The sequence below is a fragment of the Mustela lutreola genome, chromosome 8 (assembly GCF_030435805.1).
Source record: "Mustela lutreola isolate mMusLut2 chromosome 8, mMusLut2.pri, whole genome shotgun sequence".
In the NCBI taxonomy this organism is placed as follows: Eukaryota; Metazoa; Chordata; class Mammalia; order Carnivora; family Mustelidae; genus Mustela; species Mustela lutreola.
This window is the reverse complement of record NC_081297.1, coordinates 121255177-121498969: the sequence shown is the minus strand read 5'-3', so window position 1 is coordinate 121498969 and position 243793 is coordinate 121255177. Positions and strand designations below refer to the sequence as shown.

General features: G+C 42.0%; 3 protein-coding genes, 1 long non-coding RNA gene, 1 other non-coding gene and 1 pseudogene across 9 annotated transcripts; 5 read left to right on the top strand and 1 right to left on the bottom strand.

The window, feature by feature from the left end:
• Positions 1 to 9576: 9576 nt before the first annotated feature.
• LOC131839243 (uncharacterized) lies at positions 9577 to 15147 on the bottom strand. Its single transcript, XR_009356880.1, has 3 exons — positions 14882 to 15147; positions 13747 to 13885; positions 9577 to 11935 (listed from the first exon to the last, which is right to left on the bottom strand). It is a non-coding gene; the product is annotated as an uncharacterized LOC131839243 (long non-coding RNA).
• On the top strand, positions 13923 to 112402 carry POC1B (POC1 centriolar protein B). 5 transcript variants are annotated; one of them, XM_059186491.1, is made up of 12 exons: positions 13923 to 14275; positions 14832 to 14916; positions 36068 to 36239; positions 40686 to 40865; positions 59657 to 59764; positions 59893 to 60008; positions 61152 to 61285; positions 63351 to 63419; positions 64127 to 64279; positions 72230 to 72307; positions 106578 to 106799; positions 110829 to 112402. In XM_059186491.1, the coding sequence occupies exons 1-12, from the start codon at positions 14204 to 14206 to the stop codon at positions 110931 to 110933; spliced, it is 1494 nt and encodes a 497-aa protein (XP_059042474.1). In that variant the 5' UTR covers positions 13923 to 14203; the 3' UTR covers positions 110934 to 112402. The 5 variants fall into 5 exon arrangements, with proteins under 5 accessions (XP_059042474.1, XP_059042471.1, XP_059042472.1 ...); XM_059186487.1 differs by having other exon boundaries at positions 14049 to 14218; XM_059186490.1 differs by having other exon boundaries at positions 14227 to 14518.
• On the top strand, positions 15175 to 20518 carry GALNT4 (polypeptide N-acetylgalactosaminyltransferase 4). Its single transcript, XM_059186486.1, has one exon. It carries the CDS (start codon positions 15446 to 15448, stop codon positions 17180 to 17182), a length of 1737 nt encoding a protein of 578 aa, XP_059042469.1. The 5' UTR covers positions 15175 to 15445; the 3' UTR covers positions 17183 to 20518.
• On the top strand, positions 91686 to 91825 carry LOC131840099 (U2 spliceosomal RNA; annotated as a pseudogene).
• Positions 112403 to 149075: 36673 nt separating the features above from the next.
• On the top strand, positions 149076 to 149180 carry LOC131840055 (U6 spliceosomal RNA). Its single transcript, XR_009357167.1, has one exon. It is a non-coding gene; the product is annotated as a U6 spliceosomal RNA (small nuclear RNA).
• An 18238-nt stretch (positions 149181 to 167418) lies between these two features.
• Positions 167419 to 171966, top strand: DUSP6 (dual specificity phosphatase 6). The gene is made up of 3 exons (XM_059186485.1): positions 167419 to 168307; positions 168914 to 169351; positions 170444 to 171966. The coding sequence occupies exons 1-3, from the start codon at positions 167908 to 167910 to the stop codon at positions 170749 to 170751; spliced, it is 1146 nt and encodes a 381-aa protein (XP_059042468.1). The 5' UTR covers positions 167419 to 167907; the 3' UTR covers positions 170752 to 171966.
• The last annotated feature ends 71827 nt before the right edge of the window (positions 171967 to 243793 follow it).

Here is a 243793-nt window from a genome sequence, read left to right as displayed (position 1 = left end):
AAACTTAATTTTCTCCTGTTAATCTCTCTCTCTCTTGCCAATCTGATTCCCAGTCTAGCTAGAAGGACCTTAAAGGAGATAGGACATTCTTGCTTCCTAACAGTATCACACACATTGTTGCCTCTGATTGAGTGAGGAACTCCTTTGCAGTGAAACAACTACAGCTTTGGGCTCACATGATGGAATTCATTGTTCTTACATCACTTGGAAGCAGCTGGCTTGACGGGGTAGCGGAATGACGCACTGAGGTCTCAGTTATGGTCCCCGCTGGAAGATAGCATCTTGTGAGGCCAGAGTATTGTTCTCTAAATGATCAGGTCAGTGGTTAATAGAGGCTGTTGAATGCGTTGTTCTGGAAAACTACGAATGGAGGAGGAAGTGGCTTCTCTCAGTTACACTTAATAACCTGATTCGAGAATATTTTCGTCCTGTCCCTGAAACATTGTAGCTAGTGAACTTGCGGTCCTGCTGCCAAAGCGAGAGGATTACTTCCACCAGACGACACTGAGAATGCCCCCCCCCCCGGGCATTTCCGGCTGTTCATGAAGGACAGTGTGCCCTGGGTGTGCATATGGGGCAGTGTGATTGATTCTGCTTATCGTGGAGAAATTGGATTGTTGCTGCAGAATGGGGCCAACATTATCCACAGCCCACGGGATTGATTGCACTCTCATGTCCAAGAGCAACGGGCAATGGAAAACAGCCGCCAGTCGATAAAGACAGAGCCACAGAGCACCAGGATCCTGTGGGTGGGAAGGTTGGGCTCACCCCTTAGGATAAGAACATCTTCACTTGCCGGGGTGCTAGCTGAGCGTGAGGGGGTCACGGGGTGAGTGGTGGGAGAAGGACGTCAGGAGGGTCGGTGTAGACCCATCTTACTGCAAGTGTTTATCTTTCTCCCTTTCCTTGCTGCTTTACTCCTGGGGGGTGTGGACAGTCGAGGTTCCAGGAAGGAGAGTGACTGAACTCTGACGCCTCTCATGACACACTGGTGGATGAGAGGTTGTGTATTTCCCCGTGTGGGAGGGCACGGTCTCTTAGCTAAGGAAGGGACCGGAGCAGAAGCTGGGTGACAACAAGGTGGCCTGGGCTGGTTCTTCTCAGCCTTTCCTTGCCACACCCTGCGGCCTGCGAGGCCGAGCGCTACTAAACTTGCCATTTCGCTTGCTTTTCCCTGTCCTCTGGCAAGGAGACACTGGCAGAGGCCCGTGCGCGGGAGGAGAGCAAGGTCAGGGATTTTTCCTCCTCCCTCCTCACTCTTCCTGGCCTCCCCACCGTTCAGCACAGGCCCCGAATCCCAGCCAGATCCCCAGCCGCAAGCCTGCCTGACTCAGCTCTGCCTCTTAGTAGGCTGGGAACAGCATTTCCTCACCTGTCCAGGTCTCCAGGGCTGCAGGCTAATCCCTGGGTGTTTCCCTAGATCTTGTAGCTTCCATTAACCTTGATCATGCCTCTGTAAATAATCCCCGCATGAAGTGCTTTTCCGTTAAAGCCTTTTGGGGGGTGCCTTCGATTCCCTGCTGACACTTTGATGGCTAGAGCAGGGAATGGTGCTGAGAAAGGAGAAGGCAATGCCTTCTGCTGTTGTGACGGGGTGGGGGGCCTGGAGGGTATCTGGCCGGCATATCGCAATGGGATAGAATACGGTGCATCTCACAGGCTGAAACTGGCTGAGATTAAAAAACAAACAATCATCTCTACTGGTCAGAGTTCATAGGTTGTTTATTTTTTTAAAGGGTGGCATAAGGGAGAAAAGTTTGTGAAGCAAATTGTGGGGGGGGGGGGTGCTCAAGACTGAGGGGTTTCCTGGGATGTGGGACCTCAATGCTACAATCGGGACCATCCTGAACGAACTGGGACAGCTGGTTCCCTTAGTCTGTGACTATACTTGGGACCTCCGAGTCCTGCTCAGATGCTCCTGCTGAAGAGGCATTCCAGGCAAAAGAACACTATTCTAGAATCACATGCTGATTCCTTTCCATCTTCTAGCAATGGCAGATACATTTCCCTCTCGTGGCATTCGTTCTCATTAATGGTAGAGGCAGTCCGAGAATCCCTCTAAACACAGTGGTTCAGGCAGCCGGTATCAATGGATCAGAGTTGGAATGCCAAAGAACCTGCTGCCTCTAATTTAGAGCTTTGACTCCGGATCTAAGAACTGAGCTGGACCAAGTAGAGCCTCCAAAACTCCTTTTGCCCTTATAACCCTGGATCCTGCTGAACTTGGCAGGCAGTGTGTGGCCTTTTTGGCTCCTTTGCACTTGACCAAGAACCTAACCTTGTCTCTCCGTGACTCTCCGTCTAAGGTAAAGTTTCAAAGGCTGACAGTATGGGCTGTAAGAATAGCAGATCATACCTTTGTAACATTAACAATACGCCTGGATTGGCTCTACGGGCTTTGTGTGTATTTATGACTTATATTTTAGGGAGGAGGAAACAAACGGAAGTGAATTAAACGACTTGCCCTGAGTGCTACAGGTAGTGTGGAGTAGACACGGGACTCAAGTCCGCTCAGTCTGGCTGGGAAATTTCTTAAGCACTGCATTGTAGTACCTCTTGCCTTGGCCACTGGGGATCCCTGGCACCTGGCTCAGATCTTGGCATGTAGCCAGTGCTCATCATTAAATCTCTACTGGAAGCTACTAAATACAGACAAATCCTAACAGTATGTTTCCTTTTTTCTGGTCTCCTTGTCATGGACACTGCCCTGGGTCTTCTAAGTAAGGGCAACCTTGGATCCAGCTGACTAAACCAGCAGGACAGAGGACAGAAGAGCAGAGACCCATCCAATGTCATGTGGGTTCAAATCCCGACTCTTTTAGTCTCCTGATCTATAAAAAGACAGTGACAATGGAATTTACCCCAACAAGTTTGTGTACTAAATGAGAGCCAAGAACTTGGCACACAGTGAATATGTAGTGTTAGCTTTGGTTATTTGGATCATTATTATTAGAAATCAATCCAGGGGTGCCTGGGTGGCTCAGTTGGTTCGGCAGCAGACTCTTGAGGTCAGCTCAGGTCTTGATTTCAGGGTCATGAGTTCAAGCCCAGAGCTGGGCTACACACGGGGCATGGAGCCTACTTAAAAAAAAAAAAAAGAAAGAAAAAAGAAAAATCAATCCAAATGTAGTACATGTAAGTGCAAAGAGGAAATTTCTTGTACCAGGAGCAATCTCGTGACCCCTGCTAGTTCCATTCCCAGTGGAGAGCTCTCCTCTTGGGGTCTTTGGCCCTCCCCTTCGGCATCTGCTCCTTCTCTGCAGCGGGGGTGGAAGAAAAGAAATCCTTGGGCTCCCTCTAGAGGCCAGCAGCGCTCAACTTTGAAACTTTCAATGACCTCCCAGGAACCAGAGGATGTTTTCTGAAATTCTTTGTTTTTGTTTTTGTTTTTGTTTTTTTCTTTTTTCCCCCAAGTCCCTCCTTCTGTGCTGGGTGTTTTCTGTTTGTCCCTCTGAATCTACTCTCCCTTCCTTTCCACTCTGCTCTGGGTCCCAAGCATCCCAAGATGCTTGATCTCTGTGGACTGAATCTGGGGGCTCCCTTGCCCACTGACTTCCAGGTTATTTTAACCAGCAGAGATCACTCCTACTGAGGAAAAAGAGAGAAAGACTGGGGTATTATTATTTCCTCAGACCCCTCCTCGCTGAGTTTTCTTAGACTTGACAATTCCCTTCTACCAAAGACTAGAGCTCCCATCAAGCAGACCCTAAGATCTTTGGGTCTTGATGCTGGCCTCTTTATCTCTTCAGAGCAAGGATGGAAGTGGTCCCCTGCTGTTGTGAGCCCCAGGACATGGCACCATCTTGTTTTCCCTTAATCCTGCCCACACCTTTGTAAATAGTCCCTTTATTAAGACCTCCTCAGTTGAGTTGCCATCTGTTTCCAGCCACATTCTACTCATACTGTGTCTAAATTCCTTGGCTTGGCAGTCTCATCTCTGCCTCACTTCCCCTGTACACCGCGTTCCCACAAACCAACCACTTATGGTTTCTGCAGTATAATCACGTTGCTTAGTGCCGCAGGATTCTGACATGAATTCCTTCATCAGCAGAGACCCGACACATTCTATGCCCTCCCCTCTTGCATTTCACTCTCCACCTTGACCCCTCTGCAATTCCAGGCACTCCCTCTTCTTCTTTAAAGAACATGGTTCAATGGCCTTGTCTTCTATTCAGTCCTTCCTTATCTCCAGTGGTGCATGTTTTGTCCCTCATCTCGCTGGCATCCTGCCATTTCTATCCTATTGGGTATCAACATTGCGTTTTGGTTGGATTGACCTTTTCTCTGGCGTCTGTGGAGGATCCTGGGTAATTGCATGGCATTAACTGGATTAATTCCCATAGTCCTAGTCCTACCAGTATCTGGCACTTCCCTGGCCATGGGGATTTCTTTACAGGTGTTCCACTCAGCAGGAAACTGAGGAGTTTCTGTTTGTTTTGTTTCAGGAACTGATGCTGTCCCCATCAGAGTGAACAGGGAGACTGTAGTTACATCTGCTACTGGCAGCCATGTTGTAACCAAGAAGAACGCTACACTGAGCAAGAAGGTGGCATAGAGGGAGAGAGGGGTCAAGAGAACCACTGAGAAACAGTGCCCAAATCTGTTATGCCAGTTTGAAAGGGGGTCTAGTGATACAACCTAAAAATATCTGTAGCATTTGTGTTCACGAAAAAGCAAAATTCACAAGGTGCTCTTAGAAAGCAACTGGATTCATTTCTTCTGCTGCTCATTCAAGCCCACCCTAAGGGCTACATCTTCAGCTGTCTCTGGATGACATACTGGTGAAGCCCAAGGTTGGGGGAGGCTCTATGACTTATCTCTTCTTTCACTGGTGAAAAAAAGATCTTCTAGCCACTTCTAATTACAAAATAGTTTCATTTTGGTAATTAAAATACCCATTTCTAAGTGATAGTTAAACCTCTGTGATTCATTCAATACAAAGCTTCCCCGCTCCCCAAACTCCAACCACTAGAAGCTGCAGCGGGTGCCAGGTGATGGGGGAGGGAAGTGTTTCTATTTCTCCCATCCAACATCGGGTATGGTGCATTTTATTCCCCATTTCCCATTCCTTCTCATTTTCTAAGAGGTTTCTGGCTCCTGGTTTGAAGCACAGGAAAGAGGAGAGGGAAGCAATGAGAAAGATCTCACCCGTACGGACCCTCCAAAGTGATATAGTGATGGTTCCTGCTCTTCAGATGTTTACAACTAATTTTTCCTGGCTTTGAACCCAGGCAGAACTATCCCCATGGGCACTTCTGCGGGTTCGCTGAGGACCTCCCTGGCACACTGGGCCGGACTCCCTGTGATGTGAGCAATGCGTTTTTCTCTGTAGGTCACTTTCGGGTCCTCCCCAGCTCCTGGGATTCTGGAAGTCTGTCCTCTTACTGGATTTATGGCAACAGTTCAGGCTTTCTCGGGCTGCAGTCCTGCCTACCTCGCTCCCTGCCCTCTCTTCCCCACATGGGTCACGTCTGGTTCTGGAAAGATACTGTTGTGTCCTTTCTCCAGTGGGAAGAGTCTGCTCAGGGCAGCCTGGTCTCTGCCCTCAGAGTAGTCAGCCAACCATAACCTTTTGCCTTTTGATTTTACAGGCATGTGTCACATCGCATCACTGTGCTCAGCAGCCCCCAAGGGTTACATAACTGGAAGACAGCCTAATCTCCTCTCGGCAAGTTTGAGGGTAGGGAGAGAGGTCCCCTACCCTTCCCCCACAGGCATGGGAAGGGGGACTGGGGAACAGACACACTGATAGTCTCTCCACAAAACTCCTCTTGTGTCCGAACTCAACCCAGAGACGGATATTTGCTGAAAGTCGCACAACTGGTGGATTGCATCCTCTTTCCAAGTCCTGCACAGGTGTTCCGGCCCATCCCATTGGAATGCGGGGTGCTTACCCCCTATTGTCTTGATCCCTCAGCAGAAATGGAGAGAGAAAGCGTGGGAAGTATCCCTCTGTAACACCCTTTTGCTTTCCCTTTCCTGGAATAGGTGTGGGTTTGAGGGGTTCTGGGAAGAGTAGGGGTACAGTCTCCTGGAGGACTGAGAAGGAAGGGGGTCCACTTAGCTCAGCCTCTGCCACCTTTGGCTCTCGTCATATCCTTCTGTCTGAGAAGCAGGCATATCCTGGTGTGCTCTGTTGGCTGTAGGGTAAACTGCTTTGTCGGGGTAAAAAGCTGAGCTGGGGGGGAGGAGGGTTAGATCAATTTAGGAGCCTGCTGGCAGGCCTGTTTTGTTGTACACTTCAGCCAAATTCTTCACTGTTATATCATCAGGATCATAACTGACATTTTGACTTCTGTCTGTCTGAAACCCATAGGACTCAGTGGCTTCTCCATTTTGGTGGGAAAGAGAGGTCTTATTTGGGGCTCACTTCGACACCATCACAAGCTATAGAGAAAAAAATTTTTTTTTTTTTTTTTTTTTTTTTTTGCCCACATGAGTGTTTAAAAATGTCCAAATCAGCATACAACTTTTAAAATCAAGGAGATTTTAACTGAAATTCTAGATTTTCTAATTATCATGATAATTTCAATGATTTGGTAACACTGGGGCTGCTTTCCTCATGGAAACAATTCCTGAGATACTATGTAGCAGCTCCCCCTTTAGCCAACGCCTGCACTTACCCATTCTCCTCAATTCCCATTTAGCTAGAGTTACTAGATTTAGCAAATAAAAATACAAGACGTCTAGTTTAAAGTTGAAATTGAGATAAACATTGATTTAATTGGTAAGTATGTCCCATGCAATCCATGCAATTTAGGACACCTCATCCTGTGTCTAGCAACCCTACAATCGAAACTCCTTCCCTCCTTCTTCTTATCTGCTTGGGTTTAAAAGATAAGTGTTTCCTATGCTTGTACCCATTTTTGCTTATCTATATATGCTTAATGCTTAATATACTGCCTGGCTCCCATTCATGTGCTCAACAATGTGTGTGGAATAAATATAGTCAGGGGACCAAAATTCTGTCCCACAGAGAATGTCACTAAGTCTCAGAAGAGGAATAAAAAGTGATAACCTCTTGCTGAACTCATCTTGGATAAAGATTCCGCATTTGTGGTGATTCGAGGGACAGTGCTGAACTTGAATTCTGGACTGTCAATGTGTACGCTCGACTCAGTCACTGGCTAGCTGAACAGAGTTGGGCGTGTCAATGAGCTTTCCTGGAGCCCTGGTTTCCCAACTCTTCCTGGAAGAAATTGATCAGTTTGCTCCCAGGACTTCTACCAAAGGGAATGTTTCTGATTTCTTGTTTTGCATATTCATCATAGAAAAAAGATCAGCATGGGAAAAATCTGACATCAGTATTTCTCAGCAGCACAAGGAGGAAAGTCAATTAATAACTATATAATTGGTAATAATAAATCAGTGTCCCCAGGCACTATTTCAAGAACTTTTGATCTCATACAGAAAATAGAAGCCTAGAACTTTAGACATATATAGTATACTACCTTTTTTTTTTAGAGTTTAAGATGTCATTAACACCCACCATGACTTAGTAACAGCTACTTTGAGGGAAAAATATATAAATTATCACATCTGATGCCAATTCAAAAAAACTAAAACAGTGATTAGTTTTTTTAAAAAATTGAGTACAGTTGACACACAACGTTACATTATTCTCAAGTGTGCAACAGAGAGATTCAACTTCTCTATACATTATGCTCTGCTCACCCCAAGGGTAGCTATTATGCTAAAAGAATAATTTTTTTTTTTAAAAAGGTACATCACATAATGAAGAAACTTTGGTATATTTATTTTTTTTTAAAGATTTTATTTATTTATTTCACAGAGAGAGATCACAAGTAGACAGGCAGAGAGGCAGGCAGAGAGAGAGAGAGGGAAGCAGGCTCCCTGCTGAGCAGAGAACCCGATGTGGGACTCGATCCCAGGACCCTGAGATCATGACCTGAGCCGAAGGCAGCGGCTTAACCCACTGAGCCACCCAGGCACCCGAAACTTTGGTATATTTAATGGAAAGTTTAGGAGATCACTAATTATTTGAAACCTTACGAGCAGCAGCAGATCAGGCCAGAAGGGTGAATTGACATTTACTGAGCATGTTATGTGGTAAGCGCTTTCATTTCAGTCAAGGTTTCTCAACCTCGGCACCAGTGACATTTGGGGCTGGATCATTGCAGAGGCTGTCCTGTACCTGGTAGGACGTTTAGCAGCATCCCTGACCTCTGTCTACCAGATGTCAGGAGCACCATATCCACACCCCCCCCCCCCCGCCCCGTTGTGACAACAGTGTCTCTAGACATCACCAAACATCCCAGGATTGGGGTGGGGGAGGGGAGCTGTCCTAGTTAAGAACTACTGATTTAAATTATCCAATTTTGAGATAAATAGTTCACAACAAAGTAAGGTCTCAGCAGTCTTCACTGTGCCAAGGTCACGCTGTGGTCTGTGCAGACCTGCGTAGAAGCCTCCTCTTTTGTCACTCTGGTTTCCATTTAGGCCCCTGGCTACCAGGCAGTGCAGTGTGTACCAAGTGTCTCAGCAGACTCGATAGTAACACAGTTTCTTCTACTTCCTGCTGTATCCTCTCCTTCCAAGAGACTCAGACTGAGTCTGTGGGGCTGCGGAAGCTGAGATGTCACAGTGTTGCTGTCTGTCCTGCCTCCCTTCTCTGATGACAGGCATTTATTCAAACCTTGAAAGGGTGGAGGAGACAGAGGGATAAGAATCCAACTCCTATCTAGCCCTTACTATCTGCCAGGCAGCAAACGGTAACAGCTGTATTACCTTTGTGTCGCTAAATTCTAAAATGGAGGACTCTCATTTATTTAAAGGAAATGAATGAAAAATTTCAGGCCACTGTCTGAGCTCTTGTATGGTATATGTAGGTTTACAACCCCCTCGGGAGTTATCCTGGCGTACGCTGAAACTGGCCCCTATGTGCAGAGAGCAGGGAGAGAATGAAGAAAGAGGCAGGTAGGTGACAGGTGGCAATTTTAATAACAGCAAAGGGAACTTACGTAAGAGGCTTGTCTTGGGTGGCAGTAAGGTAAATGGATCCCCTACGTCGTCTCCAAATCTTAAAAGCTTACCCAGTCAGGACTGGGTTTGGTTACCTGTCCTGTGCAGGTGTTTTCACCATCACATCACCATCTCAAGGCTCTGTCCTTGAAGCAGCCTCTGGGAACAAGAAAGAGTGGGATAGGCAAGTAGAACCTACATTCCAAGGACATGGGAGGGCGTGAGGAGCCTCCAAGTGCCCAGGTCCAGCTCACTGGGCAGTGTCCAATGTGTACAGTGTCCAATGTACAATGTGATGATTTGATATTTGGGTATATTGCAAAATGTTTACTACAGTCAGATTAGTTAAAACATCCTTTACAACACATCATTGCTATTTTGTTGTTGTTGTTGTTCTGGTAAGAACCTTAAAGCTCTACTCTCAGTAACTTTGAAGGATTCAATATGGTATTATTAACTATAGCCGCCATGCTGTGCATTAGATCCCTGGGCCATATTCATCTTATAATTGAAAGTTGGTAGACTTTGACCAACATCTCCCCCATTTCCCCCACCCCTTAGTCCCTGGCAACCACCATTCAACTCTGTTTCTGAGTTTGATGGATTTTATTTTATTTTTTAATTTTTTAAAAAGATTTTATTTATTCATTTGATAGAGATCACAAGTAGGCAGAGAGGCAGGCAGAGAGAGAGGGAAGCAGGCTCCCTCTCAAGCAGAGAGCCCAGTGCGGGGCTCGATCCCAGGATCCTGCGATCATGACCTGAGCCAAAGGCAGAGGCTTTAACCCACTGAGCCACCCAGGCACCCCTTGAATTTGATGTTTTTATATTCTGCATGTGAGAGATCACAGGGAATTTATCTTTCTTTGACTTATTTCACTTAGTGTAAAGCCCTCCAAGTCCATGCACATTGCTGCTATTGGCAATATTTCCTTCTTGTTTTCATGGCTGAGTACAATTCCATTATGTATGTCCAATTACATATACCCCATCTTCACCCATTTATCTTTTGATGGACACTTAAATTGTTTGCATGTCTTGGCTATTGTAAATAATTCTGCAAAGAACATGAGAGTGCAGATATCTTGTGTTTTAATTTCCTTTGGTTATATACCCAGAAGTAGGATTGTTGGATCATATGGTATTTCTATTTTTTTTTTTTTTAAGATTTATTTATTTGACAGACAGAGACCACAAGTAGACAGAGGCAGGCAGAGAGAGAGGAGGAAGCAGGCTCCCTGCCGAGCAGAGAGCCCGACGCGGGGCTCGATCCCAGGACCCTGAGATCATGACCCGAGCCGAAGGCAGAGGCCTTAACCCACTAAGCCACCCAGGCGCCCCTGGTATTTCTATTTTTAATGTTTTAAGGAACCGTGGTACTGTTTCCCAGAGTGGCTACACCAGTCCAACAGCACACATTTCCTTCACATCCTCACCAGCACATCTTGTCTTCTTGCTGGTAGCCATTCTAACAGGTATGAGGTGACAGTTCACTGTGGTTCTGATTTGCATTTCCTTGATGCTTAGTGATGTTGAGCACTTTTTTCCTATAACAGTTGCCCTGTCTTCTTTGGAAAAAAAAAATGCCTACACAGTTCCTCTGTTCATTTTTAAAAATCAGATTTATTTATTTATTTATTTATTTTGCTACTGAAGTATGTGAGTTTTTATCTATTTTGAATATTGACCCCTTATCAAATCTATGTCTTGCAAATATTTTCTCCCATTCCATAGTTGCCTTTTCACTTTGTTTCTTTTGCTGTGCAGATGTATTTTAGTTTGACGTAGTCTCCCTCATTAATTTTTGCTTTTGGTATGAAATTTCCTAGGAGGCAGAGAAGGAAGATGGCCTGTAGAGAAGCAAGAACCACAAGGACAAAAAGATGGCAAGAAAAATTATATTGTGAGGATATGGCTGACAGGATTTAGAAACTGAATGTTGATTGAAATGAATTACTGATGGTCCTCAAAACAAAACGAAGTGAAAACTAATGCTTTGATGATTCAAACAGATCTGGAACTTCCTTTCTACATATTCTCCTATGCTCTGGAACAACTGGATCCAGAGGAATTATAGTGCCTGGATACAGGATACAAAGTAGTTTCACTCCCAAGTGCCACACAAGAATGTGAACAGTAGATGGCACTTTTGTGTTATCCCTAAATTTTCAACCTTTGAAGGGAACTAACCTAAGAAAGACTCCTGTTAACATAAAAACAAACTTTTATGGTGCTCAAGTGGATACATTTGATTTCTAATTTGAGGGGAAAATTAAGAAAAGGAGAGCTAATTAAAGGATCTGTTTGTCTTAGGTAGTACCTTGCCTCCAATGCTATCTTGTAGATTTCCAAATAGTGTGAAATATCGTGGCTTTCTTCCAGATTAATACATTTGTAGTTTGGAGTGGTTCCAAGTTAACGTAGCAAGTGGAATTATGTGAATTCCTCAGGCTTGAGGTGAGGGGAAAAAAAAAATAGCCCCCACTTTGGCCTTGTTTCCAAATCTCTGTCTCTGAGCTTTTGCTGTTTGCAAAGGTGGGGAATAACAAACAAAAACACAGTCAAATCAAATATGGAAAAGAACCATGGGAGGAGCAGTTTGGACTACTGAGAGAACAGTGAAATGGAAACACAGATGCTTTTTTTTTTTTTAAATTTACTGTTAGACTAGGATACAGAATTTTACATGTTTACAATACGCCTGCCATCATGCAAAAGGCATCATGATGTAACTATGTACTTGGAGCAGTTAATTTCACATCTCTGCATATGAATTTCATCATAAAGAAACATGGTAATAGGGATGCCTGGGTGGCTCAGTAGGTTAAGCTGCTGCCTTCGGCTCAGGTCATGATCCCAGGGTCCTGTGATCGAGTCCTGCATCGGGCTCCTTGCTCAGTGGGGAGTCTGCTTCTCTCTCTGCCACTCTGCCTCGTTTGCTCTCTCTCTCTCTCTGACAAATAAATAATAAAATAATTTTTTAAAAAAAGAAACATGGTAGTAATATTATTCTTGTGAGGACTATGTCAAATTTTCTAAGTTACTTAGAGGAGTACTGAGTATGTACCGAGCACACCAAAGGTAGATGCAAAAAAGTTTTTAAAGCCAACTTTTAGGTGATGGGCCAGTAGGTGATAATTTTCCTTCTATTCAGTAGAGAACATGTATTTTTTTTTTTTTGGTAACTAGAAAGCTTAAAATCTTAAAAGACTTAGAGAAAAATCTGTATTTAAAAACTTCTCTTTTTTTCTTAACTAGTTTCTACATCCTTCCTTTTCCTTTTTCTTAATCTGCTATACCCATGATCAGACATATCCTAGCTATGAGAAATCCAGAGGTCTTGGTCATTCTTCAGAGTTTCCAGAATTATTATTTTTGATTATAGTCAAATATATATAACACGAAATTTACAGCTTTATTCTTAAGTGTACAAGCCACTGCCATGACATACATTCACAATGTTTTCCACCATCCCTAGTACCTATCTCCAGAACGTCACCATCTCAAACAGTAACTCTGCACCCATTAAACAATAATTCTCCATTCTCCCTTACCCTCACCAGCTCTGGTAGCCTCCATTCTACTTTCTGTCTCTATGAATCCAACTATTTGGGGTACCTCCTATACATGAGATCATGCAATACATGCACATTTGTGTCTGGCTTATTCACTTAGCATATTGTTTTCAAATTTCACTCATGTTGTAGTATGTATCAGAAATTTATTCCTTTTAATGACCAACTAATAATCATTGTTATGTACTTATCACATTTTATTTGTAGATTCACCTGTTAGACATATGAGTTCTTCCCACTTTTTGACTGTTATGAATAATGCTGCTATGAATTTATCTGTACACGAATCTGTTCTAGTCTCCGCTTTCAACACTTTTATTTAAAAACCTAGGGGTTAACTTACTGAGGAACTGCCCAACTGTTTTCCACAGAGCTACAGCATTTTACATCCAAACCAGCATCCAGCATTATTTTTAAGAATGCCTTCAAGTCAAACTGAAATACTGAATCTAAAGTTATTTCCTAGCTGCTTAGTTGCTATGTACAGTATTTACTAAAACTAAATTCTATCACTAGGTAACCAGAGCACCTATAATTAAAAGATGCAGCACACCTTTCATCTACATTGAACATGCATCTTGCCAGGTGTGGTCCATTATGCCATTTTTTTGCTGCCAATAATGTTTATCTTATATGCAGTTTTCAGCTCTGAGTCCTTCCTGCTTTGAGGGAGGGTAAAAAAGGATACAGGTTTAGAATTCGAAAATGTGACTCTGGGATCTTTGACAATTCTACGTAAAATATCTAGGAATGAAGTTTATAACTTGTAAACCTCGGTAACATTTTGTCACTCTATCGACCTCATAGTGTTGCCGAAGCGCAGATACAATGTGTAAGAAAGCCTGCTGTACCAGGGCTATAGTTACCATGTGTCCTAATAATTTAAACAAGACAACAAGTTTCTTTCTAAGGGTCCCAACAAACTTTCAACATGCTGCCCTGCGAGTCTGGGGCTCTAAAGCAAACGGTAATGCGCAGAGCCTAGAAACCCATTAACAGAAAAAACAGTAAGTGGATGCATAGCATTCCGTCTTCATTCAAGTTCATCCAGCATCCATATTTATACCACAAAGCCTAGTGCGTCAAAAGCAGTGATTCAATAAGTTAAAATGTGTCCTCCAGAGGCTTAGTTCCTGTGTGAATATTAATAACTATCGAGCTGCCCAACTTCAGCTCCAAACTCCCTTACCCGGTCATTAAGCAGTTGCGGACCCTCTTCAAATTCGTGGGCGCTGTCTCTTTAACGTGCAGCAGAACTCCGATTGCATCGATCACAGACTCGTCCCCCTTCCTCCCCTCGGTCTCATTTCCATCTCGGTAACTGCTCTCTACTTCCCAGTTTCAAGCAGAGGAGAGCGCGTGCGTTAGTAAACTTTGGCTTCCGTGGGTGGTCACACCTGACCCCGGAGCGTCCCGCTTGCCAGCCCGCGGCGGCCCGGCTTCGGGCCGCGCCGGCTACGTCTCGGGGTTCGACTGGCCACGCCTGGAGCGCGGGGTTTGACTGGGCCGCCGTTGTTGTAGTGACCGGGAGGCGCCGCCGCTCTGAGCAGACGGTTCCGGGCGCCCCACGGTCCCCCTTCCTACCCCATCCCCTCCCTTCCCCGGCTCCCCCCGCGGGCTGGAGCCCGGCGCCGACCGCGCCTCCCATGGCCTCCGCCCTGGTAAGGAGGGGCTGGGGGGCGCCTCCCCGGAGCTGGTGTCGCGGGCTGCGGCGCCAGGTCCGGGCAGCTTTCGCACCTGGCGGGAGATGGAGGCGGCGTCCGCAGCCCCGTCCCGAGAGCCCCTCGCCCCTCGCCCCGGGGCGTCCACATCCCACTCTCTGCTCCTGGGGCCGAGTTCTGGCCAGACCCCGGGCGCTCCTCCCCCGCGTCCCGGAGCCCCGGACGGAGCCGGGGCAGCCCCATGGCCCCTAGAATTCTCCGAGGGTTTCCGTGGAGCGCCTGCGTCAGAATCACCTGCAGGTTTAAAAAAGTAGCGAAGCCGGAGCCCGCGGCGGGGGCCCGGGAACGCGCATTCGGACGAGCAGCCCGGGGGGGGGGGGGCGCCCCGCGGGCACTGCCGACTCTGGGAAGCGCCCGCGGCGGGCTTGGCAGGTTTCCGCGCGGGAGGCCGACGCCCGGCGTCCTCCGGCGGGGGTCCCAGCGTGTGTCCGCAGGCTCCCCCCGGTGTGGCCGCTCCGGGGCCGGGCTCCGGGGGAGGGGACCGCCCTGATCCCGGAACCCCCGCGTCGGAGGTTTGCACCTGCCGGCAACCCTCGGCAACTTTCCTTCCCAGGAGGACCCGGTTCTGGAGCGCTATTTTAAGGGCCACAAAGCGGCGATCACCTCCGTGGACTTCAGCCCCAGCGGCAAACAACTCGGTAAGTGTTCTTCTCCCGTTTTGTGAGGACGGACACGCTCGCCGGGTCGGAAACCGGGCCGCCCGTGCGCCCTGCGCCGCGGGAGCACCCCCGGGGGACCCGGGCGGGGGTAGAGCGCGGCCGGAGACGCGCGCACCTGGGTCGCGTCGGTCCCGCCCCCATCCCGGGCCCCAGCCGGAGCCTGGCCGGCGACTTTCGCGAACTCACCACCAGGAGGAGTGAGTGGGAAGGGGAGGGGTTTGTCCTCGGCCCAGGGAGGGTGGGGTGCTGGCGAGAGAGTTTGTGAAAAGTTGTGAGAAGAGCAGGAGGAAGCGGGGACCGAGGCGCGGGGGCTGCGCCGGAGGCCAAGGACTGAGAGGTCGCAGGTCACCCCGGGGAGCTGGAAAGGAGCCGCGCGTCTGCGTCAGAGGAGGGACCCGCTTCGGAGTTCGTCACTCCCTGAGCCTGGAGCTCCATCTGCGGGTCCCCAGCCCTTCTCCTGCGTGGTGACTCTGGTGGCCGCGTCGGCGCCCTGGCCGTGAGGATCCGGATGGCCGTGAGGTGGACCTGGGCAGGCAAAAGCTGCCTGTTGCTGGCGCTTTTAACAGTGGCCTATATCCTGGTGGAACTCTCGGTCTCCACTTTCCATGCCTCCCCAGCAGCCGACCTTGCCCGGGAGCAGGGGCCCAAACAGCTTTCAGACCCCTGGGAAAAGGCAGAGGATTTGTCTCGACCGCTCTACAAGAAGCCGCCTGCAGACTCCCATGCGCTTGGGGAGTGGGGCAAAGCCAGCAAGCTCCAGCTCAGCGAGGGTGAACTGAAGCAGCAAGAAGAACTTATTGAGAGATATGCCATTAATATTTATCTCAGTGACAGGATTTCCCTCCATCGCCACATAGAGGACAAGAGAATGTATGAGTGTAAATCCAAGAAGTTTAATTATAGGAGACTTCCCACCACCTCTGTTATCATTGCTTTCTATAATGAAGCCTGGTCGACTTTGCTGCGCACCGTCCACAGTGTTTTAGAAACTTCTCCTGCAGTCCTTTTGAAGGAGATCATCTTAGTGGATGACTTGAGTGACAGAGTTTATTTGAAGACACAGCTTGAAACTTACATCAGCAATCTTGATAGAGTCCGCCTGATTAGAACAAATAAGCGGGAGGGGCTGGTTAGAGCCCGCCTGATTGGGGCCACTTTTGCCACTGGGGATGTCCTCACTTTCCTGGATTGTCACTGTGAGTGTAATTCTGGTTGGTTAGAACCACTTCTGGAAAGAATTAGTTATGATGAGACGGCAGTTGTTTGCCCTGTTATAGATACCATTGATTGGAATACTTTTGAATTCTATATGCAGACTGGGGAGCCCATGATTGGTGGATTTGACTGGCGCTTAACCTTCCAGTGGCATTCTGTCCCCAAGCACGAAAGGGACAGACGGAAATCGAGAATTGACCCAATCAGATCGCCCACCATGGCTGGAGGACTGTTTGCCGTCAGCAAGAAATATTTTCAGTACCTTGGAACATATGACACTGGAATGGAAGTGTGGGGAGGTGAAAACCTTGAGCTGTCTTTTAGGGTCTGGCAGTGTGGAGGTAAATTGGAGATCCACCCGTGTTCCCACGTGGGGCATGTATTCCCCAAGCGGGCGCCCTATGCTCGGCCCAATTTCCTACAGAATACTGCTCGGGCAGCAGAAGTGTGGATGGACGAGTACAAAGAGCATTTCTACAATCGAAACCCTCCAGCAAGGAAGGAAGCTTATGGTGATATTTCTGAAAGAAAATTACTCCGTGAACGGCTGAAGTGCCAGAGTTTTGACTGGTATTTGAAAAACGTGTTTTCTAATTTACACGTCCCAGAGGATAGGCCAGGTTGGCATGGAGCTGTCCGCAGTATGGGCATCTCTTCTGAATGTTTAGATTATAATTCTCCTGACAACAACCCCACAGGCGCTAACCTTTCCCTGTTTGGATGCCATGGTCAAGGAGGCAATCAATTCTTTGAATATACTTCAAACAAAGAAATCAGGTTTAACTCTGTGACAGAGTTATGTGCAGAGGTTCCTGAGCAAAAAAAATATGTAGGAATGCAAAATTGTCCAAAAGATGGGTTCCCTATCCCCGCAAACATTATTTGGCATTTTAAGGAAGATGGAACCATTTTTCATCCACACTCGGGGCTATGTCTTAGTGCTTTTCGGACACCTGAGGGTCGACCTAATGTTCAAATGAGAACTTGTGATGCTCTAGATAAAAATCAAATCTGGAAGTTTGAGAAATAGAAGAGCACAATGGCACTCTCTTCCTGAGCTTAGAGCTTTGGGAAAGTCAAAGAGCTGGTGAAGAACCTCAGTAAAGACTGTATTTTATCAGAAATCACCCACTGGTCTTCTGCGAGAGCTCTGTGAAAGCTGTGTTTCCTTTGGTATAGAACACTGAGAGTGGGTGCATAGAGAGCTGCTGTTTAATCTCTCAAAGTGCCTTACTTGGGTTGTCTTGTTTAAGGGCTTCATCAATATGGTTTCTTCTCCTTAAAGATGTTGACTGTGAATTGAGATACACAAAACATTTAAGTGACAGACTTAATAGTACAGAATATAAAAGTCCAAGCAGAATGAGTGATGAGTTATGTTGATGGGTAAGTTCAAGGCCCATCCTTTTAAAAACAAAACTCATAAATATGTGGTTGGAGCTATTGCTATTTTGATTGTATATGGGTTTTGAATTTCTTTTAGCCAGTACATTAAATTTTAGGTGTTTTTTTCTTTAATTTTAATTTTCCTTTAATCAACTAGAAATCAAAGAAAGTTGATCTTAAGGAAAAAGGCCTGGCATAGATGTATGTTTCATTGGAAGAGGGCATTAGTTTGAATGTGAGTTTGCTGGTCTTTTTAACATGGAGACATCTCAGAAAAGTAGACCCACATCTGAAGGAAATGGGGAGATACTTACATTCCACGCTTGGTGAACTGGAGCTATTAGACTTCACTGATTTGTATTGATACCTCATATTATTCTGATTTTGTAAGCTGTCCTCTCTGTGAACTCTTTTTCGTGTGTGGGACATTTTCTGTTTGCACTTCCTTAAGTTATGAATGTACTGGAGAAGGACTCATTCACAATACTGTGCTTCCCTTTGTTAATGCTTAATCATTTAAAGTAAACACAGTTGTTGGCTCTCTGAAGTTAAACCCAACTGCATTTACTGAAATGTGTGAAACTGAAAGTGGATCTCATGCTAGAAAGGCCGTGGGATTCTTCTAGGAGTTCTTCCTAATTAGGACGTTTAAGGATTTATCTTAACACAAAGAAAAAGACTGGGCACTGGTGTCTGCTGCCTGGCAGCCTGTTTTCAGCACCTAGCACCAAGCCTGGCACTTAGGCAGCTTCCAGTAGTGGGTGGGTGGATGGATGGGTGGATGAATGAATGAATGAGTGAATGAGTGAATGAATGGCTCAGCCATGGAATGTGATTTTCGTCCTGTCCTTTGACCAACTGTTTGGGCCTCAGTTTTCTCATTTGTAATTGTGGGTGCTGGATTTGATCTCAAAGATCCCTTCCAGCTCTGAAATGTGGGTAATGACACATTACAGTCACTCTTGCAGTCTTTATAACACTTTATATCTCTTCACTTTTAACACAGGTAATGTGAGTGAACAACATTCAGTCCAGTTATGAAGCTGGAAACAAGGGATGGTTTTAAAATTAAGTGAGGTGAGGGTCGCCTGAGTGGCTCAGTCAGTTAAGTGCCTGACTCTTGATTTCAGCTCAGATTGTGATCTTGGGGGTCATGGGATTTGAGCCCCATGTCGGGTTTTGCACTAAGTGGGGTGTCTGCTTGAGATTCTCTCTCCCTTTGCCCCTCATTCCACTCTCCCTTTCTCTCTCTGTCTCTCTTTCTCTCAAATAAATAAATAAATCTCTAAAAAACAATTAAGTGAGCTGAGCTCAACTAAAGTGGTTTGGTTTGGATTGAGTGGGAAGTTGTTGTGGTCAGTGTTTGTATTCATTTTATTTTGGCAGTCGTTGAACCAATTTTGTTTTTATCTTTACTCTTCAAACTCTAAAAGTAATCTTCTGGGCTAAGAAGACAAATATTTACTAAAACAAATTATCTGAGAAGTAAGCATATTTTTTTGAAGAAAAAAATATGTTTACTAGTTTTATTTTAGTGCTATATCCAGAAATCACAGGCTGAATTGAGAATTCTATTAGTTCACTTTGGTCTAAATTTATGGAAAATGCATACTCCATAGAAAATTAGATGTAAAGTTGTTTTCGGTGTGTACATGATGACCAGAGAAGGAACTTTGCAGAATGTGAATTTAAGAAAAGCTTTTAGGGTGACCATTTCAAAAATTAAAAGTGTTATGTATCTTGAACAGCTTATTTCTCTTTTGCTTCTTAAAATGTAAGTGTGTTAATAACTTTCATTAAGTTATTTAGCAACCTTAAAGTTTATCAAAGAAATGTCCAGATTTCATATGCACTGTGTATGGCCATGGGTGTAATTTAAGAAGGAGTTATAAGAATACTCCAGATTTTGCAAAAATGGTTGGTTGACAGCAGTTGTTCTAAACCCACCCTTTCCTCTTGCCCAGTCTACTTTTTAATTTAAATTACCCCTTTTCTTTTTACTTATTTTTTTGTTCTTGTAAGCCTCCTATCAAGTGGAAAGACTAAAATTGATGTATTCTGGAAGTACTTACTGAAATTATTTTTGTTCCAGTGTCTTGCTGCTCCTATCAAAAGGTGAAGGGGGCATTGAAAAGCAAAGTACTTGATTTTTTACCTATTGCCTAAATTGTAGGCTGTGACCCATTAATCTTTTTGGAAGAAATTTTAGGATAGTGCTTTATTTATATCAATAACTTGAAAGTGTCTGGCTCTTCATTCCTCCTGATAGTGTAGGTAACAGAAGAATGAGACTTTCATATTTTTATCTATAGGCATTTCCAATTTAATTGCAAAAACATACTGTAAAATTATAAACAAAATTTATTTTGATTCTCTAATTCCAGTTTATTGGTACCAAAGCTGTCTTTTGCTGTAGACAATGAAGAGTTGACCTTTTAAGTTCTTTAACATACTATTAACAGTTTCAGTGAAATATTTAGTAGACTAGAGGTTTCCATTTTAAATGGTCACTGTCATGTAGTGTCCAATTCTATGAGTAGATTGTCTAAATAGGCATTTCTAGCAGTCATCTTTTAAGCAAATGACAACCTAGTCATCGGCAGGATCTCTGTAACTCAGAATAACTTGTTTGTATGAGAAAATCTGTTTACTTCCCAGGGGTAGGCTCCTGCATATTCATTATATGTTGGCAAATCAAACTTTTCTAGGTTGATGTCAAGAGGTTAAGTTGTAGAGTCTTAGTGGTTTTAGGATCTCAATTTTAATGGGTAAAATATTTAGTTTTGACTTGTTTGTCCTTTTAAATTGCTGTTTTAATAATATTTTTAAATGAGCACGAAGAATATTGAGGTTCAATTAATCTCTTTTGAACAATGAATTTTTTTCCTTAGTGATGAGCAGTTTCCATCCTTTTTTTTTCCCTTTTGTTAATGGTTTTTGCAGTATTGATCAGACATAAAATAAAATGTGTGACTAATTATTTTTGCAAATGGATTCTAATAATTTTAGTCTATGGCATTATTGTTTCTATGTACACATTTGTTGATGGTAACAGAGGTGAGTTAAGCTCATAATAGTTTTGCTTGTTTGAAAATACAGACAAAATGTTAAAAAGTCACAATTCCGGAATTATATTGCAAGGTGTCATTAACCAACAAGCATTCTAAAGTGGTGTTAGCACTATTAATGCATGCATTAATTACTCATAAACAAACAGGAAATGATCCGTGAGCTCTGGGACCTATTGGGGGCACATTAACACAAATTTCAAAATGCTAGGCCAAAAAGAAATATGCCTATTCTATAAACCACATTGCCTCACGTTTTCCTTAACCTTCTCTCTGCATCACGCGACCCTAAGTACAATTCCTGTCTACCGGTCATATCTCTCTTCCTCAGTGATTCTGCCTAATGCCCTACACCCTGCCTCTCCTAGCCTGAGACACTGCCTGGGAATCACTATTCTAAGTGAATACTGGGGATTCACTATGCCAAGATGTCAGAGGTCTTATAGCCACGTTTAGGATATGTATAGTTGAGCTAAACAAATTTTTACCTGTCTTTTGTTTTGTACGTATAGTTTAAAGTGTTACTATAAATACGTATGTTATAATCTTGCTGTCTTACTAAGTGACAGCAACCCTGTGCAAATCATTTTATCTCTCTTTCAGTTTCATGGAAGTGAGAAAAGACTGGGAAAATCATAGAAACAGTATATAATGTTTGCAAGGGGCTGGGGAAGGGAGACGTAGAGAAGGATTGCTAATGGCAATTTTGTTTTGTTTTTTGGGGTTTTTTTTTTACATGTGTGTGGGCAGGGGGAGGGGTGTGATGAGAATGTTCTGAATTACATAGTGACAATGGTTGTACAGCTTTGGGTAAAACACTGAATTATACACTACCGAAGGGTGAATTTATGGTATTTGAATTACATCTCAATTATTTAAATAAAAAAATTAGAGGAAAAGAAGAGGCTGGAGAATTTCATGTATCCCAGAAAAGATTTCCGTGTCCCTCTGTGCCTATTAGACTTTAAAACAGGCCAGCAGGATTTATTAACACTTGAGTCATTTTGTAATTCATCAGAATTAAGAAAGCTAATATATATGTGAATTAGGCTGTGAGTACAAATGAGTTTGTATTGGGATGTTTTCCTAAAACTTCAGAGAAACCTCAGTCAATTCTCTTGAACAGGAAGTGGGGATTATTATAAAAAGTGACATGAGTTCCTGAATTATATAGTTGTCCACGGCAGAACTGAAGAGTAGACAGGTCCTCACAACTTGCTAATAATCAGACGCTACTTTTCCTTTTGTGCCAAATTCAATCTCTTTGTCAGGCTGACCTGAGAGAGTTGTGTGCTGCAGGCCAGCGGTGTCCTTGGCTCTCTGGTCATCCTGCTAACCCTCTCATTTGCACGTATATAATCTTGTTCAAAGAGGGAAATGGGAGGTACTCTATTTATTTAGTATTCCTTTATTTAGTTAATGCTACTGGTGCCAGATACTGGCTTGTGCTCTGGGTATACATACAGAGGTGAACAAAACATGTGTGCTTTCTCAGGGGGTAGGAAGAATTCACAGTCCAATGATAGATACTGGGAAGCACATAAATCATATACCACTACAATGTGAAACAGGAAAAGAGGGGCATGGTATGAAGGAAAGGAAGAGTGCTTTGAGGAAGAACAGTGGTGACATAAGTTTATGGGGTTAAGAGACACTCCTTTGTTGGAGTTAGATATCACTCAAGACCTGAAGGAGGAGTTAGCCAGGCAGAGGCTGGAGAGAGAATAGCATACGCAGAAGCCAAAAGTGGGAAAGAACTTGTCCTTGATCAAGGAAATAGAAGGCCAGAGGCACCTGGCTGGCTCACTCAGAAGAGAGTATGACTCATGGACTCTGGGTTGTGAGTTCAAGCCTGGCACTGGGTGTAGAGTATGTACATATGTACATAACGTACATACATACACAAACATTTAAAAAAATTCACTTAAAAAGAATTCCAGAAGGGTAAAGCCAGAGAGCAAAGGAAGAGAGAGAGCTTTGGTAGATGAGTTTGCAGGGGAAGGCAGAGGCAGCTCAGCTAACGTCTTGGAGGCTAGAGTGGGTCAAATGGTAGCCCTTTAAACATGTTCCTGAAACCTGTAAATATAACCATATTGGGGGGGGGAGTTCTTTCCAGATGTTATTAAGAATCTTCAAAAGAGATTATCCTGGATTATCTTGGTGAGCCTTCAATCCAGTGACAAGTGTTCTTATGAGAGACACACAGAGGAAATAGGAGGAGGCCACATGAAGCCAGAGGCAGGGATTGGAGTCACGCAGCCTCAAGCCAAAGAACTTCTGGAGGCCTCAGACATTGGAAGAGGCAGGGAATGGAATTCCCTTTAGAACTTTAGAGAGATTCCTGCCAACACCTTAATTTTGTACTTCTGGCCTTCAGAACTATACAAGAGAATTTCCTTTGTATTAAGCCTCTAAGTTTATGGCAATTTCTTTTTTCTTTCTTTCTTTCTTTTTTTTTTAAGGTTTTATTTATTTGACAGAGAGAGACCACAAGTAGGCAGAGAGGCTGGCAGACAGGGGTGGGGGGAAGCCGTCTCCCTGCCGAGCAGAGAGCCCGATGCAGAACTGGATCCCAGAGCCCTGAGATCATGACCTGAGCCCAAAGCAGGGGCTTAACCCACTGAGCCACCCAGGAACCCCATTGTGGCAATTTCCTATGGCAGCCACAGAATACTAAGAGGCCATGTTTTAGGATTTTGTTCTGAGAGTTCTAAAAAGTTGTTGAGGGGTTTTAAGTAAGGGAATGAATGGCATGATGTGATTTATACTTCAAAAAGATCATTGTGGCTACTATGTGGAGACCGAACTATTAGTAGAGAAATCAGTTAGGAGCGATTTTAGTAATAACAGTAGGAGATGATGATGGTCTTCAAACTAGGGTAGTAATCTGGGAAAGAGAGAAATCTGGGAGTTATTAGCATAAAGATGGTATTTAAAGTTGTCAAAAATTCAGAAATAACAGAGGTAAAACCAAGCAATCCCTGGAACAGTTGTTAATAAAAGTTTATTGTGTGCATACCATAAAGACAGTTTGCAAACTGGGAGCAACTCAAAACATGGCTGGCATGAGGCTCAGAGGTACATTATGAAGCAGCTTTTATGGTAAGAAAGCAGTGACTTTAGTCTTCACACTGATTGCTTGTAATATTAGAATTCTCTTAAATGATAGGGTGTTGGTCTGCAGTTACCTTGGGAAAAAGTTCAAGTTTTGCTTAAGATTTCCAGGGACATAAGCAAGAAATGACCCAGGTCAAGTTAGTTTTACAAAATAAGCTACATTAATCTTTGTATGACTGAATGGGTTTTGTCTGCTCAGGGAATTTTCAAGGCTGGTCTCCATTTGTTTTTGATTTTAGCAAAGTCATGGGAATATTTGAGGTCACCTGGGAAGAACATAGAACAATGAGGGCAGATGGGCCAAGGCTGAGCCCTAAAGATCTCCACCCTCTAGACCAGAAGAAGAAATGGCAAAAGAATCTAAGAAGGGGTAATCAGAAAGATAGGAGAAAAACCATGACAGCAGGGCATCATGAAAGCCAAGGTCCAGGGTGGGGTAGAATTGTTGAATTGGGAGGAGAAGATATTACATAGTCATTAGCAGGGGCGCCTGGGTGGCTCAGTTAAGCATCTCGGTCTTGATTTTGGCTCAGGTCATGATCTCAGGGTTGTGCGATTGAGCCCCCCATCAGGCTCCATGTCATTAGGAGAGTGGGGAGGGGACTCTTGCAGAATGAGGCACTGCTGGACAGTATGGAAGATCCATGTGAAATTAGTGGTTCTGAATTTACAGTGTTTCCAATCTGTTTGGGGTGCATCTAGCCCTTTTGACGGGTACAGATACCGTCCCAGGAAAGGCAGAGTGATTGGGACTTGGCTGGGGAAATCTGAAGGAGGGAGGGAGGGCCAAGGGGTTGAATATATGTGTAAGAGAAGGATTATCAGTTGGATAAGGAGAGAAATGAAGATTATTAAGTGGAGGGAGACATGGAAAGAGCCTTGGGGAGAATATAGGTCAATGGATTGGAGTTCTTCACGCGATAGAAGTTACTTGACTATGCTGTAAGGAATGCAGGTTGTCAGAGGATGATGGCTTTCGATTCATGATCTGCGAAGTGTTCAGGTTCTGCTGATGACAAGATGCAGGGTGTGCCATGAACAAGGTGCGGAGGAAGCGCGGAAGTAAAGGGCTTTGGAGAGTCTTAGTTATCCCCTTAGTCTGAAATGCTCTTCACTCTTCACTTGGCTTGGCGGACTCCTTCTTGCCCTTGATGCCTCTACTTAAAATGCTACTGATAACTCCATCTGAATTAAGTATTCTACCCCCCACACACTATTCTTTTATTTATTTATTTGACAGACAGAAATCACAAGGAGGCAGAGAGGCAGGCAGAGAGAGAAGCAGGCTCCCCACTGAGCAGAGAGCCCAATGCGGGGCTGGATCCCAGGAACCTGGGATCGTGACCCGAGTGGAAGGCAGAGGCTTTAACCCACTGAGCCACGCAGGCAACCCCCCCCCCACACACACACAATTCTTATTGGGACTTCCTGACTTATCTTTCACATCTGTTAGCAGAAGGTAAAATGGTATGTTTGCCTGTTGTTGGCTTGTTTTCCTCCTCTTCATCCGAATGTCAGTAGCTCCCCATTTAGAGATTTTGTCTATTTTGTTACTTAGGACTTTCCCTGCCCTTGCCACAATGCCTTACGTGTTATGTGGGGGTGAGATATCTTTTGAATGAACTAATAATATCGGGAGTTGGAGAGGAAAACTGTGACCTGGGGTAGGTGAAATGTGAAAGAGAAGATGATTGTCACTTGAAAGGGTTTCAGGGCACTTGGGGTTCCGAAGTTGAGAAGTGGTTGAGAAGAAGGGACTTTCAGGGAGGAAGTGGAGGGTGTAAGGGAGATCATCTAGTGGATGTTCCTCTGGGCAAGTGGTACCTTTCAGAAAGCAGAGAAGGCATAGGTGTTAGGGTCACTAAAGGTTAACTAAGGGGACACCCAAGCATTGTGGATGACCCGAGGGGCTCAGGGCTTCAACTTCTGGTCGTGACTAGGGGAAATAGAACAATAGAACATGACTGGGGGAAATAGAACATTTAAACTTGGCAGTCTTTTAGAAGGCTGGGTTTCACAGGGTGATTTGGGAAGGATCAGAGGAGAGGGGAATGGGAAAAAACAGTAGCCTATGAAGTGTGTCCATTCCTTGTTCTGGATGAAGGTTCAGTGACTTTCTGAAGCTCTGTAGCCTGGCTGGGCCTGGTTTGGAGTCTGATTCTGGAGCCACATTTTTTTGCATTAGGCTAGTTTCTCAGAGGGCAGCACTCAAGTTTATTTAAACATTAGAAAGTTTTAAAAGTACTGTCATGTGGTTTGTAGAATCTATGTTGTACTTTAGAAGTTTTTATTTAAACTTGTATAATTTTAACATTGAAGTTGTCACTTTTCCCCCCTTTTTTTCCTTCAAGGTTATCCTGTCATCAACTCAATTCCTATTTATTAGCCTTTGGGCTATTTGTAGAATAAATCATTCTTAAAAAAAAAAAAAAACAAACAAGTTAATTTCTTTCTTTCTTTCTTTCAAATAGGAGCAGAATGAAATTTAGAATTTCTAAGTTGTTTTCCTCTTGGTGAAATCATAGTAAAAGTTTGCCAGATATTCTTTTTCTATTAGGGTTCTTGATGTCAATCTGTGTAGTAGCTTTGTTAAAGTTTCTCCTACTGTTCTAGTTCAAAAAATTACTCCCAAGTACTAAAGTAATCTAGTGTATGCCCTGAAAGGCAGTAGCAGAGTGCCATATTTCTCTAGTTTTGAAGTACATCAGACTTAAATGAGAAAGTGGTTTAAAAAAAAATTCAGATTCCTTGGTCTCACCCCAAACAATGCTTAATTTGCTAGAAATACACATTTTTTAAAAAACAATTTTACTTATTTATTTGACAAAGAGAGAGAGAGGAAGAGCGGGGGCACAAGCAGGAGGAGCAGTAGACAGAGGGAGAGGGAGAAGCAGGCTTCCTGGCTGAGCAGGGAACCCAGTGCAGAGCTGGATCCCAGGACCCTGGGATCATGACCTGAGCCGAAGGCAGATGCCTAACCAACTGAGCCACCCAGGTGCACCTGGAAATAGACATTTAAAAATATTTATTTATTTATTTATTTGAGAGAGAGGGAGGGTACACACGAGAAGAGGAGGGAGGGAACCTTAAGTAAACTCTGTGCAGAGCATAGAGCCCACTGTGGGGCTGGATTCACAGCTCTGAGATCATGACCTGAGCCGAAACCAAGAGTTTCGGAAAAACATGTTTTAAACAAGGTTCCCAGTAATTCTAATGGAGATAATCTATAAATGCCCCATGCTTCTCAAAGCACCAGGTTATTGGTTAATTGCCCAGACTTTGGAGTCTGATTGAAATGGGTTAAAAATGGACTCCATTACTTTCTTCATCCATGATCTTGGACAAATTACCTAACCCTGCTAAGGTTTATTTCTTTCCTCATCTATACAAGAAGAAGAATATTCACCTGTCTTGTTATGATGGTTAAATAAAATAATGCTTATGAAGTCTTTAAAAGTACTTGGCCCATAGTAACAACTCAGTAAAGGTGCATTCCGTTATGACTGTCCATCCTCATAGAGATGTGGAATTTGAATAAGTTAAATTAAGTTTCTCCAGGTTATCATTACTAAAGATTATTTTTAAAGCACCCACAGCTCCTTTTAGAACAATCTTACACTAGTAAGATAATTACTTAGTGTCAGCTAGAAGGAAAACATGATTAAATAGTCTCTCTTTCAGGGCAGAGGAATGTTCATTTAGTGCCGTCATTTACTTATATTATTACACAGTACTTGGAGAGCACAAACTAATTCTGAAGGTATTAGATAGGTATTAAAGTTGATCTAGCGAAGATTAGAATATTATCTTTTTATTGGGCAGCCTTCTCTCTTTTATCTAAGTTTATAGATATGTGTGCTTGGGAATTATTTATTTTTTTCACTCCTTAAAAATAGTTACAGAAAACTCCTTCTTGTCAATTTCCTTAGAAGATGTCCTTTTTTATTCTTCCTTGGAAAAGGTAGCCTGGAGTCTCTTTTGTGACCAAAAGGCAAGCACGAACCTGGAAATGCAGAAGGAAGTCCAAATTCAGGGTGCCCTCAAATTAGAAATCTGAGTTTACTTCTGGCAGTGGAGTACAAGTGGGACATAATTAGGGTCCAGAATATATAGAAAGACCTCTGAAATAGTTGAAAGATTCAATAATTTCTAAATGGGGGTGCCTGGGTGGCTCAGTGGGTTAAAGCTTTTGCCTTCAGCTCGGGTCATGATCCCAGGGTCCTGGGATCGAGCCCCACATTGGGCTCTCTGCTCAGCAGGGATCCTGCTTCCTCCTCTCTCTCTCTCTCTGCCTGTCTCTCTGCCAACTTGTGATCTCTGTCTGTCAAATAAATAAAATCTTTAAAAAAAAATAATTTCTTTATGAAGGTAACCTGAATTTTTGGGACTCTCATGAATATGGGATAAAAAAGTCCAAGAGGGATATAACCCAAATGTATAAAGTTGTGAAAGATACTATATTATGGGGCGCCTGGGTGGCTCAGTGGGTTAAGCCGCTGCCTTCGGCTCAGGTCATGATCTCAGGGTCCTGGGATCGAGTCCCGCATCGGGCTCTCTGCTCAGCAGGGAGCCTGCTTCCTCCTCTCTCTCTCTCTGCCTGCCTCTCTGCCTACTTGTGATCTCTCTCTGTCAAATAAATAAATAAAATCTTTAAAAAAAAAAAAAAAGATACTATATTATGATCACAGACCTTTTTGTAAGTTTAAAAGCATGTACTCTTAGACCCATTCAAAATTCTTTTGGGAATTAATCATAGTGATATACTTGCACACACCAGAAATGACACATGTACAACAATATGGCATCGTTTGTTGAAAGGGCAATTAGTCTGGTTAAATAAGTTAAGGTGTAGCTACACAATAGAATACTATGTAGCTATTAGAAAGAAAAAGGCATCCTTCCATCTCTAGTTAGGACAGGGTAATTGGTAACTGAAATTGCCCTCCTGCCTGAAAACCACCGAAAAATGAGACAAAATGTATGAGGCAACTGTATTCAGGCATTAAGCAACAGAGAGTGCAAAACTGTGGTGATTACTACAAGGAGGGAAACACACAAGGTGAGCCCACAGTCAGGTAGAGCCGAAGCTGTGACATCCTAGCTGAGCGGAGGCAACAGAGGTCATAGTTCTAGAAATGATTCTGGAAGGTAGTACCTCAAGAATGAATGACGCTTATTAGAGAAGGTCACAGAGACTAGTTTAAGGGACTCTCGCCAAATTTCAGACAGTGTGAGGGTCAAAATAAATAATGATAGCTATGGATTATAATTTGAGTCCATATTGATAAAATAAGTTAATGAATAAGTAGAGAAACAGAGGAAAAAGGGAAATTCTTCCTTGCAATAACAAATTAATTAATTATATATTAGTTCATTAGTTAAATTATTAATATAATTTCTAATTAGTAAGTTATGGAAAGAAGGATGTGTTAGAAGAGCATTAAGGGTGCTAAAATTAGTTGTGATAGCTTATTAAGGAATAGGGTTTATCTCGTCCTAGAGTATCGTCCCCACAAACAACTTGTTGATTACAGAGGGGAACAATACTAACTTCACTAGGCAAAACCACCTAAACAAAGTGATGAAAGTAAATCTCACCCCTAATATGATAAGGGCACAATAAAATTTGTGAATTTCCTATCAAAAACATATATCCTAACTCTAATCATAAGGAGCACCAAGAAGAAAATTGATGAACACCCCACAAAAATAATGGGTCTGTAGTCTTGAAGAATATCAAGGTCTAATAAATAAATAAAATCTTAAAAATAAAGGGGGGTCAAAAATCTAAGGTGGAAGATACAAGGGAGTTTCTTGTATGACCTTTGTAACTGTTCTGTAAGCTTGAAATTATCAAAATAAAGTTTTATCACATCTAGGGAGGAAAAAAATAAGACAGTTCTATGTACTGATAAAACATGACCTCCAATATATACACTAAGTGGGCTGGTGGAGAAGGAGATGCAGAAGCAGAATGGCCCGAATCACATGTTACCATTTGCATAAAAAGGACATGTGAATAGACATGGATGTGTTTAAGCACACAGAAGGATATTCAAGCCATGGTTAACACTGATTGCTTCTAGGAAGGGGAACTGGATAGCCAAGGTGTGGAAGGAGATTTGGGTAAATACCAGTGTCAGGTACATGTATCACCAATTGAAAAGATAAGACAATTCAACAACAAACTCAAAAACTGGAGGCAGCACCTTTTCTTTCCAGGATATAGTATTTCTGACAGAACAGACTTCTGAATCCCTTCAGCTTTGGGCAAACCAAGGAGTGAGAGATCTTTGGGTGACTCAAGTTATTGCTACTTGGGGTGACACAGGAATTTTGGACATTGTGGAAAGCAAACATGTTCTCCATTAGTTTGTTCCTTGTTACTCCAGAGACCCGGCGCTGACCTAGGTGAGCGTGGGTTTTGTTTTTTCTTTTGTCCTAATGAGGATTTCTTGAAACAGTAAATTATTGTTATAGAATATAAATAGTTTTTTTTAAATGAGTACATTTACTAGTTAACCTTTTCTCTTAGCTTCCTGCCTTTGACATTTTATCTCAAAGCAGACCAATCAGATGATGAAGCCTTGACATTTGAAATTATGTAGTAATGTTTATATAAGGTGTGGCTCAGTAGAAATGTATGAAAGCAAATTCCACGTTGACACTATGCAACATTGACATCGATAGTCCAATACCTTTTATTATCATGGTATGAGAATTTGGTGGGAACAGGTAAGGAAGGAGGAAAAATTCAGAAGAAATCTAGAGTGTACCTTGAGCCACACAGTGGCGATCAGACATCTCTGCTTCTGGGGTCTCATAGTTAATAGGGCCTCTGAAGTGCCACCTTGCCCAGAGGTTGGGTTGTCCCTGCCCGTGAAGCACTTGTTCTTTCTGCTCTCTCACTTCCCTTCCCCAGAACAGCAAACACTGCTTTAATGTGGGCCATGCAACCATCGACTCTAATTTTTGAGCACCCACTCTGGTTAAGATGGTCTTTTCCTCTTCTGATGAAACATGTGAAGGCTTGAGCCCTATCCTGTGTCACCTTCTCATTTTAGCTTCTTATTCTTATCCCTCTGAGCCCACCTTACCCCATTAATTTTTGCATCACCATGAGCATCCTATAATACCATTTTTTTCCCAGACCTCTTATCATATTGTTAGGGACCCTGCAAATCTTCAGTGAGTTAAAGAATCAATCTCACAACCCCGAGGTCATGACCTGAGCCAGAATCACGACGAGTTGAACCCTTAACCAACGGAGCCACCCAGGTGCCCCTACCTTTAAATATATCTTAATTTTGACTCCTTCTCCCACTTCCATGGCCTCTAGTTTAGTCCAAACAACCTCCTTCTTCAATTTTGTCTCTCTGCCCTGTGTGTATTCTGCATAGAGCAATCAGAGTGAGATTTAAAATTTTTTTTCCCTAAACGTTTCATTGAAGTATAAGATACGTAACCATTGGACAACTTGATAAGTTTTCACAATGTGACATGACCGTCTAACCAACAGCCAGAGCCAGGACCCCAGAAGTCCCCGGTACTCCCTCGCGGCCGCTGTCCTCCCTTCTTGTCCTCCAGTAATCCGCGTACTGGTTTCTAACTCCACTGACTAGTTTTACTATTCCTTGAACTTCATATGAAATGAAACTTCATGATTTAAGAGGTACACAGTGTGGATATATGACGTTTAGGCATCCATCTTTGATGGATAGTTGGGTTTTTATTTTTAGTCTATTTTGGATCCTATTGCCACGGATGATGATATTATGCATCTTTTGCTAAACATACATAAGAATCACTGTCAGGGATGTATCTAGGAGTGGAACTGCTGAGTCAAACGGTCAATGTATATTCAGTTTCAGCAGATACTCATAACAATTTCCTGAAATGGTTGTAACTCTCAGCATTAAGTGAGAGGTCCGGGTGTCCCACATCCTCATCAAGGTTCGGTATCATTTCTCTCTTTCATTGTAGTCCTTCTGACGAGTGTGTAGCCAACTGTGCAGTGCACTGTGTTCATTATACTTGCACTGCTGAGCTACTCATGGAATGGACTCCCTTCTCATATGTTTGTTGACCATTTGGGTATCTTCCTGTATGAAGTGCCTATTTAAGCCCTTTACCTATTTTCTTGCTCTTTCTTATTGATTTGTAGGGCTCTTTACAGAATCTGGGTTCAATGCGGATGTCTTCTTCCACTCTGTGGCCTGCCTTTTTACTCACTTGGTAGTATCTTTCCATGAACACAGTTTCTTAATTTTGGTGTAGTACAGATTATTGCTTTTCCTTTAATAATTTAATCATTTTCATGTCCTGTTTGTTGCCTACCCCAGTGGTCATGAAGGTATTCTCTAATGTTCTAGTCTAAAAGCCTGTCGTTTTACCTATCCCATTTTTTAGATCTATACTCTATATAGAATTATTTTTGTGTTTAGTATAAAAGGTAAAAGTCAAGATACATTCTTTCCCCTTATAATATCCAGTTGACCCAACATCATTTTTTGTGAAGACTACCCTTTTCTTACTGTAAAAGTGGTAATTTTCTTAACTCAGATCATGAGTCCTCCTTGCTCAAAATCCTTCAAAGTTTCCCACTGCACTTAGCATGAAATAGATGTGTCTTCCAGTGGCTCTTTGCCTGGAATTTGCTTTCTTCTCAGCTTTTGCCCCACTGTTCTCATTGTCTGCTCTCCACAGTGGGCATGCTGGTCTCCTTGCTGTTCCTCAGTCTCTCAAATACGTTATTGACTTAGGCAGTCAGGCATGGGGTTTGTTCTGCCCACGCGTCAGACTGAAGCCCTCCTCACTGCGCTCAAGTCTGTGCTCAGATGCCCTTTCCAGAGGCACCTGGGCGGCTCAGTTGGTGAAGCGTTGGACTCTTGGTTTCAGCTCAAGCCATGATCTCAGGGTCTGTGCTCAGTGCAGAGTCTGCTTCAGATTCTTTCTCCTTCTCTCTTTGCCTTTCCCCACTCACACACACTGTCTCTCTCTCAAATATATAAAATATTTTTTTAAAAAGCCCTTTCCCAGGGAGGATCACTAACCACTCCATGTAACACTAAGAATGAAGAATATATGAAAATCCTCTGAACGTGTATGATATTATTAGTGAACTCTTTCCCCGTGATATCAATGCCTGCCAGGCGGCCTCTCCATTCTGTGTCAGATTCATCAGATCTCACTGGATTTGGAAGTAGGACTGATCATCATCTTTGCAACAGGCAGCAGCTCTTTTAAGCCAGTGCAACTGTGCTTTCTTCATTGTTTTTAGAATTTGAAGAAGTGCTTTTGAAGACTTCCATTTTAAGAACTATGAAAATTTTGCTTCCAAAAACCTTCACTACTGTGTGCTTAAATGAATGTTAATTTCTAAGGTTTGGAATTTTGTGGATTTGCCCCCTCTTTTTCTTTTCTTTCCTTTTTTCTTTCTTTTGATGTTATTTGCTGTACATGCTGCACATCCAGATTGTGTATCAGAAGGATATGGATTATTTTTATGCTTTCTTAGTGATAACTGTTGTTAGAGTACCATTGCTGTCATTGCACTGTTTATTCTCCTGAAATCAACTACTTCTAATTCCCAGTTAAACAGATCATCTTCAGTTTTGTCTGTTGTCTTTCTAGCCATTACAGTCATTTGGAATAAAAATTCAATTTCAGTGAAAAAAATGGGCTAAAGACCTAAATGTGAGCCCAGAAAGCATAAAACTCCTAAAAGAAAATATCGACAGTAAACTCTTTGACATCAGCTTTTAACAACACTTTTCTAGATATGTCTCCTCAGGCAAGGAAAACAAAAGCACAAGTTAACTATTGGGACTACACCAAAATAAAAAGCTCTTGCACAGTGAAGGAAACCACCAACAAAACAAAAAGGCGACCTAGTGAATGGGAGAATATATTTGTAAATGATATATCTGATAAGGGATTAATATCTAAAATATATAAAAGACTTATGCAACTTAACACCCCCAAAACAAATAATCTGATTGAAAGATGGGCAGAGGAGCTGAATAGACATTTTTCCAAAGAAAACATACAGATGGCCAACAGTCATATGAAAAGATACTCAACATCACTAATTATGAGTGAAATACAAATCAAAACCACAACGAGATATCACCCTAAATCTGTTAGAATGGCTAGAAATGAAAAGACAAGAAATAAGTGTTTTGAGGATACGAGGAAAGAGGAACCCTCATGTACTGTTGATGGGATCATAAATTATGCAGCTACTATGAAAAAAAATATGGAGATTTCTCCAAAAAATTAGAAATATATGATCTAGTAATTCCATTACTAGGGATTTACCCAAAGAAAATAAGAACACTAATTTAAAATGATAAATATACCTCTGTGACCTGTAGCATTATTTGTAATAGCCAAGATATGGAAGCAACCCAAGTGTCCACTGATAGATGAGTAGATAAAGTTGTGGTACACACACACACACACACACACACACACACACACAGGAATATTACTCAGCCATATAAAAAGAATGAAATCTTGCCGTTTTTGACAATATGAATGGGCCTCAAAGATGTTATGCTAAGTGAAATAAGTTGGATAAAGACAGATACCATATGATATCGTTTGTATATGAAATCTAAAAAACTAGACAAATGAGTGAACAAATAAAAAAAGAAAACAGACCAATAAATCCGAAGAACATAATGTGCTTGCCAGTGGGGGAGTGGGCACATTAGATAAAGAGAGGTTGGAGCTACAGAAAATAGAATGAATCATTTGTAAAAGTCCTCTGAGCATGTATATTATTATTATTATTGATCTGTCTCCTCTATGATGTTGTGATTTCTTGAGATTAGGGATTGTGTCTTATTTCTTTTTGTAGATCTTATTTGCGGCATAATACTTTACACTCGAACAGGGTCCTTAGTATGATGCGTGTGATAATACATGTTTTCCCTATTTTGTCTATATTAGCTCCAGATCATTCAGATTCTAATATAAATATTTAATAATCTTACGAATTGAGGTGGAACATGAGCTTTTTGTATTTTTTTAAAAGGGGGTTAGTATACAGCATTATAGCCTGAAACTTTAAAATTCACTTTAACTATTTTATATGGGAGCAACGCATAGGCCAAGTCCAGGCAAATGTTATCTATGGCTCAAGAAAGTAGAAAGTTTTCAGTGACTTTGTATTCTCTTCTAACAGCAATACTAGTTGGATTTCACGTTTATAAAGTTGCATTTTTTTCTAGAATTCTGCAGTCTAGACAGTACTTCTCATTGATCTGGTTCCTATTATTGGTGCATTTTGGGGGCTACATGTATATATAAAATTTGATTTGGGGACAAGAGTTAGATTGATCTTTCATTTATTTATTTGTTCATTCTTTGTCTGAGGCATTTATTTCCACTATTGGTTGCATTTGTTTTTATTTTCTTAAAGCCTTAAGCTATGGCTTAACATACACGATTCTTTGATTAATTGTAGAATGTCATAGCAGAGCAGAAAGAGACTTTCAAGATCACCTTATCCATCTATAAAAGAAATTACTGGGTCAGTTAACAGAATGGGAACACTGTTGGTAGATTCAATTATTATAAGTGATCAGCTTCCTGAAGTTGATAGTGTTACGGGCATATAAGAGAGTATCCTTATTCTTAGAAAAATACAATGAAATATTTAGGAATAAACATGCCATGATGGTGTATTTACTTCCAAATGGGTCAGGGAAAGGAAAGTGTGTGTGTGTGTGTGTGTGTGTGTGTGTGTGTACAAGCTCACTTGCATATGGAGAGAAAGAGGGAGCACAAATGAGCAAAGAGTCAATTATAAACCAAATGGAGAATAATATTAACAACAGGTAGATCTGGCAAAGGGTATATTAATCTTCTTTACACTGTTAAAGAAGTTAACACTCGTAAGTGTGAAATTCTCTCCATCTAAACAGTTTTAAATACTCATCTCAGCCAGCCCTCTCAGGAAAAGCATTCAGTCTCTGTGACACAGAGGTTATGTAACTTTCCCAGTCACCCCGAGAGTTAGAGATGGAACCTCTCTGAGTCCCGCGGGCCGTGTTACACTGTGCGGCCACCTTCTAGTAACTTGTCATCGCGCTCCAACCACATGCAAGGGCCAGTAATCTCGACTTGAGGTTGCATCGGATGCAGCCAAACTTGCACAATAATGATGTAGCTCTGGGTGACTTTTAAAAATACTTTTTCCATCATCTGGTCAGCCCTACAACCCCCAGCCCCTGTGTTACCTGGACATCTTGTCACTAGATATGCTGCCCGCTGTAATGAGACATGCCTACATTCGCATATTAATAGTCATGGTTTGTTCTTCTCTCTCCTGATAGCTACTGCTTCTTGGGATACATTTCTCATGCTATGGAATTGCAAGCCACAAGCCAGAGCTTTCAGATTTGTGGGTCACAAGGATGTTGTAACCAGCGTGCAGTTTTCCCCACATGGAAACTTACTGGCCTCTGCTTCACGGGACAGAACTGTCAGACTGTGGATTCCTGATAAGTAAGAGAAATAAAGAAGTACCTGATGTGCTCTGGATTTAGGAATGTGAATGAAAATGAGCCTGGCCTTTCCTTCTGCACTTCTTGGGAATGCCGGCGCTCCCAGTATGTGCACCGCACCTAGTCTGAGTCACGTGCAGACGTGGTGCCCTTGTCGTAAAGTTGGCAGACTACCTCATATTGTTTTTTCCCCATTTTAAACTCATAATTATCTCTTCTTTTTGAAATCTATGTCTAACCATGGAAATATACTTAAGGTTTGTTTTTTGGTCTTTTTTGGTCTTTTTTTTTTTTTGACAGGGACCTGGTTGTCTGTCCCTTTATAAATCAATTATAAACTTCAGACTGTCTCCCCAGAGAGACACATATTGACATTATAACAGAGATGGATTTTGGGGGGGCCTTTGGATATCTGTTAATCCCTGTTGCAGAACTGACTTTTGGTGCATATCATACTATTGGGCTCCGGAGTTTTCTGGCTAAAGAAAGTTTCTGACAAATATATAAATCACTGTGTTTGTGTAAAGTCCTATTCTAGTCTAACAAATCCCTCTTTAAGAGGCTTTTAAAATCCTAGCTGATAGCTTATCTATTTTAAGCAATTATTGAGCCATGTTTTTTTAAAAAAAAGTCTTTGAACTCTTTTTTTGAACTCTTTTAATTATATGTTTTCAAACACACATGAAAACAGAAGGAGTAGCACAGTGATCCCGCCCCCCCATATTCCTCTACCACGCCCAGCAGCTTTCGGTGTCAGCATTTATCAGTGGTTTCACCCATGCCCCCGCTCGCTCTCTCTCCCTCTCTCTTTTTTAGCGAGAGTATTTTTAGAACAAATCCCACACACCATTTCCCGCCATAAATAAGAGTTTGAGCATTTGCCTTGGCGCTGCTGTGGCAGGACGGGATTTGTGGTGCGTGACTGAGCAGTCCCAGGCACCCCCACGTGGACGTTCGCAGGGCATTTTCCTGCCAGGAGGCACTTTGTTTTCACCACCACCCAGGGAAACTCCGTGCTGAGAAACTGCACATCACCCTGATGGTGAAAACTACCCGAGAGAAACTGCGTGTTCTCTTGACGCTGTGGGTGGCAGGGTGCAGGGTAGCTGCGGGGGCGGGAGACTGGCTCGGAGTCCAAAAGGGAGAGTGTTTTCTAAAATCCTTAACTTTGGGGATTTAAGGCCAGTGGTTGTACTTTCTTCAGCACGACACCGCTCCCGTCTCCCACTACTAATTCAAGGAGCTCTCAGTGAATAAGCGCCGTACAAGGGTAGAAATGCTTACCACGCACGGCCGTTAGTTGGTACGGGCTGATAAAGTGCCACAGTTCAGCCTGGGTAGATGTCTCTGGTTCCTCTTTCTACATCATATCCTCGTGGGCCAGCGAAATCGTGGGTCATGGCAGTGAGATGGAGACTGATTGCTCTGTATTGCTGTATAATCATCCTCAAAACTTAGCCGAACACAGTAACTGTCCTTTCCCATAATGTGTGGGTTATCTGGATGGTTCTTCTGCCCCATTTGACGTTAGCTATTACTCAGTTTCACTAGGCCAGGGGGTCCTGCACCCCACTCACACCTGTGGCCTGTGCCAGCTGTTGGCCAGGGCTCCCTGGTCCTCCGTATGCCCTCTCTGCGCCCAGATAAGGACTTCCCTACAGCCTGGCAGCTGTGTTCTAGGACAGTAAAAATGAAAGCGGCTAGGCCTTTGAAGGGCGAGGTCTGACACTGCCACAGTGTCACTTTTGTATCATTCTGCTGGTCAGCATAGGTCACAGCCAGCCCAGATGTGAAGGAGGAAAAATGGGCAGATTCCACCTTGTGTGGGGGGTGGGGAGCAGCGTGTGGTGCAGCGATGAGAGGGAGTAGGCAGGGGCCGCACTTGCAAACAACACACCTGGTCACTGGCAGGCCAGGGGAAGATAGTAGGACCAAGCGCGGAGGCAGTTCTGGCCCAGAGGCCATCACCATGGGCAGTCACGAGAATGTGGGCAGAAAGGGAACGTAAATGTGTGTGGGCACAGAACCAGTGTCAAGGCAAGGTGAGGACCGATGGAGCCGTTAAGCAGCAGCACAAACAAGGCACTCCTACAGTGGTTTCTTACAGGCTTCCTGTTGAGACCAGGTCCAGGGGTCACAGCAGACGAGAGCCAAGAGGCGGGCCCTTTAGAAAGACGTCCAGCCAGATAGCCTGATGGAGTGTGGAGCGTAGAACTAATGATCAGGGCGGATTTGAATGATTCCAACTGTCTCCTGGCTTCCTGGTCATAGCGGATGCCAGTCTAGTCTTTGTCTTTTCTGTGCTGTATTCTTTGTTGTTTTTTTTGTTTTGTTTTGTTTTGTTTTGTTTTGTTTTGTTTTAAGATTTTACTTATTTATTTGACAGACAGAGATCACGAGTAGGCAGAGAGGCAGGCGGGGACGGGGTGGGGGGGGGGAAGCAGGCTCCCCGCCGAGCAGAGAGCCCAATGCCAGGCTCGATCCTAGGACCCTGAGATCATGACCTGAGCTGAAGGTAGTGGACCAACCCACTGAGCCACCCAGGCACCCCTCTAGGCTATATTCTTGAATTCGGGCCAAACTATACTCCTAACTGCCACCCATAGAACTTTCCCTTGAAATTCCACTGGACTAGAGCCTGAATGCTCCTTCCTATTTAAAAAAATATATATCAATTTTAGTTTTTCCTGGTATAATATCATGTATCAGGTGATGGAGCTTTATTACAAAGTCACTTTACATTCTACAGACCACTGGAAGGATAAGCCAGGATGGATCTAAGAACCTTAAGTAGTGAGTCTTCCCAGTGGAATTGAACAAAGTGTATTGAGCTCTTTTTATATGCCTGATATTTTGCTAGATGCTGATCTTATAGGGATGAATAAATCATCATTCCTGTCCTCAAAAAAAAAAAAAACTACAAAAAAACACCCCCAAACTTGGGGCTTCATACAAGAGAAACAGGTCTATTTTTTTTTTTTTAAGTACTGTATAATGTAATACGTAAAATAGATACAGCAGACAGGGAGCAGTTAAGCCTGCCTGGGTCGGTCAAGGCGGTGAGGGGTGCGTGGGGGGAGTGTTTGAGTGGAGGAAGTAATCCAGGCTGAGAAAAAGCAGCGAGTGCAAAGCCAGAGGTGTATTTGAAGCTCGGGGATTGTTCTGAGTCCAAAGTTCAGTGTTGGAGCAGGAGGCCTTGCTGAAGAGCTTGGGCATTGTGCCTTTTCTTGGAGCGCAGCCAGTGACACGTTTATGCTAAGATTTACATGCACAGAATGGCACTTTTAGGGAGGTAATAAGCACCGTATGTTGGGGACTAGAGGGGGATAGCAGATTAGAGCAGGGAAACCAGTTAAGAAGCTTTTGCGATAATCTCGGTGAAGGATATGGAAGGTGTATCTCCCTTAATGTGAGCGTAGCTGGGATAGAAAGAAGAGGTCCTGAAAGGATATTTGGGCAGTGATAGCAAGATCACTGTCAGTAGATCCATTTGTTGGCCTACTGAGTGTGGGAAGAGAAGGGGAGCCGTTGAGTATGACTTCTCCCTCTACAAATTCTGTCGCCTGCTGTTTTTCAAACAGTTACATATAAATGACTTTCTGAATGGAAAGACACTTGGAGGTGTCTTGGGAACTTTAGAATGCTACCACAAAGTAGTATTTCCCCAGTGCCACCTTGGAACTCCAGCTCTCTCTGCTAGCCTGCTCCTAACTATTTTAAAGTTTTTTGTTTTTTTTTTTCCTGGTGCTTCTCCTTAAATGGCACACATCATTTTCTCCATCTCTTCTTTTCCTGTTCTCTTTTGCTCACCCTAGTCAAGAAAAAGAAACAGCACCTGAAATTCCAGTGTTGAGAACTGTGTTATTACCATTTGTCATTTGTTTTGCTTATGAGCATAAGATTGGGCCTGGCCTGAGCATGGCCTTGGATATACCCCAGGGGTCTCAGTTCTCATTCCACACAAGTGGAAACAGGAAAGTCAGATCACCTAGAGCTACGTTCTGGAGAGGGGAAAATGGCATAGGGGCCATCTCTTCCCTCCCAACCCGAACTGCCAGTCCACACGTGACCTTAGTCCGAAAGCACTTCCTTGGAGCTATTCATTTAACCTGTCTTAGCTTTTCTAGGTTGCAGGTTCTTTAAACTATTTTTTGCTCTTTCTAGAGGAAGAACAGTAACTTCAAATTCATGGTCGAGATTTGTTCAAAATATTATTCTCTAGCTTCCAGTTAAAACAGCAACTGCATTTCTGGGTGGGACCACCAGGGTCTTTCCTGTTAAGTATCAGTTGTGACTCTAATAAAACCAGCTATAAAGAGTTGATGAAGAAACTTCTCACACTTTTCTTAATTTTTAAAAATTTTCATATATTTCAAAGTCTGTACGCTGGTTAGATGTTGATAATATTGAAACCCAGAGTTACAAATATTGAACTGTTTATTTCCAGGAGAGGGAAATCCTCCGAATTTAAAGCTCATACAGCTCCCGTTCGAAGTGTAGACTTCTCAGCTGATGGCCAGTTTCTAGCTACAGCCTCTGAAGACAAATCCATCAAAGTATGGAACATGTTTCGCCAGCGTTTCTTGTATTCCTTGTACCGACATACGCACTGGGTGCGCTGTGCCAAGTAAGTATGAAGTTTCGTCGTAAGGTTTCCACATTTTTTTCCCTGCTGTAGTTCATGTATACCTTCCCCCTCCAACCCCCAGAAAAGGGGATTGAGGACAAATTCGTTCGTTCGTTCATTCAGCAAATATTTATTGTGTGCCTGCTATGATGTGCTGGGAAGAATAGGAAACAAAACAGTCAGAACCTCCCGCTGTCATGAAGCTGACATTCTAGAAAGGGGAGACAGACAACAAACAGGTAGGAAAATGGATTGGAAGGGGGGGCTGCAGTTTTAAACAGGGTGTTCAGAGACTGCGTAACAAAAAGGGTGGCCTTTGAGCTGAGACCTAATAGAAGGGGAGGGGGCAAGGCTTGAATATATTTGGGAAAGGAAATGTCCTGGATACAGGAAACCAGTACAGAAGCCCTGGGGTGGGAGCCTGGGGGCTGTTCGAGGACCAGCAAGAAGGTTGGTGTGAAGCAGAGTGTGGGGAAGGAATTGGAGAGGCCCCAAGGGAAGCTTCAGCCAGGTTGGGAACAGCTGACAGGCACTGAGTGAGGCGAGATGCCCCTGGAGCGCATTTCATCCCCCTGACCAATGTGTTGTGGGGTTGTTCTGATTTCTGTGTGGAAAATGGACTGTCAAAGTCAGGGCGGAAGCAGGGAGTGTTGCTAGGAGGTTATATGTAGTGGTTCACATCCGGGCTTGGACCAGAGTGGTGGCAGTGGAGACTTCAAGAAGTGGCTGGAGTCTAGACATAGCTTGAAGGGATAAGCAACGCTACTTGCTGTCACATAGGATGTGAGAGACAAAGAGAGGAACTAAGAATGACCACAGTCTTTCTCAGTAGTTTATTGGGACAAGTGCTATTGTAGGTGTCCCTTTCTGTTCTTAAGAACAGAAAGTACTTAAGAAACACACTGCTGAAGTACTTAAAATATTTCCCCAACTGCCATGGGAAGATAGGGCTATTACTGTTTTATTTTCCCAGTTTTACAGATAGGGGAACTGAGTTTCAGAGTTAAAATTAGCACTCATCTACTTGAAAGTGATAGAAACCCAAAGAAACTATTTTTTTTCCTCTCAAGGTGGTTAATTAGCTGATGTTTGATAACATTGGAGTGAAGACAGGGAACACTAGAAGCAGGGACTCCAACGCCTCCAGTGGCTCTGTAGGCCTCCCTACATGCCGGCTCTATTCTCTCAAACACCCCGCTGCTGAGGTCACTGCCAGCTCTTGGCAAAGTCCTCACAGCTCTGTGACTGGACAAGAAAAGCTCCTCCTAACACCAGTTAGAAAAGTGCCAGGGGCAGCTCTCAGCTTGGATCCCGTGCCCATCCCTTCAGGCAGTGAGACACTGGTTGCGTCAGGTAAGGCAGGCGCCCGATGAGACCAGTGACCCTGGCTGGCTGAGGGGTGAGAGTACATACCAACCATGCATTCTGGTGGTGGAGAGAGAGGACAGCTCGCCAAAGGAGGGGGCTAGCATAGTCATGGCCTTTAGGGGACAATGTGTGAAGCTTGCAGCCAGCAGACTTGGTGCACGCTGGAGGAAACAAGGTGTGACAGCATCTCCAGCCAGGATATGGGGCAGGGGGAGCCCAGCCCTGTCTGTCTCGCCTTACATCCCGCGTTCCTGTTAGCATGCTCTCCGTAGAACATTATCATTCAGGTGTTGATTATAATCTAGGGTAATGAATCTAAGGAAAATAAAAATAAGGTCATACTTTTAGTCAATAGTTTGTTTTTGTTTTTGTTTTTTTTCCCTTCAAAGGTCTCCAGTACTTTTGGCTCTGGCCATCTCAGTCTTCTTTCTGTATATGCCAGAGAGCTGTGTGGTCAAGAATCTGGGCCTGGGACCTAAATATATAGGTTAAAATTCTAGCCCCACCAACTACCAGCTGTGTGACCTTATGGAAGTTTATCAAACTACTCAGTGCCTTAGTTTTCTTACCTGTAAAATTAGGATAATAATAACCTGCTACACAGGTTGTCATGGTGTTTAAATGAGTAAATATATGTGGAACTTTTAGAATCATGCCTCCCACAGAGTAACCACTAGATAAATCTTTAGCCATCCTCATCTTCATCATCATTGGACATCACAGTCTTGTTTCATTTTTAAAGATACTGTGAAAGTTGAGTTGATAATTTTTTTCTGCCTAAGGAGGTGACATGTGGTGGTCCCAAGAGGCTGGTCAGCTCATTTGTATTGATTTATTCAATGATGTTATGAACAGAGAATCGATTGTCCAGTGCATCAGACCTGGAGAACAGACAGAGGCACAGGAGACTAGGCAGGAGCCTGGGAGTCATTCAGCTCCCACTAGGACTGACACTGGATATGTTTAGCAAAGACACTAGTTTCTGTTATCTTCATCAAGGAGCTCATCAGAAGCAAAAACATTGAATGATAGCTGTTATTTCTCTAGTGTGTCCTGAGTGTCTCTATTTCCTTCCTAAAATAATTTAAGGTGATTTATAATAACTGTAACACAATCAGAGGGAATGAAGAAACGATTCTATCTAGAACCGTGACCTTGCTTAGTGCACATCTGGCAGGTCTAGACTGAGTTTCCTGCAGCCAAGGTATTAATGGGATGATGGTGGCTGACGTACTTTTGTATTCCTACAACAAAAAGAAATCCTATCAAGCTGTTCAGATAAGACAAAATTTTTCCTGTAGTAAATTCTAGGAGGTATTATTCCTTGCCCTTGTCCTGAATCATCTAGTATAATATACATGCAGAAGAAAAGTTATTGCTAATACAAGACACAAGCACTTAGGAAATGTTGAAAGGTCACCAATAATGTAAAAATCTGGTTTTTAGAATATTCCTTTAATGAGCATAGCCCTGCTATGCACCGCACATCTGTGCTGCGTGTTAGGTAGGTAGAGATCCACAGTCTGGGCCTCAGGGAGCTTTTATATTCTATAGTTCAATAGGAAAAATAGATACAAATTATACTTTTAAAAATTATAAACTTAATGTACCCTGTGGGAAGGTGATGCACAGGTGATAAGGGAGTGGGCAGTGGGGCACTGCACTAGACCTGCACGAGGAGAAGCCGGGGAGGCATTTCAGGCCCAGCACCGACGGACGGGCAGGAGAAGAGGCAGCAGCGTCTTGTCAGATGGGGAAGGGTGGCAAGCCATTCACAGTGGAAATCGGCCAGAGGACGCCCTGTGGCCTGGGGAAAAGTTTTGTGCTCTGGGAACATGAATTATTCAGCTGTTGCCAGGTGTGAGGAGTGAAATGACAAGTGGGGAGGAGGGGGGAGAGCTGGGGAAGGCTCATTGTCATGGATGTCATGAAAAAGACTTTGGACTTCATCCTCCCGGTGACTCGGAGATACTAGAGAGCTTGGAATGGGGAGGAAGCCTGATCTTTCCGGAGCTCTCGGCTAATTGGTCTTACATCCCACAGCACCCTTGCTTTAGAGCGTTGGCATGAGCCAGGCCAAGACTCATAGGCCTCCCTGTGCCGCATCATTACTCTTCAGCAAGTCAGTCTACGCTCTCAGCCCAGTGGGAGGTGAGGGTAATGGGGCATCTCAAATAGACTGTTGTGGGGATGAGAGAGACTGTGCAGGGCTGAGTGATGCCAGAAGCCTGCCATTCCTCCGGCTGGACAGCACTGGTTAGGGAGAGACTTAGGCATTGGGGAAGAGCCCCGAAAAACATTCTCCCTCATCAGTTAGAGAGGAGGAGGTGATGGTTGAACCCTCCTTGTCTGTCTGCCTAGCATCTGTTCTGTTTTCTGGAGACGGTGCCAAGTTTTCCCCGAGGAACCAGTGCTCCCCCGCAGTCCCTCATGTGATGTACCATGCTGGCATGGCCTAATCTCCAGTCCCAGCGGAGGGTATTGAGCTCAGGCTTGCCGCCTGGAACAGGACATCTCCTGCCTGCCGGAGTTAGTGAGTCTTGTTAGAACGGCAGGCCCTTGCCTTGGGATTTCTATGTCAGGCTTATTTCCTTTTTCTTTCCTTCTTTTTTTCCTTAAGTTTATTTATTTGTTTTAGTAATCCCTACACCCCAAGTGGGGCTTGAATTTATGACCCTGAGATCAAGAGTCACATACCCTTCTGACAGAACCAGCCAAGAGCCCCTTAGGCTTATTTAAACCTGCGGCTGCTGAAGGACAGTGTGGGCAAAGAGCTGACTTGGGGCATTAGACTGTGAGCTGGAGAGAGAGAACATTGCTGTCTAATTACCTCTGCGGTTTCTGGAAAGGATCATACCTGGTTTTATGAGCATGTGTTTGCATGTGGGCATGTATGTGCGTGTGAGAAACCAGCCTTAGAAATTCTCACTTTATTTTTTAAAGGCACTTTTTATAAGATGTGATAGTGGAACAGCGTTTTGGAAAAGTGGGAGTTATTGTGGCACCCGGTGATGTATCCTCTCCACAGATTTACCTTCCTTCCCCACTCCACCCCCACCAGCTCTGCAGTCTCCATGGAGACCCTGGTGAAATGCAGATCCGGTCACACGGCTCCTCAGGTTAAAACCACTCAGTGATTCCTTGCCCTGGCGCGTCTGCTCTGCCTTGCTGTTACAACCTTGTCTTTTGTCTGTGTCACCATCCCCTTCTTGACTCTATGCAGAGTTCCCATGTGCGATGTTCTGTTATGTTCTATGCCTTTTCCACATGCTGCCTGCCCTGTCTACAATGCCCCCTAAATCCACGCTCCCTTCACAGTCCTGTTCTGCATCTCCCCCCGCAGGAGAGGTTTCTGACTCTCCCAAGCCCAGCTTATCTGAAGCCCTTTGTGCCACTGCATTGTCCCTTTGAGGAGATCTGTCTGCTTCAGCCTCTCTTCCCTGTCGGACTTTGAATTACAAGTATTTTATTCCTGTTGTATTCTCTTGACAAGCACTGTTCTAAATTCTGTAGCTACCATAGAAAGCAAACCAAAATTCCCAGTCTTGTAGAGTTCCTTCTACCAAAGGGAGGTAGACAATTTAAAAAATATGTTAGTGATACGTGCTCTGCAGAAAAATTCTCTAGGGTAACCAGATAGAGAGTGCTGGGGTTGCAGGGTGCTCTTACATCCCAGTGACAAGGCATCTCTGCTCAGGTGACCTTGCCTGAAGGCGGGAAGGCAGTGGTGGGGGAGGGGCAGGGGGCAGAGATGAGTGTTGGAGATAGAGTCTTACACAGTATGAGAAGCACCGCCATGTTAGTATGGAGTGGAGAAGGCTCAGAGGAGGTGTGTAAAAATGTAGGTTGAATGAATCAGTGAGGGGTGTGCAGGCAGCTTAGGTGGGAGTTTTCATGGGCTTCTTCAAGGAAGAGTCATTTCTGTGTATTTTTAATATCAAATAAAAGAGGACTATACATGCATGTTGTGATGGAGAATGTGTATGGGACTTCACTTTTTTTTTTCCCATTTTTTTCCCAATCCCTGTTCAGATTGATAATTTTGTATTGAGCTCACCTGCTCTTTTATAGAATGCCTTATTCTCACCTTGTCTACCTTGTTCTGAGGTGGATTTCTTGTTTTCTTTTTTACCTGGCGTTTTCTTTTTAATTTATTTTTTTGAATTTCTCTTTTCAGTGTTCCAGAATTCATTGTATATGCACCGCACCCAGTGCTCCATGCAATACATGCCCTCCATAATACCCACCACCAGGCTCCCCCAACCTCCCACCTGCACGCCTTCAAAACCCTCAGATTGTTTTTCAGAGCCCACAGTCTCTCATGGTTCGTCTCCCCCTCCAGTTTCCCCCAACTCCCTTCTCCTATCCATCTCCCCATGTCCTCTGTATTATTCCTTATGCTCCACAAATAAGCGAAACCATATGGTAATTGACTCTTTCTGCTTGACTTATTTCACTCAGCAGAATCTCTTCCAGTCCCATCCATGTTGATATAAAAGTTAGGTATTCATCCTTTCTGATGGAGGCATAATACTCCATTGGAGATATTGACCATATCTTCTTTATCCATTCGTCTGTTGAAGGGCATCTTGGTTCTTTCCACCGTTGGCAACTGTGGCCATTGCTGCTATGAACATTGGATTACAGATGGCCCTTCTTTTCACTACATCAGTATCTTTGGAGTGAATGCCTACTAGTGCCATTGCAGGTCATAGGGTAGCTCTATTTTTAGTTGTTTGAGGAATCTCCATACTGTTTTCCAAAGTGGCTGCACCAACTTACATTCCCACAAACAGTGTAAGAGGGTTCTCCTTTCTCCACATCCTCTCCAACAGTTGTTGTTTATTGTCTTGTTGATTTTGGCCATTCTAACTGGTGTAAGGTGGTATCTCTATGTGGTTTTGATTTGAATCTCCTTGATGGCTAGTGATGATGAACATTTTTTCATGTGTCTGATAGCCATTCATATGTCTTCATTGGAGAAGTGTCTGTTCATGTCTTCTGCCCATTTTTGGACATGATTGTCTGTTTTGTGTGTGTTGAGTTTGAGGAGTTCTTTATAGATCTTGGATATCAGCCCTTTGTCCGTATTGTCATTTGCAAATATCTTCTCCCGTTTCGTGGGTTGCCTCTTTGTTTTGTTGACTGTTTCCTTTGCTGTGCAGAAGCTTTTGATCTTGATGAAGTCCCAAAAATTCATTTTCACTTTTGTTTCCTTTGCCTTTGGAGACATATCTTGAAAGAAGTTGCTGTGGCTGATGTTGAAGAGATTACTGCCTATGTTCTTCTCTCGGATTCTGATGGATTGCTGCCTCACATTGAAGTCTTTTATCCATTTCGAGTTTATCTTTGGTATAAGAGAATGGTTGAATTTCATTCTAATATACATAGCTGTCCAGTTTTTCCAGCACCATTTATTGGAAGAGACTGTCTTTTTTCCACTGTATATTTTTTCCTGCTTTGTCGAAGATTATTTGACCATAGAGTTGAGGGTCCATATCTGGGCTCTCTACTGTGTTCCACTGGCCTGTGTGTCTGTTTTTATGCCAGTACCATGCTGTCTTGGTGATCATAGCTTTGTAGTAAAGCTTGAAGTCAGGCAATATGATGCCCCCAGTTTTGTTTTTCTTTTTCAACATTTCCTTAGCAATTCAGGGTCTCTTTGGATTCCATACAAATTTTACGATTGTTTGATCCAGCTCTTTGAAAAATGCCAGTGGAATTTTGATCAGAATGGCATTGAAAGTATAGATTGATCTAGGCAGTATAGACATTTTAACAATGTTTATTCTTCTGTTCCATGAGCATGGAATGGTCTTCCATCTTTTTGTGTCTTCTTCAGTTTCTTTTATGAGTTTTCTGTAGTTCATTCAGTACAGATCCTTTACCTCTTTGGTTAGGTTTATTCCCAGGTATCTTATGGTTCTTGGTGGTATAGTAAATGGAATCGATTCTCTAATTTCCCATTCTGTGTTTTCATTGTTAGAGTATAAGAAAGCAATTGATTTCTGTACATTGATTTTGCATCCTGACACATTACTGAATTGCTGAATGAGTTCTAGTAGTTTGGGGTGGAGTCTTTTGGGTTTTCCATATAAAGTATCATGTCATCTGCAAAGAGAGAGAATTTGACTTCTTCACTGCCAATTTGAATACCTTTTATTTCTTTTTGTTGTCTGATTGCTGTTGCTAGGACTTCTAATACTATGTTGAATAAGAGTGGTGAGAGTGGGCATCCTTGTCATATTTCTGATCTCAAAGGGAAGGCTGTCAGCTTTTTCCCATTCGCTGTGGATTTTTCATAGATAGATTTTATGAAGTTCAGGAATGTTCCCTCTATCTCTATACTTTGAAGCATTTTAATCAGGAACGGATGCTGGATTTTGTCAAATGCTTTTTCTGCATTAATTGAGAGGATGATGTGGTTCTTCTCTCTTCTCTTATTGATTTGTTCTGTCACATTGATTGACTTGCGAATGTTGAACCACCCTTGCATCCCCGGGATAAATCCTACCTGGTCATGGTGGATAATCTTTTTAATATACTGTTGGATCCTATTAGCTAGGATCTTGTTGAGAATCTTAGCATCCATATTCATCAGAGATATTGGTCTGAAATTCTCCTTTTTAGTGGGTTCTTTGCCTGGTTTGGGGTTCAGGGTAATGCTGGCTTCAAAAAAGAGTCTGGAAGTTTTCCTTCTGCTTCAATTTTTTGAAACAGCTTCAGGAGAATAGGTGTTATTTCTTCTTTGAAAGTTTGGTAGAATTCCCCAGGGAATCCATCAGGTCCTAGGCTCTTGTTTTTTGGGAGGTTTTTGATCACTACTTCAATCTCATTACTAGGTATCGGTCTATTCAAGTGGTTAGTTTCTTTCTGGTTCAGTTTTGGGACTTTATAGTTTTCTAGGAATGCATCCATTTCATCTAGGTTGCTTAACTTACTGGCATATGACTGTTGATAATAATTTCTGATGACTATTTCTATTTCCTTGGTGGTAGTTGTGATCTCTCCCTTTTCATTCATAATTTTATTAATTTGGGTCTTCTCTCTTTTCTTTTGGATTAGTTTGGCCAATGGTTTATTGATCTTATTGATTCTTTCAAAAAACCAGCTTCTAGTTTCATTGATGTTTTCTACTGTATCTCTGGTTTCTATCTCATTGATCTCTGCTCTAATCTTGATTATTTCCCTTCTTGTATGTTGAATTGGCTTAATTTGTTGTTGACCCTCCAGTTCTTTAAGGTGTAAAGAGAGCTGGTATATTCTGGATTTTTCAGTTCTTTTGAGGGAGGCTTGGATGGCTATGTATTTCTACCTTAGGACTGCCTTCGCTGTATCCCATAGGTTTTGGACCGAAGTGTCTTCATTCTCATTGGTTTCCATGAATTATTTAAATTCTTTGATTTCCTGGTTGATCCCAGCATTCCTAAGCAAGGTGGTCTTTAGCTTCCAGGTGTTTGAATTCCTTCTGAACTTTTTCTTGTGGTTGAGCTTCAGTTTCAAAGCATTGTGATCTGAGAATATGCAGGGAATAATCTCAGTCTTTTGGTATCGGTTTAGCCCTGATTTGTGACAGAGTTTGTGGTCTATTCTGTAGAAAGTTCCATGTGCACTCGAGAAGAATGAGTATTCTGTTTTTGGGTGGAATGTTCTGTATTTATCTATGAGGTCCATATGGTCCAATGTGTCATTCAGTGCTCTTGTTTCTTTATTGATTTTCTGCTTAGATGATCTGTCTGTTACTGAGAGTGTTATATTAAGATCCCCTACTATTAATGTATTCATATCAATATGACTCTTTATCTTGATTAACAGTTGTCTTATGTTACCCATTGTTTTCTAACTGTTTGGCATGAGTGGTTCATGGGAAACTCTGTAGAGGCCTCTCTGGAAGAATGTTCTTTGATAAATAATTTGGTTAAATTTAATGAATAAGGATATCATCTTTTGGGCAACTTTCCATTTATGTGCTTACAGCATACTTAGAGATTCTTTCTCATGCATTTATTATGTTTTTTTTCTTGGTTCATGCTATTGTAGTTAGATTAGAGGAACGTTGAGAGGGCCCAACTGACCATTCAAGCCCAGCCTCTGCAGTGTTTATGCAGCTTTCTGTGAGAACTTAGCCTTGCTAGGGTCAGCCCAGTCCAGAACTTTATTCCAAAGCTCTGAAGGACCAGAAGTTCTATTTCACTTTTTAGTCAGAGGTGAGAATGTTCTGAGGCACTGAGTCATGCATAATAAACTGGAGGAGAGTCGAAACACAAGCCACATGCCACTTTACTTATTTTCAAAGGGACTAGAATATTTGCCTGCTTCCGTCAAGGCCTTCCTCCTTAGCTGACAAAGTCAGGATAAGGGCTTGAAGTGTCCTGGAACTAAAGCAAGGAAGTTTGTTGAAAAATTATCTTGATGAATAGTTTTCTTGGGTTCGGACCGTGTGATGGGTCATCTCGGCCACATGCACACACCAGCCCAGGAAGCTACATGATCAGCTGGTTGGGTCCTCGACCCGCTTCCCAAGGCCAGGCAGGAGACACACTGACCACTCTTGCCTCCTGCCATTACTGGACACCTCCTCTCTGGTGACAGGGTTACCTCTCAGGTGCAGCAGTGTGGTTGGTTCAAGTCTGCGGAGAGGCAGAGGCTCCCTGGCATGCGATCTGCTAATTCCAATGTCTATGCCGTTTGGGTCAAGATTCTCTGCCGCTTTGTAGGTCTTGTAATTTTTTATTTTTAATTGTGTGCCCAAACACTGCTAAGTGTTTGAGATTACTCTGTCATCTCTAGAAAGTGATGAGTTTTGTTCTTGTAAGCAGTTAGCTTTCTGCTGGTTCAGCTAGATTCTCTTGAGGCTTGGATTTGGGCTCTTTTAGGGTATATCTAGAGTAGCATTTACATTTGGGCTGTAGTACTGGTGGCCTTTCTAGGGCCTCAACCAAATGCCTGAAGCATTTAGCAAGGTCTGCCCAGAACTTGAACATCTTTGAGTACTGTGTAACATCTGGCATCTCTGTTCAGCTCTTAGTCTCCAGTGGTTGCTCGCTGTCAAGCCTTGTCAGAGCATAAGCAGCTTTGTATTTGACTAGACTCAAGGGGGGTTGGAGGCAGATTTTTGGAGGGTTTCTGCTCTTTGTAGCTCCTCTCTCACACGCCTCCAAAATTCTAGCCCTTTAGTCCAGTTCTGAATTCTGATTTCTGTTTCCTCTGCTCAGACTGGACGGTCTCCTTGGACCCTATGTTCTCATGCCATGGTTTGGAAAATACTTGTATGTACGTATGTGGGATAGATCTCATCCCATCTCATACTCCTTCTCTCGCAAGATTCACAACGCCGTGAACCTTCACTGGTGCCTAAAAATAGTTGCTTCATATATTTTGCCCAGTTGTAGGTTTGTTTATAGGAGAATAAGTCTGATAACCATTACTCCCTCTGTCTAGAAGTTCTGCCAAATGAATTTAGTGGAGCCTACCAAGCCAATTTCAAAATTCATATGGATGAGTTATATGTGTAAGAATAGCCAAGAAAAAAATGAGAAGAAACTTGTCCAACCTGCTGTCAGAACACAGTATAAAATTATACAAATTAAAATATGGTGATAATGGTACGCTATTAGGTAAATAAGCCATAGAAAGTCTAGAAGCAGGCAGATATATGCCTTAGATGGTGTTTCCAATAACTGGGGAAGTGGATGGACTATTTAATCTATAGTTATAATTGGATTTCTGTTTGGAAGAATATAAAGTGGGATCTTTATTGTATACCATCATGTACAAAATTTGTAGATGAATTAAACAGCTAAACATTAAAAATGGTCCAAAGATACTGCTTTTCCTCCTAATATGTAAGAAGTATATGTAAACAAATATAGAGGGTCAGCAGAGTTTTTCTCCTAAGTATATTCGTTTTAATGTATGGCATGGACTTAAGTAATTAAAATTCTGTGTCTGTCTATGCTTAGTACTTACCATAATTTTGTTCTTAGAGCCTCTGTGTGGCATAGAGATGGTACCTATTCATGTAAGAAGTGATGAATACCTTGCTACGTTCTTTGAAGTGGCTGCTGTTTATAATCATATATTTTAATTCACAGAAATATTTTTAAGGTACTCTCTCTATTGGGAAATATATTCATGCTCTTAAAATATAAATTAGTATAGTCTTTTTAGAAATCAGTTTGCAAAATCTATCAGGTATCTTTGTTGCAATGACTTCACAATTGGAAATATATTCTATGTAAATACTCTTTTATGTGCAAAAGAAAAAGCTTTGTATTCCAAGATACTGCTTTCAGTATAATTTATAATCGTGAGAAGTCGGAAAGAATGAATTTTTCCCCAAAAATCTAGTTAAATAAACTTAAACTATTGTATAGCCATTAAAAGGGGACTATATATAAGTAATGACATGAAAATATTTATGTGAGGGAGGGAGAGCAAAACTCAGAATTCACTATAATATAAAAGATCAAGTAGCTATCATACATACAATGTTAAGTGTGATTTTGAGTGATGGGACGATAGACTATTTTTACTTACTGTATTTCCCATTTTTTTAACATTCAGTTTTTCTTTAATGAGTATTGAAGAAAACATTTATCATTTGATATCTATATCTATATTTAAAATATGAGCAATATGTTCTCTTTCCAGTGGCAAAGAATTTTTCTAATAGGTAAAATTTATTGTACCCCCCCTTTTTTTTTTAAGATTTTATTTATTTATTTGACAGACAGAGATCACAAGTAGGCAGAGATGCAGGCAGAGAGAGGGGGAAGCAGGCTCCCCGTTGAGCAGAGAGCCCGATGTGGGGCTTGATCCCAGGAAGCTGGGATCATGACCTGAGCAGAAGGCAGAGGCTTTAACCCACTGAGCCACCCAGGCACTCCTGTAGCCCTATTTTCTTAAAATCATGTGTACTCTAGCATTCTGTATGCTTTTCTATGGTATCCTCCATTAAAAATAAACATAGCTGGGGCACCTGGGTGGCTCAGTGGGTTAAGCCGCTGCCTTCGGTTCAGGTCATGATCCCAGGGTCCTGGGATCAAGCTTCACATCGGGCTCTCTTCTCAGCGGGGAGCCTGCTTCCTCCCCTCTCTCTCTCTGCCTCCTTGTTATCTCTGTCTGTCAAATAAATAAACAAACATTTATTTAAAAAAATAAATAAACATAGCCTTTTTAGATGTTTCCAACATTATGGCTTTTCCAGCATTACTTTTTAGGGGGAAAAAAAATCTACCTTTAATTTTCACTTGTTGGTAGTGTTACAAGTGATCTTTGACCACCTGAACTACAGAGGTTTTTTCCTTCACAGTGGTAAGATACATATATTATAGAGCTTACCGTTTTAACTATTTTAAAGTATAAAGTTAAGTGTCATTGGGTATATTCATGCTGTGCAACAAATTGCAAAGATTTTAAACATCAGCTTTCATTGGTTAAAATATTTTAAATTGGACCCAATTTTCTTTAAAAAAAAAAAAAGTCTTTTAAATGCCTGAAATATTTACCTAGACCTACTCAGTGCCATCTACTGTGTCTGGAAGTGTAACAGTGAACAAGACAGATGTGGTTTCTATCTTCTTGGTGTTTACATTTGTTGGGGAAGACGACAGAATGTTTGGTTACAAGTGTGACCTAAGTGCGACTCTGAGCTACTCTAAGGACCCACATTGAGGAACTAAGCTGCGAGCGCAGGGGTGGTCTAGAAGACTTCCTGAGGAAGTGATGCTGAGCAGGAGGCTTACAGGACAAGTAAAATCCTCTTAGGTTTTTTAAACTAGGTAAAGAGTAGGGGGCAGCATTTGAGGCACAGGGAATAGCACGTGAAGACACTTCCTGAGACAGGGGCAGGGACCTGAGAGGAGAAACACACGTGTCAGGAAGAGTACGCAGGATGATGGTGAGACAGGAGGGGAGACTCTGAGGACCTGGTAAGCAGTGGGAAGGATGCCAGGCTTTTCCTCAAAGGAAATGCAAAATCATCAAAGCATTTTAATCAGAGGAATTTAATTCAGTGTTTAAAGATCACTTTTATTGCCTGCGGAGAATGGAAGACAGTAGTTCCCATTATGGTTTGAAGTGACAGGCCTGATAATGGATTGGAGTGGGGGGGTGTGGAGGAGGAGAAAGAGGCACAAAACATGACTCCTAGGCTTCTCAGTATTCCTTTTAAGGAATACTGAGAAGGAGCAGTTTGGGGAGGTAGACGATGAGTTCAGATTTGGACAAGTTCAGAGTTGGAGGAACCTTCAGGGTATCCAAGAGGAGACACCCAGTAGGCAGTTGTATTTATGGGTGGAGATCCCCGGAGAGAAGTCTGGGCATATAAGCGGTAAATGACCCAACGAGTAATTAGCATGTTCCATGGCATAGTTACATCTTTTTATATCTCTTTCATCTGCTTTTTGTCTCTCAGCAGCTGTAGGAATAAATCCTGTTCCTGTCATTAACAGATGTGTTCTCTTCTGATGCTGACCAGCACTTAAAAAAAAAACAACAAAAAACACCTCACACACACAGATGTTTTGCTTATTTCCTTGAACTTCACCTTCAGTATGCAAACACAAAATCCCACCAAAGCAAACTCTGAGACTGCCAGTATATATATTTTTTAATGAGTCTATGAAAGTTTAGGTCTGAATGCAATCCAAACTCCCTCATTATACAAATAGAAAACAGTGGCCAGTGTGGTTTTGAATTTCACAAGGTTACAGAGCTGGGCAGTTGCAAAATTGGCCCTAGAATCCAGGACCATGTACTGACAGGGCAGTCTTATTTCCACTACTTTTTACTGCTTCCCTCTCCTATTGAATAGTTGCTGACTTCAGAGTACCAATTACTGATTATTTGTTTCTTAAGGGACATGGAACAGTGCCTACTCTGGTGTCAGAGCCCTGAGGGCTGGAATGGTCATTTTATAGAGAGAGTATTCATTCCAACGATAAGAAATTTCCAAAGGAAAATTTTGATTTCTTAGAAACACTGAAACTTCTCATGATTCATGAACCCCTTTGGCTCTCTAATGAGTTAATAACTCTATGGCTATGCATATAATAATATAATTCTACATACAGTTTTAGGAAATCCATAGATTCCAAGTTAACTTCTGTGATATTATTGGGCTATTCTCAAGGACCTGTGAACCAGTTTTTCTAGAAAGAAGTCCAGTAATTTTCTGATTCTCTCAAATGAGTATCACTATGTTGAAGTAATTTTAGTTCAGTTAATTTCCCAGGTACCTTATAGATAATTCATGTGTGCTAATCCAGTAGTCACTACTAATTAATGTCCATGTCAGTGACACACTCTAGAGGTTTTATTTATTTATTTATATTTTTATTATGTTATTCACCATAAAATACATCATTAGTTTTTGATGTAGTGTTTCAAGATTCATTGTTTATGTACAACACCCTGTGCTCCATGCAATACATGCCCTCTTTAATACCCACCACCAGGCTAACCCATCCCCCAGTGCCCCCCTCCCCTCTAAAACCCTCAGTTTGTTTCTCAGAGTCCACAGCCTCTCATGGTTGATCCCCCTCTGATTTCCTCCTATTCACTTTTCCTTTCCTTCTCCTAATGTCCTCCATGTTCTTCATTATGCTCTACAAGTGAGTGAAAACATATGATAATTGTCTTTCTCTGCTTGACCACTTCACTCAGCACAATCTCCTCCAGTCCCATCCATACTGATGCAGAAGTTGGGTATTTGTCCTATCTGATGTCTGAGTAGTATTCCTTTCCTGATTAAAACTCTTCAGAGTATAGGGCTAGAGGGAACATTCCTCAACTTCATAAAATCCATCTATGAAAAACCCACAGCGAATATCATTCTCAGTGGGGAAAAGCTGAGAGCCTTCCCACTGAGATCAGGAACACAACAAGGATGCCCACTCTCGGCACAGTTGTTCAACATAGCACTAGAAGTCCTAGCAACAGCAATCAGACAACACAAAGAAATAAAAGGTACTCAGATTGGCAAAGAAGTCAAACTCTCTTCACAGATGACATAATACTTAATGTGAAACCCAGAAGACTTCACCCCCAAATTGTTTATTTTTATTTAAAGATTTTATTTATTTGAGAGAGAGCAGGGGGAGGGGCAGAAGCAGAGGGAGAAGCACACTCCCCGCTGAGCAGCCACCCCCCCCCCTTCTAGGTTTTAAAAGGTAGTTAAATGGTGCTAAATTAGGTTGAAATCTGTTGATATTTCAGTAGAAATTTTATATACTTTTAACATTCTTAAAATTAATAACCCAGTTAGATGTTGTTTAAGTCCTGATAAAGGAAAGAACGATCCTTTGCCCCAAAGTCAGGGCAAAGAGAAGCCTGTTTTATTGGGGCTATCCTCTTTTCGATGTGACTAATTTAAAATGAAAGGGAAGAAAAGAAGATACAAACCACTGTCCTCACTTTTAACCCCTCCCAAGGCAAACAACAACAACAACATTTTTGAGAACATATGTCGGGATCATAATGTGGTATCCAGAGGAAGGGGACAGCTTCAACCCTGAGTCCTCTCTGGTTGTGTTGAGCTGGGGGTAGAACCCCTCGCTTCCTGCCCCCGCTGCCCTTCACTCTAGGCTTATCTGACTTCTCATCCCCTTAGTTTCTTTAGCACCTGGAAATTCTCCCAGGCTCTAGGTCCTCTGGCTCAGGATGAATTTCTAGCCAGCCAAGATCCCTTCTTTAACTTACTAGTGAATTTCTTTAAAGTCCCTTTGCTCCATTCTAACTTCTACCTACAAATTGGCACCTTTTTGTTACAGACTGTTTTCTTAGCACTATCTAAAATGCTATTATTTGTGTGCCCTTCTTAGAATGAAAAACCTCATGAGGGCCAGGATCTTACCAGTCTCCTTCACCACTTAATCCCCATTACCCAGGACAATGCCCAGGTTTTGGCAGGTGCGCAATAAATATTTGAGCGAAAGGATCAATATTTTCCCCATAAACTCCCCAAGGACACTGACAGTGTCTAGCAGCACAGACAAGTTTTTATTAAAGGATAGTCTGATGGCTAGCCTGCCAGTTATAGCTCAGTCACATAGCCTCCTCAGAACCCTGCCTCATGGTTTCCCTTCACCCTAGAACTTTGTGTGATTACCCAGAAGCCACACTGAACTGTGCTATAAATAATTTAGCTGGTTGAAGAAAGTTTCCTTTCAGGGACTTCAGCAGAGTGGCTGAGAGGTTTGGCTGTGGAGCCAGACTGCCTGGTCAGACCTTCCTGTCTGTGTGACTCTGGCAGTTTCCTGATCCTTTATGGGGCCGGGCATTCTCACCTATAAATGGAGGATACCGGTAGCACCTGCTCTGTAGATTATTTTGAGGATTAAATGAGTTGCTATAGGTAATGTGTTAGGAAACATTCTAAGACATACATGTGCTCAATAATGTAGGCAGGATAATGACGATAATGGAAGTGGTGGTATTTGGCAGGTAATGTCAAAGGGTGAGTGTTTTTAGACTTTATTTTTAATCTGGTCATTCCATTAGCCATTCTTTAATCATTGCTTTCTTAAAATGTATGAATCAAGTAATCTCTTAGAAATACTTTTTAAAATATTCATAGTAAGTGATTTTTAAAACATAAGTTATTAAGAAACAATGGATTCCTTATATTAGTTGCATTATTATGCAAAATTTATTTCTATGAGGATAGTGAGTAGGTGTTCCTTCCCCGGGATCTGCGTAAAATACATATCTGTTTGAAGCATTTCTATAATACTGCCTTTCATATGTGAGTCTTCCTGACATATTTTCTGGAAGAAAAGATTAATAAAATATTATATTATCATAAAATCAAGTGGTGCCTGCATTGCTCAGTGGTTAAGCATCTGCCTTTGGCTCAGGTCACAATCTCATGGTCTTGGGTTTGAGCCCTGCATCAGGCCCCCTGCTCAGTGGGGAGTCTGCTTTTCCTCCCTCTGTGCATGTGCTTTCTTTCTTTCTCCGTCTCAAGTAAATAGATCAAATCTTAAAAAAAAAAAAAAAAAAAAAAAATCAAATCAAATCAAGCTGAACTACCCAGCATGGAAGGCATTTCCTTGCAAGGTTACTTTCCAGAATTTTATTTTATTTTTAAAATGTTCTTTATTTATTTGTCAGAGAGAGAGCAAGAGAGCGAGCATAAGCAGAGGGAGCAGCAGGCAGACGGAGAATCAGGCTCCCCACCGAACAAGGAGCCCGATGCAGGGCTCAATCCCAGGGCCCTTGGATCCTGACCTGAGCCAAAGGCAGATACTTAGTCCACTGAACTACCCAGGTGCCCCACTTTCCAGAATTTTAAAAGATTACTTCACATAGAACTGAATTATGCTTCTACGCCCTTTTTAAAAATATGGTAAGTCCATAAATGACAGATTCAAAGTTTCTGTCAGGAAGACTTCTTTTTAGGTCAGTCTTAAGAACAGGGAGGGAGGAGAGAAGAGAGTGAGAGAGAACAACAACATCAACAAGAAGCTCTTCAGTTACAACCCACACCCTTAATTAATGACCTTTACAGTCATCTGGGCATAGAGGGAAAGTACAAAGAAAATTGAAACATCATCGGTCTATGACCTAAGTCCTTTCTTCTTTTTTTTGTTTTCATTATTGCTAAAGTATTAATAATAAAAATACTATTCATAGTTTCCTAATAGTCTAATTTTTTTTTTTCTTGGTCATCTTTTCTTCTGTTTTTCCCCTACCACTTAGAAGAAAAAGAATAACCTCGAGAAGGTTCTTAAGGGAGGAGAGTGCATAAAAGCAGTAGATGAGATGTCTGAGAATTGTCTCATTTGTTTTTGAGTGGGTCATGTGGATGATAGGTGTGTCCATGAATGAGCATCTTCAGTTCTGTATAAATAAGCTATCCACTGGAGATTTCCGGCCTCCCAAAGTCCAGGAAGTTACAGGCTTAGGGAGGTGATTCTTCTGTTGGTGGTATCATTTAATTTTAATCCTCAACATGCCAATCCTTTTCTTCCAGAAAGCTTCACTACAGGTTAGTGGGATGAGTAGTAAAGGCTCTTGTGGGTCATAGGGATAGTACCAGAAAATGACAGAAGTAGAAGAAAGAAATAATGAATGCTTTTTGTTAAAATAAGGTATTTAGCTTGGGAGGAGTGAAGAGTTGAATCAAAGACCTAGAACAAGTGCCATAAAACTAAATCATTTAAATCAACTAATAAAAGGAAAAAAGAAAGTTGGTTGGTCGGTATAGTGTATTTTGATATGGTCTGTTATTGTCATTTGTCCTGCTTATTTGTAGCTAGAAAGATGGTTGTAGAATATGACCTTGCTACATGGTGTGGTAACTGTGGTCTCTGGTATTTAATATGTCCAGCCTGACGTGTGTGTGTCGGGGGGGTAGGGCATGTGAGTGACTGTCAGCAGCCTTTCACAAAGGCAGTCTTCTTTCTTGTGCTTTCCAGATTTTCACCTGATGGAAGGCTAATTGTATCATGCAGTGAAGATAAAACTATTAAAATTTGGGATACCACCAATAAGCAGTGTGTTAATAACTTCTCAGATTCTGTAGGGTAAGTCCATTCCCTTTGTGCATTTATATGGGTTGGTTTGCTAAGGCGACATTTCATTATTAAAATTCAAATAAAGAAATGAAGGGAAAGAAATCAGAATATTAGGCTACCTTATTCTTTCCTCCTAGGTTTGCAAATTTTGTGGATTTTAACCCTAATGGTACATGCATAGCATCAGCAGGTTCTGATCATACCGTGAAAATCTGGGATATAAGAGTAAACAAGTTGCTTCAGCATTATCAAGGTAACAATTTCCATGACAACAAAATCCAGTTGACGCCTGGCCCCTTCCAGGAAACCGTTAAGCCGCAGCCCATGCTTCTCCCTTCTTCAAGGGAGGCAGGGGGCTGCCTTTGAATGGACTGGACAGCAGTTAGCTCCGTCAGCAGCATGGTGGGAAGCTGGGACAGGTGTCAGAGTGGAGAGGGGTGGGGAGGGGCCTCAAAAGTGATGCCAGGGCCGCTAAAAAAGAAGCTGCAGTGAGATGTTCACAGGTTGGTTCTCTGCATAATAGGAGAGATAGAAACTAATTCTGAATTCTGAATCAGAAGTTCTGTGAGCACAAATAGGTGTTATAAGTGGTGGGAAATGGCGTCTTCCTGTGCCTATGTATTGCAACTAGAAGAGAAATGAGTTGATTTCTTGGTTGATACTGGATTTATATTAAATTCACATTTCCCTTTTAAAATAAGTATAATACTGTGCTAAATCCTTACAACAACCCTGGGACATATTATTATTATTATTATTACTATTATTATTATTGTTACTGTTATTATTGCCCCCATTTTATAGATCAGTAAATCGAAGCTTAAGGAGCATAAGTAACTTGCTAAAATAATTGCTAGAACTAGCTTAGGGTTATCTGTTTATAAAGTACGAGGAAGAACAGCCTTCTCATGGCTGTGTCATGCTGCCTCCTGTTGGAAAGATGGTGTCCAGGAATGAATTCTCGGAGAAGCTAGCAAGACTGCACTTCTGCAAATAGACTGCCACACTCTTCATACCCAAGCCTCAAGTCACTAATCGGTTATGAAATTTCATTTAAGGCTAGATTGTATGCCATATGTGAGCTCGTTACAATCCATTTTTGGTTATATTATATTGGTAATGTGTCTGAAGACTTCATAGTTATGGTTAACTAGCTTATCCTTCCATGACATACTTCCAGTTTTAAAGCTATTCAGTCTCATTGCTGGAAGTTGAATCTATGATCATAAGCTACTTACTTACTTGTTTTAGTGACCTATGTGGAATTTTGGTATCGTGGAGACATTGGCTTTAACGGATTATTGTTTCCAAGCTAATATTGCTAACAGAGCAAAGAGACATCTCTAGAATTGGAAATTGTTCTCTGAACTTGTTGCTTTTCTTTCCCATGAATTAGTTCACAGTGGTGGAGTTAACTGTGTATCATTCCATCCTTCGGGCCACTACCTCATCACGGCCTCTTCAGACGGTACACTTAAGATTCTGGATCTCTTAGAAGGAAGGCTCATATACACCCTTCAAGGACATACGGTATTAACACTAAGATTTGTGCTTTTTAAATAACATATATTTTAAGGCGTTGGCCCAGTTTATTATATATCTTTTTGATCTTTCCAGGTATAGCACACGTTACCATTATGACTCACATAGAATGTTTGCTTTCAGGGCCTTGTTTTTATCCTCTGGAAGCAACTCTTAGAAATATTACATATTGTAATTCTTATCAAAATCAATGTGTATCTTTCAGTAGCCCTGAAATTAATCCTCCACTGCTGGCTTCCTCAGTATGTAACGTAGATTTGCCTGGTCTGATGGCGATGGAGAAGCATTTTCCTGACTTCTGATCTTTCCCCTCATGTGGAGGCTGTCCACAGCTCTGCCACTTCGCCTTGCACACCCTCTCACTCATTCCTTTTCATTAATCTGATTGGTGAGTTTAGAAGGAGAAAGTCAACAAGGAGAGCCCAGTGCCTTCTGTTAGGAGCCTGCCCTCAGTGTTTTTCTCTGGTATTTCTTGTGGGCATGCCTGCCTTTGTTCAGTCTTGCCTGTGACAGGGTACTCAAATGTGACTCATTCTGGGATTCAGTTCTTCAGCCCATTTGCCCACAGATAAAGCCACATTTTTTCTTTATAAGCCTTCAGCAGCAAGAAAGATGACATTCCTATGTGTTAATTTTTAATTGACTTAGAACCCAGTGAGGGAGAGGCTTGTTATTTATTGAGCCTGTTCAGTGTCACACACACACACACAAACACACCCAGCATACAATGCACTAAACAAAAACAGCTTTTAAGTGTAAACTATTCCTTCTTTCTGGGTAAATATTCAGACTTCTTTAAATTTTTTAGAATACATCCTGCATCTTCTTTTTTTTTGTTGTTTTTTGTTTTGTTTTGTTTTAAGATGTACTAGGTACTTCCTTTTAACCAAGTGTGATCTGTTTATCTCCATAAATAGAATAGGCTTTGTGGTCTAGCGGAGAAGGGGTTCTTTTCTGCCTTCACATATCCTGTCTGGCTTCCTGCTTTGCTTTATCATTTGTTCTGCAGCTGTGTTAGAGCAAAGCAGGAATAGACACTAACTAGTTCAGATACATGTATATCCATGGATTCAGGCTGAATAAACAACCAATAAAAGTGGTCAAGGGTTAAAATATTCGTGGAATAATATAGGGTAATAATAATTCAGAATAATAGGAAAAATATATTTTAGGAGGAAAACAATGTACACAAAGATGAAAATTTTCAGTCTAGAGTGAAGATGTTTAAGAGGCTATAATAACCCAAGTCTGTGTGATGATCTACTTGAAAAATACAAAATGCTTCCCTCCCCCAATGTTGCTTACACCAATTAAGGACATTAAGAACAAACCATCTAGTAATATATTTGAGATGAGAAAGAGTTACTCTTGATGGAAAAATTGACCTAAAGGCCATGCATCTTGTGACTTGCCCAACTCCACAGTCATTGCTTAATTTCAGGTTCTCCCTACCTCTCACCTCGATAACTGCATTCATTTCTCAATGGGCTACAAATGTTAATTCTTGCCCGAATTCATCATTCTGACAGTCGTGATCCCAGTGTTCCACAGTCACAGCTCTCTGCCTGTCTCCCGCCTGCTGGCAAAACTCTCAGTGACTCCCTGTTCCCGCGTGAGGGGAGAGCTCTGCGAAGCCCTTTGTGGTCAGGAAATGGCCTTTGTCCAGATTACCTTACACACTTGTCCTTCGGTTTCTGCTAGTGATCTGATGAACAAAGAGTCCAAAACCAGAAAATCTTAACAGACATTCTTATTCACTTACACGTTTAGAAGCTTTTCTTTAAATGGAAAGAAAGTGTATTTTCATAGTTGTATTAGTATTGCCTTTTTAATCTAGTATCATTGGTATGTGTTTTTATATAATTGGGTTGGTTCCTTGATTATCTTTACTCCGCCTACATTAGTTGGCACTGACTGGATACGTTCTATCAGACTTACTGCATACATCGTCTACATAGATTAGGATGAAAAATTCATATAGTCTTTCTGGCTATGAGAAAACAATACCAAGTGCTTTTTTTTTTTTTTTTTCAAATCTCCATTTATTTCCTAGGGACCCGTCTTTACTGTTTCATTTTCAAAAGGTGGAGAGCTGTTTAGCTCAGGAGGTGCAGACGCACAGGTTTGTAAATCTTTCAGCTCCTTCTCTGATTTGGTGAGGGTAAAGGGATCCAACACGTTGGCTAGGATTCTTAGAACCAGCTCCTTTGTAGGTGTTAAGATGATTATCACTGAGTTTATATTTTACTTTAATGCCAGGAAGTCTGCTGTCTCATTGCTGAACTAGTACTGGTTCTGACACTTTCTGGAACTCAAATAGTGGTTATTTCTTGTGCTCTTCTTGACACTTAATTATATGTGGGATTTCCTGAGGTCCCAGTGCGGGTGTGGCACTTCCACTTGAACTCTTGCCTCACCTTTTATCTCTAGGTCTTTTTTTCAAATGTTAAGCCCCTTGAGGATGATAAATATAAATTGTTCATGTAGCAAATCTGCATTTTTGAGGAAGTGTCCAAAGTCATCCATAGGCAGATGGACTGAGTGAGGTGGACTGCCAAGAACATGATTTTGAACTTTGAAAACATGAGAGTATTTTAAAGGAATACGTTACTTTCTTAACATAAATTCTAAATTGGACACGAAGGCAATTGAAAGTGCTAAATCTCTCTCACCCTTAGAAAAGTAGTAGTGGGAACTAGTAGCAGAGTTGAAATGTATATTTTAGCCTTCCTAGTCTGAGGAACAATCATGTAAACTTTTTTTTTTAATTAGTTCTGTTGGTTTTATGTGCAAGTCAATTTTAAGTGCCAATGTATTAATTTTTTATAGGTCTTATTATGGAGGACTAATTTTGATGACTTGAATTGTAAGGATATGATAAAAAGAAATCTCAAAAGGTTACATTTTGATGCGTCACCTCATCTTGCCGATATATACCCAAGGACACCACATCCCCATGAAGGGAAAATCGAGACCATTGAAGTGAGTACTTTGCACCCCAGTCATCTGCCTGTTTGCAAGTGTACATTTTGGGGCAACTGGTCAACTAGATGCTTGAAATTATACTTTACTATATAAAACTTAGTTATGTCTTAAAACAGCAGGTCTTTGAGAAACACTTATTTTCAATAATACAGCAAAACTATAAGTAATTATAGTGTGTAATTCTGTTGAAGCCTCAGATTCACGGCTTGAAGGTCTAGAAATAAAGCTTAAAAGTTGTGTCAGTGACACAAAAAATTTTGTAATAGGAAATGAGAAATCAAACCTAAGGCCAGAGTTGACCGTGTAGCTTGAATTAGCTCATACTCTTCATGTGTTTAGGGAGCATCTGTGATGGCTATCACGAGAATGGGGATGAAAGGCAAGAGTTTTTATAACAGTTCCTGGAATAGGTATCTTACAGCCTCTTTATGACCATAGGAGAAAAAAATGTTGTGGACAGTAAAAAGAAGAGAATTTAGGCATTAAGCCTAATCACTGAGAATCATTTTACTATTTGCCTACTTGGTCTACATGTATTTTCAAATATGCAATTATCTCTTTAGCTGTAGGTCATTGTTGACAAGTTCCCCTAGGTCCTATAGATTTAAATGTTCTACTCTCTTCAGAGTCAGAATTCATCTTTGCTGGATACTTGGCTAGTATTTGTCTGTTTCTTCCCATTTTGCATAATTATTCTTAAGCCTCTTTCTCCTCCCAAGAGCTGATATTGGAAATCACTATTACCTATTTATCTGAATTGTTTTTCCATCATCAACAGAGCCTTGCTTTGCTTTGAGAGTAGCTGTTTTGAGTTCTTAACACTTACTCCTGAGTGGAAACGCAGTCACCCCACACACTGTTTATGTAGTGGGTCCATACTTCTTTCCACGGTCCCCATGCCTGCCCCCCAGTCCACGCTTTGATTTTGGTTTTGGTTAGTCACAGTGTGCATGTGTGTGTGTGTACATTTACGTTTTTGAAACTTTTTTGAGTTTTTTGGATTATTTTCTAGATTTTGTTTAGCCTCATTTGGGGATTTCTATTCTAGTTTTTTCTTGGTTATAATTTTTGTCCTTCCGTCTTCTGACCATCTTTCCAGTTCTTCTAAACAGATTATTTACCATGTCTTTACTGCTTGTTACTGTATCATCATGATTATTGATGATTATTGTATTTTTTTTATTTCTTTGAAAGAAATAATGTAATATAATTTGTGGTTCATCACATTTTTGTTTCAGTTTCTACAATGGTGTATGTATTTGTGGATTCCCTGGGATCACATGTGTTCACATAATGTACATGTAAAATATATTTGAAGTTCCCTTTTCTTGTTTTACCCCAGCTGGTTATTGACTCGTGGTATTTTTTACTCTAGCATTTCTGGGGCTTGGCTGGGCTTGGTCCTCAGTGTCTATGCTGCCCAGTCAGCCAGTCAGCCACCTTTCCAGAGTCGTGGGGGGTAGAGCTGCAGGCTGAGCCCAGGTCTCCTGGCTCCTAATTGAGTGATATTTCCATGATACCACACCACCCCTGCAGTAGACACCCAAGTTATTTTCTCTGTGATTTGCTGTCAGCCCCAGCCCACTTAAGAGTGCTGGACTTTGTTGAAAATGTCAACAAGTTGTCTGAGAAGCTCAGCTCTGACAGCAGCCAGAAAGCAGTAAAAGTGGCTGGGCTACTTTACTTGGCTGGGTCAAGATGACCCCAGTCATGCAAAGTCACTCTCAACCATAATTTTCACATGTACACTTGAAAAATCTATTAAAAACCAACCTTTCCTCCTGGAATTAGAATTCAATTATACTGTACAGAATGTCGAGCAGTATGACTGAATTATGTTTGTGGCCTTAAGAATGTCCGCCTCTGTGCACCTCGTTTAAATGATCTATCAAGCACTCACGGCTGCTTCAATTAAGTACACAGAGTGACGTATATTTGTAAAACATCCACAGACCACGTGATATAAAATACCAGAAAAGTGATAGGATGCTGCATATGAACAACCGTTTGCCTTTTTTTTTTCTTTTTTCTTGAAAAGTTCTTATAGTAAGCAAGGGTGTAAAGTTTTCTGGACAGAGGATATCTTTAATATTAGAAATAAATGGTAAATATCAAATTTTTTTGAAGGCTTCAAGTTAATGTCCAAGGATCCCTCCTAGAACCAAAAAACCATTAATTTGACAATATCCCCTAGGATGGAAGGAGATGAATCAGAATAGATGTCATACTGCTGTGTCCATTTATGATCAGTATATTTGACCTTGAACTGCTAAATGTGCGGGATTGATTTTCCTCCCCTCAAAGATTTAGGCAAGGTCAGTTTATATATGATCGGCTACTCTGGAAATATTTGAAATTAGAAAAAAACTTTTTGAGGTCAGAATTCATGATAAAAACGTATAAAAAGGTATTATTGAAAGATGTAGGAAAAAATGGCTCCTAAATGATTTAGTTAATTTCCCTAATTGGCTCTTTTTATAGTAACCATGAGTCTTCTGTTTCTGAGTTTGAAGCAACAGAGAATTCCTGTGGTTTATATTTTTGTGTGTTTTCTGTGAAGCTCATTTGAGTGGCATAATCCCAGCCTTCTGGGTGACAGAGGCCCTTTACGAAAGTGACCCATTTGCCAGCTTCTGTGCTTTGCTTGTTTGAAGGTGGAGTCTTAGACCTGGGTTCCAGCTGAGGAAATGTGTAAATTACTAATTACTACATGGATAGAGAGGGTGATAGCAGGTTGCTTTTAGAATGAACGAGAGAGAGAAGGCCACGTGAAAGAAAGCGCGCAGCATGCAGTCCTAGCTCCAGCTGCGTGGGACAGGTCCCCCCCATGTGCTTCCCACTGGTTTGACTTGCAGATCTTTGTTGTGGCACTTCTGGCTCGGCCACTCCATCTTTTGTTTTTTCTTTTAATATTTATTTTTATTTATAGTTATTTATTTATTCATTAAAGATTTTATTTATTTATTTGACAGAGGGCGACACAGCGAGAGAGGGAACACAAGCAGGGGCAGAGGGAGAGGGAGAACCAGGCTTCCCGCTGAGCAGGGACCCTGACGCGGAGCTCAATCCCAGGACCCTGGGATCATGACCTAAGCCGAAGGCAGACACTTAATGACTAAACCATCCAGGTTTTAATACAAATAATAATTTGTGACAGTCTGGCCATGATCCATTGTTGAAAAATGACCAATTTAAGTCTTCAGGTCTGAGATTGGGTTTTTATCTCAACCTTTTCTTAAGATTAGAAGCATAATTTTGGATAAAAAATGATCACTTCTCTACAAATCTTGTATTTTATTTCTAATCATGGCATATGTTTATGTTGTTTCGGGCCTCAATAAATGTTCTTCAGAGATTACATAATAATATTAGTAATAATAGCAATATTAAGTACATACAGAGTTACTCTAATTAGCCTATATAAGTTGTCATTAAATCTTCCTTTAAAGCTCTGTGAAGTACTGTTTTTGTTCCTTGAGAAATTGAGGCACATGTAAGTTAAAACTTAAAGTTAGTAAATGGCAGTGCTTGCATTTCAACCCAAACACTCTGGTTCCATTTTGTGCTTTTAATCATTTTGAGGTAATGCTTCAAAATAATCAAAATTAAATGCTGCTGTGTTAGCAGTAAGTACGGATGTGCTAGATGTTGTACTAGCTTTGGAGTATGCAACAAAGAACAAGATAGGCATATTCCTGTCCTTCTGAATTTTGTTAGTAGCAGTCCTTGTGCTTATGGACTCCTCATTGTGGCGGTACACAGGGCTTCAGAATGGGATGCTGCACAAGGTTTCTGTCCTGCACAAACCCCTCAATGACACGGTCAGTGATAGAGAGAACTCAGCCCCTCAGAAGGCAGTCTACTCCACGTCAAGGCGAGTGTAGTTATGATGTGGTTCTTTCCCTTAATAAGGACAAAGAGCCAGGATGGACTGTTGATATTCCTGGAGGTTAGCCGGTGAAGAGCCTTACCAGAAGCATCTCCCTGCCCGCCACCGCTGCAACACACACACACACACACACACACACATTCTCTTTTGGAGAAGACTGTAGAGTTTTACTCAGTAAGAACGTTCTGCTCCATTTAACGTATGTGGCAGCAACTTGTTAGTCACATCAAGAGTTTTCCACCTTGGAGAAGTTTATGGATTGCTCTGTGAGAGATGCTGTTTCCACGGGATTTAGATTTTCTGAGCAGTTCCAATTTCAGAGGGTAAAACCAGATTGTATTTTTCATAGGTAAGTGATTTCATGTCTACACTAGGTGGCAGTAGATAAAAGAGAATAAAATATCTGCAGGCACTCTCTGGCCAGCTAGGCTAAGATTGGAAGGGAGATGTTTCATCCTCAGGTTTCTTATTGTGGCCTACCCTGTGGACTCAGAGCTGATAGGAGGAGGCTGTGTTTTCTGTTATCTGGAGCAGCCAGGAAGAAACAGAGGTGCTGATAGGCCCTGGTCCTCATCCTGCATGGTGCTAACTCCTTTCCTGGGACACAGACACTCCTGGGCACGTACCTCTAACACAAGTGGCTGGATAATTATAAAAGTCTCTTATTGTTTCCAGAACTCTAGCTATACCCATCAAACATGATAAGTGTTTTTAAAATCATTCTGCTCCTCTGTGTGTGTATACACACATACACACACACACACACACACACACACACACACACATATATTTATATACCACATCTTCTCAGCCATTAAAAGAAACGAAATCTTGGGGCACCTGGGTGGCTCAGTGGGTTAAAGCCTCTGCCTTCAGCTCAGGTCATGATCCCAGGGTCCTGAGATCAAGCCCCACATTGGCCTCTGCTGAGCAGGGAGCCTACTTCCCCCTCTCTCTCTGCCTGCCTCTCTGCCTACTTGTGATCTCTGTCTGTCAAATAAATAAATAAAATCTTTAAAAAAAAAAAAAAGAAATGAAATCTTGCCATTTGCAATGACGTGGATGGAACTAGAGGGTACTGTGCTGAGTGAAGTAAGTCAATCAGAGAAAGACAACTATCATATGATCTCTCTGATGTGAGGAATTTGAGAGGCAGGGTGGGAGGTTGTAGGGGGCAGGGAAGGAAAAAATGAAACAAGATGGGATCAGGAGGGAGACAAACCTTATGAGACTCTTAATCTCACAAAACAAACTGAGGGTTGCTGGGGGGTGGGGGTGTAGGGAGAGGGTGGCTGGGTGATGGACGTTGGGAAAGGTATGTGCTATGGCGAGTGCTGTGAAATGTGTAAACCTGATGATTCACAGACCTGTACCCCTGGGGCTAATAATACATTATATGTTAATAAAAGTAATTTTTTAAAAAAATCATTCTGCTCCTCTTTCCCTGGGCTCAGCCCTTATCAGCACAGTCCTGGAACAGCTGTAGCCATGTTCTCGCTGTTACCCGACGTCCTTCTTGGTGCTCTGCAGGCCTCTGTCAGATTCACCTTGCTAAACCGCATTGCAGGCCCCAGCTTCTCTGTGTCTTCCCCAGTTCCTTCACCCTTCCCAGCTTGCCCCTTGCCAACCTGTCTTATTGCTGCCCTCTCCAAAAGGGTCATGTCAGCATTCTGCCTCTGTGCTCAGGGATGCTCTTCACCTCATCTCTGTCTCCGGTTTGTTTCCTAAACCTTTGTTTTTAGGGATCCATCTTAAGCCCTTCCTATGCTTCCTCCATAGAAAAGGTTTTCTCCCTAAGTGCCCAGTCAACAGTTTCTTCTTTGAGGTTCTTGTATACTCATTGCTGGTACCATTCATTTGATACAGAGTTCTCCTACCTTTGTTGCCCTTTGTTAACTAATTTATATGCACAGTCTTTATAAGTATTTGGTGATGATGTGGTTTTATTTTTAATTTTTTTCCTTTGGTCTTCTTGAATTCTGAAGTAACCTCCTTCAGAAGTAATCACCAATCTAGTTAATTATTCCCTTGCTTTCATTTTTTTATATACTATAACATTTTAACCTATAACTAGATGTTATTTAGTTTTAGATGGTTTTAAGCTTTATAGAAATGAAATCATACTGAGTCTATTTCTCCATAAACTGCTTTTTTTTACTTAAAATCCTGTGGGGTACCTGGCTGGCTCAGTAGATTTAGCTTCGGCCTTTTGCTCAGGTCATGATCTCAGAGTCCTGGGATCGAGCCCCACGTAAGGCTCTGCACTAAGTGGGGAGTTTGCCTGAAATTCTCTCTCTTCCTTAGCCCCTCCTCACTGCTCATGTGTGCTTTCTCTCTCTCTCAAATAAATAAATAAAATCTTTAAAAAGAAATTAAAATCCTGAGAGTCATACATTTGGATTCTGAATTTGTACAAACGTATGTTGTACATAGTTGTATTTCATTTATTTTCACTGCTGTATAGGATTCCAGTGAATGTAATTACCATGACTTATGTGTCTTTTCCGCTGTTGATACACATTAGGGGATTTGGAGCTGTGGCTTTTTTTGGTTTTGTTTTGTTTTGTTTTGTCCTCACCATTATAAACAGTACTGCTATAAAGAAGGCTGGCATCATTGAGCTTTCTCATTTTCAGAATCTAATAGGTGTCAAGTGGCATTTTGCTTTAATCTGGTCTAATTACTAATGTTTCTGTAAACCTCTCCATATTGCTGGTCAACTGTTAGGTTTTCTCTTCCATAATTTTTTTTCTTGGGATCATTATCTTTCACAGTGATTTGTAGCTGTGTAAGAAAAACCTACTTTTTCAGTGTTAGACCACACAATCTGTTTCCTTTTCCATGATCAGATTATTAACTTTGTGGTGTCCATTGTTAAACAAATTGTTAATTTTGATGTCATCAGATGCCTTAGGTTTTTTAAAAATTTGGTGTTGTTATTTTTTACCTTATGGCTTTGCTTTTGCGGCTCTTGTTAAGATGTCTTTCTTGACCCCATGTGACAAAGATATTCTTATTTACCTTATAGTTTATAACTTCCTAGTTTTAACATAACATTTAGGTTTTGTAATCTATCTACTGTCCACTTTTGTATGTCATATGGTGAGCCAGTTTTCTCAACTATAATCATCCTTCCTCTATTGATTTGTTGTGCTATTTTTCATATACTATATTTATTTTTGTATTTATTTCCCATGTACATAGGGTGCCGTTTCGGAGCTTTTGGTGGTATAGCCTTCTATTTATTCAAGTCTTTTTAAATATCTATCGTGTTAGTTTTATTATTTTTCCCATGAGATCTTACACATCTTTGTATGTTTATTGTGATGTATTTAAAATTTTTATAGTGTTATAAATGATGTCTTTTTATTCTTTTTTAAAAAATTTTTCTTACTGTTTTTAAAGTAAGCTCTATGCCCAACATGGGACTTGAACTCACCACCCCGAGATCAAGAGTCATATACTCTACTGACTGAGCCAGCAGAGCGCCCCATAAATGATGTCTTTTTCAAATTTACATTTTCTGTGTGTTGAAGTATAGACGTGAATTTGATTTTGTGTATGGATTTTGGATCTCATGAACTCTCTTGTTAGTCCTAATGATTAACAGTAGATTCCCTTGGAATTAATCCATAGATAATTACATATGAATGACAATTTTATTTCTTCTGTTCTAATTCTTACATCTTATCACCTTTTATTCCTTTTCTTGTTTTAATGAACTGGCTAGGACTTTTTTCTGCATCTCTGGAGGTGGGTCATTTTATTTTATTTTATTTTAAAAATTCCTTTATAAAGGTGAATTATATTGATTTTCAAATGTAAAATCAACTTTTTATCCCTGGAATAAATTCAGCTTGGTCCTAATGATCTGTTTTTATACATTGATAGATTTGATAGGCTAATATTATGTTTAAAATGTCTGCATCCATATTCATAAATATGGCAATATATTCAACTTTAGAATATTAGGAAATACCCTCTAGGTTGTTACAAATAGCATCCAGTTTCTTATGGTAGAAAAAACTAATGTTAACTTTTCTTATCTATATACACAGATTAATCCAAAGCTTGAGGTAATTGATTTGCAGACTTCTCCCCCTGTTGTGGATGTCCTTTCTTTTGATTCTACCACAGTAAGTTTTCTTTAACATTTAAGTGGCATTAAATTATTTGGCAAAATACATTTTTCTTAAAAAGTGTGTGGGAGGGGCGCCTGGGTGGCTCAGTGGGTTAAAGCCCCTGCCTTTGGCTCAGGTCATGATCCCAGGGTCCTGGGATTGAGCCTCCCATCAGGCTCGCTGCTCAGCGGTCAGCGGGGAGCCTGCTTCCCTTCCTCTCTCTCTGCCTGCCTCTCTGCCTACTTGTGATCTCTGTCTGTCAGATAAATAAATAGAATCTTAAAAAAAAAAAAAGAAAAGAAAAAAGTGTGTAGGAGAGGAGATAAAAAGTGGTCTAAATAGCCTAACATTTTAGTATTAAAAAAAAAAAATGTGTACAGATTCATATTTACAATGTGCCTAAATAGCCACAAGGGGGAGCAGCACCAGTTTCTCAGAAAAGCCTTCACTTCTGATGACCTTAAACTCAGTCTAACCTGCACTCATTGTCTCATTCCCTATTAAAGTGCCATCCAGGTGACATTTCACTTTGTTGTCACAGAACAGATTTTCTTCTCTGTTAATTGCCTTTCAGAGATGCTAACCTCACTTATAGTTTTCTCCTGAGAAGCTATAAAAAGGGCGGTCCTTTCTCTTTGTCCATCCCTCTTGATGGTTTATGTGGGGATTAAGAATTTCTAGTACTTGAAACTTTGTTTATAATGACTATATACATATAATTTACTTACTCAGTGTAAAGTCATACACTGAGAGTTTCAGCCTTTCAGTCTGAGTCTGTTGGCCTTTGCAAGGCAGATCATTACTGCCATCAGTTCCCGCTAGTCAATGCAAAACTAGTCCTAAGAATGAGTGGGAGGAACGGCATGCATGCTCTGTGGTCACACTGCTGTGATGGTGTTAGTGTAGTTGAGTATTTTGGAGAAATTGTTAATGGGTGGCCAAAAAACAAACAAAAATGCTTGACATTATGACATTACACCTTTTCCAGCAGATCTCAAGAATGGTGTTTTTGGTAGAGGAATTCTGTAGAGGGACTAGTCCACGTTGAATCTATCCTGTACCAGAAAGAATTGTACTTCTTGGGGCACCTGGGTGGCTCAATTGGTTACCTTCAGCTCAGGTCGTGATCCCAGAGTCCTGGGATCAAGTCCCACATCAGGCTCCCAGATCCGCAGGGAGTCTGCTTCTCCCTCTGACCTTCTCCCTCATGCTCTCTCTCACTCTTTTTCTCTCTCTCAAATAAATAAGTAAATCTTTAAAAAGCAAGAAGAACAAACAAGCAAAAAACCTGTACTTAACCCGAGGCAGAGAAGACTCATAGATCACTCAGGAGAAGTTTCACAAAAAGACATCCCTCTGGGTTGGGGGAAGGAGGGTAACCAACAGGCTGATTGTCATGTAGAATTGTCACGGAATCTCGGGCAGATCCGTGGTCCTGTCTTTTGTAGTATTCATGTTTATAAAATATTCCTCTTAGCACTTCTGCATTAATATCTTACTTATGGCATTAAAAATTAAGTGGACATCTAATTGTTGCCACATGGTTTGGTGGCTTATAATAGGTAGTCAGTAGATGTATAGTCAATGATTTACTTGAAAAACATAAATTCCAGTGAGTTAGGTTTTTGCCTCTGCTGTAAGAGGACCAAAAGAGAGGTGATGCCTTCTGATGAAGCTGTTATTCTACAAGATTTGTGTATTCCTGGCTTAGAAGTTATCCTAGATCATCAAAATTTGGTCTACATTTTGAGACTCAGGCTTCCTGCTGGTTCTGTTGAAGTTTTGCAAAGTCTCATGATCTGAATAACCCAGCCTTTTTTTTTTTTTTTTTTTTACAGTTTGCTGTGCAAGTAGCCTAATTGCCACCTAGCCAGTGATAGCAGAGTATCTATTCCTTGATGGTGATCCAAAGGTGCCCAATTCAACTAGTCCGTGTTATAGTAGCCTAACTCAGGGACTGCAATGTATGTGAAACTCTGAGAGGACAGTTCTGTGTGATGAATACATGATAATTTGCAGCTATGCTAGTAAACCTTTAATAAGACTGAAGAGTACAAATATGTCCACATAAGGGATAATATAAGGTTGGATTATAGGAAATTGCCATTTTGTAGGCAAAAATAGTCTAATGTCAGTGATTTCCAATGGTTCAACCCAGTAGTGACTATATAAAAAAGTCTCTACTGTTATTTTGAGTTATGTGCTTAATGCTTCATAAAAATAAAACAGACCAAAAAACCACAGGAAAACAAAAATATATTTGCCATAAACCAGTTTAGGATTAGGCTAATGAAGTCCCATCTAGGTAGATTCTTTTATAATCTGGAAGATAGCTGGTTGCCTCGAGGGCAAGTTATAAGGATTCCTGATTTTATTTATTTTACTAGGACATTCTCTAAAGATATAAATATATGCTCATAAAGCATCTTTTTTATAAAGAATATCTCTAAAACTTTTCCCTTTAAATTTTCAATATACATATATATATATGTATCTTCCTTTTAGCTCATTGGTAGATAATTGGGTAGAAAACTAAAGTGAAATCACTTTAAATGTTCATCTTCTCATTAATCTACTGATAAGTAATTCTTATTCTATAGTCTCTGTACCTTCGCTACTTTTCTTTTGCTTCTGTACAACAAACCAGGCACAACTGTAAAGGAGATTTGTTTCCAGTCTGGCGTGAAGCATAACTGCGTTGAGTATTTGTGATTTGAACTTTGCATGTGATTATAATTTTAAAACCCAGAGAAATACCAGAAGCCAAAAACAAACAAACAAACAAACAAACAAAACCAAACAGTATTGGTAGGTGGTTTTGGTTTTTATTGTGGTGGTTACTCTTTATCTGGGGGATTTATTTGTTCAGTTTTCATAGAAGACTGGAAGAAATTTCCCTTGGAATTCATTTCATCAAGATGGGACATAAAAAAGATTTCTCTTCAAGCCTTAATTTGTCATATTTCCTAGTAGGACAAAAGCCAAGGTTGTTACGATAGAAGTAGTTGCCTTTTATTCCTACTTTGACTTGATTTTATATTACATTCAGAATGATTTATAGATCTGAGAGTACTGGTATCTGGGCTCTGATGCTTTCTTTCTTTTTTTTTTTCTTAAAGATTTTATTTATTTATTTGACACAGAGAAAGAGATCACAAGTAGGCAGAGCAGCAGGTAGAGAGAGAGGAGGAAGCAGGCTCCTTGCTGAGCAGAGAGCCCGATTCGATGCAGGGCTTGATCCCAAGACCCTGAGATCATGACCTGAGCCAAAGGCAGAGGCTTAACCCACTGAGCCACCGGGGCACCCTGCTCTGATGCTTTCTTATTACAAGTCATGGCATACAGTATAACAGTTGGAATCTTCCCGGCTTGTACTTGTGCCTCTAAAAGCAGGCAGGACATCTGATATAATATTTCAGGATCAAAATAAGCCGTAACCAATATGCATTTTTTTTTCAGATTTTATTTATTTGAGAGAAAGAAAGTGAGAGAGAGGGCACAGGAGCAGAGGGGGATGGGCAGAGGGAGACGGAGAAGTGGACTCTCACTGACAGGGAGCTGGATGTGGGGCTCCATCCCATTAGGACTTGAGCAGAAGGCAGACACCCAACTGCTTGAGCCATCCAGGGGCTCCACCAGTCTGCATTTTTGAAGTTTTGCTATAAACAAACAAACAAACAAACAAAAACAGAATTGGGGGGACAATTTGTAAAGGGACATACTGGCTGTCAAATAGATGTAATTTTTTAAATGTTGATCTCGAATCCCTAAATCTTCATTCTGATTGCATTCTTACTCATTATTTACTGATTTTTTGAGGGTTTTCCGGGATTCCATTGGGTCTTTTAATATTTTCATTTATTCAGTTAGAACTGGAACAACCATTTTAACATCATGGTTGTAGAGCAGCATTTAGCATTAGCACTGACATTGGATGTGGCCCTATGGGATGTTCCAGACCCTCCCCTATTCTCACCTCTCTCCTATAAAAGGCAGGCAAGATAGGAATTTCTCTTCTGTATCCTAACAAAGTCTTTTTTTAAAACAATACTGACTATAGACAAAATTTATTTTAAAATATTTTAGGATTATTAAAATGTTTTATTCTAGGTCAACTGTATTCCTACGTTTTGATGTATTAATTTTATTATTATTTGTCCTACAAATGAACAAAATGAGGTTGATAATCTTGCCAGTGTTTCCTCCGACTGATTGTCAAAACATGGACTCTTCACTGAGAGAGAACCAAAACAGTGTTCTCATCTTCATTCTGGCAACTGTGTAGACTATGAACATAATGTGGGTGTCTTTCTTTAGAATTGGGGACAGTGTTTCAGGTCAGATTAGTTCTTTACAATTAATGAGAATTTGCAATTATAGGAAAAAAATCATGGGTTTACAGTCTTTTGTTGCTCCATCAGTCAAAATATATAAGATTATAGTACATGAAGACAGAACATGAGATGCTCAGTGAGCTGACTTCAAGAAACTTAGAATCTAGCCCAACAGAAATAAGAGTTTAGGGGCCCCTGGGTGGCTCAGTGGGTTAAAGCCTCTGCCTTCGACTCAGGTCATGATCCCAGGGTCCTGGGATGGAGCTCCATGTGGGGCTATCTGCTCAGCAAGGAGCCTGCTTCCTCCTCTCACTCTGCCTACCTCTCTGTCTACTTGTGATCTCTGTCTGTCAAATAAATAAATAAAATCTTTAAGTAATAAGAGTTTAAGAAATAAGCAACACTTGGAGTATAGTAGATACCAAGTGTATGTGATTGTCACGAAAGTTTATTGATGGAAGTACTCAGAAAATATCATTAATGGGCTGGAGGAAACTAGAGAATTTCTCTGGAAGGAATCTTTTGACGAGTTCTTGACCTGACCAGAATTGGATAGGATTTTAATGGGGACATTCCAATTGGGGAAAGAGCAAGGTATAGGTAGATGTCTCAGAAGTAATTGAAAATACATACCACAGCAATCAAAGTGCATCAGTCTAGTTTGGGATCTTTAAGTTGCTTGACTCAGTGGGTAGCAGATGTGGCAGAATGCCAAGAACATGCCTACCCACAACATATATGTCTCTTAATCCGTATTGTTGAGTAACTGTTCTGTGTCATTCATCGTTCTTGATTTTAGAAAAAGGGAATGAAACAAAAACACCTGCCCCCAAGTAGCCTGCTTCCTACATCCTAGTGGGGAAGACAGGCAATTCCCAGATTAAAAGACAGACCGTACAGTATGGTAGGGCGTAGCATATATAGCCCCCCCGCCCCTAGAACGCAAAGGTATAGAAAGTGCTGAAGGCAGACAGGAGGGATGTGCTTTAGGTACGGCCAGGATGAGACTCACGCGAGAAGGGACATGTGAAAGTGAAGGGGATAAGCCATGTGGATTTCTGGGCAGGTACCCCCCGCAAGTGGGAGCAGTGCTGGAAGGGCAGATTGGGAGTGAGAGAGGAGCCAGCAGAGGCTTTCCTTCAGAGGCGGAACTTGTTTGACTTGGGTTTTAGTAGGTTCAGTGCAGCTATGACTGTGTTGAGAACCGGCCCCGGGGGTGGTGGTGGAGAGAAGCAAGCAGACTGGCTAATTAGGAAGCTACTGAATAGTCAGATGGCCGTCCGGAGTTCCTTGACCCACAGTGGTAGCGGAGGAGGTGGTGTACGTGATCTGATTCTGGATGTGTTTTGAAGGCAGAGCCAAGAGGATTTCCTGACAGGTTGGATGTCAGCTGTGGGATTCCCTACCTCCTTTCCCCAGCGATGGGAAGGTGTAGCCTTGAGTAACCTCAGGATAGCTGGGATTATCTCCTGGCTCTGCGTCATTTTGCCAGCAGGATTGCTGAAAGAACTGTGGCTTTACCACATCCTTTTTTAGGCTCAGGAAAGCGATCAGATCAGTTGAATCTGATACTCTGCTGTTGCTGTGACTTAGGGAAGCACAGTGGTAAAACACTCCTCCCTCCTAGACGTCATTGAGATGGGTGTTCTTTCAGCAAAGCGCACTCGTTTCCCTGTTGGAAAGACTTTTTTGTCTCAGCGTATTTTTAGGAAGAAAAATGTTGCACGTTTCCATGGAGATGGCCATATGGTGTATGCTCTCTGAAAAATATTAATGCATTGATAAAATATATGGACATACAAAGAGTAAACTCGAAGATACAGAGGGAATATTTCCATGGATGTTGTGGCAACAGTTTGTCCTGGTTACTGAACAACATTGTGTAACTAGTTCAGTTATTCCAGTTCCTAACTGCTTATGTAAGCAAAGATTTGGAAAGACTTACTCAAAAAAACACAGCGTATGCAAACCTAAATGTCTCAAAACTAAAATTTATAACTTTAAAAGTGTAAAATGGTAATATGCAATTTATTGTCCTCAGACTCCCCATTTACTTTTCCAGGAAAATAAGTAAAAATCAGGTTGCACAATCCTCCTGCTTTCACTACTTTCCTGTATGCTAACATTGCTGGATTTATGTATATAAACCACCTCCAAATTTGGAGGTAGGGGAGATTCTTTTTGAAGTTTTTAAACTTTGCAGTATCTTTTAACATAGCATTTAATTTGTAAGTTTAGTGCATATGATTTCTGAAACTAGGTATGTTTGTAACTTTGTTGCTGCTTACTAAGCTTTAAGGAAACAGACATGTGAACCGTATCTGTAGACATTGGTTCAGTGGCCCTGTGCTATCTTTCTCCTGACCCTTGGTCTAAGCATTTGAAGGGAAATGAACATAGATATTTGTAGAATCTATATCCGCACTCACTAGCTAGTACCTTCCACATTTTGTCCACCTTTTATTAAAAGACTTTTAGTCTTCATTTCAAACAATAATGAGCCTGTTAAGTAGGACACAGTGATTTTTTTTTTTTATTATTTTAAATCAGGAACTCCAAAAGTTAAATGTAACTCTTGAAATGCTTAGTAGGAATAAAAGAGGAATTCTCATCTGGGTTGAGAAGTAATTTTAAAACGTTGTCCTTCGAAATTGTAAGAAATGAAGTAATTAAATTGTCAGACATTTTAAAAAGAAGATATACATGATAATCAATGGAAGTAATGAAGAAAAACGTTTTCCCAGAACTATTACCATTTAGACGAAAACAGCACATTTTTTTTTCAGTACAAGTTATTTTAGAGATAGGAAAGAAAATATTAGAGATAGAAAGAGACTACTTCCAAGTTAGTTGTGTCTTTGCTTTTGAAGTATATCATGACCCATATGTTAGAAAACTACCAGCAGTTGTGGATGTGATAGCTGACCTTTAAAAAAACGTGTTTTTGGATTGTAAAAAGGAAAAAAAAAATCCAACTAAAACTTTTTAACTTTTTAGTCTGTTAAAGGAACATGACTTTTTTCTTTTTCTTTCTTTTTTTCTTTTATTTTTAGATGACACAGATCTGATAATCTGTAAAGTTTACCAAGATAGTACAGCTAGAAAAAGAGATTAATAGTGTAGATCAGAGGCTTTCTTTTTTCCTTCAAATAAAATATATTTTTAATAAAAAATCATAATGATTTTAAGTTCCAAGGTTTGACTTAGCTATAATGAAACATATATTAATTTTTGAGTTTTATTCACAGTTTCAAGGTCACAGAGAAAGAAAGCTTACATTAATGTTTCCTTTCACCAAAAAAAAGTTACACAAATTACATTTCAACAAAAATGATTTAAGACTTAAATTCTTCTCTATAAAATGTACAAAAGAAGAAAGAAAAAAAAAGGAGAGGCTCTCCAAAAAGATTTTATAAAATACGCTCTCTGGCAGCCCAACAGGGTACTTTTTTTACAATTTCCTTTAGAAAATTAGCACGTTTCTGGGAACTGGAGGTGTTGAAGTTCCAGGTATTATTTCTGCCTTCTAGCTCCCTGAGATATTGTCTGTCTAAGCCGTGACCCCTAACTGCTCCAGTACTACTCGGGGTCCCGGGCCTGGGAATCTCAGCTGCACCCCCAGTTCCCACAGCTGAGCCTGAGGCATGCTGAAAATGCCCCACAGCTCTCTCCGCCCACACATCCAGTAACAACTGGTTCCTTCCTCTTCCTGTGGAAGAGCAACATCCTCTGAGATGAGAAGAAATGCACCCTGAGGAATGCAAGAACAGCAGTGAGCTTTTCACACAGGAAATTACTCCAGTAGCGCTCTGAGAAGTGCCTGTCTCTTGGACTGTCAGCCTGGAATGAGCTTCCTGTGGCTGACCCAGAGGATGGTTCACTGTGGAGCTAAACACCACATGTGGGTCTCTCAGAATTTCGTGGAAAATCGTGAACTCATTGTTCTGTCCATCCCTACCTATCTGGTTTTGAGTTATTTGGTGCTGCATACATGGGAAAGCTAGTTGGCTTTGCCCTTCTATTTAGACACTTGACAGTTAATTACTTGCTGGAAGTAATCAATAATCTGCTAATAGAATTTTCAGTCATTTCATTGTACTTTATGAAATCAGGATTGGTAAAACATGTTAGGACTTTAAAGAAATTAAAACCCTTACAACTGGGACGCCTGGGTGGCTCAGTTGGTTAAGCAGCTGCCTTCGGCTCGGGTCATGATCCCAGGGTCCTGGGATCGAGTCCCACACCAGGCTCCTTGCTCAGTAGGGAGCCTGCTTCTCTCTCTGCCTCTGCCCGCCTCTCTGTCTGCCTGTGCTCACTCTCTCTACAAATAAATAAATAAAATCTTAAAAAAAAAAAAAAACCCTTACAATCAGTGACGTGGCTATTAAGGCCAGTGCTGGTCCTTTTCTAGTTCCTCCTGTGTCTTTTCATTTCCTTTCTTTTACTTTCTGAAGTGTAGGCATCAGTAGAAGGTAACATACTGTGTGCACAATCATGCATTCTCAAACACCAGTACAACTGTTGCTTTGAACCAACCAACCAACTCCTATCATTTACATTTCAAATGGATTTTTACAGTTGAAGAATGTTTTAGTGTAACTTGATTTTTTTTTAACTAACTCCTATAGCATTTTCTCTTTGCGTGAGATAATGATGGCCACTACAAAGCCCAGTTTGTATATTACATGTACATTTTAAATTGCTTTCCAAATCATTGCAGAATTTTGCTAGGTTTCAGTGCTTATGGTCACAAAATTCTTTTACTTTTCGTGTGTTTGTTTGGATTATTTTACTAAAGCACATACAAGTCAACTTGTTTGTTCTAAGTTGAAGGGGAGATGGAGAAGGAATGCCAGGCATTTCCTCTTCCTTTTCAGAATGTCTTTTTAATGAACATTCCTCTTCTCTCCTATGAACAAACCATCTCAAGTCAGCCAGGGGCCTCTAAGTGCCTAGGGTCCAATAATCCAACACATTTCCTTTGTTCCTCCAGCGCTACTGAGGTCCTTGTTCCATGAATTTACTATTTCTTCTTCCCTCTGTGCTTCCTTTCAGCCTTTACAGACTTCCAAACCTGTTTAACCAGCTCCCTATATTAAATTCTCTCTGTTAAAATAACTCTTGTGGTTTCTGTTTTTCTGTTGGATCCTAAATGATCATTCTAAAGATCCTAAATCATCTTTAAAAAATAATAAGACTGACAAAGACTTCTATTCAAGTACGTTTATTCCAGCATGACTCTTAATACCAAGAGGGTGGACACAAATCAAATGTCCTTTATGAGAGGAGTGAGGCTTAAATAGAAGGATAGTATATCCATGAATGGAATATTATGTAGCCATACCATATTTAACAACAACTAAATACAATGTGTGTTATTCTAGATTTGATCCTGGGTCAGTGGGGAAATTGCTACCTAGGACATGATTAAGACAGTTGGCAAAAATGTACTATCAATATTAGATAATAATATCAATGCTAAATTTCCTGATTTTGATGATAATACTGTAGTTGTATGGGAGAATGGTCTTGTCCTTAGGAAATACCCACAATAGTAATTAAGGTAAAGAGGCATAGTGTCTATAGCTTTTCTCAAAAGATTCCAAAAAAAATTAGATAAACAGATACTGATATAGAAGATGTGGCAAAATGTCAGCACACGAATCTGCATGAAGGATATATGAGAGCCCTTTTCATTATTCTTACCACTTTTTTATAAGCTTGAAATTATTTCAAAATAAAGTTAAAAAGCACTTATATGTCTATTAGGGGTATGATTTTTATTTTTTAAAATATGATTTTTGTTTATCTTTTTATTAAGTGAAAAAAGAATATCACAAGCAATATGATTCTAATTTTATCAAGGGACACAAATATGTGTCTCCATTCAGTGGAATTCTTTCTGAGCGTCTTATATGTCTTGGATACTAACCTGGGCTTTTGAAATTTACCCAAGGTCATCCAGCCAGTAAGTAACAAAGCTGGATTTTGAACTCTGTCTAGTTTTACAGAGTGTGCTTTTAACCACTTTGTAATGTGCATGTGTATGTTTTTAAAGCAGTAACTTTCCTAATTATACAAAGAATGAAAAACAAGGAGAGAAAACACAAGAAACAAAAAGTTACCAGGAGACAACTGTTGTGAACATTTAAAATATTGTCTCCCAGGAAGAGGTTGCTGCTGTTAGATGCTAGAGGCCTGGAGAAGAGGCCCCGCCCTCCAGCCTCAAGAGTTCAGAAGGCAGAGCCTGCAGACTGAACCCAGACTTCTGAGGGCCAGTGGTCTCCTGGCTTGTGTGCTTCAAACTGTTTTCATGACTTCCGCTCATTCCTATTTCTCAGCGTTGCTTTTTTGTGTGTTTGCCCATTTTTCTTATTGTTTTGTTCATTTTAAAATTGATCCTTAAGCCATTTTAACTGATAAGGTTGACCATCTTTGGTCAACTTTGCTACAAAGTTTTCTTTGCTATTTCTCCTTGAATTCTCTTTCTGATTTTTGATAGGTTTAGTTGCATTAACTTCTTGAAAAGTATCATTATTTTAATTTTATGATTTCTTCAGTGTTTTTGCAAAGAAAGTCCTTCCCTACTTCCCAGATACATCCCTAGCTACTCTTATTAAGTGTTTTTTTTTTTTTTAAATTTAATTTATTTGAGAGAGAAGGGAGCAGGGAGAAGCCGAAGGAATGAGAGAATAAGTGTGTGCAGGAGCTGGAGGGGCAGCAGACACCCCACTGAGCTCAGAGCAGGACCCTGGGATCATGACATGAGCTGAAACCAGTTGTCAGATGCTGAACTGATTAGGAGCCTCTTAAAGTTTTATTTTTAGCAATTAAATCTGAAATTCTAGATGAATTAATTTTGGTGTTATAAATCGCATATTTATAGTTAACAAAGTCATCCTCCATTTGTATTGTTTCTTTCCTCATTGATTTGAACCTCCTTAAAACTAAATCCTTATGTACTTGTCTATGGGGATTTTGTCTTCTTATTGATCTGATTGCTCTTGATCTATTTTCATACCTTAATTGTAACTTCAAAATATTTCATTAAAATACAGTGCACACGCTTTCCCTTCAAATGTTTCTTGGATATTCTGACCTAGTATTTATCCATATGAACTTCAGAATTATTTTGTCAGTTGTCCAAAAACATTCTTTTGGAACGTTGATGAGAGTTGCATTTTATTTATAAAATAATTTGAGGAGAATTGCCAACTTTACCATCTTATTTGCTTATCTAGGAATATAGTATTCTTGGTCTGTATTTTAAAGTTTCACTGAATCAAGTTTAGGAGCATTCTCCTTACATGCCTGTGGTATTCACAAAAATAGTCACCATTTCTTATGCACGACTAAGCATGTTATCTCCTTACTAAGGATGCACATAGACTCTATCCACAAATTAGCTCTAAAGAGGTTAAGGAAGTTTGCCAAGGGATAGCTGGGTGGTTCAGTCAGTTAAGCATCTGACTCTTAATTTTGGCTCAGTTCATGATCTTAGGGTCTTGAGATCAAGCCCTAAATCAGGCTCTGTGCTTAGTAGGGTGTCTACTTGAGATTTTCTCACTCCTTCTTCCTCGGCCCTCCCCTTGTTCACAAACTCATGTACTCGATCTCTTCCTCTTTCTCCAATAAATAAATAAATATTTTTTTAAAAAGAGGCTGAGGTAACTTACCCAAAGTCACACCAGATGTGAAGTGATAGAAGCAAGGGCTCGAGTGGGACTAAGTTCTGAGCCCACACTCACCCCTGCACCCTACCACTCCCCAAAGAGTTCAGCTACCCACATCACATTCATTCTAAATCCTAGTTTTAGCATCCTTAGTATCAACGGGGCTTATTCTCCGTAAATATTTCTTCACTGTGGTATAATACAGTAGCCAAAAAGCCTGACAAGTATTTGTTTGGGGAGAAAAAGGGGACAAGTTTTGAGGATCCCAGTACTTGGTTAGGAACATAGGGAGAAATGGGCCCTAGTGTCAATGCTTATAAGTAATTCTTGTGGAGCCTACTTTGAGATTCCATACATCCCCCATTCCTATTTGCCAAGTACTTAAATCCTCGGCACATGCCAGGCTTTAACAAGCACAGATCCTTAACTTAGTACTGGAATCCTGACGGAGAAGAATTTTGTGTAGCAGATGCACTGTCTCTGACTGACTGTCCAGGAAGCATTCCCTGTTGTGTGCTGGTCACAGGTTCTTCCCACCTAGCTGTGTGGATACAGCTTCCTGGTAAGAATAGTTATTGAGGGGCACCTGGGTGGCTCAGTGGATTAAAGCCTCTGCCTTCGGCTCAGGTCATGATCTCGGGGTCCTGGGATCGAGCCCCGCATCAGGCTCTCTGCTCAGCGGTGAGCCTGCTTCCTCCTCTCTCCCTCTCTGCCTGCCTCTCTGCCTACTTGTGGTCTCTGTCTGTCAAATAAATAAATAAAATATTAAAAAAGAAAAAGAATAGTTATTGAGCTCTCCGATCTTTAAGTCTCTTTCCCAACCATAGAATGGCTTAACCTCCTTAACAGGGCTTTTTCGTTACTTTTCTTTGACTCCTCGCCCCAGGAGCCCAACCTTATCCTACTAGGATATTTTTTGTTGTTGTTGTTGTTTTTTGTTTTGTTTTTGTTCGTTGCTTTTGAAGAAAGGATACTCTTTGTGGCAAGGATCGTGAGTGCGTAAGTTTTCTTTGGTGCTGTCATTGCTGTTTGTTCTGGCGGTTGCAGGTTTTATTTCCTTTTTAGAGTGGATGATAACTTCGGTTTCCATCAGATTTGGTTATGTGTGATTTCTATGAAGTGAATCCTGTTTTCCACTGCCTTTATTTTTAAACAGAGCTATGTTTTCTTGGTAAGTATGCTTAGTTTGCTGGGCTGGAAATCTTGTGGGCAAGGCTGGAAAGCTCACCCGAACTCATACTTTGTTTGTTTCTATTGATTTGAGGCATTTTTGCAAATATACATCCATTTGCAGAACCCGGGTAGTCTCCTCCAACCTTTTTTCCTCTTGCTGTTACTATTGCTCAGATTCCAAGTACTTGCCGTTCCGAGGGATCCAGTCCTTCCATGTTCACTGCTCCTCAGCCTCCGCTGGTATCCCCTCTTTGGGAGCCATTATGTAACAGAGCTGTGTTTCCATGTTGTACCTTGTCCCCATAGGTGGGAACTTCCAAAGACATTTCCTAGTTCACTTGATCAAGTTCTGTTTGAAGCTTTAGGTTCAGTAAAATGGGTCTGTACCCACTTTGTCCATTCTGTGCATAATTAATATTATGTAAAATGAATTAATTCTAAATGACATCTAGCATCAGGCAAATTACCGTGCTGAGGAATGTTATTCCAATTAATAACAATGAAATTTGAGAATGGTAACTAAAATAATTTCTCATCTTAAATAGAACTGGAAATGCATTATTAAGACAAAGTGAAGACATTTGTGTGCTTTGGAAAACCAATTGAAAATCTGAAAAATTTGACTAAGCAATGTACTCTCCCAGATTTTTACTTTTAGAAATTATACTTTCTGTATAATTCTGTACACAGTAAAATTACTGAAAAAAATTCAAGATGTTAATGCTATTTTAAAAGTTGTTCTTTCTTTTTCAAGAAATCACTTCTATACTTACGTGTTCTGTAAATCATGAATGCATAGAACTATGCCTGTTTACATTTTGGACACTGATGTACCAGAGAGTCACATCCTTTTCTCTCACCTCTAGAAAAGCAATTACTTCCTGGCCTACAACTAGATGACATGAACAATTGCACACAAATAAGATTATTTCTTTAAAAAATTCATCACCATTTTTCAAGTTGAGTATACTAGTAGGTTTACCAAACAGAATTGGGGGGAAAATTGTTTTAATTTCAAAATAAATGATCTCTTCCCTTAAGTATACTTAAAACTTGTTATTCAGAGAGCAATAGTTATCTCTAAGGTATACTAATAATATTTTAATCAAGTGTTAATATCTTTTTATTTGTGCTACTATGTGCTTTTGACTATTTTTATGTATTTATAAGTCAAGGGAATTGACATTCGTGGAGTTTATATCTCAGACTGTGTTTTGCTTATTTTTAGTGTTCACTTTGGCACTCCTAGGCAGTTCTCTTGGCAACAACAGTGTTTCTACCTGTCGTGTGTCTATGCAGTTAAGCTCTTCCATTAGCTTCCCATCACAGCTTACTTCATGTAAATGTTCTAGATGTTGTATCCAGCCATTAACTTATACAATTTTCCCTATAGTATTTTTAGTCAAGTTTTTTTTTTTCCCTAAACACGAGAAAGAATAGATTTTATGAGAATCTAGGCAGTGAATTTTAAATGGAAAACAATCAGAGTGCACTAAAAGTTTTTGTCTTTTCCTCCTGCCCCATTCCCTCCTGGTGCCAAAATATTTCTCACACCAGGGTAGGAGATTTGAATCTGGCCACAATAAGTAGAATTTACTTGATAAACTCTGCTTCTTATATACCCAGCACAAAGAATCTGGAGTACCTAGTAGACGGTACATGAAGACTGTGTCCAACCGTGCTTGTTGTAAGGAACAAAAAGTCCTATGCATGTGGAATCATTTACTCTCTGGCCATAGCTCAGCAGACCCCAGACAAGTGAATCTTGGGAAGGAATAGAAAATCCCTCTAAGAACGAACGATGGACGAGTTGGATTTCTGTAAGAGCTGAGCTCTTGTTGTGTTAGTGTGGTTTGGCCTGTCAGGAGAAGGCTCAACAGACTTTGTTCATTCATTTCTCAGAAAGGATTGTGCCAGGTCTTAGGTGGGAACTGGGGAGAAGGATGCATGTAGGTTGTAAATCTAAGCAAAAGCTATTGTGGAGAGTTACATGATATGGTGAGAGTCTATATTGGGGACATTAGACATCATTAGATCTGTGGATGAGGTGGAATCAGAGATAGTTCTTCTGGAAAGATATTTGAACAAGATATAAAACCTTGCTATTCAGGGGCACCTGGGTGGCCCAGTGGGTTAAGCATCTGTCTTCAGCTCAGGTTGTGAGCCCGGGGTCCTGGGATCAAGCCCCTGAGGTGGGCTCCCTGCTTCTCCCTCTCCCTCAGCCACTCCCCCTGCTTGTGTCAGGCTCTCTCTCAAATAAATAAATTCTTTACAATATTTAAAAAAAAAAAAACAAAAAACTTGCTCTTTAAAATGTAGTCCATGAATAGTCTGCTTGAGCATCATCTGGGACCTTATTAGAAATGCGGATTCTCCAGTCCCACTCTAGACCCTCTGAATTAGACTCTGCATTTTAATAAGACCCACAGTGGTTTACATGTACATTGAAATTTGAGAAATGCGATCTAAAGCTTCAGAGACAGTTGAGATGCGAGGGTTAGGAGTACTGGAGTGGTCTAGACAGAGAGAACCTTGTGTGCGAAGACCGTCTTGCAGGGGGGCTGGGTATTCCCGAGGGATTGAAAAGAGGGGGCTGGAGCCCAGGGATGGGTGGGAACATGTAGTGTCCTGGCAGCCAAGAGAGGAGTGTTTCAAGGGCTTGGGTAGCAATGTAAATGAAAGCGAGGAGAAGGATGAAAAATGTTTGGTGAGTTTGGCAGAGATTTTTGGTTACCATTTGGAGGGCTTTTTTGATGCAATAATACAGGTGCAAGCCAGTCTGAAGAACAATGAGTGGAAACAGTGTCTGGGGGAAGGGTGAGCAAAGGAGATGGCTAGAACAGAACTTTCTTTCTTTCATTCAGTACATTTGCTGAACACTGTTATATACCAAGCAGTGGGAATGTACAGATGAGGGACTGTGTCCAAAAATAGCGATATATGCCTAAGTTGCTATGGGAGTCCAGGAGCAGAGTGGCTAAATAAGGAACGTGCGTGTGTGTGTGTACGCATATGTGTGTGCAGACTAGAAAAGTAAAATGTGGAACAAAAAGTTAATCAGAAATAGCCTCCCAGATGGGTTGATACCTGAGCAGATTCTTTAAGAATTTGCCTGATTATATGGGAAGCAAGGACAGAGCTCAGTTTGCATACGCAGGAAGGCTTGAGAGGGCATGATGAGTTCAGAATACTGTGGGCGTTCCTGATTGGCCGCAGCACTGAGGGAGGGGCTTGAGGGATAGCAAGACTGGAGGCCCCAGAGAAGAGATGAAACTGGGTCATGAATGACCTTGAATGCCCTCTGTAGGTGTTGGGATTCGCCCTGAGAAGTTCAGGTGAACCAGTGAAGGATTTTAAGCAGGAGAGTGACAAGGGAATTTGAATTTCAGAATAGGTACTCCGAAAACATGATAACGGAGGGGTGACAGGGAGGTGAGACCGGACGCATAGAAAAGTGGGGGCCAGTTGCAGTAGTAGTCCAGCTAGAAAGCAGGGCGTGCTTGATCGAGAGCAACAACATAGGGTATGGGGAGGAGGTGACTGACCTTAAATTTGGAACTGCTGAGTAAACAGTTTACCAAGATAGGACACTGAGCTTGGGGATAGAGCCTCCGGTCCAGATAGAGATGTGAGAGTGCAACTGATTGATCGAGGCACCAGGTCACACAGGATGACCCCAAACTGCACCCCGTGGTACACACTGTAGCAACTATGATGAACTGATGGTCCACATGCATCCTGTCCCGTCCAGCGGGAGGGACCATCAGAAGACGGTTTACTTGAGAAATGCTGGTTATCTGGTAAACGCCGTGACTGAAATAGGAAGCAGCTAAAACTGGGTCTGTTGGATGGCAGGAAATATTAGACATATTTTAGCGGTAGCGCGGCTGCTCCTTTCAGAACTGCCTGCCTCCTCCTGGGTTTGTGTGCCTGCACAGCTTATCACGATTGCTAACCACTCTTACGGAGTTAGAGAATCGAGTTCATATTCTCTCTGACTCATGGCATCTGTGAAAAGTATGTTTGAATTTTTATGGTATAATTTTTTCAAGAGGATATTAAATCATTTATTAATTACGTGTACTATCTGTAATTTTATCTGATACCGTAATTCAGTTTAGATTTATTGCATAGGCTGTGCCAGCGATCATATTAATAACCAGAGAACCAAATAAAGTCCTTCTGACCATGAACTCCAGGCGCCAACATATTAACTTGTCAGTTCAGTCATACCAAGGTTTCCGGAGACTGGCTTCTGTGCCTGAGCAAGTTGCAAACACATTTCAAATGGAACCTGGTATCCCCTTGAAGGGATGCTGACTTCACACTGTGAAGGTAGTTTACCAAGGTGGCTTCAGAGTAGACTGACTTTACACAGCACATTTTTTAAAAAGACACATTTATTCAGCACTACGATCAGACGATCTCATTTAGCAATTGGCAGCATGGGTAAAACCAAAAAAAAAAAGAAACCTACATTAAAACCCTTTCTTGGAGTGCTTTACATCTTCTGCAGAAAAGAAGCTAAAATAACCCATTATACAATTAATCATGAGGGTTTTTTGTCCACACGCGTGAGTATTATCTAAAACATGTCTTCTTTGTGGCAGCTTGGCTCTGCCACCACTGTGCTTGGCCAAGTTCACAAACCTGTTGTGACCTGTATCTTCGCTGTCACATCTCTGGCTCTCCTGCTCAGCTTTGTTTCCTGGCAGTCATGAAAACCTCTGCCACTACTTCTGCTGGAACCACCGTAGCCACCTTGGTTTCATGGTTTGGCAAATGTTGGCCTCCACCACCTTAGAGACCGGAGCTTTAGCCTCCAAAATATCCTCCTCTCATGGGTCCAGATTTTGAAGATCGATTATTGCAACTGCCAAAATCATTCTAGCATCCACCACCTCCAGAGTTGCGTCTAACATTACCAAATCCATTATAGCCATCCCCACTGCCACCATATCCACCACCACCTTGACTCCCAGCAAAGCCCCCTCACCACTGAAGTGTCCTCCATGACCAAAATTGTCATTCCCACCAAAACCACCTGCATGACCACCACCAAAGTTGCCAGAACTACTTCGACTTCTTCAGCTGAATGAAACCCTAGCCACTTCTTCCTTACACAGGGCTTTTCTTACTTCACAGTTTTGACCATTCACGGTAGGAATTTCTCAATGACAGCCTTGCATACAGTCATGGTCATCAAATGTTATAAAAGCAAAGCCTCTCTTGTCACCACTGCCTCGGTCCGTCATGACGTCAGTCACTTCAGCTTTCCCTTACTGTTCAAAATCATCTCTTAGGTGATATTCTTCAGTGTCTTTTTTAATGCCACCAACAAAAATCTTCTTCACAGTTAAGTGGACACCATGTTTTTGAGAATCTTCTCGAGAGGCAGCCATCTTTGGTTCCACAGCTCTTCTGTACGCCTGTGTGGCCTTGCATTCATGGCTGCCTCCTCCTCCTCCACAGTGGCATTCGTGGCAAACCCAAAGCCTTTGGAGTGCCTGGTGTTTGGATGTCTCATGACCACACAGTCTGAGAGCATTCCCTGTTGTTCAGAATGGTTCCTGGGAGTTTCATCAGTTGTTTCAAAGCTCACACCTTCGATGAGAGCTTCGACAGCTGTTGGGGCTCTGGGAGACTCTGACTTAAACATCATGGGTCAGGAGAGGAGACCTTAATGATAGTAGTAGTATTTGTAAGTTATTTTCCTAGACCATCTTTCCCTATGGTAATTGATTAAAAAGAAAGAAAAAAAGGAAAATCTTTCATTATAAATGCAGTCATTTTTATTGTCTTTGGTTTCTGGGTTTCTTCCACCAGCAAAATAAGAAAGGGAAAAATACCTACAGCTCTCTACACACAAAAATCTTGAAAAGGAAAATATTGTATTTCTATCAAACATACACTATTATCATAGCATCTTGTTTTCAGCTATTTATAATGAAATATCTGTTACTGAAATTCTACTCATAAGCTGTTCTTCCTGGAGGCTTTATGCCCTAATTTTTAACTGTGTCTATATATATAATCTTCATCAAGGGGTTAAATATTTCAGATGAGATTCATAGATTTAAATGCTTGATGTTAGATTGGCTTCCTGTATTAATTATTAGGAAACCATTTTTATCCATGAAAATGACAAGATCAGAATTTTTTAATAGCTGTTGGATCTTTGTCTACTAAATGTCTTTTTAAAATATTATGTACATCGCTTCTCGGCCTTTTGGCTAAGATCAAGTGTAGTATCTGTTCTTATCAGTTTAATAAAATATTATGTACATTTTTCAGGAACCTGCCTGAAAATGGAAACCTTGTTTTTTGTGTGTTTTTTTTTAATTACATCTGAAAATGTCTTAATATTTTATTATGGATTTGTCAGTGGTTTTTATTTTAAGTGTGTATTCAGTGTATACTTCTTTACTATCAGCATTTATTTATTATGGTTCATCCATTTATTTGTTGAACTACACCTGCATTTTATGGCTTATGACCTAATTTGAGAAAATAGACATATAAAGAGGAGAATTAAAAAACAAACAAATTTGGGATATACAGCATAGAGAAGTATCTTTAATTCAACAAATTTCATTAATTATGTTATGAGTGCCTTACACATAGGAGTTACTCAGCAAGTTGTCAGCTGTGTGAAGGAAGGTAACCTGTAGCTTCTGCCCTTCTAGAAACTTGCAAATTAGATTTTAGAGGACTTGGGGGAGGACACAATATGATGATACTGATGATGGTAGGTAAGTGATTACAGACTCTACATTAAACTCTTTCAATAAATCTACATTCTCACAACAGCCTTATAATGTAGCTCAATATCATTTTCTTCATTTTATGGATGATGGAACTAAGGGCTCTCAGAAGGTCAAGTAATTTGTCCATGGTCACATAGTTACTGCATAAAAGATACAGGGTTAAAAGTCTGTGTGACTTGATGTCCCATTCATATATGTCCCATTCATATTCATATATTATATGAGAGCATAGAAAATTATACGATGTCACAAATAGCGGAAATGTAAGGAAAATTGATAATTGCCTTAAGAAGCAAAAGCTAGAGATTTAGATGATGGGCAAGTTTCATCTATTTGGGGACGATAAGGAAAGACTTCATTATTTAGCAAATGCAAATTAAAGTCAACTAATACAATGTACACTGTGTATATTGAATTCTAATAGAAAGCTCTCATTCTCTGTTTTTTGAATGATTTAATGAATAATTAATAGACAGAAGGGTGGTTTTCAAACCCAGCTGTGAATATATATTACTGTTACAATCATAGTTATTATTAATTGTTCTATAATATTCACATTATGCTACATGATGAATAGAACAATAAGTAAATACAATATTTGCTCTCCAAAAGATGTTCTGTAAAGCTTGCCAGTTTTCTGAATGTAGCTTTGTTAAATGATTGGATAAATTCTTGTCTTAAAATTGCCTCTTCATAGCACTAAAACAAATACAGCAAGGGAGCTAAAGTCTTATTCAGTTGACTAAAGCATGATATACTTTGTGTGTACAATTTAAAAGAATTATCTCATGATTTTTAAGCTCACTTCTTTCGAATCTGGCATTTGAAAAGTTTTGAGGAATAGAAAGTAGGCCCTCCAGGAAAGGCTAAGAAATGGTATTATTTATCTGAAAGAATAAGCAAGCTCAGGAAATAATTTTTCAAAAATACATTCTAAATGATGTCCCTGATTCTTTGATAACTTTATGTTTCACAGAAATACTGAGGATAGTTATTTGAGGATTTATTTGACTTTGGATTTGGTTGGCTGGCTGTGTACCGGTCTTCCTTAACTTACAATGAGGTTACATCCCAAGATCCTGCATTTAAGACACCTAACCTACCAAACGTCACAGTTTGGCCTTGCCTACCTTAAATGTGCTCAGGGCATGTTAGCCTATAGTCAGGCAGAATCATCTAACACAATGCCTATTTTGTAATGAACTGTTGAAAGTCTCATGTGAGTTATTGAATACCGTACTGAGAGTGAGAAACCGAAAAGTTGAAAGTATATTGATTGTTTACCCTTGAGATCGTGGGGCTGACTGGGAGCTGGGGATCACTGCTGCCGCCCAGGACAGAGAATGTCATATCCCATGCACACTGCTAGCTCAGGGAGAGATCAGAATTTAACATTTGAAGTGTGATTTCTACTGAGGGTGTATTGCTTTTGCACCACCATAAAGTTGAAAAATTATAATTTGAAACATCAGGGTAAGTTGGGCTCTGAATGACTATTACAATGCTAACCTGGTGGCGATGTGTTTGCTTTTATTTATTTATTTATTTGATAGAAGACACAGCAAGAGAGGGAACATGAGCTGGGGAAGTAGGAAAGGGAGATGAAGAATTCCTGCCGAGCAGGGAGCCCAGTGCGGGGCTCAGTCCCAGGACCCTGGGATCATCTCGTGAGCCAAAGGCAGACACTTAACGACTGAGCAACCCAAGTGCCCCCAGTGTGTTTGCTTTGAAAGCACATAGACTAAAATTGAAATGATACAGAAAGTATAGAGTTTAAGGCCTTCATGTAAGGATAACATGAAATTTAGAAAATATTCCATGTTTTTTGGAATACCAGGTTTGTAGATCAGGTGGCTCAATGTCATAAAGATGTTAGTTCTCCTGAATGAATCTATAAATTCAAGGCAATTCCAGTAAACATTCTAGTAAGATTTTTAATGAAACCTAAAAAGTTGATTTTAAGGCTCAAATAGAAAAGCAAAGGGCCAAAAATAACCAATTTTTGGAACAGGACAATTTTGAAGAAATATGGAGGTTGGAGGTTCGTTAAGCTTAAATGTGGTGCTATTACAGGCAGAGCCAGAGCCCACGATTGGGAGCACATAAACAGACCCACACGGAAATAGATGGTTGGTATATGAAAGGCCTGGCTTTGCAGACCCATGAAGACAGATTAGTCACTGAAGAGACTGTTCAATAAATGTTGCTGGGACAACCAGCTAATTGGAAAAAATATATAATTATTTTCATACTTTTAGCCACAAACAAAATCAATACCAGGGGAATTAGAGGTTTAAATGTGAAAATACTTCAGAACCTCTAAAAGAAAACAGAATGTATTTATACACTCCTGGTAGGCGAGGATTGCTTAAACAAAATACAAAATACACAAATTACAAAGGAAGATTTGAACAATTTGACTACATTTATAACAAAAATTTGTACGAATAAAGAAAATCCCACTAAACAAGTGAAGACAAACCACAAAGTGGAAGATGTATTATACCTATTATCAACAAAATACTCGTATCCAGAATATACACAGAACTCTTAAATTTAAATTAGAAAAAAGAGATGTAGACCCGTTAAAAAGTGGACAAAGGATTTGAAAGGCAATTTACAGAAGAATAATATACAGATAAAATACGCTTGTTAGCAGTAATCATGGAAATGCACAATGAAATATTACTGATTTTGTAGAAAAAGGGGAGACTGCCTTCTGCTCATACAAGAGTAAGTTTGGACAATGTCTGGACAATATTTTGGACAATATCTAATAAAACTTTGACTTAACTTTCCCATTCTAGAGAAACTCTCACACTCGTATCCAGGAGACATAACACTGCTCATTGTAGCATTTAATGCAAGTTAACAATAGACAGAATATATAAACTGTAGAATAGTTTTCAATGGAATACTATTTGGCAGTGAAAATAAGTAAGCTAGACTTACCTGCATCCCCACAGACAAATCTAAAAACGATTAACAAGAAGTTCTGCAAGGATACACTACAAGACCATTTTATGAGCAGTTCTATACATGCAAAAACACTACTGTTGTTCAGGGATATCTAGAGAGTGATAAAAGTACAGGGATGTGAACTGGGATGATGGATACCACATTCAAGATGATGCTGTTCTTTACAAGGGAAGGGGAAAAAGATAGATCCAAAAATGGCACACTTTATTTCTTAAGATAGGGGAGAGGACTGCTTTATTATTCCTTATACCTTTTAATTGAAAGTTTTAAAGCAGAGTTGGAACTTAAAGAAAAACCAGCTCGTAGATAAAAAGAGAGAAATCACTGATTCATTCAAAGATGTTAGAACTGCAGTGAGTTTGCATTTCTTACTCAGTCACATATTAATTTCCCTTGACTGCTGTTGTGCACACAGAGAAAGGGGCAGCTTTCTGAAAGGTGAACAGATGGCTCTTTTGAGACACGTGGGTGAAACTAAACCACGTCAAACTTCCATTTTTTCCAAGATATAATACTTACTTGAATATAAAACATCTTCAAGAAATACATCATTGTGTAATATAAGCTATTATTTGCCTCAAAATTTAGATATACGCATGCATGCACCTTTTTTTGAACAATGAGTGAAGAAGCACCATGCTTTGGTTTTGCCTGATCGTGTAAGAAATGAAACAGAAGGAAATTTTTGTACAGATTTTATTTGTCATACTTGTATTCTGCACATTCATGTCTTCAAAATTAATAAGCTTCTCTAGAGATGAGAATAAAGATGAAAGACAAAGACAGTTTGTTGTGGCAGCTGCCTTTTTCAAGGGGACTGAATTAAGCATTCAGATGTTATAGTTGATAGCTGCTTAAGAGTGTGTTTTTCAAGTCTTCTGACAAAAACGAAATTTCCAATTTGGTTTGAAGAAGAAAAATCAAAGCCCTCTGTAAAACCTTATCCCTAAAGCCTGAAGGCTCTTTCTTTGAGAAAAAGATGTATGATTTCTCCCAAGGGACAAACAGAAGTCTTTTTCAGCTCAGCCAGGGTAGTGTGAGAGACACAAATTTCACATGACATTCTCTGATTTTATCCCAGAGATATTTTTAGATCAGTAAGACTTAAGCAGGTGGGTATGTTTTTACAAGGATACACGGTACGTTGTGCAGATATACGAAATAGAAGACTTGCGGTTTTCTTCAGGATTTCTTCCTAATGATTTTAGAAATTGGGACTGAATCTTTTGGTGTGGTCCTCTGACAATCCCACATTGGGTGAGTGTATAGCTCCTTTTTCTGTTTTTCCTGATTGGTTCACCCATTCTTGGTTAACACAGGATTCTGACCTCAAAGAGAGAACTAAAGATAGAGCAGCAGTGAGTCACTTTGGAAAGACAGCCATACTGTCTCTCTGTCAGGATTCTCAGATGAACTCAGTGACTGTCTGAATCCTTTGTGCTGATGGTAAACTCAGTGTAAAGCCTGCTAGTTTTTGCCACCACTTACTTCCTCCAGTCCTCGAATTTTGATATTTCATCAACCCCAGAAGGGTCTCCAATCCTGGTGCCTTTCCACTGCCCACCTCCTCTGTCTGTGTCCCTCTCTTCTACTTTAGGTTCTGTAGTCCACCATGACAGCCATGCCCTTATCCCTTCCTACTGCTGTTGTACCCACCTGAAAAATTTAAACCTGGTTAAATCTATTTCTTTGCCTACTGTACACCAACACCCAAGCAACTGATTTTGAGTAGACAGCCATGGTGACTGATTGCACCTTAAATTTATACAAAGTTCCAGGGCACTTAGTGCTGCTTAGCCAACCCATTAGCTGAGTAGTTATCCCCTCACTGTCCTATGACATCAGTGCTCTCTTTCTACCAGAACTTTTCCATTAGCACACATTTATACTGTATCTGCCATCTGTAAAAAGGAAAACTTCATTTGACCCCCTCATCCCTGTCCAGCCCCGGTCTCCTCACTCTGCGCCCCTTTCAAGCACAACTCCCCAGAGGAGTTGCCTACATTCGATCTTCATTTCTTCATTTTCCACTCTTCTGAATTCCCAGGTAAATTTTTGTCCCCACCATTCCACTCATGTCAAGGTCCCAGTGCTTCGTTAAAATCAGTGTTTCTACAGCACTTGCTCCTGGTGATCACCCTCTCCTCCTTGAAACTCTTCTGTCCCTTGGCTTGCTGGGCCACTACCTTTCCCACCTCATGGGCCCCTCGTCACCTTTCCTGCTCCTTCTCTTCCTGCCTTTTGAAGTCTTTGCAGCTCTTTCCTTGTTTGACTCCCCCTGAGTGATCATAGGCCCATGGCTGTAATATTTACATGTTGAGGACCCCAACTTCAAGGCAACAGAAGTTCTTATATTTGGGACTTTTCCAGACCTTGCTCTGTGTATCTCTTCATCTGGCTCTTCATTTGTATCCTTTACAAAAACTGGTGAATAGATAGTTAGATTGCTTCAGATAACTCTTCACAACTTCTCCACAGAAATCTAGAATTATATACGTCTAGTGACAGTCATGACTTTTCCCTTTGGAAGTCTAATAGGTATCTCAAACTTAACATGCTTAAAATTTATTTTCCACCTTTCCTGTTTAAAAAAATACAGCTTCGAGGGGTGCCTGGGTGGCTCAGTGGGTTAAGCATCTGCCTTCGGCTCAGGTCATGATCCCAGGGTCCTGGGATCGAGCCCTACATCAGGCTCCCTAATCAGTGGGGAGTCTGCTTCTACCTCTCCCGCTCCCTCTGCTTGTGTCCCCTCTCTCTCTGTCAAATAAATAAATAAAATCTTTAAAAAAAAAAAAAAAACATCATCAATGAAGCTGTATCATAATATCATGTTACCCGCTTTATTTTTCCTTCATAACCCTTGTCATTACCTGACATTATATCACATATCTGTATATTTATTTTCCCGTTTCACCCACTTGAGTTTAACCCTGTGACCACAGGATCTCTCTTGTTTATTCATTCCTTATAGTAGGCAGCCAATGGTCCTTTAAAGATGTCCATGTCCCCATTTCTAGAATATGTGAACGTGTTTTTTTTTTACATGGCAAAAGGGACTTTGCAAATGTGATAAAGTTAAGGATCTTGTGTTGGGGAAATTATTCCGGATTATTGGGATGAGCACAGTAAATCACTAGGGTGGGAATGAGGGAGGTATGGGAATTAGAGAAGGACTATGACAATGGAAGCAGAGATTAAAATGATGGGGTTATGAGCCAGGGAACACCAGGACCTCTAGAAGCCAGAAAAGGTAGGAACACAGCTCTGCTGGCTTGTCGGTTTTAGCTGTGTAAAACCTATCTTGGACTTCTGACCTCCCGAGCTTTAAGTTCATATACTTGTGTTGTTTTAAGCAACAAACTTACAATTTGTTGTAGCAGCACTAGGAAACTAACACAGTTTTGTATCTCTGCTGTTTAGAATTTTTTTGGCGTGTAGGTGCTAAATAAAATGTCATTTGAATGGGTTTTATGACTTCATTATTTTAGATCCCATATAGAGATTATTAAGTTCCGAATTCATACTCTAAATGTTATTGAAAATAAATGACCCATTCTTTATTTGGAAAATAATATCTACCTTTATTTTTATCCAAGCAAAAGATATTCTTTGTTATCCTAGTCTATTTCAAGGAGGCATTTCGTGTGTGTGTGTGTGTGTGTGTGTGTGTGTATAGTAATTTAAAAATCTCAGAATATCCGGAATGGAGAGGGCTTTGAAGGGCATTCATTTGAATTTCCTGACCTGATGTTTGTATATTTTTCAGAATATCACCAACAAATGACCATCCCATCTCTATTTTAGAATTTTCAATGATAGGAAACTCACTTTAGCTGGAGGGGTCAAAACCACCCTTAGAAAGGCTTTTCTGACTTTTGTCTGTTTTGTTCTCTACTCAAAGAATTAAACCAAGACTAAAAATAGTAGTTCTAAGACCAAACTGACTTATTTTAACCCATTCATTAAAGATATATCTGAAGAGCAAGTCATTGATTACCTTTACATGTGAAATGCCTACTTTGCAGTCTTTATGCCAGGCCATCAGAAACCATCAGATACGCTGTAGGGGGAATGGTGAGGAAAAATCAAGAAGGGATCTGCAGATTTGCGGTTACGTGCTAAATGCTTCCACTGCTCCCTCAGAGGAGGCACCTCAGACAGTAATTTTTAATAGAGAATGGGATTGGCTTAACTTTGGGTTTTTACTTGTCTCTCAAACTATCAAATTATTAATAATACTATTTTGTTGGTGGTTCACCTGATACAGGACAGTGAATTCAGTGAATTAGAACCCATGATTTCAGCTCAGTAACTGGGGAGTCCTGCCAGCGTCTCATGGACTGTGCCAGAACCCTGAGGGAAAAAGTTGGGAAAGTGGTGGCTCCTGCCCTCAAGAGACTCTCTCACAAACTAGTTGGGAATGTAGACGTGTAAACACAAATACAACAGGAAAGGACAGCGCCATGGTGAGGGAAGAGGCGCCAGGGATTAGTTCTAGCTGGTTCTCCCAGACGGGGAGTGGGCGAGGGCCGGGCGAGGGCCGGGGGAGGGAAGAAGAGGAAAGGAGGAAGGAATAAAATGATGCCTGAACTTCTGTGTGGAAAGAGCAGCACAGTGTCGTGAATGTCCCTTGTTAATTACATAAATAGTAATAGTTTAAATGTGGACCTTGATTACATCATTGAATGGTTAATTTCCTGATGAAAATTTGCTTGTAAATGCCACCATTTTCACTTTCTATTAATGTACTTTTAAAAATTCCTTCTCAGGGCGCCTGGGTGGCTCAGTGGGTTAGGCCGCTGCCTTCGGCTCGGGTCATGATCTCAGGGTCCTGGGATCGAGTCCCGCATCGGGCTCTCTGCTCAGCGGGGAGTCTGCTTCCTCCTCTCTCTCTCTGCCTGCCTCTCTGCCTACTTGTAATCTCTCTCTGTCAAATAAATAAATAAAATCTTTAAAAAAAAAAATTCCTTCTCAGGGCTCCTGGCTCGCTCAGTCAGTTGGGCATCTGCCTTTGCTCAGGTTGTGATCTCGGGGTCCTGGGATCAAGCCCCGTGTCAGGCTCCCCACCCACCAGGGAGTCTATTTCTCCCTCTCCCTGGGCCCCTGCTCATGTGCTCACTCGCTGTCTCTCTGGCAAATGAATAGGTAAAATCATTTTTAAAAAATCTAAAATATTCATTTTCTAATGTACGTGACAAACGAAAAATTACGCATTAATTTTTCCATGGCGTCTAAACAGTCTTTTAAGAGTCAGTTTTCCAGGGGCGCCTGGGTGGCTCAGTCAGTTAAGTGTCTGCCTTCGGTTCAGGTCATGATCCCACGGTCTTGGGATTGAGCCCCGTGTCAGGCTCCCTGCTCAATGGGGAGCCTGCTTCTCCCTCTGCCACCACCCCTGCTGTGTTCTCTTTCTGCCAAATAAATAAATAAAATCTTCAAAAAAAAAATTTCTTTTAAAAAGAGTCTGTTGTCCCCAGAATGTCAGAGGTTTTGTGTCTAGCTCTCAGGACTATCAAATTGTTGGCAGTCGTCAACTCTGTATCTCTTACTTTGTTTTGTATGCTTAAAGGGAGCGTTTTCTCAGCCACTCAGATTTATTCTGCACTTGGCGCATTTTCTGCATATTCTGCATTTCCTATCTTTGACACGGCCACCGTTTTCCTGTGCTTTAATTAAAGCCCAGCACAGGAGGCCTCTGTTTGCAGATTCATTCAAGGAATGAGTTATTCTTACCTCACTGTACTTCAAGCGTTGGCAATAAAAGTAGGAGCTAAGGGAACAGAGTGTGGTTTCTTCCTTTCAAGGAGCACCAGAGGGTCGCTCTTTTTGGCAGTCTTCTGGTCACGGGTATGCTCCTGTTTCTTTTCCATTGTGCCCACCAGGGATGCGCCCAGCCCTGTGGGCGTTCTAGGTCTCACTCTGTCTTAATTCTCTCCCCACAACAGAATCCTCAAGAGCAGGCCTTGCACCATACTCCTGTTGAACCTCAGTCAGTGCTTGCTGGAGTGTCGGCGCTCAGTAGGCATTTACCCAGGAGAAGAGTAGAAGCCACTTGGAGAGGGCCAGGGTGCGTTGGGAGCAGGGGGACAGCAGCCTCATCTGCTGGACTTCTGATAGCCCAGAATCTTCAACCTATTTTTTCCCTTCTTGACTGCTTAAAAAATTTCATGAATGAGTGTTTTGAAACTTCCCTAAGCCATGCATCCTTCCCTTTTCCTGTACAAGCAGGATGCAAAGTCAGAGTTGGTTGGTGGGAAAGAATCTGCTCATTTCGAGGTTCCAATACCTCTGAGAGACGGAAAGGGAGATACGTCAGTTGGCTAACGTTGTGGGATGTGGGATGGAGACCTCGTACTTTCCCCATCTCCCTGACCGTCCCCTTGGCTGTTTTTCATTCACCTCCACATGTCATATGATAGTAATTTATTTGTTGCTGGTCCCAAACAAGAAGACCATTATTAAGGCTGTATTGAGATCTTTTATGGCTTAGACTGAGGGACTTAAATCTTTCCTTTGTCTATTTCCTATTACCCTTTATTCACTAACCACCCTGACTGTAAAACCCCAGAGTTCAAAGATGGTTGCTTAACTAGCCTGAGGCCTTTTCCCATGGGTGGCCGGAACAGTTGCTGCAATACCCCTAGTGATACTTGCATGTACACTCGGAGGTGTGTCATGCCCCGTGTAAAAGACTGTCTTGGTTATATGGAGCATTTGGTTTCTGTCAGTGAGAACAGTAATAAAATCTGTATACAGGTGGTTAACGTATTACTCAAAAATATTCAAGTTCCTGCTCAGTCCAGGGTGTACAGTGGTAAGGGTTCTCACTGCTCAGAGGGGTGCCTAACAGAGCAAGGCCCTGGGACCATGTGCTGAGGGAACAGAGAGACCGTGAGCAGACACACTTAGCTAGGTAGGAGTATGAAGGCGTGTTTTGTACATCCTTTTAAAATAAACTTGAGGGCATCTGGGTGGCTCAGTTGGTTTGTCTCGGGTCATGATCCCGGAATCCCAGAATCGAGTCCCACTTCGGGCTTCCTGCTGAGCGGGGAGTCTACTTCTCCCTCTGACCCTCCCCCCCACCATGCACGTGCACTCACTCTCTCTCTCATTCTCTCTCTTTCAAATAAATAAATAAAATCTTTAAAAATAAAATAAATTTGAATTACAGATGATGGATTTTGAGTTTGTTTTTATTATTTTCAACAAATGGTGAATTTATGAAAGAGGGAAGCTTGAAAGTTTTCATCTTCCTAAAAACTGGCTGGGAACCTCATGGGGAAAGTGGCTTTGATCCCAAAGTTACACACCTAGAATATTTCAGCATCTCTGAGATGTATGCTTGGTTATGGTTCATACATCTTTCCTATGTGTATAGGCTATTCAATCTCTCTGTATCTGTTCCCTCGTTTGTAAAATGGGAATACTAGTAGAACCTACCTTATGGGATTATTGTGAGGATTAAATCAATTAATAGAGGTAAAGTACTTGAAACAGTGCCAAATACATAGTAAGTTCTGTATGCTAATGGTCATCATGAACCATCATTAGAAGTATACTTCCCATGTTTGAGGGAACCTCACTCAGGAACTCTCCTATGATAGCGAAAAATGTGAAACTGATTAAAATATTTAAAAAAAAAACCCTCTGTAATGTGTGTATTTATATTTTTGCTTGTTTTCATAATAGTTTTAATAAGATAAAATTCACATACTATAAAATTCGCTTTTTTAAAGTATATGATTCAGTGGTTTTTGGTATATTCACGAAGTTGTGTAACCATTACCACTACCTAACTTTTAAATATTTCACCATTGCAAAAAGAAATTTAGAACTAACTCCCTTTTTCCCCTCCCCCTCCCTCCCCCCCTCTGCTCTCCTCTTTCTTTTCTTTCTGTCTCTGCGCCCAACATGAAGCTTAAACTCATGACCCTGAGATCAAGAGTTGCATGTTCCACCAACCAAACCAGCCAGGTGCCCCGGAATTTTAGAATATTTTCATCACTATCGTAGCATTACCAGAATCTCCCATTAGCTCTCTCCTCCTAGCTCCTGGCAACCACGGATCATACTCTGTCTTCATATATTTATCTACTATGACCATTTCATGAACGTGGAATCATACAATGTGTGATCTTTATATATAGCTTCTTTAACTTAGTCTAAAGTTTTCAGGACTTATCCACATGGTAGCATGTATTAGTACTCCACCCCTTTTGTGAGTAAATAATACTCATTATATAGATATACCACATTTTGTTAAAACATTCATTACTACAGCATTTGGATGCATATGGAATGTTTTCATTTTCTTGGCCATCATGAATAATCCTTCCATGACATTCATGTACAAGTTTCATGTGGATGTATGTATTCATTTTTCTTTGGTATATACCAAGGAATTTAATTGCTAGGTGTTTTGGTAATTCTATGTTTAACTGTTTTCCAGTGTTTACACCTTATACAATCTCACTAGCAAATATATGAGAGTTCCAATTTCTTTACATCTTTACCAACATTTGTTATATTCTGTCTTTTTTGTTTCAGTCATCCCAGTGGGTATGAAGTGATATCTCATTATGGCTTTGATTTGCATTTCCCTGATGACTAATGATGTTGAGCATGTTTTCAATGAGCTTATTGGTCATTTGTGTTTCTTTGGAGAAACATCCATTCAGACCCTTTAACCATTTTTAAATTATTTTTCTTTTTATATTTGAGTTGTAGGAGTTACATGTAGATTCTTCAAAAAATCTCTTATCAGGGTGCCTGGGTGGCTCAGGTAGTTAAGTGTCTGCCTTCGGCTCAGGTCATGATCCCGGCGTCCTGGGATCAAATCCCACACAGGGATTCCTGCTCCACAGGGAGTCTGCTTCTCCCTCTGCCCTTCCTCCCACTCATTCTCTCAATCTCTCTCCTTCTCTCTCTAATAAATAAATAAAATCTTTTTTTAAAAAGCTCTTACCAAATTTATGAATTGCAGATGTTTTCTCCCGTTCTATGGGTATTTTTTTTCAGCTTCTTGATGGTATCTTTTGAAGTACAAAAGTTTTTAAATTTTTTTTTTTAAGATTTTATTTATTTATTTGACAGGTCACAAGTAGGCAGAGAGGCAGGCAGAGAGAGAGAAGAGGAAGCAGGCTCCCTACTGAGCAGAGAGCCAGATGCGGAGCTTGATCCCAGGACCCTGGGATCATGACCTGAGCTGAAGGCAGAGGCTTTAACCCACTGAGCCACCCAGGTGCCCCAGTTTTTAATTTTTATAAAGTCCAATTTATTTATTCATTTAGTCAGTCATTTGTACTTTTGGTGTTGTATCTAAGAATCCTGTGTCTAATCCAAGGCCAGGAGAGTTTACTTGTATGTTTTCGTCTAAGAGTTTTATAGTTTTCATTCTTATTTTTAAGTCTGTGATCCATTTGAGGTAATGGTGTGAGGTAGGGTCTAAATCCATACTTTTGAATTTAGACATCTAGTTTTTCCAGCACCATTTGTGGAAAACACTATTCTTTCCCCATTAAATTGTCTTGGCAGTCTTGTCAAAAATCAATTGATCATAAATGAAAGGGCTTAGTTCTGGATTCTCAGTTCTGTTCCATGGATCTATATGTTTGTCTTTATACCCATTGCCATACTGTCTCGACTACTATAGTTTTGTACTAAATTTTGAAATTGGGAAGTGTGAGTCCTCTAAGTCTATTCTTCAGTATTTTTTTTTTTTTTTTTTTTTTTTTTTTGGCTATTCTGGGTTCCCTGCATTCCCTTCTGGATTTTAAGATCAGTTTGTCAACTTCTGCAAATATGGCGGCTCGGATTTTGATAGGAATATTATTGAATCTGTACATATCAATTTGGGGACTATTGCCATCTTAACAGTATTAACTGTTCTGGTCCACAAACATGGATGTGGATGCCTTTCCATTTATTTAGATCTTTAATTTCTTTTAGTGATGTTTGCAGTTTTCAATGAGCAAGCCTTGCGCTTTTGTTAAATTTATCCCAAGTATTTCATTCTCTTTGGAGCTGTTGTAAATAGAGTTGTTTTTTAAATTTTATTTTCAGATTGCTTATGACCATATGTTTGGAGGGCTTTTTGGCTTTTTATTGTGATAAAATATACACAACATAAAGTTTACCATTTTAATCACTTTTAAGTGTACAGTTTACAGACGGTAAGTATCACAGTGTTGTGTAATCATCGCCACTATCTATTTTGAGAACTTTTTCACCATTGCAAGTAGAAGCCCTGTCCCCATCAGACAGTAACTCCACCCTCCCCCTCCTTCCAGCCCATCGTGACCTCTACTGTTTCTGTGTCTGTGAACTTGCCTGTTCTGCACACCTCTTATTAGTAGACTTGTGCACTATTTTCCTTTGTGTCTGACTTATTTCCCTTAGCATAATATTTTCAGGGTTCATCATGCTGTAGCATGTATCAGCATTCCAGTCATTTTTGAGGCTGAACAATCTCTGTTGTATGTCCAGACCACATTTTGTTTCTACACTTACCTGCTGATGGATATTTGTGTTGTTTCCACCTTTTGACTTTTGTGAGTAAAGCTGCTGTGAACAGTGGTATATAAGTGTCTTTAAGTGTCTGCTCTCAGTTCTTTTGGATACATACCTAGGATTGGAATTGCTATGTCATATGGTAATTCTGGTTTAACTTTTTGTGGAACAGCCAAACTGTTTCGTACAGCAGCCACAGTGTTTGCTGCTCCCCCAGCAATGCCCGAGGGCTCCAGTTCCTCCACATCCTTATCCACACTTGTCGTTTTCCATTTTTAAAAAAATAATGGTCATCTTGATGTGCTTGATGTGGTATTTGTTTTAAATTAAGAACTAGACTGCATTGGGGCTCCTGGGTGGTTCAGTGGGTTAAGCCTCTGTTTCAGCTCAGGTCATGATCTCAGGGTCCTGGGATCGAGCCCCATATTGGGCTCTTTGCTCAGCAGGGAGCCTGCTTCCCCCTCTCTCTCTGCCTGCTACTCTGCCTACTTGTGGTCTCTCTCTGTGTCAAATGAATGAAATCTTTATTAAAAAAAAAAAAAGAAGAAGATTTAGACTGCATCTAAACTATCGTTTTAGTGGTAAAACACCTCATCTAGCTCCAGCAGATGGGTACATACAAAGTGTATTTTATGTAAAAAGTCAAGGAAAATTGGAATTTTATCTCTTTGTTGTTAGCTTTATTTTCTCTCTGTAATTGTAATTTTTATAATACCGTAGTTGGTAAACAATTAAATGTAAGCTGGGTATTTAGAAGGAAGATTACTAAATACTTTATATCTATCTATCTATCTATCTATCTTGTTGAGGTTTGGAAACTATAACTCTTCCTATCTTTTCTGTGATGTCAAAGACAACAGATACCACCACTGTAAGAACCTTAGCAGACAAGAGCGAAGAGATCAGTGGATATTTCTTGAACCCTTCTTTACTGTCAACGGAATGTTGCCCAACGGCCTTGAAAAAGAAAACAGAAGACGTGAGTGACTTCCCTTCTGAGAGCCAAAGAAGCATACCGCTCGCTCTGACTGACGCTTTAGAGCATATTATGGAACAACTCAATGTTTTGACCCAGGTAGGCCAGTGTGCTTTGTCCTGAGGGGTAAGTTATTCAAAACAACCCAGGTTACAGCACCCTGCAGAACTAGCAGAGCCAGGGGGAAAGTTCTTAGAAAGGTAAGCTCAGGGTGGTAATCAATACAGCAAGGCAAGCTCTGCTGAGCTGCTCTGGTAAGATCTTGTAGAGGTAAGATCAGAGTCCGCGTGTGCATATGCATGTATGCATTTACATGCACACATGCACACACGTGTGCACACAACACTGCCCTTGTGCTCTCTCCACCATCTGGAGGCTGGAAGGAACAGTGGAGACTGGGAAGAACAGCAGTGTTACTCCATGCTATAAATGTAATATGATTCTGCTCGGTAAGGTTTTACCTGAAGATTTTTGATGTAGTGTGCTCAGATCAGTGCATTATCAAAGAAATATCCAGGGCCATAAGAAAAACGATTAACAATTTCTGGCTAGAATGAAATTTTGGCAGTGCTTATAGTTCTTCACCTGAAGATATTCTTATTATCCAGGATATAACTTTCCTCATTCCAGAGCTTATTACGTTGATGCTGTGTTCTTCTGGAGGTGATGGTTTTTGCATACCTGTTTTAGAATGTTACCTCGTCATTTGATGCCTTTTTACCTTTGCAAAGAAGGTGTAGTATGGATCTTTATATATCAAAGGTCTTCCAACTCTTGTCATAAGATACAGGTGTCATGTAAGGGAAGTGGTTGTTGAAATGGTTACCTCAACGGTTTCCCCTCCAGCTCTGCTGATTCAGTGTTTCCTTTGAAGATGTCTTATTGTTCCTGTATCTCTAGAATGAGGTTGCCTGTATCTGTCAGAGCAGACCTTGCTACAGGTTATCCAGAAAGAGAGGCTATCATGTGAGCTAGAGAGATGTCAGTTCCTTTTCCAAAATACATATTTCAAGTTCAAATAGCTCTTGCATAGAAATCCTCTCATTCTCTTCTCAATACTGGCTGTGTATTATCATCACTGGGGCAGTTGTAAAGCTACAGATCAGGATGGCCAGTTCTCTTCTCCCGACAGCACATTGCCATTGGTCTGGGGCAAGGCCCTGACATTTGTCCTTTTAGGTACCTCATATGATTCTATTTTACAGCCAGGGTTTAGAGGCAGTCATTAAATGAATACTAAAAACCTGTAGATGACATCTCAGGGCCTTTAAGAGCAAGGGCCATGTATGTGGATTTGGGGTCCTGACAGATTGTGGAGAAAGGCCACGTGAGCACTTGGAGTCATCACAAGATTTGTTCGGTGAAATCATATTAAAATCACTAACTTTCACTTTGCATTATTCAATTGGAGGTGACCTTCTCTGTATTTATCAGACATTTCTTCCCTTTAAAGACATCTTCCCTTTCGGCCTCATGCCAGCTTTAGTTTTGGTTGGCTTATTTCCCATATGACTTCCTCACCTGCACTGTCCTAGTCGATGTCAGGTCCTTAGAGCCTCTCACAAGTGAATCTTTCCACCTCTTTTTACCTGATTCAGGGTTGAATGAATCATTTAAGATTTATTGAATGTCTCCATGATTTTTAATTTTGAAAGACTGGCTTTCTTTTATAATTAAAGAGGTTAAAGCAAGCACAACACACTTGCAAAATAAAAACAGTGAATTTCTGGGCAGTAGCAAATAAAAGAAACATGTTCTGATTCACTTTAATTACAGATGACTGAGCATCTCCTAACTCATTCACAGTGTTTTAACTTATCTGCACTGAACTATAATCAGAAATCAAGTAAAAGAAAATTACATTTTATGTGGTAGATAAATGGAATTAGCCAGTGTTAAAGATGTCACTCTTATACACCTCAAAAGCTTTAGCATGTGGGATTGTGATAATGTATGCAAAGTATATGGCAAAATGCTTGCCCCCTATAGGTACTCAAGAAAGGATAGAAAATATTATTAGCATCATTTTTAATTAGCCATAGTCTATAGTAGGAAATACGAAAGCAATAGCTATTATATTATGATATCTTAAAAATTATTTACCTTCAGAGGATGATAGGGAATCAGTTCATTTTCTTGACACTTGCTGACTAAAATAATCAAGTATTTATCTTGCCTTTCCTATATGAACTCTACCACTGGATAACCAAGGAGTAGATGAGGAAAGCATCTCTTATTTATAAATTATCCCAGCTAATAATTTTCTAAATGATGGAATTAGAATATCTTCATTTATAGTTCACAAGAATGAATAGTTGTAGGCATTGAGCAGGTCCAACATTATGAGAAAAGAAATGATCAAACCTTATTACATGCGTTCTGATGAAATAGAAGTCTACCGATAGCTTTAACTTTCGGTCTTGTTAGATCCATAGTCTTACAGATCTCATCTGAGTCCAATCAAGCCTTTGAATCCAGCTGCCAATTTGTAGAAAATACAGAGAACAAATCAGACTGACCTGCACCCTTAGCGCGTGGACCTGAAGATTCAGCCTGGTGGAAGCTCTGCAGGCAAAACTCTGTTCTCCGTGGCCTGAGTTTATCAACAAAGTGTTTTATTTTATTATTTAAAAAGATTTTATTTATTTGATAGAAAGAGAGTAGGCAGAGAGGAAGGCAGAGAGCGAGGAGGAAGCAGGCTCCCTGCTGAGCAGAGAGCCCGATGTGGGACTCGATCCCAGGACCCCGGGATCATGACCCGAAGGCAGAGGCCTTAACACACTGAGCCACCCAGGCGCCCCAACAAAGTGTTTAAAAAAAAAAATAAAAGTAAGAGGAGAGGGTGAGCAGCTGTCAATTAAAAGGAACTTTAAATGACATCTCAAACTTTGAAAATGGGTAAGACAAAATTATAGTGTCTAAGAATGTACATTTGAAAGATAAAACCTTAAAGAATGTAGGAAAGAAGTTACTATAATGGTCAGGATGGTGGCGGTTGTGGGGGTGGGGCGGGAGTGGGGATTCTGAGAGGCCCATGGAAAGAACTTGGGTGGCTGGCAGAGTTCTCGTTCTTTTTTTTTTTTTTCTTTTAAGATTTTATTTATTTGTCAGAGAGAGAGCCCACAAGCAGGGAGAGCAGCAGAGAGAGAGAGAGGGAGACGCAGGCTCCCCACTGAGCAGGGAGCCCAATGCAGGGCTGGATCCAAGGTCCCTGGGATCATAACCCGAGCTGAAGGCAGACGCTCAACTGACTGAGCCACCCAGGCACCCCCAAGTGCTAGTTCTTGATCTGGGTGCTAGTCATCAGGGTATTTTTCTCATAAGGATTCATCCAGAGACATGTGTTTTGTGCAGCTTCTTGAATTCACTTTATTTTATAATAAAACGTTTAAAAGAAATCTAAAAGATCCAAGATGAAGTAGTCAGTATCAAATTAGATTTGCGGAATTTAAAAGTAGCCGCGCGTGTGTGTGTGTGTGTGTGTGTGTGTGTGTGTGTGTGTGTGTGGTCATATGCTCATTTATTAGCTACAGGAGGCAAAAGGGCTAAGATTCCTCAAGCCCTATGTGCCAGACACTTACGTAAGCATTTTATGTGCATTACTTCGCTCAGTCTTCCTAACAACCCTGGGAGGTGCTGTCATCATTTTTAAGGTGTGGTGATGCCGATCATTATAACAATTTAAGGGAAACTAGGGATCCAGCTGGTATAGAGAGGGTCCATCATGGTTTGGTTGTGACAGAGTGACAGAGCTCCTGGGCTGGGCATGTGGCATCCCCCATCCCCCCATACTGCCGTGTAGCGTGTGGGGCTGCGCACAGGCTACCTGGGGCCCCTTCCTGGCATTGGTGCTTTAGGAGACCAGACAAGAATGGTCTATACAGAGGCCTCATCTTTTACTCTTTTCTCACGAAAGGCATCACTTCTTCATCTTTTCCTCAAATTGCTTCACAGCACATTTTGCCAGTGGTAGTGCCTAGAAGCACAAGTTCTGGGGCTAAGTTATGGCCCCTTCCTGGCAAAGGGGTGGACATTCCAGTTGCTGAGAGGATCTCCTATGTAGAGATGACTGTCATTGTCCTCACCATTGGGTCACCAGGCATTGATTATTTTGTCCTCCTTTTACAGACTGTTTCAATCTTGGAGCAGCGACTGACTTTGACAGAGGATAAGCTCAAAGACTGCCTTGAAAATCAGCAAAGGCTTTTCAATGTTATCCAACATAAAAGTTAAATAGAAAAATATGAACAGAGGCTTGATAAATGACCACATGTACCTGTGCTCAGGAAGGCAGTGCAAGATGGTTCCTCGACTGTGTACTCACTATCATGGCCTTTCTTAGAAGGGCGAGCAACAGAACAAAAGGCAGAAAAGGCATAATTAATGACCAATTTAAATACACAAATCAATGTCAAGGACTAATTCAGATCATTAACATTTATGATTGCAGTAATAAAGTAATAAGTATCCAAGCGGCTCTATATTTCCCCCCATATTATTGTAAATGCCAGTTGTCATTTATAGTACAAATCCTGCCAGGAAAGTAACCAAATCTCCGAATTTCACTGTTAAATCATTTCAACTGACCACGTTCAGGCGATTGCTTAAAGCAGTGGATGTGTTCTCTTCATGAACAACACGCTTGGGGTGAAGTAATACAGTTACCTCTCCTGCATCCTGGACGCAGGGAATGAGCCAGCGGTCTGGCCCATGGGTCTGTCAGCTCAGAAAAAACTTACTCTTCCTTAACCATGTCCCGAAATGATGATCTTAAAAAATTCCTAAAGCACAGACTTTCCACAGCAAGAACACACTTACATACATGACACAGGCCCGTGGGTTTTTCATTTATGCTGTACACGGCTTATCCTTTGCCCTCGTGGGTGAGTGCCCGGAATGATTGGGGTTGTGCCCAGAACTGTGACCCCAGGTTACAATGATGGCGTCAGTGGGATTTCCCTAGGCTCTGGTGCGTCAATGAGGCAACAGTGATACTTACAGACGCGCGCGCGCGCGCACACACACGTATGTCCACATGCTTCAGAAATGTTGCTGCTCAGGGTGATTTTGGTGGCTGGGTAATAAGTACGTATAATATTCACATCATTGTCTTCCTTTTTTTTTTTTTTTTTTTTTTTTTTTTAGTGAATTGTGATTTAAAACAAAATGAAAATGAGCCTGACATTCCAAAAAATGCTCAGGGTGATCTGGTTACAAATGAAGAATTCTGTTTTATCTAAAAAAAAAAAAAAGAAAAAGAAAAAAAAAGAGATTAAATTGAAGAAAAATGAATTTTTGCTTGCTTTTCTGTTAACCTAAATCAAGAACAAAGGTGGGAGAGGGCAGTCTGTATTTATGCTGTCTGTAGGTAACATGGGGAAAATGCTCTCTATGTTTTGAAAAAGAAGAAAAGGTCAAGTCCTATTTGTGTAGGAGTCTGTGTTGATAAAATTTTCCCAAGCAATTTCAATCATATCTATAAGGTGGTTTTTTTCAAAAAAAATCATCTGGTTGTGTGTTTTAAGTGCCTTTTTATATTATACCAAGTGTGAACTTCTAGACATTTTCAAAAGTTTATAAAGACTAAGTGGCATTGTATTTTTATAACCTCATTCAAAAGACTAAGAAATGAAATGTCATACCGATTTTTGTTTACCATTTCTTAAGTTTCAAACAATAAAGACATTTTACCTTTAAAAAAATTGTGCCTTTCTTTCTAGGTGGTTAAAACCTTGACATACGAAACTTCTTATTCAGCCCAGTCACCTTTCATTGTGCATAATAGTCTCCTGGAGCATTTGTCCAGGTTTCTTGGGCCCTATCCAGTTTGTAGGATCATGGGGGTCAGTCAGGGCCCATCATCTGCATCTCTAAGAAACTCACAGGTGCCCTAGCTGCTTGTCGGCCTAAGGCCCACACTCTAGAAACCCACGATGGAGCTATAGCCACTTCTTAGAATGTGTGGTTGCCACATTTTTGCAGGTATCGTGGACCTTTATAAGAGATCTAAAAACAGTGGTGATAGAAATTAAAATGCCTTGAAACTTTTTCAAGAGGGTCATTTTATAATCCCCCCCCTTTTTTTAAGCGTTTGCAAATTCTCTTTGCTTTTCCTCTGATTTCCAGCCTCTCCTCCACCCCAACCTGCATATTCAGCTGCCTCATCAACATCTCCACTTGGTGAGTAGGCGGCTCTGAATCTGTCCTAAACCAAACTCTACTCCCCCCTTCTGCACCACCTGCCAGCTCCTCCCCTAGGTCTCCTCCTCTGTCTCTGCGAGTGGCAACTCTCCCGACAGGCGCTCAGCTCAGGCTGACCACCTCAGAGTTAGGCTTGCCTGCTTTCTCTCACACCTCACATTCTATTCGTTCAGAAGATCTGGTCAGAATGGATGAAACACCCCGTCACTTCTCACTTCCTCCTGTCACCTGCCGGGGCCTAAGCCACCGTTATCTCTTACTGATGACGACCTCCACCTCCCTGCAGGCCCGTCTGCTGTCCTTGCAGTAGGCCAGAGTACTCACTGAAGAGCGAGTTTACCCATATGGCCCTTCTGCTCTAAACCTTCCAGGGCTTCCCATCTCAGCAGCGTAAAGGCTCAAGCCTTGGCAGTAGTAATGTGACCCCTACCCCCTTCTTGTGGAACTCCTCTCACCCCTGCCTTGGGTCACCCTCCCTCACTGCCCTCTGGCCTTAGGGGCTTCTTCCTTTGAAGAAGCCAAATCACTCCTGCCTGAGGGCTTTTGTACTTGCCATTCCCTCCACCTGGAACTCTCCGTCCCCAGCCCTCCTAACATTCCAGCCCTGCTCACAGGTTGCCTTTTCAAAGATCTCTTTTTGTAAAAATATTTTATTCTTGGGGCTCCTGGGTGGCTCAGTCAATTAAGTGCCTGCCTTCGACTCAGGTCATGATCCCAGGGTCCTGGGATGGAGCCCCGCATCAGGCTCCCTGCTCAGCGGGGAGCCTGCTTGCTTTCCCCTCTCCCTCTGCTGCTCTCCCTGCTTGTGCTCTCATTCGTTCTCTCTCTCAAATAAATAAATGAAATCTTTTATTTAAAAAAAATTATTCTTAAGCAATCTCCACACCCAACATAGGGCTCGAACCCACAACTTCATGATCAAGAGTTGCACACTCCAGAGACTATGCCAGCCTGGTACCCCTACAAGGTGCATTTTCAGAGGTGCCCTCCGTGACCACCCAGGATGAAATCATTCACTTCCATTCATTCCCTGCATGTCTCTGGTCCAACACAGATGGCAATACCATTGCAATTCTGCCCTTTCCACTGTGGCTCTACCTTCTCAAAATGCAAGTGCTGTCATCTCTAGGTTCCCCCGCCAACCACATAGCAGATACTTGTTGAGTAAATGGGAATTTTCATTTATTTGAGGGCTTTAAAAACATTTGTCAATTCACTTCCAGCTGAAAGTAGTTAAGACTAGGCTGAGTGGACTGGCAGAAGTAACATAGGTAAAAATTTAGATGCTTGGGGCAGAGTGGGTATTGCTCTGGCTTACTATTTATTGTATACTCAGGTACATGGACAGCCTTCTTTTTAAGACACCCCCCCCCCTTTATAAAAGATTTTATGTATTTGAGAAAGAGAGAAAGAACATGAGCAAGGGTACAGAGGCAGGTATCATAAGGAGAGGGAGAAGCAGATCCCCTGCAGAGCAGGGAGCCGGACGTGGGGCTTGACCCCACGACCTTAAGATCATGACCTGAGCCGAAGGCACACACTTAACCAACAGAGCCACGCAGGCACCCCACATGCAGTCTTCAAAGCCAGAAACGCTTGGGTGTACATTCCGACTTTGCTTTTCTCTAGCTGTATGACCTTTAGGAAAGGTATTCACAGAGCTTCATTTTCCTTACCTATAAAAGGTTGAAAATAATAATCATGTTTGTGAAATGATTAGCACAATAGCTGTCAGAGAATTAAGTGTTCAGTAAATGTTAGATATTAATGCTCTTTATTAATCATCTTGATTCCCTGGACTGTATTTTCAAGTAATATGATTTCAACTGTAACTGTGGGAAGGATACAGGTATTAAGTGCTAATGAATGAAAGCATGGTATTTAATCCAGAATTAATGTTTTCCTTATTAAAAGTACAAATAGAATACTATGTAAAAGAAATTAGCCTTCCATACACAGAAAACCTCAGGGTTCAGGCCAAAAGCAAGTCTCTGAGCAACTTCAGAGGAATTCAGCCCAAGCATACAAATGCCGTAATTATCCTAAATAGAGGCAGGGCAGAAATGAAAAGTGGGAGAAGGGACTGGATTGTGAACCAAGTAAGTGCCAGTAAGACAAAGACTTACCGGGAATTCATACGGTCCCTGCCCTTTGACATTTTGGAAAACAAGTATCATTTGCTTTCTGCCTTTTCTTTTAAGACAAAGCAATCCAGAACCTCACTTAACCTTTCATTCACATGAGGAGCAAACTTGGTCTGTTGTTCTCAAAATAAATTCTGTGCATCTAAGAGGATTGAAAGATAAGCCCTCTACCCATGGGTAGAAATACTTGGCTGCTGAGAGAAAAAGGACTCCAATATTTGGAGGTTATGGACAATCATGTTCAACTCATGAGCAAATTCAGTAATAAGTATGGATGGGTCTGTAATAGATTTTCAAGTGGAATTATAGCTTCAATACATCATATGCTTCATATTCCGCTATGGTTCATACATTGCCTGAGCAAGTCACGCGGTTTTGGACTTCATGCACCAGAGGATTTATGAATGTACATGGAATCTAGAAACACTGTGTAATTGTCAGGTTGTCCTCCCTAAGTCCCAGCTGGGACTCTCGGTCCCAATGGCAGCTTGGGCTCACTAGGAAAATAGGTCAGTGGCTTGCCAAGAGGCAGAAGTTAATGGGGACAGAGAGGGTGTGCACAACTACTTTTTTTCTTTGCAAAGTACAAAAGTTGTCTTTTGGGCCAAATCTCAAACATGTTCCTATTAAAAATAAAGGCTCTGCTTTGAGGGTCTTCTAATAAAGTAGATTTCACAACAAAAGCAGCAGGAGAACTAGCTCACTCATCTAAAATTTCTGAATTTATAAAGCAAAACATGTATGAGAGGAAAAGATGGGCAGAAATGCAACATAAATAATTGGGAGTATCCACAGATCAGAAGTAGAATTTTAGTAATCCATGATACAGTCTTACACAAAACTAATGGGGCAGACTTAACGTATGTACAAAGAACTACATGGAAAGATAAGCAAATTTTCTTTTTTGGTCAAGTGGGTTTTTAATCAAAATTTGACCATGTTCTAGATTACATGATATAAAGGAAGTTCCAATGCTATATTCCATGTATCCCACAGAGCAAATCATAAAGTTAGAAATAACCAAATGAAATGCTCAATCACACAGAAAACACGGAAAAGAAAACTTAAAATCCCATAATACTCGGGGCAGTGAAGAAATTCCAAAATGTAATGAAGAGTATTTTTAAATGCAAATAGAATGTAACCCATGAAATTAGATGAGATACCACTGTAACCATGAAAGTATGAGCCAAGGGTTTTCCTTAAAAATGTAAGAAGTGGGGGCACCTGAGTGGCTCAGTGGGTTAAAGCCTCTGCCTTCGGCTTGGGTCATGCTCCCAGGGTCCTGGGATCGAGCCCCACGTCGGACTCTCTGCTCAGCGGGGAGCCTGCTTCCTCCTCTCTCTCTGCCTGCCTCTCTGCCTACCTGTGATCTCTCTCTGTCAAATAAAAAAATAAAATCTTTTAAAAAAAATGTAAGAAGTGATCATAACAAGGTGAAAGGAAAATATAACAAAGTTCACATAAAAAATGGGAAATCGGGTTACCGTGAACATTTTTTTTTTAAGATTTTATTTATTTATTTGACACAGAGTTCACAAGTAAGCAGAGAAGCTGGCAGAGAGAGAGAAAGAGGAGGAAGCAGGCTCCCCACTGAGCAGAGAGCCCGATGCAGGGCTCGATCCCAGGACCCTGAGATCATGACCTGAGCTGAAGGCAGAGGCTTTAACCCACTAAGCCACCCAGGCGCCCCCCGTGAACATTTTTAAAGTAAATGTCAGTCACTCATCAGAGTGGAAAAATCGGGAAAACAAATGTAATAGGAATGTGATTTATGTAATTGTTCATTTCAAGATTTTTCCATGGCTCTCGGGTAGCGGCGTGTGTGTACTTTTTATCTAGCCTTGTGTTGATGGATGATGGGTATGTCAGGCTGCTGTAACTCCTTTGACACAAAGCCTTTTCTTGACTGTCATACTCCAATCCTTCTGCAGACTCCTGGTTTGGCATAAAAAGTGTGGCTAGGACAAACTTGTAGAGCGGCACATTAACCTTCTGGGAGCAGGAAGAGTATTTTTAAGAGCCCCGTGATGGGTATTAAGGGGGGCACGCATTGCAAGGAGCACTGCGTGCTATATGCAAACAAGGAATCATGGAACACTAAAAAAAATTTTTTTTAATAAAAAAAAGAGTATTTCTCTTTTGTCATATTCTTGGTACAAATGTATGATTAAGAAAATTAATCATCTGCCTCATTCTAACCTCTGTTCCTTTCAGTGACTCAAAACCATGACCAGGTAGATAAGAAGGGCACTTAATGATTTTTAAATATCTTTTCAAAATGATTTTGTGTTAACAAAAGGATACCTGTAAAACCTTTTAAAAAAAAATACAAAAAAAAAAAGGCAGCATGGCATCACTTTGGGATGAGACACGTCTGTGTTTGCCCAGGATCCTCCTGTGGCCCAGAGAACGGACACCGCAAAACTCAGATGGGCAGAAGCTGCGGAGCTCTCTGCTGGGAAAGAGAGAGAAGGTCCGAGACAGGGGTGAAGGGCTTCTTGCTCAGTCAGACTCCAGGATATCTCGCATCTCATAATTCTCACGAAACACTATCTCCGCCTTAGGTTGTTTCCTCTGCTTAATCCCCAAAGGAAATCCCTTTGCTTTCCAGAGATAAAAAGTTAGTAGAACAAAGAGAAAGTCAGGGGAAGTGCCTGGGTCCCTTGCTCTAGAATTTCACTGAAGCCTTTCCAAGCCCCAAGGATAGACCCTGAGGGCCACACTGTTTATTCCTACACCTGGATTGAATATCAAGGTCTGTGAGAAGATGAATCATTTAGAAACCTGATGTTCTTGTAGCGGGTTGTTGCCTTTTGAGAACTCACTTAATAATAACTGTGTCAAAGGCAAAAATCACGTAAAAAGTTCAAAGTCGTTAAATCCTCTTTGCACTGCTTTCAGCGAGTGAGAGTAGTAAGTGCCAAGCGCAGGGGGAGGGGGGTGTCTCCCTGTCACTGTGATGTTGTGATGTTGATCACTCTTTCTCTGAAAAGAAGAGATTAAAGACCCACGGAGTGGGGGGGGGGAGCATTGAAGAGAACAATTAAGGTGGCTTAAGGTGGCAGCTTTTACTCTGGGGAACACCTGTCTAAGACTTTCATCATTTTCCTTTCCAATTTCTCCCTAAACCGCGAGCGTCAGGCAAATGACGCAGGATGGGATCTTGCTTGGACCAGGTGGGATCATGAAAGATGCATATAAGAGGAGTTGTGGCCAAGGAGGGTCCTGACTCTTTTCCAGTACACTGCGTATTCAGGAGAGCGTCTGTAAGCTGGTGGGGAGGGGGGGCACTTGCAATGGGAAGAAGCAATGGAAGTCCCTATCTGGCCGATGGAAGAAACCAGAGGCGATAAAATCCTAGACTCCATTTATTCACCATTAATATAAGCATTTGATGTCTTAGACTTTGGGTAATAATCCAATTGCTGTCCTAGAAGGGGCTCCTCAGAACACCCCTCTCGGTGTCCGTGTACCTGCCATTGGTCAAGTTGGTCACTGGTGCAACTGGCATTGCCAGTGGGCGCCGGGCATACGGGTTCTGTTCCGCCTCTGCGGCTTTTTGGTTTAGGTACCGATATATTTTTTTTTTAAGATTTTATTTACTTATTTATTTGACAGAGATCACAAGTAGGCAGAGACGCAGGCAGAGAGAGAGAGGAGAAGCAGGCTCCCTGAGGAGCAGAGAGCCCAATGCAGAGCTTGATCCCAGGAACCTCGGACCATGACCTGAGCCGAAGGCAGAGGCTGTAACCCACTGAGCCACCCAGGTGCCCCCAGGCACCGATATTTAAAAATGAAACAACTGCTCATGAAAATCCAAGCTTCTGGGTTCTGTTCAAAAACGGGAAGATCTGGTACTCTATGATGGTCATTTACTCTGGATTCTACGTTCTGTTAGTCCCTACAGGCGGCCCGTGTCACGTAGCGTCCCCTTCCAGACACCTTGTCTGCTTGTTTCTGTGGCCGGTCACTGCTCTGTCCAGTCAGTGTCAGAACAGTGTGCCTGTGTGGCTCAGAGGGCAGCTCTCACGATCCCGTGGACTCGGAAATGGGAGAAGTGAGGAAACAGCTCCTCATCTTGAGGAAACGGAAACTCAGGATAAATGTGTGCCAGGACCCAGGCCGTAGCCAGCCCCTCTCCGGAGGGCCCTGAGCCAGCCCTCTTTCCACTGGTCTCTGCTGCCTCCTTTACTTTGTATTTTAGTTCAAGGCAGTAAACATATTTCAAAAACCATCAAGCTTTCAAATAATCGTATGTTCAGTGGGGAAAAAAGAAGAAAGGAATATCCTTCTTTATGTACAATAGGATTAGAACAGTAGTACATAATGCATTGAGAGAAGACGTTGGGTCTTAGGAAATGTTTTTTTCTTCGGTTTTCCAAACGTTCTTAAATAATGACGTATTAACTTCTAGAATAAAATACAACTCTCTTGTTAAGCATTCTGAGCTCATTGAAGCAGCTGCCTTACTGGTCCTAACAATCCCGCTTCCCTTGGCCAGAAACTCCCTTCCTCGCTTCCCTTATAGCTCCGATTGGCCCACGGGCCGCGGTCCTGGCTAATGGGGTGGAAGGAACGACTTCCGGTCGCTCAGGATTCTCAGGACCTGCCATCTGAAACATAGTTCTGTGAAAATGTCAAGCAAAATTCTGGAGGCAGAATTTTATCTTCTGATCTTGAGGGAACAGACCCTAAACCCAGTTTTAGATACCCCAGTGAAGAATGTCCTGTGGTTTATGTAATTAGTATGATTTCTATTACTTGCAGCCAAAGAAAGTGAATATTTGAACCTTTGAACATTTGCATGTACATTTTCTATGAACATTTACATTTTCTTTCAGTTAATCCATGTAGACACATTATCCAGAGTTCAGGGGTTTTTGTTTTGTTTTGTTTTGTTAATTTCCTTTCCCAATACTATCTAAGTAAATTGAAATGAGAACCAGTATTTCCGATAATCTCATCCAGTGAGAAGGGGTTGTCAGGAGATGAATAGAAGGCTCTACGCCGTATTCCGTTTAAGAGAATGCAGATAATCGTCCGTTTAATTCAGGTCACAGGTTTGGTTCTAACAAGCTTTGGGTTTCATGGGGCTGATCAAGTAGGAAAATCTTTCCATCGATCATTCCGAAAATGGAAAGAAAATAGACATTTGATTTCCTACAAGTATTCGCATGAGGTAAGTCACCCTGTGGATAAACGGACACAGGCTGGAAGGCAGAGCTGCGAGAACAACCAGTGTCCTGAGGCCTCACTACCTTCAAGTGGTTCCCTTCAGCCTCCCGAATGGCTCACACAGCCCTGGGGAAGAAGAAAACCAGGAGAAACACAAGTGTCACCGGAGGGCACGGAATCAGCGATTTATTAAATGGGAGGGAAAGCCTTCCATGGCCAAAGATGTCCGCCAAATACCAAATTACACAAAATGCAACCATCTGTAAAACATTTATAAACTAATGCATACTCTAAGTGTCCCGGAAGTTTGTCAACTATACTTAAACAACAACAACAAAAACAAAAACAAAAAAACCTACTTAAAATAAGGAAATGAAGGGGCGCCTGGGTGTCTCAGTGGGTTAAAGCCTCTGCCTTTGACTCAGGTCATGATCCCAGGGTCCTGGGATTGAGCCCCACATCGGGCTCACTGCTCAGCAGGGAGCCTGCTTCCCCCGCCCCACCGCCTGCCTCTCTGCCTCCTTGTGATTTCTGTCTGTCAAATAAATAAATCAATCTTTAAAAAAAAAAAAAGAAAAAGAAAATAAGTAATTGTCCAGGAAGAAGTTAGGGTAGGAAGCATGATATAGACTTCTTCAATCCAAGGACCAGATGGGGTTTGGATTTTGTTTTCATAGAACACAAATGTCTTTGAGGAACACGGTTTGGGAAGCTCTGCCCAGTCATTCATTTTCAGGTTTTACACCTTGGTGAGTGAAATAGTGCACAAGAGAAGACAGGAAGCAGAATTTCTTCCTTCCTAGACCTACCGAAGAGTTCTCAGACTGGCAAGACTTGCTTAAAGGGAACTGTGCCATGCTGGCTGTGAGCTGTCCTCTCCCCTGGAGCTTCTAGAAGCATCCTCGTGTTCTGACTCGGCAGGTCTGCCAGATCCCAGGCAAATCGCACACATGTGCATATACACGGTAGATAGATGCTCCCTATCTATATCTTCTATAGAATAACATAGATACAGATATTTGCCATTTGTCTTATGGTGATTGTGAACATTCTCATTTTAAGAATAATGGTAAGTAACCTAATGACTCTTGGCTTTACAAGACTCTTTAACATTTCTCTTTTTTTACTTTTTATTTTGGAATAATTTCAAAAGTTGAAAGAGTAACATGAAGCCAGATACTTTTATTGTTAAGATTTTATTTTTGAGTAATCTCTTCACCGAAGGTGGGGCTCGAACTTACAGCCCTAAGATCAAGACTCATGAGCTCCACCGACTGAGCCATCCAGGTCCCCCAAAGCCATATCCTTTTTATCCAGGTTTCCAAGTTGCTAACACTTTGCCACTTTTGCTTTATTATCATCTATGGATCTATCGTTCTTTCTATATCTATCATCAATCCATCCATCTTCTGTCCATCTGTCCTCGATCATCTGTCCCCCCACATCTATTTTCCTGAAACAATTAAAGAGTTGCAGACACGACACCCAATCCCACTAGAAATGTCAGTGTGTATTCACAAGAAGACAAGGACGTTTCCCCCGTAACCACAGTTTAGCCATCGAAGGACGCTCACACACAGAACCACCACGTAATCCACCTACCCCTATCTGGATTTCACCTGTTGTTCTGGTACGTCCAGAAAAACACTTTTCTAATCTTTTGGCTCCGGTCCACCATTATGTGTCACATTTCCTTTTGATGTCTCTGTAGTATTCCTCAATCATTCTTTATGTTTCATGACTTCAATGTTCTTGAAGATGTCACACCTCTTTTTTTTTTTTTTTTTGGTAGAATTTCCCTGAGTTTGGCTTTGTAGACTGGGTTTCTCTATGATACTATATGCATTTTGCCAGGAATATCACGGACGTGGTGCTGTTCCTCTGTGCGTGTCATACCGAAGGACACGTAATGGCAATCTGTCCCGTTATTGACAACGTTCATCTTGATTTCTGGTCAGGGTCAGGCAGGATATTTTTTTTTTTTAAGATTTTATTTATTTGACAGAGAGAGATCACAAGTAGGCAGAGAGGCAGAGAGAGAGAGGAGGAAGCCGGCTCCCTGCCAAGCAGAGAGCCTGATATGGGACTCGATCCCAGGGTCGGGCAGGTATATTTAAAACAACACACGAGGTTAAATGCCACCATTCCGGGTGTAAGGCTGCCTTTGCTCCAGCCCTGCAGGAGAAGATGAGAGAAGAAAGGAACACAGGCTGGAAAAAAAACCTCGAGAAAATTTGCTGAGGACAACCAGGTTTTCTCGTTCAAGAATTTCCTGGATCGTGAAGGAGAAGAAAAATAGTTTCCCTTTTCTCCCTGCTAACAAAAAGGGGTGTGTTCTGGTTGACACATTCAGGAAGTATCAAGTTTGCTGTTAAACAGATTATAAGACATGTTTTTGCCATATCAAACCATGAGATTATTCTGGGTCATGTTTTTACTGCTGACTCAGTCATCCATTTACATGAATCAGTTTTAACCTCCAAATTCATCCAGTATAATCCAAACATTAATAGTGCATAAGTTACGAATGGATCAGAGAAATGCCAGCTCGGGGCTGGAATTTGAATTCTGGAGCAACTGTTTCAAAGGTAAGTGGTATGTTGTGGGCAGAAGAATCCTCAGAACTACCATGGGGTTGGGTGGGGGGCTGTGCCAGAGCAGGGGTCTGGGGCAGCAATCTAGTTAAAATAGGGATGGCTGGGGGTTGTTTTAAAGGTAGGTCATAGGCAGCGCACTTTTAAAGCTTAAATTTTGTACACAGGTCCAAAAGGTAGTAAAATTGTCCAAATATGCTTTTTTATCTACCTTATATACTACTGAGAAAATGTCTATTACATATATCAAACAAGAGGATTATTTTTACTTGTAGTGAATGGCACAAGTCAATATGATCAACAGAGATTGTGAAGTTCTTCCTGGTAAATTGTAGTTTCTTCCAACTAGCCAGTCGCCATTATTTGAGCCCAACCACTTGGTGGGTCATGATCCAAGCAAGTCTCAGAGCAAATAGGTCAAATATATGCACACAGGGGCACCTGGAGGACTTGATCGGTAGAGCAGGTGACTCTTGATCTTAGGGTTGTGAGTTTAAGCCCCATGTTGGGCATCGAGTTTACTTAAAACACAAACAACAAAATCAACAGATGCACACATTTTAGCTAGCTAATGCAAGGCAGGAGCCCTCATGGCTCTGGACAGCTCCCTAGCTGTGGCCATACAGGTCAACCAGCATTTTACCAGACAATCATCTTACCTGGGATCTGCTTCCTGACACACCCACAGAAGGATTGCCTAGGTAACATCTGAGTGACACCAGGCAGGAAGGGTCATCTGTGGAGTGGAGGGACCCCGGGCTTAAGAAACTCCAGGTCTGAGTGGGCGTGTGCTGCTGACCCCCTGAGAGTGTCGCCCGTGCAAGGTCAGTGGGTCCCGTTTCACCATTGCTCACTCACAATTTCCCTACAAACATTGTTTCTAACACTCTTATGTTCATCAACTACCCTTAACTGTTGACCCATAGTAGCAGGCTCCCTATGCTAAGTAACCAACCCCAAGGTGCTGATTTCAATTAGGACTCCTCACATCTAATTAATCTCCCCTTGCATTGATTTGAGTTAATGCCCCCACCCCAACAAAATGGCCTATATTATTTTAAAATAGATTACAGATAAAAATATCACATCATTTTTGGTGGAAGTGGTTTTAGGGGTCATGGTGTGGCTGGTGGGGGCTGTAGGTAAGAAAGTCCCCAGCCTGCGTCATTAGCAGGGTTAAGTTCCTTCGGTGTAAGGAAGCTCAGGGGAGGCTGAGGCTGCAGGACACCTTCAGTCACAGACACACTACAGGTGCCACATAGCAGAGATACAGGGGCACATCCCCATGTTGTTGCTTCCTCATTACAAATCTCTCACTCTGCTTTTTACGGAAAGGTCAGAAAACACAACCAACAAAAAGAATCAGCCGTCCATTATCCAATTTGGTGGGGGTTTTCAATTTTAAAACAGAGATAACATAGGTAGATGCAAATTAAAATTTTTTTCTTACAAACATGGAAGCAATCCTTTTTTTCTAAATATATGGTCAGTAGTTTTTGAAAGCAATGTATACCTTTGAAAGGCTGCACTAATTAATAAATTGGTTAAATATAACCAGTCTGCTGTTGTGAGTCTCTTAGATCGCTTCTAACTTTTTGCTCTTACAGACAGCCCTGCCAAAGAATATCCTGGCAAAGTTCCTTGATCATTTTCTTGTCTTTCTTTCTCTTTCTTTCTTTTTAAGTGCTCTCTACACCTTGCACGGGGCTTGAACTCACGACCCCAAGATCAAGAGTTGCATGCTCTACGGACTGAGCCAGCCAACTAAGCCAACCCTGATCATTTTCTTAACAAAAATTCCTGGAAGTGATGTTGCCAAGTGAAAGAGCATGCATATTTCAGTTGTCTTTCTTTAATTCCTTGTCCTGAACGAGTATCAGTTTATCTTCTTAATACTTGCTTCCTGTTTCAGTGAGAAATAGATGCGACCAGATCGTTTCCACTGCCCTCACCACTAGATCCACCCACCTTGCAATATGGCCATAAGCCTCGCCCCCTTCCTTCTCTTGCAGGAGACCTGGCCACCCAGGGGGGCAGAGTTTGGATACCTCTTCACTGTTTAAACTCAGTCCTTTGGAGATCTCTGGTCTCGTAGCCTTAATACAGACGTGTTGACAAACTCACAGACCAATGTCACCCCAGTCCCAGGCTCCTTCTCCTACCTTCCCCCCGCACCCCAAATCCCACTGCCCCTTGACACTGCAAGTCTAGCACGCCCCAGTCTTCCTCCAGATCTCCTCCTCCTACCGGGGTCCCTATCTCAATCAGTGGCAACTCCACCGAGGCCAGAAACCTCAGAGCCTTGCTTGGTCTCTCAGACTACCCACGCAAACCTGCCGCAAATCCCATCAGGCACACTGTCAGAATAATTCTGGTCCCATACCACGGTCACCACTGCCCTGCTCTGAGCCCCAAGTGCCCGGATGAGTGAAAGAGCCTCACAGCTGGTCTTCTTGTTTCTGCCCTTGATACCCTGCACCATCAGAGGGATACCATTAAAGAATGTGCCAGATGCTAAGTCTTCTGCTCAAAATCAGACAAGGCTTTCTGTGTCAGGATAGAACCATACTTCTTGTAAAGACCTTTGAAATCTCACATAATCAGTCCCCTTGCCTTGCTAACCTCAGGTCCTGTTACTTCCCCTGCTGTGCCTACTCTCCCCCAACTCAGGCCTTTGCAATGCTGTTCCTTCTGCATGAAAAGCATTCTCCCCTGACACCGAAAGCTTTCCTCTCTCATTTCCTTTCAGTCTTTGCTTAAATACCGCTTTTCTCTGAGGCCTTTCTTGACACTTACTCATAAGCCACCCCCTCCCTGGGACCCTCGTTAGACTTCTCTATTTTTCTCCAAATCACTACATATTTTATGCATTTCCTTTGTTGCCTAGATCCCCTCATTAGAATCTAAGTGCCATGAGATTGGCTGCTGTGTCTCCTGTGCTTGGAACAACCCCCAGCATGGGACAGGTGCTCTATAAATGTTTGTTGAGTGAATATAGTTTTCAAAAAGAAAACGAAAAAGTAAAATAAGAGAATTTGGGGGAGGGGACCCCATAAATTAAAAATGGCATATTAGTCAGCCATGAAAAGGAAGGGAGTGCTGCCATTTTTTTAAAACGGGGATGGACCTTGAGGCCATTCTGCTAACTGAAATAAGTCCCATGGAGAAAAACAAATGCTGTATGAGATCACTTACAAGGGGAATCTAAATATGCTGACAGAGAGACGCCTGGTGGCTCAGTTGGTTAAGCATCTGCCCTTGGCTCAGGTCATGATCTCTGGGTCCTAAGAAGGAGCCCCGCATCACACTTCCTGTCCAGCAGGGAGTCTGCTTCTCCCTCTGCCTCTGCAGCTCCCTCCCCTCTTGCTCTCTCTCTCAAATAAATAATCTTTAAAAATAATAATAATTTAAAAATAAAAATGCAGGTAGAAGAGGGAGTAGAGGGTAGTTACAGGGACTAGTGGGCGGGGGAAGTGGGGAGATGTTGGTCAAAGGGCACAAACTTCCAGTTATAAGTTCTGGGGATCTGAGTGCAACGTGGTGATTATAGCTAATAATACTGTGGTGTATACTTGAAAGTTGCTAAGAGAACAGATCTTGAATGTTCTTGCTCCCGGAAAGAAATGGTAATTATGTAACATGATGATGTTCGTTCAAGTTCTAGTGATAATCAGTTTGCAAAATATATATTTATCTGTCATTTTGCAAATCAACACGTTGTACACCTTAAATTTATACAGTGCTTTAGATCAAGTAGATCTCAATAAAGCCGGGGGGGGGAATCACCCATAACCACACTAACCAGAGAACCATCATTTAAATACATACAAACACCATTCTTTTTCCTAGACATAGTTTTAAAGCCTGCTTTAAAATTATTTGTATGTGTATAATTTAGATTTTAAACACATAGCCGCATATAGCCTTTTAGAAATACCAGAAGACGCTCGGGGTTTATGAGGGTCCCTTTTGACATCTTCTCCTCCAAACCTTGATCTTATCAGATTTTTTGTATGTATAATCCAACCAATATAAGTTTGACTCTGATCTTAAAGTCTTTCAGCTGATGGCTTTCAGTGGCTTCCTGGATTCCCCTGTCACTTTAATCGCTTGTCGTTGTACACACACGCACTTTCTTCGTCCCTAATAATTACAAGGATCCAAGGGAATGAAAGTTGAACACTCTCACCAGAGAAAATTTTCAGAATTTGAAAATCTAGCTTGCTAAAACGGAAGGAGCCTGATAGTTTGAGTCAGGATGCATGGGTTAGGAAGCCTGAATTAGCCAAATAAGGACAAGAGCTATTATTTCCTAGTGGATATTTAGGCAACTATTTAGTCATTGCTGTATTGTCAATGACTAGGCATCGTACGACTCCAAAGGGTGCCACTTACACGGACCGCACAGAGAGGTCGCCCCCTGGAGTTGGACGCTGTGATGCCCTCGGCCATGGAGTGGCTCACTCTCCTTGCCTGGGTCTTCTAGAACCTGTTACTCCATTGTTGTATAAACTGGCTGTTTTCTTGTTCCTCATCCCTCTGAGGTTCTGTGCCCTCTGAGGAGAAGGATCATGTCGTGCTCAGCTGTATCCCCAACATATTAAACACACAGTAGACATTTAACCAACCTTTTTTGAGTAAAATGAATGGAGCCAGAAACTACTGGCCATGTTTTTTGTTTTGTTTGTTTTGTTTTTTTAAATCTGGCTCAACCTCCAACAAGCCTATGATCTTGGGCAAAACATAACATCTCTTGCTTCAGCTTACTCATCTGGACAGGAAAGACGTGGCACTCTCGAATGTCCTTCTGTACCTCTCTCTAGAAGTCATTCGTCTGTAGAAGCCGGAGTCTTCCCCGACAGTCCCTGCCTGCACTTATCAGTAGCAACACGGCAGCTGCGAGCGTGCTGGTCTTTTGTACAAGATGTGAGAGCAAAACTGTGCAGCTCTCTGTAAGATGCCCTTTGGGCCAGATGATGGGTTTTGAACTTATATTTTGCTGGGACTGAACCTAAACGGCCATTTAGAGGCGAATTTCTCTGGTAATGCTGTCCTGATTGGGAAACACAGGCATTGCCCTCTGAATAAATCAACATATGTTAAGAAATACTTTTCTCCTTCTGGTTCCCTTCCTGTTGGCCTGTTGCCTTTAAATATGGGGAAAGATGGTAGACATACAGAAAAGCACATTATGCTTTCCTACTGATGCAGCGTCATTGAGTGCAATGGTCAAGAAAGAATTCTTGAGACTTTTGGGGGCAAAAACGTGCTTTAACTATAGCACAGGGACAGGATCCGTGGGCAGAAAGAGCTGTTCTGTGATTGTGCGGGGTGACTGATTATATATTTGGGGGAAGTCCCTGAAAGGATTCCTCTGCGTTCGAGAAAACTTCCCGGGTCCTGGTGGTCTGGCTCCTGTGGCCTTAAGGTTGCTTTTAGTCTCCAGCAAAGCATTAACTTGAAGGCAGCTGTGAGTCCCTTGAGGAACGTCCCACTTGGCAGGTCTTGGGTATTCATTCATGGCCTGCCAGTTGTAAAGAAATTGAATTTTACCTGCATTTCTCTTGCCCTGGTTCTCCTCATCACCACTACCCAGGCTATGTTATCGAGAGGGAGGAAAAATCACACAAGACTGAAGCAGTTCATTGCAGGAATGGAAACGCATGGCCGCCGCCACCTATGACTCTCTCCTCTGTCAGAGAGATCACCTCAGGGGGGAGTGCCGCCCACACCGTTCCCGTCCTCAGTGAATTTTTAGAGCCTTCCAGGAGAGAAAATGTGAGCCAGTGCCCTGGGTTTGTTATGTAATCAACCCCGAGTCAGTCAGAACGGTGGCGGTGGGGAGGGGTGGCATCTGAAGGCCGACTTTGACAATCATCCCTCTCGGAGTCTTTGTAACTATCTTGCTGGGTTAGGTGTTAACATCTCTAAAGCGCTGAGGCCGGGAGCAAAAGCCAATCAGAACACGTTACGGGCTTTCCCAGAGAGTTCGCACACAAGTTCTAACTGTGTTTGAAAGCAATTACTTGACCTGGGAACGGTGAAGTTCAACTGGGTAAGGAAATACTTTTCTCTGCCTTTCTCCCCCTCACGTTGCAGGCCGTGGCTGGGCACCTGGCTTTATCGCACCGTCTCCTTCAGGAAGTGTCTGCCTGTTAGAAGATCTCACCCGGAAAGTCCAGTTGGGGAACTTAAAACAGGCCACTAGTTTAATTTTCACACTGAATACGACTTGGGCCTTGCCAGCGAACCATCAGGAGCAAAGGTTTCCGAGTATTATGTGGTCGCTCGGAAAGCCCTGGTTTCATGGCCAAAATTCGCCACCTGGCTCCAGGATTTTTCTTTCTTCTTTCCAGAGGTGGGCTAGCTCCTCGCTGTTTCTACCCCAGGGCTCAGGTGGAAAGCTGCCTCCTCTGTCCTTTTAAAGCCATAACCTTGAAATGGCAGCTTTGAAGCAGCAAAACCTGTAAAACTTGTTTGGTGTTTCCTCTCTCCCTCGCTCCCTCTCCGGGTCTTTCTTCTTTCTTTTTTAATGAGTTCGCCCTGTTGTTGTTGTTCTACCGCTCGTGCCTCCTCCACCCTTGACCCCAGGCAGTGGGAAAAGGGGTTAGGATTTAACCATCCGTGAACAATGGCAATTTTGCAGGCTTGGAATGTGGAGGTCGTTTTCCATAGAGGTCAAATAGGAGGCCAGAGCCAATACCCACAGCTTGTGTCTGACCCTCCCTGCAGAGGACCTCCACAAGGCTCGCAAAGGTTTGTAAGATATTGCCCTGTGTGCCCACGAGGTATTTCTACATTTTAATAAAATTAAATGGCTCAAGAGTCAACAGTAACCACCCAACATTTGTCGTGTTTGACGTAGCTAGCAATCACATCAATATCAAGGAGGCATTTTTAAAAAGTGACTTTGTTTCTGTATGATGATGCTTAGAACTTCTCTTCCAGAATTGCTCAGTGAATTTTGTTATTATCCAATGAAATCATGATGGAATTACTGGGGCAGAGATTTTGAATATAAAAGGCAAATTATCATCGCAAAGTTTAAGAATGTGAAATAGCAGAAAGATGATATTTGATGAGGACCGTGGAACTTCTATGTAAGTGATCTGGATGGTTCCTTTATGCAAGCAGCCCATACTTACTTTGAGTCAAGGGCATGTTTGTCTGCCTGGGTCTCGGGTCACAGCAGAAAACGCCATGCATGCATCTTTCCACGGCCACACAATCTTGCTAGTGCTGGTGGACGGAGCGCACCCGGGCTGACCAGTGAATCAGCAGTGTCCCCCACTGTTTAGAAACACTCTTTAGCATTTCAGCGAACCATAGGGACAACAGCAGACCCCTGGGGAAGAAGGCAAATGAAGAAGAATCTCTGGTCCCTAGAAAAGGTTGTAATTCATTTGCACAAAAAGAAACCACCTTCAGGGGTGCCTGGGTGGTACAGTCATTAAGCATCTGCCCTGGGCTGGCTCAGGTCAAGATCCCAGAGTCATGGGATCGAGCCCTGGATCAGGATCCCTGCTCAGCAAGAAATCTGCTTCTGCCTCTCCCGCCCCCCCCCCCCAGCTTGTGTTCCCTCTCTTGCTGTATTTCTGTCTGTCAAATAAATAAATAAAATCTTTTAAAAAAAGAACCCACATTCAGAGAACTTCTCCCCGGCTCAAGTAGAAGATTCCTAAGACACCCAAGCACGGGGGCCGGAGTGGGGGATCTCGCACGGGGGCCGGAGTGGGGGATCTCGGGGGCCGTCGTATCTGTCTCTGACCTGCACCACCACTCATACAAACCGGCATGCCTCTCCCCACCTCCCCTCATCTAGGTAACTTCCACGTAAGCCAGCTTTTCCAGGAAACCTTCTGACACCCCAGAAAATGATGGTCTTTGTGCTTCTGCCCGTCTCTCTCCACGCTTCCCCTTAGTGCCTTTTATCAGGCTCTCCTTTGTGTGTGGACTGTGACCTGCATGAGGGCAGTGCCTGGGGACTTACTCATCACGGAGTAGCAGGACTGAGCCTGGTGCCGAGCACAGGAAGAACCCAGCAACAATCAGAGGTTATCAGGGGACACTTCTCAGAGGAGTTGAGTGTTGAGTAAAATTTTAAGGGTGTGGAGCATTTATGGCAAATGGCAGTAGCTGCATCGGGTGACTCTCAGAGACCACTGTCCCGGACATTAAAGAGAAGAGGATCAATCCACGAAAGAGGAGGATCGTTGGAGGACTTGAAAGTGCTTTGTATTGTGGATTTGATGGGCAGACCGTGTAATTCTTTCTGCTACTGCAGGAGAGGGTGAGCCACTGCCAGTGTGCCCTGATCAGATTCTCACCAGAGAGTCTATATTCGGCTTATTTAAATCCCTCTGTGCTTTCTGTTTAATGCAGCATTTCCTTCATTTCCTGCTGGAAATCCTTATGCATATTTCAGCGGTCGCCGTGGCCGGCTTCTCTGCTCTAGTAAACCTATCCGCATAGAGGTCCAAGCCGATTCAAGTTTTTCCTTAAGGATGCACGTTCTTTATCTGCAAACAACCTTAATCTCACATTTACTATGACTCAAGCATCATTTCTGATGTACTCTCATGTCACGAAAGCCTAACTTGAGTCCTGCAATCACAAGGGCACCGTCAGGAAGAGGAAATGACAGGGTTGTGAACCAGAACACGCTGTACCTTTTTAAACATTAACCATTGTTCAGGTCTGCAGACCTGGCTGCTAAAGGAAATGATGGGAATCAGGAATTAAATGCAAAATAAGATAATACCTATGGAAAATTTTAGAGTTCTCAGATCTGCCTTGATTCCCTAAAGTTTTATTTTATGTATATTATATGTAATATACATATATAACACATATATAATATATGTTACTTGTAATATGTAACATATGTAATACATATTATCTGTAACATATATAACACAAATGTTAACTATAATATAATGACATATATATATAATTTACATATTGAAGAAATAAAAGTATAACTAAATTGACTTCATCTCTGAAAATAGCTCTGTGTGACCCATGTCATGTTCCAAAGAGTAAAGTCATTCCGTGTGACAGCATTCAAGCTTGGATGACATCGTGGCGTTAGAACATTACTATGGAAAGGGCTTTTGTTCCAGGAGGAACTTTGCTTTAGGAATTAGAAGGAATTTGGTAATCTTCGCGATTAGCCTGGGCATATATGGGTCCCCGTTGACGTCTATCATTCAAGGAGCACTTCTGGTGCTGTTTTGATTTTGTTTATTTTTTCTATAAATGGGCATCATGGAAACTAGTATTTAAATTATTCTATCAGCCATGTGATGGCTGCAGTCGTCATCATTGTTGTCTGCACTGTGCTGGGTACCATGCACGTGATTTCGATGACTTGGTTCATAGAACCTGGGGCTTATTTCTGTTATTGTACTTCTCAAGGTGGACTAAAATATGTCGTCTAAGCATCTGCCTCCATGCTATCCCGGCTCCATTAACAGTCTCGCGAACACAAAGCCTGTATCTTCTTCATTCCAGTATCCTAGCACCATACACGTCTGGGACACCCAGTAAATGTGTGTTACATAAAGAGAAACAACCGAGGTAACAAAATCATAGTGTTTCCAGGCTCTCAAAAAAATTGTTTTTATATAGGGTTGTATTGCTTTGATCCAATGGTATTTTTAACAACAAAATCTGGAAGCAAACTATTTTCAAGCTATAGGGGAATAGTTAAATACAAATAACAGCACAACTAGTCTGTGATATTAGAGTGACTTTAGAAATAAAAATTTCTGGAGAGAAATCTGGCAACCCTGAAAAACTTGGGGAAACCTCAGGTAAAATATGCTCAGCTATACATACAGTTCATATACAGGTGGTATAAAGGCAACCCTGTGAAAGAATATTATTTGTAGAGATGGAAAAAATACCTGAAAAAAAAAACCCACACCAGAGTTCTGATAGCAGTCATAGTTGAATAATTATAGGTGCTTTTTTCTTCTTCTTCACATTTTTTATTAAACTTTTATATTAAAAATGTTAATACAGGTTTTTCTTCCATTTTTTGTAAACACAGTTTTAAAAGAAAAAACAGGAAGGTTACCATGGGTTAATGAGATAACAGTTGATATTTATTTAGCTGGTCCTCGCTGCCAAATCTGTCACCATAAACATGTCTGTCTGATTAAAAAGTTTCCCCAAATAATACAGCAAGGACACGTGGCAGTAAAACCTTTAAAATCCATGTCTCCTCCCTGACCCCCATGAGGGGCTCAAAAGGCCCTCCTGTGTCAAATGTATCAACATCTCCGTAAAATCCCTCAAGATCAAGTTTGGTCTAAATGACAGCTTACATGACAGCTGTCACGGTAACATTACAATGAAGACCCTGGAAAATAACAACACCAAGAGTCTGGTTGTTTAATCCAATCTGGTTGGGTTTATAGGGAGATAGGAGATCTAAGCACCACAGAAACACATTTACCGGGAAGGTGGCCACTATTCAGAAATATAAAGGCCTGTGTGTTGGGAGAGCTTTGCCTTCTGAGCCCCCATCAAGGTTTCAGGTCAGAATGTCTCCAGTCTTTGCCCCTTCAGGGGGTCTCTGCATTGAGGGTTCTTTTCCCCTTCACTCCACATGGCCACTTGCATTTTATTTTATTTTACTTATTGTATTGTTTTAATTTATGCAAAATATATATATTGCTTTGCTTCTTTCTCCCCACTACTCTTAGGCTTCCCAGGCACCATGCACCCTGCGTATTTGTTCCCACAGTTCTACAGAAAACAGTGGCATCATTCACAGCAAGGTGTCCTGTTAGCAGGTAGTCCCTGTCTGGGTTGGAACAGTCCTTTCTTGTGTGTACTTTGTGTAGCTCCTGAATTCAGTTGACCTTCATTGTCCAACAAGAGAGCTGTCCAATTTTTGGAATAAAACTGGACCTTCCCACTGAGTAACAACAAAATAATAATAAATAAACACACACCCTAAGGAAGCAGTTGTTTGGTTCTGCACAAATTCTAAGAGATTATTTGCACCCTTCGGATTAATGATCAATGAATTAGCAGAATTCCTGATCCTATTAGAAATGCTAATCTTGTGAGAACAGAGAGTGCCATTTGCAGAAGGGGCTGAGCTGTCCTGTGCCTGTCTCCGTTGTCCTGGCTGTGTGAGAAACAAAGAGAAAGGGGAGGGAAAACAATATTTGTTCAGCACCTACTGTATTCCAAACTTGGGCAATGGGCTCTCGCATACTCTGGGTGGTTAATCTTCACAGCAATCCATCATAGCAGGATAATGACCAGTCTTGTTCCTGATGAAAAACCTGAAGATCAGTGAGATTAAGTCACCTGAGCTGGGCCACACAGCTAGGAAGGGGCGAACTTGGATGTGCAGACTTGAACTCAGGATTTTATGAGTCCAAAGTCTGTCATATCCTCATGGTAGCAGTTGCAGAAATTGGTTAGATAGCTGGCGGCAACAATCTCAGGCTATTAAAGACCAAAAAGCAAGGTACAAGTTGACTCTGCAAGGCTGACCCCCGTCCCCTGATGTCACGGACTCCAGGACTCACTCCCACACTGACTGGATGGCACGTAGCAAGATGAGAAGTCATGTTATCCCTGATAGACTCCAGGAACTTATGACCTTAGGAATCGGGACTTATGGCCGCTACCGTAATTCAGACTGACTGAGGTTGTGTCATTTGAGTAGTGTCTGGCCCAATGAGTAGAGGACCAATGGAGCCATCCTTTTTTTTTTTTCTTTTTCAGTGTTCCAAGATTCATTGTTTATGCACCACACCCAATCAATGGAGCCATTCTTTATCCTTACCCAAGTTCTTCTCAGTTTGGAAATTCTACCATTAATGAAATCATTGGATGAGGCCCATAATGCCAGGTGCTTGGGTGGAGAAGCAAAGTGAGGAGTTCTGGAACAGAAACTTTACCTTTACCATATGAACCCTCACCTTGTGTTCAGTCCTATCTCTGTGTGTCAGTTTTCCATTTGGTCCAATATCAGTAATAATGGGAGACTGGGAATAGGAGTTGAAACCAACCAGAAGTGGAAACCTGTAATTGGACTCAAATGACTGGTTTTGCAGAGCAATGAGCCAAACTAACTTTTAACCTTTAATTTTTAATAAACATTTAATTTTAGAATAATTTTGGAATTATAGAAAAATTGTGAAGATGGTACAGTAATTTCCCATATCCTCCATGCCTGGTTTCCCCTAATGTTAACATCTGTCATCAAACATGGCACATTTGTCACAGCTGCTGAATCAAAAAGAATACACCATTATTTACTGGAACCCACAGTTGATTCAGACGTCCTTAGTTTTTACCTGGTGTCCTTTTCTGATCTGGGATCCCATCGAGGACACCACATTACCTCAGTTGTCATGCGCATCTTTTGGCTTCCCTAGACCTCAGACTCTCTTTGTTTCTGATGACCTTGACAGTTTGAGGATTACTGGTTAGGTAATTTACAGGATACTTTTCACTGGGTTGCTGGGTGCAAACTATAGGGTGTCTGATGTCTTTCTCATGGTTTGACAAGGATTATGGATTAGGGGGAGGATGTCTACACAGGTAAAGCCGCCATCTCTTCATATCAAGAGTCCATGGCCTAGCGCTGTTGACCTAACATGGATGTCTAAAGAAAATAAATCACGTGGCTAGCCAATCTGAACCGGAGCTGGACCTGTACCTTTTCTAAAATGACCCAACTGGTGCAAAATCGAAAGGAACCAATGTTTCATTCAGTCCAAACCCCTGGTGACAGTTTATACAAGCTCCTTTTGCGACATTTGGAATCCCTAAGGAAAAACAACTATCTTAAATACAGAATGTAGCCAGGATGCCACGTAGGAAGAATTTTGCGGAACTGAGAGCCGAGTGAACACTGTGGGTACAGAGCACCTGCTGTGGACCCCGCTGTTTAACCTCCAGGACTCCAGTACCTAGAACACATTAGCAATGAGCCAGACTCCCACATTTCCTGCCTCCTTTTACTTGGAAACATTTCCTAGGAGCCTGTGCTATTACCTTGTAGGGAAGGCACGGGCAGATTCACTTTTCATTTGTGTTGCATAAGGACATGATCATCATTTCAATGATTTAACCCTGATTAAATTTAGCTGTCAGCCTTTAAAGTTCTCTGAGAAGCTTTCAGACTAAGGAAGGGAAGGGGCAAACCGGCAGAAGGTAGTCCGTCCTGCGTCCTGCGCCTGCTGGGAATGGACTGTCCCACCCAGCAGCTCTGTGGGAGGTGGGAGCCCTGCGCTGCCTGTTACTTTTACACTGTTTTACATTTTTCTTTTTAAGATTTTATTTATTTATTTGACAGAGAGAGAGGGGGGGAGAGTGCACAAGCAGGGAGAGCTGCAAAGGGAAAGGGAGAAACGGGCTTCCCGTTGAGCAGGGAAGCCGATGTGGGCTCCATCCCGGGACCCCAGGATCATGACCTGAGCCAAAGGCAGATGCTTAACTGACTGAGCCACCCAGGCTCTTTTTCTGCTCTTTCTGTTTTTCCTTTCTTGGACAAGGCATCTTGTGTTTTCCCTCCTTTTGTGCCCCGCCCCCCTCCGTCTTCAGCCTCCTGTTTTCACTGAACACAGAAGGACTCTTCCCCATTCCACCCGCCCCCAGTGCCTTTCCGGTGCTTTCCTCCTTGCGGTTAGGGGGAGTGAGGAGTGAAGAGTGAGGAGGTGGGACAGGAGTTAGGATGCGATAGCTCAGCCTTCCTCCCAGGAGAGGGCCAGGCGGGCCCGTCTAGGGTAGTACACACAGTGCCACAGGCCTCCTCCCACACCCCTCTGTGTGTGTGTGCGTGCATGCGTGCGCGCGTGTGTTTTGAAATAGTTGCAGGGGCCCATTGCATGTCAGTGTTTGCATCTCGTGCTTTCTGTGTGCTCACCATGTGGAAAACTAAGCAGAACTACAGAATGACTTGAAAAAAGATCCTAGGAATCCTTGGAGGGGATTGTAGCCCTTATGGATAGCAATGCCATCCACTTATCAGCATCCTAAGAGGATGTGTAAGAAGGTGTTTTTCATCAGGCCTATGGACTCCAGACTTGATCAATGGTCAGGACAGATATTAGATGTTCCACAGTCACCAACTGCTTTGATCTCCCTACTAGTCAGAATACCCAGCTGGATAACTGGCATTAGTCTAAGCATAGCTTCCTGGACAAATGGTTAAAATCGATAATGTCCTACATTTTTTTTTTTTTTTTTTTTTTTAGAAGCACAGTTGTTTCAGATCAATGGGGCTAATCTTGTGGAAACAACTAAGACTAAGCCTTTTTATAAGACAAAGAGCTTTTGTGTTTACAGGTTCAGATTTGGGAGGTAAAATGAGTTTTCTGGGAACTAAAAATGTTCCTTTTAGAGCTAATGGATTGTTAACATCCAGCGTGGTTATTGAGCTCTTTAAAAGAAAAAAAAAAAAAAAAAAAAGGGAAGAAAAGGAAGACAGCCCCAACAACAAAAATAATAGAATCTGCATTATCACCATCAGCTTATTACAAGTTAACTTTCTGCTTGTGAGTTCTTCAACAATGACTCCCCTGACAGCTTGAGAAAAATGCAAGCTCTTATGAAACAGATAACCATTCTCCAGCTTGCTCTTCTCAGAACACAACCAAGTGGGATCGGGACTCCTGCTGGAAAACGGCTCCTTTACGATTGTTTAGAAGTGTTTCTTATAATTGAATCAATGCCCCCATCATTAGATTCTTGAGTGGACGGCATGGACTCAACTGTCTAAAGATATTCCTCTGTAAAGTTGGAGGCAAATACCGAAGACTCATTCTAGCTTTTCTTTCGTTGGGAGAAGTCCCGTGGAAGCAAAATCTCACTTGGCTGCTGAAGACCTGTTGTGTGACTTGAAGCAGACCCTTCCTCCACCAGGACCTCTTGTGCTTTGTGCCTAAAGTAGGGAGTCGGGTGAAGGTTGCCTTGAGTAGTCTGTGCCCTTAATTAGAACAGTGGTCAGGACAGAGGCTCCTGCAGTCAGATAGCCCCAGGGTCAGCCCCTGGCTCTCCCCTACATAGATTTTATGAGTGAGCATACAGTTCACCTTTGGGGCCCCAATTTCCTCCCCTGTAAAACTGTTGTAATAATAGTTCCTACCCGAACAGGTTGGGATAAAGGTTAAAGGAGAGAATTACATAAAACACTGAGCCTAGGTGTGGGCTCACAGTAGGGGTTAGATAAACTTCATCTTTCATTAGCAGAGGACGTATTGTCCTTATATGTGCTGCCAAAGGGAACACAGTAGAGGCTGTGTTATCACAACAAAGGTTTATCTGTGTGCTCTTTCTATCCTACTCTCATTAAATTAATCAATGTTATAGGAATGGAAGAATCAAGCCAATGGGTCATGGAGGGCCAAGGCTCTCACTGTTACAAATTTGGAGGAAGGGTTGCTGGGATTAATATGACAGCCCCTAGTGTATGATGCAGAACAGTATTTGAGCTTGTAGTGTCCTCTCTGGATTGCTCTATGACCATCCCTGCTGGGAAGGCCAGTGACCCACTGGCCATGCGATTCTGTTCCTAGGTTGTTTCTGAGCCAGGCAGAGAAAGCTTGAAAAGAACAATTTTTGACCAACGATGGCAGCCGATTATGGGGGTATATACTTTCTAGGAACGTGTGCACACCGGGGGATGTGTTCTGTGTCCCAAATCAAAATATCGTGTCCAGTCCCGATCAGACCCCCAGTAGCAGAAGACTTTGTGCCAGATGAGAAGGATGGCGGTGAGACAGGCAGAAGAGAAGTGCAGATGGTTGCATGGGCTGGAAAAGGGGACAGCCTGGCTGCAGGCACCCTGAAGCTAGCTGGGAACGATGGGAAAGCCACGCGAGCCTCTGTCTTATCTATGAAATCAGGGGAATATGGCGCCACCCTCCTCTCGGGACCAAATGGAAGGGTTTTGCACAAATCACAGAGCATTCTACGAAGGCAAGGAACCTGCTAGATTCCAAATGGGCAAAACAAAGAAATACTGAAATATGTCAGCGGAAGTGAGACCTTTCCTGAAAGATGTTCTTTCTTTGAACTTGGAATCAACAGTTTCCTGGGTGATATTTTCCAGTCTGAAGTGTTTGTCCTGACTGCTCCTTCACAAAAAGAACCATTTCTACCTGGAAAGTCAGGACGTCAGGCTCCCCTTAACCCGCTGGTTAGTTGCAGGGGCTGCCCTGGAACCGAGCGGGTCTGAAATTGTGTTTGGTTCCATCTCCCTCCATTGGATTAGAAACTCCTCAGGGGTAAGCAGGGGTAAGCCCCTTACCTACCTCGTTTGCCACTGCCTGGTACAGATTATAGTGTTTGGCACTTAGTAAGTACTCAACAGATGTTGACAGAAAGATTTACAGAGACGCTGGATGCTGAAGTGGCACCTGCAGGGAAAATAAATTTTAAAAAGAAGAAATTTCAACCAGTTGAGGAGGGAGGGATCTGGTAAATGTTTCCGGAAACTCCTCTCCTCTCGACGCTTTCCCCCTCCCTCCCTAAACTCTGTGAAGAGAAGGCTGGTTATTGCTAATTTAGGATACTTCGCCAACGAAAACTGAAAATAACTCCAAAAGCATGTGACATCTTAGGGATACAAAATGCCATCGCCAGGAGATGTTGCTTATAGGAAAGTAAAATATGGTCTCTTTTCCAGTCGCTGTCGTGCAGAAACAGTGGTTCCAGCTGACTGAAATTGCTGCCTCAAAGAAGGACTGAGGAGCTTCTGGGAACTTTAGGCCCCTAATGGAGGGTTGTGGTTTGAAAAGGTTCCCACGCAGTGATTTTTTAAATGCCTATTGACCTAACTGCAGTGGCTGCTTTCCCATCATAATCTGTTACATAATTACCATGCAACCTTGGCTCTGCCTCTTACAAGACTGATTTAAACTTACCCACCTAGAGCAGCACCACTGACCTTCTGCTAGAATCTGTGCGGCTTATTGGAATTACATTGGCAGAAGTAGAGAATCTGGTGATTTCAACCAGATTAATCCCGGAAGAATGGGGCTCCTTCACCTTCCCAGGCTTGTGGGGATTGTCACAAAGCCAACATATGGGATTTGAATGGCTTGAGAAAAAATTGAGCTTGGTGCCTTAGTGAATGTTTGACCCCACGTGACTCCTTCCACCTTCCAAATTTTAACCTTCAGCATTGCATATTGGAACCTGTAGCGTTTGAGAAGCTATTTTAGTCTGAATTCTGTTATGGAAATAACAGAAGCTAAGTCTGGATATCTTCAATAAACAAATGAATTTATTAGAAGGTTAGAGAGTAGCTCACAGAACAGGAGAAACTGAAGATCTGCTTCATGAGAGTTTAGGAGAAGCTCTAGGAATTTCAGGATTAGGGATAATGCAGGTTTCCTTGGCCGTTGCTACCAGAGTGAATGATCTGGGACCATTCTGAATTTTCGTGTACTTCTCTTGTCATCAGAATTCCAGATCAGGAGTATCTGATAGACCTACTTTCATCACGTATGCACCCTCCTCTTGGCAGCGTTAAGAGGAGGCACCATGATTGACAGGCAATTCTCCTATCAGGGAAGAGTCCTTCTCCAAAGAAAAATCAAGCCTCTCTGTCTTCAGGCTACTGTGGCACCATGGCTCCCCTCTGAAAGGAGAAGACATGGTGTAGTTCTGCAGGGAGAGGTGTGGAGGTGGCTCATACTATTTTTAGTTCACTGTCTTCCAGCTCGACTTCATACCTTCTCTCTCCTCCAAACCATGAATTAGCACACTCGGCATTCCCGCACCAGGAGAACATACGCTCTTCCCCAGGAACAATCTGCCATGTGTGAGCAGCTTAGAATTGGGGAGAACAAGAAAAGTGGGCAGGAGGAGTTATATTGGAGATAGATGTGGGGATCATGCCCTCCTTTTGAGCTGTTGAGCTGATTTTATATCTCCTCAGGTCAATATGTTTTTTTAAATTATTGTTATTATTATTGAATTTGAGAGAAACTCAAATTATCTTTCTACCGCAGTACCTTGAGTTTTTGGTGATTTCCTAAATGAGAAGAGAAAACAAAAATACAGTCATAGTCAATGTTTCTTTAATTCCTTTTTCTAGAACCGACCTCAGTATAATTTTTATTATATCACATAATTAATTATACTGTACCTAATTTAACATGTTCTTTTATTGGTAAGATAAACCAAAAAAGAATGAGCATTCCAGAGGAGAGGAAAAAAGTTATTGAGCAGAGCCCCTCCCCCACCCCGACCCCACCAGGCAACGTGCTCATTTGAATGGTTGCTGACTCTCCCATCCTAGATCTACTCTGTCCTGGGGTTTCCATATGAGTGACCTCTCTGCTGGTAGTAGCTAGCAACTTATAATACACTCAGGACTTCATCCCATGTACCCTGGAGTGAAACAAAAAACAATGCCACACACTAGAGAAGAAATCTCTTCCAATGTCATGCCTCTGCGTGTTCTAGTTTGGGGAATAGCCGATTCTGTAGCTTTAGAAATATATATGGGTTTGTTTCTCCCTTAAACCCACTTAAAATTTTTAAAAAATATTTTACGTATTCATTTGAGAGAAAGAGTGGGAGGGTAAGGTAGAGAGACTCTGAAGCGGACTCCATGCTGAGGGCAGAGCCTAACGTGGGGCTCGATCCCATGACCCATGAGACCATGACCTGAGCCAAAACCAAGAGTCTGACACTCAACTGACTGAACCACCCAGGCACCCTTATCTTTTTTTAAACTTTGGTATGTTGTATGTAGTTCCGTGAAAAGTTAATAATTGAGCTTGATTCGTGTTAGAGCCCCTCATTGCTTTCATTCTGCTTCTCTCTCCTTTTCCTTTCAGTTCAAGTTACCTAGTCTAGCACTGCAAATTTCTCTCATGCCTGTCACTGTAAGCCACCAAAGCAGAATGGGGCTGATGTTCCCTGAACACCTGTCACATCACAAGCATTTTGACAAATGTTTTTGCATATATTATTTCATTTACCCTTGTAATATCTTCAGTGAACAGATGTGTAACCCAAGATCCAGAGCAGTTTGAAAAAAAAAGTATCCAGGGTCACAAAGCTAGTAAATTGGTAGGTTCATATGGGAACCTACATCTGTTTGATTTCAAAACACATTCTTTCCATTTACTGTTTTATGTCAAGTAAGATAGTGAGATATCAGCTTATCAAGAATTACTCAGCATCCCAGGAACAAATGCGTGTTAGGAGTTCCTGAAGATCAAATGGTGACAGAAAAGATGGTGGAAGGGAAACAGAAAGAATCTTGTATTTGGCATATAGTCTCTTGGTTCTCTCTCTCTCTCCCTTTGGGAACACCAAGGGGGTGAGTGGACTGAGTACTATTGAGTTCAGTGTTGAGAGGTTAGGTTAGAAAGAAGGATCACCGAAGGCTGGAGGACAATAAAGTAATTTCAGAAGCTGATAGACTAGACAAAACAAAGCTTTCATTTAAATGGACATTGATTCATTCTTTCATACAATGTACAATGAATATTTACTGTGTGCCTCTGCGAGAGGCCAGGCATACGAAGATGAGTAAGACATGGTTCTTCCTTCAATGACTTCAGCGTCTATTGGGAAAGAGAGATAAGTGAACAAGCTTACATCTTGTTAATTTATAAGTTAACAAAAGGATAATAGATACACTTCCATTGCCCTTGGGTGCCCCTTCTATAGTCAACATATAGTAGGCACATGCTGATTTTTGATCAATCATTATCTACTCCCTTTAAATTTTTTTTAAAGATTTCATTTATTTATTTGACAGAGAGAGAGATCACAAGTAGGCAGAGCAGCAGGCAGAGAGAGAGGAAGGGAAGCAGGCTCCCTGCTGAGCAGAGAGCCTGATGTGGGGCTCAATCCCAGGACCCTAAGATCATGACCTGAGCAAAAGGCAAAGGCTTAACCAACTGAACCACCCAGGTGCCCCTCCATTAAAAAAATTTTTTTTCCATTTAAAAGTTTTAAAAAAGATTTGTATTTATTTATTTGAGAGAGAGAATATAAAGGAGGGGAGAGGGAGAGGGAGAAGCAGACTCCCAGCTGAGCAGGGAGCCTGACATGGGACTTGATCCCAGGGCCCTGGGATCATGACCTGAGCCAAAAGCAGACACTTAAATGACTGAGCTGCCCAGGCACCCCTATCTACTCCATTCTGATTTCCTTTTGAAGGATAATATCTCCATCATTGGAAAGTGTGTTGAGACTGTTAAATCTAGGTGCCCTGAGCCCTCTACTCACCCACAAATAGCCACCTGACCAACTTGGAACAAATGTTCACTCTTTGGAATCAAAATATTGAAAAGAGGAGAGAGGGCACCTGGGTGGCTCAGTCAGTTAAGCGTCTCCTTCGGCTCAGGTCATGATCCTGGAGTCCCGGGACTGAGTCCCACCATCGGGGTCCCTGCTTGCTGAGGAGTCTGCTTCTCCTTCTTACCTCTCCCCTCTCATGCTCTTTTTCTTTCTCTCAAATAAATAAAATTAAATAAATCTTTAAAAAAAAAAAAAAAGAGGATAGAAAGCTAGAAATTCCCCAGAAATGATGGAGGATCATTCATTTTGAGCAGGACACTGACAACGCTGTTGAATAGCTCCTACACCAATCCTATCCCACTCCCACCACTTTCTATAAATTTCTGAGTCGTCTTGTCTATTCTGAGGGTTGAATGAAATACTCCCAATAAACTCCCATTATTAAACAATAAAAGATCCCCTTGATGAGATATGGGTGGTAGGGGGAAGAGGGAAAGCAGGAAGACTAGTTAAGAGACTACCAAAGTAATTCAAGTGAAAGACGGTAACAGATTGAACTCAGTGGCTGGAGGAATGGAGAAGGTGAAGATGGATTCCAGACTCAAAGGAGATAGAGCGAGTGGGACTTGGTGACTACTGGATGTGGAAAGCCAGGAATATGAAGAGTAGGATGAGAAGTTTTTCAGTGAAACAGAGTAGGACAGCTCCCCTCACCTCTTTTCTGTTGGTCTCGAGGGTATATTCTGAGTCAGCCTTGGTTTTGGCAGCATTTTCTTACTCGCTAAGGCTGTCTTCTTCCCACTCCACCCTCCCAACCTCAGGATGAATATCATTTCCTCCTAAAAAAGGTCCTCCCCATTATCTAGAAATCTTGGCAAGGGCACCAAATTCCTCTTTTCATCTGATCTCCTCAGCCCTGTTCTTAGAAACAGTCCTGGACAGCATGTAGTAGTCCAACATCAACAAGCAAACTCTAATGATGACTATATGTCACAAGCATACCTACTACATTTGTGATCCCATTTACATGCTCATCTCTGCAACCACAGCCCACGCAGTTCACACAGCCTCACCGATGGGGATTCCCAGAGTGCTCTGCACTTACAGGCTTTGCTACAGAGGAAGGGTATTCCTGTGCTCGTGGTCATGTGGAAAGAATCTAACAGCACTCAAGTGTGCAGAGTTGGACTTGATGGACTGTCCTGTCCCTTCCAAAGGGACGGGCAGACTGCGACCTTTGTGATTCAGTGCCCTCTCTGACTGCCTGTCCTTTGCACCAGTCTTTTGGACCAATAAATATTGTGACACCCATATCTACAACCTCTTATCTGCTGGAAAATAAGCTGGTAGGTAAGATGTGTGAGACACACAACATCTACGAGACGTAGAAAGCCCTAGAAAGCCCCTAAGCCTAGATTTGGGGAGGCTCACTTTTGAGATGGAAAAGACGAATCGATAGTAGCTCTAGCTGGATCTTTCTTTGCTTTCTTTTATTGGAAGATACTTTGGAACTTGAGTACCTTCAAACAAAGAAAGATATAACTAGCATTTTCGCAAACATATTGCTAGTACTTGAAATATCCCATTATTTCCTGAGCAATCTTCTGAAAAATAAAAGCAAGGTATTGGTGTGTTCTAATAAGTTTTGGATGCCCAGCATTTTCCAAACTGGGCTATTGAATAGCTCCCATATTTAATGCTGTCTAAGTAAACACTACGCTATAGACACTCTGATTATAAAGGAAATCTTGATGGAGGGGAGAAGCAAAAGAACAACATCCCATGTACAATTTCTGCTGTAAGGCAGTTTCTGCTGGATGATTAGATTATTGTATTTGTTACAGCTTGATCACCTGTGTTTCATTTCAAATAAATTCTCTTCAGTCTCTTTGCCAACAAAGCGCATGTGAGAGAAATGCCTCAAAATCAATTTATACCACTTCACCAGTTTTATGCATTTTAAATTTAAGGAAACAACAATTAGGATATTTGCAATGATGAAAAGAACTCTATTAAGCTGCCACAAATGTCAAAAGTTCCTGGCTATGCTAACACTTATGTAATTGTTCTGGAAACCCCACGCACCGGAATAGACCTACAACACTAGGTATGACTCACCGAATATTTCTATGCACATAGAAATTTAGAGCACCTCTCTAAAATGCTCTCCAGTTGGGATTTATTTTTTTCAAAGGAAAAAAAAAGACAAAATATGGTACATCAAATCCCAAAGTTCTTTCTGTAATTTTTTCGGAAAATACTACCTCAGACAAGAGAATTGGAAGACGTTGCTAGTGTCACTAATAAAGCAGCCAGATGAGCTAGCATTAGAACGGGTTGAAACTTTGCAATCTTTCCTGAAAAATAAATAAATAGATAAATAAAACAAAACATACCCCCCCCCCCAGAGGACATGTAGGCTCTCCAATTTCCAAATGGTCCCTGTTTCCTCTTGTGACTTTATTCCCAAGTTTGTTTTTTGGAAAGTTGTGGCTGGTAGTGTATGACCGATGTCCTCATCTCCTGAGCAATGTCAAGGAAAATGGGTCATGACATGAACAGCTTAGCAGGACAGACAGGCTTGCGCCCACAAAGCCAAGGCTCACTGGTAGCATATGTTCTGATAGTTTCTATGGGACACCTTGTGCAAATCCAAATTCTTACGGGGATTTACAAAAGCTTTGTATCCCCCAAAGCTGATGTTTGGTGGGACTTTGAATATAGAGTTAAAGCACTCATCATTAGTGATAGTCATGGAATTGAGCATTCACTCAGTGGTGAGGCAAGCCAGTTTTGTGGGTGGGAAGGTGTCAGGGGCCATTCCCCCAGGCAGGTGGGGCAGGTTGTAGACGGGAGTTTTTCTTGAGGCAAGAAAGAGGCAGGTCAGCCATTTGCAGACCACTGGCAGGCCACCCCAAAGAGGGTGAAGAGGAAAATCTGGCGGGCAATCGCCTTGGATGGACCAAACAAGCTGGGAGTGAGGCCCCCAGCCAAGGACAGGGCTTGAGAAGAGACCCCGAGCGCTGGGGAGGGCCGAAAAAAAAAAGAGCAGAATTCCGGTCTTAGAGAAACTTCGAGGTGAAATGTGGAAGAAAGAAGAGGCAAACTCAGTTGCTAGGACTGGCACACCAGGCGGAAGCTGTAACAGGAATAAGGCAGACACCTTCCAGCTGCCGGTGAAACAGGAGCTCAGAAAGGCCAGCGGACCGAAGGATGAGCGAGGTGAGCTACTTGTGTTTCCAGGGCCCAAGAGCAGACCGGGGCGGTGCCTGGGCAGGCGAAAGGTGGAGCCTGAAGCAGGGCGGGGCCCCAGGCAGGTGCGGGGCACCGCCCACACCAAAGTCCTCGTGGCCCCCAGCCCTTTTGTTTTCTTTCCTTTTCCTTCCTTCCTTCCTTCCTTCCTTCCTTCCTTCCTTCCTTCCTTCCTTCCTTCCTTCCTTCTTTCCTTCCTTCCTTCCTTCCTTCCTTCTCCTTCCTTTTCTTAAATCTTTTAAGATATACTCTCTCTGAACCCCCCCAACCTTCTATTAAAAAAGGTTTTATTTATTTGACAGAAAGCACAAGCAGAGGGAGCGGCAGGCAGAGGGAGAAGCAGGCTTCCCATGGAGCAGGGAGCCCAACACAGGACTGCATACCAAGACCCCGGGATCATAACCTGAGCAGAAGGCAGATGCTTAACTGACTAAGCAGTGCAGGTGTCCCTCTCGCAGCAACTTTCAAATATACAATACAATACTATTACCTGTGGTCTGGAAGTTTGTGCCCTTTTGGCAAGCTGTTTTGTTACCTGAAACTCACAGCCCAGACTCCTCAGACTGACCATCTTTCATGGTTCCAGTTCTGAGAGCATCTTCTACACACAAATGGCTAACAGACACAGAAATAGATGTTCATCCTCATCAGCTATCAGGGAGATACAAATCAAAACCACATTGAGCTTCCACCTTCCACCAGTTAGAATGGCAAAATTGACAAGGTAAGGAACAATAAATGTTGGAGAGGATGTGGAGAAACGGGAACCCTCTTAGGCTGTTGGCGGGAATGCAAGCTAGAACAGCCACTTTGGAAAACAGTGTGGAGGTTCCTCAAAAAATTAAAAATAGAGCTACCCTATGATCCAGCAACTGCACTACTGGACATTTACCCCAAAGGTACAGATGTAATGAAAAGAAGGGCCATATGCACCCCAGTGTTCGTAACAGCAATGTCCACAATAGCCTAAACACGGAAAGAGCCAAGATGCCCTTCAACAAACGAATGGATAAAGATGTGGTCCATATACACAAGGGAATATTACTCAGCCATCGGGAAGGGTGAATACCCAACTTTTGCATCAACATGGACAGGACTGGAGGAGATTATGCTGAGTGAAATAAGTCAAGCAGAGAAAGTCAATTATCATATGGTTTCACTTCCTTGTGGAACATAAGGAATAGCATGGAGGAGATTAGGAGAAGGAAAAAATGAAGAGGGAGAGAGGTACCAGAAGATACAATGGACTCTGAGAAACAAACTGAGGGTTTTTTTTTTTTTTTTAAGATTTTATTTATTTATTTATTTGAAAGAGATCACAGGTAGGCAGAGAGGCAGCCAGAGAGAGAGAGGAAGGGAAGCAGGCTCCCTGCTGAGCAAAGAGCCCGATTCGGGGCTCGATCCCAGGACCCTGGGATCATGACACTGAGCCACCCAGGCGCCCCCAAACTGAGGGTTTTTATGGGCAAGCCTGGTGGTGGGTATTAAGGAGGGCACGGATTGCATGGAGCACTGGGTGTTACACGCAAACAATGAATCATGGAACACGACATCAAAAACTAATGATGTACTGTATGGTGACTAACATAATATAATATAATAAAACAAAACAAAACAAAACAAAGAGCATCTTCTGTGTGAAGCCCTTCCTGGCTCCTCTGGGTTCCAGGAGCACTTCACACAACTCTCTGTTGTGACACTTAACATCCTTTATCTTGTCCTGTCTTCCTTTACTCGTTTTTCTCCCAACTGGCCTTCCAATTTCTTTCCAAATGAGTTCTGGCATCTCCTGAGCCCGGCCAGTGCTCAAGAAATATTTGATGATAAATAAATAGGGTGAACAAGTGTTTATTAAATTCAGCTCAATCAACCGATAAAGAAGGTAAGGAATGAATTTATGGTTAATAATTCTATATATTGACAAAAAATATAAAATATTAACCGTAGCTATTGTGCACTGCTTGCTGACTGCCCTGGGCTTCTGTGCTCAGTCCTTCATGTAGATTATCGCATTCATCTTCACAACCACCCAAGATGTAAGTGCTATTATAACACCCATTATACAGATAAGAAAATGGAGGCATTATGCTAACATCTTTAGGAACTCAGTCTGAACCGGGATATGTATATTCTACTTAGCAATAGAATTCCTCGTTCCTGGGGCCTTCCACTTGCCACAGGGGATGTGGGGGCTGTTGGGGGTTGGGAGGAAGGTGTGATCAGGCTCTGCTTGTCTCTCTGCTCCTCTCCTTCTTCTCCATGTCTTCCACTTGCAAGCAGATGATGTCCCATGCAGTCCTACTTCTCCTTTGATTTCTTTCCCTTGTTAGCTGTAAGAATGCGGCTGAAACTGAAGTGAAAGTATAAGGAGTTTTCTTCGGCATCTGGTATTTATATATCGGTCCTGTGAGGACCACACAGGACTTTACATACCTTACTCTCTTCCGTCCTTAACCTGCCCCAGGAACAGGTGTCCTTGTCCCTCAAGGTACATGGGAACCACCTGAGATTCCTAGAGGTTTAGCAACTTGCCTTACGTCCCCAAATCTAGAAGCAGAGCCAGGATTTGAACCTCCAATTTCATACAACACAGCAAAGAGCTTTTTGGATGCTCACATCCCCTTCCCACACAGCATGTGGCCACCAATACCATTTAGTGTTGATGACATGCCTATGATCACCGTCTCTGGCTATGGGTCAGGGTCTCCTTTAAAGTATGCCGTGGAGGCAGTTTTTTTAATCGACCGATTTAAAAAGTCCCAGGGCTCGCGGCAGCGGCACATACACTAAAATTGAAGCTGTCCAGGGAAGATTAGCGTGCCCCTGGGCAGGATGGCACACAAACCCATGAAACGTCCATGTTTTTCCAAGGAGGGCACCTGCTGTGATCAGCTCCAGGTCTCACTTGGAAGTGCTGAATCACGACACTCTCCCCCTGAAACTGACATTACGCCCTACATTAACGAAGTGTAATTTAAATACAAGCTGTAAAAAAAAGTCACGAAGATCCAATTCATTGGTGTAAAATTAGTGACAATTCTGAGACCAAAGCCACAGATGACAGTGGGTATGAGGAGCGGCGTCTCCAGGTAGAAAAACCCCCCATCTCTCTCCTGACTTCTGCCCTTCCCTTCGTCTCCGGCAGCTCCCGCCCTGCCAGTTTACACACAGCCATTTCTGTTGACCTGTTCGCGATGGGTGCTGATAACCTCTTACAAAACGATGCCCCCGTGGGAGAGAGGAGACCCAGAGCCCACGCCCGCATTGCTTGCTTTGTGAAATTCCAGACTGTTTAATCGGCTCTACCTCATCCTAAGAACTCTGGATTCCACTTTTCTTAATGACTTTCCCCTCCTTAAATGCCTACACAGTTATCTTAGAAGAAGGAGAGAAAGAATAGATGAATCACTTGCAGGAAACGGGGGGCAGAGACATGTGGTTGGAACGGCAGATGGCTGTGTGTGTGGGCACATAGCTGTCTCTGTTGTTCCTTCCACCACCCTCTGGAGATGAAGCCTTTGGAAGAGGACATTCATTCCAGCGTGCGGGACGGCGCCCGCTTTCAGGTGCTGACATGCAAACCCACATCCACACGGATTCCTCTCAGACATCACAACTCCAGGGAGAGCGGAAAACTCGGGCTCTGGTCCAGGCTGGACAATGTAGCCTCTCCTCCAAGTTTTCACATTAAACCTTCTAAAGATAGGGGTCCCTGGGTGGCTCAGTGGGTTAAAGTCTCTGCCTTCAGCTCGGGTCATGATCCCGGAGTCCTGGGATCGAGCCCCACATCGGGCTCTCTGCTCTGCGGAGGGTCTGCTTCCTCCTCTCTCTCTGCCTGCCTCTCTGCCTACTTGTGATCTGTCTGTCAAATGAATAAATAAAATCTTTAAAAAAAAAAAAACAAAAAACAAGCAAAAAAACCCCTTCTATAGATAAAGTAATAAACTACATATAATTAGTGGCAATGAATTTCTCATGCTGTCTTCTTCGTCCTGCGGGATATGAAGTAAGTATGTGAATATTCTCTCTATGTCACAGTGCAAGTTCCCGACTGACAGCAGAGAGCATTGGCAGACAGACGCCTGTAGGGCAGCTGGAGGGAGATTTGCATTCAGATAAAATAGGCATTAAGCAGGAAAACACAAACAGTTCTTGGTGGGGTTTTTGGTGGTGGGGGCATGAAAAGGACATAAAAGTAGGACGATCTCAGGGACAAGGGTCCATGTGTTGTTCCCCGTCACAGGTTAGCTTCTTGCCAGATGTACTGAGATGTCACCAACGGTCGTTGTTTCACTTGGAAAACTGAAATGTTTCTACAGTCCCAAGGATTCAAGAACATGCAGTTTGATAACCTTTTCTTCAAAAGGCTTCATAGAGGCCCCCCTATTACTTCTACATAAATAGCCAAGGGTCGTCCAGATGCATATGCCGGGTAAGTAATTGTTATTTTATATTCAGATGTATGAAGCTCACTTCCCTGACAGACTCTTAAGAATCTTCAGTCACCGCCATCTGCCCTCTCTACCCTAGACCCCTGCCACAGGACCTTGTGAGCACACAAATGTGCAGGAAGGTAAAAGTTTGTCAACTTTTTCCTGGGTGCATTAGGAGTTTTGGTAAAATATGCATTTAGAAGTTGAAATATAGTCCTGAGCACAGATGACCTACTATTTGGAACAAAGCCTTGTGGTTAAGAGCATGTTTAAAATTAATGAACACTCCTTTAAAAAGGTTATAATAAAAACATCATCTGATTAAGAATGAGTAAACTCCATCCAGAAACCAATCTGAAGAGCCATAAAAAATATTTCATCAATCATAAATCCCATTAATAATAGAATTTCTACCTCTATACTCATTATGATTTGATGACTCATTTATCTGAAAGTCATTCATCTTAACCTTCACGAAGACACTAATTCTTGAATCCTAAAATGCTTTAAAATTATCTCCCATAATTTTAAAACAGGATCATACTGGACTAATTTTTGTGCCTCTCAACATTCCCCAGCCCCCACCCGATTCCCAGGCTTTAGCCTCCTCCTGAACAGACGGACTCCGGAGGGTACAGCTTCAGAGCGACCACATCTCAACCTGCTCCAACAATGGCCAGGGCCTCCAAGGGCTGGGTCTGAGCTGATGAGGCCCCTGGACCTTAAGGATAGTCGATCCCCTACTATATCTTCCAGGCAGTTCAGCACCATCTCCTTCCTGATGAACTGCTTCAAGGTGACCTGTAGGACAAGCAAGGAAATTTGCATATTTCCTTGTGAAGTTCCTTCACACGCCACCTGGTACCCGCATTCCTTCCTTCCTGGCTTCTCTCTCTTTCTCTCGCTTTTGGAAGCCTTGGGATGGCACCTTCCAACACAGTCTTAGCAAGAGATCTTTCCCTCAGGTTTTATTTTCTAGACAATTTGACTAAGACAACGATTTTTTTTTTTTTTTTAAATCACATGTTGTATCTTCATCTGGCCTCCTGCCTACAGTCTGTTTTCTTCCCAGTTAGAAGGACGAATGGAGATCTGTAATCCCTGTTAAGGTTAACCAGAGCTGCTCCAGTTAAGTGTCCTCCGGTTGAGAATATGTTTCCTAAATCTCACCTAACTTTCCTCTAAGTGAGTTTTGTTCTCACTGCAGTGGGACTGAACATAGTAGCTCTTTTCTCGGATTGACTGCTTCCGCCCGGCTTGGTGTGGAGAACCAGGACAACAGATAGTGGCTTGTCCTACATCCCCCCCTGCTATTTACAAACCCATTTCCTGACCTCCATTTTATTATCTCGGGTACTATCTTCTACGTTCCTGGTATCCTTACCTCCTGTTTCACTTACAGCGAATTCCTGTTACATACTTGTGATAAGGCCATTTCAAAGTAATACTCAAAACCCTTTTGACTTGGAATATTCCGTTTGTGTAAAATATGTTGTTTTTTAAAAAAAAAAAAATTTTTTTTTAAATTTATTTGACAGAGATCACAAGTAGGCAGAGAGGCAGGCAGAGAGAGAGGAAGGAAAGCAGGCTCCCTGCCTAGCAGAGAGCCCGATGTGGGGCTCCATCCCAGGACTCTGGGATCATGACCTGAGCCGAAAGCGGAGGCTTTAACACACTGAGCCACCCAGGCGCCCCTAAAATATGTATCTTTTAATCAGCAGCTGAAGAGCATCAGCTGCCTAGAGCAGTGGATGTGTGGGGACAGTAAACAAGACCCTGCCATGTCACAAGTCTTCCCCAGACTGAAAAGAAGAAGTCAAGGGACTTTTTCACATTTCTGTTTAATGGGCCAGATCATCTCTCTTGGAGAGGACTGGGGGTGAGGAGAAACGCTTTTAGATATTTGGTCATATCATTCTTTCCTTTCCGCTTGGGCAGGAGGCAGGTACTGTGAATGCTTGGAGAGTCCATTAAGGCTGTTATTTTAATGAGTTAAAATTCATTAGAAGGTTTGCATAGATAATAATGGGCAGAGCTTAAGACAAACAATCTGTCTGGGATCAAAACAAAACAAAAAACCAGGGCTCCTTAACCCTGCACAATTCTAAGGAGTGAGAGCAGTTTTAATTACAGCATGAGATTTAGAATGATTTGAAAAGGAAGAAGTCAGGCACCGCTGAGTTTTATAACAAAATGTGCTTTGGGATTATCAAGTGCCTCTAGAAGTTTTCTGTTCGAAACTAATGATTGAGGGCGCCTGGGTGGCTCAGTTGGTTGAGCCGCTGCCTTTGGCTCAGGTCATGATCCGGGGGTCCTGGGATCAAGCCTCCTATTCGCTCCCTGCTCAGTGAGGAGTCTGTTCCTCCTGTTCTCCTTCTGCCGCTCCCTTGCCCATTCTCTCTCTGTCTCTCTCTAACAAATAAATAAAATTAAAAAAAAAAATTATCCTGCAGATACACTCATGTGTAAAGGGGATAAGTGTGTAAAAAAGACTGTATTCATTGCAGTCACTGCTTGCAATAGCATAAAAGATTCTGCACAACCTCAACATCCATCAACAGTAAGATTAGGTAAATATATGATGTGCGCCCACACAGGGAATACCACCGAGCCATTAACATGGATGAGAAAGCTCTACATTTTTTGATATGAACCCATCTCTGAGAGGAGTTCAGTGAAAAAAATCCAGCTGCACCCCTGTGTGTTTAGTCTGCCAGGATTTTGTAATAAGAACATCAATAATACTAAATCTATCACTTACATATGTGTAGGCTCTCTCTAGGCAGATCCACAAAAACTAGTTAACAGCGGTTGCTTCTAGAACTAGGTGGCTAGGTGAGCCTACCTCTACTATATGTCACTTCTTTCCTTCTGAATTTTATTCCATGCACAAGTTCTCATGTGTCCATATGTAACTCAATAATGCCTTATCCTTTGAGAAGAAAAAACTCAGTAACACGTGTAGACATTTAAAACCTGGCTCTCATCTAATACATGGGAAAACTGCATTTTGTAATTCCAAGTCTGCTGACAGCGGCATACACATTGTTGTTTGTTTTGTTTTTTCAACAGACTTTTATTTTTTAGAGCAGCTTTAGGTGCTATTGAAACTGACCAGAAAGTACAGTTATTTTTTTTTTAATCCATCCGATCCCCACACATGCACAGCCTCCCCATTATCTCCATCCAGCCCCAGCATGGTTCATTAATCCTGAGGAGCTTACATCAAAACATCACCCAAAGATCATAGTTTACATAAGGATTCATTCTTGATGGTATACAGTCTATGGATTTTGACAAATGTATAATGACGTGTCTTCACCATTACAATATCATACACAAGAGTTTCGCGGCTGTAAAGATCCCCTGTGTTCCTCCAGTTCATCCTTCTCTCCCACTAACCTTGGGTAGTCACTTGATTTTTTTTTTTATTTTATCTCCACAGTTTTGCCTTTTCAAGAGAGTCCTATAGATGGAATCACAGACAACGTAGCCTTTTCCGATTGGCTTCTTTCATTTAGCAGTAAGCTAAGTTTCTTCCATGTCCTTTCATAGCCTGATAGCTCATTTCTTTTTAGTGCTGAATAGTCCATTGGATGAATTAGTTTGTTCATCCGCTCACTGACTCAAGGACATCTTCGTTGCTTCCAAAGTTTTGGCAATTCTGAACAAAGCCAGTATAAACATCAGTGTGCGGGTTTTTGTGTGAACATGTTTTCAAGTTTTGGGGTAAATACCAAGGAGCATGATTACCAGGCCATTCGACAAGAATATGTTTAATTTTGTTAAGAAGCTGCCAAACTGTCTTCCGGAGTGATTGCACCATTTTGCATTCCTACTAGCAAGACGTGAGAGTTCCTGTTGCTCTACATCCTCACCAGCTCTTGGTGTTGTCAGTGTTCTGGGTCTGGGCCATTCTAAGAGGTTGATAGTGGTATCTCACTGTTAATTCAATTCACATTTCCCTGATGACATTGGAGGTGAAGAATCTTTTCATATCCCATCTGTAGATCTTCTTTGGTAGGTGCCCATTAAGATCTTTGGCCCATTTTTTAATCCGGTTGGTTCATTTTCTTACCAGTGAGTTTCAATAGTTCAGTTACAGTCCTTTACCAGATGTGTCTTTTGCAAATATTTTCTCCTAGTCTGTGGCTTCCACATTTTTTTTTTTAAAGAAGTGAATGTTACCTTTGAAGACAGAAACAGATACCAAATTTCAAATGGCCACGTTTGTAACAAATGGATAAATCTTCATAATTTTTGCTTTATAACTGATTCTTTGTTGTCAGTACAGCCATATTTCTAGATGTTTCTTGAAGCTGTTGTAACAAAGCAATCTAATAAGTAGTGGACGAGCAGGTATAAATGTAGACTGTGATACTGTGGTATTTTAACTGCCCTTAAAATATGATCTAACTTGCCTAAGGATTAAAAATTCTTTGTCTTCTGTAATTTGTAATCTCTCAATTTCTTCATGATGAATTTTGCCTGTAACTTTTCCAAGATGTTCATGTTAAGAGAGAATTAAAGAATTAGAATAATTTACTGTACCAGAGCAAGTATTTCATTAGAGAGAACTTATCATTTAATACTTAGGTGAAGGCACATCAGGAAGTAGTACATATTTCTTCTCTTTATGTGTTCCTGGCATGTCTCTTCACTCTATTTCTCTGAAACTACTTAGTTGTCATATATACAGTGAAGGACTCTGGATGGATGGACTATTAGTCAGTCTTCTAACATGACCATCCTTTTGGATATAGAACTTTGAACTGTTCTCCTAGCATGCTGGATGTTACCTTTGTAATATTCTCTCTCATGTCACAGTCCCACCTGTTAGCTTTTGGAGGGGCGTGTCCCCATGTGGCTTGTCATTTTATCCCCCAGAATATCTTGCATCAACTCAGCAGGTATATCGAGGATCGATTTTTTTTTTTTTTAAGGTAGAAGACAAAGTGATTTTGGCAAAATATAAAACATTTTCAGTCTATAGTGCTTTCTGGGATAGAGACCCCTGTGTTACTTTTCCAGAGAAGCAAGGGGTCCGATGTGGTCCAGGGTGGTGAATTGGAGATTTAGCTGTGAGAAAGGGCCAGGTGGCAGATGGAAAAGGCGTGACCAGGTGCCCTTTGCTCTGGCCAGAAGGTGAGCACAATCGGAAAGCCTTATCCCAACTCTTAAAGGACCATGTGTAACCCTATCTCTGAAAATCAGGTGCTCCCCACTCCCACTGCCGCAATAGGAACCCCAGGAATAATACTCCTTACATTTTTGTTTGTAATGAAAAACAGTGGGGTGACAGGCTTTCTCTACAAAATGTCACTTTTGCAGCCCAACATGTTGCCTTGGCATTTTCATCCTAAAGCTGATGGACCCTTTTATCAGAAATACCACTTCCTGGGTGGTGAGCACGTGCCATTTCCGCCGCCTCCTCCCTCCGTGCAGTGTTTCTGATGCTTTCTGCTTCTCTGTGAGGCTGCAAATGTTTTTTTTTAAGTAGGCTCCATGACAGGGCTTGAACTCACAGCTCTGAGATTGAGACCTGAGCTGAGATCAAAAGTCAGATGCGTAATCAACTGAGCCACCCAGGCGCCAAGGAGGCTGGAATTTTTATAACAAAAAGCAAGAGGCAAAAGGCAGTTTCTCTCCTGCAGCGGAATTATACCACTGGCATTTAGAATAACATTGCCCCCTCTTTCCTGGCTACAATTATAAGCATCTCACATACCTCCCTATGTGAGGTAAGGTAAGTATTTTGTCATCTTCTATTAATAGGGAGGGATTCTGAGTCACAGAAGGGCTAAGTGATTTTTCTAGCCCCAGAAATAAGAGGAATAAAACGAAGCAGGATGATGAATACGTTATTTTAGGAACGTGCTGGTATAGCATCATTTTCCTGGACAATGGCAACTGCTTCTTAATTGGCTTTCCCGTCCCTGGTTTTTCTCTACCCTGAAGTCTGCTCACCTCTCTCTTTTTTTTTTTTTTTAAAGATTTTATTTATTTATTTGACAGAGTGAGATCACAGTAGGCAGAGAGGCAGGCAGAGAGAGAGAGAGAGGGAAGCAGGCTCCCTGCTGAGCAGAGAGCCCGATGCGGGACTCCATCCCAGGATCTTGAGATCATGACCTGAGCCGAAGGCAGCGGCTTAACCCAATGAGCCACCCAGGCGCCCTGCTCACCTCTTTTATTGTTATCAGAATCATATTCTGAAATCTTGTCACACCCTTGTATAAATACCTTTGATGACTTCTCGCTGCCTAATGAAAAATTCCAAACTCCTTAGCACAGCATCCAAAGTCCGTTTCCATCTGGCTTTAACTACTTTTCTTATATTCTTTGCTGCCCTGTGCCCTTCATACGGTTGTCAGGCATGTGCATGGTTCCAGACCTTTGCTTCATGTCACCCGTCTATCTAGCCTAGAGTGCCTTTCTTCTCCTGCCTCTCTGGGATGAGGGAGAGGGGAAATCTGCTTATCCATGGGATCTAACTCAGATACTGTCTTCTCTGGGAAACTTCGCAACATCTGAAGCCTCTGAATGATTTCCTCCTTTTGCTCCTTCCCACGGTGCTTCCTTTTTGTCACAATGATCGTATTTATTGTTATTTCTAGCTATCTGGACAAGAGTCTAACCTACCCAGTCAGACCTTTTTATGATGGCACGGCCTGACCCTGACTGATTTCCACACGACCTAGCCATCATTTTCAGTTCCAGATACACGGCTGATGGGTGCTCAAGAACGTGATGCTGTTTTCAAGAGAACCCTTCTTTTAGGCAAATCCACAGGCAGTTTTGGATACAGTTTCAGGGCCTGTGAAAGGAAATCAGGGTGCATGCCAATCCAAGCATTGAGCTTTCGGGGAAGAGCAGGTTAGTGATGTTTAACACTGCATTCTTCTGTTACGAAGTTCTGATGTTTATGGGGAGAGCGTGATGTTTGATTCTGGGGAACCATCGAAAACATTTCTATACTTCCTGACTCGAGCTGATGGGAGGGCAACCTGGCTGTCTGGGATATCATTCCCAGCTTTCCAAAGTCTGGCCCACCTGTAGGAGCCACGCCCGGCTGCTGGATTACAAGACAGTTGCCCGGGGCCCTCTCTAGACATCCTTAATCGGAGTCCTTGAGTTAGAGACCTCTGAGGCCTCTGGACTGTGAGCAAGTACCTCCGAGGTGTTTCTGAACCTTTGAGAGCCCTGGTCTGGCTGGAGACCTCTCCCTAGCCAAGGGGACTGATGGGGGACGGTGTGGGGACCCATGTAATCTAGTGGTTCTCAGCTCAGATGGCATATGAGAATTCCCTAAGGGATTTTTGAGCCCTACCAATACCTAGGACTTCCCACCCCCCGCCCTGCCTTTAAATCAGTTAAATCGTAACTACTGAAGATGGGATTTAGGCATCTATGTTTTTTGCAACCTTGCATCTGAACCAGATTGGTGGCAGAGTAAATGTCAGGCTCCTCTGACAAAACTCAAGGTCTCTAGTGGTCAGAGACCACTAACGTTGCTCTCAACCTCACTCTCACTATAGAAGTAAGTCTCGTACCAAAATCTTTTAAAGATTTTATTTGAGAGAGAAAGAGAGAGAAAGAGAGGGAGCACCAGCAAGGGGGGGGGGGTGGAGGGAGAGAGAGAAGCAGGCTCCCCGCTGAGCAGTGATCCTATGCGGAATTGGAGCCCATTGAATCGAAGGCAGGCGTGTAACCCACTGAGCCACCCAGGTGCCTGCCGAATTTAACAAGTAAAAAAATATATATATGTTTTAGCAGCTAAGTACAGTTATGGAAACTGCGTGTGGCTGAGAAAGGTCTTTCTCTCTACGCCAGTGTTTTGAGTCACAGCAACCTGCACGGAAGGGTCCATCCTAAAGGAAAGGCAGCAATGTTCCAAAATCAAAAGGAGCAGTTTTGTAATCTCCTGGGGGCAGGATCCTCGGTGAAACGGGGCTGGACGGAGGTCATAGGGTGCAGGGCGGAGGCTGCATGGTCACACATGCAGACGGGCTGTGAGTTCGAGGGTCCTCTCACACTTCCCCCCCGATAATCAGCAACTTCAGCAATAGACATGATTTTCTTTAGAAATAATGTTTAAGCACCTCTTACACTAAAGGGAAACAACAATAACAAAAGCAAACTCCTCTGGTCACTAAGCAGAAAGTGTTGCTACATATTAAAGAATGTCCCAGCTAGTATCCATTCCTAAAGCGTTAGAGCGCAGCAGCTCTTACTTACAGAGTTAGTTCAAAGTAAATTACCATAAGGACAATAGAGCAGAAGTCAGAGAAATCCCATTATAAAGGTTTTTCCCCTGGGAACTGATTGAGCAAAACATCAGAGAGAAGAAATGGGGTAAATGGGGCGATGACTTAGTAAGCATTTAGACTTCAGGGGTTTGGGTCAAGAATCTAAAAGTTTGGGTGCCTGGGTGGCTCAGTGGGTTAAGCGTCTGCCTTGGCTCAGGTGATGATCCCAGGGTCTTGGGTTCTCCCTCTCCCACTCTCCCTGCTTGTGTTCCCTCTCTCTCTGTCCAAAAAAAAAAAAAAAAAGAAAAAGAAAAAGAAAGAAAGAAATAATCTAAAAATCTAAAAGTTCTGGTAGGTCCAGAAAAACCTGATGGGAATACACCAAAAGATGCACACTTGTCAGATGGTTAACAAAAATAACCTTTAAATCATACACGTGCAAAAATCACTGCAGAAACTGTGCTAAGCAGCTGGTCTGTTTCCTTAGGGCCAGGGGTGTTTCCATGAGGTGTCCTCTAGCAGAGCATCCTTCCCCCACAGAGGGAAGACTCCTTTCATATCACAGCACAGTGGCTCTCTTACCAGGCTGTGACCCACCCCCCTTTTCCTCCCGCATCTGAAAAGCTCCTGCTGGGCAGGAAATCAGAGGAAGGAAGGAACTTCCCATAAGATAAGTTTTCTTTCTTACTTTTAAAAAATTTTTAAAGATTTTATTTATTTGAGAGAGAGAGAGCGCCTAAGTGTGCAGGAGCAGGGGTGCGAGGGAGAGGAGCATGAGGCACGATGGCGGGGTCCATCCCAGGACCCTGAGATCATGACCTAAGTCCAAGTCAGATGCCAAAAAGACTGAACCATCCAGGAGCCCCAAGATGAGGTTTCTTAGATGCAAGGAGGTCTTAAAATCTTAAGGATCCAGTGTATAAACAGGGCTCCCATCAGAGACAGAGAAACCAGATCACTGAGAGATGGTGGTTCCATCGTTTGGGCCAGTAAACTCCCAAGTCCCCTCTTGCAGCACAGGAAGTTAACAGGACTGGCTTGAGGGGTACCTGCATGGCTCAGTCCAGGTTTAGAATGAGACTCTTGATTTTTGTCATGATCACAGGGTCCTGGGTTGGAGTCCCACATTGGGCTTCTTTACTCTCTCTCTGTCTGCCTACTTGTGATCTCTCTCTGTCAAATAAGTAAGTAAAATCTTAAACAAAACAAAACAAAACAAAACAAAAAAACAAACCCACAACTCTGTGTGTGCGTTGAAAATAAAAACAGGTAACTGTCAATGAATTATTATTGACTCAGGACTGTCCCCGCCCCTTTACAAATAGAAGTCATCTATTACAATAGCCCTATGCTACAGTATCCCCATTTTACAGATGAGGGCACTGAGGCATGGGGAAGTTATGTGATTTCCCCCAGAGGCACGTGATTAGAAAACTGCTGAGTCAGGATTAGAATCCTGCTTGGTCTGACTCTGGAACTCCCAGTCTTGAGCAGCAAAATAAAATCTAACCAGTTAGGGAGAAGCTGCAATTTTATAACTCGCTGAATTTGTAACAGGCTGCACGGGGTACATGCTTGAGGGCTATTCCTACGATTAGGGAGCAAAACATACTTACTCCAGAGGCTTTCAAAGAGATGTTAAGTTTGGATTCCCGCGTAATTACCTGACACCTGAGCCCAGGCTTCCCCACAATAAAACTATGGTAATGGTGTATCTGCTCAGCAGAGTTGTGATGGCAGTAGTTAGATTTGACATATACAAAACTGGATGTAAAACAGATTGTAGCCATTATGTTTGTCTGTTGGTGTGACAGTATATCCAAGTATATCTTTTGTAATTAACGCACCAAATGGCCTAGAGCAGTTCTGCTTATGGAGTTTGGAGGCCTCTGGGGTTCCCTCAGTGTATTCTGGAGGATCTGTGAGTTCTTAAATTCAACAGTTAAGCTAAAGCATGCCTTGTATTGTGGACACACATACACACTTTCACTGATTGCTGAGGCAAAGGGGCTGACAGAAACGAGTACCTACTTAGAAAAATAATTCGTTCTCTTACACAATAGCCATTTGCATTCTCACATCTGAGTAAATAAAGGAACACAAGAGGAGGAGAAAAGGCACCAGAGGAATGGTGGCTCACACAAGAAGGCAGAAGGCAAATCTTCTGTGTGGAGAGACAGCATGGCTAATGCCCAGGGAGCATCCATGATGCTCACGATGTGACTGGGGAGCTTCTGGAAGGATGACGGCAGGTAGTTTTCCTTGCCTTCCTGGAAGGCAATGTAAGCCTAATCTCCCACTGAAGGTATTGCTGGGCGTTGGGAATAATACAGTGGGAAAGAAGGTGTTATTGCACCTTTTCCAAACAAGGACAGTAACAAAAAAATAGTAAGTGGGCTTAGCTGTACTTGGACTTAAGCTTCCTGAAGACTTCCTACATATACATTTACGTATGCTTTCAGATTTCTTACTTTTTGAAAATAAAAGATACGAGGAAAGAATCAATGAATGTTTTCCCACTGGAACGAAAGGGACAAAACCATCTGAAAGAAAGAAGAAATAAACGTTAGTATCTTTAAATGAATTTCTTTGCTGGACTGTCTGGCTTCAAAAGAAAATTCTAGGGCACCTGGGTGGCTCAGTCAGTTAAGCACCTGCCTTCGGCTCAGGTCATGATTCCAGGGTCCTCAGATCGAGCCCCACATTGATCCCAGAGTCCTGGGATGAAGGCCCACATCGAGCCCAGTAAGAAGCCTTAGCTTCCTCCTCTCCCTCTGCCTCTCCCCCTGCTTGTGCCCTCTCTCACTCACTCTCAAATAAATAAAATCTTTTTTTTTTTTTAATGAAGTTTATTTTTATTTATTTATTTATTTATTTATTTATTTGACAGAGAGAAATCACAAGTAGACGGAGAGGCAGGCAGAGAGAGAGAGGGAAGCAGGCTCCCTGCTGAGCAGAGAGCCCGATGTGGGACTCGATCCCAGGACCCTGAGATCATGACCTGAGCCGAAGGCAGCGGCTTAACCCACTGAGCCACCCAGGCGCCCATAAATAAAATCTTAAAAATAGAGAAAATTCTAAATGATGTCTCTATGGTTTCCCGAATGTACATTAATGGGCATTCCATCAGGTGATGGGAAACAAAAACACAAGAAAGTTGATGAAGCCCATAATTTGTAAAAGCTTAGCCTGATCAGGCTGAGCAAGGTCTGAATTTCACAATAGTTTCTACTTTTCTTCAGGTCCTATCATTCTGGCAAGGGGTGAGGATGCCTTCTTGTTTATAGGAAAGCTCCAACCACTCCCTACACATGACCGTGGCTGCATCATTCTGGCTCTGCTGCTGTCTAGCTCCGTGTTAGTTGCTGTCTATCCTGGCCTGTCTCTCCACCAGCCCCCAAATGGTTTGGGAAAATCATTAGCCTGCACTTAATAAATTAGACCCTGCAGCTCCTCACGAAGGGGCAAGCTGTTCAACTGCAAACCAGGGGCTCATATTTCCCTCTCTTTGGTGCCTAAAATGTGCAGCACGTGTTTCCTACTGACAGTCCTCGGGGCCTCTTGGGTTCCACGATTCCTGCTATTCAGACATAACTCGCGGTCTTTTCGAGGCACCTGCCGGAAGAGCTCAGCTTGAGTTTTGTGAACCCCATCTGCCCTTTAAGTCAGATTATGTCAGACACGTTTCTCAACCGCACTGAAATTCTGTTCTGAGATGTAGCTGCTCAGAAAGCCACTGGCTGTCACTTTGAGGGCTCCCTGGGACTTCTGAGAGGGAATCCTGAATATGTCACAAGACTACATTTTAAGTGAGACCTTCCAAAACACTCTCTCCTTATGAAGGGAAAACCGTTGAACTATTTTCACACGATGTGTTAATAAATGTTATTGTATTCACAGAGATTACTCCAAGAGGATTAAAGGTCATGCTAACCCTTTGGGTCCTAGTAAATTGCAAGTGTCCTCCAACACAGGAAAATTTCTGTGGAGTTGAAATGCTTCTCCAATAGGCGAGCAAACCTTCATAAACAAAAGACTTAACTTTTAAGGAGCTTTCCAGGGAGAAACACCTAATGAAAGAAGGAAGAATTGAAACACTGGTGCTTGGTGTATGCACAGAAATACATATACACAGAGAAGTTAGGATGTATAACGTTGATTCTGTGCACTTATGAGGAGTAAGGGATGACCTGCTTCACTCTCTGGTCTGGAAAGTTCTCTGGATAGGAATGATATCTTCAGCAGGGACCTGGGGCCTCTGGAAATGAGGAGGGCCATGATCCTTCCTGATGCTAGCTGGAACTCTTCTGAGCTTTTCCCCTTAACACCCCGGGCAACAGGCCCAGGATAATGAGGTTCCAGGCAAGATCACTAGCAGCAGGGAGTCCACTTTCTGCAGGAATGAGGCAGTGAGTTTTAAAAACCTCATCTTTTGGGAGAGGGGGGTGGGGTTATGGACATTGGGGAGGGTATGTGCTATGGTGAGTGCTGTGAAGTGTGTAAACCTGGCGAAACACAGACCTATACCCCTGGAAATAAAAATACATTATATGTTTATAAAAAAAAAATAAAAGCCTCATCTTCTGAATTTGTGCCTTACACTTTTCTGTACATCTCTAATTCTCCTTGTTCTCTGAGGAAGGGGTAACTATTCCTAATTTTACATACTGCTGAAATCCCTTCTTTGCTTTTTTTTCTCCACAGCACTTTACTTCCTAATATGCTCTATAATTATTTTGTTTATTGTCTGTCTTCACTAGAATGTAAGCATTGGCAGTGGGGGGGGGGTATTCTTGTGCGTTTTATTCCCTGCTGATTTCCTGGAACCTAGAATAAATAAGTGAAGGAAGGAAGGAAGGGAAGAAGAAAGGAAGGAATGGAGACCCAGAAAAGCTAAGTGATTTTCCCTTATCCAACTACTAGCAAGTGCCAGAGCCAAGGTAGAACCCAGGCCCACGTGCTGTGCTGACGCACTAGATTATAATGGCCGTGGTTAGGATTAAAACCTAAGATGAACTCTCAGGAAGAGAAATATGAAGCATTTAGTGAATGGTTGACTAAGAGAGGTGCGCGCAGAGAAAATCACCAGATTTAAAGGAGCGGGGAAGTAAGTCTAACTTGTGATCTTTGACATTTATGGGGACAGTGCAACAGAATATGTAAAGCTGGAAAAGCCCTGGTGGTTAAAATTCAAAACACAGAACTGAATCCTTCAAGTTTTGGCAGGGAACAGTGCAGTGCATGGTCTCCATGATACCTTATAAAATGTGTACGTGGTCATCCCTAATGGTCTGAACAGGGTCTGGCCTCAAATCCCACCCCCACTGTTTGTTACTGAGTGACCTCATGCAAATTCCTTAATCTCTGTGAATGCGGATGACTTACATGGGTTTTCTGAAGACCAAAGTTATGCATGTAAATACAGAAATCGAGAGAAAGCCTTCCATGTTGTAAATGCCCAATTTATGTATTATTTCTACTCCAATAATTCGGTGTGGCTGGAGAAGAGCGTGTTGAAAGGGGTCCAGTTAGGGAGAAGTCAGAAGGGTAGCCGGGTACAGTGCCCTATGTTAAAGGACCTTGACCCTGGTCTGTAACAGCACCTACTGTGACATCTGAATTGGGACGGCTTAAACTGCCTAGGGGCTTCTCTGCAGTCTGGGGAGTTCTAGGTGGGCTGTTAGGCCTCTTAGGGCATCTAGATAAGGACCCAGAACAATGTGCAGTTTGGGAATTCAGAACAATAAAAATATCATTCTAGAGCACTTCACCCATTTCACCATCACAGAGCTCCTACGAAGAGATTATTTTCATTATATTCATTATGGCACGTGGAAGACGCAGTTCACAACGGATTTAACCAAGGACACACGCTTAGGACGGGACAGGGGCACAATTTCAACGGCCACCCCGTTCCAGGGGCCCCTTAGCTTCACTTCTTAGAACGGAGTGGTCTGAATGCCATTTGATAAAATGTGCTGAGAAGGACCGACATTCTGTCGCTGCAGGGTTCCGAAGCGTGGGTCCAACTAAGTGTCTCTATCTTCAGGTTTGAGAAGAACTGCGAAAATCCCTCCAAATCTATGCACAGGCTCAGGTAAGTGCACTTTCAAAATAGCGAAGTAACAACGGATTTCCCTCTCTGTCTCTTCTGTTAGAGATCCTGGGCTGCAGGATCTTGGTCTTCGCAGCTCCCCTGCAGGGTGCCCTGCCTCGCCCCCAGGCCTCAGTGACTGAAACATTTTGGGGTGGGAACGCCTGTAACAGGTGGGGGCGGATCGGAGGCGTCAACTCCAGCGCAGGCCTCCTCCAGTTGGAACTAGATGATATCCAGTGAAATATGGGGATTTTGTTCCAAGGGATGCCAAAAAAAGGCTCAGGGAGAGCGCGCGGCAACCCCCACCTTCGTCAAACACGCTCCTCCAGGGGCGGCCTGCTAGCAGCCGAGCTCCAAAATTGGCAACCTGAGCCTCGCTACCGCCTTTTTTTAGCCTACATTCCCCAAACCAGGGAAGAGGCGGGTGACTAAAAATGCAAATTGGAGCCAGGGCGTCAGTAGGCAGACCCGAGGGTGCGGGGCGTCTGGCTGGGGGAGACCCCGCGACCTCAGGTGCCCTCTGCTCTACTCTCGGTGGGCGCCGGGGGAAGACGCTCCCCGCCGAGCCGCTGCCCCCGCTTCCGCCTCCCCGGCCGCGGCGGGACAATGCGCGGCCTCTTTTCCGCCGAGGGTTAGGGAGGGGACGCCGGATTAGGGCCCGCGCTTTCCGGCCGCAGCCTCCGCCCCCCCCCGCCCCCGGCCCCATCACCGCGCGGGCCGCACACAGGTGGTTTTCCGCTCGGGAGGGGCAGGCCCCGGCGCTTTTATATAACAATAGAGCTCTGCGCGCCGGGAATGCGCCTTCTCGCCGCGGCGGCCCCCGCCCGGCCACGCCTCCATCCGGTTCCCCGCCGGCCCGCCCCGCGGCGCCTCGGCGGAACCCGGCGCGCGGGCTTAGCCGGCACTTTCCCAGTTACCTGCTGGCCCTGCAAGGCGTCGGAGACGTTCCCTGCGCCCCCACCCCCCAGCCCTCCCTGCGAGCCACTGGGTCTTGGCAGGCACTTCTCCTCGCTCTTCACCCACCCCAGGACGTGACGGAACCCCAGAGTCGTGCCTTTGGTTCCGCACTCCTCCGCAGGGTCGCCCCACGCCCCGCACCAGCTGAGCTAGGAGGCGGGGGCGGCGGGGCGCTCGGCAAGGAGCGCACCGCGCAGGCGCGGCTGGTGCTCGGCAAGGGCCCGGCGACCGGCAGGGGAGGGGGTTGCGGGGGTGGGACAGAAGGCTCCCCTCTCTCGGGTCTCTCTGTGCAACGCGACCAATCCCCGAGACTGCCCTAGCCCCCGCAAGCCTTGCAGGCGGACTTCCCCACGCCTCGCGTCTGGTGGGGACAGCCCGCCAGGCTCCCGCGCGCCCTAAATGCACCTAGCCCAGGCAGCCCCGCCAGACCGGCTCCTCTGTCGGAAGCCGAGCTTGCGGCCCAGAAATGATTAACGAGCGCAACCCCCCAGCGCGCAAGTGGGTGACCGCGGAAAGGCAGGGGTGGGGAGGGGGGGAGGACTTGGATCCCCGGAACAATGGCTCATAACGCCCCAGGCTGCTGGAGAGGAATAAAAGCATCGGACTGTCCAACCAGTTTGTTTCTGCAGGCTCCACTGTTTAAAAACAAAATAATTTAAATGCTATTTAAAAAACCCCTTTCTTCCAATTATCTGGACAACCAGGCATTTGTTTGTTTGCTTGCTGTAAAATGTTTCAACAAAATCCTAGTTTGTTTCGAAAGATGTTGGATTAGCATTTAACACCTCATCGGTCACTAAAGCGCAGGCAGTTCACCAGCCCCAACACAGCCTCAGCTAAAAGAACATCAGAGCAAACAGAGCTGGGCTTTTTAAACTGGCAAACAAATGCCACACACCGCCTAAAGGAGGGCGGAGAAGGGGGGTTAAGGCGAACTCCGGTCCAAATGAGTTTAAAGGGAATAAAAAGGGGGAAAAAGCACAAGTTCTCTTAAAGCTAGCCTGCGAGCGCAGGCGTCACGAACAAGGGCTTTTGTGCCTGCTAATTGCACCATTTGTGCGCAAAAGTTCCGACGCGAAGTGTGAACTCTCAACAGAAGGAAACATGAGACAACTGAAGTGCCCCGGTTTATGTGCCCTGCTCCTCCTCCGCCGCCGCCTCCTCTTCTTTCTCCTTCCTCCCGCCGAGCCCGCTGTTGCAGCTTGTTTGCACTGGGGCTTATCCGGAGCGGAAATTCCTTTCCGTTTTTGTGAATGACAAACTCATTAACAATTCATCAACACAACCTGTTCCAGCCGGCCCGTCCCCACGGCAACAGCCCCTTCCGCAGCGCGCTCATTGGCTGGCCGAGAGAATGTATCCATTGAGACGCTCGCTGTTTGTATCCATTGAGGAGCTGCCTCGCGCTGGGGGTGTGCGAGGGCTGAGTCCAAGGGAGAGTGAGCAAATCGAGCTTTGAATAATTCGAGGAGAAAGACTCCGGGCGGATTTGAGGTGCAGCCTTAAAGGGAGGGATTAGGAGCCGCTGGACTTTTTTTTTTTTTTCCCTTTCCTTCCCTCCCCTGTTAGTAGCAGGGAGTCCGAATTAATTGGATTTCATTCACTGGGGAGGAACAAAACTGTCTGGGCAGCTTCATTCAGAGATTCATTGACACCAAGAGCGAGCGACTGCAGCCGGGAGCAGAGGGAACCGCCGGCTTCACTTCTGTCTCGCTTTCCCCAACCGCTAACCCGGTCTGGGAAGGGCAAGGTGGAATTAAACCCCCGCTCGGACAGCGGCAGCTTCGTGCGGCGCGCTCGGCCTATGCCTGCCCCGAGGGGCGTCTGGTAGGCACTCGCCCTCTCCGGTAGCGCGACCCCCATGATAGATACGCTCAGACCCGTGCCCTTCGCGTCGGAAATGGCGATCAGCAAGACCGTGGCGTGGCTCAACGAGCAGTTGGAGCTGGGCAACGAGCGGCTGCTGCTGATGGACTGCCGGCCGCAGGAGCTGTATGAGTCGTCGCACATCGAGTCGGCCATCAACGTGGCCATCCCGGGCATCATGCTGCGGCGCCTGCAAAAGGGCAACCTGCCCGTGCGCGCGCTCTTCACGCGTGGCGAGGACCGCGACCGCTTCACCCGGCGCTGCGGCACCGACACGGTAGTATTGTACGACGAGAGTAGCAGCGACTGGAACGAGAACACTGGCGGCGAGTCGGTGCTTGGATTGCTGCTCAAGAAGCTCAAGGACGAGGGCTGCCGGGCGTTCTACCTGGAAGGTACGAGCCGGGCGGGGGGAGCCCCGCGCGCGGGGCCGGGCGGGGGTCGCGACGCTGTGGGTGCCGGCGAGCACGCGGACTGCAAGCGCCTCTGGTGCTTCCGAGTCGCGCTGCCGGGCCGGGGGCCCTCCGCCGGTTCCCGGCTGCGAACCTCGGGCGTCCCGCACCCGCGAGCAGGCTCGCGCAGAATCCACCAGCTTCCGGCCGCAGGCACGGGTCGTTTCTTTCTAACGAGGTCTTCTCCTGCCTACCCGTAATATCCTCTGCCTGTCCTTGCTTTTTATCGTTCGATTTTGAATTAGGATTTGCAGGACAGCAGAGGTCATTGGGGGTGCGGATTGCATTCCCTAGCCCCTCAAAATATTTAGAAAAGTTGCCATTTTGTGCATTTCCGGATTTAAAAGATGAAGGGTTTCCAGGGAAGGCGGGCCTGTTCGTTCCACTCCCAAGGGTACCCATTTAAGTGTCTTTCTCTTATAATTGGCTCTGTGTGTAGGGGGTTTCGTAGGGTGCTGTGGTGTTTCCTGCGCCAGGCTGCGGCTCTCACAAGCTGTGAAAACTACTACGGGATCTCAGGTTACACGATTGCTTTTCTCGTCCTGGCAGGTGGCTTCAGTAAGTTCCAAGCCGAGTTCGCCCTGCACTGCGAGACCAATCTAGACGGGTCGTGTAGCAGCAGCTCGCCACCGTTGCCAGTGCTGGGGCTCGGGGGCCTGCGGATCAGCTCCGACTCCTCCTCGGATATTGAGTCTGACCTTGACCGAGACCCCAATAGCGCAACGGACTCGGATGGCAGCCCGCTGTCCAACAGCCAGCCTTCCTTCCCCGTGGAGATCTTGCCCTTCCTCTATTTGGGCTGTGCCAAGGACTCCACTAACCTGGACGTGTTGGAGGAGTTCGGCATCAAGTACATCTTGAACGTCACCCCCAATTTGCCGAATCTCTTCGAGAACGCAGGAGAGTTTAAATACAAGCAGATCCCCATCTCGGATCACTGGAGTCAAAACCTGTCCCAGTTTTTCCCCGAGGCTATTTCTTTCATAGGTGAGACTAACATACAGTCCTTCCTCAGACTTTTAAATGCAAAATTCTTAGCCGTTTCTAGAATTTAAGCTGTTAATCACTCTCATTGCTTGCTAGCCTGCCGGAGTGCAGGTCTCTACTGTTATAAGTAGTTCTTATAAGGGGTTCTTAATTCTGGTTTACCTTCTCACCAAGGAAAGAAAAAGTGCCTTTTGACATGGCTGCAGACCACAGGTGTATTTGAAACGGGGTTTCCTGAGTCTTTGAATTCAGTCATTTGAAAGCAGACCCTACCTACATGATCAGACAACAGAATTTTCTCAGTTTTTGGACTTGGGGGCAGCTAGCTGGAAGTACTCCCTCCTGACAGGAATTTTAGCATTGCTTTATAATTTTTAAAAGATCTGGGAGTTTTTATAGGACATGGGGTTAGTTGTTGGAAAGCGCTCTGAATGCTAGATGTTGAAATCCAGTTGAATGTTACTATGATATGGGTTAGCAGTGAGACAGTGAGGGTAACCTGAGCCCAGCAGGAAGGACTGTGGGCTGGAAGCCTGGAGAAGCGAATCTCCAGGCATTGTAATGCATTTCCTATTACAAAGGAACTCATTTTCAGGCCATGTCGACATCCTGTTCCTCCTAATGGGCTGTCCCCTGTGACTTCCCTCTCTCTTTTAAAACGCCTGAATACCTCTATTGTTAGCTGCACAACAGTTGGAGAATAATTTAATAGACCCTTGCAGTCTGCTTGTCTGTATAAAAGGCATTCAGGACCATATTGCAGGGTTTCTGGGATTCACATGCTGAGGCAAAGAATGCACACATTAAGAATTTTTTTGTTGTTGTTGTTGGCAGAAACTTAATACAAAAGCTCCCTTTTCAGAAAATATCTGAAATATGTAATTGTGCCCAGTGTACATGTTTTATCGCAATGATACATTTGCTGCTGCCTGTGGGGCTCCACTGCCACACACGATTCTTTTTTCTTTCCTTCCATGTCTTCATCAGCTTTTTTTTTTTTTTTTTTTTTTAAATTCAGTTTTTAGACTGATCATTCACAAAGAGTGGGTTTTGGTTCTACTGAAATTTTGCTTTTCTCTTTTGTGTTTACAGATGAAGCCCGGGGCAAAAACTGTGGTGTCTTGGTGCATTGCCTGGCTGGTATTAGCCGCTCGGTCACCGTCACTGTGGCTTATCTCATGCAGAAGCTCAATCTGTCAATGAACGATGCTTATGACATTGTCAAGATGAAGAAATCCAACATCTCCCCCAACTTCAACTTCATGGGCCAGCTGCTGGACTTCGAGAGGACGCTTGGACTCAGCAGCCCCTGTGACAATCGGGTCCCTACGCAGCAGCTCTATTTCACGACACCCTCGAACCAGAATGTCTACCAGGTGGACTCCCTGCAGTCCACGTGAAAGGCCCCACGCCCCTTGGTGGGATGGGTCTGTTCCTTCAGCCGTTTCTCTTGGCAGCGTCAGCTGGGCTGCTTTCTTTGTATGTGGCCCCAGGGGTCCAGTTGTCCGTATTAGACAAGGTTCCCACATGTGGAATTGGTTATTACAATGGGAGAGATTTGCTCCACTCTTGTTGGAAGAACAGAACAGGCCGCGTAGATCCAGGCCATAGGTTTGCTCCATACCTTCGTGTACAGCCTACCCATGCAGGGACTGGAATTTGAGGGTTTCCAGGTAGATAGGGTAGGACCAAATGGTAGGGGTAGGAGCGTGTGTTCTTTAGGGCCTTGTGTGACTGTTTCCTTTTGCATCTGGAACTGACTCTATATTGTCTTCAGTGAAGACTGATTCAATTTTGCATATAGAGGAGCCAAAGAGAGGTTTCAGCTCTGTATTTGTAGTATCAGTTTGCAAAAAATAAAAAAATACAAAACAAAAATAAATAATAATACATAAAGTGAATCTGATACTCCATTTGATTATTGTAAATATTTGATCTTCAATCATTTGACCGTGTTTGTTTGAACTGTGTGTGTTTTTTCTTTGATGGGTTTAAAAGAAATCATCCAAAGGGAGAAAGAGCAGTATGCCACTTAAAACAAAAAAATAGAAATGTTTGCTCTTTCCTAATCCAAAGGATATATTTGCAGCATGCTTGACTTCACCAACTCTGAATGATATTTTCATGGACGCTGTTATCACTGAGACCTTGGTATGGTGCAGCCTTTAATCTCTTTCATATATCTTCCTTGTGATTTTTTTTTTTCCTCTTAATGTAGTTTGACTATGCCTTACCTTTGTAAATATTTTGGCTTGTGTTGTCTCAAAGGGGTATCTTGGAAAGACACCAAAATCATGGGCTCACTTTTTTTTTTTTTTAAACTTCAGCTGTGCTAAACAGTATATTACCTCTGTACAAAATTCTTCAGGGAGTATCACCTCAAATGCAATACTTTGGGTTGGTTTCTTTCCTTTTTAAAAAAAAGAAATTTGTATAAAACTGGAAGTGTGTGTGTGAGCATGGGTCCCCGTCTGATGGGTGAAGTAAGTGCACATGATTGTGAAAAGGGAGAGTTCGGTTGTTCCATATGTTCGTGGTGTAAAGTTTTGAGCTGAAATTTATTATAAGAATGTAAAACCTTAAATTATTAATAAATAACTATTTTGGCTATTGAATGTGTATTTCTTTTCTTTTAAATCTCTCCTTCATTGTACCTACATGTGAAATGATACTTCTAAGGAATCTTGGAGTGGGGGAGTGCCAGTGCCTTGTAAAGTCCTGTAGAAACAGTGGGGCAGAGCTCCCATATTTTTAGCAATTCCAGGAATGTTCAGGTGGCTTTGGCTTCAAATAAAGAGGACATCATAGAATGAACTGCCTGTATCATGTGTCCCCAAAATCCTTTATGAATGCAGTTACGGCTTCTTTAAGAAAATAGAAATGCTACTGAAGAAAAATGAGGCCGAAGAGCACATCTTGCTCAGGTATAAGGTTTGGCTGTTCATAACTGGTCATAAACGGGGGTACCTGAATAGGAGGACAGTGTTAACCTCTCTCCTTCCCTGCCAGGGTCTTCTACACAGGAATACACATGCCAGGGAGGACAGAGGGATAATTCTTTTCCCAGTTTGTTCCGTGGCAATGCTACCTTTAAATTATCCTGGTGTCAGAATACCAAATGAATCAGGAATGATGACAACCCCCTTCCCGCCACCCCCCCACCCCGCCCCGCCACTTGCTTTTCTCATATACGTGGCAAGGCAGAGCCGAACTTCTCACTGAGCCTGGATGTGGGTTTTAAAATCTCACATTAGCACTTGAGATCACACTTCGCTAGTCCCGTTCTAATGTGCTTTGTGCTTCACTGGTTTAGCATGTGGGTAAGAAACCACTGTCGAACCTTATGTCAAGGTTGTTTCGAACAGTTCCTTTCAAGATACAGGCTTCATACCCTGTCATTTTCCTTGGGACATTCTCTCTCTTTGTCCCAAGTTAACACCAAAATAAAAGGCAGGTGTATGAAATCAAAAGAACTAGAACATACCTACAGTCCAGGCGCTTTTCAAATGACCTGAGTCCCTTTACCTGCCCGGAGGAGAAAAAGGAGCTTTTCACCCACAGGGCTCAAGTTCAGATGCCAAAGGGATGGTTTAGTGATCGAGGTTCTAGGAGGCAAATGGCTCCGGTATTAGAGCAATCCTATCAAACCGTCCAGAGTGACTTCCAGCAACTAAGTGTGCATAAAAAGCAAACAGAAACAGTACAGGAAAAGACCAACTCAGTTTTTCTCGTTTGGGTGCCCCAAGTCAGTCAGAGCTCAGAAAGGAGAAGTGGGTTGCCATTCAACTTGGCTGCTGTTAATCCAGCTCTGAACGGTTTCCGCTCCTGGCATTCCCTAAACTGCCTGTTCAAAGTGAGGATTTGCAAGCAGCGCTCGCAATTTCCTGTCCAGCTGCAGCTCAAGTAGCTGCGTGCTTTCCTCCCCCACCCTCCCCTTTCTTTTCTCTGATTTCTTTTCTCTTTCCTTTTTTCTTTCTTTTTTTCTTTACTCAGGGCGGTGGATAATTTTAGTGCGTTTCCTCTTTGCGGATTATCATCTCCTTTCCTCCTGGAACCTGCATACATCGGGTTCCTACGGCTGGGCTCCAGCCGACAGCTGGTCTTCCCAGCACTTCCTCTCGTTTCACTGTGGGTTTGTTGTTTGTCAGTCCACTTCTGAAATTAATAATGTTTTCTGGCCGAGTGCCACAAGCCATTACCACGAAGGGGAAGTAACACATATGAATAGCAGGAAGCCATGCAGGGTCACAGTGTGAGCTGAACCTGTGGGGGGAGCATAATTGAGCCTGGCCCATTCAGCAAGTGTCTGACAGCGATTTGGGGAGAAGGAGCTCCCCGCATTGAAGCGGCTCAAGCTGTGGGAAAAAAAAAATACACAACAACAACAAAAAACCCAACTTTGCAATAAATTGGTGGCAAATGGTCTTTGTCATCAGTGTGAATGAAGGAGCCGGAGCAAGAAGAGTTTAGGGCCCCCATAAAGTTGCAGTGTTTGGGATTTCTCTCCCCCCACCCCCCGCCCCCACACCCCCCCTTTCTGGCATATTGTTTCATAAGGCTGGTAACAGAGGGGTGCCTGCTTCCCTCTATGGCCACAAAAGGACTCATATTAAATGGGTGGTTTTTACGGTTCACTCGGGCCAGAAGATTCAAAGAGCTATTCTCTTGCTTTCTTTTTCTTCCCTGGAAGGTGGAAGGTTGTAACTGACAGCGTGGGCCCCCACCTCGCCCTGAGCCTGCCTTTCTCCTGGCCTTACCTCCAGCCCTCCGGAGGCCTTACCTCCAGCTCCTTTGTGCCTGCAGGGGGCTGGGGAAGGCGATCATTTTGCATCTCGGAGTTGGGCTAGCTTCCTGAATGGAGCCCGGCTGGTTACCAGGGCAACCTTCCCCAGCAGCTGCGGCTCCCCAGCCAGCCCCCCTCCTCACCTGCTGTCCTCGTTAGTGGCTTCCTTAGGTCTCTTCCTCAGGAGAAAGCCTTACTGCTCCTGGCCTTCTGCAGGGGCTGGGGCATGCCTTTCCAGAGAGGAGCTTATCTTTGGGGTCCCTTGGGGGCTCTAGGACACTTAGGGAATGCACGGGTTTACGGGATCAACTAGTCTTAAGGTTAAAAATCAGACAAAGAGTTATCTGGAGATAGAAAGATCAGCACAGCCTCTAAAGAAGTGAACATTGGAGACTGGCCCCAAGCCAACAATTAGGAGGCTTGAACTCTGACTCCTGCTTTCTCGCCCATGCACCGGATAGCCCTGGGCCAGTCTCCCGGCCTCACTGGTTTCTTCTTTCTTGTCCGTAAAATGAGAGCCTTCCCCTGTCATTCCAAGATTCTCTTATAATTCCAGCCTTCTGGTCATGGATTGGTGACACAAGGTTTGATGACAAAATGAGGTAGAGAGCCGGAGGAACAGGTAACATCTATGGAAGGTATCGGACACTGAACTCTGTGCACAATATCAGCTCATTTCATGCTCGGAAGAGCCCTGTGGCGTGGTTCCTATTACCATCCTTAGGTTGCAGGGAGGAAACTGAGACAGAGAGAGACCCACAGCTCCCGAAGTCATCTAATGGGAAGTGGTAGAACTGAGCTTGGACGCTTCTTCTCTTCTTGTTATAAATAGCAGTCTTTGCTCGTCTTTACAAGGTCTCCCGGTGTCGACTAGGAAGTGGTGACACTGTTTTATAACTGGGGAAGCCTTGGCAGAGATTAAGCGACCTGCGAAATCAAACCCAAATTCGACATTAAAATCACGAGAGAGCCCCAGGGCCCACATGGCTGTGTCACCAGAGAGATGGAGGCTTCCATCTTCTCTCTCTATGAAGGACTTGCTCTATCTTGGGGCCCATGAGCACATAAATTACAAAATGGATTTTCCCAAGGCTCTCTAGCATGACTAGCCTGCTGTCCCACTGGCCCCGGGCCCCCGGCCCGTCTAGCCTTTCCGGATTACACAGTGAGCTGACACCAAAGAAATTTACTTCCTCACTCTGCTGGGGCGCGCGCGCGCACACACACACACACACACACACACACACACACACACACACGATGGAGAGGGTGAGTGAGAAAGAGAGAGAGAAGGAGGGAGGAGGAGTCAGAGAGAGGGAGGGGGAGAGGCGGAGAGAGAGAAGGAGAGAGAGAGGAGAGGAAGAGGGGGGGGGCAGAAGAGATGGGGAAGGAGGTAGCGAGAGAGGGAGAGAACACTCAGCAAGGTCTACAGACAAGGAGAGGCAAATTAGAAATCAGTGGAGAAGTGAAACACAGCATGGGCACATGATTTGGTAGCTGGCTGTTAAGTATTCTCGAAAATTCATCTTAAAAAATCATTCTTTGGAGGGCACCTGGGTGGCTCCGTGGGTTAAAGCCTCTGCCTTCAGCTCAGGTCATGATCCCAGGGTCCTGGGATCCAACCCCACATCAGGCTGTCTGCTCAGCAGGGAGCCTGCTTCCTCCTCTCTCTCTGCCTACCTCCCCCCTACTTGTGATCTCTCTCTGTCATATAAATAAATAAAATATTTTAAAAAATCATTCTTTGGATTAAACTGCTTCAAAAGAATTACTTTGGGGGCGCCTGGGTGGCTCAGTGGGTTAAGCCACTGCCTTCGGCTTGGGTCATGATCTCGGAGTCCTGGGATCGAGTCCCGCATTGGGTTCTCTGCTCAGGAAGGAGCCTGCTTCCCTCTCTCTCTCTCTCTGCCTGCCTCTCTGCCTCCTTGCGATCTCTGCCTGTCAAATAAATAAATAAATAAATATTAAAAAAAAAAAAAAAGAATTACTTTGGGTACACATTTGTTGGCAGGTGCTCACACAGTAATAATCATTTCCCAAAAGATCCTGCAGACTTTCAAATACCCTTACTTCTCCTGTGTTCTTACCGCAACTGGCCCTGAATCAGTCTAGTTCTGGTGTTGGGATCCTCAAACTTCTTTAAAGTCCAGAACTGATTTCCTAAGAGTATTTAGGGGCACAGAACAAAGTTTAAACAATTCACAAATATTTATCCAGGCCTTGATCTGTGTTGTACTGATTCGATGAAACAAGGTTAAAATAAAAGGCAATGAAGACTTATCAACCAAGCCCTTGAAGGCTGAAGGTAATCTCATTTTTTTTTCTTTTTGGGGGCAGGGTGGGGGTGGTGGGGAGGGACAGAGAGAGATTGGCAAACAGATTCCATGTCCAGCATGGAGCCAGAGCCCACACAGGGCTAGATCTCACAACCTTGGGATCGTGACCTGAGCCAAAACCAAAAGCTGGATGCTTAACTGACGGAGCGGCCCCCATCCCCAGGCATCCCGGCAATGCCACACTTCTAAGCGTGATTGCTTAATCTCTCTGCTCGTGCCCCAAATCAAAGCAGAACCACCAAGGAACTATGGGACAGGTCCTTGTATGTCCTTACGTGCTGCAGTAGTCAAAATAACATTTGAGACATGGTATTTTATACAGGAGAGGATTAATAGGCCACATGTATGCAATTTAGCCCACCCACCTCCCTGTTTTGTCATGGAAAATACCTTTCGAGAATATATATATTGCCCAAGCTTCTTAGTGAGGAGAAGTTCTGGACCACCTTATCTTCAAAAATGAACCCTCGGACGCACAAAGGAAGAAAGAGGAAATATCATTCATGATTTGATAACATTCTAAAAAGCATCAAGCAAGTCTGAGAAAAGTTGCTTCTCCTAAGCTAGAATTCCCTCTTTCCTGCTTTTGGAGACAACCTAAATATTTATTAGATTAAGCATTTTTCATTAGGTCCAGTGTAATTCCTACAGCAAATATGAACAGGAGAAGGAAGAAAGAGGAGAAGGAACAGAAGGGGATTTGGGGGAGCCCATAGCTCCCAGGACAATTAGAGCTAACCAACGGAGCCACCCAGGTGCCCCTTAGCAGAAATGCCCCTTGACCTTATGTTCCAGTCATTATTGCTATATTAAAAGTCACCCCAAAACTTAGTGGCCTCAAACCATGATAATCATTTTTTTTGTTCCTAAGTCTGCCTTTGAGCAGACCTCTGCAGAGAAGGCCGATCTCTATTCAGTGTCCTATTATCTAGAGCAGCTCTACGGTGGGCCAGAGGATCCATTTCCAAGATGGCTCTTTCCCATGGCTGGCAAGTGGGTGCTGGCTGTCCGCTACCACTCAGCCAGGGGTTAGGGCCAGGGATTCTGGTTCCTCTCCACGTGGCCTAAATTTTCTCACAGTACGGTGTCCGAGTTCCATAGGTGAAACTCCAAGTGTGAGTGAGAGCCAGGTGGAAGCGGCCTTGACTTTTAGAATGTAGTCTCAACGGTTACTTGGGCTGTACGCCAAGATCTACCACCATTCAAGAGAGGAGACGCAGGAGGGGCAGGGTTCTGGAGGAGAGCATGGGATGGGAAATACTGTTGCAGCCATATGGGGGAAACACAGTCTGTCACATCTTACATGGAAACTCTTTGAATGTAAGACCATAAGAAGCAATAGTGAGGCCCCAAATTAGTCTCAGGACCCCCATCTTAAAAACATTATAGTTGTCGATAACTGCTGAAATTATTTTTCCAATCCAGCCCTCTTTCATCTGCCCCTGACATTTGCAACAGAACAATACCATCAAAACAATCATTAAGACTGATGCATAAGGGGCGCCTAGGTGGCTCAGTGGTTGGGCCTCTGCCTTCCGCTCAGGTCAGGATCTCAGGGTCCTGGGATCGAAACCCATGTCGGGCTCTCTGCTCAGCGGGGAGCCTGCTCCCCCCACTCCCCGCCACACCACCTGCCTCTCTGCTGGCTTGTGATCTCTCTCTCTCCAAAAATAAATAAATAAATAATAAAAAATCTTTTAAAAAAAGGACTGATCCATAAAATAGAATACAAAATAGTTTTCAAAAAGAATACTCATGTTTTCATTTCGGAAGAGAAAATGTTATGTTTGAGATAAATCCACCAAAGTTATCGAGTGCTGTGAAGTTCATTGTTTTAACGCCGAACAGTACTCTAGGGTATTTCATAATATTCCATTACAGTAGACCATTCCTACTTCCAGAGGCATTTGGGTTTTTTCCATTTTTAACTACTATGAGCAATACTGCTAAGAAGACTTCGGTGCATGTACCCTGATGTACATGTGCACATGTTTCCCTGGGGTATAAAGGAAGTAAAATAGGCATAGACTGTGTAGATCCCCACCTTCAGAGAATGACAAGTTGTTTTCAGGGCGGTTGTGCCAATTCGCGTTACTAGCAACAGTATTTGAATTTCCATATTGTTCCATATTTTTGTCAACACTTGATACTGTCAGGCTTTTTAGCTTTTGCTTATTTGGTGGATGTGAAATGATTATTTACTATGATTTAAATTTTCACCCTCTGATTCCTCAAGAGCGTGAGTCTTTGTCTTATGTGGATTGGCCAAAGGATATTTTATTTTGCATAGTGTCTACTCAAATCTTTTGCCAAGTTTTCAATGGAGTTATTTATGGGTTTGTTTGTTTGTTTGCTTCTTTTTTGTACTGATATAAGGAGTGCTTTGATAGTCTAAAGACGGTTCTTTTTTGATTACCTGCACTGAAAACATCAGTGCAATGTTTTTCCAACTTTGTTCCTGTTCCTCCTCAGGGAAGGGCATAGCTGCATTCTGAGGCAGGTCATACCCTCTATAATTCTAAAGGGTGCCAATCAGGAAGACAATGACAAAAATGCACGGCCAACGTGCAAAATCTTACATGGATGTCTTAGAGGCCCGTGGCTTTTGTATCAAGGGACTTGTGGCTAAAAATGTGTGAAAACTACTGATTGAAACTATTAATACCCATGAAAACAGCGTCAGAGAGATTGAGTTGAAAGGAGCTATGTTTGATGATTTAGATTAAGTCCACACTTAGTCTAAATCTAAATCTAAATCTAAATCTAAATCTAAGAGCTGGTGTAGAAATGTTTTGGGGTGGACTAAATCTTGAAAAGTTTGGAAGACAGGGTGGTTTTTCACAGAGGAGCGAAAAGCATGCCAGAGTTGTAGGTGATGAATTGTGTCTAGTTTTGGAAGAGGAAAAGACAAATTCCTTAGAAGGCCTGGCAAAAGTATTTCTCAAGGTATAGAACAGAGAGGAAAAAATCAGAATGCTCAGGGCTACGGGGGATGACATTTAAAGAGGCTTTGCAGAGTGTAGAAATACTTGGGGTTTTGGTCAGCCTCGCCTCTCAGTTACATCCGGAATTGGAAACACTCCAGTTCTTCCTTCCTGTGAGTCTTTCTTCTGTGTGTCTCCTTGACTACTCACACAGAAAACTTCTCTTCAGACACTTCTGGTCACTAAATGTGTGGAGGTTTTTCCCACATAAAGCAATTCTCTCGATGCCAGCTGGGTGTCCTACAATTTAATTCAATTCTAGCACCATGTACCTGGAGGTGGTGTCTGAGCCCACAGGTTAAGTACTCAGTCCCCCAAGATTGCTGCCATCCTATTTCAGATGTCCTCAGCAAGTAGTGGGTCCCCATGTTACACACAAATTCTGTCCAACTTGGCTACAAATCAGAGGTACCCATAACCCTCTCCTCAGGTTTCATTAATTTGGTAGATAAGCTCACAGAACTCAGGGAAACACGTTTACCAGTTATGAAAGGATCTGTTAAAGGATACAGACAAATGAAGAACTATACAGCTAGATGAAGATGCAGACAGGGCAAGATCTGGAAGGGTCCCAAGTGCAGAAGCTTCTGTAACCATGGAGCTGCGATGTGTCATACTCCCAGCAGGGATGTGTTCACCTGCCTGGAAGCTCTCTGAACCCGAAACTATTGGGATTTTTTATAGAAGCTTCATCACACAGGCATGACGGATCATTAACTCCATTTTTTAAAAATTTTTTTATTTTTTTAGTCCTTCTCCCTTGTCAGGGGAATGGGAGATAGAACTAAAAATTCTAGGCTTCTAATCATGACTTGTTCCTTCAAGGGAGCAGCCCTCACCCAGCAGCCATCCAGAATCCCACCCAGAGTCAGCTCATTAGAATGAAAGACACGTCTATTACCCAGAAAATTACAAGGGTTTCAGGATTCCTGTGTCAGGAACTGGGACAGAGACCAATACATCCTATTAATCGCAGTATCACGCATCTGGTCACAGAATCCTATAGTTTCAGAGAGAACTAGGTTCTGAAGCCTAAATTAGGGACCAAAGACTAAAAAATCAGCAAAACTAATGAGGGTTTGCTGTCTTCTATAAAAGTCAGGAAGTGGGAAATCCTGGCCTGGCCTGGTAGGATAACTACATGGGAACATCTGAAACTCAAGCTTATTCTAGCTTGGATTCCCACAGTCACAAGATGGTAGCTCTATGCTTGCCATTGTATCCACATTCCAGTTAGGGGGAAGGAGGAAGGAGGAGAGAAAGAGCACACTTCTCTGCAGAGTCAGTTCCCTTAAAGAAGCTTCCTGGAAATCCTATCCCAGACTCTATGCTAGGTACCCAGTGGCCAGAATCAGCCACATGGCCACAGTTACAAGGGCTGAGGAATATAAATATTTAGGTGGGCATCTACTTCTCCCTAATATAATTGAGGTTCTGTTACTTGGGGAGAAAGGGAGACTGAATGTCTGTTACCCACTTTCTTAACTGGGAGAACCCTACTCCCACCATCCTGGATCATATACAGGATCTCCAGGGCAAGAAGAGCATCTCATTTTCCCTTCTCAGTGATCGGTTCAGGCATGTGGCGTGATTCAAGTCCAGCCAATCAGATTACACTCTGGATTTTTTCACGGAAAAATTTTCTCTTAGAGTTGCCAAGTCCCAGATCGACTGAATTAGACCTGGGAATCTGGTTTTTGTTTTGTTTTGGCTTTTGTTTTCAAAGATTCCCCTGTGATTCTTTTGACTCATCAAGTTGGGAATTACCAGCTATGCTATATGGATTAAACCAGTAGTTCGTTTTATCCAGCATGTCCTCACTTGGGGTCTACAAAGACCAGCGTGAAAGGGAGCTTGCTGGATATCTCATAACATGGACATCAAAAGTTTGAGGATACAGTTTAGCCACTGCTGCATCAGAAGTTATCACGTGCTTCCTACCATAGGCTCTCTTAGAGTTTCGAGTTTTTTCCTAGTTTATTACCTGATCTATAAAGTAGCATTTGAAGCATAAATTGCCCTAAAAAGATACTTTATTTGAATTTCACCAGGGCTTCTAAGTCTGCTTTGCTGGGATTTGGCATCCCAGTCTGTGTTGCTCCCTTATAGACACTGGCCCACCAACTCTCACATTTTGTCTTTTCAGGCTGAAGTATTTTTAAAGTCTGTCTAGTTTCTTTATAAACCTTAATACTTTTGAGTGACCTTCTTTGGATACTTTCCAGTTTCATTATGACATTTTTTGAGGTCGAATGAGTGGAACTCTACCCAGTGCTTTGGGAGCAGATGAATTCTGGTGTCTCCGTTGGTCCCGGTGTGTGCGTGTGCGAGCACTCGTAACCCTGTGCTTTCTATTTTGTTTTTAACATCCTTCCTGATGATGCTTGCTTTTGTAACTGCCACAATACTTTGGACCGACTTCTTCAGGGAATGGTTTGCAATGATGCCATCATCCCCTTCCTGGATCACGTCTGCACTCAGAAGCCTTGGTCTCCCGAGAACAAGGTGGGTTCTCTCCTTTCCTGTTGGCATTGCGTGAACCGCCTCTACCGAGCGTAAATGCTCTTTGCCCACTCACACAGCTCCATGAGATCTTCTTGATGTTTGTTGTTACCAGGGTGGCTTTGCCATTGCCAGAAAATCTTGGTGTCTTTTATAAATTTGAGACTTCACTTTATTTATGTCCAAATCACTTTTTATTTATTTATTTATATTTATTTATTTATTTATAAAAGATTTTATTTATTTATTTGACAGAGAGAAATCACAAGTAGACGAAGAGGCAGGCAGAGAGAGAGACAGGGAAGCAGACTCCCTGCTGAGCAGAAAGCCCAATGCGGGACTCGATCCCAGGACCCCGAGATCATGACCTGAGCTGAAGGCAGCGGCTTAACCCACTGAGCCACCCAGGCACCCTGTTTAAATCACTTTTAAAAGTGGTAAGCAAGACGGGTCCACACACAGATTCATGGAATACACATGTAAAAATACACCCTCAGACAGAAGAGCAATGATCCCTTTGGTATGCCCCTATAATATCCATTGGCAATCCACAGTAACAGTAGAACCTGATTAAAAAATAATAAGCATCCTATGAAAATATAGCTTTATGCTAATTAAAAAAAAATCCTCGCCCTTCCCTTCCGGTCTACCTCAATTGCAATAAAATTGTGATTCCCAAACCCTTCCTATAAGGAATTTAGGAATTCCCACTAATCTCTACCCTAAGTTTCACATCTTAGCCTCTCTAGCTCCTCTACAAAAGTAATTAAGAGTTTAAAATGAGTTAAAAATTTTGTTTGTTTTTTTCTTTATTATTTATTTTTAAGTCAGCTCATGACCTGAGCTGAAACCAAGAGTTGGGAACTTAGTTGACTGGGCTACCCAGGCACCCAGACCAGGTTCTTGACCTCATTAAATTTTTCCTCTTCTCATCTGTGAAAAAATGGAGATAATAATAGTACTAACCTTTGAGTGTTATCGAGATTAAATGAAAAAAAAAATGCATGTAAAGTGCTGTACACTGTCTTCAGCACATAGAAAGCCATGTCACCTATTTCCCCAAAAGAGATGGGAACAGGAATTCAAAGGAGTATACAGCAGGAATTCAGAGGAGCAAGGGGATCGTTTTTTGCATGGGGAAGGAAAGAATCATGGAAGACTTCCTGCCAGTGGCTGACAAATAAGAGAGCCAATTTATAAATTTACCAGAGACTATGCATTGAGCCATTACCATGAGGCTGACCCAACTCTCCTGGCAGATTGATTTTATACAGAAATTCAGAGTTTAAATGAAATAACTTGCCGAAGATTTCCCCAGATAAGTTGTGGAGAAGCTGGTATTTGTTCATAGGCCTGTTTACTTCAAAACCCGAGGTTCTTAACATCTGCTTTCCATTCCTCTACAGTTATGTGGATACTGCTCATCTCATGGGCCATTCCCTTCCCAGGATGAGGGCACGGGGAGAGCTGAATCCGTCATTGCAAGATGGCTGACATGACTGCAAGATGGAATCATGGTTCAGGGAATTTGTGGTATACTTCATCCAGGTTATATTGGGGTCGAGACAAATATTCCTCTTCTGTGATAAAACAAGAAAACAAAACAAAACCAACACCTTTTTTAGTCACTGGAATGTTGGGGTCCATTGAGTGGTGTTGGATAATTCTGACAGATTTTTATCTGCTGACTCTCTTGTCCTTGTCCTTCTTCAGGAACTCCAGACCCCCCACACTGCCTGTCAAGCTATAGCCAATTGAAACAAAATAGTTAATATTACTTGTAGACTAGATTCCTTGTTCTGCCCGAATCCCTTGATGAGAGACAGGAAATGCTCTAGGTTCATCAACAGCACATGGACACATCATGTTTTTCTCATAGTAACAATGATATCTACTTTTTTTGAGCTCTTCCTTAGTGTGAGGCTGGATGCTATACACAGCATTTGGTATCCTCTTGTGAGGTAGAGAGGACTCTCACACGGTGCTTATGTGCACTCTGGGGCTAGACTGCTGACTTCACATCCTGACTCCACCACTTACTAGCTGTGTGGCTTGAAGTAAGTTGGTTAACCTCTTTATGCCTTAGTTTCCTTATTTCTAAAATGGAAATAATAAAAGAATGTGGTGGGAAAAAACGAAACAATGCATTAAATGCTCTTAGAACAGTGCCTTCCTTATTATAAGTAGCTCTGCTGGGGAGGAAAAACTTTTTCTCTGACCTTTTAGGTTTAATAATCAGAGATCAGAATTGTGTGGGACTGATGAATCACAGACCTGTGCCCCTGAAACAAATAATACATTATATGTTAATAAAAAAATAGAAATAAAAAATTTTTTTAAAAGAGGCAAACAAAACAAAACAAAACAAAAGCAAACAAACAAACAAAAAAAACCACAACAGAGACCTGCAGGTTAAATTGACCAGAAACAGACTGGCAAGAGAAAAGACAAATTCTTAGCTATACTTTTTTTTTTCTTTTTAAAGATTTTATTCATTTATTTGAGAGAGAGAGAGATTGATCACAAGTGGGGGCAGAAAGAGGTAGAAGGAGAGGGAGGAACAGGATTCCTGACATGCGGGGGTGGGGGGGTGGGTCTCAATCCCAGAACCCCGGGGTCATGACCTGAGCCCAAAGTAGACACTGAACCAACTGAGCCACAGAGGCTCCCCAGAAAAGACTTAACTCTTAATCACTTATGTTTGGTGGGACTCATAGAAAAGCATGTCTCAAGAAGGTGGTTAGTATTTAGTTTGTATATACCATCTTCATAGGAGAAGGGGAGAGGAAGAAGATTACTACTTACAGGAAAGCAAATGACTTTCAGGAGAATAAATGGGCCCTCAGGAGAATAGTTGGGAGGTAGGATAATTTTGTGACAATGTCTGTTGAGGTGATTTCTTGTTGATGACTTCTCTCCAGTGACAGGAATCAATCTTTCTTGGTTGTGAGAGTCCAGCAAGGACATTTATGACTGCTGAATTCTTTTGGGAGGCTCTGTTTTAGGCAAATAGGAGTTAAAAACAACAACAACAACAACAACAACCCACAAAACTCTTCACAGTGGTGTATTCTGGATCTCTCCAACTCATACCATCTCCATTTTGTAGATGGGAAGATGGAGGCTTTGACAAATTAATTGACCTAGGATCACTAAGGCAATAAACGGAACTCCAGGATTTGAACCCAGGCCCATCTGGCCTCAGAGCCTTTGATCTTCTGAGTGGGAGAGATCAGAAAAGGAAAAACTCTAATCTTATCTCAAAATTTCTCAGGGAAAATAAGTTCTCTGGAAGAAATTTAACATATCTGGGCCTCAGCTTTATCATTGGCAAGATGAACTGTTGAACAGTGTACTTGCAATGGCTTTTCTGTCCCTCCCCCATTATTTATTTTAGGTGTCTTAGCATAAGCCGTCATCAGAGAAGAAATTATAGTCATGTTTCTAAGAATGTGTCAGAGGAGATACTGCAATGTGTATTTGCATGTGTGCACACACCTGTGTGCCTGTACAGGCGTGTTCATGTGTGCACAACTGTGAATGGGTTTCCATTGCTCTAAAAAGAATGATTGTCTTTGGAAGGAAAAGGGAAGATCCCAAGATGTCGATGATCTCGTTGTTTGTTTCTGCCAAACAATCCATTGAACTAGGAGATTCTGCACGTCCTCAGGGAGTGTCTCTCCCAGACTTTTTCCAAAAGGTGATTGGCAAGGGAAGTCCTTCTAAAAGAGATAAGTGGCTTCTTAAAGTAAACTCAGAATAAATAGAGTGCAAAGGCTGTTTACTAAGTATTTCCTGGTTGACGGGATACTAACGTGCAACCCCGCAGGGCGTGTTCTTGAAGGGATGAGAGGGATGAGGCGGACTTCGCCTTCCAGATCATTCGGGAAAGATCATTACAAGCTGCCCCAGATAGAAGATTCCATCATTTCAGAGCAGCAGAAACGCAAACCTATAGAAATGGTTGCTACCTTTTTATAAACCAATAGGAAAATATATATTTTTTAATGTGAAAAAAAAAAAAAAAGAGAGAAATGGAGGCTACCGTATGGGACGTTTGATTACTTTAGAGACCATGGAGAGATGTCAGGCTTTTGAAAACTCATTATAAAATTTGTCACACGTATTCTTTGTAGTTTATTAAATTTGTAGAGTTTTTTACACAATGACAAAACTTTCTGTGCGGTGTGCTTCTTTTATGCCAAATACACTTGGCGTTTCTCATGGTTCTAGGTCAGAATCACAGAGTTTGGGGGCTGGTGGTTCTGTTCACTAAAGCGTTTTTCCTGATCCCTGTCAGGGTGGATAGGAAGGCCTCAGGCTTGCACCAACTGAGCCAAACATTTCCCAATTCTTTTTTTCCTTTTCTTTCTCTCTTTAAAAAAAAAAAAAAAAAAAAAAAAAACCCACAAAAAACATATTTTTAAAGATCTTATTTTTTAAAGTAATCTCTACAACCAGTGTGGGACTCGAATTTACAACCTGGAGATCAAGAGTCACACGCTTTACTGACTGGGCCAACCCGGTGGCCCCCCCCAAATATTTTCTTTTTTTATTATCTTCTCTTCAGGGCCTTAGTAATGTTAATGTAATAATAAGTTGGGCCTTAGTAATGTTAATGTAATAACGTGATGCCTGTATTGGTTCTGACATTTCAAGATGATTTCTTCAGCCTAAGCCTCGTCCAAATTAATCCCCAATTGTCCCATCTAGGGAGGCCTATGATGAAACTAAAAAAACAAAGGCTCAAATAGGAAGAGAAGTCAAAGGGTTACTAGCTGACACCCAAAGTCGTAAGATAGTGAAAGGAAAACACCGTTTGGCTTTTTACCCACAGGAGAAGGAAAAACAAAACAAAACAACCAAAACATAAGGAGAACTGTAAATCAATCCACCCCCATGGGCCTCCAAGGGGCCTGCCTGCTCCGGAGGAGAGGTGGGTTATAGCCTCTGAAGGCCAGAGAAACAAGAAAGGAAGTGGGTGGGTTTGCTAAATGGTTCTAAGGAACCATTAAAGGAAAAGGAAAAATAAATCCCACTGATGTGTAGATTGGAGGCCTGGAGAGGCCCTCACAGAAGCAGGTGGGACTCTCAGGTCATCAGTAGGTCACAAGAAGACTGAGGAAGCTCAGGCCGCTTCAAGTTCCACCTTCTAAGGGAAACTAGAGTTGGGTCAGTCGTGACTTAGCTTAAGGAGTGTGAGTAAATCATTGCTTCTCAGCCTTTTGGCTAAGATCAAGTGAAGGATTGTGAGTGAATCAACTCGTAGGGGAGTTGCTGTGGAGAAGGGAGGTTTAAGCAATGAGTTTTTTTGTTTTTGTTTTTGTTTCTGGTTTTTTTTTTTTTTTTTTTTTTAACATTTTGGAGTCTATTCCCTAACTTGAAGTGATGATCAGCATTTTCTTAGGATTTTATTATTTTACTTCAGGTATATCTATGATTTATTTTGGTGGGAAAAACAAGGTTCTTGACATCTACCTAAATAAAAATTTTCTCTCTTTCTTTCCTAAAGTCACTTCTCCTTAGAACCCAGGACTTTGGACACATAATTCAGAAAACTTTTACAGAACCTACTGTTGATCTTGGGAGTCAGGCTGAGCTGGGATTGTAGCCCAGCTTCACTACTAAGGAACAGGATATTGCCAAACTCTAGGCAAGACCCGGTAGTGGCAGCAGTGATATCAGTGGGGGGAGGGTGGGGTGTCTGAACCACAGGGTTGTCGTGAGACTGACGGCTGTGAGGTGCTTGGCACAGAACCTGGCATATACATCGTGACTGTCTGAGCCGGGGCAAGTCATTTCATTGATCTTGACCTCAGTCTTCTCATCCACGAAAGAGCCATAATGGCCACCCTCCAGGGTTATTGTGTAGCTGAAATGTGTTGATGTGTTTGCCAACCTTCTTGGCAAACTTTTCCTCTTCCTTCAAGTCTCAGCTCAAATGCCACTTCCTCTGGAAAGCTTTCTGAATTCCTTCAGTAGATTTTTAACACGCTCCCATGGCAATCTGTCTTTATCTCCATTGTACAGTACCTCATATTCCATTATAAATGTTGGTTCAACTGTGTCACTTCATTTTTGTAGTGTAGTTGAAAACTAGGCTTTGAGATGGGTTGAGAATCTTTATTCAACCAATACTTTCGGATAATGAGCTATTGACTTAACTTCTCTGAAACTCCATTTTCGCCACCGTGGAGTGGGAACAATGATACCTAGCTAATAAGTACTCTTGTTAACACATCACCTAGAATAGTGCTTGGTACATACCAGATCCTCAGTAAATATTTTAGAATGCATGAACAAATAGGAATGTTGTGCCTATTAATTAATGCAATGCATATGTAAAACACAGTGTCATGTACTTTTTAGATACTTAATAAATATTTATTATGTACATGTTTGTAAAGGGTCTCGGTGCCTACATTTCATTTAAAAATATATATATATACACGTACATATATACTTGCTTATGTTCTAGGGGGTACAAACAGTATATGAGCTTACACAGGTTTTGCCTAGGGCAAACATGCAAATTAATGAATGTTTGCGAAATAGAATGATAAGTCACCCAAACAGAGATAGGAACAAAGTCTTTTGGAATCCGATATTCTAAAGACACATAGAATTAAATAACTTTTTGAAAAAAAGGGATCTTCTACTTTATTAATTTTTTCTTTTGTCTGTTATGCATTTCTTTGATTTCTGCTCTTATTTAAATCATTTCCTTCCCTTTATTTACTTTGGATTTCCTTTGTTCTTCTTTTTCTAGCTTGTAATGTAGGCGCTTGAGATAATTGATTTTAGACTTTATTTTATATAAACATTCAAAGCTATAACTTTCCCTCTAGTCACTCTTTTAGCTGCATCCCACAAAGTTTGATGTTTTATTTCTATTATTATTATGATTAAAATATTTTAAAATTTCCCTTCTAAATTCTTCTCGGACCTATAGATTACTTAGAAGTGTGTTACTTGATTTCTAAGCATTTGGGATTTTCCTAGTTGGTTTGTTATTGACTTCTCATTTAACTCCACTGTGGTCAGAGAATATACTTCATATAATTTCAAACTTTAAAGAAAAAGGAGATTCATTTTATGGCCTACCATATGGTTTATCTTGGAGAATATACTGTATTCACTCGAAGAGAATATGTATTCTGCAATTGTTGGGTATAGTGTCCTATAAATATCAACTAGTTCAAAATAGTTGATGGCGTTCAGATCTTCCATATCTTACTGACATTTTTGTCTAGTTGGTCTATTAATGACTGAGAGAGGTATGTTCAGATTGGCTACTTGATTGTTGAATTGTCTATCTTTCCCTTTAATTCTGTCAGTTTTTGCTTTCTTACTAAGTACATACTCCCAATTCTTGTATTTTCCAGATGAGAAAGGTTGAACTTTGTAACACCCTGAAAAAAATGAAACATTTAAAAATTTTGTTTGGATGATTATAAATGTGTAGGGGTTCAAATTACAAAATTCATATGATGCCTAGGTTTATAAAATATTTTTAAAAGTACTCATAATCCTCCCACCAGAGATAACCACTCAAAAATTTGAAAAATCATGATTTAAGTTTTACAAATGCTTATGTAAATATACATAAGAGCTTTTTGTATCTTTACATAAACAGGATTATATTCACATATTTTTCTGCACCCAGCTTTTTTCAACTTCAACAATTTACAGAGGATTTCTTTCATTTCACTAAGCATAGCTTTATTTCATTTTTTTAGAAAAAATTATTACATTGTATTCAATTGTATGAATGTACAATAGTTTATATGATTAACCTCCTATTAGGGAACACTGGCTTGTTTACAATTTTTCACTATAATCAGCAATACTGTAATGAAAACCATTGGTTTACACTAGTTTAATTATTTCCTTTGGATAAATTCCTGGAAGTGGAATGACTGGTTCAATGATCTCACACATTTTATATCTGATTCATATTGCCTGCTTGCCCTATTTCAGACCAGCCATTCTAATCTCATTGGACATTGTTACTCCTTTTATTATCTGACTCTCAATCAGTAGGTTAGCACCCATTTTAGAAGTTGGGGTTCTCTCCATCACATTAGAAGATCATGTGATGCTGGTCAAAGTTGTTGAGGGAAACAATAGTGAAGACATATAAAGTAAAGAAGAGGAGAACATAATGTGGCATCTACAGGATGCATGAATCTGGCTTAGACTATTTTAACCAGAGCTCTGTTCTCTTCAACCCATTGCTCTTCAGAAAACAACAGCCCCAATTTTGTGCCCTAAATTTAGAAGAAGCATTGCAGGAGAGAATATTCCAGTACAGTAATGTAGAGGACGGGGTGGTAGCGGAAGATAAGATGGGTATTTCTTGAGCTCCTCCTCCCTATGTGCTAGGTACTTCACATACATTGTCTCACTTTATCCAACCAACAACCCTATGGGTTAGGTGGTGGCATTGCCATTGTTATCCTATACTTACAGAGGAAGAACCCAAAATTCTTAAAGGGCAAGCACACGCTCACACGCTATTAGAAGAGGTAGAATCTGGATTAAGTGCCCGTCTATGTGTGTGAGGAAGCATGCTTTTCCATCTCTCCGCCTTTGCCCCAGGGAGTGAGGGAGTGGGTGTGGGGTGGGGTAGAGCAGGGGGAGGAAGATGAGGCAGATAGCTGTCCTTGGGGGACAAATGCCTCTGTAAGCCTCAGGGAATCTGCTGGCTGTGACCCATGTTCATAGATCAAGACTTGGAATTGTCCTAAACTGCCCCTTGCTTTTGGCAACACTGGAGTCTATGTTTGTTTCCAGAAATCACAGTCGTGATCACAATGAGGCTGTGTTCATATGTAACCGGGTTTGACAGAAATTAATTTTTAATAAGAGGTTCCATTCAGTCAAACAACTGCCCTTTGGGGGCCCATGTCAGGCTCGGTCACCCAGGGCCAGGCAATGGCACAGTGTGTGCTCTTGGCTGTGGCCTGGGAGTGTGTGTGGGTGTGTGCATGTGCGTGTGTGCATGCATGTGTGTGTGTGTGTGTGTGTGTGTGTAGAGTACAGTCGGTGTTGGAATGGGGGCTTTGGGGATGTGGTTACTGACTTAGTCAGATCTTACTGGTCTATCCAGAAGTTGGAGGAGGCAGTTGAGGCATTTATTTGATGGCCAAGAAGAATCTGTGTGGTATCCCCCAGAACCCACCCCCCCCCTTTTGGGAAGTATTTATTCACTTAAATAATCTCTACACCCAGTGTGGGGCGTGAACTCACAACCCTGAGAACAAGAGTGGCATGTTCTTCCAACTGAGCCAGCCCAGTGCCCCCAGAACACCCCTTCTGTTTCCACGTTGTAATTGCCCCTTTGGATGAATTTAACTTGGCAGTTGCTTAGGGTGTGCCCATCACTGTGGTTCTCATTAAATAGGCAACCCTTTCAGGTACAAGTCATCTGTCCTGTTTTATAGATTAGGAAAACCAAGGCTCAGAGAGGTTAATTAACTAAAAGTACACACCCAGTTAGAAAGGGGGGGGGGGTTCCATGATCTCTCTGCCAAAACACTTTGCACCCTCGCCGTAGAGACGAATTTCTATTTTCACCATTTCTCTGAGGACCAGGCATTGGAGTAATAGAGGGACTAATGTTCAAATTCTGTCCTATTTGCTCTTTCTCACCAAAATTTGCATCTTTCTCACCAAAATTATGGTCAACAACCCCATTTATATATGACCCGCTACCAACTTTTCTCCACGTCACTCAAACTCTGTGGCCCTCGCATCTCTTGCTGGTTAGCAACACTAACAAGGTGATGTTCATACCCACTTCCCAAGATCTGTGAGTTTCGGTGTTTTCTCTTCTCTCTCTCTCTTTGTTTTTTAAATTTTATTTACTTATTTGAGAGACAGAGTGAGAGAGAGAGAGAGATCGATCATGAAGAGGGGGAGGGACAGGCAGAGGGAGAAGCAGGTTTCTCCTGAGGGACTGGATCCCAAAACCCTGGATCGTGACCTGAGCCAAAGGCAGACCCTTCACTGACTGAGCCACCCAGGCGCCCCTGTGTTTTCTCTTTTTAGAGGCTGCTTCCATTTTACTCAGGAAATGTTTACCTTTGGTTTCCTTTCTTTTCTTTCTTAGTCCTTCCTTCCTTCTTTCTGCTGCAAAAAGGCAGAATCTCAAGGCTGGTACTTCTCAGCGTGGGCGGCACTGCCATTTCCAGTACCGCAAACTTATCTTCTTAGCCGCCCCCAAAAGCTTTATTAGGAGATGTGGTAACTTCTCTCCGAAATTACATAGGTTGGCTTAAAAATAGAGCGCAGGGTTTCCCTGTGAGGAGCGCTGTCAGACTGCCCACTTCTGACACTCACGTCCACCTCCCTTCTTTGTTACATGTCACAGCATTTTTATCTTTATTTAAACACTGTTCAGCTCAAGTTTTCTGGAGCCCTTGACCAAAAAGTGTCACTTGAAGCACTGAAGAGTGCTTTTAAAAGATGCTTCTGTTTCCTGATGAAGAATCATGCACAATTTGATTTGTTATGCTTCACCGTCTTTGCAGGGGCGCTGTTACTATGAAAATGAATTTTATTTTATTTTTTTTTTTTTTTAAAGATTTTATTTATTTACTTGAGAGAGAGACAGTGAGAGAGAGCATGAACGAGGAGAAGGTCAGAGAGAGAAGCAGACTCCCCATGGAGCTGGGAGCCCGATGCGGGACTCGATCCCGGGACTCCAGGATCATGACCTGAGCCGAAGGCAGTCGTCCAACCAACTGAGCCACCCAGGCGTCCCTGAAAATGAATTTTAAAAATATAATCTAGCGGAGGCGAGTGCCCTGACATGACAATTCTGCTCCGTATCGAAGCAGACTAGGTTGGGGGACGCGGAGTGGCTTTGGTGATGGGAATTTACCAGCTTACATTGTGAGGGCAGCGAAAGGAAATGAAAAATTAAACAAATAAATAAAAACAAAACAAATAAACGGAACAACTAAAAATAAAGCCTGGAAGTAAAAACTAATTAAAACAGAACAAAACAAAACAACCCCCCCCCTTCCCCCACCAAACCCCGCAAAAATGCTGGGAAAGAGAATGGCCGGCAACTTGGGTAAATAGTCTAGTTAAATCGTTTCCAGAATTCTAGGATTTGTTGAAACATCTTGTTCTTAGTGTGGCGGAATGCAAAAGTCTCTTCATTCTTTTCCCGTAACCTTTGCCTCTCCTTTCCTCTCCTCTTATCCACACTGTCTGTTCCTCCCTTATATGGCTGTTCTCGGAAGTCCAGGAATTTGAATGTTATGTGAAAGGCTAATTCTAATTGGGCTAAGTGACATTCCTGTCAAACTGGAGACGTATGGGGGTCGCCCAGGGAAAGGTCAACAAGGACCTGGCATCTGCTCTTCTGGATTGCTTCTTTCATGTGGGTCTTTAAATACCAGTCCTTTGCTCAATGGCCCAACAGTCCTGGTCTCCCCTCCACAAACCCTCCACCCCTGGTCCCCCTGTTGCCTTACTTAGCCAGGCAAATACAAGGCCCTGGCATTTCTTAACATTTCAGCTTTGCAAGACCATGTTTACATTTATTGTCTCATTCATCACAGGCAAAAACCTGTGCGATAAAGAGGGCAGGTATTATTAAATCATGTGCACTTTATAGCTGAGGGATTTGACGCTCTAGGAGGTTCTAGTTACTGCTTATGATGGCACAGCTCATTAAAGGCCGAATCCATTCTCCAGCCCCAGGCTCCCTGGCGCCCTAGCTGGGTGGTTTTCTTTTCCCTAAGGAGAATGCCTCCTGACTTTGGATATCAGACACCGTTTGTAGATCCATGTTAGAGATTATTTTGTAATATGAAAGCTCATCCAGTTTTATGTCTCCATATATAAATAAGTTTTCTTATCACAGTCTAAATGACTTCAGATTTTAGGAAGTGTATTAACTTTATTCATCCAACAACTATTTCTACTGTTCTAGTTTGAGTGTATCGCAGTGAGTAAAACTGGCAAGTCTCTACACTCCTGGAGCTTACAGTCCAGTGGAAGAGACCAAGAATTTAATTAACTAACTAATTAATTAATATATTCTCTATACCCAATGTGGGACTGGAACTCACAACCTTGAGATGAAAAGTCACATGCCCTGCCAACTGAGCCTGCCAGGAGCCTTGAGACCAAGAATTTAAATAAAGACATACATACATTAAGTGAGAGGCCCAGTGATGATGGATACTAAGAAGGAAAAGAAAGCAAGATAAATGAAGTATTACTTGTCTAGATGAGGTGGTCAGGGAAGGTTTCTTTGGCACAGTGACATTTGATAAGATGCCTGGATATGAGGAGGTGGCTGTTCCAGATATCTGGGGGGCAAAACATTCTAGGGGAGGAGATGGTATATGCAAAGGCCCTGGGGTAGGAGAATGCCCAGCAGGTGGGAAAATCCAAGTAGGATAGCTTGGTTGGAGCTGTGAGAACTGGTGAGGGGGTGGGAGATACAGTCGGAGAGGTGGGCAGGGAAGGCGTTGGAGGTATAGAGCCATAATGATAATGCTGGCTTTCACTCTGAATGAGATAGGACACTGGAGGAGTTGGAGTCTGGGGTCTGGCGTCAAAGACCACATTTAGACAAATGTCTACATGCGGCTGGGCAGTGGCCCGGCTCTGACACCCTCTAGCCCAGCCTCTATCCCACTGTCTCTTTTCACTGTTTATTGGGGATGGCTATGTAACTTGCATGGCCTAGTCCAGAAAGAAAATACAGGGCCTTTTGCTCAAATAATAAGAAAAAATATACTGCTAAAGATACAAAAATATAATTTTTTCCCTTTCTTTTGCAGCTTCTCTTTCAATTTATCATAGTGTTTTATTTTTATTTTTTTAAATTAATTTATTTATTTTCAGCATAACAGTAGTCATTATTTTTTCACCACACCCAGTGTATCATAATGTTTTAGATTTGCCATTTAATACAATTCTAAGTAAGGAGACATTAACATTTAAAATTATTAGCATTAACTTTACCATTCATTTCTGTATTGTGCAATGCCAATGCAAATATAAATGCAAATATAAGAGCATTTTACTTGTATACCAGAATCACAAAATGACATTTCTATGTTTTGTAGTTCATACATGCATATGGATTTTGTTCCTACCAGAACCATGGAAATGCTGCACAAAACGAATCCAACTGTTTCTGTTTCTTGATCCGCAGCATGTACCAACACCCTACCTTTTGCTTATTGATGAGTAAGAAGGGATGACAGGGAAAGGAGCTATTGGTCACCCTACCTTTCCCTTTTTTTGAGTCATCTTTTTCAAGGTAGGTGGTAGGTTCATACAGGGAAGTACCAGAACTAACAGAGGATGTAATGGTTTCCTTGGTTGTTTGGATCTTTTCCAACCCCATTGCCTTCCTGCCTTTGTAGCAAGTTCCGGGTACAATAAAAAGCATGGTCCCCCCAGGTGTGGTCTGTACTCCCACTTATGCAGCCACAGAAGGAACGTGCTCACCTTATACCTGCTTCCAGTCCTGCGGGTCTCCCAAACACGATAGAGTCACAGGGCTCCTGGGCTCCTGGGGCATGGCAAACTGTGACTCGGATGGCAATCAAGGCGGACAGGCATGGTGCTGTCTGCTCACAGGAGCAATGCCTCATGATGCCCTTGAACTTCACTTATAAGAAAATCTCAAAGATAAGATTACGAAGAGTTTTAGGATGGTGAAAACTGAGCCTTAAATCTAGCACATGGCCCAGAAAGCATGGGCTACACGTTCACAAAACTGGCCCTGTTTTTCATTTCACTCTTTCTAGAACTGGCCTGGGGTTTGTGTGGGAGATGTTCAAGGGCTGACGGAAAGAGAATAAGCCTGCTGCCTGGGTGCCTTCCCTATGCCTCGGCCTGGTGACAATTTATACTGCCCGTGAGGACGGATCTTAACTGGTCCTGGCCGAGAAGATGGTACTTAGAACAGAGAGAGTTCTGCCGGAGCGCATGGAGGAACAGGAGAGACACGGATAAAAGAGAGGCCACTTACAAGAGTGCATGAAAGGTGGCCCCAAGCCGGCGGGGAGTGGCAGAGGCAGTGGCTGAAGGAGGGGAAAAGACTGATGGCAGAGGCAGCTGCCTGGGGGGTCTGTGATGGCCTTTGTGCAGAAGGGTGAGGAGCACCCACTGGGCTCCGAGGAAGGCAAGCCAGAGCCGTACCCTCGTTGTTTCGGGCCGAACTGATTTTAGTCTTAGGGCTATTGGGAGGGATAACCTTATAGGGAAGGGGACACTAATAAAATCAGGAAATAATCAAGGCCCAGAAATGAAGAGGCAAAGCTGGAGATCAGTCATTATTAATTGAAAAGAAGGAACCAGGCCTTAGTCTCTGTATTTCTTATTTCTCTGGATTTCCTGCTTTTATGGGAAGCGAGGGAGACGCGACGACTTTAAGATGGTCCTGGTGCCGTTGCGAGGCGTCTGTCTTGCGACATAGGTAACGAATGAGCAGAATACCCTAGAGCAGGGTAAAATGTGAAGGAAAGATGAGCTTTCTGAATTTTCAGAAAATGAGAAAGTCGGGTTTCAGTTTGAGACCGAAGAATAATGTCCAAAGGGTGACATTAGGAAGAAGCCTGTTGCTTGACATCTGTTTCTGATTTGTGGCAGAGGCTTTGGGAGCAGAGGTGAAGGGCAGGGAACTTTCACAGAGGCCGTACGTCCATGGAAGAAGGTGTGGGGGACTCTCCCTGGGGGAACAGCTCCTGGGGCTAAGGTCTGAGGAGATTCTGAGGAAGCTGTGTTCTCCTCAGTTTTGCTCCCTGGTCAAGGCAAGAGGTGTCTCTGGCCTGAGTGCCACACGCAGCAGGTCCCATCTGGCTTCCTTGGGGTGGACTGAGCAAGGAGTCTGAGAGGTCGCGGGGACACACACCTGTCTAAAGTTCATGGTCTTGGGTATCTGGGGGCTCAGTTACTTAAGTGTCTGCCTTCCGCTCAGGTCACGATCTCAGGGTCCTGGGATGGAGCCCCGTCAGGCTCCCTGCTCAGAAGGAAGCCTGCTTCTCCCTCTACCCCTCTCCCGACTTGTGCTCTCTAACTTTTTCAAATAAAAACAAAGTTTATGTTCTTTTTAGAGAACCTGTCCCAGATGCCCTCAGGACTCTTGACCTCCCCAGGCCTGACCCCAGTGCCTGCATGGGCATCTGTCCTGGGTTTGTCCTCCTGGCCTCCGACTGTTGTGTACTTTTAGGCCTATGTGGTTGCCAAAGGCCAGCTGGCAGAGGGAGTTTGAATGACTTGGATACATGGGCTTGGTGACCCCCAGGTGTGCCTTGGGCTGCTTGTAGTGCTGGATAGAGCCAGGAAATGGATATGGGGTGGGCAGGGGTTAGGCGACGTCTCTCCCCGGGTCACCACGTGACAGTGTGGAACTCCAAATTGCAACCTGGTCTTCTTTGTTAGTAAGGGTCTAGCTGTCAAAGCAGGAAAATAGAATTTATTTTATTTACCTACTTCTTCAGCTGTTTTTATAGCTTTTAAGTATTTATTCATATGGTATATGGGCATTCCTTCATTTTCCTGCCTTGGACCTGCTTCCATATAAATTCTTTCTTGGGTCTACTGGCTTGGATGAAGGTGGAGGTGATGAGGTTGCCCCTGGGCCCCACATTGCTATTGTTTTTTTGTTTGTTTGTTATTATCCTTCGTAATTCCAGCAGAGACCCCTCAGGATTGAATAACAGCCTTCCTGCCTAAGTTTACTCTTGATTATTTCTCATTTTGTGCATGATACAGTTGTGTCTAGCCGAGGAATACAAATATTTTGGTGTTTTAAGCATTATTTGCTCCTTTGATGCCTTGTACACAAGGGGGAAAATTGGAGAGACCAGAATTACTGGTTCCACTGAGTATCCTGTTTCAAGCAGATGCCTGGAAGTTAAAGATACTCTGGGAACTGCGGCTAGGAGAGCCTTCACAAATCAGGGCAGAAGTCAAAGTTGTCCGCACAACCTGCTTTTTGCTTCTTTAAACTCAGATCCTGAATCTCTTTTTCTTTCTTAGACTTGATATTAGCTTTTAAAAAAGGAAGTGAAACAGCTTGGGCAGGGAGAGCAGTAGTTCCAGAATGTTCTGTTGATTGTGGATGGTCAATTTCTGCTTCGTCCCTAGGACATGCAGGCAGAGCTGACTTTGAGGCAACTGTGAGGGGGTCACTTTAGCATTCCTTTGTGGAACATGTGACCCAATCTCTGTCTTTTATGACAGCCTGGACAGTGTTAACTGATGGTGTGGGTTCTTGTCAACAACACGAAGAACACTTCCTAATGTGCTAGACTTGGCTGACTATGTGATATGCAGTATTTCATAATTACCAGATTCTCATACAATTCTTGTTCTCATTCTACAGATGAGGAAACTGAGAATTCAAGACACTTACTCAGGACTCTATAGCTCGTCAGCTGCTGAGCTGAACCTAAAACTGGTTCAGTGTTCATATTTTTGACCACAAAGCTTTACTGCCCAGCTTTCCAATATGAGCTGAGCATTTAACTTCTAGAAGAGCAACTTTTAGTCACAACCCCTAGTCTGACCCTTTCGGACTAATGGTTGTGAAAGCACAGACCCAGAGGGGTCAGATGACTTAACCCAGGTTCAACAGCTGCTTAGGGGCAAAATGAGAATCTGGGTGTCCTAGTTCTCCTCAGCATTTCTTCTGTTACATTCTGATAGAGGCCTAGTTTGGAAACACAGTTTGAGTAATGGTGGGTGGGGAAGGTGGGAATGTTTCCTTTTAAAATTCAGACTTAGAGCCGAGTTCCCAGCCTCTCTTATTTGCCTGCTTTTTTCTTTGTGCTTCAATCTGTTCTATGAATTCTGAGAGCTTTCATAAGGAAATATATTGCTTATGGTTTGGCCTTAATAGGTCATCCTACGTCGTTTCTTAAGTCAACCGTATGTTTGCTTTTGTGGTAGTTCCACTGAACCCTCTCTCTTCAGACTTCTGTCTTCATGGGCACATTGGGTGCACAAGAGGCAGGGAGAGGCTTGCCCCCAATTTCAATCACCAAATTTATACTTGACTTCCATGAGAGAACAACCCTCTGCTTTCCAACCTGCCTAGAAGAAATTGCAGGGGGAGGTCACATGAAGTCTCTAAAATACTTCCACATAAAAATATAAGAGGAGTTTTAAAAAGGAAACTGAAAAGTATTTTGGAACTTTTACCTACCTTATGGATTCAGAAGTTGTTTCTGTTAGCTTTTGCCGTCAAACCCTATTATCCAGATTTTGTAGCCTAAATGGCAATCCTGTATTTGCTCACAATTGTGTGGGGTCAGCAGTTTGGGCTGGGCTCAGCTGGGTCTGCTCCTCTCAGCTTTCACTGGGGCCAGAGAGGGAGCAAAATGGATGGTTTGCAAAGAGCCGTGAGGATTGCCTCCCCACCCCCTTCATACCTGCTCCAGTGTAATGTGACTTTGCTGCTCTCCCATCAAATGAGAGAGTGTATTCCTTGCCTCTTTGAATTTGAATTTAACCTTGGGACTTAGTCTGCCCTGTAGGATATTAGCATGTGTGACACAGCGGATATCTGAAAAGTACTCGTGCACTGGGGCTTGTTGTCTTGCTGCTGGGAACCAAGAGACCACCTTCTGAGGAAGCCTGAACTTACTTCCTGGAGAAGGAGAAAGCTCCTGGAAAAAGGCCAGTCATCTCCGCTTTTCTGGCTGAGATCTCAGACTCGTGAGGCCATTGGCTTAGACCTTTCAGGCTGTGGCAGGTTGAGCCCATCAGAAGAGCTGAGAGAAATAATAAATTATTGGCTCTATATGCCACTTAATACTCGCTTTTTAGTTAATTTGTTTAGAATGTCATTTTTACCACCCAGATCAAAAGGCTTATATACTACAGTGATTAAAAAAAAAAAATCTGTTTTTGCATGCTTCAATAGTCTGAACGATTAGCTAGCAATCTAAGGCAATTTTAATAAATTTTGTTCCACGGAATGGTGTTACTGATATTGTTGCCTGACGGAAAGCTGCGAAACTTGTAAGACAGAGGTCCGGCTGGCAAAGAAATTTAATCAATGAAAAGGAAGTTGAGAGCGATCCTCTGAGACCAGGGATTACGGACAGGCTCCAAGAAGGCTGTTTCATCCCCTCCTCCCAGAGGAGGAGCTCAAAAGCTAAACATACCTTCAAAAAAAATCAAGCGGCACCTGCAACACCTTTCTAAATGGATCAAGGTCAAGTTCATAAACTGGATTAACAGTGTTCATGGGTGAAAGAATTAAAAATCAAGATGCAATTTGGTGAGTCTTTTTGTTAGGCCTAATCACATCAATGTCTCAGGAAAAACAGTACCTTTTGCTTAGGACAGATGTTGGTTCCATAAAAATCCACAAGAAATACTCTCCGCTGTATGCCCTTCATTGTGATCTAACAAGAAAGTGTTTGTTTTGCCTAAGGCTTTCCAGTGCCTCACTATTGCTCCCAAGTCCGCTGTGCCAGAGCTCTCTGTGGTGGTGCACAGCTTCTAGAACAAAGCCATGCCCCCGACACACCATGCATGGCCAGGTCGGAGGTAGCTCCCGGGACACAGAAGGACCCGGCTTAGCACACAGAGAACACAAGGATTAGAAGGACTACAGGCATAGCCCTGGGACTGGTGGGTCAGAAGTCTCCTGGGTCACAAAAGGCTTAAGCCATTCAGTTTTGGAGTGGTTTGTTTTTCAATAAAAACTAACCATATAGAAATAGAGAAACTTTGCAAGACTGTGTGGGACAGTTTAAGAAAATATGACCAAGTTATGATTGAGGTAATGATGAAAACAATGCCTACTGGATAAGAATAGCATAAAAATGACCATTATTGTTATTTTTATTGAGATTAATTGACATATAACACGGTATTAGTCTTTGGTATACAACATAATAATTCGAGAAGTGTATATATGTGAAATGATCACCATAATAAGTTCAGTTTACATCCATTAACACACATAGTTGCATTTTTTTTTCTTATGAGAAGGTGTGTGGAGAGGGCGTCAAAGGTAAATTCTTCAGCTGGACTTCATTTCTGAAATTGTGGAGAAAACTTCCTTTTCCTCTTCCTTTCTATTCCTCAAAGCCTATCAGGTTGGAGCTCCTAGCGTAGTTTGGGTACGTTATGACGTATGATGGTATTTTCCCTCGTGTGTTCTTTGTAACATTAGTTCCCCAGGACGTGCAGGATGAACGTTTGATACAGATTAGATCTCACTTTTTGTCATAATGCACATGAGTGCAGTATTTTGAGGACTTTAAAAAATATGGTAGCAAAGAAATTATTCCCTATTTTAAAAAGCCCAGTGCTTGTCAATCCTATTTATTTTTTTTATTTTTTTTTTTTAATTTTTTAATTTTTTTTTTTTTAAATTTTTTATAAACATATATTTTTATCCCCAGGGGTACAGGTCTGTGAATCACCAGGTTTACAAACTTCACAGCACTCACCAAATCACATGCCCTCCCCAATGTCCATAATCCCAACCCCTTCTCCCAAACCCCCTCCCCCCGGCAACCCTCAGTTTGTTTTGTGAGATTAAGAGTCACTTATGGTTTGTCTCCCTCCCAATCCCATCTTGTTTCATTTATTCTTCTTCTACCCACTTAAGCCTCCATGTTGTATCACCACTTCCTCATATCAGGGAGATCATATGATAGTTGTCTTTCTCTGCTTGACTTATTTCGCTAAGCATGATACGCTCTAGTTCCATCCATGTTGTTGCAAATGGCAAGATTTCATTTCTTTTGATGGCTGCATAGTATTCCATTGTGTATATATACCACATCTTCTTGATCCATTCATCTGTTGATGGACATCTAGGTTCTTTCCATAGTTTGGCTATTGTGGACTGTCAATCCTATTTAAAAGTAGAATTATTTCCCTTCCTAAAATGTTTTACATCCCACGTAAGTGGCATTCACTTGAGACATGCTGAATTAGCGGGCTTAGTTCAACCCGTAGTCATGTTTAGGGATACAGGTGTATATGCTAAACCCCCTGGGAGGATGCACAGATAAAGTCAAAAGGTATGAAAATGATACGAAGTAGAAAGCGATAAGGACTGTATCAGTAGGATGGTTTCACTGGAGGGAACAAAAACCCCCCAACTCAGCGTGGCCTAAATGATAGGAGGGAATGAAATTTTCGGTTTATGTAATTGTCAAGTTCAGAGGTAGGTCAAGCTCAGGGAGCTTGTTCTATCAGTATTCTGGCTCCCATTTCTTTATGATCCCCTCAGTTCTGCCTTCCTCTGGGTATCAACTTCATGTTGGCTTCCTTCATGGGAACCAAATGCCAGGCCACTGGAGAGGGAGCCATATAATCCCCAACTTTCAAAGCCAGGAAGAGAATGTTCCCACTCACCACTGTTGGTAAAATGTCCCAAGATTTGTACTTAGGCTGAATGGACCTAAAGCCATCCACGTGGCCAAGAAAATGCCAAATACCTGTTGGTTTAAGCCTGGATTACCTGAACCAATGTCTAGGTCAAGAGAGATGGGATTATCCTTATTGGCATAGACCCAGGAAACAGGAATGGGATTGATCTCACCCAAACCCTGTGATGATTACCACAGATTGGATGGGGTGGAGGGTAGAACAGATGTTAGAGGAAATAACCACAATGTTTACTACAGAAGGACCAGGAAGGGCCCTTGAGTTCTGAGGATCCAGTGATTGGTTCCATCTGTTGAGAATCTTTATGGAGTAACATTTAAACTGGTTGTCAAGGGTATGGGTTGGCTTTGGATATGAAGGAGGGGGGTAAAGGGCATTCAAAGATGAGAGAGCTACATGAGTCAAGTCAGAGGGGCAGGGCTTAGGAGGAACATGAATGAAGGGCTGTTAGGCAGACCCCTTTGGATGGAATAGTCATAACAAGGTTGCCATGGGAAAATGCATTCTGTGTTCCAAGTACTTAAAAAATGAGGTTTTGAAATACAACCAGTTAGTAAATTGGGAACTCCTTGTTCTTTTGGTTATAGTGGAAGGCCTACGATAGTTGAGGATATTTATGTTCCAAGAAGTGTGCAGTTGGCATATCCCTGCAAAACCTCTCTAGAAAAACTACAGACTTGTTTGAAAAGATATGAGATTAGTGCAGATTTGATCATAACCTATTTTATATAAAAATATTTCTTGACAGGAATACAAAGCCTTCTTTTCCTTTCTTTAAGGACCCTTTGCTTATTGTATAAGCACTAATTTAAATTAGAGGTAAAATGCAGTTTTAAAAGTCAGATTTCAAAAGGAATGCTATGAAATTCCCTGACCTAAGTGTTTTATCATTTGGAGTAACTAAAAAGACCATCATGTTCTTGATTTAATGTAAATTGCTCGGACAAAATTTCAAAGCTGTTGATAGATTGAAGTTCATTAATGGAGCAAATTAAGAAAAAAAGAAGAGGGGCATGAAATTCTGTATGGAGAAACCAGATGGGCAGTTGCCCACAGACCAGTGGATGCTCCAGGATATTTTGGGCCTTTTAAAATGCCTCCCTGAATTTTTCTTTTCATTTCTTGTTCATTTAAATGTATGCATTTCTCCTTCCCTTTAAAAATCTGGCCTAGGGTTGTGTGTAACTTCTTGTGTAGCCACAGAGGACATTTTTAAGGGACTCCAGTCAGTACCAATCTTTCCCTTTGAGGCACAGTTCCCTTCTTCGCTAAGTAGCTCCGAGCGTTGGTAGTGGTCATTCTGCTCCTTTGCTGGTTGATTTGAAATACGTAATTACTTCTACGTCGAAAAGAGAGGATTAACAGACCTTACCCTAATTGCTTGTTTTTGTGGGGTTGTTAAAAAAGACCTGGGCTCCAGAAACAGAGGGTGTAGCCAGACAGAAGGCAGCCTGGAGTTCAAAAGTCTTGTAATCTTTGGCTCCACAGGCCTATAAAATTGGAGTGTTGACTGAATGCAAACAGCCTGTAGTCTGGAGGCCCAGGACCCAGAAAGGACAAGAGGCCCATCAGTCATTTGAAAAGGCAGGGGGTTTCGTAACAATTCCGGACTGACCTGCTAATGGATGGCCCCCTTTGATTTCCCCTTCCCATGAATGCCAGATCCGCAGCTCGCTGCCACACAACAAAGCTTTTCTTAGCTTCTGTGTTCCTGGAATTTGGGAATAAATGAAGCCTCTCACCAAGGCCTGGCACGAAAGGAGTAAATTGGAAATATTAAGGGATGATGGTGCCGTAATAATACACTCTTGTTTCCTGGTGCCATTCTTGAGGTAATGATTATAGGCTTGTAACTTGTGAGCAAGGAGATTGAGCTCAATATTAAAATGCTATTACAGACAAGTAGGAGCAAGGGGCTTTTTCGGGAAAGGGTGAGTGGTCAGTGACCTCCTCGCCTCTAAGCAGTAAGGGTTACCTAAAGTTATAAGATTTAACAAGGATGGAAGTTTTTGAAAACTTAAGCTGGAAGCTCTTTCAAGGGACTTACTTGACAACACACAATGTTTACTCACCCTCCCTGAGTTTGTAAGAATTCACTGGCGATCTCCACAGAGGAAAACTTTGATGCGGGGTAACTTTCATGTTATACCTGATTGATTTTTGGAATAAAAGACAGATAACTTATTTTGTTTAAGAAGATGTAGTGTAAAATCACATTAAAGTTGGTTATAAAAAGATGTTAGACCAATGGAGACAGACTTTTTTTTTTTTTTTTTTTTTACCCCCAGGGAGCCATAAATAATAAAGGAACAATGGTTATGAGTCTGTTTTCTTTTCTTTCTAAGGTTCATTTTGGTCAGCAAGCAACTCTGAAATTATTTTAAGAGAGATCTGTTTCATACAACTTTGGAAAAAGTAGAAATAGAAATACATATTTTAAAATGTATTTAAATTTAATGAACCTGCATCTTTCCTCTTCTTCAGAGGAAAAAAAATCTCTTAGTTTCAAGAGAAATATAAAACAAGAAAATCCTTGTTTTATAGTATTTTCACATTTTGCTTAAGTATAGGAACATTTACCTTATTTTATCTGAGTGTTTGGACTTTCATTGTCAGGAGATTTCCTAACATCACACCTACATTGCTAACCCTTACTTATTACTGTATCTACGTTTCTCTTAAAAAGAAACATGCACAACAAGGTTTGATACTTGAGAGCTTATTTTTTATTTATGTGCTGAACTTGCTTGTGATCTTTTAAAACCAAGAAATGAAAATAACCTCAGGTACAAATTTATGAAAAGAGATACTTGTTATGAGGAGCACTGATTATTCCCATCTATTTTTTCTAATGAGCAAGTGCTTTTGAATCTACTGTATTTCTAGAAGATGCTGGCTCTTCGACGATGTACAAGGTCCTGACTTTCTGATCTCTGGAAGAGGTTTGTCAAGCAAGACCTGTTGAACAACTAGGCTTCAGAAAGTAGTTCCTGCCTTATGTATTTAGAAGGAATCTCTTGGGGTGCCTGGGTGGCTCAGTGGGTTAAAGACTCTGCCTTTGGTTCAGGTCATGATCCCAGGGTTCTGGGATCGAGCCCCACATCGGGCTCTCTGCTCAGCAGGGTGCCTGCTTCCCCATCTCTCTCTGCCTCTCTGCCTACTTGTGATCTCTGTCTGTCAAATAAATTTTAAAAATATTAAAAAAAGAAGGAATCTCTTAACTTATTCCTGAATAGAATGATTGAATATCCTGCAAAGAAATACGTCATTTCTACATAGTCTGGACCCATGTCTCCCGGCAGCAGCTCTTTCTCAAACTGGAGTATATCGACCCCACGGGTCGTCAAAGGGAGAGTTTGGGCCAAATGTGTGGCTTGCGTGGCAGGGTTCCAGAATGCAGTCACTCAACAATTTAGATGTGCAGAGAAACATAGCTCCTTTATTTTGTCTGTAGCCTGTCTCCTCCAGCAACTTCTATCTGCTGGCCTGAGGGAAAACAATTAAATTTAAAGTGTGTTTCAAAACTGGTCCAATCTGGCAATTTAGAAAATCTCTCTTTCTCTTTTTTAAAAGATTTTATCTGTTTATTTGAGAGAAAGACAGAGAGAGCACAAGCAGGGGGAGGGGCAGAGGGAAAGGGAAAACAGACACCCCGCTGAGCAGGGAGCCCAACATGGGGTTTCATCCCAGGACCCTGAGATCATGACCTCAACCAAAGTCAGTCTCTTAACCATTGAGCCACCTACGCGTGCCCTAGAAAATCTTTTTAGGTTATATACTCAGTCTCTTATATGAATAGAAATACTCAGTCCTAGAGAGTTTCTATTTCTTCTTGCCAGTCTCTATCATTGAGTTGCTGTGAAAGGGAAGGTTAGTGTCACTTAAATTGAGGCAAAGGAGAGATTTGGGAATCTTTGGTTGTGATGTTTTTTGGCCTCCAAGGTCACAGTCATTGATTGTTGAATTTTCTCCCGGCTGTAGCCTGCTGTTTGGCTCAGAAAATTCTACTGGGGTGAACTCTGGCTGCTTTACGTCAACCAGCACATCTCTAGCAGTCCCCCGTCTGGGCTGCTGTTTGGCGGGGGGGGAATCCTCCTTAGGAGTAGAGTGCTTATGCTTTGCAGTGGTGAGCTCCATGGTTGCCCTAGTGGGTTTCACTCTGAATCAAGGCAACAAGGACATTTGGGTACTTCAGAATGCTAACTCTGAAGGCTTCTCACCACGTGGTACTGCGTGGCTTCCTTTGAGTGGCTGTGTCTCTGCTGAATGGCAGAGTCTTGCTGGTACCACCTCTGTGTAACATAATGTCTCCTCTTTCCTGGCGGAAGCAAAGATGGGACAATTTGGAGGTGCATGTTCACTTGGTTTTTCCTCCCCTCTTCTCTTTTCCACCCATCTTATGTCCAAGATAAACTTTCCTTATTTCCTTTATGACACAGCCTTTGTCCCTCAGAGAGATGACTTAGCTGTGATGGAACCACAAAAGATTCAGAATAGCCAAAGCAACCTTGAAACAAAACTAGAGGTATCGTGATTCCAGGCTTCGAGTTAGATCACAAAGCTATAGTAATCAAAACAGTATGATACTGGCATAAAAATAGACATACAGCAATGGAACATAATAGGAAACCCAGAAAATAAACCTATAATTATATGGTCAGTTATTCTCGGACAAAGGAAGGAAGAATATACAAGTGGAGAAAGGACAGTCTTTTAAATAAATGGTGTGGGGAAAACTGGACAACCACATGCAAAAGAATGCAACTGGACCACTGTCTTTCACCACACACAAAAGCAAACTCAAAATGGATTAAAGACTTAAGTGTGACACTGGAATCCATAACAATCCTCGCAGAGAGCACAGGAGTAATCTCTCTGACATTGGCCATAGGAACAGTTTTCTAGATATGTCTCCTGAAGCAAGCGATGCAATGGCAAAAATAAACTATTGGGACTACATCAAAAGATAATGCTTCTGCAGAGGGAAGGAAACAACCAAGAAAGCTAAAAGGCAACCTGGAAATGTCATTGGTTTGTGAAGAGTCTGTTTTCTGGGGTTGGAAAGGTGGTATCCTGATTGTGGGATCCACGGAAGATAAACTTGAGCAACGTTCACCAAGGGCTATGTACTTTTCCTGATGCTATTCACTTGTTCATCATTATATCCTGGTGCCCAACCCAACTACCTGACTTAGTGTAAGCGTTCGTTAACGTGCGTTAAATTGTTTCAGTGTGAAAAGTGAGTTTGAAACTTCCAATTTTGCTTTGAGTCTTTGCATAAATGATCCTGAAGTGACTAGCCCCCAGATAAAGTTGTACGGCTCATGGTGTGTTCCCTCTAAAAGAACACAAAAGCCAGGATTGTGAACCCCAGTTTGCTTGATTTTGTCTTAATTTAGGTCCTGTTGTTCAGATTTTGTCTTAATTTGGGTCTTGTTGTTCAGCCACTTCACAATGACTAGAAAAAGACATTCCTGGAATTGACTCTGGGAAGGGCCTCACCTGTGTTCAGGCCTCACACTTGGGGAACTGAGAGCTGGCCAACTCACAGGACTGTTGGCTGTAAGGCGGTTCTCTAGCTGCTCAGCGAGGTGATTAAGTTGTTATCCTAGTCATCTGATGATACCAGCGGTGCAGGTTAGGGGACATTTCAGGCCACAGATTTAGACACAGTGACAATGTGCTGTTACTATCTGTTGAGGCTTCTCTGGCTTAAAGATTACACTAATTTTCTATCAACATAGGGTATAGTGCCTTGATAATAGGCCATTTAGAACAAAGAAGGGTTCATGGGGGAAAAGTCACTCTATTCAATCTAAAAATGTGTGTTAAGTACTTAATGGGTTCCAGGCCCTGTGCTAGGAGGCCCCGAGAGGGAGAAGAGAGCATGAAGTGATTCTTACCCTCAAGAAGCTTATGATCTTAGGTTAGACAGACTTTTATGTGAAAATAAATAGCATATATTTTGATGTAGGTAGACAATAGAACATTTTTTGTTTGCATATGTTCTAGGAGAGACAGGTGTAGTTTCCTTGGACTACAGAATTAAGAAAGGTAGATGATTGATGATTTTTTTTTCCTTTTTTTGGGGAGGGGGTGTCTTTTGGAAGATACACCACCTCCTAATGCTTCCTTTGCTCAAGTACCAGAGCCATTAAAAATAACACTGAGGGCCTCCTGGCTGGCTTTGATCTTGGGGTTAAAAGTTGGAGCCCTACGTTGGGTATGGAGATTACTTAAAAATAAAATCTTTTAAAAAAATAGCACCAAAAAGTATAATAGAAATTTTTGGGTTTTATTAAATGAACATACAAGAAACTAAACAATCCAAACATACGAGTTATTGAGTTGGAAATTTATGTTATTTTTAGACATTCTTTAACATCTATTTTCTTTGGATCTGCTTTCTTCTTTCTTTCTTAATGTGAAAGTACACAGAAGAAAATCCTATCTGTCAAGTTTTATTTTATCCTTTGCTGAAGCCTGTGTAGTTTTCAGAATTCCTTCCAGTTAATAAGGATGATATTTTTAACTTCAAAATCTTGATGATTATTTTTATTTCTCAGGAAAATCCTTTCTTTTCACCCTTCTCCCCTGTTCACCAGCAGAGAGGATACAGCACCTTATAAGTCTCTTTTCCCTCCTATGGCATCTTTATAATGCTAGTGTTCTTCACTTCAGCTCAGCTTTCAAATTTAATTCATTTGTTAGGCCTATTTTTACCTAGAGACATGAAATCTGAATGTGTTGCTAAACTATCAGAGAAAGTGCTTTTTTTTTGTGCCTTCCATCTAAGGCAATGTGTGCTTTCCTAATGGTATTATTTATAGCTGTGGGCTGTGGAGTCGGAGCACAGACAGGCTGCCTACCTCCAGTGTCAGACTTTTTTTTTTTTTTTCTGATTGGAGTAGTTAGTCATTAGTACTGAATTGTTTGGTCACGAGCAGGGAGAGAGTGAAAATGTTAAAATTCAATATGCTTCGTTTCCCTGGTTCTGGTGGGAAATCTTGGGGAGGAAATTCCTGGGTAAGGTGAGCCCCAGGTACTCACCTGACTGAAGGGCTATAGGTAAATGATGTTACTTGGCATTTCTTACCTCATGCCTTCTGCCCTGGAAGTATGTGCTTGTGAATGTATTAGTCAGGGTAGGCTAATTTGTGCTGCAGTAACAAATAACACCCCTCCCACCCCCAAATTTCAGTGGCTTACAGTTGGATTTATCACCTACACCACTTCCTTTCCAGATTGGCTATTGTTCTACTCTCTGTCCTCTGAGGGGACAACCTCCATTTAGAACACTTGGTCTTTGCAACAGAAGGAAAAGAAACATGGAGAACCATATTCCAAATCTGAAAGCTTTGGCATGGAGGTGATACACATGTCTGTCGGCATTTCATTGGCTAAAGCAAGTCACATGGTCACTTTTGAGTTTGTCAGAGCCGTGATATATGTCCTCTCAGCGAAGGACATTGCAGGGTGGGGAACTAGATTTTTGGTAAACAAGCTACTACAATGAGGATTCATTGACTTTCATTTGACAATATGTCAAAAGAAATTTCCAGACAAGGGCTGAATCTTATAACTGAGCATGGTAAGGAGCTAGTATCTTCTTTTTCTTGATGATATGCCACAGAAAGTCTCATTTCAAGAACAATAGGTTCTTGAAAGCCACTTTCTAAGGTATGGATTACATTCATAGTCATTGTGCTTGTTGTTTGAACTACTCAGTTAAAAAATTAACTTTAGGGGCGCCTGGGTGGCTCAGTGGGTTAAGCCACTGCCTTTGGCTCAGGTCATGATCTCAGGGTCCTGGGATCGAGTCCCGCATCGGGCTCTCTGTTCAGCAGGGAGACTGCTTCCATCTCTCTCTCTCTCTCTGCCTGCCTCTCCATCTACTTGTGATCTCTCTCTATCAAATAAATAAATAAAATCTTTAAAAAAAATTAACTTTAGGATATTTTGAGTTCTCATGACTATCATTTTGTCCTTGACTATGCATCGAGGCTCATCTCTCACCGTACTCTTGCCTCCAAGTCGAGGCTCTGACTGCAATTACCTATTTGCTATCCTGGAACCTTCCTTGGAATGACTTATAGTCTTCCCTTGTCTGGCTCATTCCTCTCATCTTTTAGGGCTCAAAGTCAATAGCCCTTTTCCCAGTTTTGGTTTGGTGCTTCTATGTTCAAATAGGAGGCTGTCCATATTTATCTGCACCATAACATTTATCCCTTGGAAATATTATTTCATTTGCTTATCAGTTTTTCTCACTACCTACAATACATCATCGCTCTGGGAGGCTCACATCTGCAACCTTATTTCTTATAATGCTCCTCCTTTGACTAGGTTATTCCAGCCACAGTGGCCCTCTTTCTGTTCTATGAATAAGCCCATTTGACCACACTTTAGTGCTTTTCCACTACCCATTCCTGTTTCCTCTCTTATCTTCAGAACACTGGCCCTTTCTGTCCTTCAGGTCTTGGCTTAAATATCAGTTCCTTAAAGATGCTACTCAGTCTAAAGTAGGTACCCAGATTCTATCATATCACACCATCTCTGTATACTCTCGCCACTCTCCAGTACTTTTCTTACTTATTCATTTATCATCGGCCTCTGCAATAGAATATAAACTCCAATAGAACAGAATCTTTCTGTCCTTTTTAGTTCTGTCTTACCAAGGACAGTGTTAGTTATTAGTACTCCTAGTCAATAAACAGCTGTTGATTTTTGGATAGAAAATTAATAAAATTCTGATAGTTCTTCAAAATTAAGGCTAAAGCTATCATTGTTAAATACTCAATAAATATTAATTATTAAAGAAATCAATGAAATTCTAAAGGTTCTTCAAAATTTCCTCTTCAATTGATAATTTCCACCCATACTACTAATCTTCTCTTGGACTTACTATTTTGTAATCCAGCAACAATATCTTCCCATATTATTCTCTATTGATCTATGTTACACCCTAATGATGACAATATCTTACTTTAGTTTCCCCTGTGACACTTAGTAAAAATTTGGAAAATGTTTTGGAGTATATTTCATTCCATTGGTGGATTGTGAAGGAAGAATGGTATTATTGCCATAGATTACTCATATCTAAAATGAATTTACCAAAATTTTAAGATTCCTACGAAGATCAGAAATCACTTAGACCAAATTTTCAAGGCCTTCCATAATTTAAGCCTGTAGAATTAATTTCTATGACTCTATGGAAATTGCTTGGGAAGGACTGTTTAGAAGATTTCATATAATTTGTTTAATCACTGCAGAAACTTTTCCATAATTGGTTTCAAGCATAATTTCTAACTCCTGCAAGTGGAAATTGCATCAGATTATGATTTTAATCTATTTCCACATCACTTACAAGGTATATGACCTTGGGATAAGTTCATTGACTTCTGTGTGTCAGTTCCTTCATCTCTAAGTGGGGTTGAGAAAATATCTTGATATATGTAAGTACCTAGAACATTGTCAGAAAAAAAGAAGGTGCTATATATATGTTAGATATCATTATTTTTAATAATCTGAATAAAAAATCCATGGGGGAGGGGTGCCAGGGTGGCTCAGTCAGTTAAGTATCTGCCTTCGGCTCAAGTCATGATCCCAGGGTCCTGAGATTGAGTTCTGCACCAGGCTCCTTTCTCAGTGGAAAGTCTGCTTCTGCCTCTGCCTGCCGCTCTCCTTGCTTGTTCTCTGCCTCCATCTCTGACAAATAAATGAAAAAAAAAAAAATCCATGGTGAATTTTAAAGACATGTTTAAGATTTAAGTTTTTAGCTAGAAGACAAAAACAAGCAAACAAACCCTAAAAAGTAATAGGGTGGTTCAACTCTTGAGGCTCTGTGAAAGCAGAGGCATCTTTATCCTTGCAGAATTTACCCAGAATCCTTTAGTTACAGAATTTACCTTCAGAGATTCTAGAAAACAGCACAGAAGGCCTAAACTATTGGAGTTCAACGGGGTTCTGTGGGACTCCATCTGAGGTCACTGTTGGATGTTTGGAGTGGGGAGGAGTGAGGAACCTGAGTGTATGAGACCCACCACCCCTCCAGCCGTGCTTCATCCATTGGCCATTATAGTTCCAGAGGAGTCACTTTTCCTTTAAAAATTAGGCATTTACTGAAGATTTTAAGAATCTATATCTTTGGGAAAGGAGTGAGGGTTTTGAATATGATTGGTCCATATAGTAATCTGGAGCAGTAAAGATAAATGTGTGGGGACTGGGGACAAAGAAGAGCAGAAGCTAAGAACTTCCCTGGGTCTCAGGGTGGTCGGGAGAAGAAAACCTATCCGGGGGATGCCATCCTCGCTTTCATCTGTTCTACCTCATCGTACTTTCCCTCCTTACCCCTTCATTCACTTCCACGCCCTTGACCCTTACTTGCAGAACGACAACCAGCATTTGACTTAGTTGTTATCTTGATCTTAGCCTTATCTTTGATTTTCTGGAGATTACCATATTTTATTTGAGACATGTGATATGAGGTATTCAGCAGAACCTCTGCATATCCCAGACGAATGCCAAAATATCCAGTCATTTCAATGAACAACCTCAGGCTGTTTAGCACGTAGAGGAAACAGTATTAAATGCTACATATTTCAACTGATAATTATATGGTCCTGTAGAAAGATCCGTAGCTGCTGTGGCAAACTCATTGTTTCCCTGATGCAGACCAGTGTGTGGATAGGGAGGTAGAAAGGAAGAAATAAAGGACTGTTCTGTAGGAGTCTTTCAGGAATTCATCTGTTAAGGGAAAGCATTAACATGATTAAGCTCGAAGAGATAGTGTTATTAAGTTCTATTTTAGTCATATCCTACCTCACCATTAGGATCCCACTGTTGAGACTCTTCATATGCATTGATTTATCTTTGTTTCCCTTTTCCTCTCTCTTTCTTGCCTGCTCCGTTCACCTATGCTCTCTGCCCTTCACCCATCCCCTCTCTTTGACCTCTTTCTTTCCTTCTATTGAATTATAAATGCAATATTTGCATTAAACATTACTGGTGCCAATAATCTCCATGGAGAAAACTGGCAACGTCTTAAATTGCACATGGCAAATTTTGTTATTGGCAAAAAATTAATGGAACCGTAAGATCTAGGCAAAGTTTAGATCAGTAAAATCTCATCAGAACACTGAACTTGGTAAAAATCATGACCACAAAGTAAAACTCACAAGGATAGAAAGGAATCCGTGAAAGTTGATAAGATAAAATTTTAACTGATGAATGAAACACAATTTTTAAATTCAAACAGGAAATAACAAATGACAATGAAATAATCTCAGTTAAATAAAGAAGAAAATTGAAAAAAATTGTAAATGGTTACTGTACTATTTTGATCAGGAAATATTTTGGCTTAGTGATGTTTGCTCTGGGAACTAATTTCTTGATGAAAATTTTATCAATATGGGCCTAATCTGATCAACATGTTTATATTATAAACATCCTCAGGGTCAAAATTTTCTCAGGGACAAAAATAGCTGCGTCAGAATAGTGGGGTTGAAATGTCCTGTAAATATTATTTTGTATCTGATTTGTATGTAACAATTTAACTTGTAGAAGTTTCCATGTCATTAAATTTTTTTTCCATTACATTTCAATGGCTGCATATTCCTTTAACTAGTCCTTTATTTCTACATATTTAGATTGTTTTAAGCTTCTTGCTCTTACAACTCTGTGAACAATATCTTTATAAATGGATAGCAAACTTTTCACAAGAGGAGCATTTCTTGGATCTTTCTATTTCTGTGTGGGTTTCAGAAATAGATATTGTCTGAAAAACTGCTGTGAAGAAAAAGAATCTCTATGTCTTTTTTTTTTTTTTTTGCGTCATTCAAGTTTTGATTATCTGGCATTAAGACTATTTATTAAATAAGAGCCTTTTGGATTAAATTATAGCTTTTTTTAAGTGTCCAATGTTGCCTAAAACTGTGACAAAATATGAGACAGCATCTGATCTTGGCTTTTAAAATAAGTCAACCCAAAATACCTCAACACAAATAGCTCAAAAACAGCATGGTAGGATTGAAATGTCATATAGGAGCTGCTAGGATTTGATCAGTGGGAATTTATTTGACTTGTGCTTATTCCAATGCTATTTATAGTCAAAGGTAAATATAATTTTAGATCTCCTTTAGAAACCACAAGCAGAACCAAATGTAATTTCTGTAAGAGGCTAGAAGAAATGAATTGGGGATAAACTAATTTCATACTCCTTGCTTAGCATGGTGAACGCAAGTCATGAAGAGTTGTTGAGCGAATAAATATGTTACTGAAAAATGAATATTAATTTCATACTTTGTAATAAGTAAGATGTCTACGAAATCCACCACCTAGCACCTAGCACTGCGAATTCAGGTATTTGACATGAATTCTTTCTGGATGAATAAGAAACAAATATACTCTTCTGCTACCTTGACATCACTGGATATTTTTAAATGTCTGAGACCAGCTGACCATACTGTAGCACTGGTTATGGGGAATAGCCAATGGCATGGACATGTCTTATTGCGACATGGTGGGTGACTTGTGATAAATGCTATCAATAATGCTAGTATGATATTAGTTTACCCAGGACAAAAAGTACAGCATGTAAAGCACCTAGAAGGTTCCAGACCCTCTCCTGTTTTGTAGATGAAGAAACAGAGGCCAAGAGATCTAAAAACAAAGGAAAGGAATAAAAAACACTTTCAAGGCTGAACAGATAAGAGGTGTATCTGAGACATGTACCCATTTCATTAAAATCCCAAAGCCTGGAAACTCTGTTATATCCAAGACCTCTTTCAAGTTCATAATCCAGTAATGCTTTTTAAAATTACATATGATCTCGGTACCCAGAGGCAGTAGCTGGAATCTTCTGCAATTTAGGAATCCTATCTGTTCTTTCAAAGATATTTGAGATTATACTTTCTGTTCAGTAATGTACTATTTTTTCCCCCTTTTTCTCATTCCAATATATTTGAACATTTCCTCATGATATTAAATATCCTTTACCATATGCTTTGGTGGCAACTTCCTCTAATCCCAGAACCCCAGGTAAATTATAAGGTCTTTGAAGGCAGAGACTTAAAAAAATACCCTACCTTGGTGTTTAGGGTAATACTGGACAGAAAACAGATAATAATAATAATTATTATTATTATAGCTGAATTAATACAGTGTTTATTTTGTGTCAGGCATTGGTTGAATATAATGTGGACTAATTCATTTAGCTTTTAAAAAAAGATCTCTGAGGCAGTACTATTTTTATCCCATTTTCCATATGAGCAAAGTGTCTAGGTCACAATCAGTAAGTGGTGAGGCGGGTTCAAACCCGGCTTTCCTGGGTCTGGAATCCATGCTTCTAACTGCTAAGCTCATCTACCTAAAATCGATAGCAACGAATACTTGGCAATGCTAGGAAATGGAGAGTCAAGGTAATTAGGCGTGTGCTTTGAAATATCTTATGTGTAAAAACCCACAATTCATTCCCATTGCCATACTGCCTGAATTTTAGATTCCTTTGCTAGGCTTCTTAATGAGAAAACAAAGCCATACTTACTCCTCCTAATTTCCCTTTGGACTTCTGGCCTCGGGAGACTGAAGGTGTGGCCACACCGCCCTTATTTCCATTTGTCCCCCCTAGGCTTGATTCTATCCCAAGTCTGTCCCCCACTGAGAGCCTAGCTCAGGTCCTATATCCTTGATGAAGCATTCCCTGTCTTTGCCAGGCTTTGTTGCCTATCTCTTTGAACACTCCTGGTCCCATCTTAAACAAGGATCCTTCAACTATTTAACAAGTCTTATTCATCTTTATATTTCTTTGTGTCTCAGAAAAAATGCTCAATTCACAGTAGGCAGGAAGGCAATATTCCTTTGTTGAATGAGCAAACGCCCAAGTGAATAAATGAGACTTACACTGTTTTGCAACAGACTATCGTCTCTAGTCCTCTCGGAAGAGCTGATGAGGTCTTGGTAAAGAAGGATCAGCTTTGACCGCTTCTCCATCCCCCGCCCAGTGCCTGGTACCATCTGAATCAGCACGAGAGCTTCAGCCAATGCTTGTAGCTGTTTCAGCTCAGCCTGGAGTAGGTACAGTAATTTTACTAATTTAAGTATAGATTCTTTGGGATTTTCTATTCATATAATCATATTGTCTAGGAACAATGACAACTATGTTTCTTCCTTTTATTCTTAAAACTTCTATTATTATTTTTATTATTTTTAATAATCATTTTTTGACCTTATTTTATTGGCTAAAATTTTTTTTTGTTTGTTTTAGATGCTCTTTTTTTTCATTTCATTTTATTTTATTTCTTTTCAGTGTTCCAAAAATCATTGTTTATGCACCACACCCAGTGCTCCATGCAATACGTGCCCTCCATAATACCCACCACCAGGTTCACCCAACCACCCCCCCACCTCCCCTCCAAAACCCTCAGTTTGTTTCTCAGAATCCAAGTCTCTCAGGGTTGGTCTCCCCCTCCGATTTCCCCATCTCACTTCTCCTCTAAAATGTTTAATTCAGCGTTGAATGAAAGTGGTAATAGGAGGCATCATTGTCTTGGGTCTTGCTTCAAAAGGAATGCTTTTATACTGCATCAATTAAGTAGGAATTCTTGAGTCATTGGTTTTGTGTTTTTATCCATTATCCTTCAAATATTGTTTCTGTCCCAACTGTCCATATCTTTTTTTTAATGAATCTTATTATATGTTAGAATTTCTCATAGCATCAGCTGTATCTCTACATTTTTATGTCTCATTTTATTCTGAATATTTTGTTTGATCTAGGCCACATTTCACAATTTTCTCTTCCTCTCATCTTACCTGTTGTTAATCTGGTCTACTGAATTCTTAAGTTCAATTGTTGTGTTTCTCAGGGAAGTTTATAGAGCTTCTATGTGACCCTTGGTTCATAGTTTCCAGTTCTCTGCCCACATTCTCAATCGTGACTTTTATTTTCTTTAACATGTAAGTATTGTCTTTTTTTTTTTTTTTTTAAATAGAAGTGAGTATGGTTATTTATTTATTTATTTATTTCACAGAGAGAGAGAGATAGATCAAAAGTAGGCAGAGAGGCAGGCAGAGGGAGAGAGGGGGCAGGGAAGCAGGCTCCCCGCGGAGCAGAGAGCCCGATGTGGTGCTTGATCCCAGGACCATTAGATCATGACCTGAGCTGAAGGCAGAGGCTTAACCCACTGAGCCACCCAGGCGCCCCAAATACTGTCGTTTTAAAGTCTATGTCTAGACATCTAATACTTACATGTTCTTGTTACTTGCTATCTATTATCTCTTTATTTCCTGCTCTTTTAAGTTTATGTTATTTATTTCTCCTGCACCTGGTTTCATTTGGTTCTATTTTGGTGTATTTGTGTGTATCTGTTCATAGAAATAGTTTGAGGTTTTGGATAGTGCTACCTTCTTCTGCCAGGCTTCTGATTGTGTTTGCTATATGGTAAGTTTTAGGTATGGGGGTGAGGTACAGGAGTGTTGCAATTCTTTAGAGGCCTGTCTGTTCTGGATTCATCCATTAGATGGGTCTTTTAGGGTCTTAATAGAAAGCAAGGAGGGTTCACCTGGTCTCTCCTGCTTGGTGGACCCGGGACTCGAACTTTGTCCCACAAACTCCGGGACACCTGCAAAAGCTCTCTGGCTCAGTTTCTCAGCTTCTCAGTTACTTTATCTGGAATCAGCACATACAAAATAAATGGCCTGTAATGCAGAATTATTCTTTCTGAGTTTCTGTTTTCTCTTGGGTCCTTCTTCATTACTGTGTTGGTTCCTCAATGCCTTTAAGTAGAAGCCTTTGCAGCACAGAAACTTGTCCTCATAATGTATTCTCTCATTACTGAAATCGGAATGCTCCTGTGTTCCTGACTTTTGACTTTAGCTTTCCTGGGCTCCATTTTCTATACCGCTGGGAGGAAGGAAAAATTTTGAAATCCACTCATATTCTTGTTTGATTGTTGTTGTTGGATTGTTTGTTTTGTTTAAACACTGCAAAATAAGTTGCTTGAATATAAAAATCCTAAGTAGTCAAAGTGAACAAAATGATAGTGGTTTATTGGAGAGATCAACTGGACATGTTCATGCATTCCAAAATGGAGCTGGAGAAACTAGTAATGAGTGGTGAAAACAGACGATTAAAAAGAAAAGATTCCTGTCAAATTTGACTTTCCTGTATCATGGAAAATTTTTATTCCTTTTCACTGCAAAATAGGTGCACTAATGTTGGTTTTTCTACTTAAAATGAAGGCCATAATATGATCATATTTGTATTCCTTAGCAGCTCTAAAATAATAAACCATAGCGTAGTAATGGAGGAAAACAGAACAAATTGATGAAGGGACAAGTTTGACTTCACATTTCCTTTGGATTTTTTAAAATAATAGCCACTGGAGAAAAAATATTTGTAATGTTTCTTTGACAGTTCCCTTTTAAGATTTTAATCAGAAATAACTATTATTAAAGAATTTATGCCAAATAGAAAGATATCTTGGTAACTGAGAGATATGTTAAAAACAAAAATAAATACTAAATAGTGAAAATAAAACAATTGACTGCTTCCCTAGGACAAGCAACACGTTTATGTTTTCAGTTATAATTAACAAATACTGATGAGGTGTGATCAGATACCACTCATAATACAAAATCCAGAGTGAGTTTTTTTTTTTTTTTTTTGGAAACAACGCAATTCTAATCAGTCTTACAATGGCCACCAATTGTATCTAGAAACAAAAAATAATTGACTTATAAGAACACATACCACCTCCACGATCTGATCTTCTTTCTTCCTCTTTCTTCCTTCACTGGACTCCAGCCCTGACGGGCTTTCTTTCTATTCCTTAAACACACCAAGATTGTTTCCACCATAAGTTTTTGCACCTGTTGGTCCCTTTACCGGAAGCTCCTGTCTTCAGCTTCACTGTCTTCACTGGCCTCACTTTTGTCATCCCACTTACAATGTAAAGTCCTCAATGAGAATTTCTGCCATAAATAATTTTTTTAAAAGATTTTATTTATTTATTTATTTGACAGAGAGAGATCACAAGTAGGCAGAGAGGCAGGCAGAGAGAGAGAGGAGGAAGCAGGCTCCCCGCTGAGCAGAGAGCCTGATGCGGAACTCGATCCCAGGACCCTGAGATCATGACCTGAGCTGAAGGCAGCGGCTTAACCCACTGAGCCACCCAGGCGCCCCTGTCATAAATAATTTAAATTAACCTCCCCTCATCTCAGCTGCTCCTAACTCAGTCCCGTTCCATCAGCTTATTTCAATTTCTTCATGGCATGTATCATTACCTGCAACTCTTCTCTTTATTATTATTAAAGATTTTATGTTATTATTTTTTAACTTGCTTAAACTCTTCTTTAGAAAATAGAGATCTCTATTCCAGAGCCTAAAACAGTGCCTGTCACATAATAGGTCTTGAAAATAATTCCCGATGGGCTTTTGACTGATATTTGAAAGCTTGTTGCAAAGTATGTTGCTTAATTTAATAGAGAATTCCATTGTGTAGATCAGCAAATTTTACGCCAGGGAAATTTTGTTAGAGTGAGATTCCCCATGGAGAGATAATTTTGGCCTAAGAGGTGTTAAACGTCTAACTTAAAATGAAGACCAATCCTTGAATAGTGTTCAGACTTCATAGAAAATACAGGCGTACATACACACAAACACGCACGTGCACAGGCACACTCCATACACCCTACACATATGGTATATAGGAGATATGTATTTATATCTTCATATTCATATGGAGAATGAAATCATTTGTATTCTCTGAAGAAGAAATGTTGAAGTGATTCTTACATTAACAATATTATCTTAAGAACATTTGTTTTTTGTCAAGCAGTTGGTGATATTTATCCAATTAATTTTAAATAACAATGTTTCTACTTGGAAAAAATATATCCCCTAACCCTTACCCTCCCTCCCCTCCCCCGCTCCTCCACCCTTGCAATGGTGCACTCATAAGCATACTCTCATCATGCTGGTACTAAGACTACGATGAAATTTCCAGTTACCATGGCTACCTTTAATCAAAGCCTATACGTATGGGAGCTCCTAAATCTAGCTAAGAATATGTAACAGTGCTCATCTGGCATAGTATTTGGACAAATAATTAAATCTAGCTATGATTATATTATTGTAATAAAAAACTATCACTATCTATCAAGAGAAGATTTACCCTTCACCTGCGGCAGGCAAAATTCTAAGATAGCCTCCAAGATTCTCAGCCCTTGTTATACATACCTTGTGTAATCCCCAAATCTTGCTAGCAGGTGGGATTGTGACTATGGTGGATTTTATTTCTGTGATTCGGTTACATTATATAGCCAAAGTGAACATTGTTGACTTGAAATTACTCACAAAGGAGATCTTGGGTGGGTCTGACCTAATCAGATGGGCAGCTCTGAAGTTAAGAGCCCATAACAAGATCACAACCCACTTCCACACCAAACGCTTCAGGGACAGGGGTAGCACACAAAGTTAATCATTTTAATGTTGTGATATGAGTGAAATAAATCCTCCCAGAGAAATGAGGAGCTCTTTATAATTTAGTAATTCCTTCCTAGAGCTTTTAAAAATTTATGGTTTTGAGATGAATCACAGACCTGTACCCCTGAAACAAATAATTCATCAGAAGTTAATAATAATAAAAAAATTATAGTTTTGGATATAACAAAAATTCTATTTTTTAATATAACATTACCTCAGAACAAAGTTCCCTCAGGTTCTTTATGATAACCTCGTTGTCTGCCAGGGCCCCTCACACACAGTACGGTCTTAGTAAGCCTTAGGTGATGAAAATGATAAGACCTGGCTCCATGAGTCTGGGACAAGCAAAATGGTAGACTAGCCAAAATCAATGAGGCTGAAGATAATTACAAAGTTTTTGGAACGGTAAATGTGTTGATAGCAAGATTCTTGAAACTGTTCTGCTGATACAGTCTTGTTTATGTAAGATCCAGTGGGAGGTGGGTATGGTGCTAACCATTGGGACCCGTTTTGTTTAAAAGGAACGTTAATTCTACTGTTTCTGGCTCAAAAGCAAACCCCATCCACGCTGCATGCTGAGATTTCATCCCAGGCTCTGCAACACGCCCGTTCTTTAAGTACTTAGTTGCCTTTTCACCGCTTTCCCAAGACACAGGCTCACTCCACCCCCGCCCTCCAGTTGTTCATCTTTAGGAAGGGGCTTATTTCCCTTTGTTTTGTGTGTTTTCTTTGCTGGTTCCTAATTATTTTACTGCATGAGTCTAAGCTGTTAGCAAAGGAGCTCCAAGAGCAGATTTCATGAGAGTGACAGATTTTGACTTTCATATAAAATTATAAACTTGTGTCCATGGAAACAGAAGGGAAAGCAAAACCTGAGATTCCCTTCCTTTTTTATCTTGCCGCGTGGCACAGTGAAAAATAACTACGGTGGAAATAGCTGAGAACAATTACATGTTGCGGCAAATTCAACATCCCAGGTGTCAGGAAGGCACGACCTGGGGAATTCTGTCCAGGACAAAGGGGACACTCCCAACAGGGTTTGGCACTATACATCTCGGTCTGTGATTCTAATCTCTGATAGCCTGAAACCATAAAAACGGGTCGGGTTTAAAGAGATAGGCGTGTGCATAGAGTTACCATCACAGCTTTGAAATGACAAAGACGTGTTGGTCTGTGAATATCTTCTTGTGGGTTTATTTTATTTGTATATTGCTGATGGCCGTGGAAATTTGCCACTGGCCTCTCCTTTAAGAGGAACTGCCATGCGGAACACAGTAAAGGAGAGCCACAGTCACCCTCCCTTCGAATCTGCAGTCAATGGTGGCTCAGCAGTGGGATCTAGAACCTTCCTAAAGACTGGTTTGGGCTCAGCAACTCCCCACTCATTTGGCTGAAACTTTCACAGATCTGCCTTGCAGCCCGAGACACTTCCCCCATGTGTGTTCCTTCTCCCTCGCTTTCAGAAGTATCCTATCTTCATCTTACAGTGGCTCCCTGGCTCCTTCTGCTTTCCCCTCTTTATCTTTTCCCAGTATCCCCCCCGGACAAATCTCTTACCGGTCTAGCCACATCTTGCCGTGTGCATCTCAGAGGACCCCAGCTGGCACAACTGCCATTTTCCAGAAAAGATTGTAACATGGTTTACACAGCAATATGATGAGAGATTTAGAACATGCATAGCAAATTAGGAAATAGGAAAATAAAGTTAAGAAAGCAAAATGAAGCCCAGAGGGGGTTAATGTACATGATGAGTATTATATATGGGTCATATATTTAGTTCTAAGAATAAAGTATATCCACCAATGGGAATTGGAAACACAAATAAAGTGATTCCTGTTTTATGGTTTAAAATAACAACTCAGAATCTAGAGGACCCAGAAGATATTGGAAAAAGAAAAAATTCTTACCATCCCAGCCATTTTGACCTTGTTTTGATTATCTAGGTTAGTGACTTATAGGAGTGATAAGAAGATAGTACACTCACGGGAATTTTAAGAAATCCATTCTATTTGCTTTTGGATACACGAGCATATAGTGTGCAAACATATATGTTAGTAGGCTTTCTTTTGAAATATTTTTCTTAGATTAATGTCAGTATTAGTTGGCACATATCCTAAACCGTAGAATGCGTGATAGTGGTGGGCAGAGCTTTTTTCTGGGATTAAAATTTCTTGTAGTTCCTTCCCAGTGTAAGCCTCACGATATGCATCATTTAAGAATGTGTTGTGTGCCAGCCCGCCCACTGTGTCCTCATGGGCTCCTTATAGAAGTTAAAGTGGTCTGTGTCATCTCAGTCCCATGTTGGATGGCAAGCCGTATCTGCATAATAGCAAAGTACATTCAACAGTCATAAAAATAAACTACAAATTAATTCCACTCATACCGGTACTGCATTCTACTCCGATGACTAATTTTTCATATTATACGTTGTGGAAAAGTAACTTTATGTTGGAAAAGGATCTGACATGAGAAGTTGAGCACAAGTCAAAATTGCGGTGGTGTTGAAAAAGGTCAAAGATGACACACTGGGATATATAAATATTAAGTGTGGACCCTGCATGAATAGAATAACACCACAGTTCTGCATGTTGGGGAGTCAGAATAACAGTGGATAAACACAGGCTTCTGGAGTTCATTAATATTAGCAATCATCATCATATCGCCTTTCTCACTTTTATCTATCAACCATTATCCTCTCAACCTTTTTTTAAGGGGAACATCATTCAGGAAGTTTTGGTTCCATTGCTTTGAGCCAGAAGATTGACTCAATCTATAGGTATGATTGCTATCCCTCTAATAGATATTAAATACAGTAGAGCTGTCTTTGATGTATATGATGGTTGCTTTCTCCTCTCCACTTACAAAATTTTTAGCTCAGTACCATATATCATCTCTACTTTTTAGTACCATGCATAGTTTCAAGCTTGACTTGGGAAGTCAACTGATATCATCTAACAATTTGTACTAGTTAGATTCATTCAGAGAATAGATTGAATTCTGAGCCATGCAATTTAGGGAGAATTTGGGAGTTATTCAGGGGGTAAATGGAGTTTATTCGAGAGCTTGACCTTGAAGAGCTGTAAGAAAGGATACAAAGTGCATTTTCTTACAGTGGAGAAATCAGAATCCAAGCCAATATGGCTTTTAAAAAAAATCAAGGTATAATTTACACACAGTAATAGGTACAGATACTAAGGTCTATGAATTTTAGAGAGTGAAGGCACTCAGGTGACCAACATTTAGTTTAAGATGTACTGCACAACCAATAACCTAGAAACTTCTTTATGCCCTGTTGTTACCCTCCAAAATAATTGCTACTTTGACTTTTTATCTTAATGGGATATTTTTGCCAATTTTTGAAAGTTCTCTCTCCATAATCCTGTTTTTTTCCGTTTGCTTGAATCTATTACCATAATTGTGAGATTCACCCCTGTTATGTGAAACAATAACATCTTCTAATATTTCTATAATACCCCATTGTAGAATTTATCCATTCTATTGATGGACAACTGGGTGATGGCCAGGATTTGGATATTATGAGCAAGTTTGTTACAAATATTCTTTCACCTTTTTTTTTTAAGATTTTATTTATTTATTTGACAGAAAAAGATCACAAGTAGGCAGAGAGAGAGAGGGAAGCAAGCTCCCCGCTGAGCAGAGAGCCCAATGCGAGACTCGATCCCAGGACCCTGAGATCATGACCTGAGCCGAAGGCAGTGGCTTAACCCACTGAGCCACCCAGGCGCCCCCTCTTTCACTTGTTCTTGGTACAGATAGATGTTCATTACTGTTGAGTGTTTATGAATATAATTCTAGGTCAGGAAATGTGCATATGCTCAGCTTTAATAGATAGAGCGACAGAGTTTCCTAAAGTAGCTGTACCAACAGGTAGGATAACCCTCAGTAAATGGATCTCCTTTGCTCCATGTGTTTGTAAACATGCGATATTTTCATTTTTCACCCTGTGCTCAGCTTCAACACATAGCTTTTTGCCATCTGCCATGTTCATAAGACACAGCGTTCTGAGATCGATGAAGATTCTGGAGATAGAAAAGACAGAGAAAAAATATGAAAAAAGGTTAAGAAGAGAAGACAAAGAACGAGGCAAAGGAAAGACGGGGAGGATTATCTGAGCGAGCTGAGGGAATTCTGAAGCATTCTGATCCCCCCACCCCCACACTGAGAAAAAGCCAAGTGAAATTCCATTCCTTTGGGAAGAAGTCTCCTCCACCTGATTTGAGGCTCTGATTGCTTGAGTTACAAAGACATGGTGATGGGTGAAAAGTAATTAAAATAAAAACAGTAAGCAAATACAGAAAAAAAAAATCAGTAGAGCTTTTGTAAGATCTAGACCTCATTGGAAGAATCTAGAAAGCAAGTAGTAAGCATTCCATCTTTTGTACATTCTCCTGCATATCTTCACTATCTGCTATTTCCATCTAATGCATAAAAGTATCCTCATGACATATTTTTGATACTAAAAGGATCTGGAGAAGGAAGAGGAGAAAAGGCTATGTCGGATTTCTCCCTCCTCTTTGCTTTGCTCTTTTCCTTCCTACATTCTTCAACCTTTGCCTAACCAATGTTTTCCCCAGGACGGGAAGTAAGGGGGACAGACATTGTTCATCACCCCACACAATCTGAAAGGCCCGAGGTAGGTCCCTGATTTGAGGGGACACAAGCCATCCCCAAGAAAGTAAGTACTGGCTTATAATGGAGAAGAGGGAAAACTAGGTATCTTCAGGGCAAATGATTTTTTGTTATTAATTCTGTCCACCTAATCTTTTAGTTTTGAAGGAAAAAAAAATCCCCTAGTTTAATGGCTTTATGAAGGCTACTCCCTAAGGGGTTAAAACCTTCCACATACTTAAAATGTATTGTTTATCTGGGTAAATTCTCTTTAGTAAAGCTAACTCCAATACAAGCTAGTTGGGAGTGAGACTTTATGGAACACACAGGAACTGTGTCTCTTTGGGTTTGCTTGCTAATCCTCCCTCTTCCCCCCAACCATCTGGAAGAAGGGAACAGGCTTGAAGTTAAATTTGGAGATTTATGAGGCATAGAACGCATAGTTGCTCTATTCATTTGAATTGAAAATTTGATCCAATTCTAGAAACTTCCCAATAAGCATCAACCTTCTGGGTTGCGCTATAAATCTGGAAATGACTCCGTAACCTTATTTGCTTTGATTTAACAGGGCAGAGCGTTGTCTCACACCTAGCAAAAATGCAATGGAGCAGTAACACTTGAATTGCTGTACTTCCAGCTAAGAATACTGAAGAGCTTTAAAAAGATAATTCTGTGCCCCAAATTAGCATTAAGTCGAACCGGTCCAGTAACCTGGAATCTTTTCCAGGCAACTTTCATTGCTGCTGTCCTCATTATGTTAGCAAGGCATTGCCTCTGTCACTGTCCTAGATCAGCTGAGGTCATGGTTTATGGACTGAAAATAAGGAGAAAGAGAGGCATACTGCCATGAAGCAATTAATACATCATTACAGAGGATGCCAAAACACACACCTTCTGCTGTTACTAGGACTTACTTGATCTCCTGTTAATATGTATTTTTATACCTATGTGCAGTAAAACCTAGAGCACATTAATGATAGTTTCAGTAAAAGCTGGATTTTCACCAAGAGTGTTTTTATTTTGCTAAAGGAATAATGCTAAAATAGGCATTTATACTTCTTTTTGGCCTCCCTGGAGAATTCCGTTGGGGCTATGGTGTATCATATATTCACTTCCCAGGTACAACCTGCTCAAGTAATTAAGAAAATGGAACTGATCTATGAAAAATGGATCCACAGGCCCTTGTGAGTTTAAATTATTGGCTGGCCAAATAATCTTTCCTTCCTCTGGTTTTTAAGACAATGCAGACAACGTGGAATAGAGGGTAAACCTACAGACAGTAGGACGTTCAGTTCTCCACCACCCAGTGTCTAACAGCTCAGAAGAACAGTAGGGATTTTCTACTTGAATTTTCCCTTGGTACAAATGGGGCGGTATGTGGTTAAAGAAGTTAACTGGGGTTGAACCCCGCCATCCTTCTGATCTCTTTTGATCATCAGGTTCTGTAAGTTTATGACATGAGTTGAGCTAAAGATGAGCAAGCATTGGCCAACATTTGGTCCATGTTATAAAGGGATATTGTTTGTTAAGAGGAGTGGTTCCAGGAAATCCTTTTATTTCTGATGTCTTAGATCTTTTTATTATTTTTTAAAAAGATTTTTCTGTATTTGACAGACAAAGATCCCAAGTAGGCAGAGAGGCAGGCAGATAGAAAGAAAGGAGGAAACAGGCTCCCTGCTGAGCAGAGAGCCCCATGTGGGGCTCGATCCTAGGACCCTGAGATCATGACCTGAGCCGAAGGCAGAGGCTTTAACACACTGAGCTACCCAGGCACCCCTGATGTCTTATATCTTTTATTATCATGAATTAAGGTCACATTTCTGAGCATGAAAAATACAGACGTGTGAACGAGACTCAGACCTCCTCATATGAACATGTTATTTCACAATGAACTATCTTCACGGCCATCTGGCCGTTTACTTGCTTATTCAGGAAACAGGTACCATGTGCTAGACAACGTGCTGGGACACAGTTTTTCACTCTATATTTTAATATATTCCGATATCAGGAAACATCTTAAAATTGAGACAGTGTCATAGCTTAATTGGCACACCCCCCTTGCGATCTGTAATAGAGTGGCATGTCTAACAATGGTTGGCATTCTAACTTTGATGAGATGTTGCGTGCATACATTATGCCCAATACAATGAAGAGAAAGTGTTACTGCAGAGACTAACCAGGAACTCACCTTGGATTGATTGGTGTGGGAATTTGTCTGGACAAGATGATCTTTACACTTGAGGAAAGAGAAGGACCCAGATCGGGTTGGGTGAACAGAAGGGATAGGAGTATCCTTAGGAAGAATAGACTTTATGAATGCCTGGCTGGGACAGATGGAATGCCCAATGCCAATAGTGCTGGACCACAGCAAGCAATAGGGGCTTTCAAAAAGCCTGATTCAAAAAAAAAAAAAAAAAAAAAAAAAAAAAAAAAGCAAGCAGCTTGATTCTTTTTAGCTCCTTACAAACGTTTATTGTTTATTCTGGAAAGACTATTTTCAGATCAGCAGTATAGAAGACATTCCTTTTGTCACTGTATGATGGAGTAAGGGCTTCTCCCCTAGGCTCTGACACTGCTTGGGAATATCAGTCCAAATTTGACACTTTTTAATTGAATGATTTTTAACCTAAGTGTGGGAGGACATGCAATTGTAATTCAGCTGAGTTTTGTTTGTTTGTTTGTTTTGAATTATGTAACAAGCTGATGTTTCTCCTGTGTTGGCTTTGCTCTTGCCGTTTTCAACCAGGTACAATACACCTTCCTTAAAAGAAACAATTTAGAGTGAAAGTTTCTGGGGATTATGTGATTTTTTTTTAAAAGATTTATTTATTTATTTGATAGACAGAGATCACAAGTTGGCAGAGAGGCAGGCAGAGGAGAGAGGGGGAAGCAGGCTCTGATCCCAGGACCCTGAGATCATGACCTGAGCCGAAGGCAGAGGCTTTAACCCACTGAGCCACCCAGGTGTCCTGGATTATGTGATTTTAACAGAAAAATAATTTTGCTTCAAAATGCATACATATAAAGTGTTACTAAAACATGGTGGTTGTTTTTGCAGCAGCTGAAATTCCAGACCCTCTGGTACAATGAGTATAATTTTTCTGCATAAAAACAAAATAGAAAGTGACAAATGAAATGAAATATATTTAAATGTTAATTAAAAAAAAAAAAACCACCCAAAGTCTAGAATACAGTTTGCTCTTTTAAGTAGGGGAACAGATGTCCTGAAAACCAACTTCTAATTTATACTTAAATTTGTTAGCAATTATTAGATGCTAGCATCTCCAGGATGAATGGCTACATATAGGCAGAGAGAAATCCATGTTAATGCAGTTTTATTGTAAGAACAATTTTAAAATACTTTCTATTATAAATTACATGTGTCTCCTTCCTCTATGTGTACCCTAACGACAATTAGTTTATTTTAGGTGCATTTAGATAAGTGCATAAAGCCAAAAGAAAATACTTTTCAATTTAAGGAACACTTCCCCAAAAGACCCACAAAACATGGTATTACTCTATCATCATTTAGAAATTGATTCTGATGTTTTGACACTAGCCAGCACTACCGTGGCCACTACCATCAACAAAACCTCCTCTAAAAAAGTGCAAAATCTCTTTTACGTTTACCTTTCATCATTTTTGTCATCATTGCCTTCCCAGACATCTGTTTTGTGGGACATTTTTTTTTTCTTTTTTGGTCTGTTTGAGGTAATATTATATAGGCTTTTGTGGCTGGTGCATCTACTTTAAAATCCAGGTGCATATTTGCATGAAAGCATTTATAGAAAATACAATCCTATGAGTAGCAGGAGCAATTGAGATCTTTGATGAGAACAGTGAGGTTTCTTAAAAGTTTGGCTGCCAAATTAGAGAAAGGTGAGGTCACGTCTAACCTGACGTGTTCTGTGTCGAAGAAACTGTCCCCATCAGGATCCAACAATATTTAGAAGCTGGATATAAACCCCGCTGTTTCCCAGGAAGTGCACTAGTTTAAATGAAAACTCCGTACTGCTGGGATTTAATTGACCACACATGGTGCAGAATGCAGGGGAAGAACTCAGCGGATATGTCCAGTTCCTCTAAGCGAAAAGTCATCCAACTTAAACAGGAAGGAACAAAATTTGAATGCTAGAGGATGGAACAAAATTGCTCTAATTTCTAGGGTGGAAAGACTCAGAGGACTTTGCTTTTTTCTTTAAGTTTTCACATAGAAATGGAAAAAGCAGCAAAGTGCAGCTCAAAAGACCGCATTTAGAGTAAGACAGGCAAAACTTTAAAAACAGAGCGATGACAATACAAGGGGAAAACTTGGTCCCTGAAACCGTATACTTCATAATTCATGCTTAGTTCAAATAGCAGTGATGAATGTGTTTGCTTCTTGTGCAATGACCACCTAAATCCTTCGTGTAACCACATCATACTCATCAATTAGGACTATGCTCTTTGCTTTAGAATCAAATTGTTTGCTTATTTAACTAATAGGAGTGCTTTCCGCTGAGTGCTATTAGCTCTGCAAAATGGTGTTAATAGATGGTGGAAAAAATTTGTAAAAAAGAGCTCCTGATGAGAATTGAAAAAAAAAAAAAAAAAAAAGCACCCAAAAAACAAAAACCACGGCACAAAACCAAAAGGTATTAAAGACACATATTCATACTTATATGAACATTTCCCCTTTAGAAGGTAGGAGATGAAGCAGAAAGCACTTTAGGAGGAATATAATTGGCCTCTAGTCTTGTATCTGCCTACCTGGTGACCTTAGGCAAATCATCTGTTTAAATCTGTTTTTTCATTTAAAAAAGTCAAGAGGAATCATAATATTTCCCCTGACACTTCCTACAAAAGTCAGATAAGAGGATGCATATCAGCATATGGTAAATGTATTGGTAATATACCAATATCATTTAAGAAATAGTTTATGGGGGGGTGCCTGGGTGACTCCGTTGGTTAAACATCTGACTCTTGATTTTGGCTCAGGCCATGAGCTCAGGGTCATTAGACTGAGTCCTGTGGGGGTCTCTGCACTCAGTGTGGAGTCTGCTTGGGATTTTCTCTCTCCCTCTCCCTCTGCTCCTTCCCTCACACACTCTCTCTCTCTCAAATAAATAAAATAAATAAATAAAATCTTTAAAAAAATGATTTATGACTGTTATTATTATCATGCTAGAAATATATACAGTAATAGGCAGAAAGGTGTTGGTCTACAATGCTTGCTTCTCTTGCTGACAAAATTCTTTGTTTCTTTCTAGGCCTCGGTGAACTACTGTTACTCAATGGTTCATGTTGGCCTTTTCCAAGAGGCAATGGCCCAGTCACTTAAGTCAGAGTCAAGACTCCGTTTTGAGAATGAATTTTGGGCTACTGTACTCAACATGTTTAAGACTGTCAATAGTTTTTGTTCTCCTAAATGTTTAATCACATCAGTGGTTGAAATAAGAGAGATTTTCTTGACACAGTCTTCCCTTCTTTTCCCTTTGGGAAACATTACTTGGGCTTAACTGCTTTAAAGTAAATGTTGGCAGGGCTTGCAGGTTTGGGAGCAAACAGAAAAAAGTCCCTCCCTGGATCAGACAGTAGGGAACAAAAGCCCTGGGGAACTGACCACCGCCTCCTCTTCCCCCGTCTCAAAGGCCAGATGGGCTCAGACAAACCTCGAGAGCGTGGACACTCAGGGGTAGTGGAGGTCAGCTGTGGTTCGAGGAAATTCCCTCTCTGAGAGGTATGTGGGAAACCTTTGGGTATTCAGAGCAATGCCCAAATGGTCAGAAATGGGACTAACATGGCAGACTTTGGCTGGCTCTGTAGAGACAGAGGCATTCTGCTTCCTAAGGAGCCAAACACTCAGGGTCACTCATCTGTGGGATTCAGCATACCGGGTGGGTTGTTTGTTGCTTTGGTTCCCACAACCTTTGTTGCATATCTTCGGTTTGTGAGAAAGACCTTTTCCAACAGTTTAATCTCATCGAGAGATAATTGTCAGGGAACTGGACTGACAGGGGAAGCAAAAAAAGGTGTTTACTCTAAGACCGAAGACGCAAGCAAGAGAGGATGTGGTGAAAGATTCTACTTCCTGTGTACGCCAAGAGTGCGAAGAGACAGTTTGCATACTAGAAAATTCAGTAGACTCACATGTGGCAAATTATACAGGCTTGCCTGCAAATAACGAAAGGTAAAAGGCATATTTGAAAACCTAGCAAACTCACAAAAGTAAGCAATAAGAAGACGACACTCAAATGGAATTCTTTCTGGTGAGCCTCGTGTCCAGGCTGTATGGGAGGGTACAAAGAATATTGCCTTTGGAATGTGGAAACGGAAATGTACCTGAGACTGTGCCCTCTCGGAGGCTCAATTATCTTCTCATCAGGAAAGCACGAATGATAGCTATCAACCTTATATAAGGTTGGTAAGAGGTTCAAATAAGTGAATAAGACATGGGTTGGTGGTAATCCATTGCATAAATGTGAGTTTTTCTTCCTGTTTTTATTGACAGGTTAATAAGAAAGATGACAAATTTTACTACTTTGTATCTTTTTCAGAAGCAAGTGGGATATAATTTATGAATACAGTAAACGTGTTTAGCAATTTCACTTGTAGGCATTGACATTGAAATGACCAAATAAATTGTTTCAGAAACAATGAGGGAATTAATTATTATTAAGATCACAATTTTGTGGGCTCTATCCATACATTCACAGTAAGGTCACATTTAATCAGGGTGGGTGATTTTGTGGATGATTTCACCTACATTAGCATAATTTAATCCACAAAGCAATCTGGAGAGGCAGATAGTTTTGTGTTTTCAACATGAGGAAGTGGAGGGCACCCAAGTTCATTCAGTTAGCTGATTATTTACATAAAAATATAAATTTAACTGAAAAAAGCTGAAAACAAGACCGTGCATGTATACTTTAAATAGCATCACATATGAATGTATCTGTAGGCCTTAAGAAGGATGGGAGATAATTTGAAAAAATATAAATGGTTCGCAAATAATACTTAAACATTTTTTTATCATGTCTTCTTTAAATTCTAAGAAAATTTCCCTCAAGGGATATTTTGCTGGTGTGGTTTAAGGACAAAACAAAACACAGCGAAAGAAAACACCATTACCCCAAGGGAAAATTAGTTTAAAAACCATTTCAACTCTGAAAGATATTAGTATAATTTAATAATAAAACCAATCTTGCTACAAAAACAGAGACACTTTGACTTAAACCAACACTTAGGGGGTGAGGGGAATGAAGATTATAAGCTTGCTGAAAACTCTGAGAAAAAATGGCACCAGTGAATAATAAGTCACTTATCTCCTAACAAAGACAGGAACACAATCCTGGAACATTTTCTTTTGTCAATTAACAGTTAATATGTTATCTGCTCAGTGACATTAAGATGTGGTTCCTAAAGCCCTTTACAAAGACATTGGGCTTTGATGAGTGACAGACAACAAGCCCAGACAGGCTAGGGAAAGGAAATTCAATTATATTGCTTCTAAATCGCGCGTCCTCTGGGTTGAACTTAGAGACTCAAATACCAAAGAATAACACTCGACCCCAGATTTTCTTTAGGGAATGCTGAGTGATTTCACAATTTTGTGTCTGCCAGGAAGGGACACACTTCAGAGCAATCAGGTGGCAGAACCCACAGGAGAATGAATACCCTTAAATGAGAAGCGCCAAAGCTGGTATTTGTTGATTGAGAGGCATTTCAGAGAGCGGCAGGTCGCTCTGGGCCTCAGTAATTCTACACATCGAAGAACAAGGCAGAGATCGCTTTTGTCTGGGAAATGATTCAAGAAGCAGCTGTGCTCTTGGTTTACTCAAGCAGTCTGGTCTCCAAGGTGGGGGTTTACACATCCCAGAGGTTGACTAAAGACATCATCCGGGGTCTGGGAAGAGAATACTAGAACTCTTATTTACTTTTATCTAAAAATGCAAAAAAGGGATTCTGCTTCCTAGCAACTGGAGAATGGCTGTTCCTGGGTGTCCCCGTACCGTTCCTGGGTCTGGATGTCGGACAGCCTCGGGTCTTGGAAAGTGTGGAAGTTTTACAGAGCGGGGCATGGAATGCCCCAAAGGGGAGATGGGGAGGGGCCATTACTCTCCCTCTTCTGTCTCCTTTCGGAATATTTCAAAGTAGGATCCAGCAAGTGGGTTTTCATATTATATTATCTTGTTTTAACTTAATGGATGCTCACGGACTAGGTGGCTTGAAAATGCCGCCTTGCGAAGAAATGACAGATTAGAAAATACTACTCAGTGTAAGCACAAGTCGACAATGACAGGGCTGCAGAGACGAGTGATACTTCCCCTTGTCCTGAGGTGAGCTACACGACAAGGGAAAATGGTCATATCAGATCTATTAAGAATTACAGTGACTTTTGGGGCACCTGGGTGGCTCAGTGGGTTAAAGCCTCCTCCTTCGGCTCAGGTAGTGGTCCTAGGGTCCTGGGTTCTAGCCCCGCATTGGGCTCTCTGCTCTGTGGGGAGCCTGCTTCCTCTTCTCTCTCTGCCTGCCTCTCCGCCTCCTTGTGATCTCTGTCTGTCAAGTAAATAAATACAATATTAAAAAAAAAGAATTAAGGTAACTTTTTCCCTTTGATCATGAATATTGTTTAAAATATGGACTCATAGTCACTGTTTTTCACCTTTACTGAGTTATAATTGACAAAATCAGGATATTAAGAACATACAAGGTGATGATTTGCTATATGTATATGGCGTGAAAGGAATCCCCTAGCAAGTTAAGTGACATATCCATGCCCTTGCATTATTTACTATTTTTGTGTATGTGCGTGTGAGAACACTTAAGTTCTATCTACTCTCTCAGCAAATATCAATTATACAATACAGTGCTATTATCAACTATGGTCACCATGTTATACATGAGATCATCGGACCATATTCATTTTTTTAAAGATTTTATTTATTTATTTTTGAGAGAGAGAAAGAGAATGCACAGGGGGAGGGGCAGAGGGAGAAGCAGAACCCCCTGCTGAGCAAGGCCTCCTCCCGCCCGCCCCCCCCCCCCCCCGCCCCAATGCAGGACTAGATCCCAGGATCCTTAGATTATGACCTGAGCGGAAAGCAGATGCTTAACTGACTGAGCCACCCAGGCGCCCAGACCTGATTCATCTTATAACTGCACTCTTTGACCAACCGCTCTCCATTTCTCCTACCACTCCCCACCCCCAGTCCCTGGCAACCCCTCTTCTACTCTGTTTCTTTGAGTTCCGTTTTTTAAAATTCCATATGAAAGTGATACCATAAAAGTATTTGGCTCATTCAACAACATAACGCCTTCTAGGTTCATCCATGTTGTCAAAAATGGCCAGATTTCCTTCTTTTTAAAAGCGGAATAATACTACATTATGTGTACAGATCCCACATTTTCCTTATCCAGCCATCTGTCGACAGATACTTAGGGTGTTTCCATGTCTTGGCTGTTGTGAACAATACTGCTATGAACACAGGGGTACAGAGATCTCGTTGACATCATGATTTCATTTCCTTTGGAGACACACGCAGAAGTGGGATTACTAGATCACATGATAGTTCTATTTTTACCTTCTCGAGAAACCTTCATACTGTTTTTCCGCAGGGGCTACACCCGTTTGCGTTCCCACCAACAGGGCACAAGGGTTTGTTTTTCTCCACATCCTTGCCAACGTTCGTCTTCTCTCGTCTTCTGTTTGTGATGCTCCTCCCCCCAAGTGCGTGTGTATAGTGGGTATTTGTGGCCTTGGTTAGGTACTGTTCTTAGCTACGTGAGCTATCTTAGTGTTTCAGGGCTGCCATAAGCAAGGACCACGGACAGGGTGGCTTAAACAACAGAAATGTATTTCCTCACATTTCTGGAAGTTAGCAATTCAGATCGAGATATCTGCGCAGGTGATTTCTTCAGCGGCCTCTCTCCTTGGCTTGTAGATGGCTGTTTTCTCCCTCTGTCTTCACATGGTCCTTTCCTGTATGCATGCACGTCTTTGTCCAAACTTCCCCTTCTTATAAGAACACGAGTCATAATAGGTTAGGACTCAGCCTAAAGACCTAATTTTAACTTTTTCATCCTTTTAAACACCTCTTCTCCAAATATAGTTACATTCTGAATTACTGAGCCGGGGGTGGGGGGGGTGGGGGGTGGCAGTTTAGGACATTAACATACGAATTTGGGGGCATAATTCAGCCCTTAACAATAGCCATTAAAGTCAACTATTAAAAATAAACTGAACTTATAAACAGATTTTCAAATCATTGATCACATTTTTTAAACCAAAATTTTATTTTATTTTATTTATTTTTTAAAGGTTTTATTTATTTATTTGACAGACAGAGATCACAAGTAGGCAGAGAAGCAGGCAGAGAGAGAGGAGGAAGCAGGCTTCCCACCAAGCAGAGAGCCCGATGCAGGGCTCGATCCCAGGATCCTGGGATCATGACCTGAGCTGAGGTCAGAGGCTTCAACTCACTGAGCTACCCAGGCGCCCCTAAACCAAGACTTTAAAAAGAAGCATATTTTTTAAAGGTTTGTACCAATCATAAATACAAATTATTTAATAATATCCTGTGTCCCAACTTGACCTTATCTTTAGAAACTTTTGGTTTGGGTTTATGTTCTACGATACAATTAATTTATTAACATTAAGTTCTTAATTTAACAAACACAGTGAAGTCCCCGTCATGTGCAGGTACCCTGTTCTAAGCACCTGGGCCACATCAGAGGAGAAACCAGATCCTTGCCCTTTTGGAGCTTATATTCTAGTGGACGAGAGACCAACATTCAGTCCAGAGCATCGTTTATTAAGACTGAAGGACTTATCTCCAGCTGCTGAAAGCATTGCCAGATGTCCACCCTCAGCTGTCAGCCCTCTTTGGGAATTGCCCTTGGCTGAGAGAGCTACCTCACCCAAGGTCATGGATTCTTCCTAGTGCAGCTTGCATCTGAAGACTGTGGAGAAAAAAAGGTCCAAATGCTTAGACTCAAGGCCTTTCCAGTCTGAGGGCTCCCTGTGGGGTTGGCTGAGGACTTTGTTCTGCCTGACTCTCCTGCTACCCAGCTCTGCTTCAATTTCCCCCCACTGTCTCGGTCTGTTTCCTGCGGCACCCCACGTGAAACAATGCAGCATTGTGTTGTATTGTACTACGTTATGTTAATTACATTACCTTACATTGCATTATAGGTTACATGACGCTGTATGACTTATGGTTTGTCTCTCTCCTTAGAATGTAACCTCCGTGAGAGCAAGTACGTTATCTTTGTCGTTCACGGCTATGTCCACGGCTTCCAGAACGGTGCCTGAAAGTATGAGTCCCCCAATAAAAATTTGTTAAATCAGTGAATAAATTTACAAAGTGGCAATAAAAACAGTACTGACTTCACCAGCTGAAATCGTGACAACCCACGTGCAGTCTTAGCATGGAGTCTGTCGTATTAGAAGTGGCTAATAAAAGTTGATCATTATTATGATGTTCCTTTTGAAGATGATTTATCACTCTCATTTTTTTTTTTTCAAAGCCAGTGATTCAACTCTATCTATCCATATGTTAATTAATCAAACCTTTATTGCCAAGGGCTGCATTAGGAACGGGGACTGCAAAAAGGGTCAGAGACATCTTATCTTTAAAGGGAATCCGGTTTACTGGCCCAGTCACAGGTCACATGTCATTACCGATTTTGTATTCACCCACTGATAAATGGGTAAATTCACCCACTTATATTCTTTCCTTTCTCAAGAACTCTGATATTTCAGCTTTAGTACCTGTTTTCTGAGGGACTTTTTTCTTTTTTAATTATTGGGGCAACTGAAATCTGTTCACACTAATCACTGGGCAATAACTAGCTAGACGTTGGACAAAAGGATTGTGTGAATGGATATGATCAAATTCTCGTAACCTGCTGGCGGTTTCTTCTTATTATTATTTAAAAATCAATGAGGGCAAGTGGAAAGGATTTTATTTGCTCACATTTTGGTGAAATGGTTTTTGGCTAAAAATTCCCAAAACTTTGCTATTTGCACATCCTTAAAGACAGTACTGGTATCCCCTTCTTCAGGAAGCCTTCCCAGATTAAATTAGCTATCTCTTCCCTCTGCCCCCACTATGCCAGTGGTAGATGAAGCCTTTGTAGCACTTGGCATATTTTGTTGGAATTCTGTTTATGAACCGGCCTTCTTCACTAGCCCAGGAACTCCTCTAGGATGAGAAAACTTGCCTTATTTATTATTGTGTCTCTTGTGCCTATCATGTTGCCTGGAAATTAACCACAATTGGGGTTATAAGTAATTCTTGCTGTGTAGGCAGGCACTTTTATAAGTGCTCTACAAATCCTTATACAGTCCTCTGAGGTTGGTATTATGATCATCTCCATTTTATGGAGGAACTGAGGCCCAGAGATCTTAAAATAACTTGGCAGGATCACCCAGTTACTAATGATCCACAGAAATTTGAACACAAATGTGGTTGAAAACGTGGTTGGGGAGCCCAAATGTTTACTCACTGAGCCCTACCGGTGAATGCTTTTTGAACTGAACTGCGCGTACACACTGTTTTACATAAGTGAAGAACCATGACAGGAATCTTTAACCACAATTTAAGCTCAATACTTTCTTAAGTTCAGAAACTTTTGTCAGTAGGTATCGGTTCTCATAAGTGGAGCTTTTTCACATTTTCTCATTTTAAAGTAGAAGTCTCCCTGATTCATCACAGTCCTGACTTCTGGGTTACTATCATCTTCTGAGGAAAGGTCACAAATGATGAGGTTTGGCCCTGCTCTGTAGCCTGGGACAAGATCTATACTCAGGAATAATAATAATGTGAACCAACTTTTAATGGGCCTTCACTGGGCAACTGTGTGAATGCAGCCAGAAGTAACCAGCTTGTCAGTGGTGAGGCAGGGATTTGAAGGTGCAGCACTCAGTGCTTTTAGCCATGAAATCATCCTGCTTTGGAGGGTACCTTGCTCTGTTACCTCAGCCCACGGGCTACATAACTCCATAGCCAGAGCACTGGGCCATGCTCCTTCATGTTGTGGCCGTCCAGCCTTCCCATTTTTCTGCGTCTGGGTTTGTAGGTCTTAGTCGCTGTGGTTGAGTATCTAGAGCATATTCTTGCTGGTCACTGCTTTCTAGGTCTCTGAGCAGTGACAGGTTTTTAGATCTCTGCCTCTCAATATTCCTATTGTCAATGGATCACTGATGTGTGCATATACATTCGTCAATTGTTTTAGGTTGGGGGGGACCCCAAAAGTCACTGATTACAACTACTTGGCTGATCCTTGGCAACAACTTCTCAACACTCCCGCCAAATGGTGATGTCTCTGTTCTTGAGGAAATCGGTTCCATCTTTTGATTGTTCTCCTAGAACATTCTATGTTGAGGTGTCCTCATAACTTCCAATCCCAGTTTGGATTATCCAAAACTGAATCCATTTTCTCAGTAACAGACTTGATAATATTTAAAAACAAGACTATGTTCTCATGAATGTTCTTAGTATCCATTCTATGGTCATTTTTCTTATTAGATATTATTTCAAGTCCCTTCAGTCTACGCATATAGGAAAGGGAAGAGAACATCGTTCGGAGTCAGACACACCCAGCTTTGAATCCTACTTACTGGCTTTATGTGTTTCAGTTTCGGTTTCTTCATTCGTCACATGTTGATAATGACCAACAGTTTAAAGGGGAGTTGTAAAGATTAAAGTGAAGAGGTGAACTACCACACTTGACCCAGGGCAGACACTCAAATAAAGGGTTATTTGCTGTTACTTTTGTTGTCATCTTGCTTTTACAAGTGGGGTTTGAAGAGCCAACACTGATGCTCAGGTGTGGTCTAACCATCATCAAGCAGAGTGAGACCATCATCCCCCAACACCAATGGTAAGGATGATACTTATAAAAACCTGTGGCTTTCCCTTATTGCTTCTCTCATGCCACCCTGGGTGCTGACGTCCACACAGAGACCCTTTCAACCATCCTAGAAGGTAGGAAGTATTCTCTTTTGACAACATGGAGACAGGGGACCTGCCTAAGGTGAAACAATGAGGAAGTGAGAGGGCTGGAACAGACTGTTGTGTCTGACATCAGAGAACCTGCTGCCTGTGATGTTTGACCTTTACCAGTGGATCCTGGGGTTGGCGGTCAAACACGCAGGCTTATGCAGAGCTTCTTCTTGATGGAAGCCTCTCCTTCTCCCCTAACACTGCACATGATCCAGCTTCTACTCAACAGATATATTTGTTTCTTGCCCAAATATAGGTGTATTAGTTTATGATGGCTGTCACAACAAAACACTACAGGCTGCATGGTTTGAACAGTAGAAATTCATTGCCTCACTGTTCTGGAGGCCAGAGGTCCAAGATCATGGTATCAGGACATTTGGTTTCTTCTGAGGCTTCTCTTCTTGGCTCTCAGAAGACCTGTTCACCTACTTGCCATATCTTCACATTGTCACCCCTCAGTCTATGGGTTGTCTGTGTTCTAATCCCTTCTTGTAAGGGACCAGTCAAGATTGGGGTAGGGCCTACTCTAATGGCCTCCTCTTAACTTAATCCCCCCTCTAAAGGTCCCATCTTCATATATGTCATATTCCGAAGTACTGGGAATTAGGGCTTCAACTTATGAATCTCGGGGGGGGGGCACGATGCAGCCCCTAATAGCCCGTTCACACATTTATCTCCCTAAAATTCCCCTTTTGTTAAATATGATGTATTGTTTATTCATTGAGGAATTTTCAAGGCTGATTTTGTTCACCAGCATTCACACTGTTCTTTCTAAGTAGGTGTCATCTGTAAACCCAATCTACTTTCTGCTCTGTATCTCCCCATTGATGAATCCAAATGTTGGAGAAAACAAATGTGATCATGAAGCTGGAGGGATGGAACTCAATGACTTTACCCAATTTGATGTCTTCTTCCTGCCTGTGTGACCCCTGTGGGTTTCTCTGGTCTCCATTTTTCCTGGCTATCTATGGTTTGGTCCATGTGGCCATTCCCTGCACACTGGTTTCACCTTATTAGATGAAAAGCAGGTACTGTATTTAGGCCTATTCTAATGAAAGCATCAGTTAATTTGGTGGTTTCAATAGTAGAGAAAACATCAGATGATAAAACAACCTGAATTCTAGTCCTGGTTTTATAATTATCTGTGTAATAATAATGTTGAATGCTTGAATTCTTACCTGAAGAAAATGGGATAATACCTGCCCTACTCCAGCCTTTACAGAGTGGGTATCAGTTGGTGTTCCAGTGAAATTTCTTTGTGGGGCCTCCATAGAGGCAAAATGTTAGCGCTGTCTGACAGATTGTTGGCAGGCACTTGAAGATTCACATCTGTTAGCCTATTCTCAGGCCAGCTGGTCCCAGCACCAGCCAGAACATGCCTTAAAGCATCCATTCCTTAAGGTTGACCATTCTCTCCTCTTTTCTTTGTGTCGGGACTTTTTGCAGGAGCAATCTATTTTGAAAAAATAGATAAAAAGTCATTTAGCTCCATCCCTCCAGCTTCACGATCACCTTTGTTTTCTCCAACATTTGGATTAATCTATTTTGAAAAAAATAAAGTGAATTAAAATAAAGCTGCTTGAAAAATTCCGAGCTGGCCTAGAATTACGAATCATTGACTTAGGACATGCAGATCAAGTTTAATGTCCCAGACTTTAAGAAAGTAACTCTACACTAGAGTCATCCTGTGATACGTTTCTAGGCCAAATAGAGGAAACATTCTGGAATAGACATCTGCGTTAGCTGGATAATCAATATGTGGGACAGGTATATTCTTAAAGGTTCCTGGAAAATGAATTTCTGAAGAGTTGATCTTATTTTGCTACTGATTTCTAGTGTAATATGTAACATACAGTCTCATAGAAACTATATGTTACATAATCAGATTGTACATAAGCTTCCTGGGTCATCTGACCTTTCGGGATAGAACCTAGGCTCCCTAAATCGTGTGGGGCCATGTGTGGACACCCAGGAACCTTAAAGGGAGTTAGGGTAGGAGAAGAAGATGGAGAGTGGACTTACATTTATTGAACACCTACGTGTCAGATTTATAGGCTTTTTAAACTCTCCTTTAGTCTTGACAACAATTCTGAGGTAACACACATACAGCAGCTGGGAGGAGGGTATATATAACCGTTGGAAATGTCAACGTACTCAAAATCAGCTTCCTAAATTGTGAACCACTTCTGTTGAGTCTATTTGTAGCATAGAGCATTGAAAAAAACATTTAAATTAAGATTAACAGGAAAAAGCTCGCTTGGCGTTCAGGAGGAGGGCCTCTGTCTCACTGGGTAGCAGACCACGTCAACGCCTGGTGATTGACGCTACTCTGCGTAAGGCTGTCATTACCATCCCACTGCTTCAGATGAGTAAACTGAAGCTCAGAACAGCTAAACACTGTTCCATGCCACAAGACTGGTCCTTATGTATTGGAGCTTGGCATTCTAAGCCACATTGGCCTTTTGAGTGTGCACTTTTGCACCATGTCTTGAAAATGCTGGACTAGGAGACCTCGATTCTCCTCTCTGCTCCCAGGCGCTGATAGATGAGTCACTCACCTTCCCTAGATTTCAGGGTTCATGTTCCTTCACCACAGTATGGGGGGCAGTTTTAACATGGACCAGCTAAATAATCTTCCCCAGTCTTTGGAAAACACGGAGGGCAACAAAAATGTAAAGGAATATTTTTCAAAATAACTCCAAAACAAGGTTATATATGAAGTTCTTTTCCTCATGTAGAAGGCTTGGAATCTAACAGTGTTGTCCAGTAGAACATTCTGGAATGACAGTGTTCCACATCTGCGCTGGCTAGTGCAGTAGCCACTCAATGCATGTGGCAACCAAGCAGTTGCTATGTAGCTCCTGTCACTGAAGAACTCAATTTTCAATTTTGTGGACTTTCTGGGGTGCCTCGGTGGTTCTGTGGGTTAAGCGTCTGTCTCTGGCTCAAGTCATAATCTGGGGGCCCTGGGATCAAGCCCTGTGTTGGGCTCCCTCCTCAGCGGAGGGTCTACATGTCCCTCTCCCTCTGGCCCACTTATGTTCTCTCTCTCAAATAAATAAATACAATCTTAAAAAAATAAATTGCACTGACTTTGACATAATTTTATTTAATTGCTAATGTATCGTTAGTGGTTGCTCTTAATGCACAGTGGCTAAGGCTGGATGATTCCACACACAGATGTGGATTCTGAACCGGTTCATTTTTATGTACTCTCTGCATGATCAATAATCCTGAGTGCTGTAGGTGGTAAACTGAAATATGTGTTTTATACTTCCCTTAGTCCTGGTATCTCCGAGTCATGGGCATTTGGTTTGTCAGTGTTGTTTTAAGCAAACTCAGGCTGGGGTGCCTGGGTGGCTCAGTTGGTTAGGCAAGTGCCTTCAGCTCAGGTCATGATTCTGGAGTCCTGGGATCGAGGCCCACATCAGGCTTCCTGCTCAGCAGGGAGTGTGCTTCTCCTGCTGACCTCTCTCCTCTCATGTTCTCTCTCTCTGTCATTCTGTCTTTCTCTCTCAAATAAGTAAATAAAATCTTTAAAAAAACAAAAAACAAACAAAAGACCAAAAAAAAAAAAAAAAAGCAAACTCAGGCTGTTCTAAAATCTCCTCACTCTGGGTGGACTTAATCATTGAAATAATGTTTGTTGAACGAATGTCCCTAAAGCAGTTAGTAGGTGTTGTTCCTCTTTCTGTGTGTGAGCCTTTCTTATCTGTATACGGTGGAGGGAATCAGACACTACAGGCTTGTATGGAAGGTTAACGGCATCCAGTGAGTGAAAGGCTCTGGCACAGCCCCTAGTAAGGCCGTTTGATATTCCTTCCCCTTGAGAGGAATCGCTGCTTGTAAAGCAGAGAGAATGGTAACTAGCGATCCGTCTACTCCTTCGTTCATCACAGCGGGGGCTCCCTGCCAGCCCGTTCATTCATCCTTCGGGATGATCTTTAACTGTGTGATTTAGCTTGCATTTGTTGCGATTTTTTAAAAATATGAAACCAGGGGGAGTATTCTCTTCTCTCCACAATGCTATCTTCCCCCATCCAAAAATGACTCACTGTAAAATATTTAATTGGGAGAATCTTAATCTCTATAAATATAAAGAGTCCAACTGGTCTGAAATAACCGTATGGGTTTTTTTTTTCTTTTCCCTTTGGTTCGTGCATTTTATAGTTAACTGGAGAGGAGGATACTCTTTCTCCCCACCACCTCAGTATGTGGGAAGCTGTGAATCAGCACAAGTATAAATCTTCACACCCACCCCCCCTCCCAAAAAAACTTATGTTAGGACAGTGACTACAGACGTCTTTAGCTTTGTGACTCAGTAGGACATTTTTCTTCA

Coding starts and splice junctions, on each gene's coding strand:
- DUSP6 (XM_059186485.1), top strand. CDS start 167,908: ATGATAGATACGCTCAGACCCGTGCCCTTCGCGTCGGAAATGGCGATC. Junction 168,308..168,913: donor CCGGGCGTTCTACCTGGAAG/GTACGAGCCGGG, acceptor TCGTCCTGGCAG/GTGGCTTCAGTAAGTTCCAA. Junction 169,352..170,443: donor CGAGGCTATTTCTTTCATAG/GTGAGACTAACA, acceptor TTGTGTTTACAG/ATGAAGCCCGGGGCAAAAAC.
- GALNT4 (XM_059186486.1), top strand. CDS start 15,446: ATGGCCGTGAGGTGGACCTGGGCAGGCAAAAGCTGCCTGTTGCTGGCG.
- POC1B (XM_059186491.1), top strand. CDS start 14,204: ATGGCCTCCGCCCTGGTAAGGAGGGGCTGGGGGGCGCCTCCCCGGAGC. Junction 64,280..72,229: donor GGAAAATCGAGACCATTGAA/GTGAGTACTTTG, acceptor CTATATACACAG/ATTAATCCAAAGCTTGAGGT. Junction 106,800..110,828: donor AACTCAATGTTTTGACCCAG/GTAGGCCAGTGT, acceptor CTCCTTTTACAG/ACTGTTTCAATCTTGGAGCA.